General features: G+C 34.6%; 19 protein-coding genes and 1 long non-coding RNA gene across 28 annotated transcripts; 8 read left to right on the top strand and 12 right to left on the bottom strand.

Moving 5' to 3' along the window:
• Window positions 1-54,280: 54,280 nt before the first annotated feature.
• Window positions 54,281-60,321, bottom strand: LOC119081246 (ribosomal protein S6 kinase alpha-5-like). Its single transcript, XM_037189972.1, has 9 exons — window positions 60,082-60,321; window positions 59,787-59,956; window positions 59,194-59,259; window positions 58,998-59,131; window positions 58,843-58,927; window positions 58,286-58,774; window positions 58,011-58,226; window positions 57,533-57,648; window positions 54,281-55,838 (listed from the first exon to the last, which is right to left on the bottom strand). Exons 2-9 carry the CDS (start codon window positions 59,935-59,937, stop codon window positions 54,417-54,419), a joined length of 2,679 nt encoding a protein of 892 aa, XP_037045867.1. The 5' UTR covers window positions 59,938-59,956; window positions 60,082-60,321; the 3' UTR covers window positions 54,281-54,416.
• A 3,579-nt stretch (window positions 60,322-63,900) lies between these two features.
• On the top strand, window positions 63,901-83,996 carry LOC119081873 (ribosomal protein S6 kinase alpha-5-like). 2 transcript variants are annotated; one of them, XM_037191111.1, is made up of 8 exons: window positions 63,901-64,122; window positions 68,981-69,628; window positions 78,212-78,280; window positions 79,023-79,156; window positions 80,620-80,971; window positions 81,041-81,280; window positions 81,386-83,345; window positions 83,406-83,996. In XM_037191111.1, the coding sequence occupies exons 2-8, from the start codon at window positions 69,112-69,114 to the stop codon at window positions 83,461-83,463; spliced, it is 3,330 nt and encodes a 1,109-aa protein (XP_037047006.1). In that variant the 5' UTR covers window positions 63,901-64,122; window positions 68,981-69,111; the 3' UTR covers window positions 83,464-83,996. The 2 variants fall into 2 exon arrangements, with proteins under 2 accessions (XP_037047006.1, XP_037047007.1); XM_037191112.1 differs by lacking the exon at window positions 63,901-64,122 and adding an exon at window positions 68,713-68,848.
• Window positions 83,997-97,322: 13,326 nt separating this feature from the next.
• Window positions 97,323-105,273, top strand: LOC119081228. Its single transcript, XM_037189953.1, has one exon. The coding sequence runs from the start codon at window positions 97,334-97,336 to the stop codon at window positions 103,124-103,126; it is 5,793 nt and encodes a 1,930-aa protein (XP_037045848.1). The 5' UTR covers window positions 97,323-97,333; the 3' UTR covers window positions 103,127-105,273.
• A 19,187-nt stretch (window positions 105,274-124,460) lies between these two features.
• Window positions 124,461-128,684, bottom strand: LOC119081222. 2 transcript variants are annotated; one of them, XR_005088461.1, is made up of 3 exons: window positions 128,058-128,684; window positions 127,157-127,987; window positions 124,461-125,067 (listed from the first exon to the last, which is right to left on the bottom strand). It is a non-coding gene; the product is annotated as an uncharacterized LOC119081222 (long non-coding RNA). The 2 variants fall into 2 exon arrangements; XR_005088460.1 differs by having other exon boundaries at window positions 127,157-127,962; window positions 128,058-128,683.
• A 3,317-nt stretch (window positions 128,685-132,001) lies between these two features.
• Window positions 132,002-135,370, bottom strand: LOC119081221 (E3 ubiquitin-protein ligase arih1-like). 2 transcript variants are annotated; one of them, XM_037189945.1, is made up of 8 exons: window positions 134,894-135,370; window positions 134,631-134,831; window positions 134,295-134,510; window positions 133,903-134,169; window positions 132,874-133,004; window positions 132,723-132,807; window positions 132,240-132,499; window positions 132,002-132,173 (listed from the first exon to the last, which is right to left on the bottom strand). In XM_037189945.1, the coding sequence occupies exons 1-8, from the start codon at window positions 135,083-135,085 to the stop codon at window positions 132,092-132,094; spliced, it is 1,434 nt and encodes a 477-aa protein (XP_037045840.1). In that variant the 5' UTR covers window positions 135,086-135,370; the 3' UTR covers window positions 132,002-132,091. The 2 variants fall into 2 exon arrangements, with proteins under 2 accessions (XP_037045840.1, XP_037045841.1); XM_037189946.1 differs by having other exon boundaries at window positions 132,066-132,173; window positions 134,295-134,507.
• A 1,908-nt stretch (window positions 135,371-137,278) lies between these two features.
• On the top strand, window positions 137,279-139,484 carry LOC119081219 (peroxisomal membrane protein PMP34). Its single transcript, XM_037189943.1, has 5 exons — window positions 137,279-137,614; window positions 137,680-137,740; window positions 137,808-138,017; window positions 138,086-138,108; window positions 138,165-139,484. The coding sequence occupies exons 1-5, from the start codon at window positions 137,543-137,545 to the stop codon at window positions 138,729-138,731; spliced, it is 933 nt and encodes a 310-aa protein (XP_037045838.1). The 5' UTR covers window positions 137,279-137,542; the 3' UTR covers window positions 138,732-139,484.
• On the bottom strand, window positions 139,432-140,480 carry LOC119081220 (2-aminoethanethiol dioxygenase). The gene is made up of 2 exons (XM_037189944.1): window positions 140,073-140,480; window positions 139,432-140,007 (listed from the first exon to the last, which is right to left on the bottom strand). The coding sequence occupies exons 1-2, from the start codon at window positions 140,298-140,300 to the stop codon at window positions 139,507-139,509; spliced, it is 729 nt and encodes a 242-aa protein (XP_037045839.1). The 5' UTR covers window positions 140,301-140,480; the 3' UTR covers window positions 139,432-139,506.
• A 559-nt stretch (window positions 140,481-141,039) lies between these two features.
• Window positions 141,040-153,295, bottom strand: LOC119081218 (26S proteasome non-ATPase regulatory subunit 9). The gene is made up of 7 exons (XM_037189942.1): window positions 153,290-153,295; window positions 150,436-150,439; window positions 141,936-142,089; window positions 141,692-141,848; window positions 141,503-141,616; window positions 141,412-141,449; window positions 141,040-141,346 (listed from the first exon to the last, which is right to left on the bottom strand). The coding sequence occupies exons 3-7, from the start codon at window positions 142,038-142,040 to the stop codon at window positions 141,119-141,121; spliced, it is 642 nt and encodes a 213-aa protein (XP_037045837.1). The 5' UTR covers window positions 142,041-142,089; window positions 150,436-150,439; window positions 153,290-153,295; the 3' UTR covers window positions 141,040-141,118.
• On the top strand, window positions 147,665-156,422 carry LOC119081210. The gene is made up of 15 exons (XM_037189930.1): window positions 147,665-148,340; window positions 148,541-148,919; window positions 148,983-149,206; window positions 149,284-150,411; window positions 150,606-150,707; window positions 150,806-151,008; window positions 151,074-151,253; window positions 151,340-151,466; window positions 151,529-151,601; window positions 153,809-154,331; window positions 154,446-155,087; window positions 155,154-155,379; window positions 155,559-155,733; window positions 155,804-155,886; window positions 155,959-156,422. Exons 1-15 carry the CDS (start codon window positions 148,083-148,085, stop codon window positions 156,130-156,132), a joined length of 4,497 nt encoding a protein of 1,498 aa, XP_037045825.1. The 5' UTR covers window positions 147,665-148,082; the 3' UTR covers window positions 156,133-156,422.
• A 1,509-nt stretch (window positions 156,423-157,931) lies between these two features.
• On the bottom strand, window positions 157,932-162,791 carry LOC119081212 (putative ferric-chelate reductase 1 homolog). The gene is made up of 12 exons (XM_037189932.1): window positions 162,634-162,791; window positions 161,179-161,444; window positions 160,963-161,117; window positions 160,772-160,901; window positions 160,453-160,606; window positions 160,254-160,396; window positions 159,218-159,374; window positions 159,093-159,157; window positions 158,882-159,029; window positions 158,674-158,825; window positions 158,451-158,607; window positions 157,932-158,371 (listed from the first exon to the last, which is right to left on the bottom strand). Exons 2-12 carry the CDS (start codon window positions 161,437-161,439, stop codon window positions 158,211-158,213), a joined length of 1,683 nt encoding a protein of 560 aa, XP_037045827.1. The 5' UTR covers window positions 161,440-161,444; window positions 162,634-162,791; the 3' UTR covers window positions 157,932-158,210.
• A 624-nt stretch (window positions 162,792-163,415) lies between these two features.
• On the bottom strand, window positions 163,416-165,166 carry LOC119081216 (glyoxylate reductase/hydroxypyruvate reductase-like). The gene is made up of 5 exons (XM_037189939.1): window positions 164,868-165,166; window positions 164,323-164,801; window positions 164,099-164,263; window positions 163,906-164,031; window positions 163,416-163,834 (listed from the first exon to the last, which is right to left on the bottom strand). Exons 1-5 carry the CDS (start codon window positions 164,939-164,941, stop codon window positions 163,716-163,718), a joined length of 963 nt encoding a protein of 320 aa, XP_037045834.1. The 5' UTR covers window positions 164,942-165,166; the 3' UTR covers window positions 163,416-163,715.
• A 5,568-nt stretch (window positions 165,167-170,734) lies between these two features.
• Window positions 170,735-175,384, top strand: LOC119081214 (coiled-coil domain-containing protein 6). 4 transcript variants are annotated; one of them, XM_037189937.1, is made up of 5 exons: window positions 170,735-170,885; window positions 171,420-171,601; window positions 171,669-171,759; window positions 171,824-172,678; window positions 172,771-175,384. In XM_037189937.1, exons 2-5 carry the CDS (start codon window positions 171,483-171,485, stop codon window positions 173,005-173,007), a joined length of 1,302 nt encoding a protein of 433 aa, XP_037045832.1. In that variant the 5' UTR covers window positions 170,735-170,885; window positions 171,420-171,482; the 3' UTR covers window positions 173,008-175,384. The 4 variants fall into 4 exon arrangements, with proteins under 4 accessions (XP_037045832.1, XP_037045830.1, XP_037045829.1 ...); XM_037189935.1 differs by lacking the exon at window positions 170,735-170,885 and adding an exon at window positions 170,972-171,127; XM_037189934.1 differs by lacking the exon at window positions 170,735-170,885 and adding an exon at window positions 170,977-171,195.
• Window positions 175,385-177,591: 2,207 nt separating this feature from the next.
• On the bottom strand, window positions 177,592-178,523 carry LOC119081217 (phospholipase A and acyltransferase 3-like). The gene is made up of 2 exons (XM_037189940.1): window positions 177,992-178,523; window positions 177,592-177,925 (listed from the first exon to the last, which is right to left on the bottom strand). The coding sequence occupies exons 1-2, from the start codon at window positions 178,478-178,480 to the stop codon at window positions 177,698-177,700; spliced, it is 717 nt and encodes a 238-aa protein (XP_037045835.1). The 5' UTR covers window positions 178,481-178,523; the 3' UTR covers window positions 177,592-177,697.
• A 2,110-nt stretch (window positions 178,524-180,633) lies between these two features.
• On the bottom strand, window positions 180,634-192,573 carry LOC119081213 (sphingomyelin synthase-related 1-like). The gene is made up of 7 exons (XM_037189933.1): window positions 192,008-192,573; window positions 183,355-183,542; window positions 183,097-183,254; window positions 182,866-183,023; window positions 182,709-182,801; window positions 182,576-182,649; window positions 180,634-182,477 (listed from the first exon to the last, which is right to left on the bottom strand). The coding sequence occupies exons 1-7, from the start codon at window positions 192,423-192,425 to the stop codon at window positions 182,100-182,102; spliced, it is 1,467 nt and encodes a 488-aa protein (XP_037045828.1). The 5' UTR covers window positions 192,426-192,573; the 3' UTR covers window positions 180,634-182,099.
• A 2,271-nt stretch (window positions 192,574-194,844) lies between these two features.
• Window positions 194,845-213,707, bottom strand: LOC119081211 (folliculin-interacting protein 2). Its single transcript, XM_037189931.1, has 8 exons — window positions 213,387-213,707; window positions 211,841-212,152; window positions 199,888-200,146; window positions 198,977-199,831; window positions 198,718-198,908; window positions 196,563-198,639; window positions 196,259-196,386; window positions 194,845-196,192 (listed from the first exon to the last, which is right to left on the bottom strand). The coding sequence occupies exons 2-8, from the start codon at window positions 211,915-211,917 to the stop codon at window positions 195,847-195,849; spliced, it is 3,933 nt and encodes a 1,310-aa protein (XP_037045826.1). The 5' UTR covers window positions 211,918-212,152; window positions 213,387-213,707; the 3' UTR covers window positions 194,845-195,846.
• A 378-nt stretch (window positions 213,708-214,085) lies between these two features.
• Window positions 214,086-219,209, top strand: LOC119081872 (dosage compensation regulator). Of its 2 annotated transcripts, XM_037191109.1 has the most exons (12): window positions 214,086-214,258; window positions 214,333-214,580; window positions 214,643-214,781; window positions 214,836-214,953; window positions 215,509-215,682; window positions 215,747-215,903; window positions 215,963-216,048; window positions 216,115-217,285; window positions 217,351-217,593; window positions 217,653-217,692; window positions 217,756-217,878; window positions 217,938-219,209. In XM_037191109.1, exons 1-12 carry the CDS (start codon window positions 214,180-214,182, stop codon window positions 219,125-219,127), a joined length of 3,768 nt encoding a protein of 1,255 aa, XP_037047004.1. In that variant the 5' UTR covers window positions 214,086-214,179; the 3' UTR covers window positions 219,128-219,209. The 2 variants fall into 2 exon arrangements, with proteins under 2 accessions (XP_037047004.1, XP_037047005.1); XM_037191110.1 differs by lacking the exons at window positions 214,086-214,258; window positions 214,333-214,580; window positions 214,643-214,781 and adding an exon at window positions 215,321-215,454.
• A 7,688-nt stretch (window positions 219,210-226,897) lies between these two features.
• LOC119081226 (xaa-Pro aminopeptidase ApepP-like) lies at window positions 226,898-229,864 on the top strand. The gene is made up of 9 exons (XM_037189951.1): window positions 226,898-227,060; window positions 227,324-227,492; window positions 227,604-227,933; window positions 228,066-228,271; window positions 228,342-228,616; window positions 228,689-228,838; window positions 228,904-229,211; window positions 229,459-229,619; window positions 229,676-229,864. Exons 1-9 carry the CDS (start codon window positions 226,941-226,943, stop codon window positions 229,829-229,831), a joined length of 1,875 nt encoding a protein of 624 aa, XP_037045846.1. The 5' UTR covers window positions 226,898-226,940; the 3' UTR covers window positions 229,832-229,864.
• A 2,357-nt stretch (window positions 229,865-232,221) lies between these two features.
• LOC119081224 (60S ribosomal protein L28) lies at window positions 232,222-233,907 on the bottom strand. The gene is made up of 5 exons (XM_037189949.1): window positions 233,776-233,907; window positions 233,326-233,424; window positions 232,994-233,119; window positions 232,694-232,807; window positions 232,222-232,373 (listed from the first exon to the last, which is right to left on the bottom strand). Exons 2-5 carry the CDS (start codon window positions 233,416-233,418, stop codon window positions 232,263-232,265), a joined length of 444 nt encoding a protein of 147 aa, XP_037045844.1. The 5' UTR covers window positions 233,419-233,424; window positions 233,776-233,907; the 3' UTR covers window positions 232,222-232,262.
• A 1,899-nt stretch (window positions 233,908-235,806) lies between these two features.
• Window positions 235,807-243,576, bottom strand: LOC119081209 (radial spoke head protein 3 homolog B). Of its 2 annotated transcripts, XM_037189927.1 has the most exons (6): window positions 242,601-243,576; window positions 241,703-241,914; window positions 237,975-238,050; window positions 237,178-237,219; window positions 236,411-236,902; window positions 235,807-236,352 (listed from the first exon to the last, which is right to left on the bottom strand). In XM_037189927.1, the coding sequence occupies exons 1-6, from the start codon at window positions 242,928-242,930 to the stop codon at window positions 236,014-236,016; spliced, it is 1,491 nt and encodes a 496-aa protein (XP_037045822.1). In that variant the 5' UTR covers window positions 242,931-243,576; the 3' UTR covers window positions 235,807-236,013. The 2 variants fall into 2 exon arrangements, with proteins under 2 accessions (XP_037045822.1, XP_037045824.1); XM_037189929.1 differs by lacking the exon at window positions 237,178-237,219.
• A 37,913-nt stretch (window positions 243,577-281,489) lies between these two features.
• On the top strand, window positions 281,490-287,063 carry LOC119081871 (POU domain protein CF1A). The gene has a single exon (XM_037191108.1). The coding sequence runs from the start codon at window positions 282,636-282,638 to the stop codon at window positions 283,866-283,868; it is 1,233 nt and encodes a 410-aa protein (XP_037047003.1). The 5' UTR covers window positions 281,490-282,635; the 3' UTR covers window positions 283,869-287,063.
• Window positions 287,064-287,714: the final 651 nt, after the last annotated feature.

Below are 287,714 nucleotides of genomic sequence, written 5' to 3'. Positions count from 1 at the left end.
CGAGAAATGCGGACATTTCAAGGGACAAAAAACACATAACACTTAACTATGGCTATACGGCTATGTGTGGATACGCTAGCCGTACAGAGATGAATGTTACTGCTACGTGCAGTGCGATACCAATGATCGACTATCTTTATCCATCTCGAACCATAGTGTCGTCGATGATAATGTGAATGGAAAGTCTTTTTTGATTCATTCATCTTGAATATTGTCAACATCTCTCTATACATAGATAAATTAAATATTCACCCATCCCCTTCGTGGAATATAGCACCAAAAAAAAATTGCGTTTGAAAAACAACGACCAAAAAAATAAAATGGTTCAACATGACAATATTGGGGTATGATATTGGAATTGGTGGGAGACGATATGGCGGTTATGTGGAATTTCGAACGAGGACAAGAAAAGGTGAATGTGGAATGTGATTAGTTTGGATCAATCCAACGAATAATGTCCGAAATAAATTTGCGGATGTGGATATTGTGATATTGTGAAAAATTCATCAATTTAAGGGGGACAAAGAAATATGTTCGGATATCGTTAAAACTTGATAAATTGATTTCCATTTAAATGGAGCTTTTTTATCTAGTTTATTTTGGGTATCTATATACTGTATGTACGACTATGTGCCCCATGGGCTGAACGAACATAGTTGACAAATAGATTTTGTGTTTATACGTTTTGGGTTGATAAAATGTTTTAAAGGGAGCCTCAGCATCAGCATTTTATACTTTTTTTATTGTTCAGGTGATAAAGAGGAGTTCGACAAAAAAGATTGTTTTTTACACTTGGTATTTGCTTACATTGACAATACAGATTTCTGTGGAATGTTCTCGTCATTTTAATCTGGGAAATTTGTTTTCGAAAGGGGGAATACATTGTAAGGATTTGATACACATATATTTCACGGAATTCTGTCAATTCGATTTTGGTATAGAATCAGTTTGGATGTGCTAAAAATCAAATCAAAATATGGAAAATTCAGAAAGTTCGTTGTTCAATAGACATGTTGCATAATCGTGAAATCACATCGAACCATTGTTAAATAAAATTTGATGTTAAAATAAGCATAATTTACCACTACAACTTATGAAAATATTCTTTAAATTTTTTTTAAATTAATGAAGAGCATTAATTTAAGAGGAAAGTATGACGTCAGACTAGTGCGGTCGTTCATATGTAATACACTAACAACATAAACATAAACATAAACATAAACAACATAAAAAACCGAAAATATTAACAAATACTTATTCGAATGTAAACAACTACTCGCAAATAAGAATGATGACGTAGACGAATTAGCAAAATTTAAATTGCTGATTTAAAATGCTAGTTCACTCAAGAGATGTGTAAGATTGTGTATTTAAGGGTTTCGAAACCCGAATAACAATAATAAAATATTTCCAGAAGACCGTACAAGTTGTCTAATAGACTATTCAATTCAATTCAATTTTTATTATTCTTAGAGCCAAACGAAATACGTCCCTTACTTCAAAGTCGTAGACTCTAGAAATTAGTGCTTATTCGCATAATATTCGGTGGTTGACATAACTAACAAAATAATATCTTTTCATGTGTCGGGGCCGAAAATGAGGGAGTTTCGAGATTTTTCTCGGGTTTTCGACCCCTTACATGAAAAATTTTTTGAGTATCTGTTTTGGACGATTGATTTTAGGCACTTTCGCATGTAGCCCTCACTTCGTTCGGGCCACAACTCGCGAAATTGCCTAAAAACAATCGTCCAAAACAGATACACAAATAACTATTATATGCTTCCTACTGCGGGACGAAAGAAAAAAATGTAAACCCACGGGCCGAAAGTGACAGATATGTAAGCCCACGCGGCAAAAGCTTCGCTTTCGCCCCTTTGGCTTACATTTTTCTGTCACTTTCGGCCCTTGGGCTTACATTTTTCAACTTTCGTCCCCAGTAGGCAGCATATAAAACTCAATCGATACGTAAATAACTATTATCTACCTAGGTGAAATAATAGCAGTGAAAAAGTGCTATAATTTCGCCGTCGGTAGATAAAATAGCGTATTCACCTCTGTCCAAATGTTTATTTAGACACTTGGTGTTATAACATTCGCCTTCGGCTCATGCAATAACTCCCCAAGTGTCTAAATAAACATGTGTACAGAGGTGAATAATCTACTATTTCGTGATGTCCTCTTTTCGTCCCCTTTTTCATGACACAATTTCAAAATTCAACAATGAGAACCCTATTATACAAATGTCCCGATGATTAGGTTAACATTAGTTTAAATTTGATATGGACAACAACACATTAACGACGATACAGAAAAGAAACACGGTATACTGAATATAGCGATGAACATTAGATATTATATCAGAATAATTACATCGCATCGTCTCTACTATCACATAGTTTCATTACCTAAATTCAATTTGTTATTGCAAAATTAATTATTGTCTCTAGCCAGGGTTTTCTTTATGGAGCAAAATACATTGTAAAACTAATGAAGTACAAGATTTGATATCAATCATGACGCTAACACAAAGAAGTAACAGATTGAATCTTAATTACAACGATACTAGCCGTTTATAAAATGTTAACGGAATTTAAGATAAACCAACAGTAACTTCTAGGTGTACAACGCTTCAACCCTTGTTCCACCCCCCCCCCCATTTCATTCGAAGCCATTAAAGTCAGTCATTTAATGTTTTGCAATGCATGGGAAACGTGTGAATCGGCAAAGTTTGCAAATGACAAACGAAATATAGCAGAGAATAAATTTTCACATGACACTCTCTCACCGCCACATTCAAAATTATTTTCCTCGGAAGACAAATGTTTAACAGAAATCTCAACTGATAACAATGACATTAAATTCTTTACCCTGATTTGAAAGTAAAACAAAAGATTGGTACATACAAATGGAAACATTGAAAAATTATAATCAATTTAAATGTAATGTCACAGGAAGGTGGTAGAACCACAAATAGAATTAATCAAAAAGGTTTTTTTTTTACTGTTCACTACCTATTTTACCACAGATATTTCTTGTAGAAGTGTATATACGTTTTGTCGGTTGTGTTATGTGAATAGCATTTTAGTGCTATGCTCTGCGAAGCTATGTTATTTCCATCGTACTCACGTAAAGACTAATCCCTTTGAAAAGTGTCATTTTTTACAGAAATATATATCCTATCTTTCGACTTTAATGTTACACTCTTTATGTATACCCATCCAGTGTTATAGTACCAGTGAATCGATGTACATTTCCCATTTTTTTTTACTTCTTTTCTCCACTTTTTTGCCTTTCTTCAACATCGGAATAGATGGATGGTGATGGTATGATGCGTTTTATTATAGACAAAAATTCAACATTTTGTTCAATGGTGGGTCGTGGGATGTAAAATATGAGTTTTTGATATATGGCAAATTATGCGGAAGGGGAGCCTAAAACTTGGATAATGTAAAAATATTAGGCTTGTTGGTACTTTGTTGTGTAGCCTCATATGCCGTACACGAAAATTGCGTATAACGAACGCAAAAACACACATCCGACTAATAATAACACATATGAACATGACCAGTAATGCGTAAAAATTTATTTGAATAATAAGTTGGAAATTTAAATTTTTTTCTTCGTCTTGCTTTCATCGGGAATATGTTTTCATATAAGTAAAGAAAATAGAAAAATATGTACCTATACGATATGGATGTGTGTGCTGTGTAACATGGCATTGGATAAGACTTTTTAATATAAAATGTTGGCATGTTTACTTCATTTATTGATGTATAACATCAACATGATTTTTCTTTGTGTATATAAACATGAATATATTGGTTCGAAATGTGTCATGCATTACAAAGATGATATATCATGTTGGGCTTCGAATGTGGGATTATACATGACTTGACTCAAGTCTGTAAAAAATGTATTCTCATTCTCTCTCTCCCCCCAAGGTGTCAGAAAATCCGATTCACATGTATGTAGCTTATACCTAAAATATTACGGTTGAAAAATGAATGTTCACCAGCTCGGTTTCGAGACTCGTACGATCCATTTTATCTTTGTTTTATCTGACAGACGTTTCCCTTTTACGGGTCAAGAGCACTTAACCCTATAGAAACTGTAAGGATGTCAGCAATATTATCGTTGAATCTGTTACTTCTTTAGTTTAAAGCATCGTCAACTGTTTTACTTAAAATCTGTCACTTCATTTGGTTAACCCTTCATTTGACTACACCACATAAACCGTATGCCACCGATTATTTTCTTCGTTGTTGTGGATGACACGTGATTTAATGTTTCTGAAGATTTTACCGATATCCTGTTAGAAACAGCCACAACCAAAACAAGCGGTGAGGTCCAGGTAATATGGGGTAATTATCTGTTTAAACACTTCAATAAAAAAAATTAGAAGATTCGATTTGGCATGCTAGCCGATTGTGAAAGGTTAATGAAACAGTACGACATTTTCCGTGTCAATGCGGTCATGTAGGTAAAACATTTTCAGCAATTGAGTTGTGTATACAAAACATTTCATATGACACCTATACCTAATGGTAACCAACGTTTTGATTTATCGAACGCTTTTTCAAGTCACTACCACCACCGGTAGAAACCGAATATCCAAGTTGTGTCTAACAGTCGAACCGAAAGTGTTGAAAACAAAACATTGATATTTATATAAATATGGATTTCCTTGGTATAATTTATCGTCTACACCCAACTGATATTCCAGGCAAATTCTCCATAATCATATATCCAATCCTTTTAAGAAATATTATTTGAATATTCGGTTTCCTGCACGGCTCGTATAACTTTTCAATTGTAACACTTCTTCGGAACCAAAGTTAAATGAAATTACTTCGTTTTCTTATACCGTCTCTTGTGGCGTCTGATGGTACGTGCCCGTTTTAGCATATCAAAAGGAAATCATTTCAAAAAGGGTTAGAAAGATATTTTAATATGCGGTTTTTATTGGATTAGATATTTTTGTTTATTTAGCTGCTGTGTGGATAGTGAATTGGATGTATATGCTTCATTTAATGTTAGGGAATATTATGGTGGAGTGCCGAACTATATACGCATTATTAATGAGCGAATTTTCGTAGGACGAATTGTTGAAATTGTTGAAAGCTGTGACACGTGAAACGGAAACTACCGAAAGTAGATCAGTCCAAGTAACTAATTGTCTATTATCACCATGGTGTGGTCTTTTTCTATTCTAAATAGATCTTTACAAATCAATGTGGTCAACTCATCATACTTAACACAAATCTAAAACAGCCAGCAATAATTCTATATTTGTCACACGAGAACAAAATGAATTGTTCCACAGTTGAACAAAACAAACGCAACAAATATTCTAATAATTTATTATCTCGGCTCATACGGAGAATTTTGGTTTAGACGACTCTAAAGTGCTGCATTACACATCGGAGAATTTCTATGCACAAAAGAGATTTATTGAAATAATCGTTCTATACATCAGCAACTTAAGACCGAACTCATCGTTACCAAACAAATAGTCTAAAATAAATGTTCAAATACACTAGTTGAGTCGATATATATATATATATATCCACCGAACAATGTTTAGGAAGACATAACACAATGCAATGGGATAATATGCATTTCATAGTCTTATAGACTTTCGCATATGCGACTAAAAGCAGGGACTACAACACTGTAAACTTTACTATTTTATAATAGTCATGCCCGTACAATTTACAAAATTAAATAGACAAAGTTTTACAATTTCTCACATTTCGTTTATTTTGTGGTTTTGTTTCTTGGAGTTAATTTATTTACGGATTTTAGAAGCAGATTTTCAATTAGTTTTTTATTTCTTTTTCACTGTCTCTCCCTGTTTTGTCTATAGATGTATCTAGACCGCAGGCAATAAGAGTTTTCTATTAATCTTTGAATGGATTTCGATTTGTAAATTATTCCATTTAATTTAATTTAACTTAGTAGATACGCTTGGTGCATACACATAGTTATCTGTATTTGACTGTAGATAATGCTGCAATTGTATAGGAAATGTACAATTCTTATGTTTCATTTTTGCATTACGATTTTACGGCGTCCCTCAGATCGAAATAAACTTTTAACGAACGTTCTGATCTTTAAACTGAATCTGATCCGAATTTGATATTATCGGATCCACTTTTTTCAGATCGGATCAGTTTAAATATTTTATATGAAAATTTGTTCAGATTTCACATCAATCTGTCTGAAACTAATCACTTTTAACACTGCATAATATCAAATTTTCAGATTTCAGTTTAAATTCAGAACAGATAAAAAAAATTCAGATCAGATTTGATCTGAATGTATTCGGGCCAATCTGAAAATAATTTATATTGATCTGATTTTTTGAGCCCTAACTGATACCTCCTTGAACTCATTGTGGATCCCTCTTTTAATTTCTGCAGTAGTTTTGTAGGTACCATTTCAATAACCTTAATTCTTGACCGTGAGATGGAAATTTATGTATGCTCAAATTCAATTGCAGCCAGTTTCCTTGAGGGTTACTCTATTCATTTTTCGTAATAACTTTGTGGCCTACGCTACAAGAACTACAAGGTTTTTTATGTTCTCGAAATGGTAAATAGGTTCTCGACTTCGTCCATTCCTCGAACATAAAACACCCTTTACAGTTCTTGTAGTATAAATAACTATTATTTTGATTGAGGGACACCGTGTTTGTTGTATAAACCCAACCGAGCTAATCGAAATCACCCAATTGTCCTGAAATCGCCTGTTATAATTCTTGTAGTGGGTTGAAACGTTTAACAGTAGTCGCTGTTGTTGCCAATGTGCCAATCAACCAAAATTTAATATAAAAGAATCACGGGGGACATTGTCATACCAGATTCCCATGTATATACATTTTGCTGTAAAATTTTCTATTTTAGCCAAAACAAAAACAAAAATTGACTCCTCACTCATAATGCTCGACAACAAGCTCACTTTTGGCAATAAAATTTTATTGAAGAAATGTAGCAAGCAGCAGCGGTATTTCGTGAAGATAGGAAAATAGGAAAAAATGAAATAACCGTTTGCTGAATAAAAGTAAATTTAAATTTTACGTCAATCGTCTTGTTGATACTGGCATAGAAAATAAATTGAAAACTTTTTAATGCAACCATTGAAAATCATCTTTTCTTTATCAATTTTCAATTTCGATTTGCGTCTCTTTTTTATTGTTGACGGAGGTACTGACTGAAATCGAAACTTGATATTTATTCCTGTTTTCGTCTATAACATACAGCACAACATTTGTACATTCTGTGCCGAAGAAAAACAAATATTTTAAATTAGACAAGAGCCAGAACTGTATCGATTCTGTGCGCTAGTCGACTCGGAAGCCTTAGGTAATATGAGAAACATCATAATTTAATAATATTTTTGTTAAAGAACAAACAAATAACTTAGCAAATATTTATCCATAAACAATAGAAAATAATGTACGGGGAATGTTTCCCATTTCGTCAATCAATTTGTAACATTCCTTTGAAAGTATTATTATCAAAAGTTAGCAGCATACATGCGTATATAAATACAGATTATGAGCTGCAGTGGGGCTGCTTTATTTGTCATGTTGTCCAGCTATAAAACGACATTTGATGAGAATAGCTTTTATTATCAAAGTCTTGATTAAATTCAGTTAACGAATCAGAAACAGGTCGTAAAAGAATATATGAAATTATTTTTATGATTCTATGTTAACCATATATACACTCGGCAATGCAGTCTCGCAACGATAAAGCGAACCTTTGCGAAAAATTACAATTTTTAATTTAAAGATGTTCATAACATGCAGCAGCGCTATACGCTTCCAACAGTAATTAATTCTGTGAAATATGTAAACTTGTCTACTACCAGAAATTAGTTTTAATTATATCATATGTGCGTCGCCATGGAAATCTCTTTCATAAAACAGTGAAGCTTTTGAGCAAATTTTAAACGTACTTTGAGCTGAAACTCTCATAAAACGCTAACATGACCCATTTATTAAATGCATATTGATAAAGCGTTTGTGTTTATGAAAAGAAGTTTTTGCGCGCTCCAGTTACTATGTATTACTCCCTACTAAAACCTACAACATCCAAATACCGAAATTCATGTTAGTTGAAGGGATCAGTTTAAGCAAGAGAAAAGAAACTCGCAGTTTGAGCACCACTTCAACTTTCAGCATTGTTGATAACATTTCCGCTTTGCCATGAAGAAAACAAGAACTTCACGCAAACGTGAAGTATTTCCGTATATGGAACATTCAGATGCTTCATGAAAGGTTGAACGCCGCAAAGTCTGTGTAATATTTACTTACGTCCTTGCAATTATTATTTGATAAATAACTTACAATCATAAGAATTTGAAAGCTTTAACACATTTTGTTTTAACCCAGCTAGAAACAATATTATTCCTTTGTATTTCAAATCAGCCATTACGTAGGAAAATATTGTTTTATGAATACGTTTTGACGATGGAAGGTAACTAAAATATACACAGTTTATGGCTGAAAGAGCGAATAAAGTGTTTTTTGAACCGGCGTTCCATCATACAAAACGATAAAGAAAACCATGCTCTATATGAGTACATACTAGAGGCAGTGAATTGCTTCATCCGTTGAATAAACTATAAAACCGCAGTTATATTGACTAAGCTTTTCATTTATTGCTAAGTAAACATGTCACAAGTGTGCAAATAAATGTAGCGGTAGGTGTGTTTTCATGTGGAAAAAGTGTCTTTCAACATTAAATCAATAAAAGTTGAATAAATGGAATGTTCTTTACACGGTTCTTTTAAAAACTTACATGAAATATTGCAATATTTCAACAGTTTACTTGACATGAACTAATTGCCACCGGTGCTGAATCCAGATTATATAAAAAATAGTGTCCGATGAGCAATGACACCATTATGTTAATTAACACGAATGACAAGAGTTACACTAATATGTAAACTAATTATTGCATCGAAACTATGTACACTTCAACAATTATTGGTATAGAGTGGAAACACTCAGGGGTAACACTTGTATTCAAAGGGAGAATGATTTTATCGTTCAAGATTTGATCTCTTTGAAGTATCGACCAACTTAAACTTACCAACTTCTGATTGTAGTCCGGTCGTTGTGACGACAATTTTGACAAAAAGTTAGTAGGTACATAAAAAGCGTTTAGCCATGCCGAGTGATCCGGCTCATTGCCCCGTAGCGAAGCGGCAACTTAGTAGTTAATTTTTTTTTTTGCAACATCTAATAATTAGTCTGTGTAATTCTTCTCGCCGTAAAGGCGTTTAGTCCGTTCCTAGGGAATTCATCCGTTTACGAAATGTAACATAAAGGAGATTAGTTCGTCCCTTCAGAATTTATCAGCCTCGCAAAGTTGGTAGCTTTGGCAAAAAGTTGGTAGGTTTGGTAGGCGCTCGATCAGCAAGTTGATAAGTTCTTTTGATATGTTCAAACCTACCAATTTTTTGTCAAATCTACTAATTTTCTGATTCTGATCGAGCGAGACTAAAATTTGATAGGTTTACTTTTCGCCAAAGCTACCAACTTTGCAAGGCTGAAAACTTGTTAGGTTGGGCAAAAAATTGGTAGATTTGACGAATAGTTGGTAGGTTTCGAAAAGTTGGTAGGTTTAACGTTGGTTGATACTTCACTGAGATCAAGATTTAAGATTTAACGATTGAAGTAAATTTTCTACGGAAAATTCATAGAAACTCGTGGCAGAATGGACAGATTATTTAGTTTCCTTCCTTGATTCTGCGAAAAGCAAGCTTATCATCAGAGTTCTGCTTAGTGATTGATGTAAAATATTTTGCTTTATTATTTTGTTATATAAGTGCGCACACCTCCTATCGTTACCACCTAGCATTTGAAACTCTTTGATTCAGCTGTTACTCAGCTGGTCATCACATATTTTTGTATCTACGAATCAAGCAATCTGCCCGATAGAGAATGATATAACTAAAACATATGCCTGTCCATAACGATAACACTTCATATACCACGTCACGTCACGTTCCATCAACTTTTCAATGGGATGATTGTGCATATTATCTTTAAAATTTTCTACAGTCAGCGCAAAATTGCAACAATTTACAGCTTACATTGCAAGTAAAAATTATTTTTCAGTTGGAAAAAATTTCCAATTCAATAAAGACAATGTGCTAATAGCTACTCCTAGCACTCATCTTTCATTGGAGAAAACTAATCGAATTAACGTGAATGTAAATTAATTTTATTCAAAACGATGCACCTTCTGCGCTCCCGTGTCTTTAGCTATATTAAATTTAACATCGAGAAAAGCGGTTATAGTTTCTTTGTCTCGTTATAATAACGAAGTCATTAGTAGATTAAATTTTTAAGTGGATTAAATCTTTTATTTCCGAGAAAATGTGTTTGGAAAACTGTAGCGGTACCTACACTAACTGAACTCTGCATTTTTTTTAATGAACTTTCGAAATTGATACTATTATCGTAGTTCTTATTGTTTATATCTTTATGTCTTTATTACTATCTCGTTGCTGTAGGGTTATGAGGAATGGGATTTAATGGATTGTGAGAAGTTTAGACTGAATGTCTCAATATAATTTTGGCTTTTAGTTGAGCATATAGTGTGATTTGATATTATTTTTAATTTGAATGAATGAAGAACGGAATACGGTATTTGGTATGTTTTTCCATCAGTCAAAAGATAATAATATTCTAATCAAATAGTATTTATGCAACTTTACGTGTTTTAACGAAGCGTAACAATTTATTCATTACGTTAGTGGATAAACCAGTAACATCGACTCAAACTTAACATTTATGCAAACATGAGTATGATAGAAACTGAAACGGTATTACATTTCCATTGTTTGCTTACTTAATTTCTGTGTCTATACGTCGTTTTGCTATAGTTAACAAAAGTTTCAGCCATATTTAACAGCCAGTTTTCCTTTCCACTCATCAACTGACAAGTTGGATTTGATAATTAGAATTTAAAATAACTTTACTAAGTTTCCAGTTTACTTTAGAGGGCATCTATACAAACCAACCAAATAGACTAGTAACTTATATGGCATGGTGGCTCGGAGGTTTTTTTTTTACTTTGTTTGCTTTCTGATTCATAGAACCATATGAAAGATTATATGTCGTATATATCTCTCATTCATATATGATAGAACTTGTTTATCCCAATCGTTGCGAACTTTCTAAAATCCAAGAAATCCACAGACTGACTTACCCTTACGAAATCATCAGGATCAGGACATTCCAAATTCATTGCCGAGTGATCGACGTTAGCGATCGTTTAACAAATTTAAGTTTATCATGTTCTTCTAGTAAATAAGCAGATAGCCACATTTTGTTGCGGCCAGCAGTCGAACCACAAGAAACTCACGAACCTTTAACTTTATACGACCTCATTATTTTAATGGAAAACTTTTTTTTATGTCTTTCTTTAGGTCGAAATGTTAACTCAAAACTTTGTTATTCTCTGTCTACTGATTTTCCGCCATTATGTGACTGGAAAACCTGCTGGCAACCCTATATCTACCATCAGTAAAATGAAATAGTCTTGTTAGTGGGTTATGAGTCATTAGTTTCGTCACGTTTTTATTCAAAGATTACAACAACAAAAAATGGGGGAAGTATACTATAGTCTATACAGTTTATTTTTAACAAAACATACAAAATGTTCGTTTACGTAAATTTATTTCATTTTTTAAGCGGCCTGGGGAAAAAAAACTTTTACTCATTCACTTGATGGAACGGTTTTCAGATTAATTTTATGGTTGAAACTGTTTTATTTAACATTTTCAACAATTTATTTCAAAGCGTTCACTGGTAGAATAATCCGTCGTCGTAAAGCTTTTTTAGCAGCTTTTAATAGCGGTGGATTTTGTCGTCATGTGAAGATTTTTTAATAGCGAATGAATGTTAAATCTAACGAAGAAATTTTGTGGAAAATAGGTCAAATAAATTTTTCACCATATATATCGTTCACTCTTTCGGCTCATTATGCAGCTAATACTTTCGTTAACATAATAGTGTGCTGCTTTCGAGTCAATTAAAAACAGGAAGATTACTGAGATTCTTTCGCTATGTAACTGATGTACACAAAAAGTTTAATCATATTCGTTCCTATTTTATGTCAAGCGTACGTAAAATACCTAAAATTTCAATCTTTTTTAACGAACAAAAGAGCCAAAACTAGAAATCCAATTTAGCAACCAATCTTCTTCAATATTAAAAAGTAGGTAAAATTTTGGCTATTTTCATTCGGTCTTTGCGATATAAATGAAAGTTTTAATCAGCTACCTAAGATACACTTCATAAATTTATAAATAAGTGGGTTCTCTTGATCTTAAATGTCGACTGATCGTTATTAATTAACTGAAGCTAAATTTTAGCGTTCGCTATTTCATTCTGTTGTTCATATTGCTCACTCGCCGGTGGTGGTGTAGAAATATTTAAGGAGAACCGTATGATTAAGGAGACTCGAGCTTCTCCATAATCCGATAACATTGACTCTGATACATTTGATATTTACATGGTTTTAGCAAGTAGGGTTTTGTGTCACTGTCAGTTTATGATTCTAATGTTCTCTGTAATGAATCGTGTCTTGTAACACATAAGGGATTTACACAATTATTGTATTATGCAAGTAATGCTTGCTCTTAATTATTAAATCCAGTTCATTGAGAAAACGTTGTATAAACATAAAGTTTGGAGCTATAGCAATGTAAATTTACAATAATCTAATTCTAAGTTATAAAGCATTTTCGCGGCATAGCATACCTACTATGTAAGTTTGAAATTTCTTCTGCATTAAATCAATTAGTGAAATGGCTTCCGAGAAAATTTACTATTTTATCCTGTCAACCCCCTTTAAACGACAAATAAGACTTCTATTACTTCTATTACTATATATTAGGCGATTGCCTCGGTCTTAACCTTAAAGAGAACAAATAAATATTCTCCATCCGACGAACCCATGGCACATATATAACATTATTACACTTTTTTTTGTCAGTAATCATAAAATAAGGGTGTTTCCGAAGGATTTGGAAAGATCGTAAACTGTTATACTCATACGGGGGTATATGATTACAAACGGTGTTCATGCCTCCAATGCCATATATATTTTCACGCACACGTTTTTACTAACACATTTTATGTTGGCACTTTTTTTTTCCTTTATCTAGGGGATATCTGGCAATGACATTTTTCGCTCCAATTTAAATATTTATTTATTTTAATACTTTTTAGTGAAGGGAAATAGAGTGTGCAGAGGCTTCATGGTTTTTTAAATAAATCGATTTATGCTTTATCGTTTTATTGCTTTGGGGCATTTCTCTTTAAATATTGTTCGATGGTATTTAGGATGAACGGATAGCATATCGCTACACTATGGATTCATTATGGTGTATTAATGTGTGGAAAAACGAAATTTGATGACCATAATAGGAGAATGTCAGTGGAAAAGTGTTCAGCATTATCCTGATGACGTGTTTTATTTTCATGCAAAGCTGTTGATGGTCCAGAATTCTTATCGCAAAAAATGAATTTGGTTACAAAGGTTTGAAATTATTGAATAAATTGAATTAGTAGAATAAGAATGGCACAGATTCATAACTTTTATGCAGGTTTGGAAAAATTAAGGAAAATGTGAGAAAATCTAGGAAAACGTGAGAAAATTAAAAAAAAAAGTTGGAAAATGTTTAGTACTAGTCCCTGTTTTATGAGTCATGTCAAAGCACTTCAAGCATGAGTGGTACTCTAAATAGAGTACTGAAACTGGACAGTGTGTCAAACAGATGTTGGCACTGTAAAAAAATGAGAAACGTTTCTCATACAAAATTGTACTCTATTTGTCACTCGAAGCAATTTCCCTTGGTCATGTGATCAGAAATTTAGCCAGGGATAAACTGGTTAAAATTGGTTATAAAGAAAAACTAAAATTAAGGCAGTCAAATATTCTCTGCCGATTTTCGAGAATAAGGTAAGGGTATGCTAATATATTTAAACTGATTACGCCATCTTAAAGGTCCATAAAAATGATTGCTTCGACACTAATTTATTTTACCGCAAACGTGCGAATAATTAAATAAAAGCATTTCCGCAAAACCGCCGTTTTGTAAATTAGCGCCTAAAATAATGTGAGAGTTACTGTGTAACTTACGGCTAGTTTCACAGCTGACTTGTCAACAATTTCTGTTTACCTAAATGGTCACATATTTCTTATTTGATTTCTTCCGAATTCTAAGGCTGAATTTGCAAAAAATTTATTTCAGGAAGCTGCTGAACATGTAAACTTCGAAAATTTAACATTGGACCGCACAAAAAACATTACATTGATCAGAAAAAAAATTAAATTTTCTGATCACACAAACTGTTCAAGGAAATTAATTTGAGATGAAAGTTATTTCGGAAAATTTTCGTAACTTTTGTTTTGGACTCTAATTAACGCACACATTAAACTGCTTCCTGTTCAAAAATTAAACTTAATCACTTCCTATTAAACGAAATATCACAAACTTTCTATACTCAAATTTGTTTAAAATCAAGAAACTACAATTTGACATTAGTAAAAGGAAAAATCCATTGAACTATGGGTGAATGGATGAAAAAATCAAAGTGGCAATACCTTATGTGGAATTTGTGTGGAAATTATAAATTGTAAAATATTTTCTGTTTCAAGGTTTTTCATCAAAGGACGAGACGCGAATATCTTTAATTTAATTTCATTTTTTAACCAATTTCTACAAAAAAATTTAGGAAAAAAAACGTTTTTGGCTTACCTTATTGAAATTCTTGAACATGCAATGCACCAATGTTCGTGAAAAATCTTGAAAGTTCTTACAATGCCCGGAATGAATTTTAACAGGCCCTGTTTCCTGTAAATGTAACACCACAGCACACATAAAAAAGTTTGCATTCGAACCCAACAAAACTCTGTAAATAAAAGTTTCTCAAGACATACACCGAACATACTTTACACATAAACATTAATTTTCACACTTTTATAACACGTCAAACAACATTTTCCACCGCAATTCTAATGCCATATGCCAAAACGAGAATTATATCATTCTTATACAATTCATACATTATCTCTTCTATGACATAAGATTGCCGAGGTGATAAATTTATTGCGGAGAAAAAGAAAAGAAAAAAAAAAGTTTTCCATTTTCGTACCCACAAGCATTAGCATCTTTTTGAATATATTCTGTGAAGCAAAAGAAAATTACCGATATTTTCTTCATGTTTTTTTTTCTTCGTTGAATAAAAGTAAAGAAATCATTAATCATTCGGGCGAGTTGGATGGTTTTTTTTTATTTTCCATGCAAGAGTTTTTTTTCAGTAAAAACAAATTAAAGTTTCAATTGAAGATAATATTTCAATTTGTGTAATGTCATAATATTAAGCGAGGAGGGTTTGGTACTTTTCTTTTTGTCGGGAAATAAAAATTAGAATGAGACGAAAACGTTTTTAATAGGTTTTGGTTTAACAGGCTGGTCTGCGATTATGAAACGAAAAATGAATTCACTCTTATACGACCAAGTTAAGTCGAGAATTAATTTTTTTTAAAGCAAATTCTTATTTTCGTTTTTGAAATATTATAATCTCAGCAATTTCTGGGGGGGTTGTATACGATTTTTTTTATAATGCGTTTCCGATGGCATATTTTGTCACCATTATTGTGAACGATCTTTGTGAACTGCGAATATAATATCCGCGATAATAATAAATAGGGCTTTCAATATCAATCTATCATCGTTTGCACTTAACAACCTTCAACCATATACTGGGGGAGAGAAAAAATGACTGAAAATACGAAGTACCATCATCACATCATGCATATAATGTTGATAGCATTCGTATCTGTGACGAAGTGAATATCGTCTTGAAACTATTCAATGAAATTATTATAAAACGAGAAAAATATCAGATTTTGTAAGTAAGTTATATGAAAATACACGTTAGTGGAACGTCATAGCAGATCAGATAATTATAACTCGACTTCTATTAGTAAATTGACTTATCAACTACTGTGGTGATCAATAAACCGTAACTTGAAATGTGTTGTGTGGTTGGGTCACTTGTCAATTAACCTTATAGAAACTATTCTCTGTTATGATCTCTGCTTTCATTTCCATGGCGAAATATGTATTGAAGTGATAGATTTTGTATGAAACAAAATCTAGAAATTACTTTGAACATATGAAGTGACAGATTCATTGATTTTGTTACGATTCGATTTCACATTTACTATACTAAACTTAAAGTGTTTTTTTACTTAATTTAGACGTAATTTACCTCTAAAATAGTTGAAAAAGTTCTAGTTAGTATTAATTCTCTTTTCAGGTTGCATATTTATCAGCCCATATAAACTAACGGATGGATGGACGGACAGAAAGCAACAAAATGCGGTAAGACATCTCTTTGATACGAAACATATTTTGTTTTTTTTTTTTCAAGAATGTTAGATACATTTGTCCGATGCGTTCCAAAATCTGTTATAATTTCGCATAGCATTGGAAAGTTCTAGTTATAATATAAAAAGAAACAATTTGCTTCGTTAACTGGAATGTACATAATAATACCACTCTTCATTGGATATCCAATCAGCAGTTCTTAACGAAATGATATCCAACTGTTTTCTGTTAGCATTAAATAATCAAACATTCCAATTTTACAAGTTGTGTGTTATGTTTATTTTCAATTCCTCTTCCTAAACAACCTCTACTCATTGCACAGATGAAATCGCCTATTTGGAGTATGTAATTGGATGCAATTACAATTTATTACTCTCACAAACAATGTATTTATTTTGTTGTATGCATGCAAATATATAAATATAGAACCTGTCAGGATGAGGTGAACAGACTCTACAGGGATGTTTGTGTACCTTTAGGTTAGTGTACATGTACAATATACCCACCTCTATATGAGCTGATCGTTGTAAACGTATATCATATCATACATGTATGTATGTTTATGACGATGTACCTCTATGCTGACTTTCATATACTACTTTTTCCAGAATACAAAAGGGGATATGTTTCACGTTGCATATCATTGACCAATTTCAATATATTTATGGCACATAATTCAGTGGACCATTTGCAGCTAATGTAATTTGAAATGTCCTTTCGCTGCATTTACATATGCATCGACAACAAGAGTCATTAAATAATGGGCTTTTAGGGTTCACCATTGTCTCCATGTTTATTAATATATTTGGACTCATTTATATGGCTCGATGTAAAATATTCTATATCGAATGCGGAATATAATAAACTTGAACAATGAAATGATCCAGTCTGGAGTTGAAATTGAGATTAAAATTCGATGAAATCAACAATATTTTTGTAATTTAGTTAGAACATTTTTTTTTTAGTAATTTGACCATTCGACATTGGATTGAATTCTCTGTACAAAAATCGATCACTGACAAAAAAAAACAACGACTGGAAAAAGCGTTTCGAAGTACAAGTTGATGGGAAAATTTGTATTCATCGATAATTCGAATGCAAGCTAAAGAAGCGTTTTTTAATTCTTTCTCTAAGCGAGGTAAATATTTGTAAATTTCTTGGACAAAGGATTTTGAGAAGCGCAATCCTCTGAGGATTTTCAAGAATTTTGAGATGGTTTTTTACTGATTTTGGGTGGATTTTCAAAGGTTTTTTTTTCAATTTTTAAGGATTTTCTTCTTTTTATCATTTCATTTTCTTGAGCTTGAGCCTTTTAAAAGATTTTCTATGATTTGGCGGATTTTATTCAGGCTTTTCTATGAATTTGAGGATTTTCTTTCCTAAAATTTTGAAGGATGTTCCAAGTTTTTTCTTTTGACTGTCAACGGTTTTTCAATGAATATTTGGCCCTCGGTCAACCTTTCCTTCATATTGAAATGAATGAAGTTAATGTTGGATGCAAAAGAAAGAATGTCACAACGATTGATAGAACTGTTTTGAATCGGGCTGATAAAAAATAGCCCGAATAGAATATTTGCTAGAACAAATCGAAATACGAACATGGTATAGCGCAAAGATATAGCCAATGTCACGCGGTGCAACACTGCACAAAAGTTCATGCATTCCATCTTGGAAGTGTTTATATCAGCAGGCACTAATTTGATTCCTGGAGGTTAGGTCAAGTTGATACAAGTACGTTTACGTGATATCGTATATGACACAAATATTCGCTTCAAATATTAATCTGCACATCTTAAAAAATAGCCAGTGGCCACGACCCATTGGGAAATAAAGTTGTTGGATTTTTTCCAGTGAAAACTTGTATAATTACGTTCGCTTAATTCAATGTGACATGAAAATAATTTCGTGCTTGGCTAATTTACAATTTAATTTTTATTTTTTTTTTTATTTTCATATTATATTATTAATATCTACAATATTGACAATATTATCTGCCACCTGAAATTATTTTATTCAGCATCCTGATACGTAATAACGCCCATATGCGATTTTTGACTGTAATGTTAGTGAAATTTGTTTCATTTTTTTATATTTTTTTTCCCAAAAGTTTGAGCGAATCATTTCATTTGATATGTTGCTACACTGAATATATAGGGAGCATGTTTATCACTGTAAAAACGTATCCATCATTTGTTTGTCATTTGTTTTAATAACTGGAGATATGGGACTGATGTATTGCAAACGATTTACATTTTTAAATTTGATATTAGTTTATTTTGTGAAATGTGGTTTTAACCATTTGTTGTTGTATTTTTTTTTTCGAAATTATTATTATTTGTTACTTATAGGATGTCAATTTCACAGAGAAAAAAAAGAATGTTCCTCAAAAAACTTAAATTGTTTGCATTTAACAGCACTTGTTAATAGAATGGATGGACATAAATTTTGCAGTGAAACTATAATGCTTTTCTAAGTGTCTCTGAAAGAAAAACAAATTACGAAAATGGATAGCATAGCGCAGTAAACAAAAATTTGCTCGGTATATTTTATGTCTGTGACAGTTTTCTATAATAAGAAAAATGAGAAAATAAAACGTAACGTAATACGTCCTGTATATATATATATAGATTTTAGTATTTAATAAGAAATTAACATCGCATTTGTACAATGTAGACAAAGGGCTGCACATTTTCTGATAATATCCCTTTTACATTCTCAGATTAATTTCCAATATCGATATAGAAATTGTAGATGTCTAAAAAATTACTTCGAAACACGCTGTGAAGTATTATAAAAAAAACATGTAATAAATATGAGCGCCGGAGGGATGAAAGAAAAAACTTTTTTTTACAAAGGAAATTATTTGTTTTAAACAGAAATATACACAATCCACTTAACAGATTCTTCGCGTTAATCCTAATTTTTCAGATTTGCCTTGAGCAACAAATAGAACATGTTTAATCCTTAAGATAGTGTTTCTTTTCAGTGACCTAAGCTGTGAGCTATGAACTTTGGTGAGAAGAAAAATCAATTTTCTATGTAACCTTTATAAACAGCAAGCAAATCCCTAAACGTTCATTTTAAAATTTCACTTATTTTGCTAAAAGTTTCGTCTACTGTTTGTAACAAAATCTTTTACCTCATTTGTTCATATAGTTTTCCATATATGAGACACAACCTTCTTCATAACTTATTTTGGTTTGCTTTGTCGATAAGAGATGGGTTACAATTTCTAAACGTGTAAACAATAGGTATTCAGTTCTGTTAAGGACATAATGACCTAACTTCTAGCAGATCCGTCGGGTTAAATCATATTTTCCAGTTTCAAACCTGCGAAAGTATTGATTTATCGAGAAGAAATGCGCAAGAGCTAAGCTGATATAAACGATATCTTATGTTTCTTGTTTGGGTATGAGTGAATCTTTATGATTTTTCTTCGGATGTTACGACCGCATAGCAACACTAATGTAAATAGAAATTTGAGATGCTTTTACTCTATTCTTAAAATGGATTCATATCTTGAGTGTATTAAACACATTTATTCCCATCCGATTAGAAAATAATATCTGCAGTGAGTGAAAATGAAACAAAAGACATTCATAGCTATACTTGTATCAAAATCATAGCTGTAGTCTCACAAAGATATGTCGTCAAAATTAAAGCACAATTGTACATATAATAAGATGAATGAACTGGAATATGATTGATATTTGAGGAATATCGTTGTCATATAAAAGTCTAAGGATTTTAATCACACTCTATATTAGGTGTCTACTATTGTTCGAAATGAACTTTTTTTTGTCTTGGTACACTTAATTCATCAGTTACAAAGTCTTTACATGCGCGGACGAATAGACAATGTGTGTGAATTTATTTATTTATTTAGCGTATGCGTTATTACTTATTACAAAGTACTACACAAATATCAGAGTTGAATTACATTTGTCAGAAAAATGTATCACCTCTTATTGGTTCCTCTCTCCAAGGTTAGTTGAGTAGGCCCTCGTCGGGAATTCAGTTGCGATGTGCCTCATAGTCTGGTTCGGTTCGCATCCAGTCACATCCTAGATTGTCGACGAGGCCCCATTTGGGCCTGTTATCGAAAACGACGACACAAATAATGACAAGCTCTGACTAATATGGTCCTTGCACGTTAAAAAAAAATTGAAGTACAAGTTTCGGAATCCACAGAATACTTTGATCGATGGAAGTAATAGACCCGATAATTACCGTGATCATATGCCTTTCGTCTGTAACAGGCAACAGGTCTGTAACTTCGTCGCACTATTTTCCATCCATTATTAGTACCACGGACAAACAGTCTTTTTTAACGTATTAGATTCCGGACCTCGCCTTCGGCTCTGTCTGGAAACCTATCACTCGCTTAAAAAAGACTACTAGCTACGAAATATACTATACCCGAAAATAGTGACATCTGAATCAGACGATGACCACGATATCACGACAGAGTAAAGTCAACCAGGCAGGAGCGTTGATTTGACGAGGGAGTTGAATTATTTAGTAGCCCTATATTTTTTGCGAATAAAATTTTTCAATTTATGTCAGCGTTCATTTAAGTTCATTTTCATACAGTGTATCAGGTCCCTTATTTGACGTTTCGAAAATGAACCGCTACTGTCTGGTGTATTTTAATCTGCCGTGATGTTATAGACTCCTATCATCGAGCTGATGCTAGATGATGTTCAAAAAATGAAGTAAAAGATTTGAAATAAATATCTTCTTTTGTTTAGATCAAATGAAGTAATAGATCCGATAGTGAATCTGCTGATACGCTTTTAATCTGTTTAACGTTACGTCTAGCCATAAGTTCATCATCTATTCTGTCTTTGTTGTCGCTAGCAGAGTAGTCTTTTACTAAAATAGGCCAAATCCTGAAACAGCGAAAACATAGATCAAATCGGTTGTACTTACGACTGTTTCATATACAATTAAAAAACGTATCCATGAAATGCGATTTTTTCCATAAATAAAAACGAATGAAATTACATTAAAAATAATAACACAAAATCTGAAAGTAATCACAAAATGGAATCACAAAAATATAAAATGGAAAAACGCAAAAAGAAAAGTGAACAAAACAAAAAAGCCCATTAAACTCTTTGCTTTTGACAGTTTCACTTTTAAAGCTGCTTTTCAAAATGAGATTATTCCATGCAATTTAATTTTTAGCTGTTCAATGTTTTAATATTTTGTATCGTAGTGCATTCTACGATTATTGTATTGTAAATGTTTTTGAGGGAAATATCATTACAATTGTTTGGATAACTAACAAGAATTGTAACGACGAGTGTAACAGTTATTTCTTATCTGAATTGTTGTATTGTGTTGTATACGCAGCTAACTAGACAGAAGTAATTTCGAAAACTCATAAGTGCAGGATCAAAACACGCTTTCTTTTCTCTTTAATACGGGATACTGGGAAAATATGACAGAAACTTTTCGAGAAAAACATTTCTTTGACGACACATTTCTTATATGTCATGAAATCCATGTAATGGAATTTTCGACCATCCCTTTCAAATTAGTAAAAGAGAGACATTTCAGCGTCACATCGATTTTCATTTTTTTCGTTATCTATTTCAGCATCCCATAACATACAAAAAATATTCTGCCCGACTTAACCCTTCACCTTTAATATCATCTACTTATCTATTTGATTCATGTAACCCACTTAATAAGAAACAAAAACAAAAACAGAAAATTTCTTCTTTTTTTTATAACAAATTATAAAATCCATTACGTCTGTTGATCCCATCTCAAAGTAAATAGAAAATGTTTCATGTGCCGCATATCTGTTTGCTCCTTTTTCGTTTTATATTTTTTCAATATGAATTGGTATTTAGCAGACCTATTTCGCTCGAAATAATAACCTTTTTTTTCGCTCTCCCCTAAAAACACAAATATTAAACCAATAAAGGGGTTGAAATTGATTTAATCGACAAGTGTTTTGGAGTTTTGTTTAACCAATAAAATAAATTTTCTTCCTTTTTTCATCTTTTTTTTCGAGGCGATAAAGTATCAAAATGATACGATGGTGAAGATGATAGCATCAGCGATTCATTTAACCGGATTCAAATCGATTAGCAAAATATGGTTTGAATTTGAATATATTTTGATATACTGACTGTTTGAAGTTTTTTTTCTGGTTTTCGCTTATTGGATATTAAAGTCGAACGGAGTAGATTTTGATTAGTAAAGTTTATATTCTTTGGAGTGGTAAATGTATGTCCAATTCTCTGAGCAGACTAAAAGTATTTATAATCGAAACAAAAAATGTCTAATTTTTAATTCCAAATCCATTATTAAACCGGAGTCATTGATAGATGATTTTCTATAGACAGATTTTGACTTTCTGCTTACCAAAGCTACAAATTACTCCAACATAATATATGTCCCATAACCCATCGACAACGTGTAAAATTAAAAGTCACAACGGGCCCATAGTCTAACAAAATAGTGTCTGTAATTTATGTAGTTTGCTGTTTGATTTACGTATTACACAGAATATGAGATTCACACATAAAGTCTATCCATACCTGACGATGAATTAGATGGAAAACGCTGTAATAATATCATCTATTCACACGAATCGAATACAAAGTGTTAAATTTCGGATTTGATATATTTGGAATTGATTTGAAATAACCGAGTTTTATGTATTCTGTAGTTATCGACACCAGGTTGTGTATACTAACAACACGTTCAGATCTCTACCCCCCAATCTCATTCATAATACATGATACATCAAAAATGTTCACACCCGACAAAAACCACAAAATGCAATTTTCTCATATAGTTCTATCTGGGGGTATATGTATTTTGTTGAGCAACGTTGCTGAGGCGTAATTAAAAAGCAATTATTTTGTGACAAAACATGACGACAGTTCAGTAAATTGAAAATCGAATATCAATGGTAATAAATAAATTTAGGGGTCGAAAGATTAAAAACAAATAATGGAGAAACATTTTGAGAATGGCATGAGAAAAATTTATTGTACGAAAATGCAGCAATTTTCGTAGCTTTTTTTTAATTTTTTGTTAAAACAGGAAAAACCGGGGAACACAGTGAAAATTGAAGGTGTGCTAATGACTTTTTCATATCGTTTTTGTAGGTATCTTCAAAGACATAGGAGTAGTAAGCACACTTGCCAATCTGATAAATAATTTAAAAGTTGGTTTTCTTGCAGACGATGTAATAGTCATTAAGTGTGTATAGTTATGACCATCGTGCCAAAACATATTTTCGTGTAGAAAATTGACTTTAAGAAGCCTTTTATGACAATCATATCGAATTGTGATCATTAAATAATGTGTTACTTATATAGCGAAGCGTTTGACACATAATCTTTTACTTCATTTTTCAATATGAAAATAATGATAGTGTATCTTATATGTTTGTCATTGCTGACAGATGATAAAGAGAGTACCTAAAAACTGTGATTCGTTCAAAAGAGTTTTTTGTCGTATACATGTTGTAATTCTAATATATAACGAGCTAAGTTCAACATTCAACAAACCTCTAAGCTCATGGCGAGCAAAGCCATTTTAAATTCGCTTATTTTATCATACCGTTTCCTTTAAGCAATTTATGCCCTCAATAGCCGAAACAACCTTAAGGTATTATTGGATCGTCTACAGATACCGTCTTTTTATCTTAACCGAAGGGCAAATAATTATTTTTATCTCGAAACGTTACGAACAGTAAACTATAAAAACGTTCTGGAATCTTTTCTCCTTTTTTTTAGAGAAAACAAAACAACACAGAAAATCCTTAAGAAAATCAGTCAGTCAAGTCGGAAAATCTTTCTTGTATGTGTACGCTGGTTTTAACGCTATCTCGTGTTGTCTATAAAGTATATCACATCCACTTTTTCATAATATTCGACAATCAATCTTATTTTTTTGTTCTATGGAGCTGTCCCTTTTGTAATATTTTTTTTTTTCATTAGTTTTTCTTCAACACACTTAATGGCATAATATGTTCATGATAATAATTTTTATCTTATTCGGTTTTGAGAAAATGTCAAAATATTTGTGGGTTAAGTACCTACGTATAATAGAGCTATAAGGGCATACTAATACCATAAAATGTAAGGATGTCCAGCCAATCGAATCTACATGCATGGAGTATAGTAACTACTTTTCGTATAGGAAAAGAGGGAAGCGTTTTTAATTTCTTTATATATATTGGACACTGCCGCCACTTCACATGGAAATTCGGGGCAATATCCTATGGCACAACGATTTCAAGGAAGTTTTCCACTTAAAAGCGAAAATGTCAAAAGGAAATTAGTTTAAAACAAAGTCACAAAATTCGTATTTTTAGAGTTATTAAAGGTTCAATTTTGATAACGTCACTTAAAGCCTGGTTGCAGCACTGGTATTAGGACGCTCAAACTTGTAAAAACCCTATTTGTGTCACGATACAATGATTAAATCTGTTACTTCATTTGTTTATAGTATGCTATTTTACGTGTTACGGCATGTTTCATTTACATTGCCTAATAACGTTAAGCATTGTACTGACGAGGTTCCAGGTTGTTATTTGACAAGTGGGGAATACAGCCCCACTTATCAAATACACAACTTGGATCCTCGGAAGTAATATAATATTACCTTACGATGTTGGTAAAGGCTTTGCCCTAGGGCAGTAATGGCCTCACGTTGCGTTTGATACGAGACATTTTACTTCATATATGAAAATGTGTAACATACTCAGTATTCACTCCCTATTACATCAATTAGGTCAACGAGATGATTCTGTTCGATGTGTCCTATGTTACCCATCAACAAAAACACTTGTTTCATTACCAATGTACATTTTAATTAAAAACGTACTCTATTAACCGCAAATGAATATACCCAGTGTTCAGTCCAAATGTCCCTTAAGTGGCCTAACGGCATCTTTTAAGTGGCATTTAATGTTTCTACATTTTGTGCTTCATCGCTTACATTACCTAATTGAATAATATAAAATAAAAAAATAAAAACATTGTATAACCCTTGCAACGAAGTCAAAACGAACGGTAAACCGCTTGACCAATACTTTAAGGTCACTCAACTACACACCTAATTAACAACAAGTAGTTAAAATACCTACAATGAAACAATAGTAGTTCGATAAAAGTCAAACTTAAACACTTCATGCAAATGAGATTCCGTTTGAGCAACAAGATATTTTAATAATTGATCGACAACATATTCAGAAAGCATTTAAATAAACATAAAATGTTTTCCTTCGGGTGGATTGGGTGGATTGCATGAGAGTCCTTTTTCAGTGTAAATATATACGTAAAATTGAAAACATCAAATTATAACACATGACTCGGTCGTTGTCGCTCGTCTCTGCCAGATATATTATGTATAGTATATGAGTAGAGAGCGTGCTATATTCATTCCTTCATTTTGTCTACGTTTTTCTGGCTTGATAGATATATTACTGAAACTTCACAAGTGAAACAATTTATTGCATATTGGAACTATTTTATTGGACGTAAGCTGACACTTTTATTGGCACATTTTCAATTTCAATATTCTCATAAATAGAAAAACGAAATTAAGTTGATGTTTGCTTAAGATAGACCATGAATGGATTTATTTTTGTCACAAGTTATTGTAACTTTTACTCAATACGTGATGTTGTTCTAGTTTAGACAGAGTTTGAAGAATATTTTTCAATATTAGCCGACTCGATACATGATTCATTCGGTCAATTGAAATCGCTTTTCTTTAAATCTATGAATAGATGGATTTGGATGACTTTTGTGGAGATACAAAACGTCCTTTATAAATAGAATTCGTTGATACTGTGTTATGAATTGGTACGATAGGTCAAGAATGTTTTAGCCGTTATTTGATTTCGGGCACAAAAAGAGAGCGTCTATTCTAATTTCACAGTCAGTCAGTTGGAGACGGACAGTTTTAATGAATGGTTTTCGAATTAAACAAATATCTACAGATATCAAAAGAGGTACGTTGATTGTCTGAGAGACTCAGCCCGACTATTTTCTGTCTATCTGAGCAATTGTATTGTAAAATACTGAATAATAATGTACTGTGTAGTAAATGTACGGTACCATCAAACATACAGCTGTCTGTAAGCATCGTATACTCACTCAATGTCCTTGTTCACGTCCACGATACATTACACAAATATAATTAATTATTAAAATCAACACCGTCTAGACTAACTTGAAAGCATAAAGATAAAGGTAAACATCAGAATTGATTAATCGCTTCGATATGATTCATATGGTTCTAAAACAGTTTCATTAAATTGCTATTAAGTGAAATTAAATGCTACCGTTAAATTTTATAATCATATAAAATATGCAAACACAATCCATACTATTCTTCTTCCGAAAGGGAGAGCATTGAAAACATTTAAAAAAAAGATTAATTTATTGTGTGAAGGCGAAAAAAAATGTATCTCATCAGCCACACATAATTTAATAAACATTTTACATTAAACTTACAATGTTTGTAAAGCTCAGACATCCACATCAGACCCTATCATTATGCATATTTGATATATCAAAACTCAAAACCATTTGCTTCAAACCAGTTTTTTTCTGCAGATTTTTTTCTAACAAACTGTGAAAAAATTAATGTTTTATGCTAAACAGTTTCCACCCAGGGAAATTTTTTATGCTTTTTTTTGTTCCTTTAACGACTATTGTAACGATGATTCTTGCTGATAATATAAAAATGGTGAAGGAACTGCAAAAGATCTTCACAATGTACTTGTACTAGGGTTTGTTTTGTGTGGCGGTATAAATGGGATAATACGTTGTATGTGTGTGTGTGTGTGTGTCATGTGAAAACGGAAAGCCACGAGATTATTCCATTTCCATTCATGTTAAACTGCCATTTTTTGTTCGAACGAAGCGAACGATAGAACCAAACAAAATGTTATGCGAATGAAAATGAATGGAGATGAGATTGAGTGTACGTAAGATGAGCTAAGTAATGTTTTTGGAGTTTTTTTCCTACTTAGAAACAGTTAATTATTTGTTGTTATATTCAGAAAATTTTCATTTTAATATTCAACACAATTCCGGACGTATAGTTGCGGTGGGGATTTGTGTTCTCTATAATTAAATTGGGATAATGTGGTGGAGTGAGTGGATTTTCTGGAAATATCTACGAAAATATTCACAGTCATCCGGCTTAAGGCCCGTCATTGGGAAATGACAGGACAGTTTCCCGAAAATGTATGGAAAATTTTATCACAAAAATTCACCGAAAAAATTCAAAGAAACACACCTCTTATGCTTTCCATTGTATTCGGTCATGGTCTCTTTAGGTCGCCAAGGCATATTTGAACACTAAACACTTTTTACTCGATGAAAAAACAAAAAGTTCTTTTTTGTTTTGTCGCGACAAAGACACAGAAAATATTTAGACACAATTGTGACACTCCGCTATTATAAGTACTAGAATGAATGTTTGCTGTGTTCACTTCGGCGGTAAAATATTTTCATTCAAAAAAGTGTCCGACCCTTTAACGATGGTAGACATTTATTAAAATTGTAACCTCTCCCACTTCTTTAGTATGCTAACAAGACTTCGCTGAGTTTAATTATGCCAACTCTTTGAATAAAAATATCGGCTGAGGTCGAATAATTGTCCGCTGAGCTTTAACAAACCTCCGCTGAGCTCTAATAATTCTCCGCTGAGCTTTGACAAACCTCTAATGAGCTCTAATAATTCTCCGCTAGGCTTCAGTAAGAGTCTGTCAGACCTTAGCACGTAGTAGTAAGGCAATGAAGCTAAGCGAACACTCAATAAGCATCAGCGGATACCTAATAATTGTTGCTATGATTTAATAAGACTCCACTTAGCTTTGGCAGATCTTCCTTAGGCCTAACGGACACTTTCTGAAGCCTAGCGGAGAATTATTAGAGCTCAGCGGAGGTTTGTTAAAGCTCAGCGAAGAATTATTAGAGCTCAGCGGAGAATTATTCGACCTCAGCCGATATTTTTATTCAAAGAGGTGGCATAATTAGACTTCGCGAAGTCTTCTTAGCTTACTAAAGAGAAACGAACATTTATTTACGCTCAGTGCAGTCTTACGAGAGGCTAAATTTTTAGTAAATGCTGTCCCATCGTATACGCTACCCTTTGTCAACCGTTTGATGATTGTTTTTAAATGTCCGACACTTTTTTGAATGAAAATATTTTACCGCCGAAGTGAACACAGCAAACATTCATTCCAGTACTTATAGTAGCGGAGTGTCACAGTTGTGTCGAAATATTTTCTGTGTTTTTGTTGCGACAAAACAAAAAAAAACTTTTTGTTTTTGCATCGAGTAAAAAGTGTTTAGTGTTCAAATATGCCTTGGCGACCTAAAGAGACTATGCCCGAATACAATGGAAAGTATCAGAGGTGAGCTTCTTTGAATTTTTTCGGTGAATTTTTGTGATAAATTTTTGCATACATTTTCGGGAAAATGTCCTGTCATTTCCCAATGACGAAAGGCCTTTTTTTAATTGTGCTGTTTGAGTTACTTTTTCCGAGCACTGCAGTATATTATGACCAGAATAAAAAAAGTCTTCTTACACGAAAAGTAATTTACGACTTATTTCCGATTCTTAAATAACAGAACCATTTCAACATCGATCCGAACAAAATAAGTATTAAAAAAAATATTAGCCATGCTAATCGCACAATATGTATTCGGATGTACAGTAAATTTATATACCTGGGCTTTTATAATAAATGAATTTGCAAAATGATTAAATTTAACCATCCTTTTATCTAAAAGTTCCTTTCACAAAATCCCAACACACAATAAATGAAGGAGAGCAATGAAAAATTTGATATTCAGAAGCTGACATTTCCACTTAATTAACAAAATTATTCTTTTTTATTCCCTTACCTTCTTTTATCTGTTCTAAAGAGAGGGTGACTTTTTCCAAGTGCAAAGTGCCATTATACAAAATATGAATAAGAAGATGTAGGTAACGTTGGTCGTACGGATATAATATATAGATGAGAAATGTCCCAAAAAATTATTGTTTTCCTGTTCAAATTGAGATTTTCATTATATTTATGTTAATTTTTAACGAAATTATGCGTTTTCTTTGAATATAGCAGCATTTTGATTAAGTACAGATTTTTGTACCCGCACCATTTTCGGTTGAAATGGTACACCAGTCTAGATTTTATACTTGTTTAACAGTCGGTTAAGAGATTTATGTGTCGTTAATGCTCACATATAAGATGTTGTGCCATGGCGCGCCAGTGAAATTAATATTATATAAAATTATTCCAGATGCATTTTGGATAAATTTTCGTTGTTGAAAACTTCAGAATTGTTTTATTAGATCAAGTTATATTAGAAAATCCGTTAAAACTTATGATTTAACTAACTTGTTTGTTCATACAAATTTCGGGTCCTATATCGAAACAACGTCGGCAAAGCCTGTCATACGGGTTTATCGATAGTCGACTAAGTGTGAACAGATATATACTTAGAATGCCAAACGACATTCAGTCTCACAAAGATGATTTTGTCGACCGATGAATGCGCGGGGTGTGTACTCGGTAGATAATTAATTTAGATTTTAGAATTTTGAAATAAATTTTGTTTTGAATATTGGTGAAGGTTTTCAATGCTTGTGCTAAATTGAATTTGTTGAGAACATTGCAAAATTCATTCACATATTAATTTGAGTTTTATTGACTGAACACAGTGTTTTTGTGGATAGGTTCATAAAATTTAATTTTCTATTGGGGCCCATCAGCGATTCTCGGGCTTTGGACCGTCATATAATACAGAAGGCATTATACGGCTGCTTTACCACATATACATTTAGGGTTGTCATAAAATTGTCGATAAAGTTGATTTATGAGTAAGTCTCCAAGACTGTTGGGGAGGTCACGCAGACCGTCATTTTATTAGATACGCGGGGACACACAAAACAGAATTCACCTACTATGAAAATGTCAAATTTTGTGTGTGTCACCCGCGTATCTGTATCTGCGAGACCATCCCGAAGTTTCATCCGTTTTTCTTATTTTTTGGTTCATTTGGATGGTAATGGAGCAGCGAACAGAATGTTATTGGAAAAATTGTTAATTTGTGTCCTTGGGCTAAAAAAAAGTTTACTGAAATCGGTTTTCATTTGGTGAAAATATTTCGAAAAGTCTCAAATTAGCTGGAGTTACCCATATAAAGGGCCCAGAACTTGTCATGGGTTTTTTCTCGTCGTTATCAATATCAGATGAATAGCCGTATGTGACAGATTAATGACTGATTTATAATGTAGTGAATGGACCAATCAGAATACAAAATTTCGAATTTTTACGTCAAGCTTGTTCTGGGAGTCATGCATCAGAATGATCAGGTTGGGAAGGAAATTCGTTGAATGGAGGAACACGTTATCGGCAATCGGTAGAAAGTGGCGATCAGCAACGGAGAGAATTGATTCATCGGGAACGTGAAAAACCGCGCGAAGAAAAACGCGAAAGTCAACAGTTGCGAGTCCAGGGGGTGCCGAAGACAACCTTATGGTGAAAGTGTTGAGTATATGTTGAAACTGACGCGCGTGGATTTCAATAAACGTTTTCGACGATGAAAGGCTAAAAATGAAATGAAAATCCCGGATTGGAAGCTAAATTCATTGTCCTTTGGTAGAAGCGGCCGACATAAATATGAAAAAGGATTATGAGCATAACACATCCAAGAGAAGCGTGAAAGATCATTTGGGGGTGCGAAATTGAATGGTATTGTTTTTTTTTCGGGATTTGAGTTCTTTTTTCGTTAAACTTAAAGAATTGTTTTTTTTGTGAAACTTTGGTTGATTTTTTTTAGTTTTTAATTTTTCTATAAATTTTGAACAAAAATTGTGTGTTTTTTTTAAAGAAATTTTGTCAATTTTTTTTTCAAAATGTTTTGACTTTTGTAGGCAAAACAGTAGGAAAACTGTGTAAAATTGAAAATGTATTTTGTTGGGAAAATTCGTTGGAATAAATGTTTTTTTATTGGCGGAAATGTAGAATTTTGTTAGTGAAAAGTTGGTAACTGAAGGAAAATTTGGAGTGAGAAAAGATGGAAAATAGAAGATATTTTAGGAAAATGCTGAAAAAAAAAATTAAGAAAATATGTTCAGAAAATTATGTGAAAAAAATTAAAAAGAAAAGAATAGAGAAAGTATGGTGGGAAAGAACGGTAGAAAAGTGAAGAAATGAAAAATATGTAGGTTAACAAAAGGCAGTGAGACGCGAGTCTTATTTTTCAGAACATTTTTATTTTAAAATGAACGATCAACATTTCCGTTTATTTACAAAGAATCGAAAAACCGAAACAATACTACCTACCGATACATTATTCGAAATGAAAAGAAGTAAGTTACTACTTGCGTCTCAACCCTTTTATCCGTTTATTATTCCCCATTATACCTTTTCATAGTCTAACATAATTTTGATTACTTTATCGTCCAGAGAGTATTGAATGTCTATCACAAGTCTGTCAAAGAAATACCATTCACATTGCACGTTCTAGTGCTCATTCCAGTCTCACCATTCAACATTCGTATGCGACTGGACATACAAATTATTAGCAGTAATTTGAAATATTCCGGTCAGATACACAAAATACGTACATTTTGATACACATCTTTGACTGTACCTATTTCTTTATCCGACAATCCGATAGCGCTCATTAGCTAGAACATTGTTTCAAACTATATGCCAGAAAATTTCATTCCGAGCACATAGTACAGAATTTCCTGACCAATTTATTATTATTTTGTATTAATTCTCGCATATCAGTTCATATCACATCACACATACGGAGTTTATTACTGCCATTGTTTATCATTCCATAGCATTCTGATTTTTGCGTTTGTTTCATGAAAGAAAAATATGAATTAATTTGTAGTGTAGTGTGGTGCTTTGAACATTTGCTACAGAGTGTGGGCTTTAGTGATTCAACTTTCAAACTTCGAATGAATAACTTAGTTTTGTCGCCGTGGTCTCCGTTTATACATGAACATATATTCGTCATATTTTGATATTGACAAACGTTGTAAGCAATTGCTTTGACTTGACCAAAATTGTTGAAAAAATTGGCTTTTATTCAACCCAGGCCGAACGAAACGTGTTACCTTTTACGATTCGTGACGAAACGTTTTACCGTTTACAATCATAGTGGACGAACAACAGGACAAAACAATGCTGATTTCGGCGTATCAAGCCATCATCAGTGCACATCCACAAACTGCAAGTGTAATATGATTATCAAATCTACAACCTCTTCTGGTTTAGGCAGCGAAAAACAAAATCAAATTTTATATTTTTTCAATTTTTTTGCTATGTATATGAGAGAAAGCTACATAAGGCTACAAAACATTCGTTATTTAGTTGTTTTTGACACCAGATGAATCCTCAAATATATTAAATGCGTTTCTTAATTATGGTGTGGACTAGAATTTCAACTTTAAAGGGAGACGTCTAAATAAAAGTAATGAAAAATGATTTGGGAGCAATTTTTTCATGTTTTGCACTAAAATTTCGACCCCTCTTTAATTTCGCTGTGTTTAACCGGTAGCAAAGACAGAGGGAAGTTTATTGGAGACAAAACAATAAATATCCAAGGTATATCGTTGTGTATAATATATAATGTATATATATATTCCTATATTCCTTAAGCGTAGTTCCTCTTGCACAAAACACACACAGACATGAAGAATTAATTAAAAAATATTTCAACAAGTTTTTGTCTTTGCGAATAAGTTTTATTACAATCCCATTCCAAACATTGCTTCAATAATCTTCTACAAACGGCTAATCATTTGTTGGCGACAACAACGAGAAAATAAGTGTTGAGCTCTAACAAATGTCTTTACTCTTATGTAGCAAGGAGAATGTTTAAACAAACTAAGTAAAAGTTTCTAATCAGTTCCCAAACATTAAAAAAGGTGAAATGTGTAAATCTTAGCATTTAGATGTTTCTTTGCGATTCTTTTACGTAGAAAATGACTTTATTAAAATCATTGCAATGTTCACTTCATTATTACTTTAACGTAAAGACAAAGCAACTTTTTCCATGTGTTTTAATCAGCTACATTTGAGTAGAACCATCGATTTTCTGATTTTTAACAAAGTCAAGTCAAATGAAGGGGTTTTCTCCTTAAAGTTTCGTAATGCAAATCGTTGATTCCCACTCAAATAAAAATCACAGAAGCGCTGTTAAACAGGAAACAGACAGTCTTATACAAAGTCGTAGAACTTCTCTTTTGTTTGTTGCTGTTTCAAAAGATATCGATTAACTGCAATAAACGGGTGAAATTTGTTCTTAAGTTCATATTGTTCAGACTAAATCCAAAAACTTTAATAGAATTATCCTAAAGAATGTCTCCAAACAACCCATCATTTTGTCATTCTATTTATTTTCGACGCATAGATTAATGTGCCACGTAGAAATTACAATCGCACTACATTAAATTAATTCACGGAAAATGCATTTCAACACCAAACTATTTAAATAAAATTTACGGTAATCAAACCGCACACATGCAACATTTTATTACAAAATTATTCAAAGTTGAAAAATCCCTTATTCACCACATTCCACCTACATTCTGCATACATTTATATACATATTCCTGTGGAGAGAAAAGCTTTTGCTTCACTAAACTAATAGGCAACTTTTGTAAAATATATTTACGGCGGAAGTATTTTATTTTTATTACACTTTAGCGAATGTGTATTTAGAAACTTTTCAAAGTTCCGATCTAACTTTTGTCGTTTCTTATTTTTTTTTTTCGACTTTTTTTTTTTGTTGAACCTCTTCCCATCCAACTAATTCAATTGCAATTTGCAACTATTTGTTAGTTTATGAGAAGGGTTCAGAAGGTCGGGAAAAGTTTATTCAAAAAATTTTCCAATGCTATGAATGGTTACGGAAAAAAAGATGTACTCGAGTAGTTTCGTATAAAATAAATTCGGTTGAGGTAAGAGATAAATTCAAACTTTCGTTTCCAATGACTGAAGTCGTATGTCAGACAGTACCAGTTACTTGTTATCGCTTAGAAAATTTTCTGCATTTCTTATTCAAATTTGTGAAATATTCATTTAGGAATTCGGTATTCGATTCATCAATAATATTTTTGTGCTTTTTCCGAGGCAGTACTCGTTATTGCAAAGATGAACATAATACACATTACATGAGACATGATAACGTTTACTTATTTTTGATTATAATTACGGAATAAGTTTATGTGGAGTCCTCGATGGTGGCTTTAACTGATAAATTCCATAAATTCCAAAATAACTAAATGTTACAAGTTTTGGATAACATTTCCGTTCTTTCCGTTGTTTTAATTAAAAGCTTTCGTCCTTTCACAACTGAAAATGTTAAACGGTAATTCATCCCCTAATTCAATTTCTTAGACATTCAATCTATTTTTGTGTGTTTTTTCTTTCTCAGAAATTGTGGTCCTAAACCAACAACAATAAATATGATATTCACAAAATATTTTCAATAATAACCTTTCATGTTTCCATAAGAATACAAAGCATTAGCACTGTAAGTTAATATCATACATGTGTCTAGAATGCGTTGCGTAGCAATGGCATTTCTATTCATACTCGAGCAAACACAAAAAGAACAAAAAAAAAAACTTTTTGATTCAGATGAGTTTCAACCCACTAGCGACACAAACAATATAATGGAATGATCCAATATATCAATTGTTACCAATGTTACCGTGTAAGAAAGAAACTATTTTGAAAATAATATAGATAAAAAGGCAATACAAGACAATTAACCTTTTAGAAACGTCAAACGTATTGCGATATAAAGATTAAATCTTTCGCGTCTATTGTTCAAAGTTTTACCTTGTGTTTGATACAAAATCTTTTACTTCATCTGTTTTAACACTTTCTTCATCGTGAACGAATGTTATGTCTGCCTATACATCACCTATCTATTGTACAAAAGTGAAACAGCATAAGCTTCAACAGTAATTCAACGGAAGCATCTGGTTTTTTCAGTATTTTTTCCCTTTCATATTTCAAGTAGACAAAGTATGAATGAAGAAAAAAACTTCTTTTATCTCTGGAAATCTTTAATTTAGAGTTAAAGCTTTTTTGCGTGTAAATAGTGTGGAGTGGTTTGAATTCAAATAACTTCGGTCAGTGGAATCATACGTGAATCGTGCATTGGCGTTAGCAAATTAAGTTTTTATTCAACTAATTATAAAAGCTCAGCCAATGCTAAAGCAAGTCGTTCGTATTTCGCTCGTTCTGTTGTCATTTTTGCTTATGCTATAGCACTAGGCAAACAAGTATACTTCACGAAAATCATTTCATTGTTATCAACACATCAGAACACTCAACGCGAGACATAAAAGCTACAGAAAAAATTGAAAAACAACATGGTCCTCCTCCACGTTTCAATATACAAACGATATAAAAAAATACAATTAAATGTTTTTTTTATTGATTTTCAAAGCGACGGTGATACCATTTATTCACATTGAACACAAAAATATCTCATTAGAGGGAACAATCACTGTACCAATATAACAGCCATGATAATAATTAAGTGAAAAACTTCCATTTTTCAAAATTTATTACTTAATTGTTCCACATGAATTATACGCTGTGTCAATTGATACTGGGAAAAGTTGTTTTCCTCCAAATAATAATAAAACTTGCGTTCCGCTGTGAAAACTTTAACAATAAGAAATTAACTTTTTAATTAATTGAATCTCAGGCGACAACACTTTTCCTTATAACAATTTTCCCTTTGAAACGCAAAACGACCGTGATAGAACAAACGACACGAACGGCACACTTTATTATTGGGATGAACGAGGGGTTTGGTAACTGTAGCAACATCCTATGTAGTTTACATCAACGTACTTTTTCATCACACACAAGAATCGTGCCATTTAATACACATAATGTAGTCATTGAGTTTTAATATTCACTTTTATCTCAAAGGCAGAGGTGTGTTCGGTGTGAATTTTTTTTAAATATATTTTTTTCCATTATTCACTTAGAAAGACTTTTCATTAGTCACATGTAAAGAAATTCTTACCGAGGATAAACGAAGAAATATGAGATTGTATAATTTTTGTTATTCAAGTTCCTTAGCCTGTTACAGATGGCTGCCAACCGTTATCGACAACGATAGCAATAATAAACGACAAGCTCTGACTAATGAGGTATTATACAGCAAAAAGCATGTTCAAAACAAATGAAGTAAAAGATGTCTGAAATTAATCTCTGAAAATCTTTGATCAAATGAAGTAATAGATCATATAGTAAAACTGTAAATATGCGTCGGTTAAAATCCGAAATCATTTTTTGAATGAAAGGCAAGTTTCGTAGACTTACTAACTAGCTGAAACCGTTTGATAAGTCCAATTCGAAGTACACATCCAGTAAAATATGCCAATCAGTTTTTGATTGGAATGCGCTGATTACCCTTTTTGCAATATGTTTTATTTAACAAAAAGGTTAATTGGAAACTTCAATTTTTTTTTTTAATATATCCATGTGATAAACGTTATATATGTTTAAAATGTTGTAGAAAAATGAAAACTTATGTGTGCAAAATATGATTTTTGAATTAATTAAAAAATTCTCGGAAATATAAATTTAATGAAAATAATTTTTCACAACGCAGAGGCGAGGAAATAGTCATTCTATCATCTCAGCTGAAACTTCGGGAGTCAGTTGTGAAAAACCTTGTCTTAAGCTCGAGAAAAACTTGCAAATTTCATTTTCTCCCTACGCTCTGGCCCTCGACGTGGAATTTCCATTTTTTTCGCTTTGCTTAAAATCTTTTCTTTATGCGAATATAAATTACGAAACTGATAGTCTATTTCATCTGTCGCTAATTTGTCGCTGGTTTGTTATATAACACGACTTATGTTAAACAAAGGAATTCGTTGGAAATTGATTGATTAAAAGAAGTAGAAGATTAGATCATTATACTGACAATCATATACTTTCAGTGATAATTTTTGAGAAAACATTTCACCATATTTTCCCATAAAAAATTATTTTTGGGAAAATTTGGACAAATTTAGGAAAATTTGCAAAAATTCAAGAAAATTGATAAAAATGTAGGGAAATTCGGGAAATTATGTTTTCCCGAAAATAGTCACTCTATATTTTCGAAACAGCTTTTTATCAAAACATATAAACTTAATGTAAACTATATTCACATTCTATCACTTCTGATTCAAAGCTTTGCCTGATGCTAATAATAACGACATTTAAACTTTAACATTTATTACGATATTTGCTCATCCAAACTGTTTTTATGCTCTTCTTGGTCTTTCAAATATTTAAATGGAATATAAGACTCTTGCATTACAAGATATACATGATTCCATTACCAGAAATGAGCTATCTGAATATATAAAAATTTATGCATTTTTTCCCCGCTAAAAAAGAAAATATTATTACATTCGGAAAAGAAAAGTTATAATTTTACATATAACACAGTTTCCCAGATAACATGACATAATAATCGTACGCTATTCTTCACATAAGGATTTCTCCTATACATTTTTCGTCTGATTTCTGCATTTTTCATTTCTGCTTTCGTAATAGAAAAATGATTTAAAATTTATTCAAAAAAATTTAGAAAATAATATTTTTTTACGTTACATTGGAGCTCGATATTTCAAATATCAAATATTTCCGAATTTAATGTAGCTTATCGTTGCACAATGTTCCGCTTTAAGTGCGGAGAAAAAAAGGTAAAAATAATGTGAAATATATGTGATTGAATTTAAAATTGAAAATGTAGCCAATTTTGTGTCGCTTGTCTTCTGATTGCTATAAATCTATGGATGAAACGAAATGCATTAATGCAGTTGCGGCACACTCACATCCACATAAAGTATCAAAGAGAATTCGAATGAAATCATGTTTAGTTTCAGCGAAAGAGTCAAAGACAAATTCGAAATAACCAATAACGGAAATCAAATATTAACGAATCTTGAAAGCTTGTTGAAAAATCGTCACTTCTGCTATGACAAGTTAACATAGTCAACATAAGTCGAAAAAATCCATAAAATTTTTACGTACGGGTCGGAAACCGTTCATTACATTAATTTCGTTGACTTAGCATGTAGAGTATACGAGGGAGAAACGGAAAGTCTCTTTTTCGAGGGGTTGTTTCTTTAACTTCACTTCGAAATTCACACTTGACTTTTCATTGTTTATTCCCTAGTTACATGATTACGCAACATTTTAATTTTTTTTTTCTTTGGAAATTAACGTTAACAATACAAGTTAGTGACAATTGAGAATAAATGAATTCCAGGAATGAGTTTTTGAAAGGAAAATTTTAGAAATTCAGAAACTACACTTATGAGGTTTAGATCCTGGATGCTTTCCTGAAAAAGGGGCCATTAGTCGTATAAATTTATTCTTTGCTGTTTTAAGTGGTTTTTCATATTTTTTTGGACCAAAATGTTTTAAAGTGTGTTTGGAATCGATTGACATTAACAAAATAATAAAATAGAAAAAAATATTTTCACACAATCTGTTAATGCCAATCTATTCCAAACACATTTTAAAACATTTCGGCCCAAAAAAATATGAAAAACCACTTAAAACAGCAAAGATATCTCAATTTTAGTTTTCATTTCCATACTAAATCACAAAATAGAAAAACTGACAGATCGTAACAAAGGAGAAAAAAGCTCTCTCTGACGTATAAATTTATACGACTAATGGCGTGGATTGCTCAGTTGTCTCATAGCTGCTAAAACGAAATGTATTTTTTATTGAAAGCACATTAGTTATCCTGGTCGTAGGTCTATAAAAAGGATTCTAGTGAAAAGATCTCATCGAAAATGAAGTACCCAAATTTAGACAAAGATATGAGCTAAGCATATACATACCTATTAAGATTAAGTAAGTAAATCGTGTATGAGCAATGTAAATAATATACTTGTCACGAAGAAGTCGAGGCTTGCCGAGACTGATAGTGACAAGTGTGTACTCTATTTTATCACATAAGCGAAAACGAGACAACAACATAGAACTGAAGTGTAATTTTTGAATTATTCTTCTAGTTAACACATTGAAATTAATTGCGGCTTGCCAACTTTCGGCACCCTGGACTTTACTCAAATAGTCGGGGAATGCCTCCAAATAAATTTCTAAAAATCCAAAACTGAATTCTAGATTTTTAGAAATTTATTTGGAGGTATTCCACGACTATTTAAGCAAAGTCCAGGGTGCCGAAAGTTGACAAGCCGCAATTATTTTGAATGTGTTAAGTAATTTTGACAGCCAAACATCGCGCGTATGTGATAAATAACTATATTCATTAAATCAATGTGGTTGATGGTGTTGGTGATGGTGGTGATGATGATGTTCTCATTTGTTTGACTTCGTTTTGTGGTCGAATTTATTTATTTATGTATTGGGAAACGTAAAACGTTGGATATGGATGAGTGATGGATCAAAGACGATTTAGAAATGAAAAATTTTTGTTCTGAGGATATTTAATTATTTTTAAATTTTAACACATTGGATGATTTATGAAGATCCAATACAATTTTTCAATCAGCAAAACGTTTACTAAAATTAGTTACATTGTATATATGTGCTTTTGATGCATTTAAATAACAAAATCAAATTATTTACTTACAATGAATATTTTGGCAATGTGGAATAACGGATTGATAATTGCAGCTGTTTAAGTGGGCTTTAGCATAAGCGTCAATAAGGTACCCAATACTGTATAATGTAATTGAATTGCACAAATATTGTATGAGACCTTGTAGATTTTGTGCATTCCTTAAAATTGAGTACAGAAAACGCTCGAAATGCGATCAAATGTTTTGGATAGTCTAAAACATAAACCTTTGCAAAACATTCCATCGAAGCACACGAACCGCTTCTTCTAGCTAATATCAATGTTTCACTTCAGTCACGATTGAAAGCCACCATAACACACAGCAAATTCCTTTTTCAACCCTCCTCTTATTTGCTTTATGGTTGCACTATATATAGGACTTTTTACGTAGTTAGATACAGTCGCCTTGTACAGTTTTACCATTTAGGATACCGAGCCGCTACTTCTGCTTGTATAAATTTGTTCGGTTTCGGTTCTATTACAATTTTGCGTGATGTGAACAAATATTGTTCGACTATACAAACCAGAAGTGGATGTCATTTAGGGAAAAGAGCTATCATCATTAGAAAAAGTTTAGTGGCTTCTATTTAGCTAAAATCAAAGGACTTCAGCTTTTAAGCTGTGAGTATGTTTTTTTCTTCTTCCTATTCTTCGCTTTTGTTTGTTTATTTTCTTATGTATGCGCATGATACACACATTTTCCGTTGTCGAATAATATATCGTGATGCGGTATTGGTGGGATGGGGTTTTTTTTTTGTGTGTGGATATGAAAACACGGTATAAAAGAAGTCTTTAACTTTTGTGTTTATAAAGCCTGGCCGTAATAATGTATTCAATTATTCGAAAATAGAACTTAATTTAGCAATTGATTAATGCTATGTCATGTTATAACATGGCTATGACTCTATGGAACTATTTTTCGATGAAGTGGAATAGAAATTTGGAGCGTTCAAAGCATTTTAATTCGTTTTGAGTTGTTAGGCTTTGAGGGTAAAGTTGAACAATTATTTTAGGAAAGTAATGGCATCAGAAAGTCTAAGGATATTATGGGTTTTGGTTTTGTTTTAGAAAAGCAGCTGTTTTCAAGATGTTATTTATAAATTAACTCCTAAAATATTAGGTAGTATGCATTTCAATTAACCACCACACTCCATACATACAAATTACGATTTCAATAGACTCACATTATTGGAAAATATCAAAAATATTTCTTAATTCTCTTACTCTAATATCGGATACTGAACGGCTGCTCTGCTTTTGACTTATTAAGATCTCGCAATAACGAATATAAAACAAAAAGTTTCCCCACACAAAAGCGGATGTATTGAATACACTTTATATTACCGCACAATGTACGAATTACACCACATTTCACTAGCACAGTTGCTCAGACTGTGCATTACATAATTTGGATGGAATTTTTATTTTACTCACAGAAGCATTTTGAAAGTTCACTTGTGCATTTACTTTTTGTTGTTTGCATTAGATTTGAAATTATTGTCGCCAACATTCCTCCGTAATCTGGCAAAGCAAAACATTTTGTAACAATTTGTACAGTATATAGTTTGTATTTGACATGTAATATGTCCCGTTCATTCGGCTCAAAGCACCTAATATTTCACAGAATGCAAAAGTCTGCTACTTCTTTTGTTATAACATTTTTCACAAGATTCACTTCATTTATTAGTTAGACCGTGTATTTTGCTATGTAACCGCACACCGGGTGTAGTAGGAAGTTTTCATTCTCGGGTAGCTCTGTTACGATAAGCGAAGAATAGGTAAGAGGCATCGGTACATAGCTAAAACTGTAGCCTACATTTGGGCAGCTTGTATTTTATTTTCGCTGATATCTTGTCATCGGAATCCTTTTTGGAAAATTTAAGAACACAATAACGACCACAAATGTGTTGGCTTTTAATACATTTAGATTTATTTGTGGTAGTTTGACCAGCTCTGAGAAATCACAGCAGTTCATTTAAATTTACATAAACTGTTGACTTTTCTTGGGGCTGGTCGAACTGCTACTGTAAAGTCTGTGTTTTATGGAAAGCTAACACTGTAAACTTTGGGTAGGTCACGCAGATCGCCATTTAACCCCAAAGTTTACAGCCTTGGTTATTGTCATCTTACATTTTTTTTTAAAGATTCCGGTAAAAAATTTCAGCGAAAAAAAACGATACGCTCAAATGTAGACCTCTTATTTATTCTTGTAACATCTTGCACCAACAAAGACGGCAAATAAGAAGCAATCAGCCATATGCTTCAACTTCAGTAGTAGTATTTAATACCGTGTTCCGATTTCTGCTGTTAATTTTAAAGGCTTCAAATTGTAAACGAAAAAAAACTTAACTCACGCCTGTCGTGTTCTGCGACCAAATACAGTGACCGCTGTAAATGATCATGCGAGCATTTATATTTTATTGGTATATTTAACTAATTACTCGTTTCATATGCGGCTACACTTGTGTATTGAAGCGTAACGCGAAATAATGGAAATATTACATAAATCGTACGAATTTACATATTTTAATTGAATTATTTCTATATGAATTATAAAATTTGTCCCGAATTTTATGCTGTTCGATTGAAAAAAAAATGTTTGCACGAAATCAGCGAACGAGCTTTTAAAAATTAATGTTTTAATGGACCGCCCCTCTATTGTCATAAATTCAAATTAAAAATGTTACACTAGACAACGGTAATAAAATGGGGTTTCTCCGTTAATTGTACAATTTACAATGGACTAAATTTACAGGAGCACCTACAGGAAGGATACTTCTGAAAATGCGCATCGGTTCAATGTTGATTGCTACTCTTCGGTTCGCGGAAAAATGGACAATGAACAATGATCAAAAAATTAGGTTTCCATTTTTTGGATTGTTTAGAACGAACAAACTGACGAATTTTGTAATTTATATCGAACAGTTCATACTAGTTTCGGAATGTAGACAAAACATTAGTTAGATTAATCTTTCCGCAGCAATTTAGCATTTTTTCGATCGAATATATTACAAAGAATTTTCAACAAACCGTTTCCGAATCTTTTACTTCATTTTTTTTTTTTTTGAACAAACATTTTGCTATAGAAGACCGCATTAGAGCTTGTCGTTTATTCCTGAAGCTATCGGTAACGTATGTAAACCGTTCTTAACAGCTTGAGAGTGATATCGCCAAAACTTGAACCAATTATGGGGAAAATAAATACAATGGTTCAGCCATCGGGGCGAGCAATAGCGCGTTGGATTCGTCTTTCAATTCTAAGAAATAGGTATCTTTTGTTTTTTCTCTTAGTTTCCCATTTTCGGAGTGAACACGTGAAAATTGCTAGCATGTCAAAGGGTAGCGAAAACACTTTTATAGGATTAACTCGAGATAGATGAATTCTTGCACGGGTTGGTAGCTCTGCACGTTCGGGAGTAAACAATGAAAGTATGGTCAATTTTTGCACAGTACTGCTGGCCTGCAACAGAACTTATCCATGAAACCGACACACTCACTATCATCTCATTTAAACAAAACCTCAGATAAATTGCGTTGAAAGCCAGGAAGTTGCACGAAGCAAAAAGGTCACCAAATGGACCAAATTCTTTTCATGATTTCGAGTTCAACGGACGACGTAAACGTCTGATTGTGGTCAAAAATTACCCTAAAATTATGCTAATCGTTTTTAGTGATCATATAATGAGTCCAGGAACGAACAATGCTATTCTTTGTATCTACTCACACACACATTACAAATGATGGGCTGAACAAATAATTAAAGGCGAAATTTTTAAGTTTTTGCAGAAAATGCTCCATTTTCAGACAATTCTTCGCTTTTCAAGTGTTTGAAGAATATATATTAGTTAGGAGATGTAAATCTTTAAATTCTTTGACATGCTATCAATTTTCTCGTGCTCGCTCCAAAAATGGGAAACTAACAGAAAAAAACAAAAGATACCTATTTCTTAGAATTCAAATACGAATCCAACGAGCTATAGCTCGCCCCGATGGCCGAACCATTGTATTTATTTTCCCCATAATTGGTTCAAGTTTTGGCGATATCACTCTTAACATACAACCATCTCCTCAGTCGTAGTGTAATGACGATGTTGGTGACGCTGGCGTTTCATGTTTTCAGATCTGCCCGCCAAGATGGTAATTTAGTATATATAGAGTCGGCATTACGTTAGCCGTATAATGATATTCACCTCCGCAATAACTCTTATCTTACGTAGCCTTTTCCCCATATAACCTAATCTGTCTGAAACGAATAGTGTTAAAAGGATAATAAATTTTCGAATAATTTTCATTCAAAAACCGTTTTCTCTATATGTGGCAGTTTCCCATTATAACATTTCTGGCACCGTGAAAATATATAAATTTTTGCTCGGAACGTAAAACCTCAACGATATTATTAAAATTCTGCTACTGTGACTCCATTTTCCGGTTGCATTTCTTCTGTAGGAAAGACTTTTCATTTGCTGGAAAGTTACCTCTGCTGAAAGATAATAAATTTATTTGGACTTAGTTGTGTCGGTGGGAGAGACTATCATATAAATGAATTAGAAAAATTGGATGACGGAAAAGTTGTATTTATTCCATGAATGGGTAATTTGTTTTTCAACCGATAATCTGAGCAGATCAAGCAAAAATGTTGATGTTTCTCGCTGCCATATTTCAGTGGTCGTCAGTAGAAATATGTTAATATAAGGAGAAATTCAGATTATAAATTACTGCCAACAATACTCTCTCTAGCAAACAAACTACTTTTATCAAGATGGTGTAAGAATCAAGTCGCCTTCGGAATTTACATGTAAATCACATCGCAGTCAGTCAAAACAGGATACAAAAAAATAAGGTGTGAATTTGACACAGGGAGCTGAGAGTATGTTTACTAGAGAGAGTATTCTGCTACCGACAGTAACAAAAACTATACAACGACGGAAAGTCATACTTCAGAGTGTCAAGAGATACGTCTCATGTTCATCGTCTAACACATGTTGACATGATATCACATCCATGAATTAGAGTAATTTTAACTGAAATTCCTATTGATCTGCTAATAAGACCTCGATAATTTATATTCATTCAAAAAAGACCATGTCAACATATTTGTCTCTAATCACCGGGTTATTCACATCCTTTCCGTGATTTTTTCATTCTATGTCTCCACAGTGTAATATACATTCAAAACGAAACATTTGAGTGAGGTCAACCAGTTTTCAATCGAATGTACAAATAAATTTTCTCCCAAATTAAATCGGTTCTTCCTGCTTTCATTGGAAAATGAAATTTGTTTCCTTCGTTCCACTGACTGGTAGGTATATGGATGTAAAATATAAAATGTTTTATAACGAAATAACACACCATGAACGAAACGAATAATGTGAGCGCGCTTTGAACTAAAAAACAGATTCATATCGCACTAATCCCGAAACGTTTTGTTTGTTTTCCTTTAAAAATTCAGTCAAGCACATTTGTAATTGTAGAAATTGAGATTTATGTGAAAGGATATTTTCGCAAAAGTACTTTGTCGTTAAGTTTTTAAGCTAATAGAATGGATTTTCAAATTTATGGTTTTCGTGTTTATACATGTGATACCATTGACATTTTACAAATGTTGGTGGCAGACATATCGGGGCATCGGGGGTCGGAAAATGAAATTTAAAAGTGTAGTGGTATTCACATTATTTGCTATCACTACCAAGCCCTGCAGTAAGGACACATTTACATTACCAGAAGCACGTAAAGTCATTTTACTGGCGTTTTCTCTCAAGAGCAAGTGTTTTATACATAGAGTTACACTCTATGGTTTTATATATTAAAACGATTTTAAAAAGCAGCATTGCAAATAAATTAGCAGGATGTTGTGCGGAAATGTCTGTCAAGGAAAATCGTCGCGACAAGAGACGAAATGAAATTAAATTTTGGTTATAGTCAGAGTTGTGAGAAAAGTCTGATATCAAAATAATGTTTTCGAGGGTAAATCGAGTCATTCAACTTATTCTGCGCGTTCTACGACAAGCGCTATAAAAAACTCAGATTATTTTGTCTTTGAAATTCACCGATATTTCACCCCGTAAATGCCCTCAATAACGCATAAAAATCTTAGTGCAAAAAGATGCAAGATTTTTAGAGAGCAAACGTATGAAATTCTCTCACAAAATCGTTCATCTCTTTTGTAATAAGTTTTTAATGAGTTGTGCAGATCAGACGAGCAGCAAAAATTTCAATTGGGCTGGTCATTTTACAAATTTTTGCATCGAATTGTGGTATCTTTTATACATGGGGTGTTCATTGAGCTTTGTACAATCAAAGCAAAAGTTTTTAAATGAGCTAAAAGCTTTGGAAATATTGTTTGAAATATTTTTCCAACCTCAACCGTTACTTCCTCACACTCGCAGATTTGCTAGAAAAAAAGGGTTTTAATGATATTAATCGCGAATGTCTAAAACACTGACAAGCTCGTTCTTATTTTTGCCGATTGCTTTCAGGTACGAATACAAATATTTGTTAGCCGCTTCCTTTTTACCGATACATTTTCTCTTTTGTTTAATTTCTATCTTCCATTTACAATCCGACAAAAAACGAACCTAATTTTTTTCAATTTAATGGATGAATGAACTTGTAAAAGATGAAATTGTTCACTGTACTTTCTATTAACTTTCGAGTTCAATCACACTCTGCTGATATCTCTGGGATGCACATAAATACCTTCGTGTATTGTGCATACAATATAACATTGTAATACGCCTCTACTTTGCTTAGCAACTTCATTTATATGAATCAACTTACAGGGAAAAAAATATCTATAAATTCGATGATCATCTCGAGCATATACAGTTTTTCTGCTGATTGTAAAAAAATACGAAAAAGGAAAACTCTGTACAAGAAAATAGCGTTCATCCTCTGACTCTGAATTCACAACATTATATAAACACACTTTCAACTAAGCGAAAATTGAATTCTACAGATGCATAAATAATCAGAATGAATGAACGAATGGTGACTTTCGCTATTTGACTCGAATATGGATATGGATATAAGTATATAGAATGTATATGTAACAAAACTTTTATGAAATTGTTGGGACGAATCGGATGTGATACATTGTATCTCTTTTTTGTAATACAGTAATGTTGAATCAATCGCAAAAATATTAAATGAAATGTGAAGCTGTGTGCATGATCACGGTTGTGAGAAAAGAAAAATGTTAAAAATATGAAAATATGAAAATGAAAGACTACGTAGTAGGTATGATGTATGGATTGCCTTTGAGTTTGCACGAACTCTTAGAAAATGTAAATTAAATTGAAAAAAAAGCAAAGGAAAACCTATAGCGCCAATAATATATTATGTCGACTGTTTGCATTCCGTATACAACCGAAAATAATGGAGACACGGAATTTGACTTTCCTTGAATTATTAGAAATTTGCATATCGGCGCATTTGTTATCGATAACGACGACAAAATAATGACAAGCTCTGAGTAATGTGGTACTTTACATAGTAAAATGCATGATAAAAAAATTGAAGTACAAGATTTGAAATCAACTGATTAAAAATAATTTGATGGATGGAAGTAATAGAACCGATAAAAATACTGATAATATGCTTTCCGTCTGTATCAGGTTAAAACGGCGCTGCGGCTGCATTTATATTTGTGAAAATTTTACATCCGTAAAGAAAATTGACAAAACAGTGAAACTATTCCAAAAGTATAGTCCTTCCTGTGTTGTCTTGTGACAAAATTGTTCTACAATTACGATAGGATTGTGTAAATTATTATATTACAAATCAATAAATAACAAATTTTATGTTTCCTTTTTGTGATTTTCAAGTAATGTGAAACTGAGCAAAGTACATTTTTCCTTCCAGCCGTTTTAAACCGCCAATTAAATACTTGGCTAGGTCAAAAATTTTCAAACGTGTTATCTGGCATCTCGTTTAATTTCAGCATCGTTTAGTTTTGCTCAGAAAATCTTTCACTTCATCTTAACACATAAATTTTTTGATAAAGGAAGACACAATAGTCATTGATAATTGCATGTACCTGTTACCAAAAGTCATTTACAGTGTTACAGGATTAGTTATTGCGGTCAACATAAAGAGTGCATACTCCAATCGATCTGCACATCTATGAAAATAGGGACGTATGAGCTTGGGTTCAAGTGTAGAAGTTGTGAAAACGATAGTTAATGATTTTTCAGTGGAAACTACCCTAATGTTCTAACAGGATGAAACGTTTTATTATTGTTCACATTTTAGCTACTAAATTCCTCCGTTTCGCCTTCTTCAAACCGCAAACTAATCGCAATAAAATCATTAAATCTTTTACTTCATTTTGCCGTGTAAGGCAACATTCACATTCAGCGAAATTAGTCGCTTAGTTTTCTTGAAGGATTGTTCAAATGGCATAACATATCGATGAAGGCAGTATGGAAGAACAACCAAAAATCGTATCACGTCAAAAAGAAAGGGACGATTTCTTCGATTTCTTCGTTGCATACGCGATATACGCTTAATTTGATTGATACGCTCTATTCAAAAATAGTTTATTGAAATAAATCAATTCAGAATGATATTACAACCATCTAATGATGTGAACAAATTCCAATTACCAGAGGGTGACAAATGATCGGCTCTTAGATGATTACATAAAACTTGTCTAGCTGCGGAGGAAAGAATATGCACGGTTGATTTGATATAAACCAGCTAATTAATATCGGTATTTTGTTCGTCCCCTTGTTTCACTAAACATTTACTTAACATGGAAAATCCCCATTTAGCCATTCTTTTGACATAAATACTTTTGCTTCTGTGTGTACGTTCAATATAAAATTTAATTTTCGTGTCTTTTCTTTTTCACTTTCAGACGAGCCAAAACGGAAAGAAATATCAAACGAAGCGTGTGATGATAATATCCATGGAAAAGTTTCCGAAAATACTTCCAGCAAAGATATTCGTCCCATATTAAAACCCACATAACCGTTACAACATGCACAATGGATTCTCATCAGTCCGACGATACGCTTAACAAATAAATACCAACTGTATATATGGTCATATATATCTACACCTACCCATTCCAGGATACACTTCATGTTTGAAACGAACAATTTTTTAGCTCTGATTGTCCAAACGCAATTCTTGTGATTTTTATACTTCAAGAGTTGTGCATGGACATCGTGGCTCGAAATAAGAATTCAACAATTTTTCGTCGTTCCGTATTATCTCTCAGTATTTTTTTTTTACATTTTTTTCCCTGTATAGCAATTGTATGGAATATATAAATGTCGCATGGACAAAACGAGAAGTATTTCTCGTTTTTATTTTGTTAAATGTAAAATCGTTCCGAGAAGATGGCATTTAGAGTTTTCGTGTATAGTTCAAAATGCATTCCTCTATCCGGATGGGATTTTATTGTTGTTGCATGCATGAGAAATGAATTGCTATTTTGGTGCTTGCAAATGTTGTGTCATTATGGAAGTCGTATATTTTACATTTTGGTATAAAAAAATAAACTGTTACAACTTAAGTACTTATGTAACTATTACGGACATGTAAACGATCTGCGAAATTGAAAATTGAACAATAAATCAGTCTAATCAAATTTAAAGGTTTTGGTTTTATTTACACTAGACCATGTCTGCTAAATACGACAAATGCTCAATCTTGCAACGAGTTATTGACGCACAACCTCTCACATACGCCTACGGCTATCTGTTATCGACACCGACGACGAAAATAATGACAAGCACAAGATCTGAGTAATGTGGTCCTTTATATGGTAAAATACATGTTTAAGAAAAATTGAAGTACAAGATTTGAAATAAATCGATTAAAAATACTTTGATCGAAGAACCTAATAGACCCGATAATAATGTTGGTCATATTCTTGCCGTCTGTAAAAGGATAAAGGCCGAAATGAGCGCTCACCACTTGGCAAATTGCTAGCCTACATTTGTGCGCAGAAACATTTGTTTTTTGAACTTTTTTGTTACTCTGAACGAAAATCTATTTTTGAAAAAGTAAAACCATTAAAGCATGCAAAAATGTGTTACTTTTAAAGGAAAAATTGGTTCAAATGCACATGTCGAAGCTTTTATACTGTAATGTTTTCTAAATTTCTTTGAAAACTACAATTATTTAAAAATGAATTAAATGAGTAGAATCGATCAAATTATAATGCTTCGACTTTAAGTGACATTCAGCTTTTTTGAAGAAAAAAAAAATCAAAAGTCGAGTACAATAAAGATGAGTACACAGTTCGTGAAAATGGTTGAAAAATGACTGAAAAATAGTTTTGTTCCAAGTAACTGTCAACACGAAATTTTTCTGGCCGAACGAACATGATTTCATCCACAGAGCTCGGTTTTCATACAAATGTGTTTCTTCCAAGGCCGTTCAAAATGTCAATCGTCATCCACAGAGAAGCCAACACAACCTCACTTTGAAGTTTTAACGAACAAATTTGTTTAAGTTGCGGTTATGTTTGCTTCTATGGATGATGGTCGGTTGTTTTCGGTCTGTCAAAATTCGTTCTTACCGTACGATGGATACGTGACAAGACAAGTTCTGAATTTAAACCGATATAATCGGAACTCTACTGTCAAGTTCCGAACATATTCATTTATAGTTCATATTTTTATGGTTGGGTATTGATGAGGTTGTGTATCTATGGATGAAATTTGACAGTAATTTAATTTGACAATTCGTATGGCCTTGGAACAGACCTATATTGATGAGGCTATGTCTCTATGGATGAAATTTGACAGTAATTTGACAATTCCTATGGCCTTGGAACATACTTACTGCGGCTCGAAGTTTTGAATGTGCGAATCAAAGTTTCTGTTTTATGTGATTTATTGATTAGTTAGTAGTTGAAAGTATTTCCTTTTCGTTCTGGAGTGCGAAATATTGAGTTTCAACTAATAAATTATCAATTAATCACATGAAGCAGAAACTTTAATTCACATATTCAAAACTACGCGCCGCAATTTTTCAATCATTTTGCAGTGTTGATATTTCAGTCATTTTTCACAAACTACAAAACATGTGCCCTCTGTTATCATTTCTATGGTTATTACAAATTATTGTCATCAACACACTGAAATGAGAATCGCGAGTTAATGCATTCTTCGTTCATAATTAACATTACTTTGAGACCTCCATTCATAACTTTATGCAAATGTTTGTAACATCTACAGATTGTCTACACGATGGTCCCAAGCATGGAAATAATGACAGATTGTTCAAACGTTTCTTCCAAAATGTCATTTCACGGCTGACGGTACGTTAGACCACCTAAAACGAATTTTAAACTGTGTGGATTGCGCGTTATGTATAACTTTCGGGACTTTCATTTTTCGCTAGGCTTACCCAAGGTAATTATAGAGTGAGGTAATGACATTCAGACCGCTAGGCCGCGCTAGCACATAAGTTCGATGCCAATCCCAATTAACCAAATTCTTCCGATTTAAAAAATCGGAATTCCTGCGGAAAAAGAACAATAGAAGTCACTACTGGCTTTAAATGGCTGACTACGATTTACTTGTATTTCACAAAAATATTTTCACAACAGATGGCACGACTTTCTATTCCACTTTTTGCTTTCAACGAAGGGATGTATCGTTTGTATCGTACTTTCGAGCCACCGCACATCTGATTCGGTTATATATGGCATGACCTTCTCACTATATTTACCTTGGGCTTACCAATCACATATTCAATCATTCACGTTTACTAGATTATCACGTGTTTCAATTAGTACAAAGACGATCATCAGTATTTTAAACAAGACCCACCTTATTTGACATTATTTCTAACTTTATTTCGGTTAAAATTGGAAATAAAAAACTGCCACAAAAATCATTTGAGTAGGTCGACTTACCCAAATATTTGACATCGTAAGCCAGATAGCAAATATGGCAAGTTTGGTATTTTTGGAAAGGTGCGGTCTCAGGCTATGCGATATAATAGCAAATTAGTGGATTAGTAGATTAGTGGATGAGTTACATATGACCAGAAAGCTTCTTGATGGTGAAAAAATCAGTGAAAGTTGTCCACATTCACAAAGTAAAAATGTTAAATTTCTTGTTAGTACATATAATTGTTCGGTAGACCAGAGACAACCAGTAAATAGCAATTAATTTGATTTTTAGTCGAACTTTCCATACATTTCCATTCAAAAATCTCAGGAATGTGGGCACCCATAAAAAGGTTTTTTAAGATTTTTTGAAAAAATTGAAAAACCCCCTCCCAATTTTTTGATATGTTAAATGGGATGTGCTAGACTTCATTTTAAGCCAATAAAATGAAAAATCGGTTGGGGTGCTCATTGACAAAACCATAAAATTGGACTTTGATGTCTCACCCTGACTCACAGCTACAACCTTTCGACCCGACCATACTTTTATTAGAATCGTCTGTCAATTCTCTACAAACTACCATTAGATCAGAACCGACCAGGTCGTTTCATTTCGGGGTAAAATTTTCTGAAAAAGTCATGATTTTCAAATTTTCAAATTTTCCTAAAGTCACCCCGAGCCGGAGATGTCGTTTAAAAAAAAAACTTCTTCTACGAAATGATCACCTTGAAATTCCCTATTGATAACACCATAAACGTCCGGAAACAAAAATGGCGAGTCCGAATCAAAAAAAAAAATCACCTTACATTGCCTGATCACTTAAAGCATTGTACTTACGAGGTTCCAACTTGTTATTTGACAAGTGGGGAATACACAACACAACTTGGAACCTCGGAAGTAATATACTAATACTTGGCAATGTAGTAAATGATGGAAATTGTACTTCTTGTGCGTTTACTGATCGACGCGTAGCCGAGTTTCACTGTTTCACACAATAAGTACCATTTACATTATTTGCCCCATTGGAACTATTACTTGCGAAGCCCTGAGAAAATGAAAATTATCGCGTGTGTCTTTTGTGTTTCCCTTGCGTGCTGCAATTTTGCTGCAGGTTAAAATAATTTGTTAACTATTTGTGCTTTTGGGCTTGACGTCAATTTACTTTTCATCCCTAGGATTGTATAACCCACTTTCCAACCTTTCCAATTTACTCTTTTGGCGTCATCTATGAATCTGACTCGGTTCTTTTTCTAAATTCTAGATTTGGCCTTCAATAAAAGAGGAGGAAAGAAAACTACAAAAACCAGCTGTTCAATTAGGTAGTGCTGTTCAATAGGTAGTTCTGACTTATCGTCTCGCTCATAAGTCAACCTAAAATTCGAACTGCCATTCTTTGAACGTCGTGAAAATCTCTTCTTGTAAATTCATTTGAAATGTTGATCTGATCTGTTTGGGGGATGGGGAATCTACATCAATTATATGAAGAATTTTGCTATCGGATCTGCTACTTATTCTGATGATCCAGGTACTTTCAGGTCTTTCAAATCTTTTATTTCATTTTACGTCTTCGAACACGATTTTTGCTAATGTCACATTATTCAGAGCCTGTCGTTTATTCCTGAAGTCGTTTTTGATAACAGATGATAGGCAGTCATGATACCAAAACACTCTAGTTTTCCTAGCAATATATCCGGTTTTCTAGGACGTCAAATATATCTATGGGAAAATTGAAGAAAAAACTCTACGGTGGACCATGCCCAGATTGTCCGTTAGTAGCTACGATGCTGCAAGTAATACCATTTCCTGATACTAAAATAGACCAATAATAGACAACACATTGTGTAAAACTTCCTCCAGTTCTAAAGTGAACGAATTGTCTTCCCCTTGGATTTTCTGAACTCAGGTTGGAAACTGAGCCTAGTATTTTCGTTATCGGAATATTTCTCGTTTTGTGATCTCGCTGGACCTATTTTAAGGGAATTAATTCCCTAAAATTCCTCAATTTTCTAGTCGTTTTTTTTACGTATTTACTTCCAAAGCCACATATTGAACAACTTCTGGATTTTTTAGCTGTTTTCGACCATGTGTAAGCCAGTCAGACAATTTTGAATGATCATTCATAAGATTACCGAACAAAAAAAAAATCAAACAAATGATCAGGTTTCAGCCACGTTTCACGAATTAAATGAATATTTGGATGATGAAGCTTTCAGAAACGTTGTTTGAATGAATAATGACGATAATAGTGATTTCACAAAACAACGTTCAGCGTCTATGAAAATGGCCGGCGGTGTCAAAAATATTTCTTTTTTGAAGGTGAAAGGGGGAAAAATTTGGTAGTCGGGAAAACTATTCTGGTTTGCATTACAACAGATATAACATCGTTTTAATTCAAGTTGATTTTTTATTAATCTAATAATTCTTAATCAATAAATGGATTTCAGTTTCTGTTTCATGTTTTTCATGTTCCCTGTCACAGTGGAATTTGATCACCTTACTTATAATCGAAACGAAGGAAGCAGTATATGGGTTTTGTCAATCTGGGGGGTCTCCACCCAAAGACCCAATTGTCTCTAGCTTCGACTCCCAAAGATCTGATTGCTGACGATTCGTGCGCTGAACTATTTCGCACCGCTGTCTTCGGATGTGTTGTAGGCTGTCTTCCGGAAAACACGGAATGATTCGGCAAAGACGTCGCCACTTGTGTTATTGTCGATTGAACTTCAGGTTCTGGTGCTTTTCTCGGTCTGCCTCTTGTGCGAGGTAAGGGTGCGTTAATCTTTGGATTTGTCGGGATTACATTTTGAAGTGGTAATGTGACAGCCTCTGTTTTGATAACTGCTGTTTTGGGTTTACGTTTTGTTTCAGAGCTGGGGAGCTTCGGTTTCCGTTGTCGCAGCTCACGTGGTTCTTGTTTGATTTTATCTGGCTTCGCTTTTTTGGTTCTGTTCGGTTCATTTGTTGGACTCAAACTGCGCTTGGAATCTCCATTTGGTGCGTGACCATTAAGTTCACTATGATTGTGTTGAGATTGGGTATTGGGTAACTGGTTCTGATCCACATCGATCGCTTCTAAATTCATTAGACTGTCCTGAATTCCATTTATCTCAGAAATCACTTCACTTTTAACAGCATGTTTGGTTTCCATTCGCAAGGCACGAATCTTGACAATTCTCTCATTTTCGTCCAGTCGCTCTTTACTCGCATCGAGTACGTCAATATTTTTTATCTTCTTCAATGCACCTGGACTGTGAAATGAAGTCGAATTACGAAGCAATTGCCGGATGTAAGACTTAACGTCACCGTGCAGTGCTGCCCATTGTACAGAGTCCTCATCAAACTTGTTATTTTCGATTTGTTTGGCCGCAATCGTTGATAAATTGAATGGCGAATGACCACATAATATTGTATAAATACAGACGCCCAACGCCCAATAATCAATTTGTTTGTCGTGTGCTTCAGCTATTGGCTTTGCATTACCGAATCCAATTAACCGCAGTTCTTGACGTTGTTGTAAATAATATATGTTCTTGAAGCAGATGCATCCGTGTGTATATTCATGTTCATGCACTTTTCCCACGATTTTGCATAAGAAATTAACGGCTGTGTAAAGATATTTCGCAGGTTTTGCTCTAAGGTACTCCAACAAATTGACGCCATCAATCAGTTCCATGACCACATATGTCCACTTTGAGTCAGTAAGTACTTCAATCAACCGAACTACGCCTGGCACATTCACCTCAGATGATTTTTGCAAAAAATCAATTTCATAGTTATTTTGGTCCCCACGTTTGTAGATCTTAACCGCATAGTAATTATCGTCCACTGAATTGAAACACTTCATGCACACGGACGATTTACCAGTACCAAGAGGTTGATGCGATGCAAATTTGTATTTTATATGGAATTCGGAATTCTGAAATGACAATAAAAGAATTGGAATTGAAAATATGAAAATAGTAGGAATCGACGACGTTATTCTTAGCACAATAAAATAGAAAGATAAAAGGCCTTCCGAAGGTATTTCCGATTTAATTTCCTCAAAAAATTACAACATCATCTGCCCGGCAGATTCTGCCGTGCAGATGGTGGTTTAAGAGAAGTGATTTTTATAAGAGTATAATGTCTGGCGGAAGCGCTATAGGGATACTTAAAAATCATAAGAGCATGATGAGATGTACTTATCAGAATCAGGTTTACTGTACCGTTTGTGTATAAACATTACGGAGCCATAACAAACAAAAAGCTTTGCCTGACCCTTGTGTTAGAAAGAAAAGCTTCGTTCGCGAAAAATGTACTGAAATAGTATGTTACATACCAAGGATCAAAAAGATCCAGGGATGGAGCGACGCGAAGCGGAGCGGAGACTAAGGACGTTTTCACCACCGTGGTCTAAAACACACCTTTTTGATCCGTGGTTTGTATACTATTTTGCTTCCTGGAGTACCAAAGTCACATTCCGAACAAAACATAACAACAAAACTGAACAACATACCGGTGCAAAAGCATTCCATATTAATGCCGAAAGTAATCCGTATGAATGCCTAAAGAAGTCCGTTCCGTGTGCATGTATTCTCACAAATGTCGAAAAATAAGCAATCTGTAGGAATGCCGAAAGACATCCGAATGAATGCCGAAAGCAGTCCGTATGAATGCTGAAAGCAATCCTTATGAATGCATTGTCACAAAACACTAAAAACATTACATTCGCGTACATACAACAACTTGACACATTTGGGAAAGAATAAAGATAGGATCGAAAATGACATAAGCGGGAATGAAAATTGAGAGAAAATAGTAGGGGAGAATGTTGCTCTTTCGGTACTAAATTTGGTGAGTGAATGTGACGGTTTTGGTACTACAGGAAGAAAAAGTCCATTTTCGAAAAACAAAATTGGTTCGATAACCTTTCATTCCCAGTCAGTTATGATAGAAAAGCTCGAAAACCGTAAAGTGGACACAAGGGACTGGACTGTTAATAATGCATAATAAACGGAGAGCTTGCTTCCATATCATTCCATAATGCGGCTAATCTACCCGATTTCGAGACACATTTTCGTTCTACGACATTTGGCTTTAAGGTGTAGAGTAAAACCAACGATGGTAGATCTACTTGCATCAGCCACCACATATCGTAGGTAGGCAAAAAAACTCAAAACCAAACAAAGAATGAAAATTTAAGGCCTGTAGTGAGATCCATATCAAATTTTCGTATTTTCAACTTATCTGGCACTAAAAGATCTGTAAGAATTCTCAAAATCGTAAAAAAATGTTCGCCGCAAAGGTCAAGTAGTGGCATGAAGGGTTTAGGCTACAAACCTTTCAAACCCTGTCCCTAGGATAGAATGATATGAACCCAGGTTCCACGGGCTCTAGATCTGTAAGTTTGTGTGTTTTCAATCAAGTCTTTTGGATTACTGACGAACATAATTGAAGTTCGGAGTAGGGACGTTATCATTTTTGAGCCTAAATAATTTGAGAAATATTTACCATGATGAAATGGATGGGATAGATGTTAAAAACTGCTAAATATAACTGCAGTCCAGCTTTCACGGACTTTTTGTTAGTCTCAGTGCAAAAAAACCTTTTACAAAAAAGTAAACAAATTACCGGATCATAATTGCTTAGAATGTTCCGCGCCAATGAGTTCCAGTTTTCGTCAATCGAATTGTCGGCAAGATGATTCGGCTGTGACGCTTGCAATTCTGGAGCAATGTAAGAGTAACCTGAAGCGATAGAAAACGTATGATTTATAAGATAAGGAAAAAGAAATCGAGTCAACGTTGCGAAAGGGTAGGAAGGGATCCGGTCAAAGGTTACAAATAAATCGAAATGTGCAATTGCTTCTGTTAAAAGTTTTCTTTTAGATGAGACTAAGCAGTAACACTGACCCATTACATAGCCTATTTTGGGAATTAAATTCGTAAAAACTTTCAAAATGCCAAAAAAAAACTTAAAGAAATTACGTAAAATAGGCTATGCGTTGAACGACATCAGATCTAATACAATTTTAAACATCTTGAAGATCGGAGCGTTAGTTTGGAATTATCTTTTACTTATCCAACAACTTTCAAGCTAAATAAATTACCTTTGAACATGATAAATGAATTCGGTGGCTCCTCAGTTGGCGGATAAGTAGTTGGTTGCTGCGTAAACTCTGCGCTGAAATTTTGCGTATCGAATGGATGTGTTATAGTCGGAGGATCAGCTGGAGAAGCCAGTTGCTTCCTTTCCAGTCTTTCCCAGTCCAGATCATCGAATAGCCTATGCTGCTTTAATGCCGTCGCAGCAGCTACGCTGCCACCTACCAAAAATCAAACGTTTAATTCAACATTCAAAGTCGACTGCCATTTTATGGTGTACCTAATCGCTTGCCGGGATCTTTATGCAAAATTTTCCTTAGAAAATCTTCCATTTCTGATGAAATATCTTCCGGTATATGCGGTTCCTCGTTCGTAATTCTATTCATAATTGAATTATTTCCCTCGTTGGTGCCGAAAGGGGTTATCGTCGACAGTAATTCAATAGCCAGAACGCCCAGAGCCCACCAATCGGCGGCTGTATTGTGGCCGGTGCAGGCTATTACTTCCGGAGCCATGTACTCTTCGGTACCGCAGAAACTTTTCGATCGACCTCGAGCACCTAGCTTCTTGCATAAACCAAAGTCGACCAGTTTAACATGACCTTCTGCGTCCAGCAGAACATTTTCCAGCTTGATGTCGCGGTAGACAATACCTTGCATGTGAATGTGCTCAAGAGCGACAATCAATTCCGCAATGTAAAACCGAACATAAGACTCCGGCAGTTTACCTTTTTGAACTTGAGTGAACATTTCCCCACCAGGCAGGTATTCTGTTTACGAGAACAAACAAACAAAGAATTAAGTTAGCACAAGACAGTTTGACAGCTTGACGGCTTACCTGTTACAAGAAATAACTTGTCACTCGTCTGGAATGCGTAGTAAAGTGTTTGTATGTACGGACAGTCGCGTAATATCTCGAGGGCCTGTTCAATAAATAAATGGTGAAATTGGGTTATGAACCAAACAAACGAACCGAAACCTCATTCAACTTACCTTGCGTTCCGCCTTCATGTGAACGATTGTTTTGGGAATTTTGACCACTTCAGCCTTGGTGATAACTTTCAGCGCGTATATCTTATCGATATCGACTCCACGGTTTTTCCGCACCAGGAAGACTGTTCCATATGCTAGTAATGAAGAATTCCATTAATTTCTGTGCATTTCGCCCTGGCGCACAATTGGTACTTACCGCCGGTTCCCAGTTTTTTGATTAGGTCGAAGTGTGTGATATTGACCGAACACTCGTCGATATATTCTGGAAGAAAACAGGAATTGTTGTGGTGATTCAAGTGGAAATATTGAAAGAATCTATAGCCAACTGACTTGTCATGAAATGAAATTGCTGTGTCTTCACGTTTTTGTTTGTAGAAAAATTACTTTTTGTGTACATTATAATGAAAGCGGGAAATCAACATACTGCCTAAACTAATGCGATGAGTCACAGCACTGACTCCAAATTTGACACTTGTCAATTCAGTGTTCATGCTTTGAGCAGTCCTGTGTATAGTATGAGTGCTCTTTGTTGATGCAAAAATCAGATATTTGATGTTTTGTAATGGCAACATGTGTACAAAACCAGAAAATGAACAATTAAATCAAACGATATTGAAAGCCGTTCGAAAACATGAATTTGTCCGTTTTAATTTGTAAAGAAGTCAAAAGAAGCCATTGATTTGTGTTACCCGTTAGCTTTTTGTTTCTTCAATGACATTTCCGAATTTCAACAGTCATTGACGACATTTTATAATATTGAAATGGCAAAATTTTGTTAATCAAACTTACCGGACTCGTCGCCTTCAATATCGATATCATAATCCAATTCATCTGGATCTCCTTCACTTTCGGACACCTCTTCAAATTCCTCTTCATCTTGATCTTGCTCCTCAATTTCGTCATCGCTTTCGTACATAGTTTCCCCATTGAGTCCATTCATTTTTCGAATGGTTTATGTACTGAAATTAAATTGATACTGAATTTGATTGATAAAATAAAATTCAGCTAAAAATTTATAGTTTTGTTTATAAAATTGTGAGGTTATGTAGAGCTAATATTTTTTTTATCAATCAATTGAACTAACCGCAATTGCAACTCGTTAGTGGTATGCTGTTAACAGAACGATAAATCGATGCATAGGCTTCAAATGCCTAAATTCGAAAATTTGATGCAAAATCGTGTTTATAAAAAACAGAATTTGTGATTATTTGATGTTTTTACTAAACAAAAAAGTTTTACACGAAGTTATTATCAAAAGCCGACGACTCTCTTCGAAATTTTCTCATCCACAGAACTCGACACATTAAATGTTAAATGTTTACGTTCAGTACTACCAATTACATTTTAACGAAAACAAAATATAGAACAGTGATGCCAGCAATATGAAAGATGTTAACTATGGCACTAAGCACTCTATATTGTAGAGCAATGAATGTCAACACAAGGTATGGTCGAATGTCAAACTTTGTATGTAGCATAGAACATAGCGATTTCATAAAAACAAACTCACCTCTCAAATATGGTGTTAACCATCCAATTAGGCCATCGGATAAATCGAAGGACTTCAGTTTTATCACAATGACATCCGCTAAGAAATTTGACGTATCATTTTCATGACCTTGTAACCGTATAATGAAAATGATCTATTCCATTAGATTCATGTTAGTTGAATGGGACTTTTTTGAAAGTTGAACGCACTCCGTCGGAGCTATTTTTTAGCGACGGTTTCTTTGTATGCCATAACAGTTTAAAACCGCAGGTGTTCAATTTCAACATTTGTTTAATGGATAGTCAAAAAGGGAGTGTTTTTTGTCCGTGATTCAATAATATTTTCAACTAAGGCAGAGGATTAAGCAGATGCTTTTACAACTAAATTGCTAATTGACAAATGCACTGGAAGGCTCTCTGAACTTGCAACTTTGTTTTTGTCAAATCTTTTCAGGGCTGATACAACTTCAGTTGGAGTTCCATATTCATATCAGCATGCTGTCTGATGAGTAAATGGATCACAAATTCTTCACAAGGTCTTACAAACTGAGTCAAAATACTTCGCGAACAAATTATACATCGAAGCTCTGTCGGAGGCTTCCTCCTCCAAATATTTCATACTGTTGGGTAACGAGTTTGTCTTCTTTAATGATTTAACTTAATCAGCGAAATCAGCTCGTGAGAGTAGTATACTGGATAGTCGGTAAGACGATAGTAGGGATTGTATCGATGGATGGCTGGAGCAGGGAGTAAAACTTATCTACAGCTAAACCAATATCCAAACCAGCAAGTTCCCGATTCAAATCTACTCTACTTACACTAAATCTACATTTAGTTGAGCGTTTGCCTTAAAAAATTCACTTTAGGATGCTTACTCTCTACCAGACATTTAAACCTCGACAAGTTCGTTTTTATGACAAGAGCAGGGTGTTGGTCACCCTTAGAAACCAATGGATCATTTGGTCTCATTACAGTCACCCGATCTGTCTGAAGAGTAGTGATGAATTGATCCAACGTCCCATCGATTCACGTTTATCTGATTCAGGTAACAAAGGCACAGAGTATCTAACAATTTGTTAGCAATGGAACCCCTCACATTCGTCGCACCACATTCCCCTGTTAATGAGTCACCCCACTACTTGGTCAACTGATACCCAGACAACATTGGCAAGTTCAAATCCAGCAACTCGCATCGAGTATAATTTCCTCTTTACCGCTATGGCGCAACCACCACCGTCATTTTTGCCAATTCATTGCCTAATTATCACGATCATTCCTATAATAATTAATAATAATAATTCATCAATCATCATTATCAATTTATATATTTTTAATATCTTTCGAAAATAAACAGCATTAGACACAAAAAAAAAAAATCATTCCTATATGATACATTTCAACGTATCTATTATCTATACCAACAAAAACCTCTAAAAAAGTTTGTCTCTAGCCTTGTCCAACTTCTAAAAAGAATGGTATCGCTGGAGGTAGGTGTCGCTTCCAACTCTACGCGCAAATAGTTGACTTCATGTAGAAAATCATGTCAAAAAAATTAGCGACACACAATTGGCAGATGATTCAGATCTCGTTTTCTTATTTTCTTTTAAATGAAGCTCTATCGATATATCCGCAATAAAGAGTGTTTGATGAAAATTTCGGTCGTCATTTTAAACCTCTTCCTCGTCTCGGCAACCCCACATTCTATTCATCAATATAATGCCCGCGTGAAGACCTATCGATATAGCCAATAAAAAATTTTTGATGAAAATTTTGGCAGCCATTTTGAACCTCTTCCTCGCCACGGCGACCCCACGTTCTATTCATTAAAATGATCGTCACAACTTTCCCTACTACTTTGCTGAAGATAGTAACTATCTATCTAGTACCATTGAATAAATACCTTTAAAAACATAATTGAACCACCCATGTTCAACTGTTGACATTTTTCACGTATGTTACGATGTTCCTCTCGTTAAACTCAGAGACTTTGCCGAAGAAAGTAACTACATATCTGCAACCATTCAAGAAATATCTCTAAAAACGTAATTGACCCCACCATTTGCAACTTTTAACATTTTTCACATATGCCACGATGTTCCACTCGTAAAACTCTGAGACTGTGCCGAAGAAAGTAATTCTCTATTCATAGCACAAAAAATATTAGTCCTTTTATCCTACGCTCGAGTAATCTGCACCGATGTGTTGCCGAACTCGCTCCGCTCGTATCGGTAAACTCACATCTAGTGCTCAAAACAAGTCCATTTACTAACTAGTTAGCAAAATAGCTATAATCAAGCTTACCGGACTCGTCCCCTTCAATATCGATATCGTAGTCCAATTCATCGGAATCACCTTCTCCTCCACAAATTCCTCTTCGTCTTGATCTTGCCACTCCATTTCTTCATCACTTTCGTACAGAATCACCCCATTGGATTTATTCATTTTTTGAATGGTTTTTTTCCGAAATGAAATTGAGATTGAATTTGATTGATAAAATAGAATGCGGCTGAAAATTTGTAGTTTTGTTTATAAAATTGTGAGGTTATTCATTGTTTACAGTCGGAAAAAGCGAAAGTCTGTGAAAAAAAACCTAACTAAATTTTATATGCCCAACCTATTGAGTGGGTCAGGTCCCTTGACTGACTGATATTTTCTCCAAGGCTCTAAACTTCAAGGCTGTAAACTTTGGGGAGGTCACACAGATCGCAATTTTATAAGATATTCAGTTATTTTGATATCTTTCGCATACATTTCTGAATTTTTCTCCAAATTTAGGTCATCAACATGCAAAGTTGTATACGCATCTGTTGTATATAATACGCCCTCACTTCTGTTCGTTCGATAAAAATTGCCTAAAATGCACCGTCAACAACAGATACGTAAAAACGTAATACGTAACTTTTTCGGCCTACTCAATATTTACGTAATTAGTTATTTACGTATCTGTTGTGAACGGTATATTTTAGGCAGAGAGATGCTAAGATCACGGCTGGGACGCCATTCCGTCGAAACGGCGTCCCAGCCGTTATATTAGCAGCTCTCTGATTTTAGGCAATGTCGTGAGTTGTAGCTCGAATGAAGTGAGGAAGACAAGCGAAAGTAATTAAGATCTACCGATCTGCAACAGATGCGCATACGTCTTTTCATGTCGAGTGACCAAATTACGAAAAAATAAACTTGTCTTAAAACGTGAAAACAACACATGTTGTGGACGGTTTATTTTAGGCATTTGCCCCCTTGCGCATAAATTTCATAATTTTTCTCGAAATTCAGGCACTTGGCCTGAAAATCAAGGCTGTATACTTTGGGGAGGTCACGCAGATAAAATGACATTCAAATTTCAAATTCAAAAACCAGCAAACGTTTGTTTATGTCAATAATGTCAATGACAGTGATGACATTGGCTCTCGATACTTTCGTTCAATTTACGTTCAATGGCTTGTAAGGGAAAAAAATTGCACAAACAAGATTATAGTAATATTATTTGTTGCTTAATTTCATAATTTCGAAAGATAGAAATATATATTTTATAGTAATTAGTATAATGTCTAGTAGATTTGGTACGACCAAATAGTGTAACTAATTAGATTTTCGTAAAGTTGAAGCTTTAACATTGAATGGGGCCTTTCGATGAATGGTAAGTTTACTATCATTTTACGTAGGCTTAATATCTGTAGTCCTGTGATTTCTGGAAGTTCCTGCAGAATATTTCGTGATTTAACGTTCACTGCCTGAACGGTTGGCGTATCTTAACAATATTTGTAAACAAATTAGATGTCCAAATAAACCGTCTCAGTTTCTATATAAAAAATGAAGTAAGAAAATTCCTACGCCATTTTAATTTTATTTACTTGTTCAAAAAGTCAATTAACTAAAACTTAATTAACTTCAGAGATAGTTGATGAATAATTAACTTTCGTTTGATTAACGTGTAATTTCAAGAAACCCAAGACACAGGGTGGTCAGATAAAATTTTGTGGAAATTCCAGATGGAATTGCTTTCGAATTATAGTATTTACGATACGACATCTCACAACCAAAAAATGACAAGAGTTTATCGCTTGTAACCAGTCATGATGAATATGAATATTTAAAGAAAATCGACAGACATCTTTTGGAGGGGACAAATCATTTTTCACGAATTAATAAGTTTCTTTAGTCTGCATTCATCGAAAATTTGGTAAAATTTAATTTTGGTCTGATTTATATAATTGTGGATTTAACATTTTATATATTCTCTCTCTCTCTCTCTCTCTCGCAACGTTATCAGAAACGAAACGATACAAACCCTCTAATTCGCTCTCACATCTATGACATTTTATTTATTTTTCATTTTCGGCAGGATATTAACCTTGTCTGTGTTCAAGTAATTCAAGGTTGTGTGTCTATTTTTTTTGCAGTTTTTTCTCTTTCTTTATTTTAATGGGAATATACCATAATTTTGTTATACATTCGGGGTGAAATGTCGATTGTGCCGAATTCAAAAAGGTTCAAATACCTCCGAAGATGTTATTCAGTTTGTATTTTTTCGAGTTTCGAGAGCAGAATGAATGATGTGAATGGATACATAGAAGCGAGAATTTATTGGGGAAGAGTTAAAGGTAATGGGAGAGGCTTTATTCTTTGAAATGTATATACCAGACAAGCTTTGGTCGTCTGGAAAGTTTGATGCATTAACATTCGATTGAATCATGGTATTGTACTGACTACATTTGTTTACATTATTCAACGAAAATATCATACTTGATCGTATAATTACACTCACATTATGACGATAATGTGCTCGTAATGTGCATAATTTATATTTTTTGTTGTTATCGATTTGAGGCATATGTTCGAGTAATCCTGTTAATGCGAAAATTTCTTCAAATCTGCCGGTTTCTACAGAACCATCTAATCAATCTAATATGACAGTCGAATCTGAAAAGAAGAGCGAATTTTCTATTATTGAATTTTCATTGTTCTCATAAAAGCTATACACTAGTTGCCGTAGTAGCCATGCCAAATTTACATGACATTGAGGAGCAGAACTTAAATGTCACAAAGACCACTCACTTTCGGCGGGATGTCCTTTCCGTTTCCGTTTAGATGTACATTCGCGAGAGATGGCAAAGTGGCGCTATAGCTATCGTTTTTAAACATTCTATGACGAAATGATACAAATTGATACAAAAAATTTTAGGGTCTCGTAAGGCCTTAGATGTTTCCATGAAAACGTGTAGATACGTATGCAAATACGCATAGATAATCGAGTGCGTCGCGCGACCCTAAAGTATTTGTTTTGTATTCAGAGTCAATTCGCTAAATCATCAGACAAATTTAAAATTTTTGAAACAAGGTCCGATGTTATGAAGAAGAAAAAATATTTTGAACGGGGATCAAATTTATTCTTATCTAGCGGAATAGGTCAACTTTGAAAAGGTCCGCAAAAATGTTGCAGACATTGTCCATGGCTGGACATGGATAGTCAGTGCGAGTTTTCTCAAAATACCGGCTGTTGATGGGCCAACATTCCTACAAATTTTCAACTTTTAGGGCTACTCGTTTCTGAAGTTGTTGCTTAAATGTGTGTTGACCACTCCCTGACATCACCTTATATTTAGACACATTACACCCAAAGTAGATCGAGCTATACCTCCATCTTATCGGAATGAGCTTTTTTTGTACTTGTCTGAGAAATTGGCGAATTGACTCTTAAAAGAAAGGAAAACGAAATTTTACCTATCGGTTTTTTTTAACGCATGGAATTTTGAAAACCGAACCATTTTCGGTTTCTGTGTTTTACTTGAGTCCATACAAAAATGCATGCGAAAATTAACAAAAAACCAGTAAACTACAAAACCGTTTTCAAAATTCCGCGAGTGCAAGTAGCGCTTTGTTTCACGAAGGTTCTGAATTAGAATTTTATGATAATGTTCATCTTTTCGTTAATATCTCGGCTATAATCAGCAATCGCTACATAATCACAATGGGTTCGTTCATTGCATCAAAGAATAACTTTATCAGACTCAAATAAATTTCATTTTATTGTTAAACCGTTTGCCATTTTATTACGGTCGGACAGTGTGAAATGTCTGTGGCATTGAAAAAAGAGAAATAGATTTCTAGAATAAAACTTTTTTTTTATCAAAAAACGCCATATGGAATATCAAAAAAAAAAAAAACTTACCGAAATTGAAGCATACATCAGACTGCTTATATTTTGAATTATCGTTCCATTGCTTTGATAAATGTAATGATTTAATGGTGAAAAAGGTCGAATGAGTTCAATAAATTTTGTCGTCGCGTATTTTCATTATTAGTTTAATCAGTGCGTTGTTTTCGACAATAGCAGTTTATACACCGTAGTTGGTGATGAACACGCCAGTAATTTGTCCATAAAAATTGTGACTTGATAGGAATTCATTAAGTATTTGTATGTCTCTTTTACGGCTTAGCTGTCGTTTGAGATAACATAAACAGTAATTAGTGCGTCGATGAAAGGCTAAGGGTTTAAATTTCATCTGCCTAAATGTATTCATTGACACTGATGTCTTCTAACTGAATGATGTATATAAGTCAGTTAGGGTGTCTTATTCTGTTATTTTGCCAGTGTAAAAGTAAAATTGACCAATAGAGTCTTGTATTTGAACAGAAAAATCAATAAAAAACGAGTCTGTCCAGCTTAAAATGAAGGCCACATTTCAAGTTCAAACATTCAATGCAAAATTTCTCAATTTCTTTTCGAATAATTTTTTTTTTCGTTGCCGTGCTATCTATTATATAACCGTAATGAATACCATTATTGAATACCACAAAAAATATATCGGCATGCCAGTAGCTAAAGTGAGTAGACACAGTTGTGAATATCAACACGGGTCGTTTCCATGCAATGTATGTACAGTAGAGGGTTATTTCCCTGAGAACTGCAGATTCGTATAACCCATGTTATCAAGTGAACAACACACATAACCTACTTGTCCTTGCCAATGTAAAGATTCGAGCGATTTGAATTTGATAAATTTTCACGAAATCTACGAAAACAATGTCTATTCGATTCCATTGTAACCTCGGTTCTTGTTAATTTGATTATGATTGTGTGGCAAATGATTGCTAAATTCAGTCACACATACTCATCATAGTCGTGCTTCGCGAAACGAAAACGTAAAGTGTTTCTATAAATATATGAAAGCGTATACATGTACACGGGTATAGGGTGGAATGATAAGACATTTCAGTCAATTGTCATGTGATCGGATAATAATAATCGGGATTTCTGTCAATTTCATTGGCATAGGCATATTTCATGAAAAATTATGGCTCAAGAAAAATTACCTTGAATGACTCAGACTCAACCCGAAACAATCGTTAGTAAAATTTTTGCCTTCTTGTTGTCAAAAGTACAACCATTGTCAATAGAAATGTATTTGTTCTACTGCAACGCTCTGTATTTATGTTACTTGGCAGTAAAAACTGGTTTCTGTTCCAGTTAAAGGAATTTATTGAAAAGTCTGACAACCCTACTATATTTCCGTTGCTGAACAACTCAACTTTGACCTTACTGTATAGTTGTGGTGGTGCACCCGTGTACAACATTAAATGGATGGATGCAGATTTTTGAGAAACTTTTAACTTAAAAGTATCCAATAGGGAAGCCATAGAATGGTAGAATCTTTCGTGTCGCATGCAACGAAGTTAAGGTATGCATCCTGGAAAAAGTGAACATTCCGTGCACTGCACACCCTCTTTTATCCGTTACATTTTCATTTCAAGTAACTTCTTCGCTCCATACTATTGTGTGTGTATAATTATTATAGCCGATCGGCTCGACCGAATCATATGGTTTTCACTTTACTTCATAAAAAAAAAATACCAAAAGGTCTCATGAATTTCGATGTGTACACATTCAAATATGTGTTGAATGAGAATTCAGTTTAATTTACAATACAACAATACAGTAATACCATTCAGTTGGTTGTAAAAATGTGTAGCATTGTCAGCTTAAATGTGTTCATCATTCCACGTATATACAAAAGTATTATTTCTTCATTTATTTACTTTCTATTTAGCTCTCTTAATGAAATACGATCCATCCGTCTCGTTCGCACCACATCACCAAATCGACTTGGTTCAAAAATTCCATTCAATGTGTTCAGTATGCTCAGTATATGTCGGCATGAATGTATTAGTGCGCGTGTAAAGTGTGCGGTAGAAAAAAAAAATTATGGTTCAACATTGCAATAGTGACTGTTCAACGGCAACGACGTGTGTTGTGTCCTAAATAATATTTTTCACAGTTTCATAATTTTTTCTTGAACAATTTGAGTTTGAAATTGAATCGGATAACCGTATGTACACTATTTTGAGAAAGTTTCATTCATACTGTGAGTACTGTGTGCACATCGTGTGACAATTTCAATTTGAGAGTATGATATGATTTTGAAGTCCCATTGTATAAACTGCTCTTAATTGATCAATTTCATTTCATTAATTCGGCGTTTTTGTTTCTTTAACAGGTGCTGATAGTCAGAATTTTACAAAGCGAGAGAAAAAATACGGTAACAAAACAAACTGTACAATGGAAGTGACAAATGTGAAACGAATAAAAATTAGCAGTGAACAGTGATAGAAAAACAAAACCGAAATTATGAATCGTAACCGTACGGACAAAATGGGAATGCAGAAAAAACATGACCATGAAAGTGGATTTTTTGAAGATAATAGTTTACCCGATGAAAAGCATAAACGAATGATAAACCATTTTACAAACCATACAAATAGTCCGCGTGAACATAATAAATCGAGCAATCGACAAAAACGTAGTTTCGTTGATGATAAATCGGCCTCTACGTCGGCGACAAAAATGCGTCGTACAGATGATGGGCCCGCTCAAAGTCATTTACATCAAAACAATTCTGTGAAAGCGTCCAAAGAAGTTATTAAAATTATAATGGATGAACAAAAGTGTAAGAAAATCGAGTCGATCGGTAGTAGCAGTAGTGATGTAATACTGATAAAGGACACCATTAGTGACAGTGATCGAAAGAAATGTAGTGATGAATCGAGTGGTGCTAATCACAGAAGTAAGAAAAGCCGCCGAGAACGTGAAGAAAACGACACATATCTCAGGGAATTGGAGGTGGCATCTACAATTAGGAATCAGAGTGAGTACATTTTCATTTTCTATCAATTTGATTTATCAAAATAGAGTTGCCATTCGGTATGTCACAAAGTTTAAGCTGACCGGCAGAATTTCTGTATTTTCCTAAAATATTTTTGATAATCTACCGATGCAGTGGATCAAATACATATCAACAAAACAACGTTAAAAAAAAACGAATTCGCCACGACCGTAAAAACAACCAACTTTTCTAGTATTAAGCCAATTTTAGGCAAAAAAAAATCTCAAAAACAACCAGAAACACTGCCAGACTGGCAAAAATTTATTTAAACAAAATTTCTGTTTAAATATTTGAATTATGTCAATTCATGTCAATGAAAATCATTGATATCCAGGCATTTTACTCCTGAATTGTTCTTAAAATTCAAATTGAAATACAAACAAGAGACGCCTTTCAATATTAATTTTTGCAAACTAATTCGCTTCGTGTTTCACATCAAAAATTGGTGAAATCGAAAGTTTTCCACCGATGTATATTCACAAATTATTAGTCAGATTTAACTAAGAGGTTCGCTATCGATAGAAATGAAATGACGATCATAAAATTCGTTTTGTGTTTTTATTTCACATTGAATGCATATCGAGACATAACTACTGATAGCATTTAACACTATCCGCATGTCAAATTCTGAGTTTGCAGCTTAACTAGCGTCCTTACCATAAAAAGAAAGCATTAGTCATGCTACAAAAACATTGCTAATGCAATGGATTACTCATAAACAGTCCTAAATCGTTTTATGACTCGTGTTTTGAAAACCAATAGTCCCGTGTAAAGTTTGGGGGTTGGACAAATCGGATTAGTTTAAAATTAATTTTTTATTTTCTGTTCATTTTTCGGAATACACATAATTTCAACGGCATACAGATTGTTTTCGATTTTTACTTGATTTTATTATTCACATTGTTATATGGATAGACGAAAGCTATCGATGATTTACTGCGCATCGTATAGAATTCAAGATACGAGTAAACAACATTTTGACGTGAAACGTATAATAATAATAACAACAATGATGATTTGTTTTCATTGCACTCTGTTACGAAATATCTTTACTGCACTGCAAAGACTCCAAAGTACAATATTCCCTACACGAATAATTTTGCTATATTTTGAAATCGTCCACTTGACACATTGTTACAATTGTTTAAAGTCGGACAGAATAAGGACCGGCTGCTCCACGAATTCTACCAAGAAAAGTGTTTTTCTGAGAGGAAGAAATACACGATTGACAACCTTCAAGATCTTTGCGATAAGGCAAAGTAATTAACTGATAAAAGTAGTCGTGTATACAGTTTCAGTATATAGGTTTTTGGTATAAAAATTATAGTTTGTTGTGGTTTTTGAATTTGTTGCTGTTGTTGTTGTTTCTTTTTTCTTCATAGAAATGATTTTAGCATTGAGCTACGATTACAAAATTGTAAAAGACCTTGGAAATATTCCACAAATGCTTCGGTGTATACAACATGGAAACAATGTCGATTGAAAATAAATAAATAAATATAAAACTCTACCCGATAAAAGATTACAAACTGAATGCAAGAGAAAAGGTTAAATAGCGAAATTAATGAAACGTTCACAAAAACAGCAAAGTTTACCGATTTAATGCTAACGTCTTGCGAATTATTAATTTTATACCACACGACATCACACAACATCGTCAACCATGCATGTGTATTGAGTCACTTAAGTCGGTTTTTTTCTTCTCCAAACGAGGTCTATCGCGATTTATTGTCAATGTGGATGTTATTGAGGAAATCAAAACTACTTTTCATATGATAAAGGGGAGTCCCAGAAAATTTGTGCTCATATTGGGTGAACTGTTTAGTTTTTGATGTACAGGCTAAGTCATTCTGATCGGAAAACTGCTTCGGCTTTCGAAGAATATTCTAAAGATCTGTTTACTGTTTAATATAACAAAAAAAATTGTACGTCATCGATTATCCAAGGTATACTACGAAACAACTTGCCACAACACAGGTCATTCAACAACATTTTATTTATATTTTAAACTTTAGTCGCTCTTTTCGGCCTTAAATTCCATAAAATTTATTCATGTCGTATACGTCTTTTGCATTGACAAAGCTTGTTCGCCCGATCCACATTCGTACTTTTTTATATAGATTTGTTTGTATATTTATATGCCATGATATTAATAAATTGTTGGCTCCTATACACAATGATAACAAACAACTTTATCTCCTATTTAACACCGGTTTTATGTTTCTGGTTATTGTTAATTATATACCGAACCTTCGATTATAAATATTTCAGCTGAACATTTAGTAGAATGTAGAAATTTAAATTTTCCTTTATTTTAATGTTATCATGTTTTGAATTGGAATATTATCACATTTTGTGGCAAGAAATTGTGTTTTGTCAGTATGCTATTTGGTTTATGATATTTCGGTCTTATCTCCCTTTTCGGGTAAATAATTATTAATTTTTACTTTCAAAGCTCTCAGTCTAGATTCATTGTGAGTCAAACATACCAGTACAATTCGACTTATTTAGCTTCCAATTTTTATTCATTCGCTCAACAGACAGATTTGAGCGAATGAACGACATTCGCAGGTTCAAGAACTCAAGTTTATTTCGTCTGTGTATCATTTTGTAAATATTAGTGGATGTTTTCGTTTATCAATTCGATTCGAAAGCCTGAACGAAGTTTTAAGACTATATATGCCTCATTGAGTTTGTACCAAACAATTTTATGCTACCAGTCGTTTGAATGTTCCATCGTACGGTCGTATAGATTTCACATTATTTTCCTTGTTGTGATAATGTGGACGTTTGTCTGATGCAAACAAAAAAATTGAGACTGATGGTCTTCAATTTTACAATTTAAGTTTCTATATTTCAAGAAAGTGATTCGCAACGATGACGAAGGCGGTGACACGAGTTCTTTGTTTCTAAGCTTTGTACCTTAAGTATGGTTTACACTCAACAAAAAATACTCCGTGTGAGAGCCGTGAGAGAGCGAACTATCAAGTAAACAAATCAAAAATTGAAAACTTTCATTTTTGTCTCTCACACTGAGTACTTTTTTGGTAAGTGGAAATGAAGCCTTACAGTCTCTTCAATCTTTTTGCCAATACTTGTTCTGGTATCTTTGGAATAGGGAACTGAGGCTCGCCCAACTTATATATGATTTTAGGCATTCCTTCATTGCCGTTAACGTCACATAATGTGTAGAAAATCGTATAATTTCTATCCTAAAAGCAATACAAAAATAACAAAGAATTTACTTTGTTTACGTGTCTTATCATAAAGTTATCAGTGCAAGTGAAGAATTTTTTATATTTAACATGAACTGTCGTTTTTCGATGTAAATATTCCATTTCAAAATGCACTTTTCCTCTAACAATATCTTCACTATAGCTTTACCTATCATAATTTCGTAGATTTAATAGACAGAAATATGGGTTCGACGATCGACTATAAGTTTCTCGGGTGAATTCGATTTAATGCTGTTCCCTTCAAGGCTCATCTAAAATAGCATGTGAATCGAAATTTCCTGTGAAATATTCACTTTTCAACCATCACATCACAGTTCTTTCTTTCAGCTTTGTGGTCGACAATAATCATAAACGATAAAAATTAAATTTGCGATAAAATATCGTTCATAAAAATCAAATTTTTGTGAAATTGCCTATGTAAAAGATAAAACGCAAAACAAATTTTGTTGAGATTATGGGAAAAAAATGTGTGCATTTGGATGTCTTGCAGGGCACTGTACAAAACTGAGTTCCTTAATGGGAATTGTGTTGTCTAATTAACAAAATAATGAAAAAAATTACAATTATCCTACTAATGCCTATATACGTATTTTTACCTGCTGATTCGAGCAAAAATCAGGGTAACAAAGAAACTATGACTTGTTCAACAATTTGGCACTACAGTTATTTCCGTGGAACTCCAACAAAATGTCTTATTTGCCACCCAAATTATCGAACTACGGTGATTTAACTCATTTTAATCTCTTCAATGATATTTCCATTTCGCATTGCTGTAATGGGTAAAAAAACTGTTGTAAAGCACATGATTTGGTATACTGCCACTTGCATACATACATGTCAAACGTTGATCGGGAAAATTGAATGATGTAGTTCTTAATTGCCATTTAATGGGTTTCCATGTAAATGGAAAGGTTGACATTAGCAAAATTAAAGTGTGCAGTCTCGCCGCATAAAGGTTACGTACATAATCGAGTATATTTGTTCGGTTTAACTGTATTCTCATTTTTATGGCACTACATTGTTTTTGCATACATATGACTTTATGAATAAGTAGTACTTTGTCAAGGCTTCCAACAAACCGAACGCACTTTATTTACCTATGGTAATTTTCGTACAAATTTTTAGTATAAAATTGTTGACATGCTGAACTACACACATGCATTTAAATGTACGTCCGTTTTACATGACATTTAATTACATAACAAGATCATCGTCGTATACACTGTACTCTACACACTTTATGTGTAGAAGCACTTGGTTATTTTCATCTTAGAGCTGATATTATTATTTTGGCTTAGAATCGAACCCAACACTGTAAAATGTATCATTCTCACTATATGGGTATACTTTCCCATTGAATATTTGACGAGATAATTTTAAACTTCTAATCATTAAAATGGAAAGGGTCTACGATAACACTACTTAATAATACATCCGGTTAAACCCTTTCGCAAACGCATCTGCTTTGTATATGAGACACTTTCAATTCCTCTCTATGTATTGAATTTTTCGAGTATCAGAATGCAATAAAAATTCATCTCAATACGTTGTTGGTAGTTTTTGTCATTAATCATTAAAATTCATTGCGTTTAACCATCCAACGTCTTTTACGCAGCTTAGCTAAGGACTGCACTAACACATTTAGACAGGGATATGGTTTTGTTTCAGGGTAATGACATTCCAATTGAGTAATCCAATCATTTTGAACGCAGAGATTTTTGATTTTGAGCAATTGTGCACGGATTTTTTTTAAATTAAAATTTATAGCATTGCCGTTGTCACAGATTAATTTCAATTACACAAATCAAACACAGAAAGATTTTATAAATTCATTTATGATTTGGTGTGACGTGATTCTATTTCGTTCAGATTTAATTTATAATTACCGTTGACAACTCAACTGTATGATCGAAAAATGCGGGCGCTAGCTAGCCGAAATTTATTGTCATTTGCGGCTAAAATGTCGGATCCAATCGATTTAAAGTGGAGGCGGACATTTTAAGATTAGAATTTCGAAACAATCGTCGCTAAAAAATGTTAAAACTTCAACGCATTATAGTTAATAATAAAATCCTTGCACTTGCTCGAGCTGACCAGAAGCACATATGGTTCAGTCTCAGTCATATTATTTTTACTAGAAAGCAAACCTATGATAAAGTCACCGCAATCTGCAATGTTATTAGCATTGAAGTGACAACACATTAATCACATTGGAGATATCGCGTTTCCGTCATGAAGGAGGATTGTCTTACAAACATCCAACGTGCATACATATCGAAATATAGATTGAATTATTTACAATAATATTATACAGTCCACTAAACGCTACATCTAAATCGATTCGAAGAACAAAATACTCAATCTAATAGCAATCTATCATAATAATCCAAGTAAAATAGAAAAATATCGAACACAAAACTGTTACGACCTTGAACTAAATTTTCAAAACTAAACACAGACAAACTGTGCTACTTTTGTGTAGCACACACCGTTCGTATACGCTACAACATATATATATATATACGTTACATTCGTGTTCTCCACTATATTTTATCGTATGTCGAAATATTACATATACTATACGGATTGTATGGAAAATCGTATTATGTTGGATGGAAAATGCAATATATTTCGAGTCGTTATCTTCATTCTCATATCTCTCTGTATATCCTTTATACAACCGTTTTCAGATGAGTTTATTAGAAAAATTGATCATAGATTCTGGATATTAATTTTTTGTCGATATTTCTTCGTGTATGTGGATTTAATTAGAGCCGGATATAACATTATGTTCAAATGGTTCTATTGTAAGACATGTGGTGCCCCGTTTCTTGCATAAGAATCAGCTTGTGGATTTTCATAAGATGAAAATGTATTCAGTACAGCAATTGAAAAAAAAAGGAAATTGAAAGAATAATAGTTTCCCCAATCGTTAGGGAGTTAGCGAAACATATACAACAATTTGACGACCACTATATATCTTTTGTGTTGAGTGGAGTGGTAGTAGAAAGATGAGGAAAATGACAGACTGATCTGCTCAGTGTATCAGTTTTCAACTGAAAGTTTGAACCAAGTTGATTAGAAACATAAATTAACAGCTGTAACTTTAAGCTATAAGTTTTTTAATTTTCCAAACTTGAAGCAATTTTCAAAATTGTTAGCGATTATTTTTACTAACAAAAATGAAATTTCGCTTTATTTAAGTGGAAAAAAAATGTTGTATACGAAAACATCTCTCTTTATACCCAAGTTGTAACAGAATTATTTACGCTTGTCCTAGATATTTAGTCATATATCGTGTCTGTACGTTTCGTTGTCTACTCGCAAGAAGTATATATAGATATTTTTGTTGATAAACATATATAATACACAAACAATCTGCTTTGTTTTTGTACTTTTATTCATCTTTTTTTTTTGTTTGTACAGAAATTTTATTGAATCAAAAACGTTGATTGTATTTTTATTGTTAAAAGAAAATTCAATGCACAAAACGAAAATGGGGTTGAGTTTCAGAAATGAATTGAACAATATTGATCATTTCCCCATTTTGGAGTAGTTTAAATCCACCAGAATATCCTAACGGAACAATGTTCTGTTCAGCATCTGTCCCCAACGAGACACACCCGAAAAAAGTCTACGATTTTCACCTAGACTTTGATATCTAACTTTAGTATTATTTAGTATTACCTAACTACATTGCCTCTCACAACAACATTTTTGAGGTTACTTCTTAACATGGGGCAGAATAATTTAATTTTCAAAAAATACTTTCGCTTTGAATGTCATTTCATTATTAGAGTAGTTGTTGGGAATTCACCATTCACTACAAAGGAAACACTGAGACTTGGGGATGCTGTCCCAGAGAATTACGTTTATTCTCCTCGTTTGTACAATTGAAACTGACTTTTTATTTTCCTTTTTTCTGTTCGTCCACTATGATCTCGTTTATTTTAATGGCATTCTTGACCAGGATTTCCGCGAGTGTTTATGAGATACAATTCTCGACAGTAGTGTCACACTATTCGATGTATCTAAAGAAATTTTGAAGATTTTCTGGATCAGGGTCTATTTTTGATGCACTTATTTACCGAAATTTACTGAAATTGACCCAAAATTTATCAAAAAGCTACCGAATTTATGTTTCGGTAAATTTGGTAAATAAATTTACCGATAAGGGTCTGGACATATTTATGATTTATGCAACGAATTTCAGTAAATTTGAGTATTTTCAACAATAAGGATCTCGAAGGGATTTTTTGATCGACTAAGGACCTTCTACGTTAATCCGTCGCTTTTGAATGCTACCTAAACACCTATAAAAATAGTAGGCTTATTAAAATTGGATAAAACCGAAAATTAGTTCACACTTCATTGATTTATTAGAACGTTTCTGTTATTAACAACAAATAAATTTGAATGATTCCATATAAAAACGTTTTTCCAAAATGTTTACAGGTAACATTCAATGAAATCTTTAATTTAAATTCAATAACTATACAGATCGACACCGAACACCACCTCTGTATAATTGTTATTTGTTATGTATTACAATTTTCATTAAGTTCTCCATTCAATACATAACCTCTTTTCCATCTCTTTCGGTACTGTTTGTGTGCCTAAATATTTTCTTTCGTTAAAAACTACCAAATTGAAATTGTGTGATAATCAATAACTGTGTTTGTTATGCTGTAGGTATATGTATCTGTTTTAGATGGTTACGGAATGTTTGTTTTTTTTTTTTTCGTCCACGATTATTATTCGCATTTGATGGTTCTCTCATGTCAATTCGTCAGAATAATAATTCCTCACACTCATACCATGAAATTTATATTGCTTAGACTTTCGGATTCTTTTTCGTAATATAACTACAACGTTGTAGCACATAAAAAGAATTAAAAGAGAGAGAAAAATACGGCACTATGAATAGCGCTATTTATACACGGTCATGCGATTGAACCAGCATGCCTCCATAAGTGCAAGTGACCTACTTTTTTGTGAAAGAAATTTTAGCTAAATTATTTGATGGTGTTATAATGGCTCACATATAATACTCTGCTTTCCGATGCACAATCTTATAACTTTGAAAATGTAACTTTACCACAGAAAATTGATCACCCAATTTGTATACCTACCCAAATTTCCACCTTTGCACATTCTATGTTGATAAATTCAAAGATGGCAATATTTCATCACATTGACCAACGTAATTCATATCTTTAGCAGCAATATGTTTGAATTATTATATTCGAATCGAAAGTGTTTAGCATTGTTAGTGAAGAAGTTACGTTTCTGTAAATCATTTTCATTTGAATTTCTCTCTTTATTACAGCATTTCTCCGTGACGAAGACAAAGTAGACCTTACGGATTTTGACATATTAAAAGTGCTTGGAACTGGTGGTAAGTAGTTAGCATTGTATAACTGTAAAATGCTTCACAATTTTATTGAAAATAAAACAACTGTAATTGAGGTGCTAAGCAAATATAATAATGAGGTTTACTGGTGCACAAGCTCTGTTCGTCGTTATTTATACGAAGTGAATGAAAAAATAATACAGCTTATGAGTCAAGAACATCACAATAAATTATATACAGAAAAAATGAGTTAAACATCTCATTGCAGACTAATAAATAAAAAAAGTGAAATCAGAAATGCAAAAAATATATTAATTTCGTTATCCATAAGGATTTTTTGCTGTTAACAAGGCTACTAATTAAGCTGGTGACCTGACCCACTTTTTCACATTAGTTCTTATAATCCTGTCCGTTGAAGCTCTTTCCTAAATCAATCAATTACCGAATAAATTGTGATTTGAGGTCACCAATAAGCTACATTCCAGTAATGTTGTGGAGAGAGTGGTAAAAGAGATGTTATTATCTCTAGTTTGACTCATACCGCCTTATACTCGAGCTTATACTTCTATGAGAGAACAGCCAAGAATTGGAAAAAAGATATTTTGTAAAAAGTCACGAATGTCCATTCACTTCATGATCGTTATACGAACGATATTATTAGTTGACTTTACGTCAAGATCAATTTCTTAGATGAAAGATTGCATAGTGATTAAATATGATTAACAGTCAAGCATCATCTTCAGAACAACAATCGATAACCCATTTTTTTTTGCTCAATCTTTTTTAGCCTACGGTAAAGTGTACCTTGTCCGAAAACGTGGTGGAATCGATCATGGAAAACTTTATGCGATGAAAGTACTTCGTAAAGCTGTTTTGGTGCAAAAGAAAAAGTCAGCCGAACACACAAAAACCGAACGAGAGGTAAGTTTGAATAACGAATCCGATTAAATTGACTGTCTAATGTAATCAAATATTGGTTGAAAAATGAACATTTGCCGAATAAAATGTCTCATCCAATTAATAAATGCGTAAAAACATGAAGGATACAGGATATGAACGCCACATTCAAATTAAAAAACCAACAGTAAAACGTAATCAAAGAGACAAGTTAGTTCCGTTATTCAGTTTACCGGTGAAGTAATGGAATAGTTTAAATAACTTTCATATTATGCATACGATCGCATTTCCACTTCATATATGATACGTCGATGTATATGTGTCTTATATCTACCGAAAAGAAATGTAAATAAATACACACTTCGTTCGTTGGATCGTTACATGCGTACTCTCTGGTACTGTACATTTCGTTTAACATTGAATTTTGTTTCATAATGAGAAGAGTAATTCATAAGTGTGTCGAAGAAACATCGGAATTTTGATTAATTTTTACCGAATTTTTACAGTGGGTTCAAATTACTTAACTTGGGTGGAAGAATTAATATTTTACGGGACATGACTATTAGAAATTCGGGATTAACAGATAACCTTCTGATCAAACTTGTGGTTTTATTAGTTTCAAAAAAGTAAATTGATTCGGGTATTGAACGGATGGCAGTGGTTATTTATACCTTTTCCCATGATTTAGTGTAGTTGTAAAATCATTTCGTTTGTATTGCTCTTTCCTTGGGGCCCATGTATTCCGTTTGATTGTCTGTGTAACTTTAAAGTGGCTTGTGATCTTTAATGTCATGGTGTGCGTTTGATTATCTTGCGATTTAGGTATTACTGCTTAAATGAGAGTTACAAATAAAGACAATAATTCTCAATGAAACGTTTTAGACACCTAGACACCCATCTTTTGTGAACATTTTTCTTTCATAAAATTTTGCTGCTCTATTGATGTGTGATAATATGGTTCAAGTGAATGAATAGGGTGACCAGTCGATGTTGCACGATCGTTAGCTATATCGACAATGATATACTGGTTGAAGACGGAAAGAAATTTTCCGTTTGCTTATTTATTTCCTCACTTGTAATGTGATCGTATTCTTGACATAAATAATATGAATGGTTATCTAACGCTGACGTCTGGAAATTGTGGTCATTGTTGTAAATCACCACATAATTGGACTAAATAAATAAACGGAATAAACGGAACTCAAATTTGTTTTGAAGAACTTTTGTTATCGATCTGCTCAGTTACACAATGTTTAACTATAGTATAGCAGCTGGGCAAGCTAATGGCAATTCGAGAAAAATATTTCTCTATCTCTAGTTTTGTAGATTTTTCTTTCTATTATAACAGAAGGTCAGTCATTGCTATTGATGAAGCAACAAATCGTAATTTCATCTAGCTTTCTTGCTTGAATAGTTTCAAGCGAATCGAGAACATTGTCACCAATGCCAATCCACCACTAATACTTTATTATCGTTTTATTTTACAGATTCTCGAGAAAATCCGAAATCGACCGTTCCTCGTGACAATGCATTATGCCTTCCAAACAGATTCCAATCTACACATCATACTCGATTATGTCAGCGGAGGTGAACTCTTTACGCATCTGTATCAGCATGAGAATTTCAGCGAGAGTGAAGTTCGCATATTCATAGCCGAACTGATTTTGGCACTTGAACAATTGCACATGCTAAACATTATTTATCGTGACGTCAAACTAGAGAATATTTTAATTGATGCGGATGGGCACATTGTACTAACGGATTTCGGACTATCCAAAGAGCTGTCAGGAAGTAGTCGAACGCATAGTTTTTGCGGAACAATTGAATATATGGCACCAGGTACATTCACTCTTCACATAATTACTAGCAGCTGCTGATGAACTAACGCTCTAATTCGTTCCTTTTCAGAGGTGGTCAGAAATGGAGATGTAGGTCATGACTTTGCTGTCGATTGGTGGTCAGTTGGTGTCCTAACCTATGAACTTCTGACTGGATCGTCTCCGTTCACATTTGAAGGCAACATAAATTCACAACAAGAAATAACGGATCGGATATTGCATAGTACGCCGCCAGTTCCTAAATATGCAGGTCGTGATATTCAAGATTTCATTGCGAGGTTGTTAGTTAAGGACCCTAAAAAGCGATTAGGTATGTTAATATCCTTCACCAAATAGTTCAACTGTTTTTCCATACTGGAAGATCGTTGGCTTTTTGCGGGCAGCCCCAGTAAAAAAAGAATTCGTATTATTTTAGGTGGTAACGATCCGAATGCAGATCAAATAAAATCACATCGATTCTTCCGTAACTTGGATTGGAAAAAATTGGCCAACAAAGAAATACCAGCCCCGCTCAAACCAAAGCTTAGAAATGAATTAGATACGAGCAATTTTAGTGACGAATTTACGAAACAATTGCCAACGGTATCACCCTCACCTGCTCCGGCCAACCATGAACGGCTTTTCCGAGGCTATTCGTTCGTTGCCCAAAATCTCAAAGCCAACACAATGGAAGACGACGTTGTCTGTGGCTTAGGAAATAGTTTAACTGTACGACCAAATCCCCTCAAAGTGATCAAGCACCGTTCACGGAACTCCGAATTTTTTGCCAAATATGACATACAGTCAAGCCAACCGATCGGCACGGGTACATATTCGATATGCATGAAATGTCGTGATCGCGAGACGAACGATGTGTTGGCGGTTAAAATTGTGATGTCGCATTGTGATGTGGCCGAAGAAGTGAGAGCATTGAAACTATGTCAAGGTCCGTTCGTCGTTCGATTGCATGAAGTACTGACCGATGATGTCTACACGTATATTGTGATGGAACTGCTGGAAGGCGGCGACTTGCTACAGCGAGTAGAACGCTCGTTACTGACAGAACGAGATTTGGGGTTAGTGTTCGGCCAAATTGTGCGGGCCGTACGGCACATGCACAGTATGCATGTTGTCCATCGTGATTTGAAGCCGGAAAATATTTGCTTCATCTCCGACGATGGTCCTCAAATTCGAATTATTGATTTTGGTTTTGCTCAATGTCTTACCGATGCCAATGAGACAATGTCAAAAAGCTGCTACACATTGGACTATGCAGCACCAGAAGTATTGAGCGGTGGAACATATACAAAGTCTTGTGATATATGGTCAATCGGTGTATTAATGTACACTCTGATGTGTGGCCATTCACCATTTCGAAATGGTCTAGAAAGTCTAACGCAAACGCAAAGTATACATGTGATAGCTGATCGAATACGTCGCGGCTCGTTTGATTTTGAATCTAGCAGTTGGTCAAAACTGAATGAATCGACAAAGAAACTGATCAAAGGACTACTGCACATCAATCCAGCTAAACGGCAATACTTCGACCAGTTGGAGGAAATCGTAGAGGATAATAAACACAATGAAATTACAAGTAAAAAAGTGATCAGATTGACCGAACCGATAAAATCAGTTCGATGTGATATGAATTTGGCATTCAAGGCACAACGTGAAACATTTCGGCACGAGATCAGCTCACCTGAACAAATTATTAAAAAATCCATATCAACCACTTCTATCGCATCATCACGTCACAGTTCATCAAATGGTGGTGTACTTTCACGATCCAGTGGGCATGCGTCTTACGACCAAAATAACCGATCAACTAGTACGGCCACAATATCATCCGATACAACCGAGCTGTTCAACAATAACGACAAATTTGATACAACAGTTGTACCAAATTCGAATGAGAAAACAAGTCAAAACTATAACCACGGTCCTGTCAAACGACTGAGCGTGAATGCAGCAGAATCCGTAGTGCCTATGGAAATTGAAGAAGATTTTTATGGTTTTTCAACAGAAGATCAAAATGGTGTTAGTGAATACGTGCATAGATTTAAGTGTGTCCTCGAACGGATAGCGGCGGATACGAAATCGAACCAGTCAACAATTAGTCCAACCAAAAAGCGCCGATCAAATATTCAGATAAGACATGACTATAACAAAGTAGTTGAATGCGATGAAACACCTCCACCACCGGCTGGTTCAGCTGTCATCGATCCATATTTTGTACGATCACTTGCATGTGGATATGTTTATGGTGACTACTTCAACACACCCAGATTGCCAGCGAAACGTAATCGCACCAATGTTAATTACAAAGAAATCGACGACGATGTGGACATCAAAAAACGAAGAATCCGAGCTTTGATGAAAGGAACCACCAATTCATAGTAATTTTGTCCCCACTTTTTTTCTCACGTTCGAATTGAATTAATTGTTCTGCCTTACAGTGGCACATCAACATTAACAGCCAGTCGTACATCTCGTCGTCAAATCGCGATTAGCTGAGTGCAAACCATTGACCGATCCGTGCGCATTGGCATTGTTCGGTATTGCGTTAAGTTGTTTGTTGTTGCGATTATTAAATTTGCTGGTTTGGGGTGAGTGATACAATTTAAGGAATATTTTAACACGTCAATGAAAGACCAACAATTTATTGAACGAGTTCTTATCTCGGACATTTTTTGTTTTTGTTTTTGTTTTCGTAAATTTGTTTGCTACGTGATTTGGAGTCTTAGTTCTCGTTTTTCACAGAAAAACCTTTTTTTTCCTTTGTTTTAAATTTTATTAATTGAATCAGATCATGAAGAAAATATTTTTTATTACAAAGTGGCCTTATAAACATAAAATTGAAGTTAAAATAACAAGAAAATGAAACGGAAAATCTATAATACCAAAATGATGAGAAAAAAATGTAGAAGAAATATTACTTAGATATTAAGTATATGTCTAACATGAAGACTTTGTCAAGCCTCATTTGCCTTTACGTATTTATTTATGATTTACAATTTAGCAGAATAAATGTTTATTGAAATTTTTCACTTATTTCTTCGACGTTTCAAATTAATTATTTGTTCACAAAGCGAACAAAATCACAAATGCCAACTAATATCAAGTGTAACAGTTACGATTCAGTTGGAGTTTCCTACTTTTCCCCGAGGTGTGCATCCTACGAAATTTGGTTTTTGTCCACGAAAAAAACGAAAACAAATGTTAAATCAACAGAGCAACTGAATTCACATCTCAATAAAAAAGATAGGCACAAAATAAGCATTTGCTCCATTCAATTCTCAGAATGCGAAGAATACGTGTCATTAGCTCAACGAATTTCAGTGGACAAGACCATTTCCACAACGCACGTATGAAATAATAGTTATTTGTTCCACTGAGTGAAAAATGCTATTTTAGGCACTAGATATGTAGTTTGTCACTCGAAGCCGAAGTCAGTGTGACAGTAGATAAATGAATTTGTTCTCGTATTATGCATTCGTCAAGCATGTCGCCACCGGTCAGCAGTGGGTATTTAATTTTTTTATTTTTACAAGTTTGCGCACATGTATTGGTACATTATACCACCAGAAAACCCGGTCACACCATAAACACATACTATGTGAGCTAACCTTAATCTATACGCATCGATTGCCTAAAATAGTTATTTACGTATCGGACGGTAGATCTTAGGCAATTTCGCTAGTTGTAGCCGGTAGATTTATGTCCAAGGCATGAAAAAGCATTTGTCACCGATAGTTGCATTTTCTCAAAAAACAACAACAAAATTTTCACTTTTCGTCACTGATTTAAGGCAACTTAGCGAGTTCCAGTCTGAACGTAATGAGAGCGGCAAGTGAAGGTGCCTAACATCTAGCGTCCACAACTTATCACGCAAAGAGACCAAATTATGAGAAAAATGATCTAATTGGTCTAATGGTCCCGTGACATCAAAAGTATTTTTTTGTCACCAAGATGAGATTCACGTGTCTGTTTTGGATTTTAGGCAATTTCGTGAGAGTGTATAAAATCAACTGTCCCAAACAGATACGAAAAAGACGAATTCACGACACAAATTCCCTTACTTCTGTCCGAGAAGCATCTACAAATCTCTAATCATAATGAGCTGTTCGAAAATACAGTTGTGGACGCAACTTTTTTCGCTGAAGTTTCGAATTAAAAAAAACGATGTTTCTTATCTTTGACTTGTTATTCCACAGTTCGGCCGTGGCTCATAGAATACCGTTCTACTTTCATTTATTTTCTAATTGATTGAGCTAAACCGACGCCACGTCGAGTCACCAATCGTTAAATGTCAGTGCGCGAGTGATTTTTGGCGTCCTTTTTTTGTTCCTTTTGAATCAGTTTTTCAGCTTTAATGTTTTCAACAACATGAAGCGATTCTAAAATTCTCTGAATTTTTCTGTTTTCCAAAGACGTGGCGGTCTATCGGCGGGTGATGAACCATTAGAGTACGGCAACGAATACTACTTCCGCGATGTTTTATCAACAAAAAAAGCATTTTTCTTGCATTTCCAGTGGAATTTTGATATGCCAATCGTATTCCAGATCACATAGTTCTCTTACGAATACCTTTGCTCGTACAATAACAGGACCAACCAACCCCAATAGATCGAATAATTGCGCGATTTCCGACAACACTGTCCTTTTTGTGATTTTTGGATGATGTTTTGATTGACATTCAAGGCTGAATCATCTGCCTTTGGGATCCATCTCATGTCCAGTACTTTAGTCCCCTCGTTCTCTGCTTGGAAATCTAGGCTGATTTCCTTCTTGCCAGATGGGATGTTTTCCAATAGCTGATAGTGGTTCACACACCACTTACGTAATTGCGTGCCTGCTCCTTTCAGCATATCAATTCATTGCTTCTTGCAAATTGTTGGATCCGGACATGATGTCGTCTACGTTGGAATCCCGTTTAGCTTACGTTGGAGTCCCGTTTAGCTATCGTTGAAGCCAGTGGATACTGAGACTGAGCTGATTTCATGTCTACCAAAATTTGCAAGGTTTTTATGGCTAAATATGAGCACATCTCGTCCCATATTTGACGGTTTTCAATTGATAGCACTTTTATGATTGAAATGGTGCTTTTTCCGAAAAATTAACTGATTCCTGAGTGAGAATCTATGTTCTACATTGGATTTTCCTTTTTATGGTCATAACTAGCTCTTACACTTACTTTGCTTGGTCTCCTAATTATGTTAAAATTTAAGTAGCCCCACGCTCACATGTCGGTATCCGATTTTTATATTTTCACTTTTATACTCCTACTCGTCCTGTTGTTCCCAATTTTCACTTTCGGATTCAAAATTTTCTTTTTTCGTCCGCACTTTTAGTTTTTGTTGAGCTTCGTCTACTTTCTTAATTTAAGTGTGAACGATACGGTCAAAATTGTGAAGAACCGTACATGTGTGTTTCTCTTGGATCGGTCGGCTTATTTTGGAAGGATTACACCAACTGATTCAAGGGTGGGCGGATTTTATCTCCGTAGTCATAAAGGAACGTTGCATTGTATCTTATTGGGTCGCACGCATTCACCTTCTCATGCATCCGTGTCACCTGCGGACATTTGGATACAATCTGCAGAGCTAAACGTTCAAGTTTGTTGATTGTGAATCTGTCCAGGTTTCATTTATCTAGCCTGCCATTCCTAATTTTGTAGTCATCCTGACCCTTTTTTAGTTATTTAGTGCACTTTATTATTTAAACTTCTCTAGAGTTTATGCAACGGTAATAATGTTGAAAGTATTTTACTGAAATTTACCCCCAAATTTCAACTTTGGATCTCGACGATCAAATGTTTCTTATTTCCTTTAACGATTTTACTTAGAGAAATGTTTTGTGTATCAATGCGTTTTTAAATAGTTCACGATCGCACGGAACGAATTTCACCATAGAATTCGTTAGTCTTACTTATTACGCTTTGCATAAAAGTATTTTCACTGGCGTATTACGTTTGCATAAAACGTTTCGAAATTATATTAAAAAAGTTTCCGGATTGTCATTTATAACTTTCGATTTTTAACAAAAAATTGCCTCAATATAGGCAATGAAAACTAAGCACTTTATTCACAACACCATAGTCGCAATGTTTAATCGTCTGTGGATTTTTTTAAAGTGTTTAGTTGAACAATAATCAATTCTTTACCAAAATTATGGCTGGCCAAAAACATATACTTCCAATCGATGTTCAGCTTGCACAATGGTTTTAACGGATATCTTACGTGAAATAGATCACGTTGGGGTCACCATTTGTTGCGAGAACAGAGAACCATATCTCGTCGCTACGGCAAGTCCTATTCCCTCAGCGGTAGAGTGGTAAAACCGACAATAAACAACATGCATATTATGCATACACTAAAAATATATGCATTATGACTAAACGAATGTCAGTAATGCGTTTCGGGGTCGGGTATACATTAAATAACGTGTGCATAAAACAAAAAGCCTTGAAGTTTTTTCGTCATTTAAAGTCAATATGTGTGGGGATTCTGAAGTCAGTGAGCGCCTGCTAGTATGTGGTGTTGTTGATGAGCGTGATGAGGTTACATTTACGGCAATAAGATGACACAGCATGTTACAAATTTTGTACTACAAATGGAAAAGTCCTATACAACGGTAATGAAGCGCCATAATGTTGAGAAGATCGTCAATGTAAAATTCGGTAAATTGCCTACGATTAATATGTTTCAATCACCGTATTTAGCAGACTTATATTTCTCTGTACTTCAAACTAAGAATGACTACTTGTTCATCGGAGTTCATTCAGATTTACTCGAAATGCTTTCCTTACTGTTTTTAAAACTAATTTTATTCAACAATGTTTCTGTCTTAAATATACATTTTACTGTGTAGCCCAGCAATGTTTCCGACCCAAATCAGTCACACATTGCGTCACTAGATGTAGTTGCTTTCTCCACTGCCACTGCTCCATCAGCATTGGTGTCGGGTAATGATCCAAAAAGTATCTCCGTGTTGGCATTCACATCTTTCACCGAATCATTGTCAGAGCTATCATCTGACTACGGTACCAAAATCGACATCGACATCGTCGAAATACAACACTCAATGAGTAGTGAACATTGTTTGTTCGGCGTAGCGTTTAAATAAGAGCGCTTAAAAAGGCATTATGTTCCACTGACCCATTTTCATAATCGTTTCTGTTGAGTCTTTAGCGTCTATGGTCTCAACGTCCAAGAGTTTGTTTATTCGATTACCCAAATATTGTCGATATATTTGGTATACGAATAATTACAGAAAATTATTATTATTATTATTATAAAAGTGCATTACAGTCGAAGAAATTCAGTTTTCGGGTTTTCCAAAGGTATTAATCTTATTTAACCCACACTTTATCCCACAACAATGGAATCCACAAATTTAAATTTAGTTAACACAGCGGTCACAATGATGGCGCTGCAGTCACGATTTCAAAATGTGATATAGGGTGGATAAACTAAATTTTGGTTTTAGCTACATTTTCGCTTGGTTTTTAATTGTTACATTAGGCTTCACAATTAAGAGTATCTTTATGCAATATAAACCGTTTGAGTTTGAAAAAAGAGGTTTTGTATCAGTGAACAATATAGGAAAGCGTTCAGTACGTCTCAACACACAAAAGAACGTAAAACATATTTGTACATTTAGCCACCCTACGTCCGTCATAGCTTCTATTGTCTTCAAAAACATATTGTGCGCTTGTCATGATATGTATCAGAAGTTTGTTTATTTATGTGTCTCATCTAAAATGCTCGCCAGCAAAATTTTGATCATTAAATTCAACGACAAAATTGATCTAAATGTTACAATAATTGTGAATAAATGTGAAGTTAATGTGGTTTTGTTTTCTCTTCATAAAGGAATTTGCATCAGTTCGATGTAAAGTGCGGAGCACCATTAGAAAAAAAACTTGTCGCTGAAGAATGATCAAAAAGTTGCTGGACGCAATAGCTTCAACTAATGCTTTGCAGGATATAGAATCAAAATTAGAGAAACACCAAGAGCCGTCCATTTGAAATCTTCATCAACATCATTTCAACTGAGGCTTTTTTTAAACGAAACGGAGGTTCGCTCTCAGATTTGGATCGGAACAACATTCTTTTTCGCTAAAGCTCGTAGCCGTCGTGAATCAAGATTCTCGTGAAGAATCGCCAAAAATAAAAAATCGGCAAAGTGTGAAGAAACGCCGACAGAAACAAAGAATGATAAATTTGTCTTTGTTGCGTTTCTTCACACTTTGGCAATTCTTCGTGGTGATTAAACAAATCAACCACAAATGATGATGATTTTGTTCAATCCTTGGAAATTTATCCTTTTACGAAAGGTATCGCAAAGGCGGTATTTGTTCGATGCTAGTGAATCTATCCTTTTATAAAGGTTACGAAATACTGCCTGGTTCGATCCTAAGGAAACTCTTATTTTACGTCAGGTAAAGTAAAGGCATCTTGATCCATCCTGGGCAATTCATACTTTAACGAAAGATCCCGAGGAAACTTTCATTTTACGAAAGATAATGTAAAGACATTTCAAAAACGTATTTTTTCACTTTGGCGTTTCCTCACACTCTGGCGATTTTTCTCTTCTTAACACTCTATCGACTCTTCTTGGCAATTCATCATTATGGTTGATTATGGTTGATTTGAAAAATCAACAAGAAAAATCGTCATATTGTGAAGAAAAACCAAGAAATATCGCCCAATAGTAAAGAAACTCCAAGGATCATAGAGAATTGAAAATTTGTCTTTATGGCGTATCTTCACACTTCTGAGACTTTTCTTGATGATTTAACAAATCAACTAAATATGATGAATTGTCAAGAAAAATCGCCAAAGTGTGAAGAAACTCCAAAATATGACAAATCACCAAATAATACAATATTGTAGATTTGACTTTGGCGATACTTCACTGCTGTGTGGATGGATAAACTTCCAGAAGATTTTTTTGTCAAAAAAAGCAACACTTAGTCCAACTTTTTATTTAGAAAAAGATTGTACGGGACAGTATGTACCGCATATCATATAATTCCTCTTGTTAGAAATCTACGAAGCCAAAATATAATTTCGGACTACAAGTAAACCGTCTCGACTGTCCAGTAGTTATTTTATCTACTGTAAGTTGAAAAAATTCATAATTTTCAGCATGAATCTAGTTAGCAAAGACAGTCAATTTACACACGAAAATTTCCGTGCGCATAAGTTTATATATTGGTTATATGCCTTAAGCATATAACCAATATAGAAACTTATGCGCACGCAACTGACAGAATCCTACTACGATCATGTGAAGTAGGATTTTGAGTTGATGTGTTTTGCTTGAAAATTATGAATATTTCAACTAACAGTAGATAAAATCTTGTTGCTAACACGTTAGTAAATGGGGTTTTGCGCACACGATGTGTTGCCGAACTCGCTCCGATCGTATCGGCAAACTCACATCTAGTGCGCAAAAGAAGCCCATTTACTAACTTGTTAGCAAAATAGCTATTCCTAATGAATGCAAAAAGACTATTTCAACACTAGTTAGGAAAACATAGTTTTTATGTGAATGTTTCTGAGGTTTTCCATCTTAATATTTTCATGAAGTTACAAATGATCCACAGAAAACTTTATTACTCTAGAACGAGGTCGGAAATACAATAAAATAAATAGAAAACCGATTTGGAAATTGTACTTCTGTTTGATATTAAAATTCTTTGGAAATCGTAACAGCAAGCATAACTGCATGAGCAGGCATTTATAAATCATGAACTTTGAAGTTCGTCATATATTCATATTCTTATCTTATTCCTGACCAGATTCTGTTTTCATGCTTGAGCTCAATCATGAGCTTCACTTATACAAAGAGTTGAATTTATTTACTATGCCAAATTGTAATTTTGCAAAAAGAATGTTCCGAATCTGCGTTTCGTTTAAAAAAAGCCTTTAGTTGAAATGATGATTGTGAAGATTTCAAATGGTGTTTCTTGGTGTTTCTCTAATTTTGATTCTATATCCTGCAAAGCATTAGTTGAAGCTATTGCGTCCAGCAACTTTTTGATCATTCTTCAGCGACAAGTTTTTTTTCTAATGGTGCTCCGCACTTTACGTCGAACTGATGAAAATTCCTTTATGAGGAGAAAACAAAACCACATTAACTTCACTATTATTCACAATTATTTTAACATTTAGATCAATCTGGCCGTTGAATTTAATGATCAAAATTTTGCTGGCGAGCATTTTAGATGAGACACATAAATAAACAAACTTCTGATACATATCATGACAAGCGCACAATATGTTTTTGAAGACAATAGAAGCTATGACGGACGTAGGGTGGCTAAATGTACAAATATGTTTTACGTTCTTTTGTGTGTTGAGACGTACTGAACGCTTTCCTATATTGTTCACTGATACAAAACCTCTTTTTTCAAACTCAAACGGTTTATATTGCATAAAGATACTCTTAATTGTGAAGCCTAATGTAACAATTAAAAACCAAGCGAAAATGTAGCTAAAACCAAAATTTAGTTTATCCACCCTATATCACATTTTGAAATCGTGACTGCAGCGCCATCATTGTGACCGCTGTGTTAACTAAATTTAAATTTGTGGATTCCATTGTTGTGGGATAAAGTGTGGGTTAAATAAGATTAATACCTTTGGAAAACCCGAAAACTAAATTTCTTCGACTGTAACGCTTGTTGCTGTACAAGCATATAGACAAAAATAGCTTATGGTTAAGGTTATTAATATTGTTATTGTTTTGATATAGTGAAGTGGGACTGCCAATATTCACAATAAAAAGCGTGCCACTATTAATCAAGATCATCAGTCAGTAATATTGTCGCTCTGATCAAATCACAGTTTCTGTGTAGCACACAAAGATAATTGTCCCATGGCATTTAACGTTATCAGATCAGTCAACCGGCTAAATTTAATTTTTTAGAATTTGTGAGATAGTTTTCGAATGTTCCCTTCCATTATTATTGCTCTTTATTTTACGTTCGAAAAACTATTGAACGAAATACCTTTTTTAATATTTCTAAGTGTTTTGTTTAACTTCCTACTAAATCATCCTACTGCATTTTATTTTTTAGAATTTGTGAAATAGTTTTCGAATGGCCCTACATTGTCTATTGAATTGGATTCTTGTAACTTTTTGTACACTTTCGGGTGGTATCAAATACATTTTCTTGTATGCATCACTCAAACCCACTGTACGACTCATTTTTTCTTCAATAAATGTCCAATTACACTAGATAATTGTAACACCAATCAGTGTTGGCATGAAACCACACTATTTCCTTGAACTTACGCAAAAAATTAAAAACATTGAAGAAGTAAATCGAAAATATGAGAAAATATAATTTACTATTCCTGGTTTTGGATGTTCTGGAGCTAAAGAAATATTTATTTTCGAGTGTCGAGACAATTGGAGAAAATGAGATGTTTAAAATTAGGCAATTATTTTAATATTTTTGGTTTTAGTGCAGTCAATTGATTAACATAATGAAAACCGAATTAACTTTTAGTTAAATAAAAGGTGACCTTTTATGTGCAATTTGAGCAGTCTTTTTTTCGCTTATCTTAAAATAAAAATATTTTTTTGACCTTTTATACTTATGCTTTCAAAAACACAACTTTCTGCATTTTATTTTTTTAGAATTTGTGAAATAGTTTTCGAATGTGTCCCGTATATAGTGAATAAATCTAATGCATAAAGGTTTAGCATTTGTGAAACAATTTTTCGAGTATTTTTGTCTAACCATCAAACTGATCAAACTGTCGACCTTTTCAGATATTTTAATGAAAAATGACCATGTCATGATTATGAGTGTCTGGTATAATACGTTTTTCACCATTTTATTTTTTTAGAATTTGTGAAATAGTTTTCGAATGGTTCACGTAAATTGGAATAACGGTGTTAACGTAAATCTAATGCATTTTAGTTTTTTTTTTAGAATTTGTGAAATAGTTTTCGAATGTGTCCCGTATTTAGTGACTAAATCTAATGCATTTTATGGTTTAGAATTTGTGAAACAGTTTTCGAATGTTGCTGTCTAACTATCAAACTGTCGAACTTTTCAGATATTTTAATGAAAAATGACCATGTCATGATTATGAGTGTCTGGTATAATACGTTTTTCACCATTTTATTTTTTTAGAATTTGTGAAATAGTTTTCGAATGGTTCACGTAAATTGGAATAACGGTGTAGCGCTCGTCTACTCTATTCGTTAAAACACTTCAACACTTATTGATTCGTATTTAATTTAATTGTATAAAGATTAACGAAGCCTAATTGCCAGGATTTCCCGAGCGGTTGGAATTGGCTTTAGGCGTACCGATGATGAAATTTAGTAAACTCAATTAACTTTATTTTCGAGAATAAACAAACAACTCTTTTCTTTTAAAAGATGAAGAATGAAACTTTATTCACTAAATAGTTTTCACTTTAACAAATTTTATTTCTAATTATTTTTCTAACACTTTTAACTTATTTAATTAATGAAATAATTGATTCAAACGTAACACACAACGAAGCTTATGAATTCACGACGACGCGAAAGGATAAGATAAGACAAGACAACCTCTGGATTGTTCCAGCGGTATTATTTATAATCTTATAATCATCGAATATGCCTAAGGGAAGGGTTAGAGGTTAATTTTAGATTTTTATGAAAATGGGAATATGCGGTGGCATGATTTTAATGCTACGCGTGCGACCGTATTTGGGAATGGATTCCTATTTTAGTTTAGGATGGGATTGGGTTTCGTTGATCAGTTTCGATTGATTGATTATTTTGATGTAAGTAGTGATGATTTCACTACAACGGTGTTAACGTAAATCTAATGCATTTTAGTTTTTTTTAGAATTTGTGTAATAGTTTTCGAATGTGTGATGTCCCAGTCCCGGCTATGTGATATTCTGGGGCACACTTTAAAACACTTGTGATCACTGAACAATATTTTAAAAAAAAGTCCAAAAATTGGTTCCAACAATAATTTATTTCGCAAATGAAAATTATATCGTTCTTCTATAACATAATTTGTCACTAGTAAAACAAGTTAGCCAACATTATTTTTATGAACAACCGGCTGATCAAGAAAGGACTCGACCGTTCACTTCGAAATATTACAACTGACTGATCTCAAATCATTTTTCTACAGCCATCTAAACCCAGATCATGATCATGATCTCGTCTCGCTATCAAACCACACCCTCTGAAAGAACAAACGGATCATTCATATGACATAAAATAGTCGCATGAATATATGGACAGCAGATGTTTCCACTTTAATAGTGTCTAGACAGCATTTCCTTTCACACACTTGACTTATCTCATGGGTCAAAGTGTAAATGCGTCTGATCTGTATTTCACATATCCACTTATCTCATGTGAACAAATTCATAAATGAATTCTCACAAATATCCATATCAAACAAACGGCTCATTATGCAACGAGTCCGTTATGTATATATGATTCTAAGAATATCCAACCTCAATAAGATTTCGTGGAATATTCTAGAATCAATATATTACTGGTATTATTCCCAGTTCGGGATGTGGGATACCACAGCACTCCCCCTGTTAATGCTTGTGTAGAACAATTCTATATAAGCATTGATATATTACGGTCATATGAACTTGAGTACATAGCAGCATAACTATTCGATCGTATAGTGCACTTAATGATGCGCAGGTATAGTGCGCATGTATATCAATGGTATGCAAATAATATGCAATACGCTATTGATGCGCAAGTATAGTGCGCATATATAGCAGTGATATACAAGTTAATGCTTGTGTAGAATAATTCTATATAAGCATTGATATATTACGGTCATATGAACTTGAGTACATAGCAGCATAACTATTCGATCGTATAGTGCACTTAATGATGCGCAGGTATAGTGCGCATGTATATCAATGGTATGCAAATAATATGCAATACGCTATTGATGCGCAAGTATAGTGCGCATATATAGCAGTGATATACAAGTAACATGGAGTGTGCTGTATGATATATGTTTTGTTGTTGTGTATCATAATAATTAAGAATGAACATAATTGTTATGGTATGATTCATCTTGATGCACATGCAGGATGCGCATGTCAATCATTCTAGAAGTTAATGACTTACGTAGGATTAAGTTGAACCATTAGAGTCAATGTACTAATGAATCAATTACGTAGGTTGATTCATTAACACCTCTTTGTTTAGATTAAGTTCTTTGTTAGAATTTAGTATAAATACTGTAACAATTGATTGAATAAATCAGAGTTTAATTCTCCTTTGAGAAGAGAACAACTTAAGTTTTACTTATACCGATAACGAACACGTATTATAGTAGTTTACTAAACATAAATTGGTGACCCCGACGTTTGACGTGTAAAGCGTTGGTAACAGTAATAAATTGTAAAAAGAATTTCTAAGGGACTGCAGCCCTGAAGGAATTCTTTAAGCATTTGGACTTGGTTGGCAACCGTAAACCCTCAGCTCTAAGGCAATCGTTACGAAAGGAGCAAAGGAAAGTATTTGGACTTGGTTGACAACGGAAAGTCAAAGCTCTGGGCAGTTATTGGAACTACTGAAGGGAGCATAAATCAAGTATTGGGCTTGATTGGAAAAACAAATCGCAGCTCTAAACCAGTCACATAGAGACGCTGAAAGGAATATAAATTAAAAACCGGTAAAAAATGTCAGACACCACGGCGATGCTCAATGAGCAACAGGTGATTGGGGATCGCATGAAACAAAGGGTGCAAGCATTCCAAGCATTGGCGTTGGAAAGAAAAAGTGTACAATACTTAAAAGAAAGAATTCAGAGAGTTGATGCTGATTGGGCAATTTTCTTTAAAAACAACACTGAATTAAAACAAAGCGATCAGGTAGAAAGCTCGCATTTGTACTTTAGTTCCGACTATTACAATAAAATTGAAAAAATAGTGAAGGAATATCGTGAAGAATTAATTCAACACCTTGAGGAATTAACTAAAAGTCAGGATACAAATCCAGGACCAAATCCACAAAGCAGCATTACGGATCCAGCTATAATAAGTATGGTCTCAGCTAACCAGGATCCTGCAATGGTGGTGAATATTGCAAAAACAACTCTGGCTAACTTTGATAAAATGCTTCGTGAATACTATGACAATGAAGCTATTATGGACAAGATTGACGCAAAAGCAATGCGCCAAATGATCATCAAAAAATGGGAAATGATCACGGAAATGAACTCTAAAGTTATGTTCACGCCAGGGTATGACATTCATATCTACTTTAAAATGGAAAGTGGAATGGGCAGAATCTTCGCAAAAACAATCGAAGATAAGAACACAATGACATCAAATACGAAACTGCCAAAGTTGGAACTTCCAAAGTTCAAAGGTGACTACTTGGAATGGGAACCGTTCCAACAATTGTTCATGAAAATGATTGACAATCAATCGAATATGAGTGGCTCCGAAAAATTGGCATATTTAAAAGGACAACTGGAAGGTGAACCAAAAACGTTAGTTCAGGCATTACCAGTCATAGACGAAAGTTATGAAGCCGCATGGGATATATTGAACCGTAGATTTCGCGACAAGCATACGATTTTAAAGACCGCACTGGATAAAATTTTTAAAGGAGAAAAAATGAATCCAAGATCAATCAAGCAAATGAAAAAAGTGTATGATAGCATCAACCAAGCGTATATGATAATCGATAACATGAATATAAATGATGCTCTTCTGCAGTACATGTTTTACTACGCAGTGGAAGGACGAATCGATGGCCTCAGTATGAACATTTACGAAAATACATTGACGGAAGTTGGCGAATTGCGAAGCTACAGGCATTTCATGAAATTTATGAACATGAGAATTCACCACTTAAGCAGCAAAGCACCGAGCAAAGTGAAGCACCGAGTGAAAGTGGTAAAAATTATCAAAAACCGCAAAGCAACCAAAACAATAAATCGAAAGTGAGCACTGCGCTAGTTGCAAATAAAAACGAAAAAGGCAACAAGCACTTCAATAAAAGTGATAGTGATTACTGCAATTGTAAAGAAAAAGAGCATAAAATATGGAGTTGTCCTGTTTTCTTAAAGAGCACTCCTGCCGAGAGAATTAAGGAAATAAGAAAAAACAGATGCTTCAATTGTTTAAATAAGGGACATAAAACCAACGAGTGTAAAAGATCCAACTGCCCGAAATGTGACAAAAAACACAATAGCTTATTACATATAGAAGAAGCTAAAAAAGTGCAAACAGTGTTATTAGGAAATAACGAAAGAGAAGTGGAACATGTGTTCTTAGCCACTGTAGCAGTGCACATAATTGATAAAAATGGATCACCAGTGCAAGTAAGAGCATTATTGGACTCCGGATCCCAACTCAATTTAATGACCGAACGAATGCAGAAAAAATTGGGATTAACGTACAAGTGCGCAAATATGGAGCTGTTGGGAATAGGTGAAGTAAAAACAAATGCGAAAAAACGAACAGTTATTACGGTAAAATCACCAGTATCCAGCTTTAAGGAAAATTTGGAAGTATTTTTGTTAAAAACGGTTGCAACTGAGCAGCCAGAAAAAAGAATTGATATAACTAATTGGAACATCCCTAAGGACATTCAATTAGCGGACAAGCAATTCAACGTACCATCAAAAGTCGATCTGATCTTAGGAGGAGAAATATTCTTCAAATTGTTAAAATGTGGCGAAAGATCAATCGGTAATGGATTACCAACTTTACAAGAAAGTGTATTCGGATGGATAGTTACAGGAAAAGTGCTAGGACTGACACCATCTCAGGCATATGTTGGCATTGCTACCGAAAGTGCATTGGAAACCCAATTGGCGAAATTTTGGGCAATCGAAGAAAAAGCTCAAAGCGAGAAACCATTAACACAACTGGAGCAATCTTGTGAGAAGTTTTTCCAAAATACTACAGAAAGAGACGAAAAAACAGGAAAGTTCATTGTCCATCTGCAATTTACAAAACATCCATCCATTTTGGGAAATTCGGAAAAAATGGCAATTCGCCGTTTCCAGCATTTGGAGAGGAAATTTAAAAACGATCCAGATATGAAAAACGAATACGTGCAGTTCCTAAGAGAATATGAGAAACTTGGGCACATGACAGAAATTGGAAAGAACTTAGTTAATCCAAAAAACTATTTCATTCCACATCATGCAGTACGAAATCCAGGCAGCAGCACTACCAAATTTCGTGTAGTATTTGATGGATCTGCAAAATCAACTAGCAACATATCGATAAATGAAATATTAGCCAACGGGCCAATTTTGCAGCAAGATTTATTTTCGATAATGGTTAGATTCAGAACTCATCAATATGCGCTATCCGCTGACATAACCAAAATGTACAGACAAGTGGAAGTATGCAAAGAAGAAAGGCCGTATCAGATGATTGTATGGAGAGAAAACGAAAATCAACCGTTGAAGTACTACGAATTAAACACACTTACTTATGGAACAACTTGCGCCTCATATTTGGCAATAAAGTGTTTACACGCATTGGCTGAACAACATAAAGAAAAATATCCATTGGCATTCATAGCAGCAAAAAGAGATTTCAATGTTGATGATCTGATGACTGGAAGTGATCAAATAGTAGAAGCTGTGGAGCTTCAGCGACAAATGATAGAAATGTGTAACAAAGCAAATTTTACGTTGCACAAATGGTGTTCAAATAGTCCTACGTTACTGGCATCAATTCCAAAAGATAAGCAAGAAGTTAGTTTGGATATTAATGCAGAAAAGCAAGAAACAAAAGCTTTAGGCATAAAATGGGTACCGAAGGATGACATATTTAAAATATCGTATACACCGAAAGAAAATACAAAAATTACTAAAAGAACAATTTTATCGGAAAGTGCGCAACTTTTTGATCCTCTTGGAATGGTAAATCCAGTCATCTTAATGGCAAAAGTGTTTATGCAACATCTATGCATAATCCATATGGATTGGGATACGGAATTAATTGAAGAGTTGCAAGACAAATGGAAAAAATTCAGAAAAGAATTATTAAAATTGAATGAATTATCCTTTCCAAGAAAAGTAATAATTCAAAACGCAATAGACATTCAGCTGCATGGATTCTCCGATGCATCGGAAATGGCATATGGCACTTGCTTCTATTTGAGATCAATTGATGGTAATGGCAGCATTCAAAGCTCCTTAATCTGCTCAAAATCAAGGGTAGCACCTATCAATACCACAACACTACCAAGATTGGAGCTTTGTGCAGCTGTAACAATGGTTGAACTGGGGGAAAAATTAAAGCAAGCCTTAAACATCAATATTAGCAAAGCATTTTATTGGACGGATTCAGAAATAGTGCTTTCATGGGTGAAGGGAGACAAAAACTACAAAACGTTTGTAGCCAATAGAGTGGCAACCATCAAACGAAAAACAAATATTGATGAATGGAATTACATATATACTAAAGAGAATCCAGCTGACCTAATTTCAAGAGGCTTACTACCAGAGGACCTAAAGAAATCGAAATTATGGTGGCACGGTCCAGAATTTTTAATAAAACCAGAAAGTGATTGGCCAGAGGCAAAACCAGCATTTGTAAATGATCCAAGTGAAGAAAAGAAAGTAAAAACAGTGCTTACAGTGAATTCGTCGGAGCACTTCATTGACAGAATCAATCACAAAAATTCATTTGAAACATTAAAAAATGTAGTGGCCTACATGTTGAGAGTGAAGGATAAAACAAGCAATTCAAGTGAAATATCAGCCATTGAACAAAAAAGAGCTATTAAGGTTATTTTGCAATACGTACAACAGGAATTTCATGTGGAAATGAAAATGATTAAAAAAGGCATTGGTAGCAAATCAAAATTTGGACAATTGACACCATTCATTGACGAAGATGGAATAATAAGAGTTGGTGGACGATTAATAAAAGCAAAAATTAGTTATGAGCAAAAGCATCCCGCAATATTACCGAAAAATCACTTCGTAACGCGATTGATTATGGAGGACATTCATAAAAGGAATCATCATGCAGGAGCACAAGCATTGTTGTCATTTACCAGGCAGTATTATTGGCCTGAATCAGGAAAAAGATTGGCAACAAGGATAGTTAAAGAGTGCGTATTATGCACGAGGTCGAAACCCATGTTAATGCAGCAAATTATGGGGAATCTACCAGCAGAGCGAGTTAATATAGCAAGAGCATTTGTGCACACAAGTTTGGATTTCATGGGACCATTTGACATACACAGCATGCCACGAGGCAAGCGAATAACTAAAGGATACGTTTGCATATTCGTTTGTCTAACAACAAAGGCGGTGCACATGGAAGCAGCTCCAGATTTAAGCATTGACGGCTTTATTGGATGTCTAAAACGATTCATTGCCCGTAGAGGATTGGTAAAGAAATTAATATGCGACAATGGTACTAACTTCAGAGGAGCACATAATAAATTGGAAGAGTTGTATGAAATCATAACCAGTGAAAAGGGGAAGAGAAAAATCAGGAAATATTGTGTGGAACGAGATATAGATTGGTTCTTTACTCCAGCAAGAAGTCCGCATTTCAACGGTTTAAGTGAGGCCGCAGTAAAGTCAGCAAAACTTCACTTAACAAAAATTCTACATTCAGTCCAAATAACAATTATCGAGCTTGGAACAATATCAGCAGAAATAGAAGCAATCTTAAATTCTAGACCACTAACAGCAATGTCTAACGATCCAAATGACATCCAGCCGTTAACACCTGGACACTTTTTAATAGGAGCACCACTCAACACAATTGATGACAGATTATTACCTTACAGTTCGAAAGCAAAATTATGGCACAAATTGGTAGCGATGAGGAATCAATTTTGGGACAGATGGTCAAGCGAGTACTTATCAGAACTGCAAGGAAAAACAAAATGGAAATCTGAAAAAGAAAACATAAAAGTGGGCGACATGGTAGTCATAAAAAAGGATCATGTAAAACCGTTAAAATGGAAAATAGGCAGAATCGTTGAAATAACAACAGACGAGCATGGAAAAGTACGAGTTGCAAAAATAAAAGTTGCAAAAGCGGACGCATCAAATGCAATCAACTATAAAACGAAAAAAGTGGATACAAGCAAAATTCAATTGAAAACTCGTGTGATCACTAGATCAATTCATCAAATTTGCCCATTACCAGGAACTGCAAATGATGACGGCATAAATATTGAGAACAATTTTTCGAACAATGAACCAACATCTAAAAAATCAGCAGTCAAAAAAGCAAATAATGAAAATTTGAAAGACAAAAAGAAATTGAACCCTCAAGCAGAAGAATTTCAACCTATTGCTAGTCGAACTCGAGCAAAAGGATTGAAAGGAAGTATCCTGTTCCTATGTGCATTGTTTGCTCTAATACTTGGAATCAGTGCTAAAGAATGCGACTACACACCATTGAAGCATAGCCCTGGACTATTTTTCGAACAAAACGGAAAAATGAGATTAAGCACTGATAAATGGATAATAACGGGATACATTCGAATGGAACCGTATTGGAAACAAGAAGAGCAAATTCAATTTTTAATACGAAAATCGGAGGAAATATGCAATCGAATGGAAAGAGACAAATATTGCAACGCAACAATTGACGTGCTGCAACAACAATTTTCATCATTAAGCACAACTAACGAAATATTTAAGTCGTTTTCTCAAGCAAGCGTGTTGAGAAAACGGAGGGGAGTACTCGATGATATCGGAGATAAATCGCCAAACGAAAAATTGTTGTCTAGAAAGCGTAGAGGATGGATCAATTTCATTGGAACTGGTTTAAAAGTGGTAACCGGAGTAATGGATGACAATGATGCTCAGCAAATAAGCAAGCAGATCGAAGAATTGAAAAATGATAACAATTATCTGGTTAAAGTAATCGGAAATCAAACAACAATTCAAGATCTAACGTTAAATATTATTAAACAACAAGAAGAAGGAATTAGACAGCAAATATTGTATTTGAAAAACCAAATCGAGCTAATTCATAACCAAACCGCTACAAACCACGGTACAACGTTTAATATGCTGGCAATACAAATAACATCATTGATTCAAAACCAATTAACGCAACAAAATGCAATACTTGATTTGGTTACGCACGTCCATCATGGCAAAGTATCACCGATTGTCATTAGCCCCGCTCAGCTTAAGCAACACCTAATAGCAATATCCTCAAATATTACGAACGATTTAATGATACCTGGTGACAACATCCCGGAAAACGTGGCACACATATATAATTTGTTAGAAGCAAGAGTACGAGTATCAACGAATCAAATATTATTGAGAATTACCATCCCATTGATAAGCAGAGATATGTTTACATTGCACCATATAATTCCTGTTCCATTTCAACATGACAACACATTTCGAGCAATAACAACGCCATATCAGTATATTGCATTGAACAAACGACAAGACAGATATTATATGTTAACACCTCAACTATATGCACAATGCTTGCAGTTCGATGGAAACGTAATTATTTGTAAACAAAAATATCCAGTCTATACTGTACAACAGGACGAGGCATTATGTGAAATGGCAATTCTTACTCATGCATCAAAAGAAATACCGCCTCGATGTCATACAACTATAATGAAGAAAAATCAAGCGTGGTCTAAATTAATAACGCCTAATAGTTTTATATTTTCAGTACAAAACAAAAGCATATTAAATATGATATGCAAAGACAGCATAACATCATGCACTGTGCAAGGTTCTGGCATAATTGCTATTTCTCGGCAATGCATGATACAAACAGAGAACCTTGAATTTGCCTCCGAAAATATTTATGATGAAGACCAGCCAATCATTATAACTCCAGCATTGAATGCTACTACAGATATTGACATGGATATTGATCAATTGATTCAACAACCCATGGAGAGTTTTCCAACGTATAACATATCTAATGAATTGAATAATTTGCAAGCAGCAGTTTCAGATCAAAGAAAAATTCTTCAACACCCAGCGGTTAATACTCATCACATACACCACTATACATTGGTGTATATTATCATATTCGTGTTAATAACTGCAGCAATTTGTATTTTCATTAAAGAGCATTCAAAGCGGAAGAAATTCATAATAAACAACGATGAAAAGAAAATAAGTCAAGGTGATGTGCAATTGGAGCAACCTAGCACTGAATTACGATTCGCATAATGAAACTATTATATATGGCAGTTTGTAATTTTTGTTTACTAAAATTAAGGAGTATTTTTTTATATACTTACGTTTATGACTAATTGATGAAATTCTTTTTATACTTACAATAATGATAAAACTTTTTAGTTCAATCATGCTTACTCGTACATACTTACTTAAACTTTTGTTTCCGTTTGCATCGTGTTACAGTTACATAAGAGAAAAATGCACAGTTTCAATTTCTCAACAAAATAATATTTATTCAGAAAAGATCGAGTACAAAATCGTATTCTATTTCGAGAATACGAAGAACGCTTAAGACGCGATGAACATCTATCGGTGGTGTAACAAATGGAACCGCTGCAGCTCGTAACGGATGTGGTGCACGCACGACGAATCCTCGAGAAACTCTGTTATCAAGGGTCCACACAGCATGCGGCCACCATGTTCCTGCACGAACAACGAGCTCGATTGATAATGACCGGTGCAATACACTGCATAACGCTCTATTTTGATGGGCAACAGCAACATCAGCAGTCGAAATATTTGTAATCGGCTCACCTCGGCCATTAACGCAAACACCAGGCAGCATTATCGGTGAAGCACGACCAGTAGAACTCGGCATTGTCACATTTGGAACACCAACTGTTCCTGTAGGTGGTGCATTTGAGTTTATCACACCAGATGGTCCAGCCGCATTTTGTCTTTCGAAGGATGAGTGCGGGACTACTCGAATGTTAGTAGTAGCAACAGTCGGTCCTGATTGTGGAAAAACAGTACTTTGACCGGATGCGGGCAAAACCGGTGCTTCAGGCAATAATATTGGTACCGAAGAGGTCGTAGTATAAGTTGATGTTGGATCACTTGAAGAATTTGGACCACTTGAAGAAACTGGACCATTTGAAGAAATTGGATCACTATTGATGAACCCAAGCAATGGTGGCGAATGGTTATCAAAAGTGTCTCCAAAACCAGTTGACAAATCCAGAGGTTCGTCAGGCGTTTTCACTTTCCAAATCACAGTTTCTGTTGACGCAGTTGAACGTGGATGTGGAGTTTGGGCGCGTTTTAAGGTAATTGATAAGCGTTTCATCGTAACGGTGGGAACGTTAGAAGTTAACTGTGTAATTTTCTACTCAAAACATGTATTTATGGCCAAAATTAGGCAGACCTTGCATTTTCTTTTTAAGTAAAGCTTGGGAAACAAATGTTTTTGTAGTGATTTACATATAACATGAGGAATTTGATTATTTAAGATTATTTGATACCGTAATTCTAAGAAATAATTTAGTAGAACTCAGGAGTTCTACGGCTGGGAGTATGTTAATGCTTGTGTAGAATAATTCTATATAAGCATTGATATATTACGGTCATATGAACTTGAGTACATAGCAGCATAACTATTCGATCGTATAGTGCACTTAATGATGCGCAGGTATAGTGCGCATGTATATCAATGGTATGCAAATAATATGCAATACGCTATTGATGCGCAAGTATAGTGCGCATATATAGCAGTGATATACAAGTTAATGCTTGTGTAGAATAATTCTATATAAGCATTGATATATTACGGTCATATGAACTTGAGTACATAGCAGCATAACTATTCGATCGTATAGTGCACTTAATGATGCGCAGGTATAGTGCGCATGTATATCAATGGTATGCAAATAATATGCAATACGCTATTGATGCGCAAGTATAGTGCGCATATATAGCAGTGATATACAAGTAACATGGAGTGTGCTGTATGATATATGTTTTGTTGTTGTGTATCATAATAATTAAGAATGAACATAATTGTTATGGTATGATTCATCTTGATGCACATGCAGGATGCGCATGTCAATCATTCTAGAAGTTAATGACTTACGTAGGATTAAGTTGAACCATTAGAGTCAATGTACTAATGAATCAATTACGTAGGTTGATTCATTAACACCTCTTTGTTTAGATTAAGTTCTTTGTTAGAATTTAGTATAAATACTGTAACAATTGATTGAATAAATCAGAGTTTAATTCTCCTTTGAGAAGAGAACAACTTAAGTTTTACTTATACCGATAACGAACACGTATTATAGTAGTTTACTAAACACCCCCCTTCAAGATCCTTTGGGCAGTGAGACAAATTCAAGATCCGAGTCATAGATTCAACCGTTTACGTTAACGCACTCAAGAACTGAAAAACTTGCGATCTAAAACAATGTTGGCTTTTCTCATTTTCTCCTTATACCTAAACTCGAAATTCCCATTGATAAATCATAAAGAAACTTTCAACTAAAATATTCTCCTTCTTTTAGGATCAAAAATATAAGGCTAAAATGGGTATGAACATCAAAAACATTTTCCTTCTTTCAGGATAGAAATATAAATCTAAAATCTATAAAAATTTATGAATATCAAAAATTATTTCCTTCTTTCAGGATCAAAAATTAAATCTAAAAATTTATGAATATCAAAATAATTTCCTTCTTTTAGGACCAAAAATATAACCTCACAAAATTGTAACGGTCAACATATATATTCTTCCCTTCCCCTGGAGTCATATTTTAGATCACAACCTACAAATTCATTCAAGTCAAACTTATCGAATAAATATTCTCCAATTCAAATCAAACTCTTTGAATCAAAATCCTTCAAATCAAAACAAAATCCTTCAAACATAATACGTTAAATCCAATTTTCCAAAACAATAATTCTCTATATCCAATATTTCAAAGCAATAATCCGTCATATCCAATTCTTCAATCTAAAAACTTCAAATCCAATCAATTCTGTAACCTATAAATCCAATTCTAAATATTCCTCATATCCAATCAATTCGTTAAACAATAAATCCTTTAAACCAATTCATTTCGTCAATTCAAAAATCCAAATATCCTTCAAATCAATCAATTTCATCAAATCAAATAAAATCCTTTAAATTAGACCAAAAATTCAAATCGTGATCATCAAATATACTCCATTCGTCAGGGTCGAATACTTATCTCAAATGAGCTCACAAACAGTGAAAGAGTTCTCTCCTTTCATAACTCAACTAGACCGAATAAAATTATGAATATCAATATTTCTTTTTCCCATAATCAAAAATTCAAGTCTGACAATCATGTCGTCTTAATTCATGATCAAAAATCTCAAATATATAAAAAAAAAGTGAGCAACAACATTTCTTCTTTTCAAATGTGAATAATTATGTTTTTCTTTCCATTCATAACCAAAAACCTTAAATCTAGTAAAAATGTGAATAGTAATATTTCCTTCTTTTAGGACCAAAAATTTCTTAAACCTAATAAAATTGTGAGTAATTATACTCTCTTCATTCAGAACAAAAATTTTCAAATGCAATAAAAATGTGAATAATAATATTTTCTTCTCTTATGACCAAAAGCTTAACCCTAATAAAATTGTAAGTAATTATGTTGTCTTTATTTAGAACCAAAAAAATTTTTAATCTAATACGAATATGAATAACACTCTAAGATCAAAATTTAAAACTATCAAATTTGATAAACTTCGTAAATATTCCAAGTTCGGTGGCATCACACGATGCATGCCCGCCAGGAAAAGTAGAAAAACTCATTGAGGAAGTCGCAAGGATGAATCCGTCAAGGCACGAACAGTGTCAACCGGGTCGGTAGGAGGGACATTCGAGTGGGTGAGTGCGTGCATATGCATAATGCCAGAGGTAGCAAGACGTAAAGTAATATGTTGGCGGTAAATGTAACAGGCAGTGAAGGAAGTAGCCACCAAAACGATGCCCATGACCGCAAGAAGTCCCCAAATGAACCAACTATGGGACTCGACCATGTCAAATGTAGCTTGGGTGTGCCGTATGTTATCCTCATTTTGCCACTCAAGTTCAAGTTGTTGTGTGTTCGTAATCGCAGACGTCAAGGCATTGGATAATTGGGAATGAGTGCTAACTTGAAGTGTGGTGGAAGCCGGACCAGTGGACGGAGCAATTCGTGATAGCAAAGTAGTGTTCAACTGTGGCGTAATAGGATAGATGTCGGAGCCAGCCAAAAGTTGCAACTTATATGGATGCGTATTAAGGTGTCGTCGGAACATCAAAGTTGTCTGACCAGTCATCACGTTACAAGGCATCAAAACGTCCAATATGCCAGTCGTCTCAACCACCAAAGACAAAACATCGCGACTGCCCCTACAAGCGGCTTGAAAGACTGTTCGATTGTGTGTCATAATGAGCCAAGTGTTCGGTTTGGACATCGCGACGATCCAAGTACGTGGAGTTGCAATAGTTTGACGAGCACATGCATGATCGGTGGTGAACGGTAAGGAACCAAGGCAATCCAAAGAGTCACCCACGTGAACAATGGCTGTTGTTTCACAAAGGTCGATTCGGCCAGAATGACGCCACATAACGTTGCTGCATTTGGCATCGGCCTCATTCCAAGCAATAAAGCGACGATCACGCTGGTTGGTGGCCACAAAATGTGATGCAATGTCGGGAACGGTGCTCCAACCATTGTGTAAGAGTCGCGGAATCGGATATAACTTTTTAACGTCATATACATCATCGGAGGCCATAGGTATGCGGACTTTAATGTAGATGTCATCATGTAACGTCATCGAGTCAATTTGTATCAGAGAGTAAGGAGGTTCGTCCAAAGCAAGGTAATTATTGTCCTTAGATTCGACCAATTTACGATATTCGAGACGGAATGTAGTCAAATCAACCATATTATGATGGAACTGATGGGCCATCAATGCATCGAGCGTTTGTATTTCTTCAAGACGAGTGAGAGATATTTCTTCCAATTTCAACGTAATTGATTCCAAAAACGCATTAATATCGGTGCGTATCATCATCAAAGTAGTTTTCCTATGGAGAGAAGAATCATCATTATGTAATTGGTGGAGTACCTGATGTAAGGTGTCATTCATTGCGGACTGTGCCGATTCCAAATGGCGAATGGGATCGAGTAACGTTTGCATAGTAGATCTCATAAGTGTAATTTGTTTATGCACCAAATTGAAAGTAACATTAGTATTACGGCTGAGCTGATGGAACATCGTAGTGTAATGGTCATTATCGGAAGCGTCCAGTGTGTCAAAAGCCCATTTCAAGAGTGCTCCAAGGGGTCGAATGCCTCGTTTAACCCTGTACGATTGAAGGAGAATATCTAATTTCGCACCAATGTCAATAGTGCGTTGAGCCAAAGCCTTAATCGTGGCCACAGATGAGCGACAATTGTGAGCATACTGTAATCCTTGAAACTGTGAAGTAACATTGGATGATAATCCAAATCGAACAGATACCGTTGCATCGGATAAAAATTCATTAGATTTCAAGACTGCATCGCACATAAGGGTAGCCATATGAACACAGTTAGCGAGAAATTCATCAGTGTTTTTTCGATCACTGCGTTGGAACGTGGTGATGTAGGTCCAATGGTCATAAATAATAGCAGTAGGTCCCATATCTTCAGAAATAATATCATTGTCACCCATGGGTTTCCAGCGATACCAGTTGTTATCGATATCGGCTGTGGTAGTAGATGTAACCATGTGGCAGGTCAGAAATAAGAAAATGAATGCATCCATGTCAAAGTTGTTCGAATGATTTTCTTTGTCAACACGTTGGGCGCCAATGTGATATCCCAGTCCCGGCTATGTGATATTCTGGGGCACACTTTAAAACACTTGTGATCACTGAACAATATTTTAAACAAAAGTCCAAAAATTGGTTCCAACAATAATTTATTTCGCAAATGAAAATTATATCGTTCTTCTATAACATAATTTGTCACTAGTAAAACAAGTTAGCCAACATTATTTTTATGAACAACCGGCTGATCAAGAAAGGACTCGACCGTTCACTTCGAAATATTACAACTGACTGATCTCAAATCATTTTTCTACAGCCATCTAAACCCAGATCATGATCATGATCTCGTCTCGCTATCAAACCACACCCTCTGAAAGAACAAACGGATCATTCATATGACATAAAATAGTCGCATGAATATATGGACAGCAGATGTTTCCACTTTAATAGTGTCTAGACAGCATTTCCTTTCACACACTTGACTTATCTCATGGGTCAAAGTGTAAATGCGTCTGATCTGTATTTCACATATCCACTTATCTCATGTGAACAAATTCATAAATGAATTCTCACAAATATCCATATCAAACAAACGGCTCATTATGCAACGAGTCCGTTATGTATATATGATTCTAAGAATATCCAACCTCAATAAGATTTCGTGGAATATTCTAGAATCAATATATTACTGGTATTATTCCCAGTTCGGGATGTGGGATACCACAAATGTTACCTACGAATGTTACTTTGTTACCTTTGGAGCTCATCCACAGGAGGAATATTCAGGTCGGCCAATGGTAGGCTGATAGCACTATTATCCTGTTTTTATTTCATTGATTCCTCGTTGTACTTTATGGTTTTCAATTCATATAACTTTATTTAAACTTGATATTTTATTCACAATTTACTTATTGTTTATTCGATTGCCTAAATATCTTCTATATATTTTGGTGTACGAATAATTAACATGATTTCACATAAAAATAACTTGTACACGGATGCATATAAATGGTTCCCAAAAAGCATTGAATGTTTGATCTAAGAGAAACCTCAAGATAATGCTGCATGTGCCGCATCATCGAGCTACGACCCAGTAGCGTCATGGTATCTAATAGTTCAGGGTTATCTGGTGCCGCGTTCTCATTCGGTACGGCATTTGTCGTATCCACATCAAGCAATGGATAAAAAACGGCTTCTGCTGCCACACTTGCGGTGATATATTCCTCTGCCACACTTGCGGTGATAGATTCTTCTTCATCGGAATCAACCTCAGGCACCAACACTGACAAGTCCGATTCCTCAGATTTTACTTCACTTTCAGGCTTAAAACTCATGTTGTAGTTTCAAAAATACAATTGTTACTGAATAGTAAAACAAAATTATTGGGTGCTTAAATACAAGCATCACCTCATTTAAAAGACATTTTGCTCTACTGACCCTTTTTCCATTTTTGAAATATTTCTCTGTTGAGTCTATCGTCTCAACGTCCGGGAGTTTGTTTATTCGATTGCCTAAATATCTTCTATATATATATGTAAGGTGGGAATGATAACATTCACTATAAAAAGCGTGCCTGTGTCACTCGTCAGTCTATCACTCAATCAGTGTATCAGTCTATTAGTCGATCATTATTATTACTAAATACGTCCTATGAACGTGAAAGTGAAACTATCATTCCTACCAAAGTAATCTACTTTATAAATTCTCAAAAGTGTATTGTGTATTGAAATTAAAGTAATTCATTTGTGGTAAAAAAGTGCCGTTTTCGTGATATATAAAATCTGGGATCCGTTGTACCCTTCAACATCGTAAGGGCATAGGATTCGCTTGAGAACTAGGATATGGTTCCGAAGTCCACCAAGCAACACTTATTGTTACTATAATTATTCTGCATTTGAGCAGCGCTATAACACTTGTTCAACTGAGAAGACTAAGTTAAACTAACTTCTTAAACGAACTAATATAGTGACTAAATCTAATGCATTTTATAGTTTAGAATTTGTGAAACAGTTTTCGAGTGTTTTTGTCTAACAATCAAACTGTCGACCTTTTCAGATATTTTAATGAAAATTGACGATGTCATGATTATGAGTGTCTGGTATAATATGTTTTTCACCATTTTATTTATTAGAATTTGTGAAATAGTTTTCGAATGGTTCACGTAATAAATTGGAATAACAGTGTAAATACAAAACTAACACATTTTGTTTTTTAGAATTTGTGAAATAGTTTTCGAATGTGTCACGTATACAGCTAGCGAGTTCGCTGCAATGTGTCTCGAATGAGACAAAACGGTTGCTGAACGGACGTTTCAAATTCGTCGAAATGCGGACAAGCGCTTTCGAACTGAAGCCGTTCGCAATTTCTTTCTTTGGCCGTCGTGGCGCACGCCATGTATCTACTGAAATAAGTAGGAGGAATAACTAGCTCCACTAGCGTTAAGAGGAGTTGTAATTACTCTGACTTTACTTTTATGGAATGTAGTAAATGTTGATGCTTGAGGAAATATATTCTTATAACAACAAGAATATATCTCCATGATAGCATTTAGCACCAAAAGCATATATATTTAATGCCGCGATTAAGAATAGTCATAGTACGACATTTTTGTCGAAAATCATCTCCTTAATCAGGTAGTGAGCACTTGCGGCAGCTTGTCGTTCTACCTTTGCCCGAGCTCGACCTTCCTCCGCGATCAATTCGTCGTCAGGCGTTGGTGGCACTCGCAAATTTTTGCCTTGGCCGCTAATCATGCGATGGGATCCTAGGGTACCTCTATTTATCAAATCGAATTGGGGATCAGCTCAAGTTACATCCGAAATAATGGACTTCGTGGATTCATTGAAATTTGCAACGGTGTCCAGGAAATATTCGTGATCCAGGTCGTTTTTTATCTTAGTGTCATTTTCGATAAAAATTTACCATTCCTTATCGACGCTGCCCAATTTCTTCTTTAGAGGTAGAAGTTTTGACATATTAAATGGTGGCTTGTATTAAATACTATCTGGTCTTTACTTGGGTAAAATAGAAAGACAATTTTCTTACAATTCTATTATCAATTAAGTATGACAATTCTTCAACTAAGTCTTAACCCAGGTTAGGAGAGTTGAATCGTTGCCGTCTTCGAATTGTTACAATATGTATGAGCCAGGTCGTGTTTTCATCTCCGGTGAAGTCTATTGAATTGTAACATAAATGTGTTACACATTTTGATATGATAAAATGTTCCACATATATACCTTTGCTCGTAGTATTACAGGTCCAACCAGACCCAATGGATCGAATAGCTGTGAAATTTCAGAAAGCACTGTTCGTTTGGTGAGTTTTTTCGTGATGTCGTGGCTGGTATTTTAGGCTGAATTCGTCAACTTTGGGAATCCATTTCATTCCCAATGCCTTCGTTTCCTACTTTTCTGCTTGAAAATCCAGGCTGATCTCTTTTTTACCGGCTGGTATACTTTTCAATAATTGTGGGTGATTTGCACACCATTTATGCAATTCCATACCTGCTCCCTGTTGCATGCGAATTAATTGATCCTGCATCCTTAATGCTTCTTGTAGGTCATTAGATCCAGACATAATGTCATCCACATTGAAATCTCGTTTTGCAATCATGGATTGAGCTTTTTTCATATCCGCTAAAAACTGTAAAGTTTTTATTGCCAAATATGATGCACACTTCGTTTCGTATGTGACTGTTTTTAGCCGGTAACAACTCAATTGTGAAGATGGTGTCTTCCGCCATACGATAAGCTGCCATCTTTGATCCAGATTGGCCAGATTGGAACATTATTTTGGATTGAATTAAGTTTAATAATTGATAATTCAGCTCCGGAATCAATCAAGAAAGTGATTGTTCCCTTAATTGCTATTGAGCAACGGAGCGTTAAGACCTTAAAATTAATGATTTATGCATTCTTATTATCTAAAATTCTCAATGTGTCGAAGGGTTTTTGAGGTCTCTCGCCCAAACCACTCGGCGCCTCGAAGGGCTTCTCGTTGGATTTGGGCCCTGCCCTAAAAAAGTAACCTTCTTGACCTGGCCGGTATTGTTATCACCTAAAGAGTTGCTGTTCACGTCCTTGCGTGCAAAACAAAAATTCGCAGTATGGCCTCGTCTATTGCAGATCGAGCAGACTGGATCGTTTCTATTACGATTAACGGACTGTCCTTCATGCTTAATATCATTCGTACTGTTGCGACCAGTTTGATTGTTATTATGGAAATAATTATTCCAATGTGCATGAGGATCTTCGAAGCGGACACTTTTTGTGACCACATTTGGCCAGCTATTATTGAGAAACGTTTTAGCATTATTTGGTTTATGAAACCTGTGTCTGGCAAAACGATTTTGTTGGGCGAACCCGAAATTGCGGCTATTAGAAACATTCGCGGGGTTAAGGGTATTTCCAGTAAATTTAAAAGTCTTGTGGAGGAACGCACTGTATTCACATATGGTTCTTCCTCAGTCGTCTTGTTCACGATTTCGTCTAACGTTTTAGCGTCGAAATTTAGGGTTCGTAATTTGAGGGGCTCGGGAAGACCTTCTTTAAATGTACCAATCGCTATTTTTTCGTGTTCCGCCTTAAAACTGCGGACAACTTCGCCGTTAGAGTACTGGGAGGAAAGAATGTCATTTAATTCTTTCAATTTTTCTTTGATGGTTTCTGAGAACTCTTTTGGAGACTGATCAGATTTCATTCTCATTGTGATTAATTCGTTCTGCAGAACTGCAGTCGATTTATTGACTTGAATTCCTTCTAACAGATCTTTCTTCAACGTAGCCCAATTGTCATAAGTCTTGCTTTCATAGATTAGAAAGGCTTTTCCACCAAGTTTGAAAACTAGGTGTTGAATAAAGAGGGCTTTACCTTTAGCATTCAAAATGTTGTGAAATGTATCACAGTGTTTTATAAATACATGGAGGGAAGCGACATCGCCTTTAAATTCGGGGATTAGCCGGTTGAAGTCGGCATTTGAGTAATTAGAACCTGGCATTTTAACTTTCTTGTGGTCTAACACTGAAATCTTTTCGTCTGAGTCGCTATCTGTAGAAACCTGTTTTTTCCATTTTCTACTTTGTCACTTAATAAATTTCTATGAAACGACATGCGTGTCGTCTAGAATGTGAGAATTTGGTTGAAGTGTAACTTATTGAGTAAATGGTGTAATAGTTATCGTATTAATATTTTATGTGAGACCAAAATAATAGAAATAAAAATGTGTGTGTTAAATATTTATTGTTAAAAGTCCATTAATGGTGGTTACTTAGTACTTAAATGAAACAATGAAAGGAAAAATTCGGCCGAAAATGTTTTGTTCGGTTTGCGCTAAGTCTGGTAGATGGTTGTGCGTATATGAACGACAAGCGGGAAGAAGAAATAAAAAGAAAAAAGAGAATAAAATGAAGAGATGGGGGTGTGTTTTAACTAAAGAGCGCACGTATACTATGTATATGTTGCGCGTACAGTTTAAAATTTGGAGATATTGATTCTTATGCGAGTAATTTGAATTTGAGAGACCTCTTTTATTTGTAAATCAGGGTATATGAAAAAGGGGAAATACAAAGGGTATATGTGAGCGTACGGCTAATGGCTGCAACACTCAGTTGAAGGGGGAAAATTTTAAAATAAGGAGAACATGCAAAGGAGTCTGAATGGTTGTTGAAGAAACTACATAATATAAAAAATTTTGATAGAAAAGAAAAGGGGTAAAGGAATTATGCAAATTTTCGTTTTGGTTTGGAATCATGCAATTACGTGGTCTACGGTAAATTTGAATGTTGTTCACTTAGAAAAATTATGTAATCTAACCTTTTTGATTCTTGGTGGAACGGAAAGTTGAATTTTAATTCCAAAAGAATGCTGGATCGATTTTGATTTTGGTTGCACAAAATTTTTTTCTGTCAGAACTTAGTTTTCTGTTAACTTGATTTTAATTTTGACTGTTTCAAACACTTAATTTGGAAATGCAGTTAATTAAATAACACGGAGCAAATGACCAAAAAAAAAAGAATTATTTTACGTATAACGAGATTTACGTTTGTTGCGTTAGTCTCACGATTCACTGATCTCACAAAATAATGTTTTTTTTTTCTTCTCATATCAGACGTTTAGCTAAAAACTGTAGTATCACACAATATCCGATAAAAAAAAATATTAAAAAAAAAAAAATTCTGAAGTGAAAGTAGGAAGGGTTAGAATTTTATTGCACTACAAATAACATTTTCATCAGATTTTGTTTCAACGCATAGTAAACAAGCGTCAAACGTTAGGGCCTCAAAGATTAAAATTTAATTCCTCTTGGGATTAATTATTTGGGGATAATCCCTGAGGGGATTAAATTTAAATTCTAAAAAAGATTCGGTCGCGTACTGTTAATCCCAAAAAGATTTAGATCTAGGTCCATATTTTTATCTGTGTGTCTGGAAATCCAAACTTCATCTACGCGTACCTTTTACTCAAATATAACGTTTTATACATTGTCATTTTCGGTGAATTGCGAACACACCACGGACTTTGATGTCCCCACAATTGGAACTTTAGAGGGAATACCTTTCTTATCTGATTTCGAAAAGGGTATCTCTTCCCCTGCGTTAGCTCTCTTGTTCTTTTATTAACTTTCTCCTTTTCTTGTTTATCTGGTTTCACGTTTTCGCTGTCACAAGGTTTCTTATCAGTATAAATCGTTTGCCGCCATCTTTGCTCACGCGTCCGACGACGACATTAAAATTATTGAATATATCGTCAAAGCTTTCATTTTTAACCCATTCCGTGGGGCACTCACTCACGTCTCCTTCTGCAGATAGTCGACATGTGCACTCACATATTTTTTGCTTTTTGTCACTGTTAGAGCTGCTCCTTTCTGCCTATGTGGTATCACTTGACTCTTAAAGTTTGACTTTCGATTGACTGACAAATCGTTCTGATTGACACTGATAAAAGGATGCGAAATAATGGCACGCTTTTTATAGTGAATATTATCATTCCCACTTTACATATGATATCAATTCTTATATAAGAAACATACAATATTATCACTAGAGGAATTTAGCCTCAAGAAACATTACATCGCTTGTGGACTAAATTTTTCCACTTTTTACTTTACTTCACTTTCCCCCGAGTTCTGGCAAGACAGGGCCGCCTTGTTTCTCTAGAACAAACACACTGCGAACCCAAAACACTTAACGTTTTTATTAGTTAATAATAGCGTCTTACAATCAGGCAACCTAAGAAAAAAGGGTCTTGGATAAGGTGTGTGTTCTGGCTAAACTTTTTTGTGTCACGGCTAACGTTGAAACTTCTTCGCTTTTACGTCTATGTTTCATTTTTGTGTTTCTTTTTATTAGATATGTCTACAGGATTGGCTACTATGTGTCTTGTAACATTGTTACCCTTGTGTCATTTGTTATCCTTTGTGCTAATATCATCATACAAATTTGAAATTGAATTTATGCTTCGAAATTCAACTGATAGTTATTATGTTAAGAATGGTATAGTTACTGAAGAATATAATTTAAACTATTTTCTTGAATTTGGAAAAAAATTAAAGAATTAGAAAATAAAATTGGATATTAGTAAGTGGAAATTTTCCAAATTATTTATTGGAAAATGTTGCTCGGTGGAATCGAGAGCCATATCTCGTTGCTCGAGCGAATCCTTTCAACGGATTCCAAGTTGTTATATTTCACGAAAACACACCTTTACGTTACCACAAAAATGATTTCTTTATTTACAATAACCAATCTACAATCGCTAAACCGAACTGGTGTGCATACGTTATTTTGCACCAGCTGGTCACATACAATTCCAAATGGGACCAGCTGGTGCAAAATAACGTATGCACACCAGTTCGGTTTAGCGATTGTACTTTCAAGAAACAATATAAAGTTTGAATTGTTTGGTAGGAATGATATCTCATTATAACGTATACTACGTAGTTTGATAACATTAACAGATTAGATCGTTAACTGATAGATTGAATAACCGATCATATGCTTTTTATAGTGAACGTTATCATTCCCACTTTACATATGTTATCAATTCTTCTTCGTTCCCCATTATTGCCTACTTAATTTTTCACTTTTATATCACCCGCTTAATTAACTTTGGTTTTTATTTCGCACTCAGATTAATTCTCTTTTTAGTTTTTATTATCAATCACTTGAATACAGCAGGGTTTTCCCGTCGGTCGCCATAATATGACTACAATCTACTACGGTTGGTATATTAATGATCTTTGATCTTTATTTAAATTTTAATTTCCTGATTAACTGATTGTAAGTAATGTAACTCATCAGTATTTGCTATAATTCTCTTAATTTGATAACATTTTTGTTGCAAATGCTAAAGTATCTAACTCATACAAATAATTAATTAAATTGTAGTAAACTGAAAGAGTCTCATGATTCGCAAAATCTGCTGGATTCCGATCGTTCAACTATATCAAATATTAATGTAATTTACTACTGTAGTCGAAATCTATTTGTCGTATTTACGTTTGTTGCACTTAATGTAATGAATCATTCTTAACCACTTATCCAGTGTTAAATGATTTTATTACGAAAATTTGTCTTCTGAAAAATATCGAACATTTTCTCTGCTAAATTGTAAACATAATAGGCCATTTTACCATCTGATTTACAAAATAATGACCATAAAAGAAAAAAAATTGATGTCAATGTGTAATTGAAAACTGAATATAAAACAAACAGAACACTATTGATTGTTTACGTGTAATTAGATTCGTACAAAATGAATGAAAAAGAACAGAAAATATTTTGAATAAAAATAATGTAGACGAAAAAAATTTAGCTCTTTTATAAGACAAAGTAAATTTTACAAGAAAAAAAAATATCAAAGGAAAACACTATTCACGTATGTATAATGCACGAAAGCCTTAGAAAGAGTTGCCTTATGTAAGACATTTATTCTGTGGTTTCCTCTAATTTATATGTTGATTTATTTAGTGAAAGATATCCAATTAGAGAGTTTTCGTTAGGCAAAATGTAGACAAATTTCGATAATATCATTAATATAAAAATCGTAATTTTTAATCTATTTTTGTAAGGAAATTCATTTCAAGAAGAAAAAAATATTTAATTTTACGGTACTATGACCATTTGTACTCAAAAACAAAATAAAGAAAAAAATATCACGAAAGAGTTATTATTTATTGTAATTTGTTTTAGGATTTGTTTTAGTCAATTTTTTTTTTATTTTTAGTTTGCAATAGCTGCAATAACCTGTAATAACAAATATCAAAAACAACACCATTAATATTTATTAAACCAATTTTTTTCAGTTATTAAATGATATTTGTAAAAAAAAGTTATATTTAGAGACTCAAATGGATCACCAAAAAAAGCATAAAACTTCTGATTACCAAAACAAATAAGAAAAAAACGCAAAATATTTCAGAATAATTTTATAAAAATTGTAAATAGAAACAGGAAATTTTGAATGTAAATTATTTGATGTTTGGTGATCAGATTTAAATAAGTTTTTCTAGCTGCAAAATAAACTAAATGAAAAGAAAATATTTATATTAATTATTTCGATAGTTAAAGTGTAATTATTATATGATATGTTATTTAATATTATTAATGAAAATGTTTGCAAAATATTAATAAAAAAAAAACTTAGGAAATTTTGAAATATAACAAAGACGTTTTATTGAAGTCAGTGGAGACGTTCTATTGAAGCCAGTGGGATACGCAATGCAACCAATTTATATCGACCAGGTGTAAGTAAATATTATCAAGGCAAAGAAATTGTAGAAAATAGCATTAGTAAAACAGAACGAAGGACATTTACAGAATAGTTTTGCTAAAAACTGCCACTAGAGGATTACTTCACGTAGTTGCAACGTTTTTGCTTAATTGTTGGAGATCAAATTCTCTATTTCTTGCGATCAGTTACTAATTTCAAGTGATCAAATCTTACTTTAGAACTATCAGCTTAAATTCTTCACATTTCTTCCCCACGAACGGAATTTTGAAAACCAATAAATTTTCTGTGTTTTACTTGATTTCTCCATATAAAAATACATACAAAATTCTCAAAAAAACCTTAAAACGCAAAACAGAAAATGTGTCGGTTTTCAAAATTCCGCGAGTGTATTACTATTTTTTCGATTAAACCCAAAGCTATTATTTTCTGCATTTGATTACCTATATGATCTGTCACAATTTTGCATTCATTCAAACATACCACATTATGAATTCCAATCCTTCTTACAAGGCAATCACCACTTGTGCAATGCAAGAATTTCCGTAAGTATATTGGTGTCAAATACATGATCGTCGCAGTAGTACCATTCGGACAGTCATCTGTTACTTTAATTAATCGCCTGTCTTCTAACGGCGAACGCAATTGCTGAACTGGTTCGTCAACGATCGAAACGACTAGTATCATACGAAATGGTGACGCTAAGCATCTTGGTGCTGGATCCAGTAACATGCGAGTCGATGAAGTCGATCGCAGTTTCGTGGTCAGACGAGACAGTCAACTCAATCGAATCAACGCAACGTATGAGTTCCAGAGACTAGCGTATTCACCATAGCTAGTCTTTTGGAACGTTTCATCTCGTTTTTAAGAGTAAATTTACGAAAACTTCGAACAAGTTTTTTGAAACATAAAAACAAGCAATAGCCGATTTTTCAAAGATAGACCTTAAATGATTCAGTGGACTTTTCTCAGCAATTTGCAGCGCAAATTTTATCCTCAAAGAATTTTGTTTTCATGCTGCTCATAATTCTAAAGGAAATATTGTTCTATGTCTCAAAAATGCATAGGTTGTTTTATAAAGCTCATAAAGTGACTAAATTGCTGCCACCTCTATGCATTTTTTTTGACATTTTCCTGAAATATAGTTTTTAATCACTAGACATGCTCATTCTAAAAAATTATTCTACAGCAGCACTCGAAAACTTACCGATTTTTTTATGAAACAAATTGAAGATGAGGACATGCCGCAGGACAATTTTTTGCTCAGAATGATAAGTAGCATCGAAAAAAAATAGAAAAAAATTGTTTCCTGACTAATTGGTAAAAATTGGTCTGCATTGTGGTGGTTAAAATCGTTTTTAAATTATATTTCTGGCAATAAGAAAAGAACTTATATGAGATTATAGTCGTTGGTCGGCATTTTAGAGATGCACACGTTGGACTTTTAAAAATTTCAAAAATTTGTGTGAGTGTTGCATTCTAAGAAGAATAAATTGCAAACTTGTCGAAGTGCTTACAAAAAAAAACTGCAATGAACGCCAGCAACATTGGGTATGAACCACTTTTTTTAAGTTAGTGAACTTGTATTTCTGTTGGAAATCATAAAGTGATACGACACGAGTAATTTACATGCAAATTCAAATTCTTTTGGGTGGGTATATGCTAAAGAAAACTCTGTTTTTCTGTTAAAAAAGTCTGATGTTACGATGGGCCGTATTTCGTGATTTTGTTCGGACACCCACTCCGGAAACTTTACCTGCCCCGTTTTCTTCATCGTATTGCCTAGTCATTCATACATGCCTCACACTATAATTTGTGTTTCGAATTAAAGCATATTTATCCACAAATAACGTTTCAATTTTTGTACGGTCCGGTCGGGAAAGATCACAGAGGTGTCCAGTCCGAGTGAAAATCCTGATCTCCAATATCTTAGCGATATTTTAAAGGTTATTAAAGATATTTCAGCTATTAGAGTTATTTATTAGAAATGTATTAACCCCGCACATTCCAGAGAAATCACTAATCGTTACCAACCTCACTCTCTTGAACCAATTTGAAAACAATAGTTCGGCAACCCAGGCAAGCTTTGGCGTGTTGAAATCATCTTTCAATTCTAGAGAAGATGTTTCGTTTATTTTTTAGATTTTCTGTCTATTGTTGGTGTAAACAGATAAAAAGTGAAGGCATATCAGAATGTCGTAAAAATACTTGTTTTTAGCAATAGATTAGATTTGATTTAGCGTATGGATATACACATCCAAAAAACAAAACATATACAGATAGTCTAGCATCAAATGTCGATTAATCTTATTACTTCTTTCAGTGAAATTTCCCTGTTTTCGATAAGAAGTCGGTAAGGCATTTGTTATCTAATGATGGTAGATTTTTTATTTTCAATTAATTGCGACAAAAAAGACTGCTCACAATAGATCATCTTCATTCAAGCCCGTTTGAAACGTTAAGAACTGTTATCCACGTTAAAAATGATATCATTTGAACGAAAGATTTTGAACCGCCGCCTATTGTTCGTTCTCTTTTTTTACACAGGATTTTAAACTTAGTACTCAAATGGCAGCTCATTTTTGACATAAAAGTTTGTGTTAAATAAAACAACGAAACTAATCTGAGGTTAAACTTAAAAAGTAAAGGTGAGTGGAATGTTATGAGGAAAAAGATTAGAATCTAACATTTTAGTGTAAATGTATAAAAAACTCGAGATACTTCTTGCAAAGTTGGATGCTGCGGAGGTTGTTCATTACATGTAGGATCAATTTTGTGATACGAGCCGAACTCTCAAGTTTTGTTTTCTAGCAACAAGCTTTGGAAACTTTTATTTTGACAAGTGTAGAGTTTGCATATCCCACTATCCCAGCCGAAGCAAGGCTGTATACTTTGGGGAGGTCACGCAGATGCAGATACGCGGGTTACACACCACGTTTCATACAAAAAATTCACCACGCCATACAAATTCAATTTTGGTGAACTTGTTTGTATGGAAAAGGTGTGTTCCCGCGTATCTAATAAAATGGCGATATGCGTGACCTCCCCAAAGTATACAGCCTTGAGCCGAAGACGTGTAACAACAATATTCCGGGTGGATAGGCAATAAAATCCATTTGATTTCTCTAGTCCCCACTAAATGATCAATTCGACTGACTGGAAAAACGGTCATATATTGAAAAGAAGGGCGCTTTGAATTATTTAAGCATACTTCATCTGGCAATCATAAGGAAAGCTAATGACATAACCTTCAAGATAATGGCTTTTAATTTAATAAATAAAACAAAGTACTGTGAATAATGTAGAAGTTCTGTGCGGAACGAAAACTTTCCTAAGAATCTCACATTTCACACTTCATTAAGTGAGTCCATAAATTTCTTAAATGTTCATTGTTCGTCAGACCAGAGCGACCAGAGTCAGCCAGTAGAAATTTCATGTTGAGTCACACTTTCCATACATTTTCTCAGTACCGGACTGGCTCGAAAAAGCCCATCGGGGGCTCCATGCAACTCAATTTAAAAAGGCCCACAAATTAAAAATTCTCATACAAAAATCCAAAAGGCCCATCGGGAATTCCCCGAATTCACCATATGGCCAGTCCGGGCCTGCATTTTCTTTAAAGTTTTTTCAAAATACTACATTCGTACTTTGATGCCTTCCTGACTCACAGTTACAACTTTTCTTCAACGTTCTTCAACGAAATGATCTCCTCCTAATTCCCTATCGATAGCTCCATAAACGTCCAGAAACAAAATTTTGATCCAATATTGTAAGGTCTCGGCAGCCATGATAAGATCGTAGAAATCTATGAGAAACAAAATATCTCGTTCAATGCGCTGAAAATTGCAGTCACACCAATTTGATATTGCAGTGCATATTTCCAATCAGAGTCCGATTTTTCATTTCCACGAAAATGCCCATCTGGACCTCTGGCTTCTTCGGCCCCAGTAGACAACCTAGTGAGATGAACCAGTTGTGGGCAACCAGGCTTTGAATCCATAGCCTTTAGTGTAAATTACCTATCTATTGTGATTTATGTACCCCAACCAACAGCCTGAATGAACATTAGAATACGCACAGTCTTTTACTCATTTTCCGCACATATGTTTCAATTTGTTTTATGTTTTGTTTTGTTCCGGAGTGCAGATATTGAAGTGGATGACATGGATTTTGACTTACCTAAAATATCTCTGCTCAGACTCGACGATGTTGTTGTTTCAAAAATTATAAAGAACCAATCTGTGGACGGACGATATAACCGATAAAATTTGTCTGAAACATGCGTGAAGCTGGCCGATCTTTTCGGAAAATACTTTCAAAAACACAATAAATCGTTCTCGTTAACTTTCGTTCGCTCTCGTTAAAAAAGAATCGGGAACAGCCTAAACCTGGTCTGAAAGGGTATATAGCCATTTTGGTAAGCACGTTAAAGATGTCAAATTATTTATTTTATTGGGACAGTGAAGATCTTAGCGAGATATTAATTATGCTTATTTGATGAAAGTTTATTCGCGGAACTCTTCGCTAGGCTAAAACAATTTTAATTGATCCAGTGCTGTTTGAGGCTCAATCGTTGTCGAAATACAGTTGATGATAAATTCTTTCAATCGCTACCGTCAATGTTTCCTCAATTGTATCAATTTTTCTATGCTCACAATGAAAACAGGAACGAAAATATCCTTCATATACCATATATATTCGCTTAAGTATGTTCGGGGGCAGCTCGTTAAAACAGATACTTACTTCAAAATTGAGAAGATTATAAATAGCGAGTGGTACCGGCCAAGCCTAGAATTCATTCCTTCTAATTTCAGTACAAATTGAAGGATACTATGAGTACTCCAAAAAGTATTTTGCTCCGTGTTGATGTCTATCACCGTTTAGATGCTCTTGTAATAGTCTAATCTCCCATTATTCTACCTAATATTGTTGGTATACCATTTACACCATTTATTCTTATCGATTAGCTTGAAAATACCGTTTATATTTATTTCAAAGTTATCTCTTATTTCTAGCTAGTAAAATCCACGCCATTAGTCGTATAAATTTATACGTCAGAGAGAGAGAGCTTTTTTCTCCTTTGTTACGATCTGTCAGTTTTTCTATTTTGCGATTTAGTATGGAAATGAAAACTAAAATTGAGATATCTTTGCTGTTTTAAGTGGTTTTTCATATTTTTTCGCAATTCCGGTCCATAATCATCACCTTTCCATGCATCCATTTAATGTCGTTTTGAAGGTATTTATTTCACTGTATTTCTGGACACAGTGCGATATTAACTTTTTTTCGCACGCTAAAGAACCTATTACCTTCAACGAAGGCTAAATTTTTATAAATAAAAATCTTGCATTGACCAGAAATCGAACCCCCGACACCAAAAGGTTTTTGAACACAAAGCAGCGACTATAGCCATTCGGCTATAGAGTCACACAATTATACCGAACGCGTCTCTTTACATCACATTGCAATGTGTATTATAGTGCAGCCTTCTTGATCGTTCAAATGAATTTCTGTATACACAAGAATTTTGGAACAAAATGTAGGACATGTTTTGCATTGGAAAGGTGATTATGGCCCGAAATTGCGAAAAACGTTGTATCTACCACGGTAGGTATGCCGGTATTTTTTCGCACACGACGTCTTGTCGACCTCGGCTTCGCCTCGGGTCGACAATCGACATCTAGTGCGAAAAAATACCTTCATACCTACCTTGGTAGATAAATAACTATTTTGGACCAAAATGTTTTAAAGTGTGTTTGGAATCGATTGACATTAACAAAATAATAAAATAGAAAAAAATATTTTCACACAATCTGTTAATGTCAATCGATTCCAAACACACTTTAAAACATTTTGATCCAAAAAAATAAGAAAAACCACTTAAAACAGCAAAGATATCTCAATTTTAGTTTTCATTTCCATACTAAATCGCAAAATAGAAAAACTGACAGATCGCAACAAAGGAGAAAAAAGCTCTCTCTGACGTATAAATTTATACGACTAATGGCGTGGATTAAAATTCAATAAATAGAAAAACAAGAGTCGGAAGTAATTTAGTTGTAGCAAAGGTGTTTTATTCATACGAATTGTAATAATGACTATCACAGTTTAACTTACATTAACTATAGATAATTAATATTATGGCAGTTTACTGTTCGCATAAAGAGAGTTTTTGAAAAGTTGAAAATCCTAAAGAAAATATGTAAACCATATTATGCAGCTTTTCTCTCTTACTCTCTCCAGTCTCCTTCTTCAACTAACTCTTCAAATTTCGAGCGGTTTTCTTTTTTTCATCGTTGGTGTAGTCGTTTCGTCGGTCATATCTTCAGAACCAGCCGAATCGAATGCCTGACTTTTTTGGTACTCAAAATATCGTCGGTAATATCGCAGTCGAATGCACATAAATATCGAGCAGCCACTTAACGATAATATCAGTACAATAATAAAAACTAACAGTGCGATTGGCGTTGCAAAGACCATTTTGCAGGAAAAAGAGTCCTTTGGATAGTCACCGCAGGTTTCCTCCATTGTGTGAAGGAACGGTTCAGTCAAATTGTTTAGTTGATGGTAGTTATGGTCGTAGCAGTTGTCCAGCACCATACCTCCCAACCAATCGTTTATTAACCATGTACCACAGCAGATAAACAATGGATTTATGTCTGAAATGTGAATGTAGAGATCATTATTAAATTATATCTCAAAAAACTATTAGTAAGGTCTGTCAACATAATCCTGGTTCGGCGTGACAAAATGATTATTTTAATTTATTGAAATTATTAACGGGTTTTGACGGATAAAATGTTTATAAACAGATGACTGGTATAATGTCGTGAAGAAAAAAAACAACAAATTTTAGTTTGTAACGATAATGCAATTATACAAGTGTACTATTCTTTGTAAGAACCGGTTAATCAGCAACATCACGGACACATATCAAGTGACATAATACAAATGTTTAATACGAGGGGGAATTCACTCTGCGAATCTCTTTTCTTTGTACTAAGACGTGGCGAGTGTTTCGTCAGGGCACATCAATTGTGTTTTTGAGTATAAATTTCTGCCTAATTTTGAAAGAACTTATATTCCAAGGTGCATTCCCCCCATATTTTTTTGTCGTTTTCGATTGTTTCGTTTCTGACTTTTGTTATTGAAAAATAGTTGCTAAATCATCTCATTTACTTGTCAGAACCTGCTACCAACATCAAAAGACGTTGAATACCTTTTCAAATGACAATTATGTGTGAGGATAATATTACAATAGAAACCTTATTCAAATCTGTGTATAGACTTATTTGTCTTGACATTCAATATTGAATATTGAATAAAGAAAAAAAAAAAAAAATTATAAACAATGCATTTGCACCGTTGATATAATCGAATTAGAAAGAGTCTGACAATAAATATTAATGTTTCATAAATGAATATATACATAACTTGCTATAATTGCATCAGTGCAGTTGGTGCAGTTATGTCTACATTACGCTAAAATTCATACGAAATCGATGTTTATTAAATAAACAAACAAACTTTAATCTATATATAACGGACTGGCAAGACTCAGCAGAACACACTAATTAAAATCGACTGTTTTTTTTTTGTTATATAATTGTGTCCTCCAGCAGAAACTATTCGAATGAATCGTATTTACGATCAATAATGTGGTGTTCAGTGTTCATGTTCTTGTAACAAATTGATTCGGTTGAAATTCGAGTTTTAAAATTTTATTTTAAATTTTTTTATCAGGTTTTTTATCCACATTAAAGCGACACTTATCGAACAACGATTAGAAATATCAATGGAAATAATTTGATTTGAGTATAAGTTTTGCCTATATGGATAATGATGCATGGAAGGTCATAGGATGGAAGAGAATTCACCATTCAAAGTAAATTTTATTTAAGTAATCTTGCTGTGGATAATGATGCATAAAGTAAGTGGTATAGTAAGTTGCATCCATTACAAGATGGGAGTAAATTCTATGTTTCTTTCGATCCACTTCGGGCAAAGTAAGAAGAAATCGTGGAAAACTACTAAATAATAAAAGTTTCATTTTTTCGTCGTCAAAAAGGTAATTAAAATGGAACCGAATCGTGCGTTCTCATTCTTTAACAACTTTAGAATTGCAAGAGTTATTAGAGTAAGCCACTTAACTTTCCTATTTTCATATTAAAAAAAGAGTTTTAACTCAAGGTGTTAAAGATAAAGACATTTTGCTGTGGAGTCACGTAGTCAGAGAATTATTTTCTACGCGCGTGTACAATACACTTTCAGAATACTAAATTAGGTTTAATTGTAGTGAGTTGTAGTAACTTGTTACATGGTTGTATACTTAATCTTTACTAATAAACGAACTGATAACATTGAACTATACTGCAGAGTTCAGCAAAAAATTAAAGTTTAATTAAGAGTTGTGCAATAAAATAATATCGTAGCTGATGGGGCTTATGATGCAATAGTCATACTAGATACTATTTGATCAAATGTTGCGGAAGAAATGCACTTGAATAAACATAAATTTCAGAAATTCAGCTGTAAGTTTTATCTGAATTCAGGTTTCTATTCGAAATGTGTATTCCATTCCAGTAATTTAACGAAAAATTCGTTTCGTTGTTCGGCGCGGTAGGAGAAATACGACACTCCACAGACTACATTTATATACAAAACAACAACAACCAAATGAATGCTAAAGTTGGGTTTTTCATTATTTTGAAAATAATTGTGACGCATTTGTTTGTTATTATAACTGACCCGGTATCATAAGCTCGTCCAGAATGCTTGCCAAGCATTTTATTGTACTGTAGTACTCGTCCAGCTTTGTTGATAAATATCCATGTTTTACAGCAGCCGATGCACCAGACATGCACATACACAGCAACAAACCAGCAACCGTAAGGATTTTGCTAGTCTTGAGTTTCGTCACAGATTTCATTATTTCTTGTTTTATTTGTTAAAATATTAACGGTTTAAACACTTCCTTGTTTAACAATCTAGCACTGAATTTCGTCCAACGACGAAATATTAATAAATTGATTTAAAAAAAAAGTTCTATTCAAATTCAAAATTATTCACACAAAAGTCTTTATGAATGGCATGTTAACAAATTCCAAGTTTGCTGACTAGGTGATATGAAAACTGTTTTTTGTAAATAATTATTGTCGAACATTATTCTACAGTTCACTTAGTATAAATTCTGTTATCAATCGTTTTGACGATAGATAATTTGAACGGTCTTTTCACTAACATGCATAGCGCGAGACCGAAACAGTACAGAGCACTCACACAATCAGCAGCAAACAATCTGTGTTCGGATGTAAGAAAGAATTCAAAAAAAAAACTTAATACCAGTTCTGTTTAGGATTTGTGTGCTGTCGTTGCTCGACCAGTGCGTCGAATAATATTTTTGTATGTTCGAAACTTTTAAAAATTTATTGTTTTTTGGTTGCGAAAATGATTTTACTTGGAAATTATAGTTGAATCCTAAGGATCATATATCGCACACTTATGAGAAAATATTGGTTGACAATTGTTACAAACTGTTGGCTGGAACAGGGAATCTGTGTAGGAATCAAAAAGAAGGAACTTTGATCATTTTCAAGTCGGCGCACATTTCTAATTCCGTCTGTTTTCTTATTCCATTTCTTGCTTTTACCTGCTTTGTGTATATGGTGGTAAAAATGCAGCCGAGAGTAGAAGAAGAAAAATGTTGTAAACCAATAAACAGGAATGTCCTTTTTTAAAGACTTGAGATGAAAGATGAATCGTTTTTTTACCGAGACGGGGTAAATAACACTAAACTGAAGAGAAGGTATAATTCGTAGAAAAAAAAATCGTTTTATTTTAGGTCTAATGTTCAATGTAACTTCGCACCATCAAGACCATTTACTGATTTATTTTCTTCATCTCACTTATAATGCGTTGAACATTATTTTTTACAAGCACCCGCGACATTTCATTGAACAAATAATGAGTAATAATTTACGTATACGAAGCATTACTCATTGATTATACATTTGATTCGGATTTTGTTATATTGTCACTTGTTGCACATTACATCAACCGTTTCTTGACAAAGTCCTTGTCATTTAAAAGTTAATTATTTTTGCTAATAAAATCGCACAAATTTTATTGTCAAATCAAGTTTTCATCAATTCGATTTAACATCATTACCGGCACCATTACCATTACCAAACTTTTTATTCCGTTGATATACCTTCAGTGATTCGATGTTTTGTGCGCTCATTATCAAGTTTCGATTCATACTAAAAAAAACAAGTGTCTCTGTGAAGAAATGTACCCATATTACAGTACCCATATCAGTAAACAGTTTACTTAATAATCAAAACACCTGAATTCTAACACACAGTCTTTAAAAGGCGCATATTATACATATGTACGATCGTACATAATCTAAGATGTTTATCTTACGCTATCTCGAATATGAGCTTCGAGTCATTGAAACGAATTTTATATTGGATGAAATCATTTGTGATATTCGATAATTACTACTGACGATCAGTAAAGAAAAATTATTAGGTGAGTAATTTGAAAATCGTGCCGCTTGCACTCATTTGATGCAAATGTTTATGGAGCAAAATGTAAGACAGGTTTAAGATTTTCCTTTTCGGAAATTTTGATGTAAGGCTGCCATATTTGTAGTGAGTTTGTAGATTGTAAAAAGTTTACCATTTTACTTTATATAACTCTATAACTCTGTAACTCTATAACTCTATATAAGAATTTGTGGATTGTAGCAACAACATTCATGAGGTGTGGTGAAATGTAACAGCGACAGATAAAAATTTCATGCGCTACAATCAAACATGTAAATTCAATGTGCTTTTCCTCGGTTGAATTGTAACCATTTTCCTAACTCACTTCTTGAGAATATCGAAAAGATTTTGAGCCGACTCTGGAAATCGTATAAAAATCCGGGCCTATTTTAGTGAATTTTAAATTACAGATTTTGCTTTCGGTAGTTTTCGATTGATTTTTAGTCATTTTTGTTAAATTTTGGTAATTCCCTAAAGTATGCCCTGATAAAAGTCCTGACCCTTGATCTGCATTTTGTGCTGTCCAGCACCGGAAATTTTACACTGCTATTTGATCGTCAGCATTTACTTCGCAGGATTTATAGAGTTAGAAGAGAGTAGAAAGTTACAAGTCTCTCGACATACTCTATAATACTCTGTGACAGTTATTTGTCCGAGTAGTTTTCGATGCCACACGCATTATTTTTTTTATCTGCATTTTTTTAGTTCATACAAAATCATTCGCTCACTTACAATTTTTAAAAAGCAAATTGGGAATAGTTATTTACGTATCTGTTGTGGACGGTATATTTTAGGCAATTTCGCGAGTTGTAGCCCGAACGAAGTGAGGGCGACAAGCGAAAGTGCCTAAAATAAACCGTCCACAACAGATGCGTATACAACTTTTCATGCCGAGGGCCCAAATTACGAGAAATATTCCGTAATTTTTGCCCAAAGCATGAAAAATTATTTCAGAAATCAGGGGTAGGGTAATCTCGCACACCACACAAATTCATGGTGTGCGAGATTCACCTCTAAGTGGTGAATCTCGCACAGTCGTGACTTTTCGTTACATGTCGTAAAAGGACGCATACTATGATCGCGTGTGGGAGATTCCCCGACACCAATTTTAGTACTACAGCGTTTTTTTTAAAAAAAATTCTACCAACTCGAATTAAGTTAAAGTCCTCCCATCTCGGCTATGTGATACATTCGCATACGCTGGGCATATTATCAGCTGACTTAATCTTAATCTTATCCACTGTTTCATTTGACCCAAGTATTTTCAAGAGATTGATTTCAAATCTTTTACTTCTTTGGGCACATTTACGCTAACCTTTATGAAACTGCCATCCACCTATCATCGATACCAATGTCAATAAAAGCCATATCTGTCTCACGTCCTCTTATATACCGATTTCATGATTATCCTGTCACATATCCTGTCCTATTCATCTGTTATCGATAATGACGACAGAAATAATGATAAGCTCTGGTTAATATGGTAAATATAGTAAAATACATCTTTAAACAAAATTTAAGTGCAAATTTGAAATCAACCGATTAAAATATACTTCGATAGATGGAAGTAATAGACCCGATGATAATACTGGTCATATTCTTGCCGTCTGTAACAGGTTATTTCGCGATACGTCTACACGCGTCTGCCGGTTCTAAAAGGTTAATACCGAAAGTGTGTTACCTCTTCATGATGTGTAGAAACACTTACCAGTTTTTTTTAATGAAAATATACTAAAATTCCTGCTGTGGATGGTGATGGTGTTACCTTCCTGTGTATGTGCAGTTATTATATCATTGAACATGGAATGATATAATAATGTTAAACGAGTACGGTGTAAAGACGCCGAGTAGGTATGTTTATCAATGCATCATACTACGCAACGAGGAAAAAATTACGTTGGCTGTTTGAACAAGGCCACGAAAATAAAGTGACTGTCGACTTCATTTGTTTATGGCTACAATAAATTATTGCAAAGTAATTTTTTCTTTCGGATTTTTTTTTGTTCATGTAAATCTAAAATTGCAATTAATGTATTGGGATCATGGTTGTTTCAGGTGAAAAATGATATGTGGTCAAATCTGTCCTTAGGTCTAATGGGAATTAGTTAACCTTTTGCAGACTGCTGTGTCATCTATGAGTCTTCAACGATGACAAAATACATATGATATAACCATTGCAGTACTAACGAAGGGGTAAAATGGTCGAATTTCATTATCATCTCCAATACGAAACGTAAAAAGTTAACATTTCATGGGAGTTATACAAGTGGTTTGTGTTGAGTCTATCTCAAATTCGGTCCAGTTCCTCTCAAGCTCAAAGTTTTCCATCGATAACGTCAGAATACTTATCATTGCTATTTTCGAATTTTCTTTGCTACTATGCTGCTAACAAAAACGAAAGCAACTCAGATCAATTAAAAGTTCTTCACTGTAAATTCAAAAATGTAACATGATGAGCTCAGAGTTTTGGTATCAAGAATTATTGCTCTATAAACTTTCGCTTCGGCACAACGTCGATCTTTCGCTTATGAAAAAAATCTCGAACACAAACGTCAGGTGGCCAAGAATTCGGACACATTATTACGCTATATTTGTCTTCGGGAACAGTTATTTTGTATTGGAAAAAGTTCAAGCCGTCTATACTTTTACCAGCGGGTAACAGAAGCGACACACGAGTTTTCCCTGTGACGAAGTTCAGCTTATCAACTATATATTCGGGCAAGTAATCGGCAGAGACATTCTTTCCAATATTCGAAACAACAACGCTCTTATATGATTCACGATCACAATGGGCAATAGGGCATTTGGTGTCCGGACATGTAATTCTATGCGCACCATATTCAACAATTTCCGTGTCCAACTGATTCCATCAATTTCGACAAAACTTGTGACCGCATTGCAAACTAGTCGTTTGCTGTGGTAAAAATATGGAAAATAATTCGTAATGGAGTGTAATCCTAAACTATAGTCGAGGAATCGAACTTTACGATGTGGTTTCGTTCGCTTTTCATAATGGATCCATAGTTTAGCTGAACAAATGCAATGTTGATTGAATCTAGTATTTTATTAAACTCAAAACTGCGATTCAATGATTCAAAGAAAATGATGTTAAACAAAAGGAGATCTGATTCTGTTATTCACGATACAAATAAGTGTTACTGGCTTTACCATCTTCAATGTTTTTCAGCCATTTCTGCCTTAACGCATCACAATGTCTGTAAAATGGATGGAAATGATCGTTTGATAAATCGTTGAATTGAAAGTCAATTGCAATCACTTACGTAGTTTTATTTATAATTTCGGTTCGAAACGGTGCTTCCTTACTCAAGAAATTTACGTCATTCTCTTTGAGTCGAATGTAATTTTCTAACAACACGGACACTGCGTCCACTGCACCTTCGATGAAGTCCAAATTTGTTTCCAAAATGTAGACTTCGTTACTCTCCTTCAAATAATAGACATATGCGTACGAATACATAAGAAAACGTCGGCACTCGAAAATGTGGTTCAGTGCAGCTTTCAGCGATAATCTGTGCTCAAACTGAAACAAAGAAAATTTAGATGGAAAATGTTCCAAGTTGAGCATGGATGTTTTGACAAATGGTCACAGATGTAGATATGTGCGCCAGATGGCGCCGATAAATATTTTTGTTAAAAAAGACGTCCTTTTACAAATCACTAAGATTGACGGAATTTCTATGGAAATGTAGTCATCGATACTATATTTCACCGGCACACATATCTAGCACAAGTTGTGTATGTACCTGTTCCCAAGCAAAGTCGAAACGATCAATTTCGTCTTTCCACGTCTGACGATTGTAAGCATATCGATCCCAACAATAATTCAGCCTACGACGATATTCAATTTTGAGTGAATAAATGAAGCAAATTCACTGCTTCAGCTGTGAAACAAACCTCTGTAATCGAGTGCGAGTTTTGCGCAATCTTATGTCATCATCCGGAGTGTTACATTGATATGTTGCCGCATGTCTGTGCCATGAAACCATGCATTTCCAGCAAAACTCATGCTTACAACTGAAACATATCTTCGAAACGAAAAGAAAATCAAACGATAAATGGAATGAAATTATAATAATACGATTGTCGGTGGTAGCTTCCACCTAACACTTTAAATATGTTTCTTATTAGAGCTGGAATTGACTCTGCTGCTAGCGGTATAACATTAATAAAACGACATCTGAATTGGATTTATAGCATAGATTATACAGTGGACGTCAATGAAATTTATATAATAATTTGCTTCAGCTCAGTGCCGGACTGGCTCAAAAAAGCCCTTCGGGCGTTGTATGAAGAAATTTTTCAAAAGACCATTCGTTGCCATTTCTTCATACAAAAATCAAAAGGCCCTTCGGGAATCGCCCGAATGCCCATAGGGCCAGTCCGGCACTGCTTCAGCTGCTTTTCAGCTGGTCTACTCATATAAACAGAACTGCCTATGCTTGTGTATACGTATACTGGAGGAATAGTTAAAACCATGTGTGTGGTAAGGCCGTATAAAGACTATATGCAGTCTTGTTTGCGTAAGTGGACCAACCGACAAACAACTGAACCAAATCCTTATATAAATGTCATTGACGCTCACCATAGCAGACTTCCAAAACCGGGTCGATTCGAATTAACAAGGCTTTGCAATCCGTCTAAATGAGTACTTTTCATATAAGAAGACTCCACGACTTTTGCGACTCATTAAGAGATTAAAGAAGTGTCGCACCGAAATTTTTCTCTTTTTGACGTTTCAATTGTCTCAAATTTGTTTAACAAACGAAAAAAAAATCGTTGGGTCGCTACTAGGTCCAACGTTTGAATTATGTTAACCTTCGGTACGACAAAATTCGATTTTTTTTAGACTAAAACGTCCGACAGGTGACAGATCGCTGTATTTTATGCCATGCCATAAACAAATCACGATTAAAATGTAGTTACCATGTGGGGACATCCTCCATTTTTTTCAATGCTACTCTTACAGCTTGGACAAGGCTTAGTGTTAACGGATAAATACGATTGAGTAATAGAGTCATCATCCTTCCATTTTAACAGGTATTGACAAGATATTGGAGAATGGCTCTGTTCGTGACATTCAAAACAAAATTGATTTCCACATTTGCAAGTCACAAATATCGTCAAACAGTCGATCGAATCGATCACATAATTGCATCCCGGCGAAGTGCACCAACTCAAATTCGCCTTGAACTGAAAGGAAACAAAAAAAAGTTGAGGTTGAGGCTAAGGTTGAATGGTTTTGGTTTGGTTACAAGGTTTATCTCTCTAGCGACCGCCCTCCTATGCTGTTGCTAGAGAGCTGTCTTGCCGGTTACCTTAACGTAATTGTTGCAAATGGATCGATTATATTTTTGAATGACATTCGGATCCGATATAAGGCCTTTCACAATCCCATCTTCTACGATAATGGTGCACTTGGAGTCTGGACATGCAATTCTTTGCGCTCCGTATTCAACAATTTTCATTGTTAAATACTGATTCCAACAATTTCGACAAAACTTGTGACCGCATAGTAAACCAGTTGTTCTCTGCGGTGAAAATATAGAAAGTAGGTTTTAACGTTACATAATGGAGTGTAATTCCTAGCATCTTCGAGTAATCTAACGTTACGAAGTTGTTTCGCTTCACTTTTCATAATGGTCCATACTTACTCCCTTATCGAAGCAAATTAAGCAGTCACCGACGATATTATCATGTCTTCTGCGATCGTTGAACCTCGGATTTAATATTTTCGCATCGCGAAAAAATGCATCACGTTCCTGTTCAGAGACGGCAGCAACAAATTTCTCTGTGAGTCTGTCAGACTGCCAATTGAAATGATCTAAAACGATTCTTGCGGATGTTGCCGGAATCTGTGACGGCACATTTCAGTTTAGATTTAGATTTTCGTTCTTTTTTCGCTCTTAAAACTTACGTTCATCACATCGCTAATGTTTTTGATTTGATCGTTCATTTGACAAAACACATCGTCAATTGTTATTACTTTGTAGGCCTCGGTACGATGATTCGATAGGCTGATGATGCTAGAGTTTGAATAAACTGAAATGTTATCATCCGACAAAGCATCATCACCTTCGCTGTCATCAAAAGAAGACTGAGTGAACATAGCGGGTTTATATTATTAACGAAATAGGTCACTACACTTGAACTTCAGTAACGAGAATATTCGATTTAGGTTTCAGTTAAATGAATAAAACTTGACATTAAGAACGCGTGACAAACCTATTCGTCCGTCGTTGTTTCCGTTTTCATCCCTGCCTTTTTTTAGAAAATAAATAACGGAACGTTTGAAACGGAACAAAGCAGTGAACTGCGTGAAATGACTGAAGGTGTTACTGAAAATAAGAATTTAGTGTTGAGAAGTCAATTTAATTGAAGGAAAGCTCTGGAAGAACACATCTGAATTTACACCTCATGGAGGCTAGGTTTTGAATATAGGTAAATGATGTTTGGAAACTAAACCTCAAACGTAATAGATTTTCGAAAATTCTATTACATTTCTACTGCACTTCGTCATAAAATTACTAATGCTCAAAACACACAAGGCATCAAAAACGTGTTTCGATCAAAATTCTCTTTGTTATAGTTTCGTTTAGCTTCAAAGTACAATGAAAATTTTGGTCGAAACACGTTTTTGATACCTCGTGTGTTTTGAGCCTAATGTCAGATATCTATTTTTTGTAATGTAACTGATCTAACTTCACTTCATTTTTCATGGAAATTTGCCGGAGTGAAGTTATTTGCAAGGTTCAGAAACAAATTTTGAAAATTGAGACACAATTTGTTAAACACATTCATTACAAACTGTGTGATATGTCAACTTTATAAAAAAAATATTTTTTTCCTCAAGTTTTGTTTTCATACAATCTATAATGACTTAATGAGTGTGTTTAACAAAACATGTCTAAATTGTAAAATTTTTGTTTCACCAACCTTCGTAAGTGTCTTAACCTGTTCTTTCAGAACCTTTGTTATTTCATCTGCATAAAACGTAAAGAATAAAATACTGGAAAAAATTATGGCGTTTCCTATTTATGTGACAATAAGTTTCAGTTAAAAAAAATTATGGTCAAGTTGACTTTCCACAAAGTGTGATGCAATGTGATGTAAAGAGATATCCGCTATAGCGACAGTGCTTATTTTTGATAATTTATTGATTTATGGCCCGTGGCTCAATCAGTCTTGGCATAGACTTAAGTATAAATTTTAGTTAAACCGAATAGATTGAATTCTCAAAATATACCATTCACACCGCAAATTCTGCTGCAAATTCAAAATGAAATGCACAACAACCAAATCAAAGACGGCGTTGTATTCACGCCGTAAGTGTGCCTAAAATTTGAATTTTAAGTGAACGATTCGATGAAAAAGTGAAGCGAAAAGTAAATTTCAACGCTTCTTGTATGAAAATGACGCTACGTTAGAAAGACCTCCGAACTTTCCACTTTGAATTTCGACCGCACTTACGGCGTGGTCAACTTGCTGAGTTAGAGAGTAACGTAAAATGTGACAGATAATTATAACTCCGAATTTCATTCACAAATTGTAAATAATGAATGAAAATTTGAGTTGTAATTACGCATCTGTCACATTTCAGAGAAATGATAAGTTGATAAGAAAGTTACACCACTCAAAATACTTGGACAAGTAGAAACTTTTGTAAGAAAATGTTAGTCGACTTTTATGTGCACTAGAACCATAAATAATCATGAACATCGACTAATATTTTCTTACAAAATTTTCTCCTTGTGCATGTAACTGTGCTGATTTCTTATTTCAGGGGGGTCGGAAAAATCTGTGTTCACTCAATTTGAAAGTTGATTTGCTAAATCTGCACTAGAACCATAAATACATGTCTAAATTGTCAAGATTTGTGTTTCACCGGTATAGAGTGTTATGATGAAAGAGAAGAAGATATTTTGACAAGTACCCCAAGGCAAGTTAAAATAAACTGGTCTTCTGTCCTCTCGCTTTCAACGTATCACGTTGAAAGAGAAGCAAATAATTTGACAAGGACCCCAAGGCAAGTTATAATAACTAGTCTTCGGTTTTCTCGCTCTGATCATAACAGTCTATAGGTTTGTTCCAAGTAACTGTAAACACGAACTTTGACAACCCGAACAACGACAATTTCATCCATAGCAACGTCGCTTACGTGATATTTCATACAAATCGAGCAACGTCGCCTACACGATTCGCACTGAGATATTATTGAGGTTATGGTTATATGGATGAAATTTGACAATTCATATGGCCTTGGAACAAACCTATTTACCACACACACACATCACCAAATAGTAAAAAAAAATGAAAAAAACCTAAAAAGAAAAAGTGAACTAGAAAATGTTTAATAAATGAACGTACTCTGATTGGTGCATGACATTTTAGTTTAGTGTTTGTTTTGGCTTTTGCTGGGTGTATCCAATTAACACGTACGAATTGCATCGTTTTGCCAATAAATGTAATTAATCACTTTAATTAACAATATTCGGGTCTATTCTAAGACCTTTGTGGAAGATCTTCTTAGTTTTAAAAACGTACATACAAAGCACCGATAGTCGACATGGCTCAATCGAAACCAATAAATAAAGTGTTCAGTTACGAGGCATGGGTTCACGCAGTGGCTGGAGCTACGGTAATATTAATTTACGAACTGCTGAAATGACGATTGACCATTTTGTATATTTCTATGGTGTGCAGGGCAGTGTGTTCGCGATGTCAGTCTTCTATCCTTTAGATACGGCTCGATACCGGCTACAAAGTATAACGCTGAAATTTGTGGTTGATATAAGTATGAGCGAAAGAATTTAATTTCAATCCATTTTTAGTTGAAGATCCGAAAAAACGGAAGGCATTGAGCACGTTCCAACTAATTAAGCAGTTGATTCGAGAAGAAGGTGTGTCGACGCTATATCGTGGCATGATCCCAGTGCTACAAAGTTTGTGCATATCGAATTTTGTGTATTTCTATACGTTCCACAGTTTAAAAGCGCTGAGTTCATCGTCGAATCAAAGTGCTGTTCGAGATCTCCTATTGGGTACGGCTTTGAAAATTGCCACAAAAATGAATTTCGTATTTGATCAAAAACAATTTTCCTTTAATTAGGTTCCATTTCCGGTGTGGTCAATGTAAGGAAAATAAAGTTCATTTGCCTGTTCAGTCCAACAGTATTTTCTTCCGATAGGTTCTAACGACAACGCCGTTCTGGGTGGTCAATAGTCGGTTAAAAATGAAAGGATTGAATGGAAATCGGGACGATGAAACCAACAAGTATTCGAACTTGGTCGAAGGTCTTCTGTACATTGCTCAAGTTGAAGGCTGGCAGGGTCTCTGGGCCGGAGCAATTCCATCGTTGATGCTGGTTTGTAATCCTGCTCTGCAATTTATGATGTACGAATCGCTGAAGCGTCGAATCGCCAAAGTTGACGGTCAACCATCCGCAATGATGTTTTTCCTGATCGGCGCTATATCCAAAACTTTTTCGAGCGTAATCACCTATCCACTGCAACTGATTCAAACGAAACTGAGGCATGGAAAATCGACCGAATCAATGAAACTACCATCCAATGCTGGTGTCATTCAAATGCTGCTGCATATTGTAAAAACCAGCGGAGTCGAGGGTTTGTTTCGCGGATTGGAAGCGAAAATTTGGCAGACCGTGCTGACGGCAGCTTTAATGTTTGCAACCTACGAAAAGATCGCAAAGTTTGTGATGTCACTGTTGATTCGGAAGAAAGTAACGAAACAGTAGCGATGGGTTGGGTGAACCATGTTAAGCGGTACGAAAGCAAGATTATGAAGATTCGATGTAAAAAGTCGGTAAGATTTGAGTTGAAATGTGACTTGATTTCCGTAAAATCATTTTTTTTTCGTCACAGTTGCGTTTATATTGAACCTTGTGCCTACAAGATGGAGCTTAATCGAAAAAGATCACACAACGCTAACGAGACTTTTTTGTGACTTTTAGCACATTGATGACACGTATCATTCCCCATAAATTTGAAGAACATTCCAATATCCATTTTCGTTTACAAAATTTTGATCTATGAGACAGAATATGACGCAGAATTTAGCTGTTTGTTCTTTGTTCTTGATGAATGTCTCAACTTTGTGTTTTACGTGAATGTAAAACATTTTGCAATTTGTTAAGCATCACACGGTTTCACGTTATCATCATTCACATCTTATCTGTGCGATAAAGACTTTCGATTCTACATCGAATCATCGAATCTGCTTGTGTGCCGATACATATTATAGTCGGTGAAATATGGTTGAATGTGAATAAAGGTGAATGGGAGTAAAGGTCGATTGTGCATCTATTTAACTAACCATGACGAATTTTAGTGTTCTCTTAGATTTTCTTAGTCATGACATTAGACGGGTCTAGTCAAAGATATTTCAATTTTTTTTTTTTTGTCGGCGTATTTATAATACCACTGTAAGGCAAAAGGTGTTTGTTTGTTTATACTATTTATTTATCGAATAAATTATTGGTTTGGCAAAATTTGCGTCTACTTTGAAGAAAATTAAGACTTTTCCATGGAATTCAATTCATCCAAAATAGATTGAGGCATTTTATAGTGCCCCGTATCACAATAGAAATGACTCGGCGGTGGTATTTGCTCCAATCCCAAATGTTGAAATTGTTCATCGTCGAACAGCACGACCTGTCTATAGTACGAACAATTTCGTGGACCATACACGGGTATGTCAGCCTCATACGGTGGCGTTAAAATGTCGAACAATACGGCCGGTCCTTCGAGTGATGTAATTCGATGGAATTGGGAATGATTCGGTGATAGTGTAGCGCAGTCCGTGTATTCGGACAGTTCCATTGGCGTTTCCTTTGTAGCCATAATTATTGTGCCATACTCATCGGAACCGGACAATGTCGCCTCGTCGTTGTTGCTTGCCGTATAACTTTCCACCAGCAATTTTCCGGCCATTCCTTTCAAAATTCCATGAATCATTGGATGGTCATGGATTGGCATTGTGTATCGTTCCTTCAAGATGAAAATGTTGACCACCTGAAAGTGTTTTTTAGTGTGTTAGAACACGCACAATAAACAAAGCGGAAGACGGGCCGAATTACCAGATTTTCATTTTCGAAAATATTCACGAAAGTGCACGGCGCCTTGTTTGTTTCAACGAAAGAATTCTTTGAATACAGATGTGACGACAAATTTGGTCCCAAATCGGATATTGTCAGCGAGTCCAATAGTATTTTGAGATCGTTGAAATTCGTTTTGAATGAATGGGCATTATTTGGGTGGCAAGTAATAATTGCATGTTTAAGTATTTGTGCAAAACGGCTAGACATTTTCCACGACAATTGCTTCGACTTTTAAGTCAACTTTTGAAAAATTGAATTTTGATGGTGGTTTGTTTACGTCGTTTTTTTAATATTATCACCTTTTGACAGTAATTGTCATCATATTTCTATCTCGCTACACTCGGGAATGTCAAAATTTTTGTCGGAGATAGTTCGGTCTGTACCCGCGCAAATGACGGTAGCTTTTATTTGCAAGATTGATTTTTCTGCTGGGTCTTAGTGCTCATTCTCATTATGTGTTTTATTCGCATGGGTGTTTCTATATGACTTCGAGGAGTTCAAATGAACCTATTTATTCCCAACTATTCAAAAAATCCTTTCCTTCGTCTGGCATTTGAACTTCCATTTGAATTCATTTTAATTGGAGCTACACTCGCGGAATTTTGAAAACCGACGCATTTTCTGTTTCGTGGTTTACTGGTTTTTTGTGCGTTTTCCATATATGGAGAAATCAGAAACTCAAGTAAAACTCAGAAACAGAAAATGTGTCAGTCTTCAAATTCCGTCTGTAAAGGCGGCATTTCCTTAAGTTCATAAAAAAGGATTCGCTGGTTCGTTTACGGTATGCATAATGACTCGGACTCAGCTGGCTTATACTATCCAAAGTAACAGTAAAATTATAAAAACGTCGTTGTCGTTGGATTAACAAACCAAATAATTCGTCCCGTTCATTTACTCTTGATGCTAACACAGCCGTTTGAAAACTTCAATCAAAATATTTTGCTCAAATTCGACCATTTAATCCGTTAATAGCGATTCGTTTAGGTTACAGTGAAAATTTGCGAGTGTAAAATTAGCATTAAAACTTAGCGAGAACTTCCTTCGATAACAACGACATTGCAGCCCAACAAACCTCGACCGCTCCATATTTGTGGTACCAAGCACAGTTCATTGACCTTATTATCGCGTTGAACTCGAATGAGTATCCTTTCATTTTGACGATGCTTAACGATTTCGCTTATTTGGGTCAATTCTCTGAAATTGGATGCATTCAACGATCCAAACTCGATGATTTCATCATTGAACCGGATACCCTGAAAAGGAAAATTTATTATTTGGCACAATTCCAGCAAAATTTACGGTTTTTGTTTCTACATACAGCTGCTTCGGCAGGACTTCCGGGACTCACGAAATTGACTAAAAAAATATTTGGATTAGTTTGGTGTGTGTAAAATTGCCGAAGAGCTCACCCCTAACGAAAGGATTCAAGGGAGTTTCAACTACTTCCATGTCATCCGAATTGGAGCGAAAAGATGCGGCCTTGGGTCCGCTAGGCCCACTACTAGTGGATTCTGCATGGAAAGCTTAACAATAAGACAAGAAAATAAAATTGGTTTTTTGGCACGGCTCGTTATACAAAGACTCTATTGCGCACCTACCTTCAAGACCTTTTTCGATTTCTTTCATCAAAGATTTCAAATCATTCTGCAAAGTGTTTATTTGATGTCTAGCATGACGAACTTGATAGACATCGATATCATTACGCGGGTAACCATCGGCATCTATCAGTGATTCTCTCATGCCAATATTATTGTTCTGCAAAATGAGTTTGCAAAAAACGATCAATATTGTTGTCGCATTTATAGAAGACGATAGAGAGAAGCGATAGACATTAACACTTACCACAGCCAAAATTTGGCCAAAGCTGTTAATATTTTGCTCGAGCTGATTCTTCTTCTCGATCAGATTGAGTACAAAATCCTTTTTTGAAAATTGTGGAACACCCATCCTGATGTCACTTAAATTTACGAGAAACAAATATGAAACGTAAAATATAGGACTGAAAAAGTAAGTGTATTGACAGATCTGACAGATTATCAAATACAAAAAAGTCATTTAAATCCCAGCCTTATAAACGTTTGGTGTTTAAATGAAGGACAGAGAGGTGATGTTGGCGATTGGGAAGAGTCCAGATGTTCAGTCCATTCAGTTCTTTTCAGAGAGATGATAATGCAGATATGAGGTAGAAATCAATGAAAGTATAAACCAGGTATGGTCTATTCATATAAACCGGAGGACATAGCGATTTCATATAAAGAAACTCATCTCTCATGAGAGGTGAGTTTCTTTTTATATGAAATCGCTATGTCCTCGGCTCTATACAAAGTTTGACGTTAGACCATACCTTGTGTTGACATTCATTGGTAGAAATCTGTTAAGATCTCACTGAGATTTCAATTACAAACTATGTTCAGGTTTTGAAAGATAGAAAATTGTGCCATCAGTTTTCTACAAGCCCCATATTGTATTTCTTCGCTGTCAAAGTCTATAGTCGTTAGAAGCGCACTTCAAGCAAATGCTTGAAATTAGTTGCCTCAGTCCAAAAATTGAGATTTTATTTCAATGTAAGTCTGTACTAATGCTGCAATAAACATATATTTAGATTTGAAAATTCAAACAATTTATTCATCAAACTTTTGGTCTTTTGCACTGAAAATCTAGTGGATTTGAATAAGGATATTTTATGTTTTATAACACAGTTTTATTCAAATCCACTTTATTTTCAGTGTTTTGATTATATTGATTGATTATTATTGATTAAGGAAAAAATTTCTCGCTTGAAAACGGAATGCTCAAAGTTTCAAACATGGAAAGACTTATAGTGGTAACATCTAAAAACTTATAAATTATAGGGATGGGAGGCGTTCAAAATTATCGATAATATCAATCGAAAGAAATTATCGATAATCGATTAATCATATCGTTATCGATAATTTAATAATTATCGATAATTATCAAAATATCGAAATTCGATAATTATCAAAATATCGATATTTTGATATTTATCTGAAAATTCATGATAATATACCGATATATCGGAATATATCGATAAATATCGGATTTTCGGACCGAAATATCGATATATCGAATTATCGATATCTTGATAATTATCAAAATATCAATAATTATCGATTATCGATATTTTTTTGATAATTTTCGATAAAAAAAGTCGATAATTATCGATTATCGATAATTGATAATTATCGATAATCATTTTCATTATCGCCCATGCCTAATAAATTACTCCTCACGCAAAAAAAAAGTCGTACAGATAAAACGTACATTTCGACGATGAGACCAATGGTTGAGCTATCAGTACAATGTACGAATAAAACGTATATTGGAAATTTCGCATTTTTTTTAATTTTTCTAGAAATAATGTTACTATATTTCGTCCTTTGCCCACTTTACAGATGTGAGATCGATTACTTTATATAAAACAAAGTGCTGGGTTTCTCAAACGCGAATGAAAAAAAAAAAAACATTGTCACTGGCGTGAATTGAACTCGGGACCTCTCGATCTTGAGTCAGTGACTTTCGCACTGAGCTAACTAGTTGTTGAGTTACGAACAGTTTACTTTGAAGAGTTCTTTTGTTTGTCATTTTCTTTTAAACATAGTAGAAAAAGGATGTAGTTTAGACGCAGTAAACTGATCTCATCATAAGAATGCAATTTTGGTGGATTTCGTTTGTTTCTTTCGTTTTATTTGTTCCACGCGTGTTCCACCACATAGAAGTAGCGTTTGCCTTTACGCTTCTTCAATTCCACACGTTTGTGAGTGAAACGACACTCTTTACGCTTCTTTTGTTGACAACATGTGGAACGCTGTGGAACAATTAAAATTGTAGAATGCTAACGAATTGCAAACTTAATGCTTAGTTTCCTCTTACCAAAAAAAGTACTCCGTGTGAGAGACAAAATTGAATTTTTTCAATTTTTCTTTGTTTATTTGACAGTTTGCTCTCTCACGGCGCTCTAACGGCTCTCTCACGGCGTACTTTTTTTAAGTGGAATGGGCACTTAAATTGAGTTGAGTTTAGCAACATTCAGGCAAATATTTTCTGATGATTAAACATTAAATTTCAGGCTCCCAAAAGAAGTCGAGTTTTCAAACTTTAAAAAATAATTATTATTGATAATTTATGAAATTTTCGCCACATGTTCCTTTAAAAATATAATGTACAGTTCATCTAGAACACATGATCATAGGATTCTCGGTAGATTTGTACATTTTATTATGCAATTGTAGCTATAGATCTGTTCCAAGGCCATACGAATTGTCAAATTTCATCCATAGACAACAGAACCTAAACAATTGCTCATGAAAAATGAGCTGTCACTATATATACGGGGCCTTAAAATTTCAGCGAAAAGCCAAGGTTATGTCGTCTATGGATGAAATCGTCGTGGTTCAGGTTGTCAAAGTTCGCGTTTACAGTTATTTGGAACAAACCTATTGAGCTAGAAAATCTGAGTACTTTTAAGCCAATATAATGACTGGTGAGACCGAATCCAAATATGTATTCTTGTTCTGAAATTTTCGAGTAAGTTAGAGTTGTTAAGGTCGGATGTGGTTGCAGTAATTATATTTTTTTAGGCTCCAAGAGATTGAAGGTTTTAATCAAAAATAGATCCGATTTTTTAGCCGCAACGCATCCATTTGTCAAGTCGGAATTCAATCATCACTTTTTTTAGATGTCGGATTTGGGCTTGTTGATTGGCAATGGCAACTCCGAATCCGATCAGAAACTTGTGAAAGTATAATGGTCTCATCAAAGGCCAGAGTTCAAAATTAAATACGCGTGATAAAATTAAATAATAGAATTCCATTTCCTACGCATTATAAGAACCTCTTTTTCTTGGATGAACTCTCATGGTTCTATTGGCAAGAAATTGATTTTCCGCGGTAATATTAAAATGAACGTTAAAATCGCGTTACATCTTTACGTCGACTTTTTTTAAAACATTGGTCGTTTCAAAGCAATCCAACAGCTTAGAAACCAAACGAGCAATACGAAAATACAACAATTAATTGAAATGAATATTTAAATCGAATTGTTCTTTTAAATAATTTGTGAAACAATTCAGATATAACTTTTGACATCAACACCAAACATAATATTATTGTACGTCTTACATGTACACCATCCTACGTCTTAAACGTAAATCATGCTACGGCTAAAACGTACATTTCGACGATGAGACCAATGGTTGAGTTATCAGTACATTTAACGTATTATCTGTACATTTTTCGTTTTATGCGTACATCACTACGTCTAGTACGTAGAATGTACGTCTAAAATGTAGATTTTGTACGTCTTGAACGTACATCCGAAATTTCCTTTCTTTGCGTGCTCCGTGATTTTAGCACTCTTTATTTGAGTTTACAAAAACGGATTTTTTTTAGCCGTCAGTGAGTTATTTTCGAAGTAGCTAGATATTTTTCAGAGTTTGGTGGGTTATTTGCGAGAGAGCGAGATTTGTTGGAGTTATGGGCGAGACAACAAGACTTTTATAAGTTATTCGGAAGACATGTCAGATGCAATTTCTGTGAGTGCAGTGTAACACTTTCACCAACCATCAAAACAAGTCCTGGTCCATTTACTCAGGTCAGCACCTCTAGAACCAATGAACCCACTTTAGTTATTTTTTCGCCCTAATCGATATGTGGTACTCGATAATTTTCCGTCCGAATAGCTGAGTAAAAAGTTTAGTATACGGATGAGTTAAGTCTATTCAGGGTTTTATCTCTCCACACTGCCATCGGATATAAACAACCAATTTTCTAGTGGGATTCCTATATTATATTAATTTTTCATATTTCCAGCCTCAAATCAAATCAAACTGGCTTAAACGATCATAAAGAAATATTTTTATTCGCGTTTTGTACACACAAGAAATTTTTTAAACCGACTCTTTTCTGATTCTGTTTTACTTGAGTTTATGATTTCTTCATATAAAAATACATACAAAATTCACAAAAAACCAGTAAACAACGAAACAGAAAATGTGTCGGTTTTCAAAATTCCGCGAGTGTATGATGGGCGTGGGGTAATTTGGTACACGGTGCTAAAAGAACGCATTTTGTAAAAGGAGTCATTAAGTCGATGACATGGCTAAAAAGCTTTTGCAGCAATAAACTTGCGTGTGCGAGATTATCCGATACCGTATGATGATGTAAGGAAAAATTTGTGAAATTGACCTACATTTGAGCAATGAACGTCAACACAAGGTATGGTCGAATGTCATACTTTGTATGGAGCGGAGGACACAGCGATTTCATATAAGCAAACTCGCATCTCATGAGAGGTACGAAATATCAAATTATTTCCCGAGTGTAGTATGACGTTTTCCGGTACGAATGAGGGAAAGACGTTTCCCTAAGGACGAAAAGTCCATTTTCCCTCCATAGTAAAGGAAAATTCATTTCTTTACGATTCATCGTGCGATGACGGTTTTGAATGACTATCCATGACTATTGAACAATTTTCATATGGTTAATGTGAAGTTTGAATTTTTTCAAGTTAATTGATGTGTTTTGTCTATTTCAGTTGTCCTGCGCCTGTTGTTCGTACCTCGACAGGAAATGGATTTTATCAGCACCAGTCCTAAGATTCCCTTACGAGCGAAGCGATCCTGTCTTGGTACGAAAAACACATTTTTTGTTTGTTATTTTTTTCCGAAGTAAAAGTAGGAAGGGTCATTTTCTTAGTAAACAAGCGTCAAACGTAAGGGCCTAAAAGATTAAAATTTAATTCCTATAGGGATTACACATTTTGGGGATAAGTTCAAGTAATCTGAGGTCCAAATTTTTATCTGTGATGACACCATCCGCCACCAGTTCGAAATAATTCGCTCCATTTTGGTATTGTCGGTAATGATGTAAAACATAATACCGCTGAATTTATTATAAAGATATTAGATTGTGGTTTTGAGCAAGGTTTTGAAAGAACTGGTTAAGACAACTCTGAGTTGATCACGAAGGCGGTGACACACAATTGCGAAGGCTGCGTAGATTATATGTAAAATACAAATTTTGAATTTTCGAGAAAAATATTTTCTTTAAGTTGATTTCTCACACTATCTGTTTATAAAATTTGGTGTCACCCGCCTTCGTGGTTGTCTTAACCTGTTCTTTCAGAACTTTGGTTTTGAGCATTATTTCATAGGACCCACAGGACTCTCAATGATTGATGCTGTCGACAAGTCACTCTGTCACTTCACCAAACAATATTTTCATGGACAATGTGATCGAAAGTTGTTTTGATTTTTAAATTTCGTATCTCAAAAGACCGACTCGAAGGCAGTGCCATCACTGATTTTTTCGGTAGGGACGATAGCAATTTCCACAATCTGACAGTCAGGTTTGCATGAAAATCCAATTGTTTTCTTGCTATTATGTTGGATGTTCATACAAGCCTGACTGTCAAAAATATGTTTTGTCTGGTATCAAACATTTTGTATATGGAATTTCAACCTAACAAAACCGAGAAATATACTGGTGCGTTCGAAGTGTCACCAACTAATGCACCTCTAACGCCTCTAACTGTTAGTGGTGTACAGTGGTATCTAGTTTCCCAAAGATGGCGAAAATTTTTCTCAAACAAAAAAGTGTGTGAAGCCTAAAACTTAAATTTCTATATTAGTCTACTGCAATATCTCTTTTTAAATTGTGATTTTCGATTATTTTATTTAGTTAAAATTTCAATATAGACCGTACTGGTGAGTAGACACAATGGAACAATGTGAAAATCAAGACAATTCGATTTGTTAAAATGTCATCGCTGTCGGACTGCATTATTACATATCTTCACATTATTGTTGTTGGTGTTTTGACATGAATAAACTTTTTGAATTGGATTGCAAATTCTTAAGTGTACATTACGTGTGTGTTGCTAAGTGTTAGTGTTTAATGCTACTGTTTTCGAAAGGTTTTCCTCATAATTTACAAACATAAAAAGGATTATTACTAAACATTCTAGTTGACGATGGCGAACCATCAATACTATCAAGTGATGGACATTGACGAACTGAAGAGGGTCTGTCCGAATTTAAATTTCGACAATTGTCAATTAGTTATGGGAGATTCACCAGTGATTCAGTTAGGCTCACAAGAACAGCTAGTTTTAAACGATGGAAGTATAATTTATCAACAGCCTCAACAGCATAACCAAATCGCGCAACAGTACATAATTCAGGAAGAGGATATTCAAACTGACGGAAGCTTCGCCAGTCATGCTGGCCAGGTATGTAACTGGAATAGGATAATTACGTCCATTTATATTGGTTGCAGTAGCCGAAATTTTTTGGGAAGAATAAAGCGGAAAAGAATGTCGATTTTCTGTTCTGTTTTTGTTCAATTGTAATTTGTCTGGCTAGCTTGCTAGCACCGGTTTTGTGATCGTATGCCGCACAACGATTATTCTACATTCATTTCCCTTTACAGATTTTTTTCGCTACCGACTCCATCGACATGAATCAACAACAAATTAACGAAGTTCAACATAATCTTCAAGCGGCTCTAATCGAACCGTCTCAACATATTCAAAACGAAACCGTTCAACAGCAAATGGTTATGCATTATCAAACAGCACCCCAGTCACAACAACAAATTATTGTTGAACATTCGCCACCGCCACAGCCATCTCAGCATCATGTCATTGTGCAGCAAAATCTTCCGACTCATCAACAGGCCATGAACCAACAAGCGATGCACCAATCGCAACCGATTGTAATTAGTCCGCCTCAGCAAACTGTTGTACGACAACCATATACGGTCTACAGTCATACGCAGAAGCGCGTTTATCAAACTGTTCCACAGCAAAGTAAGTTTTTTGATTGTTCAGTAAATGCAGTTCGAGAGGCTCAACCGTTACTTGTTATTATAGATGTGCAAATGAGAACAGTGCCTATTATTGACCAGCCACAACAGCAACCACAACGAATTCTTCAAATGGGTCAACCCATTCAAAAGTCCGTTCCGCGGCTAGTCGCACCGCAGCATGTTACAACCGTTCAGTCGAATCCAATGCCACGAGTAAGGGCCACTCGTCCGCGACTTACCACTAACATTCAACAGACACCGCGGATGGTCACTCAATCACAAGTGCGCGTAAGTGTAACACAACCATAGCCAGTTCACAGCCGGCAAACTTTCTTTTCATTAACATTAAATTCTCCAATTAACAGCCACGTCAAGTGAATGCCGGACTAATACGGCAAACCAATGCAGCAGGACAACAAACTCAACGTATAGTTCAAAATATTCACCCCATTAGACCTCAGCACCAATATCGACCACAAAATCAGATACAGCAGCAACAGCAGCGATTTACAACTCCGGCTCTCCAGCGCATTGGCACGGTAACTACAAGAATGGCAACGCCAAATGCACCATCAATTGCAGTGACGAAAAAGGCAATAAATGTTCAGCCAAAAGTAGCGACCATTCAAAGCAGCATAAAACCACAGTACGTTACGGAAACTAAATCGTCAAGTACTTCGACTGACATAAATGAATTGGACGATTTGGAAAACAGCATAACTGCTGCCAAAATTCATAAAACACCGCCTGAACCACCACCAGCACCTGCTCAAAATGTTGGTTCAAATCAATTTATCATTCAGGCGCAGCCATCAAACATCCAGACATGCCAAAAACAAAACTATCAGAATCAAAGGCCAATCAATACTCAGATTCAACAACCGTATCTCCACAATCCATCGTTAGACGATTCTCGTAAAGTGGTAACATTGCGTACAGGTGAGAGTATGCCGCTGACCGAATACAAACGTAAAATACAGGACAATCAATATCAAATGCAACCGCAACAACAGTTGCAAAATATGAATCAGACTCCAAACGGTCCAGCAATGATCAGAGGAAACAGTATTCGTGGTCGTGGCGCTGCACGGGGTGGTGCCGGACAGGCTAGAGGTTCGTACAAAAAGCAATATAGGCCACCCGTCAATCAACAACAGCTGCAACTACAAAATCAATCCGATCAATCTCAACATATCATTGAAAGCGAAGCGCGTGAAAGTGCGAAGATGTTGGTCGTTTTACAGAGTGGTGAACAAAGACTGATTACATTTACGCTTCCGAAGGAAAGTTGTACCGTTCAAGAGCTACTGGAGCAAGTTGGTGTACCATTCACCGATCATACAAACATTGAATGCGTAACTAACCCTGGAGTTAGTATCGACTATTTGGTTACAGTTGGAGTGACTTGCAGTGGCACTCCGAGCGAAATAATATCGGCTGCTGAGAATACTCTCCAGTTAAAACATCAGCAAATGCAACTGCAGCAACAACAAGTAAGTTTTAACCCAAGACAATAACTTCCTGTAGGGAAATGTTAAATTCGCCGATCACGTTGATGTCTTGTAAATTGGAATTTGAGCCCTTTCACTCTGCTCAATGTCCTCTTCATTTTCCGAGTCCATCTCTCTCTCTCTCGTAGTCACAATTTGAGAAATCTTTTAAGACAATAAATTGGAAATTTTTTCAGCAACAACATCAGTTACAACAACAACAACAATTGCAACAGCAGCAGCAACAACAACAACAACTTCAACAGCAGCAATTACAGCAACAACAACAGCAGCAGCATGTAAGTAACACTGACGGTGCTACATAATTTCAACGTTGTTAATGTTACCCTCAACCATAGGCATTTCCATGCATTACTGATTCTTTTACTGTTTTTAGTTACAGCAACAACAAATATTGCAACAAATGCAACAGCAGAAGACTGTCACGCATCCTAAGGTCGTTGAAGCTCCACAAGCAGTTGTAGCAAAACAGAAGTCTCCTGAACAGTCTAAATCTCCGCCACCGAAATTAGTGCCTGGATTTTTAGCCGTTTGCCCCAATTGTGGTCTATGCAGCATTGATCACTATCGCTGTCAACGGTTAGAATTTTTCGCCACAACTGACCCATTTAAAGTTTCTAATTCTGAAATTCCAAAACGTTTAGGTGTAAAGTGCTGTTCAAAGATGAAGTAAAGAAAATTGCATCAGCTGGCACTGATCAGTCGAATACTGCACCGACTAAAGCTAAACCGAATCCTGTACCAACGTTAGTCGTCACCGAGAAGCAAAAACGTGACATTGAATTGGTACAGAAGAAACATCAGATTACAATAGCGGAAATAAAGTGAGTATAACCTAACGTTCACGATGCCACTATATACCTTTGTGCCGAAGTGAAAAAATAAAATTTAAATAAAAATCATTTGCAAGGACTCCATTTGCCGGTCGAGGGCGCGGTGGCATGACAGCTGGAAGGGGTCGTGGTCGCCCAAAGCCGAAAGTTGAAGAACCGGTTATATTGACTTTGATCAGTGACGATGAGGAAGATGATAAGAAGGTAAAAAACGCTTGACGTGATGGGTCTTTTCGAAAAATCTAAATTATTTCTCTCTTTGATAGACGGAGACTAGTTCCGCTGGAAAACCGATGTCATTTGAACCGAAACCGGAAGAAATCAATGTGGTTGTGCAAGGTGAGTCAGTAGCAAATTCATTTTTTTTAAATACAAATTTGGAGTGGTTCAAGCTTAGGACTTGAGCGTTAATGGTAGTCAGTTTCATGATAGAGAGCGAGGGACAGATAATCACAGAAAATTATTTTGCACTCAAAAGAAAATCCTTTCGTTAAAAGATTTCCATTAAAATCCTTTAAATATTGAGAAAATTCTTGAAAACTAAAGGAGAGTACTTACGAATCGTGTAGAATGCTTGAAAGTCCTAGGAAATCAATAAAACAATCTTTCGATTCCTTGAAAATCCTTTGATCATTTTCTACTCAAAACACACGATTATCTGCCCCTCGATGGAGTATAAGTACATAAGTACATAAATCAAATATTTTGAATTGTTTTGTCGATATGCCTAAATTTGTACGAAGTGTATGATTTTCACTGCAAAAACTGCTTGGCCGCAAATTTCTTTTCTCAGAATATTGCCCACAATTACTTACACTAAACATTTCTTTTGATTTTTCTCTTCGTTAGGCCGAAAACAGACGATCAACTTTGCGTTTATGGGTTCGACAATTATGCTGCGTTTTCCATTGTTTAGCCTGTGGTGAATATCGAATTATAATGGAAAACGCAGTATAATTGTCGATACCATCAACGCAAAATTGCTTTCCGCCTTAGTCTTGCAAACATTTTTGATTTGCTCAGACCATCAAGCTATATGACAATATGTTCAGTTAAAACCATTGAAGAAGGACAGATGTTTTTCCGACCACCCAATACCACTAAAGAAGTTTAACTGGATGATTCACAAATTTTTAAAAGAACCAATTTTCGGCTGTTATTACAGAAGTTCGTGTAAAGCTATAAAATGCCAAATTTTTTATTGAACCAAAAATTTATTCTGTGCTCACCTATAAGATTTAGCATATCTATGGGTTGCGTCACCACCAATTTTACCGTTACTTTCCTAATCACTACCCCTAAACTAATGTCGAATCAAATAACAAAATTTCTGAGATTTTTCATCCAAGTCTTCTCAAGATTCAAAATTCTTGGCATACAATCTGTTGCATACGACCACAACATTTCGACCGATGTTCATCGTCTCTTTTCGTCGTCACTGTCAATAATCGTTATCTGGACTTTCCAGGACTCGTAAATTAATGAACATCAAAGAAAGTTGTTCGAATTAAAAGAATTTGAGGAATGAGTTTACTCAATTCGACACTTACTCAATTTACTCATTTTTGCATTAATGGATCGACAGTTATGCTGCGTTTTCCATTGTTTAGCATGTTATGTGGTGAATATCGATTACAATAGAAAACGCAGCGTAATTGTCAATCCCATTGAGTTGAAATTGCTAGTGTGTTTTCGGCCTTTAGTAACAATAACAAAAGCGAAACTATTAAAACAGCAACTTGAATTAGGCCTTTACGACACACGGTTTTGTAACGGAAAAACCATTTTTTGCGGAAATGAGAATCGTATGTGCAGAGTAATGTATAGTTTCCACTTTAAAAAGAGCACTTAGTTTAGCCTCCGTTTACATGACAGTTGTAAAATAGAACAAAGGAACTGTCACGTAAACGGAGTAAAAAATTGAAATAAATTCAATTTCCACTCCGTTTGCGTGACAGTTCTTTTGTTCTATTTTACAACTGTCATGTAGACGGAGGCTAAACGGAGTGCTCTTTTTAAGTGGAAACTATACTTAAAATGAATAAAATTTTCTCCGAAGAAAACAAAACTTTTGCGCCAAAATGTCAAATATGGCAACACCTATGAGCGTCATCAATTATCTTTCAGTTGCCGACACTGAACGAATTCTTTTGAACGACAGGAGCAAAATTTTTGTATGTTGAAAAAGACATTTAACCTAAAAGGCGATCCAGAAAACGATTGTTGAGATTTATTAAGTTTTGATTATTGCATTAATTAAAAATAGTTTACTATTTGAAGCACTGACAAGCAAAATGAACATGGGTTAGTGTGGAAAAATTGACTATCACGACGGCTAACGTACGGACAAAGCGAATATTGACGAAAACATTACGCAAAGTTATGTTTTCGCACATTGTCTTTCGATCCATGCAATGGATAAAATTTTCTCTCTTTTGGACACACTTTCGTCGATGTGATGGAATGTATTCGATTCGATCATTCGCACTGTCATTGTTTCGTATCAATTCCCTTGCCAATGGTTTTCTTTTTTCCGATCATTTCAGATTTTGTTCGCAAAAAAATTACGGACACCCAGAATGCGGTGGACAAGATCAGCACATCTTTTAGCGTGAAATCAATTCGTATCGGATCGTACAGATTCACACCGAAGGAAAAAGTGGTTGTTTCATCACTTGGAATGCGCATTATTGCACCGAATACGAAGCGCGAAAATGAAAACGTCATATTGGACATTCAAAAGTGTGAAATCATTAAGATTGCCTGCAATTTTAGCAATTCGGCTATTTTGTTTATTTGGACGACAAAAGGCTGTGGTACATACGTTCGTGAGGGTCTGGAAATGGTTCGGTCCAGCGAAATTTACTTTGATCCATCGGGTACATCTGATTACAACAAACGAATCATTTTACAAGTGGATAACCTTGCCGAAGAGGCCAAAGCAACGATAAAATCAATTTTTACAAATCAAATCATCGATGAAATAAATCAAGCCGATGCTGCCAAATTGCTGGAGAGAAGTACACCGAATAATCAGTTAGTCAAAAATGATTCGAATCCAAATAGCAGGTAGGTTCCTTCGTTGAACTTGTAATTCAATTTCATGTGTAGACGAACGTATCATTGAAAGGACAAAAATGAACCGACGAATTAACTAACTCCTTCAATTTCTCTCCGTTCTAGTGCTGGCGTACGACAAATTTTAATTTATCCTCCACCTCATGAAGCACCGCGTGGAATCTCAATAAATACAGAAGACTACGAATGCTTAGCTATCGATCAATATTTGAACGACGTGATCATAGACTTCTACCTTAGATACCTACAAGAAGAGCTGCTGACTAGTGAACAACGCTCTCAAACCCATATGTTTAGTCAATTTTTCTACAAGCGCTTGACCACAATGCAAACCAGAAAAACACAGACCGATGTTCGAATGAGTGCAGCTCAACGACGTCATTCACGGGTGGAAAAGTGGACGAAAGGCGTCAATATATTTGAAAAGGACTACATCATCATACCAATCAACGAGCAACAGCATTGGTTTTTAGCGATAATATGCTTCCCGGGCCTGTCTGGTCCGGTCACATACGATACTATGCAACCCGTCAAACCAGTCAAGTATGTAAAGAAAAAGGTGGCTGACCGGAAAAATGTCACATTGCAAATTGGTAATACGACAATTACGCCAGTGTCGAAACGCGAGCAAGATTCCATTTATTTGGGCGATGAGAGTGAAAAAGATGAGGCTGAAGGTGACGAAAGTGATGCACCCAGTGATGAAGAAGAGGACGAAGTGGATCCCTCATTGCAAAACATTAAACAGTAAGAAATCACAGTTGAATCAATCACAAGTCAACGCAATGCTAAACAAAATTCATTTCGTTGCAGGCCCTGCATTTTAATATTTGACTCGCTGGCTGGCACATCCAGAACACGTGTTGTAGCAACATTACGTGACTATTTAACGTGCGAATATCGAACAAAAGTTGGTGATTCCAATGGTCGAGCATTCAATAAAGATAATATGCCAAACTATACGGTTAAGGTTCCACAACAAAACAATTTCACGGATTGCGGATTGTATCTGTTGCAGTATGTGGAGCATTTTTTTATGGTGAGAATTTTTGTTTTGCTCATGTGGATTAGAAGTCGTATGCAAGTGCATCCGACAAGAAGTCAATTGTAGTGTTAACTCCCCAAATTATAAAAATATCTTTCCTCTGCTTCTTGAACTTACATAAAAACAGCCGATTCATGGGATTAAATTTTCTCCCATTTTATATTTTGTCACAGAGTCCTATCAAAGATTATCGTTTGCCAGCTATGAATAAGCAATTATCGAATTGGTTCGACGGCATCATCGTCACACGGAAGCGCGAAGATATATCCAATCTACTGAAGAAGCTCGTAGGCAAATACAATCCTGACAATTTACCATTAACAGATATTCCATTGCCGACACTAAATGGTGAGTTGACGTGGTAATTGCTTTGAGTGCAGTTCATTTTTAACGTTTTGATTTCAACCCAAAAAAAAAGGTGAGCTTATTGAAACAGAAGACGTGTATAACGAAGCAGACGATATGGCTGAATTCGAAGAAGAGGAAATTGATGAGGAAGAGGTAATGAGCGTGAGCGATGGTGAAATATTGTGCTTTATTCGAGTTGAAACTAACACTGTGGTCCATTTTCAGTGTGAAGATGGTACTAGTGCTGGAGCATCGTCGCCCGAAAAAAATTCAACCGACAGGGAAAAGACAAATGGAGCGCGGATAGAGTTCAGGCGAAAAAATGAAGATAATGCCGAACATTTAGCTGCAAAAAAACCGAAATACGATCAATTTGATGAACTGAAAAACAGCACCTAAATTTCAACCACAGCAGATTTTATGTGACAATTCAAAATTTCACAACAACATTTTTATGATTTGTTTACATTTATATATTTTCTATCCACACCTCACACTCTCCCGCATCGTAATAACAGCTGTTCCAATTGTTTTTGTTTACATTGGTCAGCTGACTCTTATGTACATAATATACCGTCTCTAAGAGATAATGTGCTAACGGTGTACACAATTGTTAAACATGTCATGCCATGTACTAACATTATTATTTACTTTGTACGTTACAATAAATTGAATTGAAATTATGAATGAAAAAACGTTTTCTCAATGAACCGTAAATGGCTATTGTTGATTCTGATGATTTTTTTTTATCTTGTTAAAATACATGCCATGACGAAACGTATGTGTACATGATTTATCGTACATGAATGTGTACATGACACCGTACATGAATGTGTACATGACAACGTACATGAATGTGTACATGACAACGTACATGGAAATACGGCGACAACATGGAACATAACCTAGAAAAAGAAATGGCTGGCCTACGACATTATTTGTGTACATGATGAACATGGTAACACACCTATACACACTCATCTACTTCCATAGCACATGTACATTTTGTACATGGCATGTAATCGTCATGGTATATGTGTAGCATTTTGTAAATAGTGTTGCCACGCAATAGAAAACATTTCACTGACGCAATTATGCGCCACCTATCCTGTCATAATTTGGTGTTATTTTGACCGGGCAATTTGAAAAATTCGGGATGTGTTATGAATGCCAATCCCTGAAGAGGCCCTGAGTAATATCGGTTCTGAAAGATACCTCTGAGTTGATCACGAAGGCAGTGGCAGCAGAATTTACTAGTGGCTCTTTTATCGACTTAGAAGAGAGGACGTTCTAAATTTTCAAAATTGCCGTTAACGTTTCTTTTGTTCTTTTGTCTTCCCCACCAGGAAGTGAATATTGTGCGTTTTATGAATCATCATTATTTACTGAAGAGATGTTAGTTTGGAAGCATATCATCTATCTTTTCAAAAATAGCATACCGTAATCGGACACATTTTCCAGTGGAATTTTTTATATGTGCCCAGCAAGGTATTCGACCCTAGAAGCAGCTACGATGAAATATGGGAAGTTGAAATGTTTAACAATAAGGATATAATGCTCTAGCAGGCACCTTATTCATGCCGGAAAGTGGCTAAAAGAGTCGAGGAATACCGATTGATGATTTTTAGAAATTTATTTGGAGGTATTCCTTGACTCCCTTAGCACTTTCCGGTATGCCTAAAGTTGACACGTCGCAATAACCGGCAACACGTTAAACTTCGTAAGACTCTATTTGCCCTGAAACAACATAGAATTATCTTTCTAATGTCACAACACACCTGTAAGAAAAGCGCATGTCTTCGAAGAATTTTTTTTGAAAGTGGTTTTGGCTTCTAGGTCGAATAACTTTCTGGGCACATATAAAAAATTCCGTACCTCTTCGGAAGTGAGCTTTCGAATTCCATTATTTTCGCTGTTCTTAATTTTAGTTAGTAAATCAATGTTTTGTTTCAAAATGTCTTTCAAGTAACACTCAAACGAACTGATTAATAGAACTTCTCCGGCTGGAAGGCATAATGTGGGTCAGCATCACACAGGAATCACACAAACGTCGAGGATTTTTTTTTGGAAATGGCTTCTAGTAACCATAATACCTTTCTAGGCACATGTAAAAAAGATGCGTCCGATTTCAGCGGGCTGTTTTTCAAAAGAATCCCTCAGTTCAAATGATCCAGAAGGAAGCTTTTCAAAAATTTTAGTCTGGTTACAACATGGTTTTTATTTCGGTTGATGTTATTCTCAAAATCATTTATCACTGCTAAGAATAACATGTTGACAGCCGTAGTTGAGGCGTGGGAAGCTGAGTAGTTGCTAAGCTTATCTCACAATCATTTGTCTTAATTGTAAACTAATTTTTATCAAATCTGCTGAATATTCTATTTATCTATGTGATCACAATGGGCTACGATTTATTATGCTACAATGATTTTGGTAATATTTGGTAAGCGATCCTGTCATGCCAACGAAATTATATGAACTTATAGCCTGCGAAAGAAGTGTGCGCAACTGGTTGCTAACAACCAAGCAACAATTGTAATTGCAGAAATCTGTACAAATGGTGCGGCACTCCTTCTTCCAGGTAATTCAAATGTTTCCTGGGACACAGTGCGGTTCAGATCGTGTCCCCCAATACCATTTGCTGGAAGAAGAAAAGAGAAACAAATTGCATGCAAACGAACGCTTCTGTATCAATAGCATGGCAATAGTAACGAAATTACCTACGAGACCAGTTCCAGTGGCTAACATAAAGTGAAAATCTGCCCATGCTAAATTGAATTCATGGCCAAGTATATGTGTCGCTTTATCACGTCTGATTTTACAGTAGATTTTTCCATCAATATAAGTTCCATTGATCTGTTCAATGATGTCTTGTTCCTGGAAAAACATAGGTAAAATTATCGTTTCTCACATGGTGTTCCGTTTGGCTAGACTATAATTTACCACGCCCTCTCTTGTATTTCCGATATCTGGACGTGCAACATTCCAAGAAGTGTATGCTCGAACAGTACCGTTCTGTAGTATGCACTCCATGACTGAATCGTCGCCCATTATCCTGTCCCTAGATAGAGCGAAGGAAACGTAAGCGGCCCTTGCTGCAAGAAAAATAGGCATAAGATAAGGCCAAAGATCGGTACCATTTAAACGTTACCATCTTCGGATTGCAATTCAAATTCGTAAAGATCATTTTCAACCAGAACCGCAGCAACTGCGTCACATGATGATTCATTTAAACATCCAATTGGCATACCGAAACAAATTTTGTCCGTTCCACATCCTTGATAAATAGGATCGACCTCCTAAAAATGTATGTATGAAATCTCGAAACAATGTCTCGCTTGAACGTTACAATTGATATGTACTCTAATTATTTCCTGTGGTTGTGTAGATGCCGATCGTCCCAGGTTATGATGCAAAATTGCTGTCGCTATGAAAACCGTAAATTTATCTGGATTGGAGTATAATCTGTTAAATTTCTGTAACTTACGTGAGAAGTTAGTACCGATAGCAACCAAGAAATAAAATCTTTCGGCTTCCAAGTCAAATTCACTTCCAAGTACCACCGAAGACGGATCGCGTTCAAATTTGCAGTAAATAGTGCCATCGAGATAGGATGATTCAAGCAGCGTAGTGATGTTTTGCGGCTAGTGAAAGAAATACAGAATTATGTTGACTAAGCAGGTAGACAGGTAGGACATCTGTTATCAACATCACCATCGTCAAATATGTTAAAACTATTGAAATTGCAACGGCGATGTTGTGTTGCTTGCTGTTTATTTGGTCTCACAACAAGCAACGCAACATCGTTTAAATTTCTAAGTTTGACGATCATGATGCAACGACACAAATTTAAGTCCTGAAGATTTTAAATCAAGGACTAGTCTGTAAGAGGTTACATCAAACCAAAGCAGATCTCTAGTAGCCGCATAGATCTTTTAGTTTCATTACACTGTTTTCATCCACTTCTAACATAACGAAATTTGCAAGCTGACACTGTCCGATTTTATGCGGTTGCTACAGATCTGCGTTGATCAAACGCCAGGCGCGGACTGGCCATATGGTGAATTCGGGGAATTCCCGATGGGCCTTTTGGATTTTTGTATCAGAATTTTTAGTTTGTGGGCCTTTTTAAATTGAGTTGCATGGAGCCCCCGATGGGCTTTTTCGAGCCAGTCCGGTACTGATCAAACCTATCCATCTGCTTTGTCAATAAGAAGTTATTAAGAACAAGGCCATGGCCAACCTTTTCATCGAAATCAAGATCAACTAATTTTTTAAGTATTCGCATTGCATTGATTGATTGATTGAATAAATGCAGACATGCAAAGTCCAAACTGAAGATATTCGTATATTGATCCACGTGCTTTATATCGTTATCGCATTTTGATTTCGAATCTTTGTAGATTTTACTAGATTATGTCATACTTTAAGAAGCAATTTATTACTTAATGTCGATAAGTGACGTCATATATATTTCGCGACTAAGAATTTTGGAGGAATTTTTTGTTGAAAAATCTACTTACAACTCCCTCTCTCGTATTAGATCGCCGAAAATTCCACGAGTTATATTGATAAATACTGCCGTTCTCGCGCAAACATTCCATAACTGAACAGTCACCCATTTGATCTGACCTGGACAATCCAAGAGAAACGTAGCCGACATTATCTGAAAATAGGTATTGATGAGATACGAAACAAATGCTCTTGTATCATGAAACCAACCAGCACTAGATTGCAGCTCGAAAAAAAACCGTTTATCAACAATCCTCGCCGTAGTAACAGCTCTGCATGTTTGGTTTTGCTCACAATTCAAAGGGTACCCAACGCAAGTTTTCGTCGATCCACATCCTTCGTAAATTGAAGTGGGAGCTTGTCGCTGCATTAGAAATTTATCGATTTTATCATTCAAACACAATCGATCAATGCCCGATCAAGATATATTGTATACCGAATTTACCAAAAATTTACTGAATTTTTGTTTTGATTCAGTAAATTTCAGTAAACTCCAATAATTTTACCAATAATATCACCTGATACAAACCTTAGATAAAAATTGTTTATTGTGATTCGAAGGTATTGCTGATGAAGTTGAAATCTCGTTTTCAATAATTTCTAACGAATTCGACTTAATTCCAACCCAAAATGTATCGTAATCCTGAGTTACCGTTGCACTATAAAAAAATGTACCATTACCATCCACATCTCTATGTGCTTCATAAATTCATTTCAAACTTGAATAGAATTTCTCCCACGTAATCACTCGGAGCCTGCCATTGCAATTCCACTTCATCTACACCTCCCGGATATGCTTGATATGTTGCAATATTGTCTTCGCTATCACAATTGCCTAATTTTAATCCTGCACGTGATGAAGTAAACCTCCCGAGCTTAAAATTAATCGCTCAAAATTATCGTAATTTAAATTATGATGGAATTTGCGTTACTCACAACTTCGCCTCGGCTCGTGCTAAATGCATGAACAATAAATCCTTCAAACTTAAGTTCTGATAAAATCGACTTAATTCGAAGAGTTACTATTTCACTTTGATGCGCAGTTGAAACTGACGTCAATATGTTGAACGGTGAAATTGTTGTCATTGGTGGAACATTGTTATGGATTGGTATTTCGTTGCTTGTTCCGCAGAGTGATGCTGATGTAGACAGATGAAGAATTGCGATGAGAACGAAGATAGTTGAATGCCACATCATTCGATCTAAGTAAATGGAGTACATATTTAGACATTTGTGGCTCTTACATTTTAAGCTATAGATCAAGTATCCAAGCTAGAAAGTAATTTTCACATAAACAAGAGTGTGATTGTTACTTTTACGCTTGCTGGTGGCGTGGAAGCAACCGAATTTCTAAACAAGACATACAGCGAAATTGCATAATAACCGATGTTTGTTGAGAGTACTTTCTTGTCTAAATTAAAAACAAAATCCGCGAAAAATGTTTTGCAAAACTTTTCGAAAAAGTGCTGATAAAGCTAAAAAAGTCGAGACACGATTTTCCATTTTTCTTTTTGAGATCTGCAATTTCACTTGCCGAGGGCGTTGAAAAAAGCACTTAAATTATGAAAAGTACGGTTTTTCTTCGACGAATGAAATAAGTAGACATGTCGGCGTCGTTATCAAACCATATCAACAATCTAGCTACGAGAACAAAAACTGGAATTTTGAATTTTTTTATTTTTTTTTCGTACTGTTACGCATGTTAGGCACATATTCCCGTATCTGTGGTGGACGGTAGATTTAACCGGCGCTTTGTAGTCCGAACAGGGCGACAAGCGAAAGTGCCTAAAATCAACCGTCCACCGAGGGCCTAAATTACGAGAAAAATTCCGAAATTTATTCCCAAGGCATGAAAAGATATATGGGATCGTATCTTTCTTGCATATCGCTCCACTAGTGCTACAAAAAAACGTGACCGTGAGCCGATTCTCAGAAAAAAAAATCAAAATTGCCCTCATTATCGGCCCGAAGCATGTTATTTGTGTATCTGTTTTGGACGATTGATTTTAGGCAATTTCGCATGTAGCCCTCACTAGGCAATTGTGCCACGAACAAAGTACATATGTAATTTTTCATGCGTCGGGGCCGAAAATTTTGGATTATTTCTTGGATTTTCATCTTTTCTTTATTAAAAATTACATGTCTTGGACACTCACTTCGTTCGGGAGAAATTGCCTAAAATCAACGCACTTCAAGCAGAAGTGGTACTCTAAATAGTGTACTGAAACTTGACAGTGCTCCATACAAAATTTTAGGACGAACGAAAAGGACGAACGAAAACTCGACAAAAGAAAATGCAAAATTGAGCTCATTTTCGGCCCTGAAGCAGAAAAAGGCTTTGTTGGCCAAAATATAAAGTTTTAGATACAATTTTCTGAAAAGCGTACATACCAGAATCGATTTTCAATTAACTGTCGGTACAATTTTTCTAACACTTTCGGCAAAATTGATGCAATCGAAATTATTATTTTCTCAGAAACCACTCTCCGATGTGTTTACCCTAAGACAGTTGACCGCGAACTGAAACTGATTCCTTTCTTTAGTAAATAGTAGCTTCCTTATCGGCAAACACAATTAAGTATAATAAATTTAAATCAAATGTCTTTACAAAAAGAATTACCGTAATCCATCTGGATAAAAAGTACTTATGACTCAGTCGTCCAAACAAATACTCGAACGACACAGACATTGATGTAAATATATTCAACTCGATGGGTCTAGTTCTAGGTAAATATTTAACGTCAGACATGGTACGGTATGGTTTTAGGAAGCTTGATGGTTCTTCTGGTCACATTGAAAAATAAGGACGCGTTACTCCGTGCTATGTAAGTAGCTAACATTGTCATCCACGTCCATTGTCGCTTTTCAAGAGGTTGCAAGAATTGTAAATTTTCTCATTTTCTCAATGATAAGGTGAGTCCTGCAGATTATTTAAATCCATGAAAATTTCCAAAACCGCACGTCTATATTTTGTTTAGTGGCGTAATGGGGAAGCTTTTAGTTTAGTATTTATTACAAGTCATTTTTTATCGCCGTTAGATTAATTAAAATTTTATCAGTTCTGATTCTGATATCAATCGCACGTCAGTCAATCAAAGGAATTCCCATTATCGCGATTTTCACCAATTTTTCCAAATCCATCAATATTTGCAAGATGAACAAGAAACCAGAAGTTAGGGTGGAACAATATCGAGGTAAATTTATTCGTTCTGCATCTGAGTTCACTTAATTTACTATTGTATTAAAAATGTATTTTTCAGACTCCACAGTCCCCACAGGGCAATGAAGGGTTTTCTACAGATTTTTTTTATACAAATCCTGAAGGGCTTTTTTGAGCTTGTCCGGCCTGATTTTGTACTAAGTGATAAAAAGAGGAGAAACCTAGTGAGACAAGTTTAAGCCTAGTCCTAAACAATTCCACTTTCTATCACTTATCAAAATATCGAATCTATCGTTTGGCTACTTGCAGGAATCTATTGAAGCGAATAAATCATTGGTATGTCTTCAATGCCATTTATAAGATTTTGTGCCGATTTTATGGATACGTTTTCTCTGGTCTGAGTTGCTGCCGATCCCAAGTGTGGTGTCAAGACTAAATTCAAATTACAATAATTAGCGATATCGTGTTGCAAAAATAGTGAAAGGATAGGAAACAATTTTTACCACAATTCGATAGTTTTGTAAGTGGATGATCCTTTGTAAGTGGTTCCGGGTCCATTACATCTAACCCAGCCGCAAAAATACTTCGTGATTGCAATGCGTCTATTAGATCTGCTTGCTTAATGATACCTTTGTTAAAGAAAGAGATTTAATATCTTACTTAAGCTGACTCTTGTTAATATTTAAATGTTCGAACCTCCTCGAGCAATGTTTATTAATACGCTAGTTGGTTTCATTTTGGTAAAGACATCTTTGTCGAATAAGTTTTTGGTTTGGTTTGTTAGTGGACAAGCTATAAAAATGAAATCACTTTCCACCAATAAATTTTCGAAAGGTACGAAAGTAGCTCCGAGCTTTCGACCTAAATTAAATTATTTTATAAAATCCCACCAGCTTCACAATTAATAATGAATTGCATACCTTCCGATTTCTCGCTATTGCCTGAATAAATTATTTTAGCAACATCAAATCCCGTCAATCTTCTGGCGATAACTTGTCCAATTCTACCGAATCCTACTATCCCGACAGTTGAATTCGTAATATCTTGTCCAAGCATCCACGACGGGTCATTCAGTTGCCAGCTTTCGTCAACTATTTGACGATATCCTTCTGTGAATCGTCGTGCGGCAGCTATCATCAAACCTATGGCAAGATCGGCGACAGCATTATTTGGTACATTCGGTGTATATCCGAATCGTATGCCTCGTTTTTCTATTTCAGTCAAGTCAACATAGTCAAATCCAGCCGTACCAGTTACAATTGCTTTTAACTGGGGACCAGCACTGTCCAAAATTTCAGCGTCTAATCGTTCACAGTTAGCCCATAGTATTCCATCGACACCAACACATTTGCGTATAATTTCCTCTCGTTCGATTCCTTCACAAATTATTACTTCAAATCTACAAAATAGATTTCCTTTTAAATAAACTGCACAATAATGACGACAAAAATTTGTTCAACATTACTTTGACTTTAAAAGCCTCACACCTGCGTCAGGATACCTCGGATGACTAACTAATACTTTAGGGATATCTGACATGCTGACATGTAATTGTTTACGGTGCCAATACTAAATCTAATTAGACTCAAAATTACGAAATACACTTATCTTGAGTATTATAACAGACAAATTTTTCTTATCTAAATCACTTTGTTTCAAAAATTAAATTCAACGTTCTCCAACTATCAGCTGACCCGCACTAACTTACGAACTTGGTGATATGAAAACACGTTCAGATAGTAGAAATTATGGAATGGTGGTATGTGGTCTTTTTCTATTTTTTTTTCTTTTTCGGAAACGTAATGTGTGACGGTAAAATTTGACGAGTATGACAGAAATGTTCAAAAAATTTTGTGTTTTTTTCGGTTTTAATTGAATATGATTTTTTCCCTAAAATCCAGCCGTAAGTGTGCCTAAAATTTGAATTTATTGTGAACGAGTCAATAAAAAAATGAACCGAAAAATACATTTCAACGCTCCTTGTATGAAAATGACGCTACGTTAAGACCTCCGCACTTTTCATTTTGAGTTTCGACCGTTACGGCGTGAATTGAGGCAACACACGAAATCCACTTCTAATATTTACTCTGGAGGACAAAACGGTACAACCTTAGTTCGCCTAAGATCAAAAATCACACGATGTGATTATAACTTCATATTTAGTGTAAACAACAACTACATTTCGCAACTTGTTGCATAAATTACTATTTCAACCGATCTTTACTACATTTGTTTCTAGTCTAATTCTAATAATTAAGGGGTTGAAAGCGTTGTCAGAGACCAAGGCAGCTCTCTGGCAACAGCATGCACATTGTTTACAAAATTGGAAGACCCAAAATGTGACAGTGTCCGCTTTCAAATTCTCTATGTTAGATGTTAGAAGTGTATGAACACAGTGAAATCAAGTTGTGGCCTCCTAATTTTGTAATCAATGTGTATGCGGTTACTACAGAGCTGCAAGACTGTTAATTTTTACTCGTCACGCATCACATTGTCATCAATTCAAATTTATAATTTCAAATTGTCTCAATCTAATCTACCCAGACCCACTCGCACCTTTTCATTATATTTCCTCTACTAACAATAATATTCGAACCCATCCGCTATATTTCTGTCATATCTGTATTTTCGATTATAAAATGTATGTGGCGTACGATACTTATGTCGTGTAATAAATAATTTTCAGCTTTTTGTTTTAGTCTTGGACGTATAAAGTCTCTGTGTGCGTTGCAATAAAAACTAACTTAGTTTTTGAGTAGTCAAGTCAAGGGCATACATTCTAATAAAACAAGAAAAACTTGAACTTGTTCCGAAATTGATAAAATGAACACCTAGAAGGGCATTAGAACGGTATTATCGTAATTTCATTTTAAGTTTTGTTGTAAATCAAGTTAAAACAAATGAAAACACTGTATGTATGGCTTGGTATACGTAGTGTTCGCATTATAAGTGTAGTTTACTCGGCACACAGCTGAGAATAAATTTATTAATCTCGTTAGATTTGTTGATAAGAAATCATATTCGCTTCATAAAATAAGCACAATCAAGAGACATTAGTAAAATTAAAATCGATTTGTGGCATTTATTTTGAATACAAAGGTGTAACAATTACTGAGATGGGCATAACAGGGCAAACTATAGTCGTAATGGGACCGGCTGCATGCGGAAAGAGCGAGGTAGCATCGGCTCTATCCCAACACTATCAGTGTGAGTATATCGATGCTGATTCTCTGCACCCACCATCAAATATAGAGAAAATGAGTAATGCAATCCCTCTAACCGACAACGATCGTTTTCCTTGGCTGAAAACGGTTAGAGAAAATCTCATAATGGCTTACCAACGAAGGGTAAATGAAAGACGTGAAAGTGATTTAACCGGCGTTCAAGTGGTTGTCGCATGTTCCTCGTTGAAGAAAATATACAGAGACATTTTAAGCGGATGCTATGCTGGTTTCGAAGACGATTTTCGTACGAAATTCAAAACAATTTTCGTGTTTTTGAATTGCTCGGAAAGTGTTTTAGCCGAACGAATTGGCCGGCGTGAAGGACATTTTATGAAGGCCAATATGTTGCAGAGTCAATTGAATACTCTAGAAATTCCGGATTCTACCGAGCTAGCTATAACTGTTGATGGTGATAAAAATTTGTCGTCAATTATTACTGATGTGACTGAACACTTAAATTAATGATTAAAAATCGATTCAATTAAAATATTTTTATATTTTTCATTACATTTGTGTTTTATTTAAATGATTAAGTTCAGATTGATGGCATTCTATTTACCAATACCCTCTCTAGCAACCAAACTTCGTTTTGATGCAGTCAAACTACCACCTTATTTTGACAAATGCGACACTGATTTTTTTAAATTTTCAACTTTATTTCATTTTTGCACACCAAAATAACGGAGCAAAACAAAAAAAACACGTCACAATCACAAATTATTTATTTTTCGAATACCGAAATGGTAACATGAGGTAATATTTTCAACACAAAAAATGACATCGCTGCTCATACTTTATTTAATTTATTTTTAAATTGTAAAATTTTCTATGACAGAATACACTGTACAGTTTTACCACCTTTATTGTCAAGGATCACGGAAATTACGGGACCCAACTTTCGGGTGAATTTCCTATAAATTTACAACTTGCTGTACGTATGTGTATCTATATAGAATAAATTCACCTCAAAGTAGGGTCCCGCTTATTTTCGTGTATTTGCATTACCTTCTTGTCCCGCCACAATTCACGCCGGAAGTGCGGTCGAAATTCAAAATGGAAAGTGCGGAGGTCTTTCTAACGTATTGTCATTTTCATACAATGAAGCGTTGAAATGTATATTTTTCGGTTAATTTTTCATCGAATCGTTCACTTAAAATTCAAATTTTAGGCACACTTACGGCGTGAATCATACACAAACGCACGATGTTATACAAGAATTTGTGGATTGTATCAACAACATTCACGAGGTGTTGTGTAATATAACAGATAAGAAGTTCATGCGTTATAATTCACACAATAAGTCCGCTTCAAATTCAAAATGAGACGCACAACAACCAAATCAAAGGCAGCGTTGTGTTCGGTCAACTCGCTTTATTTTTATATGAGAATGCGTTGAAATTTATTTTTTAATTCATTGGTTCCTCCATCGATTCATCGAAAATTCAAATTCACGTTAAGTGTCCATTCCACTCAACAAAAAGTACTCCGTGAGAGGGCAAGCTGTCAAATAATCAAAGGAAAAATGGAAAAAAATCAATTTTGTCTCTAACATGGAGTACTTTTTTGGTAAGAGGAAACTAAGCATTATAAGTGCGCTTCTGCTTCAGAATTCAAATTTTTGATGAATCGATGGATGAACCAATGAATTAAAAAATAAATTTCAATGCATTCTTATATTAAACGAGTTGACCAAACACAACGCTGAATTTAATTTGGTTGTTGTGCGTTTCATTTTGAATTTGCAGCGACTTATGGTGTGAATTCTGAAGCGCACTTATGCCGCGAATCAAACGTGTAAATTCAATGTGCTTTTCCTCGGTTGAGCCATATTCCCAACTCACTTCTTGAGAGTAGTTTTTTCGACACCACACGCATTATTTCTCAGCTGCATTTTTTATAGTTTATACGTTATACCAGATCATTTGCCCACTGACGATCTTTAAAAAGCTGTTCATCAGAATTTTTGACCAACTAGATTAATATTTAAAGTCCTCCCATCTCAACTATGAGTTACTTTCGCATACGGTGAGCATTAAAATCAGCACATCGTTTTTTCCTGGCTGCGCCATTAAAAGACGAATTGACACAACGCTAAATTGTAGCCTGAATTTGTGCGAAAAAATTATATTCGCATCCTTTCTGGAAAAAGTGCGACAAAATGTGCTACGAAAATACGCGATGTAAAGCCGAACGAGTTGATCGTTCGATGTGCATAACACTTCTTGTTGACGGAGAGTAAGCTCCGCCTTCGTATCAAATTTCTCTCTTTGACGAATAACATAAACAAACTCCACCATTAAGTAAAACATCGCCTGGATCCCTAGACCTGTTTGCAGGGTCTGCTGTGAGAGAGCTAAAAACGTGTGGTTTACAATAACTTTTGACGCTTGATATTCTGTTTTCATGGAGGGGCGCGTGTAAAACATTATACTGAAAGTCCGCTAACTATTCATGATGCGTGGAAACACTTAACAGTCTTTTTATCATAATGATAGTGACCCTATAAATACCTTTCGTCTAGACTCTTCCTGGTCTTTGAATAATTTTTTTGATCCAGACCAAACGGTGAAGAACTTTCAAAATTGCAAAAACTGTTGCTTGTCTTAAAACACATCTCACGAAGCGCTTAATCTGTGTTAAGAATTTCAATAAACTTCTATCTCCCAGACAAGGCATTGTGGTATCTTTAATAGCTGAATATTTTCGTAGACTAAACTATAGATCACAAATCAACGAATTCGATGGTTAATTTTTACTTTAGCTGAACACGTGCAATGTTGACCCCACAAAAATCTCTTCGAGAAAAGTGTGACGCAGTCTTTGAAATACAATCTCTAAAATGAATGATATTGCTAGAGTTGACGCTTTCAGCTTCGTTACGCAAAAAATAAATTTTACACCCAATTAGTTCAAACAAGCTTGCTTAGGTTTTCTCATCATCTGCCAAATAATTTTTACAAAAAAAAATTTAGACTGTAAACAACCAAAATTTTACCAAAAACATCTCGCATGTGGCAGATAAATTTTCTTGCTGGTCTGTTCCTGAACATCTGTGAAGTGGTTTCGTTCGTTTTTCATAATGATCCATACCCTTATCGAAACAAATTAGACAGTCAGCTTCTTTTCTGCGATCGTTGATCCTTGGGAATAATATTTTCGCATCGCGAAAAAATGCATCACGTTCCTGTTTAGAGACGGCAGCAACAAATTTCTCTGCGAGTCTGTCGGACTGCCAATTGTAATGACTTAAAACGATTCTTGCGGAGGTTGCCGGAATCTGTGACGGCACATTTCAGTTTAGATTTAGATTTTCGTTGTTTTTAGGCACTTAAAACTTACGTTCATCACATCGCTAATAGTTTTGATTTGATCGTTCATTTGACAAAACACATCGTCAATTGTTATTACTTTGTAGGCCTCGGATAAACTAATGATGCTAGACGATTGATTGAACATAGTGGGTTAATATTATTAACAAAGTAGGTCACTTGAACACTATTTGAACTTTAATTTCAAGAATTATTCGATTGACATTAAAACGCGTGATATCGTCCCTTTTTTTGTAGAAAATAAGCAGCGGAACGTGTGAAACGGAACGAAGCAGTGAAGCACTGCAGGTGTTACTAATCAAATGTAAACACTGAAGGTAATGCTCACGGACAATACCCTCTCTAGAAACCACCTTATTCTACTATTGGTTGACGAAGGTTCAAATGAGATTTGTACGAAAAATTTACATTTTGTCGTCAACTGTCAACTTTCGAACAGGTGCATTCTGCTTCCCTTTTTACGATCAAATGTGATGGGTGTGGTGCCCGATTAGGTAAACTTATAATAAATTTTGCTTTTGCTAACACTTGCTAAGTTTTTATTTCTATTATTTGGGGATCAAGCACAACACTGCTACTAGCATGAACATTGAATTGGCATGTGTCAAATTTGAAGGCTATATTTTCTAAGTTCGTGCTAGTAGCAGTGCCGTGAAACAAGGTTTACCGTATGGGATGTTTTAGATATTCAAGAAAATGGAACGACCCTCAAAATCGAATAGTTTAGTTTTTACATGTTGGGACAATTTTAGGATACATCAATTTATTCGAAGACATTATACGCCATCTATCACATTGTTACCGTATTAATCTGTGTCTAAACCAAGAAGAAGAAATCACAATTAATGGAAAATAAATAATTTAATCGAAAGTCGGTCTTCTAGAAAATGTTAAGACTGACATCGTCGTTGCATGCAAGACAAATTTGAGGTAATTAATTTCGACTGAAAGAAGATAAAAGATTGCACAGAAAGTTTTCGGAGAATATTGCAATCGCGATAAATCCGACATCTAACGAATGAAAAGAGAAGTACAACAAAGTGTCATCCTAAAAAAATTGTTGAGGCGGACGAATTCATTGCTTGATTTTTTGATTTTTGGAAGAAATTTGTTTTTTTTTACGGAAATAAAGAATCAAAGTAACGAAACTAGGCGGAAATTGATTGAAAGCGGTGAGAACATTGTTTTGTTGTCGTTTAAGATCCCGATGATACCCAGTTAAGAAATTACGACTGAAAAAGTAAAATTGTTTTCACGATCTTGTAAAGTTGAAATGTTCAGAAGAGCCAAATATTCTTGGGTTTCGATTGAATCTTGGCTATCGTTTGCTTAACAAACTATCTATCAACCAATAAATTAAACATTTTCATGAAGCATTTCACTTTCTCTGCCTGTTTTACTATTTTCCAAACTATGAGTACGATTTGTTCGCTGTGAATGAATTGATGATTTTTCTTTTTGTAGGTTAGAATCTCTGTTTAGTTTTTCGAAGAAAAAAATTATCCAGAAAGAGTTAACTCAGCCACGATGGACAGTCCATGTGAATCGGAAAGTTCCTTGGACAGTGGGTCAACAATGCTTCCGCCGTCTCCCGTTTCCAGGGAACATCTACAAAAACGAATCGAATCGTTGACTCAACAGAACAGGTGAGACAATTATAATGTGGCGGTCCGTTCCATGATATTACAACTTCTCCGTTTTATCTTCTTTTAGAGTTCTTAAAGTAGAGCTAGAGACGTATAAAATCCGGGTCAAAGTTTTACAGGAAGAAAATCGTACACTCCGTCAAGCATCCGTAACAATTGTATGATCAATACGTCGATTTGTTTGGAATGGATTTTTTTTTAATTTTTGATTTTTTTTTGTAGCAAGCTAAGGCTGAACAGGAGGAAGAATTTATATCGAACACATTGCTGAAGAAAATTCAAGCTCTCAAAAAAGAGAAAGAAACGTTGGCTCATCACTATGAGCGCGAAGAAGAATGTCTGACGAATGATTTATCTCGCAAATTGGATCAGTTACGGCAGGAAAAGTGTAAGCTCGAACAAACACTGGAACAAGAGCAAGAATGTTTGGTAAACAAATTGATGCGAAAAATCGAGAAACTCGAGGCCGAAACATTGGCCAAACAGACCAATTTGGAGCAGTTGCGTCGTGAAATGGTTGAATTAGAGAATACACTCGAACAGGAACAAGAAGCACTGGTGAATAAATTGTGGAAGCGCATGGATAAGTTGGAAACTGAAAAGCGGTCACTACAAATCAAATTGGATCAACCGGTGTCGGATCCAACTAGTGCAAAAGACATAAATAGCGAAAATGGTGATACGGCTTCGAATTTAAGTGCGCACATTCAAACGCTTCGATCAGAAGTGACAAGACTTCGTAGTAACTTATCAGCAGCTCAAAAAGAGGCAACGGAAAAGATGCAACAATTTGCTCAAGAGGAAAAGTGCATTCGTGAGGAGAATTTGCGCCTACAGCGAAAATTACAATTGGAAGTCGAACGACGCGAAGCTCTCTGCCGCCATTTATCCGAGTCGGAATCATCGTTGGAGATGGAAGAAGAACGATTTTACAATGAAAGCGTTTTGGGACAGCGACAGCGTACGATTAGTAGTCCAGTGCCACATAGCCCGTCTAGTAGTCGTCCGTTGAGCCCAGGTGGTGGTTTAGGTAGCGGCACACATTCGAGCCGTTGTTATTCGTGTGGACAAATTGTGGTGAGTTTTAGTGATATTTGTTCAATCATTCCTGTGGTGGTTGGTTATTGTTGAATTCGCTTAAACTAAAACGAAAATGAAATTGGTTGCAGGGTCGTCGAACCAGTGAACGATTTATTAAGCCAGCTATACCGACACCGGTCGGACTGAACACATCAGCACCAAATATATTAGCTGCCGGCAGTAACAGCAGTGGATCAGCATCACTAAACAATAGTTTCACATCATCGTCCACGTTTCAGTTGCCTAGCAACAATTGCATTTCATTTACTGGCAATAGTGCATTCGCTCCAGCTAGTCCAATGGATACATCAGTTTGTAAAGAATAATTTCTGATTAATTTCCTTCTTTATTTTTGTCGACCTCATTCTCCAGCGTAAAGAAAAGCAAACAATTCGATCAGTTAATTTGTTGCGTCGGACTGTTCATTCATTGCATCAAAAACGTAATCAAATTTGTTTATAAAAGACTAGTCATTGTTATCCTATATGCCTTTTCACAACCAAACACGAGATATAACAAAAAAGAATTCTTTTCATCTTAATGCTTAAACACACACACACACACGTCGTATGTATCCATAAATATATATTACCTTTTCAAATTTCCTAACTATTAATAAATTCTAATTAATTCGTTAATGAACAGTCCATTTTGCATTCGTAAATAATAATGAAAAGAAAGGAAGAAGAAAATCTTTAAAAATTGTCCATTGAAAGGTCGGGTGAAGAGAATTTTTTTTGTGATTGTTGAATCATTGAACGTCCAAGGCGTTTCGGTGATTAAAATTTTACGTTTACTTTCCTTCGAAAAATAATTTTGTTAAACAAACGAAATTTAAGTAAAGGGAAGTAAATTGAAAAAAAAAAGAGAAAAGAAATTTTGTTAAAAGATCTACATCGATAAATTAAAAATCAATTTGAGGAATGAAAACGAAGTATGGTTTATTGGTTATTAAATTTATCATTATTAATTATCATCATTATTATATATTCTTTAATTGCTATATTAATTAGTGTTGCGTTTAAGTGTATTATCATAATCTAATTTGTATTTTCCTTATTTTGTTTCTTCGATTTTCTTACTGTTCATTTCCACTGAACACACTTCTTCAATTATATTTAATGTAATTAACTAACAGATAGTGAGGCAGACAGATACAATCGTTTATTGAGCTTTGTTACAATGGGTAGGGTAATAGCGGATATGATAAGCAGACAGAATACTTCTAACCTCCCACAACATTTCTTTAAACAGATCCCAAGCGTTTAATAGTGATTTGTACAACGAGGGAAGAAACGTTGGAAATTGCATTTCTAATGTCTTGTTACCGATTAAATGCAATTTCCAACTTTTTTCCCGAGTTAAACACAACGTTTTTCACAACAATGGCTCACGAAGTTTCAGCGGTGGGGAGAACTGTTTTCTCGCCTGCGTTGTGAAAATAAATTCTTCTAATACCGGTGAAAACTCTTTAAAGTGATATTATACAGTTAATGCCAATCAAATTTGTGTCTCATTCAAAGAACACTACTAAGACACCTTCATACGGGTTTCATTATCACTATCTCGCGGGCCGTAGTTGAAATAGTTATTTAAGCAACCGAGTGATAAATGTCTTTTTTAGGCACTTATGTATGTGCAGATTGTTACACGACGCCGTAAGCCAATACAATACCAAAGCAATACAAATCGTGTGCCTAAAATAGTAATTATCCTAAAGGCCTTTTTATCGAATGAGAGGATCCAGCACGAGCCGGAGGAATCTGAAATCTAATTTGATAAACAAGTCTTTTAACATAAGTTTATCCCAGAATACGTCGGAAAAAGCCGACCAAATTGCGATACTTATACACTAGTTAGGAAAGTTTAACTATTCGTTACTTAGTTGAGAAAAAATTATTTCTTTTGTTCTGGTTTGGGAGCAATGTCAAAATGAGCGAATTTTCAATTGTTTGATGTTGCACCCCAAACGTCTCTCAATCACACAATAACATTGTCGTCGATCAGTTAGACACAATTTCGGTTGGCATGGACTGTTCTTTAAGAATGAAATTTTCTTTACGTAGCAAATTTGATTTTACCTGGATTGTCATCTGCCAGAAATTCTTTTTTACCATCATTCGAAGTGTCGACCCTAACAAAATAAATCTTTAGATAGGTTCGTACGACAGGAACAAGTTTCTTCTTTCGATCGGAAACAGGAGTTCCGTGCCTCGTAGAACAGATCATTTTTTTCTCCCTTCTTTACGATGTGCTTTCAGAAAAGTATAAAAAGATTTGAACAATTTGACACGCATATTAAGTTCTGTATCATCCGTTTGTTATTCCAGTATTGCATACTATGCAAAAGCTGGGTTCATATACGCCACATCACAATACGCTCTGCGCAATAATATTTTTCTCTCACTAAAGAATTTTCCATCACTCTTCCTAAATCTTCGGGAAGCGAATTTTGAGATACCAAGTAATCTTCATCTTTCTGAAGAGAACTAAAAAAAATGAAATAAAAACAACAACAGTCCTCCCATGGACCTTTTCTGTATTCAATCATCAATTTCGATCCAAACCATTTGAACTGACATGGGCTGGGCTTTAATCACCCTCAAGTTGGAACTGGATGAATTTTTCCGTATTCCAACTACATTTTTTGTTATGTGATATACCTGCATCTTTATGTTTGAGTTTTAACCATAATTATTATCTTAAAAAAAAACCTTTTTTGTTAAGGAAATATTGTTTCGGGTGATGTTCAGGAGTTTATTTTTTTTTGGACAATACTTCGTCGTATAATTTTTCTTATTATTAAAATACTTAACCAATTCTTTTTTGTAACGATAAAGAAATTGTAAGCTGAAAATAATGAAATAAAGTAATATAATTTCAATGTGTTGTTGACATTGATTTCATCTTCGCTGACAAAAAGAGTTACCTGTAGCAGGTGACTTTGTATCGTGATAATCTACAATAGTTGTAGCAGACAATGTACATTACCTGTAGACCAAGTTGCCCGCAGTCTTCTACATTTTTTTCCATTTAGCCAAAAATGTGTCATCATGGCTTCACGGTTAAAAATCGATTTGAGGAATGTGTAGTCCAAAAGCTGACATTTAAGTGGTAAGGTTTAAAGATTCATAAATGGTCACAATAGCAAATACTTTTCTGTACACATCCAAACAGGGCCTATTTTTAATTCATTAAATTCATCAAATTCTTGAAAATTCATTAGAATTCATCAAAATTCATTAAATTTCATCAATTTCATTAAAATTCATCAAATTTCATCAGATTTCATTAAAATTCATGAAAATTCATGAAAATTCATTAATCTTTATTTTCAACAAAAATGTCATCTTGATGGTCAAGAAACGGAAAAAAACCTACAGGAGGAAAACGGAATTATTTTTTCAGTTTTCGTGCTCGTCTCGATCTTTTTAGAGGAACGACCTCATTTACAGAACTTGTTGTTCCTCTTCTCCGTTTTCCTCGAATCGAAGTCACTTCGACTTGATTTTCATCAAATCCCAGTGACTAATCTGCCACATTCACCGATTCATCTTCCACATTTACCGATTCATCTTCCACATTTACCGATTCATCTTCCACATTCACTGATTCATCTGCTACGTTCACTGATTCATCTGCCACGTTCACTGATTCATCTGCCACGTTCGTTGAGTTTCGGCAGATGGCCGGTTAGCATGTTTTTGTAGCAAGTGGTCTTTTACCGTTTGAAAAGCCATCTGCTTTCCCAACCTTGATAGGCTTCGTATGTTCTTTTTTATGTCTGTAATATTGCTTGTACCACTTGCACGCAATGCTGAACTTAGAAACACAAGTCAAGACTGGGCAGTCCATATAGTATGTGCACAAAACAGCTTGTCTCAGCCCACGACATTTTACGAGCTTTGATTGAATGCAATCCGAACGATTTCAACATATTCAAGATTGTTTTGGCGAGAATTGTTGCTACAAAGCCGCATTCAGCCGATGTTGAACGATTGATCAGTAAGTAGTTGCAGTAATCATTCTCCCAATTAGTTCATAGCAATAATATTTACAGATGTGTATAACAAGTTCAAAACCCCTGATCGTTCGACAATTTCACAAGACACTTGATCTGACTACTTGTACGTAAATACAAAAATGAGGCCTTTGGAAAAATTTGACCCTACGCCTTCTGTACAGTATTGGTTAAGCAAGAAGAAACGACGTGAAAAATCAAATTGTAAAAGTCATGAACAGGAGTTGTTCAAAGGCGTGTTTGAGCAACCATCCGACAATCAAAGAAAAAATAAAGTACAAAATCGAATAGTTCGATTTTAAACATAAATTCTGTTATATTTCAGACTAATAAATCGTTTAAATCATAAGTTATTCTTTGAAATTCATCAGATATTATGAATTTCATCAAAATTCATCAGATTTCATGAAATTCATTAAATTTCATCAATTTCATTAAAATTCATCAGATTTCATGAATTTCATTAAAATTCACGAAAATTCATTAGGAAAATTGAAAAATAGGCCCTGCATCCAAAGTATAACGATCCCTAAACCAATCCCCGGAAGTATGTGGAGTGCTATATCAGTTAATATTTCGAATCTTGTTTAAAAAATATTTTTTCTAAATATCTTTGTTTGAGCTTCTTTTGGATAACATTGGAAAAGTGTAATATTTCAGTGACACAAAAAAAACTATAAAGCTCTCAGAAGCTATTTAGAAGCAAAAACATCAATGCGATGCGGCACTTTGGCTACTTGGTTGATTGTCTCTAACGTAAAGGAAATTTATAGACTTTTGCCATACTGTATTCTCATTCTGGCACTTCTCAAGGACCTATGTACACCACAGTGATCCTGTCTTCTATGTTAGGTCAGTTCTGCTACTGGTTAAAACGTTTTAATTTCAGTAAAAACTTTTTTTTTTTTGTTTATTTTGGAATGTAGTAATGAGATTCACAATGCTTTTCAGTTACATCGTCTTTATAAACCACAAAAATTTGATTTAATTTCAACTCATTGCTTAAATATTCTCATGAGACTTCCTGTAGCAAAATTTGTTACATTTTTAACACATTTCGTTGTATATTTAACGCCCATATAGGGAACCACAGCAGCTCCGACACTTAGTTTTTTATACATGGGGGAATTATCATCAGCCAAAATTGAATCAGCGCAGCAAGCAATTGATTCCGTAAATCGTTCGACAGTTCCAATAGTGCTATTAAAGACAGCGTTGGTAGACTAGAGTAAAAAAAATCCCGTTGTTTCACTCATTGTTCATTTTTCTACAACTTTCCAAATAATCACCTGAATGGACCATCCAGAGGGATGATTGTATCTCCAATAAGTCGACCATCCTTCGCAATTATTCGAGCTCACCAAAAAATACTCAACATTTATTGATTGACCGATTATAACATTTCCGTTGTTATTTACTGGTAAACCGCTGACAGCAAGCTTCTTTGCTTCCTCCTCGGGTCGTCGATTCACTCCCAATTGAAATGCCGTTACTTCCGAATTATTCACTCGAACAAAATCATGTCCAGCAATTTTCACTAATGGTTCAGCAACCTTCGTTCCATAACCTTCTTTCAATCGTCTTCTCGAGCTACTGGATGACGACCTTGATGAACTGCCCAGTGAGGTGTTACTGGGAGCTTGAACATGAACACAAATGCCGTCTCCGATGTAGAAACCAAAGTGTGAATATGTAATACGGTTAAACTCCACAATGTCACAAGGACTGATTGATTTCAATAAATTTTCAGCCGTTGTCCAAGATGTTAGTGTTCCCATTATTTACATTTCTTTGTGTAACCAGTTCACACAGTTCTGACAGTTCAACTACGCAAACAAACTATTCAGTTTTGACATTTAGTAAATAAGTCAGCGAAAAATTCAAATTGCCTTTAGAACCTCGATCTGAAAAATGAAGGAAAGTGGAAAGATACATTTACTCAACAATGCGAGATAAAGTTTAAAATATGTCGTCCAATTAATATTTTGATCAAAATGTGAAATTTTCCATATACAAAACCGTCATCAGCTTGCCGAACCAGTCACATATATCTGGTTGCGTGTGCTTTGTGATGTGCTACATCTTTCGAATCTTGTCATTTATATTAAGTGAAACATACTAGACATCAAAATCTGAAGTGAAAGCATTTTTGCTCATAATGTCCACAGCTGGGCTTGAACTAGCAACCTCTGGTTTATAAATCCAGCGCCTATCCAACTCGACCAACGAGACGAGCAAAAATGAAGTCATTTCAGATGTATATGTGCCACATTTAACGTTAACCACAAATGCCAACAATATTCACGTCATTACTAGCTCACAGGCTCGCATGAATATTGTTTGCCACACATCAGTAACTACGCTGATCTATCCAAAACATTTCGTTCTCCATTCGTATTTACATCTTGTCATTTAGTTTTCTTAAAATTCAATTGAGCTTCATCGATTCTGCATTATTCGATAATTGAACGTTGAATTAGAAGATTTAAAGCTCATTGATTGGTACTCGCTGTTCCAGTCATAAGTTCATTCAATAAAGTTTAATGCTATGCGCGGGTGTAAAGAAGCAATATTCGAAATATTTGGATCGAAAGAGGTAAATAGGCTCGATAACTTGGAATAAGCAAGTAGACTAATAGTAGATTACATACTTTCCGCACAGTTATGTAGTTTATTTTACCTCTTAAGTGCGGCGAAAGTGAATTTTCGCAGCACATAGGAGGTAAAACAAAATTGAAGAGATAATTCTGATAAACAGGTTTGTTTGAAAATCCAACCTATTTTTTCGTTGTTATGTTGGATTTTCAAAAAGACCTGTCTGTCAGAATTATCTCTTCAATTAATTTTTTCCACTGTACGTAAACGGTTAAAAAAGAGATGTGTGGTCATAGAGTTTTCCGCACTTAAGTCGCACCGAGACACCGGCTTCTCATCCTATTTGGGTGGTAAACATTAAAACAAACTGCTCTAGTTTTTATGTAAGATAAAATAATTTGTCTTTATTTGAACATTTATTTGTTTTTAACATTTTCTTCGCTTAAAAATTCTTTTAGAACAAATTAATTTAATAAATTAACAAAAAAAATGTAAAAAACGTTATCATTAGCCACTGGAAGCCAGAAAATACAATTAAAATAAATAAAAAAAATCCTATGTTACAAACCGAATAAACGACAAACAGGAACTGTAAGTCACTTGAAAAGATAAGCTGCAATTTCCGAAAAAAAAAATATCGTTAAAAAACTGGGAATTAAGGAACTAACGACATTGGCATTGGCTTGACTTGGCTTGGTTTTATTGTTAGTATATAGGTGAATGAAGGATTTTATGAAATAACGTGATTTGTGAGCCAGAATAAGCTTGTCCGAATGAAATTAGTTTTTTTGTTCCCTCGAAAATTTGACAGCCTTCCTTGTAGAATCAATGGGATCATTGTTATTCAGAGAATTTAACTTGAAGATCCAACAATTGATCCTTTCTAAAAAAGTGTTTCTAGATTGTTCAATTTGGATGGATTCGCACGGTTTTATTTGTACCGCCACTTCTTGTTTATAAATGGCAGCTGTTTTTTCTCTACGTTGCCTATAATTTTCACTGTAAAATCGAAAAAATCAAATTTCCACAAAGGAAAATTCGCTAAAAGATAATTCGTTTGTCACTTATTTTTCTAATCATTTCCATCCGATCTCTTTCAACAACTTTATGATAATATGAAGTGCTTGGATGAATCGCCTGTAAGATTAGGCGTCATTTATAACCCATAAATATAACTGATTTTCGCTTAAACTAACTAGCAATGTTAGATGAAAAATACCGTAGGATGTTAACATGATTTGTAGAGAAAGAGATAAAGAGTTTTTAGGAAAATTTGACTTTATTTTGCTACAGTGAACATCGGGTAAAGAGTTGTAAGGAGGAAAAGGTTTTTTTTAATGTAAATCTTGATGTAATTGACAATAGAAGCGATTGAAGTTAGTCGGTTAACAAATTTAAAATACTAAATAACATTGAAGTAGCAATTATATCAAAAGAATAACGGTGGCATTACACAGCTGAGTACAGATTTTAATTCTGTCCCACTAGATTAAAAACAACTGCACCCTCGTCATATTTTAAGGTTTTTTTTAGGGTATTTCAAAATTTACGGGTGTATAGAATCACCGAATGTCGTTATAGAAAATGGAACGGTGTTCCTTATTGTTTAACACTCGACCACTGCAGTACAGTTAAAAATCATCTAGCGATTTCAGACCCACCATCAAACAGATCTGAACCTACAAATCAAAAAAGGTTCATCTATTCACGCCGTACAATTCACTGACAATTCAAAAAGGAACGTGAAAAGGCCTTTTTAACGCAGCGTTAAATCGTCACATTCTCATATTACCTTAGCTTCACACAGCAACGTACGTATCGAATTTCTTTTATTTTGTTATATTTCAAAGATGTCATTTAGAACAAAAGAAACTCGACACGTACGTCGCTGTGTGTAAGGAAGCGTTAAAATTTATTTTTTTCGTTCATTTTTCGGTCAAATTCAAATAAAGCGCACATACGGCGTGAATTACTGGAAATAAGTCTGAAAGAAGCTTGAGCTGAACAAATTGCTCGAGCTTAGCTCTAGGGTTACTCAATGTTATTATCACAGGGCAGAACATCCGCAATACATCGGAACATAGACAACTCAAGCGATGGTCATTTTGGCGCTGTCATTTTTAAAGACAATGGGTGGCAGATCCTGTAATCGCTTTCTCGTGATTTTTGAGGTTCAAATCGTGAAAATTCGCGAAAACATTCCATACCACCATTCCACCACTCTATAGTATAACTCTATGCATCGGAATGATAAATTTATGTAGGCGAGTGCACGGTCACCGGTTAAAAATTGTTTTAAACTAAGATAAAGCATTTCAACCATCACATATTGAGTTCTTATACGTTGAAGCTATAACCTTTTAGAAACGGCTGGTGATCTTACAACTAAGAACCATCAGCCCTGGTTAACATTTTGATGTATATCACAAAGTGTATGTGAAAACTATACAAAAGTGAAAGAGTTTGATCGAAGGTGCTATTTTGATCAAATGAAATTTTAAGAGCCGATACGCCAGCCGTTCGTAAAAGGTTAAATCAAATCGACGACAAACCTTGCGGGAAGACAAATTAGCGTCAATAATTGTCGGAAACAGAGACGTAACCTAAGGCAAATTTCAATTTGAAAAACAAAACAAAAATAATCAACAAATGAAAATACATAAAATTTGAATCATAAATGGTCACGATAACAAATACTTTTCTGTACACATCCAAAGTATAACGATCCCTAAACTAATCCCCGGAAGTATGTGGAATACTATATCAGTTAGTATTTCGAATTTTGTTTAAAAAATATTTTCTCTAAATATTTTTGTTCAATAGTTTCTTAATATCATCGGACCCTAATTTGTCCGTACTTGTATCATTGTTAGTTGTCGATAAATTACCATTGCCCGTCCCATTATTGCCGGACGAACTGTTTAAATGCAAATTGTTCAGTGCAGTGTTCGGGCGGATAACTTTTGCCGGCAGCGGTGTTAGTTGATTGTGTGCTATCCAGAATCGACGTGCAGTCAGCATACAGCAATCTTTTACGTACGAGATACACGAGAATATGTTCATTAGGACATTTTCGATGGAATCGTATTCGTTTGGAATGATTCCATCCACAGAACTTTCAAAGTAACTGAACATTGGAAACCATATACGTGTTCGATTCGAGTCACGTGACATTAGAGCCTAGAACGATGAGAAAGTTTCGATTAGATCTTGGAACTATTTAGTGATTATCGACTAAGCAAGCAAGATTGTGACTGTAACAGTAAATTGTTTTTCACCTGATTGTTGGCTAACGTGTGATAATAGAGAAACAGTCTTGATGTTATGTAGAAGGCTACGAACACGTCTATACCTGTAATAGAAAATCAATCTTAGATCATCTGGAACATAGGCAACACGCGAACAACTCACTATAGTGCTCATGAGCTGCTAAAATAAAGAAAATGCCAAACATATTCAGCAGCCATGTCATAGTGTGTAAAAAGTACAAATGACGTGGAGTATCTGAAAAACATTATTTCGTTCAATGAAATTTTGCCGCCCCAATGAATGTCACAAATTCACTCACATTCAGTTATAAAGAAATTCAAAGTTGTTAAAGCTACAGTATGTCCAGAGAACATATAATCACCACAAGTTCTAACACCCCTAATCGACATTCCCAAACCACTCCAAATCGTGTACGCCCTTGATATGCGTAGCAGAACCGACTCCATCGGTGTCAGGCTATTGATGAAATGGAAGAATCAAATTGTAGGACAATCGGTCTATTGACTATCGATCGGGTGAAATCACTCACTTTGTATCATCAATTTGATGATCGTTTGGATTACATTGCAAATGGGTTCCCGGAACACTGAGCGACGTAATCAACATTGTAACGCATCGCAGCAAAAATACGGTTCCAGCCAATGCGAAAAACCGTCGCAATAAAACCATTCTATGTTTATGCACCACCTAAGATTCAGAAATGAAAAGTGAGTCTCTATAAAAGTTCTAATGGAGAAGCTTATTCTATATCTTTATCTAAAAACTACAGAGACATTTAGATACTTACAAGCAAGCTACCCCAAATTATAAATAAAAGTGTTCCAGTCAGTTCACACATGCAAAATGCCCACGGTATGTGTGGCACGTTATCTAAAAATATATCGGGTAGCGGAGGATACCGTTTCATATCTGGAACTCGCTCGTGCACGATAACCATGACTATAGCGGTTATCCATGTTACAAGGAACGCATAAGCTGCAAATGATAATCCAAAATTAAAAATCTTACGACAATGTTTCCTTTAAAAAGTTAGATAGGTAGGAAAGCAATGTTTGGTCTCAGAAAGGAATAGTTTCTATTTCAAAAAAAAAAAAAAATGAAACGGTAGACTCTATATTTCTGTCGGCGTCGTCATCCGTTAAGTGCAGAGCGGATGAACATGTCCGTTATAAATTATGGTTTATAGAAGATTGCTGATCGTGCAGATATAACTTTGACACGCTGACGCTATTACAACAATTTATTGGTATAGTAATATGAAATATAGTAACGAAATGCTTAGCGCTGCACTATAAGAGTCGAGAAATAGAATATTACATAAAAAGTAATAAAATACTGAAAAGTCGAGTTTTCGTGTTGATCCGAGGCGGAGTAGAGGTCAATAAACACAGTAAAACATACACACGCGGAATTCTGAAAACCGACATATTTTCATGTTTTACGCGAGTTCTTGATTTCTCTCTTTAAAAATACATGCAAAAATCACAAAACACTGAAAAAACACAAAACTGAAAATGTGTCGGTTTTCAGAATTCCGCGAGTGTAAATTTTCATTTTTATCCCGAGTTATCCACTGTACTTTTAAAGCACTAATTTCGACGCACTCAGCTTGTAAGCCTAACTCATTACATAAGTTGGTATAGAAAGATGAAAGATCTAGTCTACATGTGTTTATTGACCTCGGCCACGCCTCGGAAATTCACAAGTAAACTCTTGTTTTCATCCGTAGTTATATATAAAACTGTTACATTGTGAGGGCCAAAGAAGTGAATAAATTTTGTAAACTACAGTTTTCGCACACTCGTAAAAGTATTCGATACATTTTAGTAATATGTCCTAAAGCAGGCCCTGCTAGCTAGAGATTTCCATTAATTGTTGATGTCGTGGTCCATTAGCACAAAATGAAAAGCACAAAGAATAGATGTGGTCTATATTTTCAAGAAAGAAACCCAATACATATGACTGTGTATGTTGTGGGTGCAGCCACCACATCAAGGTGATCAGCTAAGAAAAATAGATATTAACATATCGATTACTTTCCATTATCTCGTTTGTTGTTAGTTGGTGTTGTCACAAAACTCTTAATCCAAAATTAAGATAAGTATACGTTTGAACCCAAGGACAAAAAAGTGTTTGTCACTAACAAGAAGTCTTTTGAGGCATTTTTAAATTTAAAAAATTTGGCTCTTAAAATAACCTGTCTATGAAATTTAGATTCAACTGCCCCGATTGTCCTTCACATAAGTTTCAAAGTATACAGAGAAACCCTTTCTAGAAACCTTTATATTTTACCCCACACCAACGTGTTATTTAACATCCAAATATAACATCAATATGCCTACATGAATGAATATGATTACAATTGTAATTGTTTTCAATCAATCTATTTCCATCGCCTAACACTGAAAATAGAAAACTTTTTTCTTTAAACTTTCGTGTGTCATATCATGATTTTAAAAATACAAATTAACAGAACGTTTCACGTGCAATGAATTTAATTAATTGAATCAAGTGACATTCACGTCCGAATCAAAGTCAAACGGAGTTCAAATCACTCATCTGCTGATTATGATAAATTTTTGAAAAAAAGGACTTTACAAACAAGACAAGTTAATTTAGAAACAAAGATACGACTTGAGTGTATGCACGTATGCTGCTAGTGGGATCAATGCGCTTACCATATTAATGCGCTTACTTCTAATAATAAATTAATTTAATTGATTGAAAAACATACGTGGTAGGTCAATCAAATTTGTTACTTTATGTACAGTAGTGCAATCAAAGTAGTGCATAAATGGATTTTCATATATACTTTTGCGCACTAGTGCGTAAAAGTGATGTTTTGGAAAAACGAAGATCCCACTACTGTACATAAAATCTTGTTGCTAGCTAGTGCCTAAACTGGAATTTTCACATCTATTGCGCAGAATTTCCATTTAGGTGCATGCAAGCATAATATCTGTTCTTGAAAAGGTTAATTGACTCTTTTAAGCAAGTTTCAGCAAGGCAACTATAATGCAAATAAAATGTTAGGCAAAGAACAAAAAAAAAACACTTGTGCCTCTTTACGCTCTATACCTTTAATCACCTTGAATCAGAAAACAATGAACTTTCTACAAAATCTTATCGTGTTGTATACAAGTAGCTGTTTAATCGTGTATTAGCACTTCTTTATCTACCAACTTAATCAACCACAGATAATAAATAATAAATTTCATTGTTCGAAACATGCTATTGACATTTTCAATTAATAAAGCTGTGCATGCATATTGCACATTCCATTATCACCTAGCAAGAAAAATTGTCTTTAAAGAAAAAGCAAACAATATGCAACATTAACTATTCGCGAGCACTATGGATTTTACTAATGCATTTCATAATGTACTTGAATACGAATATTTTGTCTATTAAAAATTCAGCTGACGATATTTTACAGGAAAAGTTGGAACTGAAAATGAAAATTTCGCTCATACTTTTTTCATCCATAAAACATGGCAGTTGTGTAGAATAAAAAAAATATTTCATCGCAATAAGTCATCAAAGAGTGTGACAACATTTTTACATTCGCCTTTGATCGAAAACACGACTTTTATTCGAATTCGCATATTTAGAAAATGTCAAAATGTTCCACGCAAATTTGTAATCTCTAGGGATTAAATATTGGAAATTGTTCACCTAGAGTTAACAAACTCTCTCTTCAAAAACGAACGCTGTCAAGAATCGTTGTTGTGTTGCTGCAATATTTTTCCTTTACTAGGGAGGGAAAATGGACTTTCCGTCCATACGGAAAAGTCTTTCCCTCCTTCGTAAAGCAAAACGTCATACTACACTCGGGAAATAATTTGATATCTCGTATCACGATGAGTAAAACTACCCCGGGCTAAAGCCCTCGGACACTTCTCCTCATCTGGATACGAAATATCAAATTACTTCCCTTGTATAGTAATAAACTATTGTCTGTTATTGAAGTTATCGACATATTTTGTGATTGTTTGGTGCTAAGTTTTGGGTTAAATTGATAATTTTTTGGTGTTTTTCGTGATTTTCGATGAAAGGCGAATGTAAAAGCCATTAAATGACCCGAGTCGAAAAAGATTTAAATTCTCGTTCTATGTGTGAGCCTCGAGGGTATTGCGCCTTCGGCTTACGATCACAATCACCAACTCGTCAAAATGAAAATTTGGACACAGGTGCATGGTAAAGGTTGGATTGTTTCTAGAAAAGAATTAGTTTTCACAGTGTATCTGAGATCTACTGAATCATCCTTTTTCGTTTTTCTGTTTATCTTAGCTATTGAAAATTCACATCAAACAAAGTTTCATTTTTAATGGGTAATACGAGCGGCTTGTTGGTGGAAAATCGGATTCGGCTGAACATTTGCACTTGGAAACTGTTTCTTTAGAAATTGGGAGCCTCTGCCTCAGATTGAAATGAAAATTCGAGATATGACTATCGACGAATGTTTCCCGAAATAACTTATAGCTAACGTTCTTTCAAGAACACTGTTTCTTCAAGAAGTCTAAAGACTCGTTGACTTCTCATCAGAAATTCGTCACTTCTTCAAAAAGTTAGTCAAATTTTCAGTGCTATTCGAATCAGACCACACAATTCCAAGTCTCCAAGGAGGTTCGACATATTACCATTAACTACTAACGGAATGTTGTTTGTTGAATACTAATTCTAAAGTGAGTTAAAAGTTCTTCATAAAGCAAAGTTACGAGCAGCTAGATAGATAGATAGAATAAGTGGGTGGAATATAACCTGCACCTAAGCCTCAGATGGGCCTGTTGTGCTTCCCCACAGTTACTTAAATTCTTTTGGTTTTATTTATGAATTTAAGGATGTCTGCTGGAGCAATACTCCATATTGATTTGTAATTGATTGTATAGGAGCCTAGATGTGTTGCTCTTGACTTGATATACGCTGGACAATGGCAAAGGAAGTGTTCTGTAGTTTCAATATCGCCGCACATGTCGCAATATGGGTCAGTTGATATACCTATCGTGTGAAGATGTTTTTTCAAGGTGTCATGACCTGTTAGAACGCCTGTGAGCCTTTTAATATTGGATCTACTGAGCGACAAGAGATATTTAGTATTTTTGTTGTTTATTTTAATTGAGTTTCTGGCTTGTCGCGCGGTGTTCAATGAATTCCAGTGATTTTTGAACTTTTGGGCTTTCCAGTCCGATATTATTCGTTGGAGGGTAGAAAATGATACTGCGGTTGCTGGTTCGGGGCCAGTGAAACGAGTACTAGAAGCTAGTCTTGCTAGTTCGTCCGCTTTTTCATTACCGGCTATTTTTGAGTGACCTGGGACCCAGATAAGTGAAATTTGGATAGATTCCGACAATTTTTGAATTGTGTCGCGGCATTCAAGTACTATTGCTGACGAAAATTTATATCTCATTATGGCTTTAATTGCTCCTTGACTATCTGTGCATATGACGACAGGTGGGGAGTTTGAGACGCAATGTTTAAGAATGTATCTACAACATTCAAGTATTCCATATATTTCTGTTACAAAGACCGTAGTATACATGCCAAGTGGAATGAAAAGTTCTTTTCCCATAGTTGGGCAAAACATTCCTGAGCCGGTCATGTTATTGCAACGTGAACCGTCCGTAAACCATGATACCTTATCACTTAAACTCAAGTCAGAATTTGACCAGTGTTCACGCTCCGGGATATTGACACTGAATGATCTCTTGAATCTGTAAGTTGGTGTGATTAAGTCACAGGGCATGTTTAGTTCTGGAGATTGATTTATCATTGTTTTCCACAGTTTTGAGTGACCGAAATTTGATTCACAGTTAAGAAGGGAGGATTGTTTGAGTCGTAGAAAAGACGCTCGGGCAACCGATTCTATGTGGATGTGTAATGGTTCGATGTTCAGTAGCGCTTCAAGCGCTGCGGTTGGAGTTGTCCTCATAGCAGAAGTGATACCTACGAGAGCTAGCCTTTGTAGTTTGCTCAGTTGAGTTTGTACAGTCTTAAGCTGACACCTTGGCCACCAAATAACGGCGGCATAGCAGAGCCTGGGTCTGACAATTGAAGTGTAGATCCAGTGAAGAACCTTAGGGCTGAGTCCCCAGTCGTTACCGAAAAGTCTACGACATTGCCACAGCGAAGCCGTGGCTCGTTGGATAACGTAATTCATGTGGACAATCCAGTAAAGCTTTGAATCTAGTAAAATTCCCAAGTATTTCACGTATTCTGACAATTCAATTTCTTCGTGATAAAATTTTGGTTTTTTGAAACCGATGACTTTTTTCTTACGAGTAAAAAGTATCAGTTTTGTTTTGCTTGGATTCGCCGTTTGTTCGTTACTTTGACACCAGGATTCAATCAGTCTAAGTGCTGATTGCATTGCGTCTGATATCGTTGATACACAGATTCCTACTAGAAGTACTGAGAGATCGTCAGCAAAACATTGAGAGTAATACGAGCAGCTAAGTTTCTACGTCTTTGTTTACCCACCGCAAAATTATTTCCTGATAATAAAATATGTTTTCATGGGCTATAAGAGATTAGAGGCCACTTTATACGGTTGCCATTAAAATACAACTTTATCCATATCCAACCCATATATACGCAAACTAACTCATTATTTTCGCAACGCAACAAGTCCATGCGTATGCTCAATCAACACTGCAGACAGTTGTTGATAGTATATCGAAACAGAATGAGTCGATTTGTGTTCACTTTACAGTAAACGTACCGGAGACTAATCAAAACGAAGAAGAAAGATTTATACGAAATGATAAAATTATTGCTTTCCAGATCTAAAATTCGAATGTAAACAAACATCAAATATGAAAGCACACGCATATAAATTACAATAACTTCGGTCTGTTTGTATTGAAATTGGCTGACGCTATGTATAAATACTGAATGTTTAACTTTGATTAGGAGCAATAACAACAATATTACCTAGATATTTATTCACGCTATATTTGTTACAGCACAGCGATTGTGACTGTAATGAGTCAGGCGAATATGAATGGTTTTTATTAAACAAAAAATTTATCGAATAAGATGTGTAATTGCATGATGGAATGTCATATTTCAATGATTTAGTGCTAATGCACTAAAAATCTAAATGCATTGGAACACAAACTACACTTTTAGACAACTTGTTAAAGCTCGTCGTTTTTCTGGTTAAATTGTGCGTCAACAGATTAAGTGGAAACATTTACTAGCATAAACAACCAGTAGATTTTACAAATGAGAACAAATGTATCATCAGCGATAAATTTGGTATAGGAATAGTTTCATAAAAGCATGCATTCTATATCGATAAAATTTTTCCGTTTACAATAGAAATCTAGGTATACAATTCCAGCTCATCACTTTATTTTGCGGTGTAATCAAGTAATTGAACACGAAAAGTTTACTTCTTATTCTGTGGAGAAAAGGAATGTTACTGTAGTTCTGGCACGTGTCTCAAACTTAATATAAAGAAAATTTTCTAAGAATAAGAATTTTTTAATTTTGTTTTGGGTGATTAACATGTTTCAGACGGCAAGCATATGACCAGTATTATTATCGGGTCTATTACTTCCATCGATAAACGTATTTTTAATCGGTTTATTTCAAATCTTGTACTTCAATTTTTCTTAGACATGTATTTTACACTATAAAGGACTACATTACCCAGATCTTGTCAATATTTTTGTCGTAGTTATCGATAACAGATAACAGATATGTATGTGACAGGTTAATACGTTTCCTCTACTTCCACCATTCCTGCAATTAATTTAAATTAAATTAAATTGCTGGAATCTGTACAATTTCCATAAGCTATACGATGACACAACACAATGAATTCATCAGAATTCATGAACTGCATACACTTAACACGCTTGAAAAGAAAGTCCTAATCAGAAATTCAATTTACTGACTATGATGTAATGTATAGTATAAGCAACCACAACAAACAAAGAACTTTGATAAAGAAGTGTATTATCGTACGACCTTTGTTCGCATGACCGTGAAGAAAAATTTGTAGAAAAAAATTATTCGTTCGAAGTATAACTTCGAATTCATCTAATTACTAAAATGTCACTTTTTAGTCACAAAGAAGAGATGGATTGGATGTAGGCAAACACACTCAATAATTGAACTAATTATTCATGTTATCATGAGAAATCTGAATCATATTACATTGAATAAATCAATTTCACATTGGTATTGTTGTTGTGTGCAGATAATATAGCTTACTATAACGTAATGTAGAAGAGCTATTAGCGAGAAAATTATATAAAAATTCAAGAAATTTAATCTATTAAAACATTAAAAAAGTTGTTTTCGTCTTGAAATTGCTGTTTATTGCGTCGAATGACCATTAAAACGCAATAAATGCGCAAAATTACATTCTATGTAATTGAAGTTCTGCTATTGTTTCTTAGCTGGAATGAGTAGTCCGTGAAAGACGTCACGGGCCTAATTTTTCCGTCACGTTTTATCTGTTCCTCAAGTTGGTTCTATCAATTGCTTTTTATGTGTTTGATCTTAATCGATTACATTTGGGATGGTATTAAAAAGAAACCAGAATTCAGGAATTTTCGGCAATTTGATTCCCTAAAAATAGGTACGTATGTTAGTCCATGAATACTCCATGAAATAAGTATTTTCATACCTCACTAACAACTCCTAACGCAATGTAAAACAAAATTTCATTTGAAATTCAAACTAGAATTCAAATGTTTTTGGTTCAACTGCATGAAACGACGTATGTTTAGTTTAATTTATCTGTTTTTGATATGTCTGCGTTTGTAATGACACTTTTTTATGCATAAATTAACGAGTGATTTTCCTTCGGAAGTTTCCGAGCGATTAGGCTGAGCGTTCTTTTTCTTGTATGACATCATGACTAATCGACTTTAGAATTACTATAATGAAGGCAATCATTAGATTATAATCAGCGCAATATTGCATTGTCCGTCGACACTATTATTATGTCACTTCAGACAATTTAAAAAAAAAATCTTTTCGCAACAAAATGACTATTAAGTAAATGCAGACCTATTTGACCAAGCAGATCAACATTCGGTTAGATCGCCGGTGAAATAAAAGATTTCGAAATAATATAAACATTAGATTGTTGGGTGGATATATGTCTTGAGTGACTAGAAACTTGCAGTAACAGCAAATTTTAACATTTCTACGACGCATAAACAAGAACGACCATGAAAACGGCGAACAAGTGCGATATTCATTTTTGGCAATCGATTTCGATTGATGATTTTTCAGTTCAATTTGTTGATATTATCGTCACGTTCGGTGACTGACTTAGTGATTCATATAATGTTCAATAACAAAGTACAAAAAATGATAAAATTTGCAATGCATTTCAATTTGTTTGTTGTTGTATTAACCAAACCTAAGTAAAGTAGCACACGCGAATCGTGGCTCGATTTCATGAATAAAAATCAACTCACCTAAGCTAATAAAGGTTTTGAATAGTTCCGGTTGAATTGTGGTTGCTCGTCCATCAATTGACAATGGGGGTGATATTCGATTGTTAGAATCAATGTCATTCAGGTGTACTATATCATGCAATTGGTGTGGCGTATGACCTGAATCGTGTAAACCGAATAAATTTGCTAGATTTTGATGATCCCGTTGCAGTAATCTGATAGCAATCCAAAACCGTTTGATGTCACCGAATTTTAAATTATACGAATATTTTTCGCGAAACGTATGAATATCTCGTTCTTCTAAACAAAGAATGCATTTTCCATCTATGTCTTCACCAATTATTAGCTCCTCAATCGTTTTGCTTAGGTGTTCACTTTTAGCCCATTGGGCAACTTGTTCGTTGGTCCAATTAATAACACATTCACTAGCATCACCCATTTTAATTTACACAGTTCCTTCTCATTCAAAAACATTTAAACAGACTAATATTTTGTGCTGTTGGAAGCGATGGATTTACGAATTGGATTTTGTTGAAGAAAAAAGACGTTCTGACATTTATTGACACCACTACAATGTGTTGCCAGATGCGAATGTAAGCTGCCGTTATAATGACATAAATTTCATAGGCTTTCGTGACACAGTCAGAAGATAGATGGTTTATTATTATAGTGTTAAAAGAGCGGAAAAAAAGATAGTAAAAAGTTCTTATTCAACTGGGCTGGATGGGTGATATGTGAAAATTTGAATGTAAAAGTCCAGTTAACTAAAAACAAAGCAGTTAATTTAACTGAGCTCGATGGGGGCACACTCTTTTTGATATAGAGTGTTATGATAGGAGCGAGACGACCGAATACCAGTTAATTATAACTTGCCTTGGGGTAATTGTCAAGGTATTTGCTTCTGTTTCAACATCTTACGATGCGAGCGAGAGGACCGACGACCAGTTGATTATAACTTGCCTTGGGGTACTTGTCAAAATATTTCTTTCTCTTTCATCATAACACTCTATACTATTTTAACACTCTGTGAAGTGTTAAGTGAGAGCGATTTTGGTATAACTGGTCTCGACGTCACACGTTAAAATCTAAGAAATCACAAGCAAATTTGTTTTGTTTGAACACGGAGTCCGATTTTCAATTTTAGTTTTCATCAACGCACTTCAAGCATGAGTGGTACTCTAAATGAGGTACTGAATCTTGACGGTGTGTTACACATCTGTAAAACACTGTTAAAAACAATTTCGTACAAAATAGTACTCTATTTGGCAGCTGTCTAAGTGCGTTGTTTTCATTCATAAATTATTGACAGTCGACCTTGAGACCAGTTGAAAATTAAGTCGGGTTACGTACCGTATAATAAAAATGATCTATCTTTCTCACTCTAAGACTGTTAAGTTGAATTCACAGTCGTCCGTTTTGCCTCCGTTTAGCTATCCGTTTAAGTGATTTTTCTATTGTTTAGATGACTTTTACATTGTTTTGATTCCAACCAACTGTCAACAAATGGAAAACGAAGGTAACACGGCTGGAAAACGGATCACTGTGAATTCAACTTTGTGATGAGAAATAATGAAATATAATTCAGATCACTTATTTAACTTGCCTTGACACTCCACAGGTCTATAACAGGAATCCTGGCCCTACTGTTATCTAATCAGATGCGTAAAAGTTTTAGAGGGCTTGAAACTTTTTAGGTGGATCCTATAACTGTCCTAAAGATAATTTTTTTTTTGTTTAGGAAATTTCCTATTCGAATTAATAACAGTAGTCTGTTTACCAATTTCACCAAGGTTTTTGAAATTTTTTTAAGTAAACTTTGTGCAAGGCGGAACGTAGACTTCTGCTGGTGTATAATTTAATTGTGGGATTTACCAGTTACTTGAAAAGAGACCGAGGAGTTCCTGTGTTATTACGAAAAAACACAACTTTTATTTTTGAGCGCTATGGTTGCTAGATAGCTGCCTCCTCTTCTAGAACCTAAGTCTCTGGTGTTTCAGTTTATCTCAGCCGTTATACATAGTAGTCGTACACAAGAAATCTAAGACATCCCAAATTAGTGTCAAATCAATTTGTTCTAAGCACGACTAGTATTTCAATAATTTTCTTTAGTTCCATTCTTAAGTTGTTAAGTTTTTAACACAGATGAGTGACGACGGAAACATACACTAGACCCGACCCTCACAAAAGTCCTCTGGAAACAAGAAGTAAGCTTCAAACCGTGGCCTTGAGAAAATGAAATCCAGGCGATCACTTGGTCTATTTGATGTATTTTGTATGTATTTCAGTTCTGAGCAGTGAAAGAAAAGTTTAAAAACTAAAAAAATTTGTTAATTAATTTATTTCGTTACATTAACATGATAAAAATAAATTATTCTCTTGTCACTACATAACATTACAAATCTTATGTCTACGATAAGAAAACGAAAACAAAACAACAACTAAATTGAGGAACGATTAGAACATCTTCTGTATTACAATAATAACGAAAAAATACGAAAATATAAGCAAACATTTTACGTCTATGTTTTATATCATTCTTTACACTTAAGAGAGCTCCCTAAATATAATTTAAAAAAAAAAAATTAACTCAATGATGTGGGTCAGATCTTTGTAAATAAAAGGGAAAAAAATATTTAATCTCAAAACTGCGATGTTATCAAAATTGATTTTTATTTTGACTGTTTGTAAAGTTAAATTAACATAAAAACAATTAAAAAGTCTACACACTTCATTGATTTATTATTATTATTTCTGTAAAAAATTAACCTAAACCGACAGATAACATATTCCGTTAAATTACATATCACAATGATGTGGAGAACGTGGAAGCAGTTCTCCTTGAATGGAAGGGTTTTTTCTTATTACATTTTACCAGTTTTAATAGTGTAAAAGGACATCATCCAATTGAAAACATTAAACTTTCACAGATGTCACCAGTATAGTTATCGAATCTTTTACTTCCTTTGATGATAGCAGTTTCAAACAATCTTTTACGTCATCAGTTTTAACATGCATAAGAAACTGGGGTCTGCGAAAGAATGATAATCCTTTTTACAAAATACGCGCATTCACATGAATGCGCAGAACGATACGATACTAGAATGCTGTATACCGCTGCGGAGATAGCGTCAATCGCCATTTTATTAGATGCGCGTAGACCTCCTATGATGAGGTGAATTTTGTATATGAGTGTCTCTATTGAATTGACGCTACCTCCCCGTATATAGCGTTGCCTAGAAAGACTTCGTTCCTTAATTGTTAAAACGCAAGCTGGTATTCGTTTTATTAGTTTTGTCTTGTCTACAACAAACTCTTTACATTTGTGGCCCTCCTTCTACCAGCTCTTAGAATATGTCTTAACCGATAGAACCTTTTTTGGGTGTTCACAATCACATGCATCAACCAAGTTAGTTGGCAGTAGTGGTATGCAAAAGAAATGTGTTCTAAAATGTGAATGCTTGAATTAATTCGATTGCAGCTAATAGCTTAGCCCTTGTCTATAATTAAGTCAATTTTCTTCTTGTTCTTACAATTTTCGTCTAGTCAGATCTAAACCTTCACCACAATTTGTATAACACGAAGGTCCTTGGCAATATAGGCATTTTGAAGACTATGAATGCGACTCTTAGCATCGACTTTACTTCACTTTAATATTGACTCTGACCAATAAACTGTATGATAGAAAAATATGTGCACAGTGATAGAATTTGGTGGTTCCGACAGTACATTAGCCTAAGTGTTTGGTTTATAATTGGTCCTGAGTTATGACTGCAGTAACAGAAAATATTTCCCAAGAATTGAAAGCGTTGGAAATTCTGACAAATTTAATAGCATAATGGGGCTTACAAAGCCGAGAGATCCTATCGACCATAGCTACATGTATATTTCTCAGTCAACTGGGGTGTATGACAACTGGCTACAGACATTAACAAAGGCACATCGTATTCCGTTAAGTTTAAAGCTGACGTTATCGTCTCTAAATTACAGAAATTCGTTGCTAACAGGAAGGCAGCCAAAGTTTCCGATTGAAGGTACAGTTCTTGCAGTTTCGATTCTATGTACGACATGCACTGGTAAGCATTGATACCGGACGTCCACATTGCATGAACGGTTTCCAGCATTGATGATACCAATTGAGACATGCCAATACAGGACCCGTTGGTGTTCGGCAAAACTGTTGTTTGCGAAGACATCAATTTCACATCCCTGTTTATAAAAGAAGAGGAAGAAGTAAGACACATGCAGCATGGAGACAGGGTTAACAATGTTTACCATTTGTCAATGTTGGCTATAATTGCGATATTTTCGGTAGGTGTTTGTTCAATCATTGCACAACGTGATGCCAAGGCCAGATGATTCTTTAATTTGCCTTCCCATTTAGCTGGAGGTGCAATTGTTCCCTGCAAAGTTTTTGAAATAAAATCTGTTAGTACGGTCATGTCAATAATACTGGTTAACTCGTGCGTACAGAAGACTTAATCCTATTGTCATTTTGCAAAGGACAAATGGATAAAGTATCGGACACCACAATGTTTCAAATTTCAAGATAAAATCTGTTATAAGCATTGCGCCTTACCTGCAGTACCATGTCTGATATATAATGATCCGTAACCCCAATGAACAGCGACGGTATAAAGCCGGGACGATGTTGCGATTGCTTTGAGTGGTCATTTTCGTCCTTAACGACGGTGTACTGCGGCATTGGCAATTCGATGAACTGAATCTGTTTCGATGGCTGTAACTTATCGTCGACAGTTTTCGTTTTCGATTTCGTTTCTTTCGATGGCGATGGTGACGATGATGACGACGTGGCATCGGATACCTTCTTGGTATCCATAAACGGTAAATAGTTGTTGTCATCCACCGAAAATTCCAATTCGGTGGCATTCGATGGCGTTTGTAAGATGCGTGATGTATTGCCCGCACAATATTCACATTCGGTATTGTCGTCTTCGCTGGTGCTGCTGGGGAAATTGCTGGTGCTTGGTCCATAAATCAAATTCGATCCTTCTTCCAATTTCAGTCCTTTGTCGATGAAGTCATAGTTGGCTATGTCGATGTTTTTGTTTTTCATGTAATTGGTGGCAATTTGCGGATATTGTTCGAAATTGAATTTTACCCCGGAATGTTTCTTATGCGAACAGGTCTTCTTCATACTCAGACTACGTTCGATTTTCGTTTCAGTTTCGGATTTTTTAATTTCATTGCTGCCGTTGTTTTTCAATCCGATCAACGTGTCATTATCGCCCAGAACGAATACCACACCGGATTGACGACGTGTATTTTCAATACGCTTTTTCGCTATCTCAAAGTGTTGCTCTTCCTCCAAACTAACGGCTTCTTTGTATGGTTCAATACCCCAGGTTAATCGTTCACTGACACCGACACTGTTCGCTGTTATCAAATCCGATAAGCTTGGATGACTCTTCAATTCGGATGGATCATTGTGTTCGTCGTTCTGGCAGTCAACAAACGAAAAGCTTGCCTTCCTTATCAATTTTTGTTTTCGCACGCGATCGCTGTTCTTGGCATTGGTCGATTTGGTGTACAAACTTTTAGATCGTTTCAATTCAGGTACGTCTTGTTCTTTATTGTATACGGAGAAAATGTCCAATTTACCATCGGACAAACAGTTGCCATTGCGCATTTCGATGCCTTTTTCGATGTTTTGCCATTGTTCCACACTCAATCCTTCCTTTACTGGCTCAATGCCCCATAGGAATGTAGACGGATTACGACCTTGACCAATACTATTTGCTGTTATCATATCACTAAGCGTTGGACCAATTATCGATACCTGAGGCGTTGGATTAACACCGACCGAACACTCGGTCGCTTCCTCGACCGTATCCTCACTTTCAGTGCTGTATTCATCCAAACTTCCCACGTTTATCTCTTCATTATCTGGACTTGTAACCAATAATTTGATATGTTCTCCCAGCTGACCTCTGGCTTGGTAATTTTGCATATCTAATTTCTGTTTTGTGTTCATTTCAATGCCCGTGTCCATGAGAAAATTTCCGATTCGCAATTCCTGGCGCACAATTCGCGATTCGCGGAATATTAACACATTGGGGATGTCGTTTTTCTTGAACGCCGATGTCAGACTAGAATTAATTGCTTGATTAGCATTCGCTTCACTTAAACTATTATCACTTAATGCAGTCAAATCTTTTATGCATGTGGGCGTACGTGTTAGACCGGTAGCCTTTTTCAAAATACTCGATTTGCACAACGTAACCGAATCAACAATACTGTTCACATCCACAACTGGATTCGCATATTTATTCACAATGCCATCTACTACCGTCTTTTCGAAAATCTCTGTCCGTACGTCACGTCGGATTTCACCGCAACGAATGAAATAGGTGAGCACATTTAACACTTTTTCCACGAACTTTGTTTCGTTTCCACATACGATTGTCTTTGATATTTTCGGTGGACTGCCAATAGCGCCGTACAGATCACCCATCTGCGCCCACAGAGCGTTATATGGATGATATTTCGATATTTCAGACATTTTATCCTTTTCTTCCTTGGCAATGGCCTCGGCAACATTCTTCGACGACGTGGAATAATTTGATATTGGTGCCACAGTGCACACCCAGCCAAGATGATGTGTGAGAATTGCGGTAAGAAGTTTACTTACAAAACTATGCGAACAAAGAAAAGAAAAGGAGAATGGTTACATATTGATGGTGCAGTCAATGTGACGTATTTGATTCATTTACAAATTAGTATCTTTGGTATCGGCTGAATTCAGCAACCAGCATAGCTCATTCATGAAATTGTGCGCTAAACTTGATGGATCATTCGAGTATCCACAGCTTAATGCCAGCCAAATTGGTTCGATTAGTCTGGGTGCGGTGAACAAGTCAGTTATCCATTCGGTTGCTGAAAACCAGGCGTGAAGCAGCATTACCTAAATGAATTTTAGTTTTCCAAATTAACCAATGAACGTCATTTTAAACTGCCAAGAGCTCAACATACCTGACCATTCCGTTTGGAATTAATCCAAGCATTTTCAGCAGCCGCTCTCAATCGACACATCATCGATTCTAGTAGTGCAATGTGCTCGGAACAAAAGAGTTGCATTTCCTTTTCAACCGACTCCGACATGGTTATACAAACTGCCAAACCGATTTTGGCCCGTCGAAGCGTCGAACGGACGCTTGAATGATGATTCCGAAACATGTCTCCACTGGCACCTTTCCTTCGCATCATTTCCGGATTGCTGCGACTTTCCACTTGTTCGCTACTTCTGCGCGCCTTAACAATATAACCTTCACTTCCACCCTGAGTAGTTTGTTGACTAGAGTTGTCTCCGATAAATCCAATACAATCACTAACTGATTTTCGGTTTTCAAATGACGTTGACATGTTGCGCAATATTCTACGTTGTAAATTTCCACTACTTCGTCCCGTCGACGAGTCTACCATGGATGAATCGACACTAAATTTTCGCGAGTTTTCACCACGGTCACTGTACATCGACGTCAAACTACTACGTGTTGATGAGTACGGGCAGTATGATGAACACGAAACATTCCATCCGTCGCCACCATATCCAGAATCGCTGTATGCAAAACTGGGACCGCTTTCCGATGTTTCTGAATGTGGCACGTCCAAAGGATTCGTGTGGTACTTTTCACAGCCCAAAACATTCAATTGGTCACTGACACCCACTGACAACGAAAACGAATTTACCGAACTCGTGTCTAGAGAATTCACATCCGTATGGTTAGCGCTATCATTCGACGAATTGGCTAAGAATTGGTTCGGATAAATGGGCGACAGAAACACTTTCGAGCATAGTATTCGAGTGGGGCTGTGCATCCAATGGACCTAAAATTAGCAATAATGAAATGTCGCATCAACGTAGCAAAAAAAGAATATTTTACCTTTAGGGCGGTCCCTCTGTAAGCCATCGCCACCGAACCAAATACCATCTCACCAATGGAATTGTGATCATTTTCGGGTTTCACGTATTTGTAACCAATCCCATCGCTGATTTCGATGTATGATTTATCAGCCGGAGTATTACTTGCTGACAGATTTACTTTCTGTATAGCATTTGAATCGAATAGAAGTTTTCGTCCATTGGATTCAGTTTCTTGGTAAAGTAGAATACGAACTTGTTCGTTTGAGAATGGAAATTGCCTGCAAAAGATAAGTTAGACTTAGAAACGAGAGTTCATGCTCATAAATTCAATTTTATTGTATTGTCTAGGATGTAAAGCACTGAGAAGAATTATTAGCTTAGAGTGTTGTTTAATCATTGTGATCAATTTATCACAATTAGCGACTTCTGACAAATAGAATCGTTGATTATTTTATAAACTTTATTGCAACGAAAAGTAGTCGTGAACTCAAGATAAAAATAAATTGGTTGTTGACAACGATAAACAATTTGTTAATTATGGCAAAACAACCCATCTTACTGTAATCATAAATGATTAAACACACGTGACGTGTGTTTATCATTTTCCTGGTGCAGAGCCCGGTGTTTTATTTTGTGTTTAGTCTACGGTACACCGTATGTATGTCAGGCAATAAACAAACGATAACTAAAGACCAGGTTATTTACTCAAAGTCAAAGATTAAAAAGTAAATCCCTCCTCTGAACCTAGTCCAATATAACAAATTTTCCGACAGTCCACAGACGTCTTATGTAAATACAGAATATCTTTTCCTTTGAATTACGGAATGTCTCATTGCTTGCATAACGTGAACGCTTGTTTATCTAATTTTAATGAAACCATATGACTTCGAAGTAAGCCCCGGCTACCTAAAACTATAAATTACTGATAATGGCAGTTATTCGAAGACTTAGTGTCCATAAATTCTTCAAATTAGAATTTTGCAGACGATTTGGTTCGAAATAAAATAATGTTCCAGTCATTACGGCAAGATAAAAAGACAATGGAAGTTACGCTAAAATTTAATTTTCGGAATCATGCTTTATATGAATCATATGATGTGTAGTGTAATATCAATATTGACGCATCAGACCAAAGCTTGTTTCTAAGAAAATTGAACACCAGTTTTTAATTAAAAGTTTTAACAATTATTTTAGCTCACGTAACTATGACGACAATCCTAATCTAACCACTTGACTTCAAGCAGCAAAACGTTAGACTTTTTGTCTTATTTTATACCGGCTGAAACATTATTGTTTAATTACATTTTTCTCATCATGTCTAGATCGAGGTCTTATTATTATTGTTAGTGATGCTGCAACTTAAGCTAAGGTGGCATTTTCCTTATATTTTTTCAACATCAATCTTTTGTGGTTATAAATTGCATTTGCTCATTTTACCTTGCCATCTTCATGGCTACGTCGACAATAAAATATATTCAAAATTAAGTGTGGGAAAAGCTTGAATTTATACTTATGAGAATTAATGAAGGCAGATTCACACAAAGACGTTTGCATTGTAAAACAACAAATTCGTATGTAAGGATTACTATCAGGTCAACGGACCAGGTCCTCGACCCGAATTTTTTCGATCTGGTTCTGATATGGATTTCCAGGTCGAACAAAAAACCAGATCAGATTTTTATAAATAATAGTCTTTATCAGAAAACTAAATACAGAACATGAATATAGTTGAACATAATACAGTTGAATACAGAAAAGTATTCCAATTATTTCAAAATACGAGATTTCAAGAGTCCAAAAATCCAGGTTGACATGAAAAGCCAGGTCGAAAATCAGATAGGATCAAAAATCCAGGTCGACCTGAAAAACATGTAAAAAAAACCAGATCAGGTACTTTTTTTGACCTGGTTTTATTGGGCACAATCTGATAATGCACCTTACTGTGATCCAATCACGATTCCTAGGAAACATTTTTTTTTTATTTTCTAGAATTTACTACGATTTCTAAAAAATACTATAACCCTCTAAAGTTTCTACAAGTTTTAGAATTTAGAAAACTGTAGCAATATCTTGAAAATTCTAAAATTTCTATGCAATTGAAGCGCCCAGTCAGAGTTACGTTTTAATTTCTAATCCATATTTTAATGTGCAAAACTGAAGTTAATCAGAGTCGGTTCCTAAATTATGCAGAAATAAATATTTTAGATTCGGCTCGGCTTCTTTTTCTAGTCGCAAACTGAACAAAACATTTGCACGTTCAAGAGCACGTACAGCAATTATTCGTCAATTCACTAGCGAATTTTGCGACAAGGATATAATAGAGATGGGTAGAAAAGAGAGATGGATATTGAACTTTGACAGTTACCACTTAACGAAAAACAATTGCTGTACTCCGTCAACGAGGAAAACGTATGTCTAATGGAACTTGTTTTCTATTGGTAGTTCCAATTTTTAAGACGTAATGAGATCCCGTTTGGCACACTCTGTCACGAGAAGCAAGGAAGTACAGACCCATAGAAATTTTGCCATTATTTCTATGTAACTCAATTAAGGAAAAAGAAATTTCGGTCGTTCTATTCACCACAAATATATAATTGCTGCACAATGTTTTCAATTTTAGTCGGCTCTGTGAAATTTTGTTTAATCCGTTAAGTATAACGCTGTCCAGACCGAATGCGAATGAGACATATTTCGGCAGCTTGGCAAAGATCTAATTTATCTTAATAAATGGAATAAGTGCATACGACAGAGATGTATGCTAAACAGAACGAATTAATCCGTTACGAATTAAAGTCTTATAAAATAGTAAATTATTTTGAAATAATAACGACGTAAACTCGCATATTATATACAAGCAAAATAAATGCAAAATGAGTGAACTTCCTTAATCTTTTTGTCGTATGACTTGAATGCATTTGACTTTTATTATGCAAATATATTTAAATATTCCATAGTGACACACATTATATATACATCTCCTACAGAATCATCGGTTCAAATTTATGGAACCATTATAAATAAATCACACTTTTTTATAAATAAAGTCAAACACACAACATAAGAAAACAACGTTGAATATGTGAGTGGTATGTACATGTACAAAATGCGTAGCGTTATACATCAATACTTTGTATATTTTAAATATATTTATTCAATGATTGGTATAAAAGCGTATAATATACATACATACAGCATGTATAACATCATAAAATAGTCACTCGAGTCATGTGAGTTTCTCGTCAGCGCTAGACGTAATTTTGGTTACATACGAACGAGAAAAAAAAATAATTTGAGTGTGAAACTTTACCTTTCTGTTTTTGTTTGTTTAAGATTTGCATATACATTTGTGATGAAGTTGTTTATAGTAAATGCTCATGTGAGTCCCAGTTTAAATAAACTTGAAGTGACTCTCATTTTCTTCATATCATCATCAGCGACACGAATTCGCAGGTAGTCTTCATTACCAGACTATGTGGAGATGTTACCAAGGATTTGTCAATTATTTCGATTGCAGTGTGAACGGAAACAGTTTGCATATGTTAGTCGGTTTTGTGGTATTTGCGAAATACTTCCAAAATTATTGACAATCATAATGTCGACGGTTTTAATCTTTTTTTCATTGAAAAGATAGAACATTTGGGCAAGTCGAGGTCTCACAATATATGATTGAAAGTATGCGGTATTGAAATAGCTTAACATATTAAGAAACCACTAATTGTATCTGATGGACGTAGATTTCAATTTACGAATTGGACGACAAAAACCATTCTGATTTAAAAGTACTTCGTTTCAGGGTTTAAAAAATATCTGCACGTGTGGAAGAAAATTTCCTAATGTGCATCAGTAAATACATCGAAGATTGTTTCCTCTTAAATATATTTATAAGTCCTTTATCACCTTGATGTGATATCTCTTTCTACTCAGTTGTCATTTCAAAAACATTATATTTATGTCGCAGTCACTTACGTCTTAAATATACGTCGCAAAATTTTGGTTATCGTCACAATTGAGACTATTTTAATTACAATTGACCCGTAGCCTTCAATGCTAAATTGAGAAACATAGAATTCGAATTCATTCACAAAATGCATCTGTTTGTTTCGTAATTTATTTTTTTATTTTTTTCATTAAGGCGACAGTCTGATAACAATGAAATCTTGTCTACAGCGAGATATTCAAATTTGTTGTAAGTTACAATAGCTAGCGTCTGATCATAATCTAGACTAGACAGTGGAGACACACGCCTGAGTCTAAATATCAGCATTTTTCCTTAATAGCCAAAATCATCTTGAAAAGTCATTTGATTTAAGTTGTTGAAAATAGTTCATTTATCACTGACCATAAATCTGGTATTTGATTAAACTTTAATTGGACAGCGAGAAGTTTCTGATAAGGAAATATCTCAAAACTTAATCGAAATGTAATAAATTTTGTGTGAAAAGTCTATTGTTTCGTCTAAGTCAAAAATTCATTTCAAAGATAATAAGTGAAAAGAATAGTTGAAATTGATGTTGTTTACCTTAAAATTTCTTGATATTAGGTAATACTGATTCATATGTTTCATGTGTCACGCACGCATTACGATAGCTAAGTGTAAAGTACTGCTCTTATCATTTGCTATCAGTTTTAGCATCTGGAAAATGACCGAAAGATGAACACGTTTCCAACAAAAAACAATAGACTGATTGATGTGAGTCGAATGCTTCATCTCCATACTTTATTTGAGGGGTGATAAATTAGATAAAATTGTGTCCCATCGTTTTTCATATTTACTAGATGGTTTTGTAGTTTGTAACAGAAGCACAGACTTGTATTCTTAAAAGCATGACCGAACTCCTCTTTGCCTTTTGTCACATTCAACGTTCGTACAAGAATCTCATCAATCTTACCTATGTGCAAGGAGCTTTATCAAGAGAGAAATGTAGAAGGAGTATTGTAAGAAACTTGAGATAAGCGGGTTGGCCAACTACTCAAAATAAGTGCTCCATAATTCAAACTCAGAAATTGATAGCCAATTGCCCTAAAATACCAATTGGTCTCCCAATTTAACTACTAATAATTGACAGTAACCTCAATTTGATAAATCTATTTTCTATCAAATAGCCATTCTATTTACCTTCAGTTCTATTCGATCAAATCAAACGATCCGGCAATTGTTTCCTCTAGCTGTTAACCCCACTAATATATTCCTAAAAGCGATAAAGAAGCGTGCGTAAAATTCTTAATTTAGTTTAGGTCGAACGCAATGTATTACGAAACGAATGTCTTGCTTGCTGTTATCTTTACGCACATTCCACCCGAACCAGTAAACTGTAAATTTTATATATGCCATCAATCAATAATGAGAAAAACCAAAATATAATTAAAAGCTCATGTGATTAACGTATAATATTACTTATTTTGACGATGTTGAACGCAAACAAAACAGAAATAATAAAACATCACGTGAAAATGGTGATAAACTATTGCTGATAAAATAATAACAAAAAAAAACATTCAAATATGTGTGTGCGGTGTTTGCTCCGTTGACCTAACATGCAAATTATTATCAGTCAGCGTTTTTTAAAAATTTTATTATAATTTATGAGAATTAAAGTGCCTCTACGAAATTGTACTGATTACTTCAGTTTGATGAAAATAAAAGTGATAAGTTAAGTACGTTTGTTTGTAATTTGATTGTTTACTTGTTACTGAATAATTAAAATCTATTTCCAGATAAGTTTCGTACATACTGTCTAAATCCGATATTACTTAATTAGCACATTAATTCTGAACGAAATGAAAAGAAAAGAAACAATAATCTCTCAACAATCAATCATGCTAAGCTCTACTATAATCGGAACCACTTAGACCTACCTACCTAAAAACATTATCATCCATCAATTATCGATTAATTATAAGTCATATGATTTGTATTTAAGTCGTACACACAACATAAACTGATAATATAATTGTTATATGACTGACGGAGAATGCGTACAACAGGTCTTGTTAATTGAATTTGTGTGTAATGAAATGAAAGCCGTAGGTATGCTTCAAAAATGTGTCGTCACTGTTAATTACTATTGTTCGGTCTAAATATAGAGATATGATAATGAAGGGATATCAGTTGATAAAGCAAGTTTGATTGATTCTGATTTATGCTGTAATCCTTTAATTATTTTATGATTGCATAAATAAGACATGGATTCCAAGTATACGATAAGAGTATAGTTCACATGCTTTAAAGGAATAGGATATATTGAGAAAGCAAATTCAATCGCTACGTAGAGGCAGCGGTAAATAACATCCTGGTCATTACTCACAAACTCAAGCAATTATGTTCGCATGGTTATACTAAGATTTTACGTCGCATTTAATGACAAAATATTTTTCGTTATCGGTCGTTCCTCGCAAATAATTCGCCAGCCATTGAATGACGCGTGTATATTATTAGCATTACTTAGGCTTATTACGATAAGGTCACTAAGTGACTATTCCTGTGATATATTCTACTCGCCGATTAAAATCATTTCGGATTTTAAGAATTTGACAAAATGAAAGTTTGTCCTAGCGTTGAACCTATGGATTGCAATGAATGTAGAATCTTATTGAAGTCACAATGGTGCTGATGTAAGGTGTAGTTTTTTGCTACTAAAAATTACTCATTCAAGAATTTTTTTTGAATGTTCAATATTTGAATGAATTTACGATAAATAGTTTCAGCTGAAAACATCCACCTCTCAACCGAACGATTTGTATTCAAATTAGCAAACCACAAAAATGCTAATTTTCAATTCTTTGCTCAATATAATAATGTGTCGAGAAAAAAAAAATGTTTGTCAAAAACAAGATCTCGTGCTCAAACGAGTTTGTTTAGTTGAAACTGTTTCAGTTTCATCGGTATGATGATGACAGTTACTAAAATAATCACATGATTTGAAGACATATACGTCTATACAATTCACAATTTTAATGTCCATATTTTCGTGCATTTTTGTGTGTAAGCTGTGTAAATATCGGTGTTCTCTCTTCTTTATGGATCCACAAAAAGATGTTATCAATTATTTATTTAATATTTAAGGCGTTTCGTTTTTTTTTTTGTAAACAAGGTCTGTGTTTCAATTCAAACGACCGGTCGTTTTAGGTATTCGTTCATTATATTCATATTTACAACAGAAGTTTGAGTAATTTCAAGTCTCGTGACAAACAAATTTAAAAAAAAAAGTTGAAAATATAACTTGTGGTGCTAATAAATTATTATAGCAAATTGCAAGGTGCTTCAAATATTTGCGTAAGATATTGAATTTGTTTTTTGGTTTCGTTATCGACGTCATTCCTACCTTTGTGATCCATCTCGTTGACCATAATGCCGTAACAAAATTCCGAGTAGATTTGTAATTGAAGTTATATACAAACTGGACGAATCATCAATTAATTTCGAAAGTATTTGTACTATATCTTATCCTTTGTTGCTATGGAAAATTGTTGCTGGTAAAATTTTTCGATTGAGAAACCACCAGTCAAAGTTTGTCCCAACCCAACAGTTCCGAAAATGCCAATTTTTATATCTAATCAAATTTAGATTCGATCGGAAAACCACTAGTCGAGACAGCTCTTACAAAAAGTGAATTTTTTTTATCTTTTGTATAGAGTAAATGTACAGAATGAATTACTTCTGCAGAATTTGTCTAGCATTTCAAACAAACTTTTTTACTTCATTTGGTTACCACTACGTACCTGTGTGGTATAGAGAACACTTGACACAGCTAATTGCTTGCTTATTTTTATCTTATATTTAGCTGTCGACAATAAATGACTAGTCGTTCCTGAAAGGTTATCAATTTACCACGATTATTTCACTGTTCATTTCAAGGTGGCGCACGGGAAATCAAAATCGGATTTTCAAAGCAATTTTTTATGTTCGCAGTGACGTTCTCTCGGTCTATGTTTAAGTAAAACAAATCAAATAATAGTCATATCCAATCAAATATTTGAAAAGAAATGAAGCGTTTAGTCCATTTAACATTGTCCGACCAATTGGTCATCAATTTCATTCTCAAAACAAATGATTAGCACGACGACACACGAATTGATTACAAGCGTTCATAAACCTTAACGTCAATAATGAACATCACATTTTTGTTGTTGAAATAATCACTACCTAAAGGTAAGGCGGTGTGACTTAGCTAATATAGACGACAAGACGCTAATGACAAGTTTCAACAATGGAAATTTTTTGAGATTTATTTTGACAAATTAAAATTTATAATGACAGCGACAGTACGTTCTTTATTAATAAATATTATTTGATGACATAAGTGTGTCTCATAGTAACGAGAGGAAGGCGGATGTGATCAGGTCGTATTCGTTTATTCATAGGCAACATTGAGAAATCGAACGAAACATTACAGCAGAAGCCTTTCACAATCACAATCAAATGCAAAATTTGTGACACTGCAACAAAAAATTAAATCTTCATATCAATCCGATATTCAAAGCAAAATTAATTCGAAAGTACTCGCTAATCTCAGCTCAAAGATGCAAATGTCTGACTTCAGTTTCCTGCAATAGTACATATATCATGCAATAGTAAAGAAACAAAACTGTAATCAATAAACATTTCGTACAATTTTTACATTAAATGTGAACATATTTGGAAGAAACCAAATTAACGAAGTGGAATACTAATTTGTGGAAAATTTTTTCAAAAGCGGAATAATTAAAAAAGTTTCAACTTAGGAAAGACATTCACGAGGGGAATAAATTATAACAACAAGCGTTCGATGTTAATGGTAGATAAACAGAGGAAACAGTAATTTTTCACACTTAATAAGTAGCGGAAAAACTCGAATAGCTCGGAACACCGTAACAGTTACAATACCCTTTGAAACGTACATACCTTCCTCTACTCAGCTGATGTTTTAACGTTTCGACATAAATACTTTTAAATGGAACTAATCAAGAAATGTTACGTACATTACGCGAGGGCTACGAAAAGACTGCTTCTAAATTTGTTGTTTTGGGTGGCCTGATATGTGGTTTGGAGAACGTGCAGAATGTGAACCAAACAATAATTTGCAAGCAATGTGTAAGATATCTCACTCGAAAAACAATTGGTAAATGTTTGTTAACCAAAAGAACTGGTACGTTTCTTGATCGTGGCAATGAGAAATTACTGGATCGATAAAAGAGTAACTTTCAACCAGTAACTTTACAATTGGTAACGTTTATATCACGGACAAGTAAGAATCCTACCTCACGTTTTTGAGTGCAGTCAACGAAACAGATAATAAAATGACGAGCCCTCTAATTGCCGTTTTAACTTTCTGGCTCGGATGGGCAAACTGCAAACAAAATTGACCATATCTATCATTTGTCGGATATGCTAGCTTGAGGTAATATTGCATTTTCACTGCTACAACTAGTCAAGTAAAGTACGCTCTTCCGCATGCTAGCACGTAAAGTTGATCTTTTGAAATACACTAACTACAGCGTGTTCTCAATTTGATCATAATGACATGCCTTTGTGATATTTGGCCGATAAAAACAAAATTCTTTCTGTAATGTTAGCGTTTCGACTGACTTCATCTAATGTAATTCAATTAAAAAATAACTTTCATCGACAAAGACATAATTATTTATTGAAAAGTTATTTGTTTACAACTTCTGTGGCAAATATCTAGCTTTTGAACTTGAATAACATCTATATTGATGGAAATGGACATTTATATATATGAAATTAATACACACACACAAACGTAACCTTTAATATAAAATCACCTTTAGTTAGTTAAATAGTTTAAAATCACCTTTAATCATTCAAGATTTTGCATTCATACTTAACCGAAGCCGAAAACGACTTTTCATTTTTGAATACATTTATACATCATAGTCTAGATACACGTATATAAATAACGACGTTCAATATAAATATTCTATGAGAAAAAAAAAATCTGGTGAGTAATTCTCACGTGCTTTCCTCTGTTTGCATATAACATATAGCCATAGCGTATCTATATCTTTATAGTTAGTCGGTAGACGAATGTTTTATAATACAAAATTAAATACATTTCATACGAAAATAGTGATACGCAACGTACTGACTACAGTTGATAGAGTTCAGCTTTGAAATAAATGTTGTAGATGAATGTAGGTATAAATTGGAACGAGATTGATGTCGTATATTTGGCTGAAATGTGTAATGGACGTAATATTTTCGAATTCTTGTATTATGGTGACTAAAATTAAATACGCTAAACGTTAATCATACTAAAGGAGTTGCATACTTCTAATTAATTAACTTTTTTACTTGACAAACGGATGGCAACCTACTGGCGTGATATTCCGAAATGAATTTTCTAATACTTTTCTCTGTTTCCATTCTACAGTCACTTCGTTTTTGAAGCAAGCAGTAACCCATTGCCAAATAATTAAATTTTTACGGGCGGATTTTAGTCAAATATAATGTCAGCTTGCATGATCTCACGACTCCTGAACAGTTATTAATATTCAATTGGCCCAGTATCGCGTAACAAGATAAGAATTTGGAAAAAGGCTACGAAGCAAACAGTTTTCCAAATTCTTATCGCGTAGCACCGATTAAAATATTAATTACTTTTCTGAAGTGCTGAAACCTTGCGCTATACGCTAACATTATATTTTTCTAAAATCCATCGAGTGAGAATCTAATTATTTTTCTGTTGACATTATACCCCAAGGTGTACGGTGTACCTAATCGGATGTGCCGTGGCACCAAAGTTCGATAAAAACGTCATATCCTCTTTTCGTTAAAAAGAAAAAAATGGAATAGAAACTCGGGCCATCTGTTTTGAGATAGCGAAAATATTTTGTGAAACACAAGTAAATCACAGAATAGAGAAACGTCATGTCTTAATATCACTTCAGATTCTACTTGATAGGTATTTTGGGTTCAATATCACGTAATGTCTTGTAATTCTTTTGTTTTACTATTACTATATTCAAGAGCCCTAGCCAGATATATTCAAATCAACAGATGATTGAGGTTCACCTTCTGATTTCATGTTTAGATAGACAGAAAATATTTCATAATATGCCAGTTCTGTCAAGGTATGGTAGTAATGTCAAATGAATTATAAGTTCAATTAAGATAAAAAGAGCTACCTGTCTTTTATTTCTTACATTATCAATTCCAATAAATTGTGTTCTGCAAATCATGTGATTCGCTCTCTACACCTGCTATTTGTCGAGTTTTGACTAAAATGAGACTTTCGTGCTATATATTAAAATGAGAGATGTACGACATAGAGACTTAAGACGTTCAAAAGCTATCTTTAACACTCCGTTTAGCACTCCATTAAGAATTGCTATTGGTTGAAATGGTCGTCTGATAAACTGTTACTAATACGAATCGCTCACGAAGTGAAACTGTAACTGCGTTGCGTAGCTTCTGATGCCGTTGGTACTTTTCAAACGAGAAACGTTTGTGATGTTTCATTGTGAAGCATCTAAGGGATATTCTGATGAAATAATTTTATTTAACTTAATGTAGAAGATTGTAGCAATATGCTTCATAAATAGATTCGGACGAAATCAAAACGATCGTCACCATAGTGGAACCAAAAAAAAAATGATTAGCGCAACACATAGACCGATAGAACCATTTTATAAATATACTTTAATTATCAACTATTTTAAGATTGAGAAACTTGTACGAAGTACGCAGTGTAATGGATTTTATTTTCGAGTTATACAGTTAATAAAACACGTCTAATTAGACTTATAAATGAGGGTTGTGACGGTCTGAGTAGCTGACAAAAACTCTCAATAAAACAAGGGCTGATAGATTACGTCGATTATATCTTATAGTACTTATGTAAATTCAATAATATTTGGAGATGAAATACAATTCAAACTACAGGTGTTTCAATGTCGGTCAATCATTATCATCATTCTAACTATATTAAGAGAAAGATTCGTTCTGTTTCAGGCATGTGGATATTATGACTTACCCTGCATTGGGTTGACGGCCTGTTGAACTCGTACTTTTCCGCTTATGTGATGAAAATATTTTATTGAACAGAGCCATTTTTATATTTGTGCGTTTTCTTATTAGCAACTTGTTGTTGATTATTACAGCTCAACACTGATACGACATTAATACAATACACAAAATAAATCCACCGTTCACGTTCACAACACATCATGTGCTCTTGCGTGGTGTATTTTTGTTTTATCACTTATATATAACCCAATGTTATATTTTGTAAATTTTTTATTGCAAATATTTTTGTCATATCACACAATTTGATGTTTTTTCCCTTCTTTGAAAAAATTTTCCAACGAAAATTATTTTAGATAAAATTAAAAAAAGATTTTCAAACCAACTCTGTACCGTCTGTACCGATTAAGCAAAAGAAATATAGGTCCCGCATTCACACTGTTTCGGTACGTATGAACAAAAAAAAAACTGCTCTCACTTGCGAACAACTAAATACGCTATACCATCCGAGCGGTGCAAATCTTTTCTCAACCAACTTCCTGCAGTAACTAAACGATTTCGCCAATTATTCGTTACAATATCGGTTAACTTTTCGCGATGTAAACATATTATTACAGCTTGTTATGAATGTATACGTATAATATAATATGCGAACGCACCACCAATGTCCATTCAACAAATCAAACATTTGTGTTGGTTGTATATATTTCTTTTTTCTTTAAACATTCAATTGCTAAGGAAACGTAATAAGCCAAAAGAAATACAAGGATGATATGTTCGTACAAATATAAATTTGTCAAATATTAGAGAGAAAAAAAGTCACGAATTGGAATCAAATATACTCGTGGTAAATATATGTGTATACAGACATGTATATCACATAGGTATTTATTGTTCAGATTCGCTTGAAATGAAGCAAACAAAACGTTAATTCATTGAATACATTACGTACAACAACATTAACTAACACAAGCTTGAATCACGTGTGCGATATTTTGGTCATATGACTCGGCTAACATGTATAGCTATATAGATAGCTATAGCAGTGAGCTGTTATATCGCTGTTGAAATAAGCAAATTAAAATGCTTTTTTGTTCATTATATGCATTCAAATATATACACACTTTAGGTGGTTCTCTCTAAAGATTTCTTCGGCAACTCCAAATGGGCTTACACATTCAAGTTGTGTTTTGTTTAAGAAGTGTAAATAAAGTGAATGAATGCTAGGAGATTAATCGTCGTTGTATGTAGGTTGGAAACGAAAATAATCAAATTAATTTGAAGCAATTAATTACATCAATAGGAGTAATCTGTGCGGATGTGATAGATGCGAATAGGTTTTTGTAGCGATACGAAAAATTGTAATGAACTGCGAACCTTTAAAAATAGTATCTCCCCGCACGAAATCTTAGATGTCGTTTTTTTTTATCACTCTCAGTGATTCTCGAAAATATGACTTTGATTCAACAATAACAAGCGAGCGATAATTCACATAGTTTCCCGCGTTTTCCTTTGCTTTGTCGGTACTTTTGGTGTTGTTAATCTGTTTCAACTACCTTTGATTTGATTTGACGCTTATCTTCAACTTTTCATTCTATTAAAATGTTCACCGATATGAAAGAACAATAACCGTAAATTGTCACTTAAAATAATCAGCTATATCACATCACTCTTCTTCTTCTTCTTCTTTGCAAATTCATTTTTCTTTTTTCCGTACAAAAACAACTGAAACTGTCACACACATTTAATCAAAGCCGATATATATGGATGAAAGCTGTTGAAGCTGTTCCAACTTTATGCATTGGTTTCTCTTGTATTACTGACGAAAAATGTCGAAAACGATTTCTTTACTTGCGCTTAGCCGAATAAAACTAATGAAACTGAGTTTCTTTGGGTTTTGTTTTGATGTTCTTGGGGGTTATCAGATGTACGCATATTGTTAAAACACGCGATTGCGTTCACATGGTTTATGTACATGCATTAGAGGAAACGAAAACTTTTTCTTTGTTTCTCATGGTGGTGTACGTGTAATGTTATCATTTATGCATCATGAGCACCATTATGCAATTAGAAAGCACTTTGAATTTTATTATTTCAAGTAAACTGTTTGGTTTCAACTCGCATCTCTTGCATATTTCCTTCATTTCACAATTCAAAACGTTAATAATTTTGAAAATCTTATTTGAGATTTCTGCTCACATCACTAAATTTCTAGTCACCCAGGCAACACTAGAATGCTCACATCTCAACAACTACTGACATATCGGCATTGTAAAGTATTTACCGTACTAATTATTGTTTCACTGAAAAATTGGATATAATTTTTGCTATAAGCAAAAAAATACTGAAATGAGTGACATCAAGTCATATTTCCATACGTGGTGCAACAAAACGAAGGTAGAACCGCAGTTCGAGAGCCGACCGACCGGTAATATTTTCGATAAAATATCCCCTTTCCAACTCCAAACATCAAAATATCGATATCGATTTTACGGCACTTAGGGCCGAAGCATAGACAACGTTTTCTCTGCGAATTAAGAGTGGCTGGGTTCAATTATGTCGGTGCTGGAAATTCAACTGTTAAAAAGGATGCCGAAAAGAATGCCGCAAGAGATTTTGTCAGTTTTCTGGTCAGAAATGGTAACATAAACGCATCTGAAGTTCCCGGTGATGTCATTGACAGTGCAGCTGGTCCAGCGATACCGCCGTTAATGGGATCGGGAGTGAATCGAAACAATCAAGTGTTCAAGGTCTTCAACCACATTCGTTTCTTATAAATTCACAAATCTAATAAATTCCTCTGACTAAATAGGAGGGATTCGGTCCACAAGATCTTGGTACAGCTTACCGACCATATCAGAATCAAAATGATGACTTCAGACCGCAAAGCTACTTGGATCGTGCCCAACAAAATCTACGAATGGAAGAAGCTGAATCGTTGGATGTGAATGGTATGGATACACTTTCATAAGGTTGAAGATGTTAGTCAACTGAAATCTTTGTAGCGCAAATCCATGGCAATTGGACCATCGAAAATGCTAAAGCGAAATTGCATCAGTTCATGCAAATGAATAAAATTCAAGCGGACTACCGATACACTCCAGTGGGTCCAGACCATGCTAGGTATTTCGTCGACTGACTTTTTTTTTAATATTTTCCATAATCTGTGTGCACGATCTGAGAAATTCAGAAAATCTGAGGAAGAAAAATTATTGTTCGGCTGAGGAACTGAAGTGCTGTGCTATCTCAACAGGATGATAAATGACAAAATAGTAAAAATGTGTCGTTGATCGTTATCCATTGTAAAATGTGGAGATATAGGTGCGGTAAACAGTGGAAAGTTTTCCGCCTGATTATTGACGCAAATGTAGAGTAAAAACGAAATTTCATAAAGCTTTGAGGATTACAGTCATTGATCCACATCAAGAAGAAGTTGAAATTATCATGAAAATTTGGTCGGTTTGTGATAATTTGACTTTCATCTTAACAGAATCAAAATTGAGAGCGATAAAAGGAGAGACAAACAGAGATAGCACTGCACTTCGTGAGCGTCAACCACTGGGCGAGACTGTTCCTCGGGTCTTCTGAATTTTGTTTTATTATTTGGTTGATTTCGTAAGCAGGGTAAGTCGTCAAGACGAAATTTTATCTCATTTTAATCGTCAACATCATTTCAAGGAGTTTCATGGCGGAAATGAAAATCTTCGTCAAACAATTGAATCGAACCATTACTGGCCGCGAAAGTGGTTCCAATAAACAAATAGCAAGCAAATCGTGTGCTTTGTCTCTGGTTCGTCAACTTTACCATTTGAAGGCGATTGAAGCATTTTCTGGTTCCATAAGAGTGAGACCGTACGTTGTTTTCGGAGTCATTTGAGTGAGTTGAAGTGCACACTAAATTGTTTTCATTTTTCAGCGCTGAAGATCAGTTGACCTCTTATCCCGTTCGCATAAGTCCGGATTTGGTGAATCGTCTAGAATGTTGTTTGAGAGACTTAAACATCGAACCTGTTTCTATAAACAGTCGGTTGAAAACTGAAGAAGACACTGAGGAGCAACCTTATAGTTTGTTGGTACGTATTATGCGGATATTGCCGAGTTAACAATAAAGGCAATATATTCGCCCATTTAGATTCCGTCGAACGAACCAACCAATCGGATCGCCAATGTCAATCAAACCAGTTCAGTCATTTCGTGGTCTCCACCTCAACCCAACTGGTAAACTAAACACACAACTAAAATGCCAAAACCGTTATTGTAAAAATGCCTGTCCATGATATTTAGGAACCCCTGGACTGCATGTAACATTGATGAGGGATACTTAGCCACAGCTACCCTGGAACAATTGAGCGACGAACTGCTTCAAATTTCACGGGACAAAATTCAAAGTGATAACGAGCTCATCGATAGAATGAAATTCCGGGAAACATTACCCGTCGCTGCGATGAAGAACGAAATCATGACACTAATCAATGACAACTCCGTTGTTATCGTTAAAGGAGCCACGGGCTGCGGAAAAACCACACAGATTGCACAGTACATTTTAGAGGACTATACCAATTCTGGACAGGGCGCTTGGTGCAACATTGCCGTTACACAACCGCGACGAATTAGTGCAGTCAGTGTGTCTGAACGAATTGCAGTTGAACGTAACGAGAATATCGGTGAATCTGTTGGCTATTCAGTTCGATTTGAGTCATGTCTGCCTCGACCTTTCGGATCCATAATGTTTTGCACAATCGGTGTTTTACTGCGAAAGCTAGAAGCCGGACTGCGAGGAGTGTCACATGTCATTGTCGATGAAATCCACGAACGAGATGTTAACAGTGACTTCATATTGGTTGTGCTAAGAGACATGGTTCACACCTATCCAGATTTGCGTGTCATTTTAATGTCAGCCACTATAGACACATCGTTATTCTCCGAATATTTTGGCAAATGTCCTGTGGTAGAGATTCCTGGCCGGGCCCATCCAGTCACCCAATTATTTTTGGAAGATTGCATCGAGATGACTAAATTTGTTCCGAGTCCAGAAAGTCGTAAGAGAAAACGTGACGACGAATCAGAAATGGTTGGCATTGAGACAGATGGTGATCAGAATTTAAACAAAACGATTCTCGCTGGTAACTATTCGAATGAAACCAAAGCAGCAATGGCTGCAATGTCCGAGTCTGATGTGAGCTTTGAGCTTATCGAAGCATTGCTGCTCTTCATAAAGCAGAAAAATGTACCTGGCGCAGTTTTGATTTTCCTGCCCGGCTGGAATTTGATCTTTGCTTTGATGAAACATTTGCAATCTGGTCGATTCGGTGGATCAGAATTTCGAATTTTGCCATGTCACTCCCAGATTCCACGAGAAGACCAAAGAAAAGTTTTCGAGCCTGTGCCGCCGGGTGTCACAAAGATCATTCTATCAACGAACATTGCTGAAACTTCGATCACAATCGACGACATTGTAACTACCTCCTCTTCCAAAATCACTAACAACAAAAATTTATTCGAACTTGTTGTACTCATCAGGTGTATGTGATCGATATTTGCAAAGCTCGAATGAAACTGTTCACCTCTCACAATAACATGACAAGCTATGCTACGGTTTGGGCATCAAAAACTAATTTGGAACAACGGAAAGGTCGTGCAGGTCGAGTTCGTCCTGGTTTTTGTTTCACATTGTGTTCCCGAGCACGTTTCGCAAAATTGGAAGAACATTTGACACCGGAAATGTTTCGTACTCCTTTACATGAATTGGCATTGAGCATCAAGGTAAGTGTTCAACATAACTTGTTAAATTCACATCACATTTCGTCATATTTTACTTCTAGTTGCTCAGACTCGGAGCGATTGGGCAGTTTCTGTCGAAAGGTAAACTTAGATTAAAAATTCCGTTCGTATTTAGCCGTTTCATTCAGTCTTTTCTCTCTCAAGCTATCGAGCCTCCACCACTGGACGCAGTTATTGAAGCAGAAGTCGTGCTCAGAGATCTGAAATGCCTAAACGAAAACGATGATTTGAGTCCGTTGGGTAAAATTCTAGCTCGCTTGCCAATAGGTAAATGCCGAATCATTCGCATAATGCAATTTGGCTGATTTTGTCAATTTTTTATATAGAACCCCGACTTGGTAAGATGATGGTCCTTGGCTGCATTTTCCTTTGTGGTGATGCATTGGGAGCAATGGCAGCTTATTCGGGCACATTCTCAGAAGTCTTCACCCTAGATTTAGGACAACGGCGTCTGAGTAATCATCAAAAAGCATTGGGAGGAACTAAACACTCCGATCATGTGGCAATGTTGGTAGCCTCGCATATGTGGAATCGCGCACGAGATAAAGGTGAAGATGAGGAAATAAGATTTTGTGAATGGAAGGGTCTACAGTTGCCCACAATGCGTGTCATGTTTGAGGCTAAGCGACAACTACTGGACTTATTGCAACAATCCGGTTTTCCCGAAGAGACCATCCTTAACATGCACATTGATCAAAATGGATCCGATCCGAAATTGGACATGACCCTCGCTTTGTTATGCATGGGATTATATCCAAATGTTTGCTACCACAAAGAGAAGCGTAAAGTGTTGACAACCGAATCGAAGGCAGCTCTTATCCATAAAACTTCAGTTAATTGCACAAATTTGGCTGTCACATTCCCATATCCATTTTTCGTTTTCGGCGAGAAAATCAGAACACGAGCAGTGTCCTGTAAACAGATGACAATGGTGGCGCCCATTCATTTGATATTGTTCGGATCGAGAAAAGTTGAAATGATCGACCAAAAAACAGTTAGGCTTGATGGTTGGCTGAATTATGAAATGGATCCGTACGAAGCCTCACTGATAGCTGCCCTACGACCTGCTCTGGAGAATTTGATAATAATGGCATCCGAATCACCAGAAGATATTTTGAATCTTGATGAGCCATTCCGAAATTTGATAGCCGTTGTAGAGCAATTGTGTGTAATGGATGCAGGTGATCATGAAATTGTACGCGAAACGGGCATAACGCCACTGAGTCAACGTTCAGCACCAAGATCTTTTCCAAGTGGACAGGGAGGAGGTAAATTCGGACGAGGAAATGGATCCGGAAGTTTTGGCGGCAACTATTCCGGAAATTTTGGTGGTAACAATTCCGGAAATTTTGGTGGTAACAATTCCGGAAATAATTTTCGAGGCGGGTGGTCCGGAGGTAATTCACGAGGTGGTGGCAACAATTTCGGCTCAAATTATGGTTCACGATATGGAGGCCGTAACAACAACGGATTCAGGCGACGAGGTGGTAGTTTCGGTGGCGGATTTGGATCATAAATAAATAACAACTGAGGCTACAACGTGCGTGTGCACCATTATTTTGCAAATAGAATTAAACCTTTCGCTGAATAAAAAAAAATCCAATTTTCTTTTTATTGATGTAATATCGTAATTGACAGGCCAGGGATAAAATCAGAAACAAAATAATGAACTGTCACGGAAACAAACAACTATGAAAACATTACTTACAAAAACAAAGTGATTTTTAGGTAGAACATTAGACATCAAGTACAACACTGTCGTTGGCCCCTATACTGGAAGATTGGATTACATATCCGATTCAGATTCTATCCCGACCGGTGGAAAGCCATTCAAATTCAAAGCCTGAGATGAAGGATTCGCTACGACTTCACTCTCTACTTTTGAGCCATCGTGACCATCAGACGTTGTACCACCATCGTTATTGCCACCATTCTTTCCAATGAATGCTGAGCATTTTTTCAAGTGGCAAGCGAATGAGCGTTGATTATTTTTGTCAAGCGAACTCACAACGATAGTGTCACAGTTCGTGCGAACGTATCCCACTGAATGGTTCCCCTATTTCGATAATAGCCCGAAATTCGGAGACGTTGGGGTATATTGTCTTAGGTGGGTACCAAGGCTCTTTGAATTGTAGTTTCTCCACTTCGTTAGCCAAGTAAGTAAAAATTCGAGTGGATGAATAACTAGAGAAATTGATGCATTAAGTAATGTTGAAAATGCAACAGGAAAAACAAGTTACCTTATCCTTAATATTCGGTGTGGAAACAGTCAACCTAGCAGCAAGAGATTGGGTGGAAGGTGTGGTGGATTGAGTTGTCGGATTGGTGGATGATTGAATGTATGGTGTAGTCGACGATGAAACATATGGCATAGTGGGCGATGCATCGGGCGGTGCAGACGAAGCCTCTGACTGTTTGGTCACAGTGTACATCAGACGAAGCAAATTCTCTTTTTCCTCCTCGTGGGCTTCCTTCACACCACGGCAATCTTCTTTTGCTCTGTCCAAATCCACCGTTAACTTGTGGATTACCCGAAGCAATTGCCCAACCAACGCGGTTTGCGTCCTCCCAGTCAAATGCAACTGTGACATAATATTAAAAGACACATTCATTCATTCATTCATTCATTCATTCATTCATTTATTTACACTTAATTCAAGTCGATTTACATAAATCAGTTAAATAAAACAAGGGCAAAATAATTGCCAAATAATTCAAAAACTCAGTGCAAGAGCAAAGAGTTGTCACAAAAGGTAGAGTTTCATCAGGACAATCGATAATCGAAAGGAGTTGACTCGTCAAAAACACATATAGAGAAGCAAAGAGACAAAGTAAATGAAAAAGTAAAAAATATAAAAAATCACAGCATCGAATCACAGTTGTAAAAATTGTTGTATACGCATCTGTTGTGAACAGTTGATTTTAGGCGCTTTGGTGTCTCACCAAATTGCCTAGAATCTTCCGTCCACCACAAATACGTAATTAACCATTTCGTCCACACAGTCAATTTCAATTGGCTGCTGATCTTTTCGTTATTATTTATGAAAGCAACGTTGATGAAATGCTTAAAACATTTCTTTGAACCACATCGAAAACATTAAAAACACTAAAATATTATAATTCCTTGTTTGCAAAGTAAATAAACCCACCAAGGAGGTTGTATAAGTAATGTGAATGAAAACTCTGAAATGATACGAAACCACAACAACGTCAAAGAAATCACTATATCCAACGCACTTCAAGCAAAAGTGATCATAGTGTACAGCTGCCAAATAGAGTACTATTTTGTATGAAATCAACGCATTTCAAGCAAAATTGCTTTTAATGACAGCTGCCAAAAAGAGTACGATTTTGCATAAAAAAAAGTTTCCAAATTTTTTTACAGTGCCACAAATTTGTTTGATACACTGTCCAGTTTGAGTACTCTATTTAGAAAACAACTCATGCTCGAAGTGCGTTGGTGAAATTGTTTTTTTTACAGTGTTTTACAGTTGTGTGACATACTGCCAAATTTCAGTACCCAATTTTGCTCGGGGTAGGGTAATCTCGCACACCACACAAATTCATGATGTGCGAGATTCACCTCCAAGTGGTGAATCTCGCACAGTCATGACTTTTCGTTACATATCGTAAAAGGACGCATACTATGATCGCGTGTGCGAGATTCCCCGACACCTTTTGCTCTGCTACGAATTCAGAAATTAACACGTATACGCCCGAAAAAAATATAAGAAAAACCTCGGTCGCTGTCCCCGGACGACAAAGTTACTTATCGACCGCCTATATCTCACCCAAAGAAGTCCCGAAAATTCAATTTTTCGATCGTAGTTTCAACGATTCAAAGAAAATTATTAATCGAAGCCATTCAGTAAGCTTAACATAGCATCAACGCGAGACAATAATCAAGATTCAACCTTTTGGTCTTACAACGAATTAATTCCATTAAATCAAAGTTCTGCTGCTGATCAATAATTCGAAGGAAAAAGATCACCAAAAACCTTCACATTACTCAACATGAGTGAAGATTGTGGGTTCGTCTCCGACCCTGGCCATTTCCATTTCCATTTCCATTTCAAATTACACCTTCAAAATCACTCTACATTCCAAATTCCATCTTAACACTCAGAATTTCGCACATTTGAAGACTTTCCTCATATCTACTGTAATAAAGTGTAACAATAAAAATACCGAAAAACTCTAAAAGAATAAATAAACAAGAGCAAAAACACTGAAAAACTCGATAAATCTTTCGATCGTAGTCTGTGCGTCAAAAGTCCGTTGTATTTCAAGCGCAAAAAAATATTCAGCAGTAACTCTAAAGAAAATAATCCACCTGAAAGTCTTCACTCTAGGCCAGTAATAAAACAATACCATCTTCTCTACGGAGCTCATGGCCAATACGATGTAATACCAAGAAAATGTTAAAAGGTAAAACTAATAAAACGCACTTTAAGCAGAGTGGTACTCTACATAACGGATAGAGTACTGAGTACCGAAACTGAGTCGTGTATTAAAAAAAATTGGCACTGTAAAAAAGTTTGAAAAAAAAATTAAATAGTAACTACTGCGTTGCTAATAATGAAGTAAAATTGTTTGCATTGATAATAGATGGTGCTCCGACCCTCCGCCGGACGCAACGCCATCTGTTATCATCTCTCTAATCTCTTGGCAATAAATACTTGGATTTAAACTCTACACGTCGTCCGTAATAGGTTAATGATAAATCGTTAAATCGACTAATCGCGTCTGTGTATCATTGAGATAAGATTATGTTGAGAGCAACCCGACTACTTATATTCACCGCCTAATGTAACACGTAGATACATTGTAATTAGGATGAGAACTCTTTGAATAAAGTTTAGTTCTGATTGTAAACTCAATACGAAAAGTCGCATTTATTATTTCCATCGCTAATACTCTGCCATCAGGTTATGGGTAGACCAGCAAATTAATTTATCGAAAAGTTAATTTGGAATTCAGTAAAGATGTCAAAGAAATCGGATTTCGAGGTGAAGAAGTTGCAAGGGTCGGACAATTACCATTATTGGAGATTCCAAATGCAAAATTATTTGGCGCTAAAAAAACTGCAAAAGTGCATAAAGCCGAAACCAAATTTACCAAATGTATCCAGCGAAAATGATCCCGAAAAGTTAGTGGAGGCTCAATCAATTCTGTCATTAAGTGTTGCTGATTCACTAATTTGCCATATACAGAATGCAAAAAGTGCACTAGAGATTTGGAACATTTTCCAGAGCCTGTATCAAGATAGCGGTCTATTGAGAAGAACCGGTTTGCTACGCGCGCTTATGTCGGTTCGCTTGGAGTCATACAATTCTATGCAAGCATATGTGGAAGAAATTATGGATATATCAAACCGACTCAACAGCATTGGATTTGAAATTGGCGATGAGTGGATTGCATCTATATTGCTAGCTGGATTATCAGACGAATATAAGCCATTTATCATGAGCATCGAGGGATCTGGTGCGAAAATTACAGCCGACACTATCAAACATAAATTGCTCGATTCGGAAGTTAATACAATGGGTGTTAATAGTTCTGAAAGCAACGCATTATACGCATCAAAAAGGCAATGGAAACCGAAGGTCGGCAGAAAAGAAGAGTTCATATGTTTTGCATGTGGAGAAAAAAATCACAAAGCAAGTGATTGTATGAAAGAGAGACAGAGTGATAAAAGGTCGTTCAATGTATCACAATTGAAAAACAATGAGTCATCAGCGTCATCGGCTCAATCATCGAAGCAAGGGACAACAGCAAAAGTTGTTCGGTCATCGGCATTTACAATGAAGAAGAAAGATCGAAGGAGACAGAATGATTGGTATATAGATAGCGGCAGTGGTCGTAACATGACACCATTCGCCGATATTGTCGTGGATAAAGTGAAAAGTGATATCAACAAAGTGGCAACAGCTGACAACTCGAATTTGGATGTTACAAGCATGGGAAAAGTCCATATAAACGTTTCAAGCAACAACATTGAAGTGAATGACTGCCTACATGTTCCGGATTTATCAGTTAATCTTTTGTCAGTGTCGCAAATAGTTAGCCGTGGAAACAAAGTTGTGTTCGATAAAAACGGTTGTTCAATCTTCAATAAGGATGGCGATATCGTTGCGCATTGTGAAGAAACCGATGGTGTGTACAAACTTCGTGCGTCAACGGTAACAAAAGGAATGTTTACAAATGCAAGCAACAATTTGGTGAAGTGGCATCGACGATTAGGTCATTTGAATTACCGGAGTATGTGCAACATGAGAGATGGTGCAGTGCATGGAATGTCGTTCAAGAGTGATGCAAACATTTTGAGATCCTGTGAGATATGCGCCATGGGTAAACAAAGTCGGCAACCTTTCAAAGAAAACAAGTGTGGAAGAAAAACGAATGAATTGTTGGACATGATTCATTCAGATTTGTGTGGAGATATGGAACAGATTTCCATTGGAGGAGCCAGATACTTTCTAACATTCATCGATGATTTCTCCCGAAAGACATTCATTTACTTCATTAAATCAAAGAGTGAAGTGCCAGCAAAATTCATTGAGTTTAAGTCGTGGGCGGAGAATCAATTTGGCCAAAAAATTAAAGTTTTTCGTACGGATAACGGTCTCGAATTCTGCAACCAGAAGATACAGAAAGTGTGTGTGGCAAATGGAATCCAACATCAAAGAACCGTCGTCTACACACCGCAACAAAATGGTGTAGCGGAAAGAATGAATCGAACGATCGTAGAACGTGCCCGATGTTTAATGTTTGACGCAGAATTGGATAAGTCATACTGGGCCGAAGCAGCGAATATGGCAGTGTTCCTCATCAATCGATCAGTGTGCTCAATTTTGGTCAATCAAACTCCCGAGGAGGTCTGGAGTGGCAAGAAAGTGGACCTGAGTGACCTGAAACTGTTTGGTTCGCCCGTTATGGTACACGTTCCGAAACAAAAACGAAAGAAATGGGACAGCAAGTCACACAAGCTAATTTTCGTTGGTTTGGATAGCAATTCAAAAGGCTATCGATGCATTGATCCAGCCACAAAGAAGCTCGTAATCAGCCGTGACGTTATATTTATGGCGAAGGTAAGAGATTCAATCACACAGTCAACTGAGGAATTTATTTCAGTGAGGGTCAATCGCGACAGTGAGGGCGAATTGTCTGAAGAAGAATTGGATTCTGATCAATCAGTTGTTACCATTAGAAATTTATCGAACGATCAAAGCCACATTACATCGGATGAGGAGGATCAATCGTTTGACGATGAATTGCGAGACCCGGACTATGAGCCAAACGACAGTGAACTAAACGATACGACGATGTATGTGCGTCAAGAACAATTCGACCGTAACATTTGTTCGTTGACATGTCAACCACCTGGTGTAGAGCCTATCACACTTTGTGATGCAATTTCGAGCAACGATTCGGATAAGTGGCGGTCCGCCATGAATGAAGAAATAAATTCATTGAACGATAACAACACCTGGAAATTGGTAGACCTTCCGCCAGATCGAAAACCGGTAAAGACAAAATGGGTTTTCAAACTCAAAAAAGATGAATCTGGAAATGTCGTTCGTCACAAGGCACGATTAGTTGCAAAAGGATGTTCGCAACGCTACGGCGTTGATTATCTGGAAACATATTCACCTGTTGTCCGTTACACGTCGCTACGATTTCTTGTTGCGTTGGCAGTGAAGAATGGGTTACGCATAGACCAAATGGATGCAGTAACTGCGTTTATGCAAGGCGATTTAACGGAAGAAATTTATTTGGAACAACCGGAGGGTTTCAACGACGGTTCAAGCCGAGTATGCAGATTGAATAAAGCGATAAATGGTCTAAAACAATCTGGAAGAGTTTGGAACATTAAGCTCGTCAACGCGCTAAAATCATTTGGGCTGAAGCAGTCGAAAATGGATCCTTGTGTTTTTTACACAGAAGCGCTCGATTTGTTGCTGGCAATTTGGGTTGACGATAATTTCATTTTTTGGAAGGACGAATCGATTTTGAAACAGTTGAAAGATTCTTTATGTTCAACGTTCAAAATGAAAGATTTGGGTCGAGCGACAAATTGTGTGGGAATCCGAATAACATACAATCAAAACAGCATTTGTTTGGACCAGTCAACATACATCGCTGAAGTTCTGAAACGATTTGGTATGGCGGATAGCAAGCCTGTGTCAACACCGAGCGATGTGAATCAAAAATTATCGATGAATGCAACATCCAACAATGAGGAGGATGAGAATATTACTGGAAAGGTACCATATCAGGAGCTTGTCGGATGTTTATTGTTTATTGCCCAAGGCACGAGACCGGATATAGCATTCGCTGTCAACGATGTTAGTCGTTTCAATCAAAATCATCGTGCCATACATTGGAAAGCGGTCAAACGAATTTTGCGCTACCTCCAAGGAACAATTGGATGTAAGCTTCGATATTCTAAAAATGGAAATCAAGATTTAGTTGGTTACACCGATTCGGACTGGGCATCAGACATTGATAAGAGACGTTCGTGCAGCGGAAATTTTTTCAAACTTTCCGGTGGTGCTGTTTCATGGTACAGTAAACGTCAGCAAACAGTAGCACTGTCAACGACCGAAGCGGAATATATGGCATTGGCGTCGAGTGTTCAAGAATCGATTTGGTTGAAACAATTTGGCTACGAGTTGGACAAAAGTTTTGGTGGGCCAGTCACATTGTTTTGCGACAACCAAAGTGCAATCGATTTAGCAAATTCTGATGGATACCGACAACGCACAAAACATATCGATATTCGTCATCATTATTTGCGTGAAAAAGTTGCTGATCGTACAGTGGTCATCAAGTACATTTCGACTGATAATATGGCTGCAGATAATCTCACCAAAGCGGTTAGTAAAGAAAAACATAATTTTTGCTCAGAGGAAATGGGGTTGTGGTTTTAAGATTTGCTAACTGATTTCCAGTCTAATTTCGTTTACATTTAATTTTTTTAATTCAGTTTAGTAATTTGCTGATAAATTTATTTTTCTAATTCTTTTGCCTAAATTTTGAATTACGCTTTGAACTAAAATTGCTATCTGAAATCTAATTAACAATCATAAAAAGTGAGGGTGTTGAGAGCAACCCGACTACTTATATTCACCGCCTAATGTAACACGTAGATACATTGTAATTAGGATGAGAACTCTTTGAATAAAGTTTAGTTCTGATTGTAAACTCAATACGAAAAGTCGCATTTATTATTTCCATCGCTAATACTCTGCCATCAGATTATTTTGCGCTTAGTCTGCCTTCATTGACATTGACTTAATAATAAGTTAACAAAATAAATAAAAGAAATGTTCTTCGCCAAGAACACAACGGCAATTCTCCAGCAATTGCGGTTGGTGATGTTAATGGCTGATGTTGTGCAAAATCCATTATCGGCATACATTGTACCATCCGGAGATGCTCATCATGTAAGTTAACACTGAGGTCTTTGTTCATATAAAAGCATTCAATGATAAAAGCGTGAAAATTTCACCATCGATAAATATTGAAGTTCTGAGTGTCTCTACATAATGGTGCCCAAAAAATCCCCTACCCATCTCCTTCGAAGTTTTCGGTGTAGATATAAATTTGACGAATTTGATCTGTGATGATATTAAGCTCAAATGAAAATTGAACCTCCACAACAACCATGGTCAAATACGAATGTATTTAATATTAATTTTTGTTGAAGAGCCTGCGTATGGCTGATTGTGATCAACGAAGAGCTTTTGTTACTGGTTTTGACGGCTCTTCAGGAGTAGCTGTTATTACTTTAGACGAAGCGTTCCTTTGGACAGACGCTAGATATTTTATTCAAGCAGACGAGCAAATGGATGAAAATTGGACGTTGATGAAAGATGGTAATGGGACAAAATTCTTGTTCTTTTAACTCATTTCCGTCATACTTTCTATACTTTTCGAATGTATGGCTACGAATGGTTTTCTGAATAAATATATATCATTCCGAACAGGTATTGATATTCCAATGGAAGAATGGTTAGTCCACAATTTGGATTCCGGTAGCTATATCGGTCTGGATCCTAAATACTATGGAAAGGTGGAATGGGATGCATTGAAAATGGTTTTAGAAAATAGTAATTTAACACTTACGCATTTGAACTATACTAATTTGATTGACGAGGTATGGACCGATCGTCCTGACTGTCCGAACGATCCGGTAAGGGAATTGAGTATAGAATTCTCTGGAAAGTCAGTGCAGACAAAGATGCAAGAAATCTACGAAGAAATGGATCGCGAACGCGTGGAAGTTTTAGTCATAACTGAGTTGGATGAAATTGCATGTAAGTTGATTCTCTCAATTAACCTGTTACAGACGGCAAGTATATGACCAGTGTTATTATCGGGTCTATTCCTTCCATCGATCAAAGTATTTTTATTTTAAATCGGCTGTTTTCAACCATTTAATTCTAAAGGGCTGCTGAATCTCAGGGGTACCGATCTTCCTTTAGCTCCGGTTTTCAATGCCTACACAATACTTATAAGAAGTGCTGAACAGCTCGAAGTATTTATCGACAGCATTAAAATTTCTGAGGAAATAAAACACAATTTGTCGTCTGAATTAGGAGGAAATGTGACTTGGTACTCGTATGATGCGATTTATGATCGTGTGCAACATTACGTATGTAAACGCCAAGATTTATTAACGAAAGCAACAGTTCCCTTAAAACATTTTCTCCAATTTAATTCAGGTGAAGTCAGAGTTAGGGAAAATTTGGATCAGCAAATATTGTAATGCGTACTTGGGTAGTCTGATTCCAGAAGATATTTCAGTAATGAAGCTGACGCCGATTTCATTACTAAAAGCTGTGAAAAATGACGTCGAAGTAAACGGTATGAAACAAGCGCATTTACGCGACTCGGCATCAATTGTTGCATTTTTGGCATGGCTGGAGGAGTTCATGGAGTCGGAAGATGTAATTATATCCGAAATAGATGCTGCCAACATGTTAACGTCGATTAAGTCGTAAGAGTACTCAACTTTAAGGGAACCGCTAGTTTACAAATTAGTAAACGTAATTAAATTTCCCGATTGCAGAACTCAACAAAATTATGTGAGTCAAAGTTTCAAAACTATTTCCGCAACTGGTTCCAATGCAGCCATTGTCCATTACTTTCCAACTGAAGAAACTAACACAAATTTGTCCATAAATGAAATGTATTTACTAGATTCCGGATCACATTATTAGTGAGGGATTTAAACATCCTTTTTTACAAGAATATTTTATGACCGTGCAACCAATTTCTCTGTAGCGACGGCACAACAGACATAACACGATCACTACACTTCGGAACTCCTACTGATTTTGAAATTGACTGTTATACAAGAGTACTCAAAGGTCATATATCTGTGGCAACTGCCAAATTTCCATATAAGACTACCGGTCGTGTGTTAGATTCATTTGCAAGGGAATTTTTATGGCAAGTTGGACTAGACTATGGACATGGAACTGGACACGGTATTGGAGCATATTTAAATGTAGGTGAAGGACCGCACAGTGCTGGGATCAAGTATAATGTAGACGATCCAGGACTAAGGGAGAACATGTTTATGTCGAATGGTAAGGGAAAAATCAATTCGTTTTTGTAAAATTGTTAGAAGACCTTAAATTCTTGGACTGCTTTTACGACACATATTATTGTGTACGTAATCTGCTCTCGGATTTAATTAGGACGTTTGGGTTATAATACCTTATATGCTAAAAATGATTGAAAATACTTCAGAATCTCAAAGACAAGGTTCTGAAGTATTTTCATCGTTATAGACATTCTAATGGCTTGTCCTATATATTCAAAATCTAAATTCAGAGCCTGGTTACTATGAAAAGGACAAATTCGGTATTCGTCTAGAAAATATCGTACGAGTAATCAATTCGGAAAAGTACGCTGAATTCCTAGAACTGGACACAATCAGCTACGTGCCTTTCCAACAGAAACTAATCAAAACGTGTTTACTTACGGGGGCAGAGGTAACGTTTTTTTTTATATTTTTTGGTTTTGATTTTGGTTTTCGTTCCTTACACAGGTAGACTGGATAAATGACTACCATGCCAAATGTTTGCAATTCGTTGGAAATTATATAAAGAATCCAGATCATCGTTATTCGAACGTATCAAATGTGATGACTTGGCTGGAAGAACAGACTAAGCCTATAGTTTTATCGTGTTCGGATTGTAAATAAGCACACAGACAATGAGACAATAAATGCGCTCCTATTCGCTATTTTGTATTGTAATGTTGAAGAGTTCAGGGTTGCTGCTTGTAACCGCAAGGAATTTAAAAGGCTGAGCGGTCAACCATACATACTAGCCATAAACGAAGACTACAAGTTCGTAAGATCAAGTTGTGGAGCATTTACTGGGATTTAAATTTGTTTAAAAATTAAAACATTTGTAAGGTATTGTATGGAAAACTTAATTACAATATTTACAATAAATAATTAATAATTTATTGTGATAAAAAATCTGCTCACTAACTCTTACTATAGCCATAATTCTGAAAATACCTACCTCAAGACTTACAATGATTTCGATTACACTCACCTGTATTGATAACTCAAGTAAATTGCTCAAAATTGGCTCATAGCTCATAAAAATGAAAAAAAAAATTAAATCTAATATCCTTCTTATCATACAAATAGTCGGTACAAGTGTAAATTTTGTTTTGGAAGGAAGGAATGACTTATATCAATATAGCGGTTTTTGGTTTGATCAACTATTTTACTGCAGTTTGCTAGAACAAAGTCCAGGGTTCATATTTATTTGGGAAGGAAGGGATAACTTATATCACCAGCGTTACAATAGTTTCACTCTTTTAGTTCCACTTTTTCTGTTAATTTCACAAGCTAGCGAAATTTGAAAACGGCTAGCTTGTGAAACTAAAAAAGTGGTACTATTGTAACGCCGCATATATATAGTTTTTAAGACCAGTCTAATGGGGGACTGAAGTTTCAATAATTTCGACAGACATCATATTTAAGTAAAAAACTATTCTGCACTATCGTAAAATTATAAACATTTATATTTTTAATTAATTGTTTTCTGATTTTCAAAGATCAGTCAAACATAATAAAGACTATATGTCTCTATACGCCTCTCTTTTCTTCTGATGCCATTTTTTCTTAATTCTCTCACGAAAAAGGTTTGCTTTTAGGTTGAATTTGGGTCGTAGTCGTAATTGAAATATAAATTAAAAGTATAAAACTTGAAAATTCGGCAATAGTGTAGAACATTTTTTCGTTTACAATAACATTCTTAATCTAAATACAAAAAATGTCAAAAGTTCAACGTCATATTAAAAGTTAATAAGCCATTTAAAATAAGTTGAAGCCCGCTAAAATGAACTTGCCGTTTTTCTTTTCTCAGTCGCTAAATTATATTACGATTTTTTATTTCTACCGATCGACCTTCTGTTGAACTCACGCAGACATTGCCTTCGCAATCAAATAAAGCAAAATTTCATCTTCGGTTCACTAGAGATAGATTTAGCGCCGCTTAATCAATTTCTAACCCGACGGTGTAAGAGCTGTTATATGGTGAATACTAAGGAGCTCTCTCCCTCTCTCTTTGCTGCTGTTTTTGCTTATGTGACTTTCGTATTTTGTATATCACTCAATCATTGTACATACAACAAACACATACAAAAAAAAATCTTCGTTGAGCCTGGAGAATATGTCGAAAAATTAAGAAAAGGAAAGCGGGTGAACGACAAGTCTAAAATCTTTCATTTAGAAGTTGATGACATCGAAAAACTTGCGCTCAATCTTCGAGAATTCGAGAACTCTCATGAATTCATGATGTGGCTTGTGTTTTATTAATTTGATTCTGCAACATCTTTCTTCCTGTAAATAATACTTTTGCAAACCAAACCGAAACCAAACAAAATCACATTTTGTTACGACATTACCTCATCTTTATATTCCCTCTCCAATTATTTGATTTTCTTTTATTTCTACTATAGCTCGGTTCTCAAAATTTGAAGAATAATTTTTTACACAGACTTTTTTTTAAACTGAAAGGCGACCTTAGACTATAGTAAATGTTAAAGTCTGGGCCCGTTCCTTATTTTTGTCTTTATTTGTCTTGTAAAATTTGCAACGGACTAACATCACTGATATAATTCGTTTCTTGAAATTGTAAACAAATAGATACATTTCCCTCGATGGAAACGAATATAAATTTAAAAAAATGGAATAAGACAAAATCCATCTTTTCTTTTCAAATTTCAAATGAACAGTAGCCTAAAACGAACATACTGCAGTGAAACGGGTAGAACGGAATTCATGTCAGTTTTGATTTCGGTTTTCAACAGATTAGATAGAAAAGAAAATTATTTTCCGACAAATAATACTTTGTTGTATATTTGTGATATTGGGGCTTCCTAATAATAAAAATAAGTAGCAACAATCTATCTGCTACGGTTTCAACAGGGTAATTATCGTAATTTATTGGAAATATCGTAATTAAGTTTAACTCATTTGCAACTCTTTTGTGTGGTTTGCCCCTCGGCAGCTTCAGAGTCCCAGTTCTTTAGTTCATAAACTTTAAATGAAAAATACGAGCAACAACAGGATTAGTGTTTTCCATTCATTTTATTCAATAAAAGCATCCACTTTAATCGACTTTCTTGCTTGTAGCTGGTGCAACTGGAGCAGCTTTAGCTTTCTTTGCTGTTTTCGGGACTTTTTGTGATCGGATAACAGCACTTGCACGTCGAAGGGCAGCCTGAAATTGGTGAAAAAAAAATCCAGTCAAATTCTGCTCTGTGAAGCGACACCTTGAATGCCGCGACTTTTTTTTTGTGACGAGGTTTGACTTCCAATTAAACAAGGAATTTAGTCTTGTCTAGATAAGGCAGCCGTTCTATAAGTGGCTCATAAATTTTATAATTCGAATCGTTGGCCTTTCCACTCGTTTTTGTCGGAGTTATAGTGGAAATATATAAAGTGCGAGCACGTTCGAAGGTTTATTTACGTTGGACAAGATAGCGAATTTAGAGAAAATTCCGGGTCAATTTCCCATCTAAGATCATTCATCCGACTCACCTGTCTAAGATCAGCACGGTAGTTCTTGAATCTGAGAAGGTTCTTCAACTTCTTCAATGATCGGCGAGCGCCATGCTTGAATGTCACTTTTACTGAGTTCTTGGCTGGCTTATTCTGTAAGGAAAAATATCAAAATTAGCTGGAAACATTAACTCTGTATCAATGGCGTATTGTTCTTGTTGTGCTGCATCAGCTATTTATGGGTGATGAATGTAGTCATCAGGAAAACTCTCAGTTTATTGTGACATCATTTGAATCTGAGCTTTTCTTAATTGCGATTCAAACAGCGAAAACACTTACCGCAAGGCTTTTCTTCTTGTAGATCACTGTGAATCCAGACTTATCAGCTGGTACAACAGCCAATGTTTTACGATGGACCAAGCCACTGTAACGGAATGAGCTTACATTGGTTAGGTTGTTTCGCTCCTGAAATAAAATAGAAACGAGAAATCGTTAGTTGCGTTTCAATCAATTTAACCGGATCAGACAGTGAATAGAGACTTTAGTTGTTTCTTCAGAGTAGCAAATAAGATAATCATCTTCTTTCAGAGATCTTGGTTGGTAATTAGAAAATCATCATGTGAACTTAGTCGTTAAACAAATTGTTATAAAATTAGGGAATTTATACTCACTGTGCTGAATGGCTTCTTGATGTTTGTTTTCTTCAACAAATGAGCATTGCTGTTGCGAATGATCAACCAGTTTAAATCGGCAGACGAAGTCATTTTAACCTAAAAATTTCAAATATACAAATTTCAACGATTTTTCCTCGAAATTTAACCGGACAAACGGATATGTGGATTTTTTCACATTATCAGTTTATATGGGTGATGAAAATAGTCGTCAAGAGCTCTTCAGTATCAAAAAAGCATCATGTTAATGCGAAATATGATCGAAGTGAATTTGATTCACACGTGGACGAAATGTTGTTCAACAAATTATTTCAATAAAAACTACATAAATTTACCGATTTTCCATTGATATTGTTTCGAAAATGATCGGCGATCAGAAATTAATTTCATTTTTATTGAAAAATCGGAACCACGTTCTGAATTGAACATTTTAATCGGAACGAAACTTACCAAATGCTCTTGATGAAAATGTCGGGCACGTAAAAGAAGGAATCATCGTGACGTTTGCTTCGAGTTCACTTTGGCGCTACTTGCGCTGCACCGCTGTAATGTCCGTAATGTCACTGTTGTAGCGCTGGTAAAGCAGTGTTGTCAGTGTTGTCATTTTATTCTATATTGTTTATATTGTTTACTATGCTGGTGCATGTAATAAGGCTATTACATGTATAGGCAATAGCTTTTACATCACTCGCATTGTAAAACGTTATACTACACACGGGAAATAAAGTGATATCTCGTATCATGATGAGTAAAAGTACCTCGGGCTACCGCCCTCGGATACTTTTTCTCATCTGGATACGAGATATCACTTTACTTCCCTTGCATAGTAATGTACTATTTATTCTATATTGCCCAATACATATTTTAGCAATGAATGTATATATACTGTATATATACAGTGTTTAAGGAGAGCGATTTTCGAGGCGATTTTTGACCACTTTGTTTAAACTGGTCTCGGGGTCACAAGTCAAAATGAGAGAAATCACATACAAATTTAAACTGGGCTCAACTATCAATTTCTTTTTTCATTGATGAATATTTGACAGCTGACCCCTTAAACACTGTATACAAGGTATGATCTAATGTCAAAATTTGTATGGAGCGGAGTAAATTATTAAAATTATTTAGAGATGAGTTTGTTTATATGAAATCGCAATTTCTTCCGGCTTGTATAGATCATTTTCATTATACGGTACTTGTCAACGTAACCACACTTAATTTTTCGTCAAGTAGTCCTTAACCTCAATCAATTGACGTTAACTGCGTTCAATTTACTGATTTTTACATGAAAATCGTTCGTTCGATATTTTTCGACATGTCTGACAGTTGGGATCGTGTCTGACGTTTACAAGGTCATGAAAATGATCTTTGGATAGACCGTCCCTAGTGTGTACATTCATTGTATTTTATAAGTTCGTTCCACTGCGTAGACTGTGACATGATGTCAAAATAAACTATTGATGATTGTTTTCGCATAATTATACTCTTTCGGAAAATGTAATGTAACGGTATTCGATGAAGATTTTGGAGTGAACATAATATACTGAAAGTTACTACATGGTTTCATACGAAAGCGAAGCTGAAGTAAATACGAAATCTATGTGTTAAGTTGGTTTCGCACTGTACTGTTGTGGATTATTTTCGTCGAATCTTACCATCAATTTCAGTAGTATACCTCCAGATCATCTAATCTTTTTTCGAACTTAAAATGTCTATGGCCTTGGATCAGACCTCTGAAGCTTATTTTAATGAATAGCAGTGAAGTTGGTTCACATTCAAAATAAGGTGCTTGACAGAATGAACAAAACTCAATTACATTTTGCCCTCAGTTTCTATAGTTATTTGTGTACCTGTCTTGGACGATTGATTTGATTCGCTAGTTGCAGACCGAGCAGAGCTGTCATTTCGTTCGGGCTACAACAGATGTATAAATAACTATTTCATGCAAAGGGCCGAAAACCAGAAAAAAACTCAAACAATGCCCTCATTTTGGACCCTAAAGCATGAAAACATCATTGCCCTATATCTCATACTATTATTTCATAACAGAACTACTATGAACTCATTCATTACAATGACCCAACTCATATTTTGCTGCAGCCACAATTTCGAAAAGATATAAGCGAATTTTCGTCCTGGTTTTAAATCAGTAAGAAAAAATGTTCTGGCATGTAAGGTTCATGAACTATTCACGTTTTAAGTTAAATGGTTAAATTGGTGTGAAAGAGATGTCTCGTTCACTCCAATTTAGTTCACATTTAACTTAATACAGTAATAGCTCATGAACCTGACGTGCTAGAATATTGTTTGTTCCTGATTTAGAATCAGGACGAAAAACCACCTATAGGCTTTCGGAATCGTGGCTGCAACATGAAATAAGTCATATCACGATTTGACATGAAAATTTGATTTTCAATTTTTAAACCGAGTTTCGTGTGTAAAGTTGACATGAAAATTTTTGGTGATTCAAAAACGTACGAATTATTTCATGAAGTTTCCATAAATTTATTTTGATATGCGATTGAAGGTACAATCCTACTGAATAAGATGCACTAGAAATGAAAATTAATTCATACAAAATCTTAAATAGTGTAGGATGAATACAAAAATTCCGCTACGCTAACTATAATTTTGAATTGCATTCATTGCCTTTTTACGAAAATATATCACATTCTTTTGTTGCTTTCTTCAATGATTCTCTTTGCCTTCACTTTCACATATTTTTAAATACTTGGCAGCTCGATCTTCTAAGATTTCTCTGACCAATTCCTCTAGCAGTTCTTGCGAATCAATCATGCGTCCCACCTCCTCAGCAACCTCCTTCGACAACCACGGGCCCAATGTTCGTTCAATCTCTTCCCTTTTCTTTTGATCTTCCTTTCGTTCTTCTTCAAATGGATCAATAGCCTGGAGAATGCCCGGTAGACGACTAGCAACATGATCCTGCAGTAATTGGGCAGCTGTGACTTTGTCTTGCATTTCGATGAAACCGTCTCGACCACTAAAATCTTGATGAAGTTGACATCTCTGATAAAAAATAAATTGGATTATGGAAAAATGTGTGGATTGAAACTGTAACACAAACCTTATCGTCTTTCGATGTAAACTCCTTATTTTGAAGGCGTTTTAATTCTGCAATCTCTGCTTCCCGGATTGATAAAAATTCTTGTTGTTGCTTGCGCAGATCGGAGTACTCCTCTTCATTTAACACTTCCAGTAAACTTTGTTCCACTGTTCGACCAACCATCATCTCCAAAAGCGGTTCGACCTCTGCGTCAAAATCAAAAAGTTCTCCATCCAAAACTTGTGTCTCTGCATTAACTGATTTGATTGACGATACAATATGAGGCGGTGTCGGTGGTCGATGAAGAAACAAATCAGTCTGACACTGAGCATCTGATTCAATCGGTCTTGTTAACAGCTCTTCCAAATATTTGTCGGTTTGAATGGTTTCGTGTCTACGGCCTTTTACTGGTGGCGGAGTTCCGATAATTCCACGCTGCGATCGCTGATGTTGCTTACGTAGAATTTGCCTACGTCTAGCTTCCTGCTCCTTATTAACGCCATCTACTTCCGTCTATCAATTAGAATGAAAACAGAATTTGTTAGATTCTGTTGAAAGCGACAGTGTAAAAGGTAATGTAAGCGAAATTTGTTAAGAAATTGTATAGAGATGTGGCGACCAAATTCGAATAAATTCAGAAAAATTTTGATGGTGCATTGTATTCTAAAGCTTTCTATCCTAATTGATTAATTTCATTTTAGCTATTGAATTTTGGGAATGATTTATATGACTTTCTTGAGGAGTTCCTTAACATGTTTGCATAACATTTTTTTTTGCAATATACTTACCTTACCAGACAGAAGACCAGCGTATGCAAAGTAAGGATTCCACTGAACATTTATGTACACATACAAGTTAACACAATGCGGTGGATGGAGGGAAAATACAAAGAAAAATATCAAAATTAGAGAGTTATAGGTAGATGAATGGAAAGATGTGTAGAAGAAAGACGGAAAGAGTGTGGATATGCAAAAAGTTTTTAAAGTTTTTAGTACTACTGTACCGCAGCCCTCAAGCTGCTTGGGTTCGTTTAAGACTTTAATTTAGATGTAGGTACAGGATGTGGAAACATAAAAATACTGTAGCGGCAGTGGAAGTCATAGTTAATTTTACCACAAATTAGACGTATAATGTCCCTATACCAATGCTTGAAGCTATATTGCACTCATGCAGACTTCACTCATGTTCCAAATGTTCCATTTTCCTGAGATAAAATTGTGTTAAAGAAGTTTGGCTTTTGTTGAACGACTAGGCCATCTTCAAATTCTTTACGTTCGTTCCACCGCTCTGGTTCATCAAAATATTCATTCATTCAGCTATTAAGGTCTTGTGATTTTTTTAACAAAGGATACAACAACAATTTTTGAGAAATCATGACGTTTCTGATAAAATAGTTCTTATCTCTAAATCCTTTGTTGGGTAATTCTTGTGCACATATTTAACATAGTTCGTCCTTTACTTTCTACTTTAAAAATTTTCAGTTGCGCTGCAGAATTATACACGCGGCCACAGAATTTTTCAGCATCGAAGATATTTTGAAAGACTAAGACAACAAAAACTTATCAGAAACCAATGCACTGCTTACCTGATTATTAGCTTGACCAAAATTACTTCCACGAAATATTCGCCTATCATGCATAATATTCTGAGGATGAGTGTCCCTGTAAAATACAAAAAAAATGTAATTAAATTCGTGCATTCCTAAGTTGACCGAAATTACAATCTTCGAATCATATCAATAACAAATTTTAAACAATTTATTGCACACGAATTTGTGTACGTATATTGTTGCTCTGACCTCAATAAGGTTCGATAGCATCCTATAATAATATCTCAGTACAATATAATTGTATGTCCCTTTTTTACGGTATAATCGGAGTCGTAAGGATAGTAATTTGTTTGCTGTCAATAGATGGACAATGATAATATTCTAGTTCAATACATATTTGTCGATAGTCACGCGTCCATTACCGGACATTAATCTCGTATCAAAATAGAATTCGTTTTCTGTATTTACTATCACGTTTGCCGACTTTACAGCTTTAAAGCTCTAAAATTATTGTTAATCTGCTGTTTAATTACGATATCACCATGTTCAATAAATGATAACAATGCAATGGGTCGTAAAACAAACATTTAACGGATATCTCTAATATCTCTCTGTTCTAAAAAAAAGGTAATTCGTAAAGGCAAAAAACTCATTAATATATGGTGGATGGGGTAGGTGATTGTACCTTCATAAGAATTTTGTTGTCGTGACCCATTATCTAGAGAACGAATTATTTTATCAATCAACAACAAGAAAAATTGGCTAATGTTTACTGAAATGTTAAGCTTTTCGTTTCCCATAACGCGTGAGATTACAAGTATCGATTTTGTACCTCTTCGTGCTAAAGGTTAGGAAAATATTGAATAATAAAGGTAAATATTGCCAGCTGTTCCAATAGTCGGCACACAGACAGTGTCTGTCTATTGATTTTTTTATGCCTTTATTAAGTTTTATTTGTGGCCTTAAATCCATTTTTATATAGTATAGTCTATGGCAATAGGTCTGTCTGCTAACTTCGACTAAAGGGTCGACTTTCCCTTTCACAATATCGATAAAGATCGGCAAAAATATTTCTGATTTGATGTCTATAACGAGGTCCACCTCATAATAATCACAATAATTGTGTCATTTGAGTATTAAACATTTACGGGCGTCCATGCCATCCGTTCGACCACAGCAATGACAAAAGTAAGCTCTGGTTTGAGTGATCTCAGATAGCAAGGTGTATGACAAAGTATTAGGACGTTTTGAGCGGGACGAACCTTGCACCTTAGTCTGCAATTGGCATGACATTGTGTTGTGCACATTCAGTAGGTCAGTAATTCTAATGAAACTAGAAGAAGCATTTTTGACTGAAAGTCTTCGCGTCTGTTGGCGATATGGCTTTAGATTAGATTAGATTAGATGGGAGGGTGTAAGCCCAGCACCTAAGCCTCAGATGGGCCTGTTGTGCTATTGTACAAGTCTCTTGATCATATGGACTGTGATTTTACATCATATCTCTCCCGACTTAGATTGTTCACAAATCGACCGTGTGTTAACGTCCCATACGTTGTGAATTCTCCAAGCCGTGGGTGGTATGCGAATACCACAACCATCACTAATTGACCTGTACATTTTCCCAAAGATGGCGCTATCAACATTGTCATGTTGTAGCTCTTTCTACTATTGACATTATGTCGATATGGTTTCTTTTATGGAGAAAGCGAATGTTGGGTTTTTTGATATTTCCGACTTTGTTACGGTCACGGCTATTAGTTTTAGGTAATAGCAAGTGTCTAATCACCATAGGCCATGAGTTGCCTCTTCGTATAAATCGCCATGCCACCATGTGACTGAACTCGTTCTGGCGTTGCAGGTTGTAGCGTTTGAATGATTCGTATTTCGTCATATCCCTTGACATCCATACAACGTATCAATCAATAGATCTGTTAAACCTCGCGGTCATTTTGGAGTACAAGATAGTTTCTGTATCTTGGGATTGTACCACAGCAAATTTGTAAAAATTTGCTATGTGGTTTTGGGGTGTCAAATGAGAACCCGAGGCGTTTGTACCTTACCTGCACTAAAATTGACTGCCAGATGCCATACGGCAATGTGTCATTTTCGTACATTAATCGAGCACGTAATTTAGCATTAGCTTCTGGTAGAGTCGATTGTTAATCCGTACACCGACGCCACGAAGCACATGTTAAATAACAAAGGAAATAACACAATTGTTGATATCGCACAATGAGGCGAGAACAACTTTATTGATCAAAGAGAAAATGACCTACGAGAACAACACTTTGACTTCGTTAATAAAACCTTTAAAATAATTTCACCATTTAACCATTACAGCAAAATAAAAACACCAAAGCCGTAAAAGTTGGCACAGAAATTAGACAAAATCGAAAATGAATTCACACACAGCCACACAAAAGAAACGATATGGCTTAATAGAGGCAACTTACAGAGTACTTCAACCTTATTATGGTAATGTACCACATATTAAGAGTCCTAATAGCGAACAAGAATTTATGAAGTGAAAAAATTGTCTATCACTTGAAATTACTTAAATCAAAAGACGTAAGACTCGATAATTAAATTGATGAAATACTTGCGTGGAAGGTTTGTAAAGATAGAGAATTAATTGTATTTCAATGACAAAAAAGAAAATAATTTAATGTCGATTGATTAGATCTCAAACGTAGTCCACATTTTACTACGAAATGTGATCGTAGATAATTACAGTTAGAGTGTTACTACAGAGTAAAAAATAATTAATTTTGATAAAAGCTTATTGATGTCTGAGCTAATTTATGGGGAATTTTTCTGTTTTCATTTCGTAAAAAAGTTCGGACGCTGTCAATAGAGAGGTTAATCCTTGGTAAAACAGAGGAATCCCAGAGGAAATCAGTTACAACAGTCACATTTTCCTGTACAGCCCCTCCCTCTTATGACGTGACGTCATTTGTATACGAATCCTCATCACAGTTTCCAGTTTTAGGTTATTGATTAATATTTTTTCTGCCCTAGTGTTAAACATATTTAGGTGAGCGTAGTTCTCACGCCCGAAACAGACCTGAAAAGTTGTTAAATTATTTACATGCAAAACTGAAGTGTTATGTTGTCGAGTAATGTAATGGCAAAATGATATAACTCCACGTTGATTTATTATAACAATTTAAACTCCTATTCCGTTACAGGTGCAAATTTCTTAGAAAACTTTATATTTTACAAATAAAATGCATTATGGCACACATGTACTAATTTTTTGCTTCAATCCAAATTGCTGTAATTATTATGATAAAAATTATATTTTTCATGTACTGTATAATTAATGCATTGAGTTCAGGCCATTATTATCATCTGAGAAATCAAACAGTTCGTATTTGGATTGTACAAACGGTTGGTAGTAATTCAGAACAAAATTTCGCTTAAAATTGAATTTCATTTCGTCGTCCTTGAAAAAATGTAAAATTCGAAAATAATTTTTCGCCTAGAATTTGCATAAAAAGTACCAGTCCTTTACCCGTTTGCACAAAAATATCTAATTCCTTTCCTTTAAATCCACATTACGTACACTACCTACCTATACATGCTGCCGGCAAAAACAAAAATATTTATTCCTGCCACCACAAATATACAAAAAAAACAACTTATGAATGATGTGAGCCATTATTATGAGGGTTTTGTGCTAATGGCATCTAACACTACATAACTTTGTTTGTGGAATGATAGTGGAAATCAATAATTTTACTTTTTTTCAGTATTTCAATTACCTTTGTCGGCTCTTTTTAAATGGCAATTTTGGTGGTGTAGTTTGTATTCCTGAGGCATTGTTACTATTAGCTAGAATTTTTGGAATGCTAAAATATGCGTATGTCCGACGAGGCGGAGGAACTGGAAGTTCTCTTGGTGGTTGCAAAAAGATACCAGTTGGAACAGTTGTTATAAAAAGAGGTCGTTTTTGGATGGTGTCACCATTGCTGCTCTGAAGTTTTTAGTTTTCAATGTCAATTTTTAAAGTAGATTACGGAATTTGATAAAAAAATAAAATATTATGAATGAGGGCATGCAATGACTATGATTTGAATCAGATAACACTCGAGCTGTAATTGATTGGTCGTGTTATGTCGAAGGTCAGTTTACAATGCAGTGTTATATATGCGTTTGTGATTTGTAGTTCGCAAGGAACTACAAAATAAAAAATAAAAAATTACGAGAGCTTTTGAATTAGCGTTTTAATGCCGTTAGTTACAAAGTATAATGAAAAGGGTTTTCTGAAGTAATGAATTTTCTTATGAAATGAAATAAGGAGACACATTAAAAAGCTTCACCTAAAAAATGTTCTTAAAAAGTTTACAAGAAAATGGAATTTCGGAGTTACTTAAAATCGGTTTTATATTTTGTGGTATAGTATGTGGTCATTAACACAATACATATCGATTTTGCCTTAGATTAACTATGTATGTGGTTCAACGAATACATATTAGAGAGATTAATGCAGGTCGACGCTTTCTGCGAATTAATATTGTGAGATGTGAGACTAGGTTTAGCTGGACAATTTTATTTGTGGTCTCTTGAAATGACTACTTGTCTTCTTTTTGAATAAGAAGTTTCTAAATATCAATAATCAAAAATTTTACTGATAAATAGCAATTTTCACAATTAAATTACATTTTTTGATGAACCCTTCTTCTCATACTGCAATCGTCTCAATTTCGTATCCAGCTCCTTTGTAAAACTTCCCAAATCGTAATGTGATTTTCCATCATCATCGTCAACTTGCAATAGGATTTGCGACTCAACATTCTTCAAAATAAAATCCTCTCCGTTCGGAGGATTTTGTCGTATTGATGGCCTCACGATTGCGTTTGGTTTACTGTATGTTTTCAAATTGTCGGTTGAGTTGAGGACGGTAAATGCACTGTTCGTTGAAAGGGTTGTCGCTTCAGTTTCCATTGGCTCGTCTTCTTCGAATGATGGCACATTAGACAATGTTGGCATAGTTTTGACAACAATTATTGTTCACTCGATGTTAGTTGAACCACCAGTTTGAAATGAGGTTTCGATTGGAAAACTTCTGTTATTAAACTAGAACATGAACGATTGACTGTTGACTTAATTAGTCAAAATCGAAGGACATATATGCTCTTTATCTAACTACATTGCGGTCATTTATTCTATTACTTATTTGACCTCCTTTGGTTCCTTCAAACGTATGTGTTCATCATATTTTTGGTTAACACGAAACGATTTATTTGGTTCCGTTCGACACTACTTATCATTTGAATACTTAATCGAAATATATCAAATGTTTCATTCCATATAGGGACTATCTATCTACATACACATATCACATTCAACGATAGTTTGTTCACTTATTTTAGGCCAACATTCTAAACTATTAATATAACAATAAAATTTTATTTCCAACAATCATACTGTCGTACGACCCATCACTTCGGTTATTTTCATCTATTCAAAAGGAAATCAAAGATTCAACAATACAGAAAACTGTCGGGAAAAAAACCAACAAACAAAAGCGACTTTTAAGCAAAACTATAAAGTGCTAAAACTGAGGAATTTTTCCACCGGTTTTTCACACAACAATGGAAAATGATTTTTCCTACAAGGCAGTCGGTTTACGAATGACCATATCGTTTCGAGACTAAACAATTTTTAGTTTGTTCGCGGTCAACGCGGTAAGACAGGCGATTTCGTTCGTTGGAAAGGGATGGTGAAAGTATATAGGCAGCAGGTGTTGTAAATCTTTTTTTTCCAACGACTTGTTTTCAATTTTCTGAATTTATTTATTTATTTATTTTCTTGAATTATATAATGTTCCTGTCTGCCAGCGGTTTTGTTAAAGACTGTTTTTACGTAATTGCAGAAGAATTTTTTATAATTGAAGCGTTGCTCAACCCTGACATAAATATAAACCTACCTTATTGTATAGAACATTTAATCCACACACCGTGCTGTAAATGGAAATACCACCCACTCTCATAAAGCAATCAAAATAATTGAAAGTAATCAGATGCCTAATACAATTTACCCGCACAATACATGAGAAAATCAAGAAAGGTTCAGCAGGGTAGTGTGAATAAGTGTGGTTTCTCACAAGAAAGATACTTTCATTTTTAATTTGTAGTGTTAGGAGAGACCATTAAATCTAATCTTTTCTTAACAAGTGCACGGAACTTAAAACGTGTTCTCTCACATTTCTTTCATATCCGTTACAACCGTTATCATAAGCTTGCGATATCCTTCTTTAATCCAATCGGTAAGCAACGGAAAATGTTTATTTCTCTCGATATTTCTTAGAACAATGTATTGTTATTCAATATCGGTGTGGACGTATATTATCGCGTTTTTTTTTGGGATTATGTTATGCGTCGATATAAATAGTGCGTCCACGAAAGATTCAAAAGCGAAAGCTATGTAAAGTTAATTGCCATTTAAAATTTGTTTTTCGTGCTTGTGTCTTAAATCGATGGAAAACAAAAATTAACGAAAGCTTAATGGTCGAAATTGTAGTTATAAATATATGTCTCTTCATATAAATTGTGCGTTTAATAAACATACAATTCGTGGAACACTTTGTCAAAGCGATAAGAATCGAAATTTGATTATGTACCCTGCTAGTGGTAGCCTATCGTTTTTAGCTGATTCCGGCGAATTTTGATGAGAAGGTCAAATGAAATATCGCCCAGTCATTTTCTTAGATAAATCAAAATAAATTTATTTTAACCTTCACATTGAATTTCGCAGGTTGTCTTACCAAACAAATTGAGGCAATTTACTTTAATGTGTTTTCCAAACTTTTAATGGTAATGATGAGACCAATTTTGTTGTCGTGGCAGTTTGTGTTTTAAGCAGACAACTTCCTTATTATAATTAATTAGACACGATTGATCAAATCTATTTAAGGAGTCGACTATCTCAGTCCTTAAGAAGTTAGAATGTTCGACGAGCATGTGTGTCTCTCAAGCAAAATCAGTTTCTTTGGAAGTCAAAACTCAAAAATGAACCTGTGTTCTGAGTCCTGCAACATTCTTTCCCTACTTAAAACACATGAGACTGTTCTTCTCAGACCAATAAAACATCTATTAATATTTTCATATTAAATGAGTTCAAAGTTCAACGAAATTGGGTTGTAAATTTTTAATAGAAAATTATTGGAAAACTGAAATAGAAAATAGAGTTCGAACATGTTAAGGAATCTGGAGCAATCACTTTATTATCTGCTATACTGTTTTCATGTTAGTAGCGGGTGCCTTTAAAATCATTCAATAAAAAGAAAGCAATCAATATTGTAAGGGGCATGATTCGCTATACATTTTAAAATTGACAAAACGGTACAATTGGCCTTGTTACGAGTTAGGAACGAAGCAGTTACTAATAATATTTTCAAAATTGATTACACATCGAGTTATAATAAAAACTATTTATAGTTTCATTGTCAACGTGGCTCAGGGGTCATGTATTCAAATAGTGTTCATACTTTTTGCAGGGGGTGCGGGCAACCAAAGACGGTTTGATTTACACATAAGTTAAGGGCCGTTCGTCCCTTTTATTTTGCGTATGGTAGGTTTTTGGTTTGATCCTACTGAATTTGGTAGCCTTTGAGAAAATTCCACTATTAATTCAACTGTGTGCTCCACCCCCTTATTTCACTTAAAAAAATGTTGGTCTCGAGTTATCAAAGATTTAAAACTGCTGGAACCACTGAAAAAGTGGGCATCATTTATGGACCCTGAGAAAATACTATTTTCTTCAGAATGTGTGAATGACGAAGAAAAGACTATTCGCACATTGTTCGAACAGCTTTTTTATAATACTTTGGCTATCAGACACATTGTGCGAATGGTCAAAGTATTGTCAAATGTCTATTCACACAATGAGTGAATAGCCGAAGTATTATAGAGCGGCAAAGTATTATAAAGGGACAACTGTTAAAGCCAATCAAATTTCGGTGGAAATTTCCTTCAGCTGTTTACTCATCCAAACATAATCAATTGTGAGTACGGATTAAACGGTACACGCATGCGCGTGGTAGTTGTAGAAACAAGCATAGCCACTTTTGTTTGTATGAATGGAGCAGCTGAAAATTAGCTGAAGGAAATTTCCGCCGAAATTTGATGGGCCTTAAATGTATTCGCAAAATGAGCGAACAGCCAAAGTATTAGAACATGGCCAAAGTGGTTATTCGCTCAATGTTACATTTTAAATCTACAATTTATTATTCCAAACCACTCAAAACTCTCTGACAAAACCTACGTTGAAAGTGTTTTAAAGACTAAAATCGAGTCTTATTAGAGTAATTTTATATTCTGTAATATTAGTAGCAAGGGAATGACGTACAATTAAATTTGATTAACATGAAAAGGGGAACCAAATAATAAAATTTTCCGAAAGTATCGTAAGCTGTTATTGATTTTTCTAATTGTCGCAGTGTACAAAAAAAAATATTTTATGAATACATCATATCATGCAAGGTTTAGGTCATTATCAAGAATCTATTCGCCAAAAATAAAACAGTTACCGGACAGAGTGAAAAGGTAAATGGACTTAATAAATTCGAGGGGTTGCTGAAAATGTTTCAGCTGTTCCGTAAGCACGAAGAAGCACATATCGTTACTTGATGTTTGATTTGAATAACCGACTAGAAGCGTATCATAGTTTATAGTATGTTCACATTTTGTATCGTTGTACATTTACTTACGGTGGGATTTTATTGACTTTCCTGTTGTTGTACATTCGTGGTGAACTCTGCCACGTGTAAATTCCTTTACTCTGTAATCGTGTCGGTGATGTTTTCGTGGGGAAATCCAATTCTAGGAATTGAGTTCGATTCTTTTCATCGTTTGAAAAGTTCCGTTTTAACGGAGGGCAGGGGCACGTCGCGTTACGTATCATTTCGTTATTTTTGGATTTTTACACTACAAATTTTTTAATTGTTAAATAATTGACCGGAAAATACATACGATAGAACACAACACTACACTTTGCTCTATTTTAGAAGTCATTCACAATTCAAGTTCAATGTTTACTACATTTTTTTTGCTTGTTTATGAAAATATAAAAATATTTTTTTTTGTCAATGAGTTGTAGTAGATATTATACCAATTCCTATGCGTTAGTTCGAACTTTAACTGTTGTATATTCGATCCGATTTTACTTTATTGGGTAACTCAATTACACGTCACACAACGATTTGATTCAATGCATTCAATTCAGGAAATACGAAAACAGTTATAAATATTACATTTGTTTACGAATTTAAAAATAGCTCGATTTTTCTTATCCAAAGGATTTCGATACTTCATCTAAAATACATGTACACGAATCAACAATACAATTTTGTTATATAAAATTTGTTATTTTCGATTAATAAGCGTATCGACGGTTGCCAAGAACAATTTAGTGTGGTGTTTTCCGTAGCCTTTATCATTTATGATGGCGCAATTTTATTGAAAGAAAGAAGATTTCAACTATGCCAAGAGAGATGGTATGGTATAGAGCTGCACTTCTCAATTTTGTCAATAGGAAAAATTATCAAAAACATCACTTCTTCCCATTGATTATCAACCAAAGCCAACCCGATTTATTTTCACCCGTTTTTTGTTTGTTTTCGAGTTCCAAAAATTTAATTCGGTTTGGATTCGGGCCGGTTCGGTTTTCAACGAAATTTTTGTCACTTTGTTTGAAGTAGGAAAATTGTTCAAAAACTAGTTTTTTCACAGCAACGAGGTGAGAAATTAGTAGTTTTCTAACATAAGTTGAAACTTTGGGAGCCTTTGTTGTGAAAAACGGTGTTGACCTCGGGAAAAGTAAGAAATTTATTTTTTCGTGTTACAACATCCTCCAAATGAAATTTTCAATTTTTTCCTCTCGGTGAACTAATACCTATTCTAGCAATATATCAGTCCCACACATATTAACCCAGCGTCACATATTTGGGCTCTCTGGTTTCAAAAATCTAATTCAGGGATCGGGTCGATTCAGGTTTTAGGTTCATCGGGTTTTAGGTAATCGGGTATCGAAAATTCAATACCAGGCTTGGTTTTGATCTACTTGGTTTCTAAAAGCCTCTACTCGCTTTTCTCTACATATCAAGACTACTACTTGCTCCCCTTTTTCAAAATCGGCGAAAATATACGAACATTGTTACTTTCACTTCGTCTGTTTTAGCAGACACTTTGATACTCAGGCAATATTGACCTGAGTTCATCGTTCAATTTTGTCGTCACTGCCGATAACAGGTGGTTACTTCATTTTATTACAAGATCGAATAATACTTTACTATACGCAAAGGACTCGCTAACATGGTTCCCTACTACGCGCATTTTCAACTTCAATTAACCGCGATAAAGCTGCAACAAAGCACACCATTTTATAGATAAGTTTGTTTTAAGCTCATTCGTAAATAAATGTTTCGAACATTATCATCGAAAATGGTTCGTGTATTGGCACGCCTGTGTAGTGTGTATAACGTGTTTGTTGGCACAACGATGTATATAACGAGACATTGCTATTGACTACAACGACAGAGAAAGGCTATAATAGCCATTACTTACGGATAGAGTTCTCTTGTACAGTAAAATGTATGTGTAACTTTCACAGACGGCAAGCATTTCGGTAGTTTTCATATCGAATCTATTACTTCATTAATTTGTTCTAAATATTTTTGAAAGGTATTTCATTTGTCTGACTATGATTTTTTGCTACAAAAGGCCAAATTAGTCAGAGCGTCCCGTTTGTATCTGAAGTGATTATTGATAACAAATGATGTCTGTCCGTAAAAAGAGTTGGGTGTTGTTGGTAGAGTTAAATTGATTTTTGGAAAGTGCTTTTGTTGTACAACGACCAGAGTGAGTTGACTCGAGGCACTGTTTGATTGGACTGCACTTTCCCTATAGTTTAAATGAGACAAGTAACAGTTTTAATATCGTTAAGACTTAACGGTTAAGTACGTAATTGTTTTCCAACAACTATTTAATGAAACAAAAACATGGAGTTAGAACTTGTTAGTTGTAATTTACTGTACAATTGCGATTAGGGTAATGACTAATTTTTGTGTAAGGTAAATTCAAAAGGAAAGAAATAGAAAAAATATTTTCTTAATCTTCCCATCATCTTCCTTCCCATACTAAATTTTCTTTAATAAAAAACTAATCCATTAAATCATTACGTAACATTATACAGGTTATATGTGTGCATGGCATGACGCCTAATAAGTCAAAAAATAAATGGTAATGATTCCACCTCGATGAATCCAGATCATTCTTTTATTATAAATGTTCATGATGTATTTAAGGCACCCCATCGAGTAAGATCACACTTTGTACGCCGATCTTAAATATTTCATAATTTGAAAATAATGTTTCGATCTTGTAAGTTTTTGGTGGAAGAATTATTGCAGCTAGTTGTTTCGTTGTTTATTTAACGATTGTCCAATAAACATTTATCATTTCCATCAAATTGACAACAGTTGTTTGCCTAAACGAATTACTCAAAAATATTTGTTACAAATTCTGATATCAATGAAAGATTAAACCTTTTTCCAATATGTATTTGAAGATTGAACTTGCAAAAAATTGTCAGTTTAAGCATTACAAAATAATTGCTAGACAGACAGTTATGTCGTGTTAACATGCCTATCTACCTATCATACTTATCTATAACTAGATATCAACTAGATATCCAAATATGTCGGACCGTTGGTTGTGCTAGCTTCAGTGGCAAAAATTATTCTATGTCCGCCGACGCCAAAGCGCAACGGTATGAATATTGTGGGATCCTAATATTGTGTCACCCCTGTCTATTTACTAGAACAGGAAAATTTTTGATTGTTGTTAAACCGAGAAATAAATTTCGAAAATGTCACTTAGTAGAGTAGTGTATCCCGCATACATGCAGAATCGAAATGACATATTGCGATATCAAATTTTTAAAATTTTCGGATGGGATGCCTAGACGATTGGTCGAAGATTTCAATTTCACCCACTAATGAATACTAAACTGAAGTTGAAGATTCTGCATCAAATAAACTGAAAACCTCGGTAAATTTGCATACCGCTTCTATGAAGTGTTAATAATAAACTATAAAGTCGCGTGTGAATACGGAGAAGTTTGCGTATAATCAAAACGGACTGAGAAGCTACAATTATGATATTACCGAGTAACCGAGTACAATGATTTCTGCAACATACAATAGGTAAATTATAATGTAAGCGAGATAGTTCAATCTTGAGGTGAAAAACGAATATGTTTATACCTCTCAACAAATCAATTAGTCCCTCGATGACAATAGGATTTTTTTAAATGCTTGCTAATGCAATAGGGATATCCAAAGACGTTAAAACAAAGAGATTGCCGAAATGACAAGGCAATATTAATCTGAAACACTAGGATCTATAAACTATTTAGGAAATACGATTCCAATGTGTTGAATGTTTCGAAATGTATATACTCAAATACACCCCCAATTTAATGGTGTACCATATCATATATACATTTAAGATTCGGCATTAAAGCATTTTTCACTCTAAATTACCGAGAAATTTCTATTTTATGGGCTATCAAAATATCAAAAACGTGTGTATATCAAATACAAATCTTATACTCAAGGATTTTAACACACTCCATTCCGTTTTATTTGAAAGAAAAAATCACCTTCGAGAATTTCATTTTTTCTTCGGTTAACAAACATCGCACAACAAGATCGTTTTGATACAACAACTAACAACAAAAAGGTCGGGGATGCATTTACCGTATTGATGCATCTCACAGTGAGATGTTGTTTTTTTTAATAAATCTTTTTTTTTTTTCGATGATTAATTTGATTTCAGAAATTCTAGATGAAAGATACCCAAATTCAGCAATCAATTTGGGTTTCGATTTATTACTTTTTTTTTCTTATGAAAACGTTATATTGGAAGAGTATGTAGACAAAAAAACGTTTCCCATTTTTGGATTTTTCTGGATTTTTTTTTCTGTCTTAAAAGTGTTCCCCTAAAATAACTGTAGTTCAGTATGAATGGAAAACAAAAATTTATATTAAAATAACCTTTGACTTTGACCTCAGCACTTTTAGTTAGAGCATTCCGGCGCTCAATAATAAAAAAAAAAAATCATTTAAAAATACCTTTCCGAGTTGTTTCAAAATAAAAATAATTTAATTAAACTGAAAAGGTCGTTAATTTAGTTTGAAAGGAAAGTATTGTTGATTACTGAATGACATACCTATTTTAACCGGAAGCATAGTTTTGTTTTAATGCGATCGAAAAATAAAACATTTTAAACGGAAATAGTGTTTTGATGATTGTTCACTAAACTTCTTTGTGATTTCACTTTTTGTTTTGTTTGTTTGTGGAAATATTATTAAATCAAACTTTAAATTCTCAACTTTTTCAAACTTTTTCTCAAGGAGCAACGGGATACCGACTGGTGTCTCTCCACTAATATGGGTTGGTCGAGGATTTTCGAAATCCAACTTGAACCCAGCCGGAATTAAATTTTCGAAACCTGATAACTAAAACGCCCGTTAAAATTAAATCGGGTCAGGTTGGGCTCGGGTCGGGCTGCTCATCTAACCTTTCAACTATAGTCGACAATAAACTTTATCGGATCAGTCATGGCCTTAACATGTTCTGCTCTGATCTGCTCTAACTCTAATGGAGTTAGGCGGTTTAATTATTTTTTGTAGGAAACATTATTTTGAGCAAATAATTGTTCTACGATATGGCAAAATTCTGAAGTTTTATATTTTTAATTTGTTTCTTTCTGATGTCGAAAACCTTTCAAATTTGAAAATGACTATATTTGTCATCCTTTCTCTCTTTTCTTCTCACGTAATTTTTGTGGATTCTCTCACGAAAAAGACTTTTTTCACTTGTGCAGCAGTTGTGTATAAAAAACATCAAAACGAAAAATGTACTGAAAACGTACTTTGTGCCACCGAGAATTGAAATACGACGGATTTCAATATCGATAACTAGATTGAAATGTCCAAAATTACAACACCCGTTTTCATGGCTTATTACAACACTCAAACCAGTGTTGAAATGAAATTCGTATGAGTTATTACAGCATTCGTTTTAAAAAAATGCAAAGCAACGTGATCGATCAAATTCGAAGAGTGATTGTTTACAATGAAAATTCTGAATTTTTGTGCATTTGTCTATTTCAATTCTCGGTTGGCACAAAGCATGATGTGTTACACGTATTGTAATGAGATTTTTTCAGCACACGACCCAATTTTCCTTACTCGCTCCGCTCGTAAGGAAAACTTGGGTCTAGTGCTGAAAAAATCAACATTACAATACTTGTAACACAACATACTATTTCAAACTAAGATATGAAAACATCCAAACCTTTTCGGGGCATATCGTAGAACAATTTTTTGCTAGGAATATAATTTTGCATCGTATTAAAATAACTTGCATCCATAACCTAACTCTATTTCAAAAAAAAATTTCAATAATTTTGTTGCTCATTGCACTGTTAATCTTTATACTTACGATACTTACCAATCTGATTTTTGCGAACTCTACAATAGTCCGAAGCCGTCATGGTTTGTAGTAGGTGTGAGCCGTTTCGCATCGTACATATTGACACTGCAGTTCATATCACTTGTTAATTTTTGAATCTATAAACAGATCATCTTCAAGTAGACATAACCTAAAAATCATCCAAAACGGCTGACGAGATTTGTGGATGTTCCTAATTGCTCTGTAATACTGATAATTGTAAAGTGCCACTAAGCACATCTAATAATATTTATGTTCATAAAAAATTGGTTTGTGGATGATAACTTATTCCACTTGGAGAAACCTTTGCAAATGTGTAAATTTATGTGTTTTGCAAAGGTTTCTCCAAGTTAAGTTATCGACCACAAACCAAATTTCCCCTTAAAAGCAACACATTTTTGCATGCTTTAATGGTTTTACTTAAAAAAAAATTGGTTCAGAGAAATCATCAAAAAACGAATATTTTTGCACACAAATGTAGGCTAGAAAATTGCCAAGGGGTGAGCGCTCTTAAGTAATAGTCATTTGTGTACCTGTTTTGGACGATTGATTTTAGGCAATTTCGCGGATTGTAGGCCGAACGAAGTGAGGCTTACAAGCGAAAGTGCCTTAAATCAACCGTCCCAAACAGGTGCACATGTAAGTTTTCATGCAGAGGGTCGGAAACCCGAGAAAATTCGAAAAATTGCCCTCATTTTCGGCCCCGAAGCATGAAAAAGATTTTTGTATGCTTGCTAAGAGGACCGAAAGTAAAGCTGTCAATTCACGGGGCGAAAGCTTTCGCTTTCGCCCCTTGAATTGACATTTCTTTACTTTCGGTCCTCTTAGCAAGCATACAAAACTTAATACGTAACTCTTTCGGCCTACTCAATCGATACGTAATAGTACATTACGTTACAAGGGAGAAGTCAGAAAAATACTTTCCGAGTAACGTATATAGTTTTACATGCTTGCTAAGCGGGGCGAAAGTAAGAAATGTCAAATTCAAGGGGCGAAAGCGATAGCTTTCGCCCCGTGGGTTTACATTTCTTTTTCGCCCCGCTTAGCAAGCATGTAAATAACTATTTTTGATACCAACATCGAAAGTTGATACTTTCGCCCTCGAAATCCGGGGCGAAAGTAAAAAAATGCAAGTTATGTGTTTGAGCGGGGAGAAAGAAAGAATACATAAAGCGAAAGTCAATATACATAATGCGAAAGTCGACTACATAATGTAATAGTCGACTCTTGTCAATAAGTGTACTGCGATCAAAATTGAAATAAAGCGTGCGCCAGTGCTCTTATTGAAATTAACATACGAAGTTGATACTTTTTGTTGCTGAATGATTTGTTAGTTATTTGTTAATTTTTGTGTGTTTTGTTGTTGTGATGGCTAAATAATTAAATTTTTGATATACCAGGGGGCTTCCGCCCCCTGGACCCCCGCATTTTCTGGCTAAATGCCTTCATATTTCAACATTTTGTACTGCTATTTGCGATACGTATCAACTTTCGATGTTGGTCTCAAAAAAAATAGTATGAACGACTCGGGGCAAGAGCCTGTGCGATTGAGGCCCTTGCCTTCGGCGCGGGCATCAACTCTCGCACACGGTAGAATTTTTTTACTTTCGCCCCTTGTCATTCAATGTACTATTAATAATTGTGATAGGATCGCCGTCAGTGAAGGGTTAAATCAAATAATTTACACTTCCTTTTAAGTTTGTATACAAGAACAATGATGACGATTAATAATAAGTCCAAATCAATTCGTTACTCACATATTTAGCATAAAGTGGAAATGGACTAGAAAACTTTGATAATACGATTCTACGACGAATTAGTGCGAATATATTGGGAAATATAGTTTGAGGAAACTATATGTTTTTCAACAGCGACAGAAAATGCTGTAATTACAAGGCAAGTATTGTAGATTGTTTATTTAAGTGGAACACGTAAATCTAAGGACGATTTTTAATATATTCGTTAATATCATTGGCAACAGTTTTTTTTTTGATGAAATGATGTTTTTACCTAACATCATAAGTTAAATCGTTACGAAATTTTAGTTTTTTTTCTTCTTCTAATTAATATAGCAGCAGGTCTTAACAGATAAATAGTAACATTCAAATTCTATATTATTTATTATGTGCGTTTGTGTTAACATCCATGAAAGCTTGTTATCGTTTTCATTTTCATTAATTTTATTCCGTTTACTTTAATTTTATTTTTTGTTTGAATAAATTGACATATTCATTCGTTTCCAACTATTATATGTGTTTTCAAAACAATTGCCGGAAATAGAAAACGCGCTGCTATAGGTGAAAACTTGACCCAAAGAAATATAAAAAAGGTTATCTGATGACACAATATTGTATAACTTAATTATTTTGTCTTACCGTAGATATTTCTAATTATCTAACTTTTTCAGACTTCAGGAGTTTGTGAAAGGAAGTGTTTGGTAATAGTTTTGAAAATTTAATTGAAAACTTTTTAACCTTGATATCTGCGAAATAATTTCAGTAAGAATTGGTTTTCAATTTATTTTAACCTTTATATGAGACCGATTTATTCATTGATTCATTCAGAATGGACAAGAAAAACATGATGTGAAATATAGGAACAGTTTTTAAGATTTCTTTTAGGGATCAAATACCACGTAACTAGCGTGTAATAATCCTTTTACTTAGACTAGCAGCACCAGATGAATCCAATAAACAATTGTTTATAGTACATTGAAGTAGCCGGTACAGTTTTTCATGAATGTAATACAGTCAAAGGCAGTCAATTTTCAGCATAAATTAGCTTCAGCTGTTTTTCAGCTGATCCATACAAACAATCACAACCGTTTATACGTCTTTATACGGTTTTACCACTATCATGCGCGTGCGTGTAGCAGCTTCGACCGTATGAACAAGGAAAACCAGTTTTGATTGTATGTGTGAATCAGCTGAAAAACAGCTGAAGCTAATTTATGCTGAAAATTGACTGCCTTCGACTGTATTACAAATTGTCGAAAAAAAATAAAAATCGGGCTCCAACTCGATGTGTTAGGAAAATTTAAAAAAATTAAAGAATAGTGTTTGGTAGTAACGTACTCCCCAGGTTTCAGAACTGACGAATAATTTTCCGAACACGGTTCGAAAATGGTAATGCCTCTAAGAAACTGATTCTCCGGTATTGCAATTACACAGGAAATTTAATTTCCAAGAAAAAGGAACACGCAAATATAGACAGCGTTTACTACATATTATAGAATATATTAAGTCAAGGTAGGGCGTTGTCATATTCATTTTCATGTGTCGGGGCCGAAAATGAGGGAGTTTTGAGATTTTTCTCTGGTTTTCGACCCCTTACATGAAACATTTTTTGAGTATCTGTTTTGGACGATTGATTTTAGGCACTTTGGCATGTAGCCCTCACTTTGTACGGGCTACAACAGATACACAAATATTGAATATATTCTAATAGTAGGGAACGTCGGATTTTTCGATCGATAAATCTAAACGGAAAGGGTAAGTTTGATAGGTCAACTGAAAAAACATTAAATTTTGACTGCTCGCATCTGAAGTTCTGCAAGCTCCCAAGCTAATACCACCCAAGTTTCAAAAACTTACCGCTTGAGAGATGCCAATCTGATTGAAAAACTGATTCCTTGCGCTTGTTCCAAAAAATTCCATTATCTTTCAGTTGACCCATCAAACTTATGTTTCCATTTGGATTTACCGTTCGAAAAATCTGACATTGCCTAATACTATTTGACAGAAATATAATTTAAGAGCGACAATGGACTGGACCTCTTAGAAATAACAAGTCATCTGTTATCGATAACGGATCCAATAATAAGCGATAAGCTCTGGTTTGTGAGCTTTTATTTAGCAAAAAGTTTGTTAAAACCATTGAAGCATTAGATGATTTTGTATCAAAGCTTAAAAGTTTTAACAATGGATGTAATAGATTTTATGTAATTCATTCATTCGTTGAAAGTTTAAAATTTACAGTACATACAGTGCATGTGTCTAAGCTGGAATTTTACGTATATTGAGACACAAGAAGCGTGTTTCTACAAAGTAATAGCAATTCCCAGATAAAATACTTCTATTTGCAGCTGATCCAATTAATAATCGATGTTCAAAAGTTCTCGGTAATGAAAAATTAATTTTTCAATATTACTTATTTTTCGACTGATTCAAACCCCTCACATCAGTGAAAGCTAATTTGAGAACAAATTAATTATCAGTGATTTATTGATGTGTACTGCATCATAAACTAATTTCATTTGGGAGATTTATCTTCTCACGTAAAAGCGTCCATAATTTACAAAAAGATCATTTATATTCCAATACAGTGTTATAATTCTTGAACGTCTTTAAACCACAAAAATACACAAAAGAACTATAAACAAGTAACAACATTTATTTCGTCAATTTGATATTCATATCTGATATTTTGTGAAACTATTAACACGTCCACAGCAATAATATGTTACTCTCTGCTTATACATCACTTATAAATTATGCATAGTAAACAACACAGTAGCATCTATTTTACATATTTTGATTTTTTTTACCTCTCTTCGGTTCAAAAGCGACTCAAGCACCTTTGTTATGTTGTAGATTAAAAGGACATCATGGACTGATATATAAATTTCGAAGAAAAAATTGTTTTAGGTCACGTGTCCGTCAATGTGATTTTTTTTGTTCACATCAATTTTCTTTTTTTTCTACAACAAATATATCTACCATATTATAATAGTTGGGAAAGGACATCCTGCGTATTAAGAATTAGTAATTTATGTACAGTGTTTCAACATCCTTTAAAAATTCGATGAATTCGAACGAGCAAACAAAACCAGAAAACGTGAGTTACTGTTTCCTAAAATTTATTTTGATATTAACACCCAATTCGAAATTTAAAAGAAAAATGTATTAAGTTACATGTTGTATACAACCTCTTATAACACGAAGATAAAAAGAGTGATAAAACAATGCATCTGATAAAATATTCCATCATCAAAACAAAAGGTGGTTTATACCTGAACCAAACTTGCAAGAAAATTAAGATTTTTGTTTTATGAATGGTGGCGATGAAAGATTTTGCTGTATAGATTGCATCTACATTTATCACATTTCTCTAAAGCGGAGAGAATTCATATTTAAAAAACCACGGACAGTTGAGGTATTCGTTGGGTGTTTATTTTAAGAGTAACCGCATTTCCATAGCAATTGTTCAAATGAATTACACTACTTCATTTGATCAATAGATCGGTAAAAAGTTCTTTAAGACGAATCTACACATGGACGTACTTTTTCAAAAAAGACTACGAGTCCACAATTATCATCGAAATAATAATAATTTTGCCCCGAAATGTAGGCAACAATTTAGCCATGTGTAGATTCGTCTTAATTTATTTTTAGTTGGCATACATTTTGCTGTGAAAGATTACGCTAGCCAAGTGTCGTCGCTGTCGAGATGATGTTGCCGTATGCAATTTAACTCTTTTCTGTTCATTTAACAATATTTTGTTACTACACAAGTGCAAGAACGTTATCTTTTAATTAGTTAAATTCAATCCGAAGTATTTTAGTCGCTCTATCTAAACCTACATACATTATGACTTATTGGCTTATTGTGCTGGATAAAATCCATAATTACTGTTTTATAATAACGATCAGATAGCATGTGTTCATGTCCCATAGGTATTTCGAATAATTGGTTTTTTAGTTAACCATCGTTCGTTTCCATTCACTTCCAATCAATCCGTAGGACATTTTTTGTTATACTGCGTACAGCTTTTTATATTTATGAATGAATAGTGACCAAGCGGTACCACGTTCAACAACATTTACAAAATTGAAATCTGAGACCATATTTGACTGAATGAATAAATATCGGAAGAAAAATAAAAGAAACTAAAGTTGTACCAACCGCCCAGCACAATATTAACATTACCAGACGGAACATAAATGTCGCGTTTATATATATGTACGTACATACATATTTTATCCAATCACAACAGAGCTCGATACGATTGGATAACAAAGATATAAATTGTGTAATGTTATGTTACATGTGCTTGTAATTTAATGGAAAAAAAATTTGTTACACTAACTCTCACACATAAATCACATTACTTTTTAGTGATAACGATTTAACGAATTCTTTTTCACTGGTACTCCAGTTTTTGATTGTTATCGGTTGTCTTATTAGATATTAACAATAAAATCGTATATGCAATGTTTAACATAATGTCTGGAACATTACTTTACTTACTTACTTGCACAGTGCTATGAACTATAATAGTCTGTTATATCTGTCTCTTAATTACCTATCTATACTTTCGATATGCAACAACTTTTATGATTTTGGCATTATTGTGAGCCGTTGGTTCCACAAATTTGTCTGAACAAATTAAAATCTAGATTGCTAACGACATGCCTCGAAACTAAGATACAGATTCACCGTTTTCATTTGTTAGACGGAAGTTTTATGGGAACAATTACAAACCACAACAAACCCCAGATCAGAAAATCCATAGTTCTTCCAACATTCTTTCTTTGTTTTGATTTTTCTGTTTTAACCTGAACCCTTAATATTAGAGACCGAGCCTTTCCTGTAGTTTGTGTCGTCAAGATTTACGTAGGTGCGAATAGTCCGTTACCAAAGTCGCAACGTTGAAAAGATCGTTTACAAACTGAAGCAGTGGCTATGGAAAATCAGAAAATATGTTCTATCTCACATTGTACGTTTGTACCAGCCCCATAGTTTACCTTGACCGGGAACAAACAAACAATTTTAAGTTGTTGAGGTGGAAAATTATTTGGCGACTTCCATTATTCCGATTTTCACCACACGCTAAAAAATAGAAATCGCAGCATATTAATTATGTCCAAGTCAGCAACTTAAAATTGTTCGTTTATTCTCGGTCTTAACTAACGTACCTTGAATCAAAAATTTAAAAAATCGTCAGGTTTTTCACGGCTAATCATCAGATGTTTTTTTGTCATTACATTTAAGATCACCATTACGAGATGCTACAACATAAACGACTCTATTTGTTTGACATGATCACGGCATTTTGTGAATCAACTTCTATATAAGTGAATAAAAATCTGCAGAAACGTTACTGAATTCATGTTAGACATAGGACGACCGATATTTGAGCTCAATTTGTTTTTCCAGTCGTTAGAGACATGTTTAGATACGTGGCAACCGTCTCAACGGGAAAAGACATAATTGATTTGCGTGAGTTTGGATATTTTTAGAAAAAGATGAACTACCAAAAGTAACTATTGTTGAAGTTACGTACTCCTGATGAAACAATAAATTTCCATAACATTATCATCACTAGAAGACAGAAGCACATTAATTCTTTGAGGAACGTATAATACCGAGATAAATTAGAAGGAAAAAAAATTGTATCATAGGTCACCAGACTTATATGTACATCAATCTCTCCGCCATTCGATCTGACAATAAAAACAGTCAACTACTTTAAAATTCTAATTTTAACCAACAAAATATAAAACATTCATTAGATACATTGGTAATCTACAACAGATTCATGAAATTTATAAATTATTATGTCTTATCGTAACGAAAACAATATTCATCGATTCCGAATTGATCAATAAAATAAAAGTGTCGATTTGCCTGGCACATTTGAAGTTAAATTTATTTATAAATAAATTCATTTGAAATGATAATGACTCGGTAAATTATTAAAATATTAAAATATTCGACGTATAATGGCCTGGATGAGTGATATGTGATGTTCAGTATGGATAATAGCATCAAATGATTTTCGTTGATAGACAACGATCACGAAACGATACTTATTTATCACATGGCTCTGTGATTTATCCTTTCTTTATATTTGTTGTAATTGATTCTGACAGTAACACGTGAAGCTTTTGTTAGGATATAAGAAACTCTAACGAATAAATTAAATGAGATACGTACAGGGCTAACTTTGTTTAATCCATTTACACATAATATTGAATCGAATAAAGACAGATACAGATAAACTTTTCTAATGGTAGAGATGCTATTAAATTATTGACTGAATCCTCACATGATTCCCTAGGAAGTATTTCGAGTAAGCTACTTTATTTGCAAGGTTTTGCTTTCTCATTTCATAATAATCATTGAATCTGTTACTTCTTTTGTTCAAAGTATTGCCTAGTCCAAATTAACCGAAATTCATTTTTATTTTTTCAATGCTAAAAATAACAGATGCTCAGACGCTTCTGAAAGATTAATAAATCAATAGGTACAAGAGAGACTAATGGTCAAACTGAAGAAACAAATTTGGGTGCATAGTCTGGATCACAGATCACGACCGGACCCGGGTTAGAACAACTGAATAACGTTTTCCTGAAGAATGATAAGGGAAAATAATTAAAATATTTGTGTTCCAATCGAACAAAGACCATTATTTCCAATGAAAAAAATTCCGCACAGATACACAGCCTGTTTTGGAAGAGATGAATATTAACCATGTTTTTTAAAAAACTCTTTTGTTTATCTGTACTACATTCAACCAACTTTTTATCATTCGTCATAATATTAATGACTTGCATATTGAAGATGAAGTAAAAAAAAACTGTTTTTTTAGGTATGAATAATGAGTTTCGTTGGGATTTTATAGACAATACTGTTACCGCTAACCGCTTCGACGTCTTCTCGCATCGTTCCAGTATATTGACCAGCATTAAAACATTACGAACAAAGTGTACAAGTATGCTGATGGAACGCTATTTAAGAATCCAAAAATGTGTAAAAGAAGATGCCCAAAAAACGTTAACAACGAAAACGGAAAATTGTAATGTCTGATGGGATGCGCGGTTTGTCTGCTTTTTCTTATGACACAAAAATAACGAGAAATTCTTCAATCCAATTCAATACAACAAAATTCACTTCTTTTTATTTTTATTTTCGGGACCACCATCAAGCAAAACAAATGAATAATATTGTAAAATTTGAATTGGTCGTCGGTTTAAGATGGAATGAAAAGGAAATGTAAGAAAAACAAAACAAAAATGAGCATTCGTTATGAATGAATATTCTAAAGATTTTTCGTTGCGCGTTTTGTTGTAACAAAATGCATATCGAGACAAATATTGTATAATATATAAAAATAATAAAACCGGGTATCTTTCAGAAACGACATAAAAGCCCGAAAAACAGTTGTTCACATGGATGGATCGCAACGAAATCATTTTTTTTAAACTAGACGTTAATCATGTTTTTGTATCGGTTCTTCTTTTGGAAATATGAACAAACTTGTTAAAGATGTAAGTATTATCTTGTACTGCCGAAATTATTGGATTTTCTCATCGTAAACATGTTGTTTGCTATCTCTCTTTCTCTGGACAAATTCATTAAAAATGCTAACATTGATCACGTGAATTTGTTTGCCTCTCTTAAACAATGTGATGTGATTTGTTTCGCTTAATCATTTAAATTTAATGAATGTTTGAGAGAGTGACGGTTTATTTTTTATCAGTTACAATTGAAGTCAGTTTTCGACTTTACAGTTTATGGTTAGGCAGGTCCGGTATGAAATTTCAAACAATTGCCTACCATCATCTGTGCTGATTTCCCTAGCCCTGCATAGTCTTCTGGTTCCTTACACTTATCTTCAAGTCACATTTTCGAAAATCATGATATTTCCATGGGTTCCAGCATGTCTTTTTCCATAAAAATTGAAGAATAGGCATTTGAATCTCCAAGGTAAATTCTATTACTTGTCAATTCAATCGTGCAACGATTAGAGTGAACTATGTGCGAATATTAACTAGAAAATAGTTAGAATTAGAAACTGCGTCTGTGATTGAATTTTTATTTGACAAAAACCAAATACCTGAAACAAATCGTACATGAGCGACAATAATTTTCATTTTTTTAACATTAACATCAACTTTTTAAAATTCACCTCAACGATAGAAGAACAAAATGTATCCATAGTCATTCAAGACACATTTAATTCATTTGATAAACTGACCCGATCTTGCATTTTTTTTATAAATTTATATAAAAACAGGTAGCCAAACTACAAACTAATTTTGTCCAACCAATTTTTTTTTTTGTAAACTATTATACGTGACTTGATTTAAAATGTGTTTTTTTAGTTTTGTGTCTAAGGAAATATTTTATAAGGAACGCAGTCTGTCATATAATTTCAAAAGTGAGTATAGTTATACAAATAATGTCATTAGATTGACATATATGCCCGGATATCATCATTTAATATAAATTACTCATATGTACCCAAATATTTATGTAAAATTATTATATTTTAATTCACTGTTTAAGTTCCTACTAATGATATAAATCAGAGCGTTGACTTACTACAACTAAAAGCCATAAAAATCATTGGACTTATTCTAGTGTCCCATTTCTAATCACTTCAGATCATTATTGGTTGACGGTTATAGGAGGGGCAAATATTTAAAGAAAATCCTTTGTCAGTCCTTAAAATTTTTTTTTAAAAATCCTCAAATTCCTAGAAAAGCTTTACGAAAATTCTGTACAGTTTTTAACATTCAAAAGTATCGACATATTATACATTTCTTATTTCTCCAACTTCTCTCATTTCTCCATAACGAGTATATGGAGAAATGAGAGAAGTAAGCAAAATAAGAAATGTATAATATGTCGATACTTTTGAATGTTAAAAACTGTAAAGGCTCACGAAAATCAAATAAAAAGAATAAAATCCTTAAGAACGATAAAAAAATCCTTTGAAAATTCATCTCCTCTACAAATCCTCGGAAAACGATAAGAAAATTCTCGAAAATCCTAAGAGTAAATTTTTCATTTCAAATTGCATACTAAATACCATAACACATACCCATATGATCCTCCTATGGTCCGTTGCTATAACGTAACGTTAAAAATATTGAATATAGACTGAAGAATTATATTATGTTAAGGCTTTGTAGCCTTATGTGAAATTTTCTAATTTTCAACGCACGACAAGCTCTTCAATAAAAAAAACTTTATATTGCAATATCATTTCTCACGTGGCACTTAATAATTTCATGCAACAGGCAACTATTTTGTTTCTTAGTCGGGTGCGAGTTGTCCTTTTGCTCATATTGAATGTGAAAAGCGATTTTATGGTTGATTATCGTAGGTGGGTCGGCCACGAACTCGAATCGCAATATTGTCAATCTGGGATCGGCCTGGTCTGGGCCAGGGAGCCGCCGTTAGCTAACACTTCTATCCATCTACGATAATCAACCATAAAATCGCTTTTCACATTCAATATGAGCGAAACGGCTTTTTTGGACAACTCGCACCCGACTATCTCTACAGTAGACAGTTTGCGCAAATGACGTATAAATTATAAGACAACTTACAAGTTGGAAATTATAAGTCACATTTTCATACAAGTAGTTTTTGAAGGTTACTTATAATTACCAACTTATAAGCTGCCTTAAAATTTATACGTCATTTGCGTAAACTATCTAATGTAATGAGAACTGATATATAAATCTAAAGGTTCTCTCGTTAAGGTGCTTTAAAATTTGAAAGATTAAAGTGTCAGCAAAAAATATTTCGTCTTAGGTTTCACTGTCAGAGGTACAGAAGCGCATCCATAGGGTGGATGTACTCATCCTCGGACGATTAGAGGCTGTTTGTACAAATGATGACTTTATCAAAGATTCATTTTATCTAGTGGTTCAATACTTGTATTTATGATGCAAATTGAATAGGCATGTAATTAAAGTGATAGCTATTTAATAAGAAATGATCACAAGAAAATAGGAAATGATCACTAGAAAAAGAGAAATGATCACAATTTTTTTATGATAGCAATAAAAATAGAATTTGATCACCAAAAAATAAGAATTTGATCACTAAATATATGCAATTTTACCACTAACATATGATCGTCTCGAAATAAGAAATGATCTACAATTATACGAATTTGATTACAAAAAATAAAGAAATGATCGTGCAAAATAAAAAATTTGATTGCAAGAAATAAGGATATGCTATCTATTATTCTGTTTGATTATTAGACGATGCAAGAGAAAAAAAAAATAACACCTAAGTTACCAACACCGTTCCGGCGCCCGGCTCGCATTGCGGCCCTCCGCTTCGCTACGGGGCAATGGGCCGGATCGCTCGGCGTGTTAAAACGCTTTTTATGTGCAATGAATTACACAGACTAATTATTAGACGATGCGAGAGAGAAAAAATTAACTCCTAAGTTACCAACACCGTTCCGGCGCCCGGCTCGCATTGCGGCCCTCCGCTTCGCTCCGGGGCAATGGGCCGGATCGCTCGGCGTGTTAAAACGCTTTTTATGTGTATTCGTTCGGACTTTTAGTGATCAAATTCTTTACTTTTAGTGATCAAATTCTTTATTTTTAGTGATCACATTTGATTTAGCGGGTGGTAGGTACTACTTGTGATCACTTCTTATTTTAGGTTGATAGAATCTTATTTCGTAGCGTTATATTTGAAAAACTGGTTGTGATCACATTCTTATTTTCCTGCAATCATTTTAATTTTCAAGTGATCAATTCTTATTTTAGATTTATCGCTTTTATTTCTTCCCAATTGAATATTCAATTAAATCTGAGAGATGGTCGTGTTTACCAGTCGGACTATATGAAACTTTTTTTTTCGTAAAGTCCTACGAATTATACCAGTGCCTATATTCGCGAAAATATTTTCACGAATTTTCTCAAATTTTCACGAATTTCTCAAATTTTCGTGAATTTTCACAAAAAGTTTTTTGTGAAAATTTGGGAAAATCGCGAAAATTTGAGAAATTTCGTGAAAATATTTTCGCGAATATAGGCACTGAATTATACAATATATGGGTACATATATCCACCCTTTCCAATGTTAATTTTATGTTTAAATTTGTAAATTTGTTTCAAAATCTGCATCAAATTCAGTTTAAAAATACACGATACTGCTGGTGCAGTGTTTACATAGGAATAATTCTTATGAATCATTATTGAAAATGAAATTTCAATCTGGTGAACTATCATGAAGCTAAATAATGTTAGGCTTTTGCATATCCACATGTGAAGAGGGCAGATTCTGCTATAAAGTATTTTCAACTTTATTTAAATTATTCTACACTCACAGAATTTTGCAAACCAACACATTTTCTGTTTTGTAGTCTACTAGCTTTTTGTGAATTTTGAATGTATTTCGAGTAAAACACAGAAACCGGAAATGTGTCGGTTTTCAAATTTCCGCGCGTGTACCAATATATTTTGGTCAACGACCCATTTTTGAGTGAATTAGCAAAAAATCAAAGCAAGGACAAATGATAATTTTGGATTTCTCTATTCTTGAATCATCAAAAAAAATTATTGATCTAAATTCAGTGTAAAGACATTGGTAATTTCAATCAGTAATATCATACATGTCATGTTATTCTTTACGAATAACAGACACAAAAATTAAAATATCATCCTACCCCACGCAAAATTTGATTGTTTTTTTTATTTGAGATTGTCAGACATAACAATGAAAGAAACTCTTATGTTTCGAACAATAAACAAAATCTTTAAATAAAAATAATAATAAGCAATCCAATCCAACACACCCTTTGTAACATTCATATTAACACACAAAAAAAGTTATTGTTGACCCATCCCAAAAAAATTATGAAAGAGAAAAAAATAGCTCATGGTTCTTTTGTTGGTAAATCATTTATTATTTTTATTTGGAAGTCTGAAGTCTAGTTACGAGATAGGAAGGCATACCACAACATTTTCACTTGATGATGGGATGCAAAATTTATAACCAAGAGTTGTGTTTATGTCTAGTTACTTGACCCTAGTATGATAATATACAGAGAGTATTAATCAACTGCCAGTATATTTTGTCATCGCAACAGAGGCTTCAAAAAATTTTCTATCACGCAAAAGCTGAATTTATTTGTATTTACGACTATTTAACCATGATATTACAGACTGATGTTGAAAAATATGACTAAAACCTTATGACTCATTAGATACAATGTTCACCAAAACAGTATCGTCGGATTTGATATTACACGACACCAATGTAAATTCTCTCCTACCGTGGTTGACATCGTTACGCAACCAGGAAGAAAATTATTTTGTTTGAATTGCTACAGTAGCTATTTATGAATCTCACCATCATAATGTGCAAACTTTAGATGCCTCTGTTACATAAATCGTTGTATGAATCTCGGTGCAAATTACGACCTGCGGCCTCGTGTCACAATTGCACATCTAGAGCCTAATAAAGTACTTTGCACTCGATGGCATAAATACCCATTATGCAATTCAGTAATGATATTTGTAACTTACGCCGCCTGTGTGCAATGTCGTATGAACGTAGTGCGATAAAAGCGACGTGTTCATGGAGTCATACTAATATTATCTTCGGTATTCATTCAATTTTCTAGATTGCATAAAACGATGTATGCAACACGAATCGTATGCTGGTATATTATCGCAGACGATGTCTTGCCAACCACGGCTTCGCCTCGATAGTGCGATAATATACCTCCATCCGATTCTTGACACACAAATAACTATTTCGCGACTGTTATACGAAAACATTATTCAATGCTGTAACATCTCCGGTCTAAACTATAAAATCAAAATTACTGCCAAAGTGGATGGAAGTGGATTTCCTTGCCGATATTATTTTGATTGGTACAGTGACATTAGATAGTTGGTTCCCAACTGAAGAGAATGTTTTTTTTTTCGGAACACAGCTGAATGTATCCGGTGAACAGTTCATTATTGTTTTTATCGTTTTTGCATACATAAATAACAAATATTTGATTAAAAAGTCAGTCAATAAAAACGTCTCGAAACTATTTTACCTGCGCGATCTCATTTTTCGTTTGAATACAACATATTAAAATCAAAAGATCAGCTTAATACTCTTTTGTTTTCTTAATCATCGTTGTTTTTTTCGTGTCCAAAATACCGTAATTATTCGAAACGTGTTGTTATGTTACAGAACATTATATGGTATGCGCTATCTATTTTTTTGAAATAGGCGAAAAACTTTGTAACTTGATAAATGCACATCTTTCAAAAACATCAATAATGAAATGTTTTCAAGCCCTTAGGATCTTATAGCTATACACCAAATATATACACCTCACATCTGATACATCAGTCAATGTTCGAAACTGCATATCAAATATTTTTTTCGAGAAACGTTTTTATGTGTGCTCAGCTCATATATTTTTATATATAAACGAATTAGAGACGTACCTGGTAGAGGCCAGACAGTTTATTATTAACACAAAAGAAATTCTTTAAGTTTTGTTTCGTCAAAAGTTATGTGTTACCTACGGTATATAATTAATTATAATACGTGAACGTGTGCCCTGTTTTATTTATTTCTTCTTTTTATATTTTTCATTTCGTACATTTGTCTCTCAATGACGAAGTGACAAACAGAAAGTTATAGTCAATTTTTAATGTTTCGTTATCTTTAATGAGATTATGTGTTTGTGTCCTGTAATTTATTTGTATAAATTGACAGCCCATCTTGTGACGCAAAACATGATTTTAATAGACGGTTTACAAAATCGTTACATTTAAATCTTAAATTCAGATAGAAGATATAATCGAGTAAAATAAGATTTTCATAAAATATTCAGAATACAAAACGGTTGCAAAAAAAAGGTTTCGTTTTGTTAGAGAAGTGTTCATCTATTAGTCCCTCTAGCCAAAGTGGCACAGAATATCTAGATAAGGGTTTACTGTATATAGTAATCAGATCTAATAAGATAAGTAAAGATGGTGCATTAGATAACTCACAAACTCATATATCTAGATAAATCAACTGTTGACAAATCGTCTAGTCGTTCAATAATTTTTATTCCATCCGCCATGATCTACAAAAAAATAATAAAGGAAAACCGCGCAAAATACACATAAATATACAATAAAACGGCGCGGTTGCTTTACGCCGTGTACATAATGAAATTAAAATGTTATTATCACATGGCCCGGTCAACAATATCACGTAGCACAATAATACCAACGGAAGTCAATTGTCATAATTTCAGAAACGTGAATACCGTGGTAAGTTTATCATATCGCATACACACCATATTCCTCCTACACGAATGCTATTTTATACTTTCCGTCCATTTATATTTTTTTCTTTCTTTTTAAATAAATATTCCGAAGCGCTTTTGAGCGAAGTAATGGACGTACTTGCATCAGTTACCTTTTTTTTGTTCATAGACACTGTATTATCTATGTGAAAAACATGATTCTGAAAAGTAACGATTTCGAATGATTGTGAATGATATGATGTGTATATAGTTTCCAATGTGACGCCTAACGTCTTGTCACGTACTTACTTATTTTATTTCTTTTTTTTTTCGTTAAGCTAAACTTAAAACTAGTTCCCATCATCTTTTTTCTATTTTTTTTATTTAAGGAAAATCTTTAGTGTTTTAAAAACATAAAATATGTGAATATTACTAACTAGGTACGTATATCATTGATTAATTCAATGATTAGCACTATAAAATAAGTTGGAAAACACGTTGTATTCAGTATATATAAAATAAATACGTAACATTGATAAAACTTACAAAAAAGAGACCAGACTGTATGCATGTGAAGATTTTTATTCTGGCATCTTCCTTCTTCCTTATACGGAATAAAAATTCTAAAAGATAATATCTGACGAAAGTCTTAAATAATACCCCTCATACTCGCCAAAAAAATTTCATTTTGTCAGCATCCATCACCTCTATAAATAATGTTTTTTTTTAACCTTTGATGGGCAAGCATATCATATCACCTGTATGTAATTAGCGAGTCTGTTGCTAATCTGTAGAAGAAAAAAAGTTCAGAAGATTGAGTAAACATCTTTTACTTCATTGGGTTTAAATATGTATTTCACTATATGAGAGAACATCAGCTACAGCTACATCACTTATTTTTGTCTTTCTGTTGCCAGAGCCGTAACCAGCTGGGACAGATGCTCTCCCGTAGACTACCTTTCTTTATTTTTCACATACAATACTTTTTTGTGGTTTTCTTCTCTTCCTCTTCTAGATCTTAACTTTCTAGCACCCCATCTGACTTTAGATTCTGTCGATAGAATATGTAGTTACAATGATAGTTGTTGATGTGGAGATTTTTTTAAATTCTTTATTTATTTCGACGATGAAGAAATAATGCTCCCGGATTCAGAAACGAAAAAAATTCGTCCATTGTCTGATTTTCACACTTTAAATACAAAATTGTCAAACAAAATATTTGAAAGCAAAACTTTTAAGAAAAGATATCTCGTATTAATATTCAAATTCAGTTTTATTTTTATCAACGGACATTTCGTACATTTATTTGACATATTTCGTGTGCATGACCTTAAACAATGTTATATTTTTAGGCTTATATTTCGTTTGATAGCTAAATATACAATCATTGTACTATACGCTTAACTACAAGTAGTACTGTACGTGATGTGAAATAAAAGCTGCGTCAATACATTATTTGAATATCAATTAACTCTGGTATTTGTATGGCATTTCGTACATCTTATGCTTGCATGTTTGCAGTTGGTATACAGTTGCACCTCTTTGTGAAATTTACTATAAATATAATGAAAAGCCGCAGTAAACTTTATTGCTATTGATTCGTAACGCAACGCAACAATTTTATGAAGCACTCTACTTAAAAGCTGATACTTGACTGGCAGGGGTTCAAAACTAGAATTTGCTGTCAAATAAAGAACCTGGTCGAATGAAGCACAATATCAAGCTTTTTTGAACTTTAAACCAATCGATTTGTTGCTATTGCCGACAGGGTACCCCATATCAGCAATCTTATTACCTCTACTCCCCTAACGAAACAAAACGCACAATACATGTACGCATACTTGATTTTCGCCATAAGAAATACAATGAATACGGTCCGATCAACGCACTTCAAACATGACTGGTACTCTAAATAGCGTACTGAAACTGGACAGTGTATCAAACAAATTTTGACACTGTAAAAAATTCTGACAAATTAGTTAGCTGTCATTAGTAGCACTTTTGCTGGAAGTGCGTTGGTCATATAGGATTTGTATGGGCTTATGTCGAAAAAAGTGTATGTCAGTATATCTTTATATACTACCAAGAAATCAGTGTATGATCGGTTAGGGTCAAATGCTTTTATATACTCAAAAAACGTATATGGCAGTTTATACTGCAATTTTTCATATCCTGTCATATACGTATTTTGTATGGACCTAAGTCAAAAATAGGGTATCTATACGGATCAAGGTTTTTATACTTTTTCGGTGATTTTTTTCGCCCGGGCTGTTTTTTCTTATCTAAGCTATAGAGCTTAGAGCCGACATAGTATATTACGTCTGTACTTCCAAGTTTCTATTTTGACGAGTGGTCATAGCCCCCAATGATGACGCATCAGGTATTCTCAATCATAAAAATAAAATTTTGAAAGCACAAACTTACAGTGCTTCAAGTGAATAAGCATTGTATATTTCATATCAGCAGAGTGTCATGCACATAACTTTATAATGTTTTTTATGCGGTCAATCATTTGTTATCGACAGAACAGAACGATACAACTATGTGATGATCTAAGGTTAATGTTGTCTTATATAGTGAACAAGTGAATGGTGAAACTAATGAAGTACCTAATTGATTTTGTGTTAGAAATTAGAGGCAATACTTTAAACGAAAGTAGTAACAGATTAAATGATTCTATATCGACTGCGATACTCATACCATTTGTAAAATATTTTCCAAATTTTTCTATATTCTACCACCATGCAACTAAATAACACGTTGATCCACAATTTAAAAATGAAATTTTTGAAGATGAAGATTTTCTAACAAGGCGTTACAGAGCAACGGACGGTAGTTGTATTTATTTTACATGATTACGTAAAAGTTCTGGATTGAAACTTACTAAATTCAGAAAAAAGCTCACGTATATAATAGAAACAGTTTGTATAAATCAACTACTTCGGATTGAACCGAATAAGCGAATCGTTTGTTTAGTGAAGATTGCAAAGGATTGGTTAACTGTTAACTGTCAATCATAGAGAAATGATCTCCTTTCACCCCATCTACTATGCTTCCTGTAAAAATTTTGAGTCAATGTTCTTTCTTGCTGTCTGCTATTAAAGTTGATCGATAGCAAAATCTCAGTCAGTTGTCGCTGAAATCATGAAAATCCATGGATATAATTCTAGGTAGTAACGATAATTAACTTTTATGGAGAAACAATTTTTTTTATAAATAAGAGCAGCTACAGCTAAAGATATAAACACCGATCAAAACACTTTATTTTATGTTAACTCTAATAACCGAGCCATGCACTCAAGCGAAACAGTAAAAAGAAAATAACCGCTTGAACACAGTATCCCCAAATTCCAATGCATAACCAAGAAATTGTGACCCTTATACGAGCCGTTTAACATTTTATCAATTCACAAAATTTTTTTGAGCTTCTGGCAGTGCGCCAGTAAATATAGGGATCGAAAAAGAAAATTGTATCTTTCATTATCATCTTTTCTTCTGTTCAATGCTGTTCGTTCGGGACCAGATAAAAATATTGTTTTATTTATCACTCGCAGGCATAGACCTAACAGACCTAACGCAAAACATGAACAGTGTTTGCGATTCGATTGCTAAATATATAAACGAAAATAATGATGAACGAATTAGAGTGTTATTTTGAAAGAGACTGGAGAATAAAAAAAAATTGTTTTGGCAAAAATTTCAGAAAAATAAAAATCGGTCAACAATCAATAGATGGTTACAGAAAAGCAAAAAGTAATAGCTTTTTCGTACTTGGTACAACACTTTAAAAAATACTTTACGTTTCTTTACATCTCTTGAAAACAATGAACGGAACAGTCATAGATGACTCTGATAAAAGATAAATGCCTCACACCTTCCCAAATTTAACGTTTGTCGAATCATTATAATAAGAGAAGCTAGTCATCTGTGAGCGTTGAGCTCCGGTTAGTGTTCTTTTACATAACAAAATATATTATGTTTCAACTAACGAAGTGGCAGATTTTGTAAATTTTTGAGTTGGAAATAATTGAAATAAGAGAATACCATTTAGTTATCTATCGGTATATGCTTGTTGTTTCATGAAAGTTTTATTTAATATTTCAATACGTTCATTGTCATCTGTAATTTTTTATGAAGAACTTTCCGCATTATTCTTGAATTTATTTCAAAATATTGCTTGATGTAAGTCCAACTGTTGCTGTTAAAAGTTTCAATCATTGGGCAATGTTTTCAACGTAAATCATAAAAACGGAAACCTAATAAACTGATATTAAACTCAATCCTCTAAGACCTAGCCTCATGTATATGTTGTCTCAATTGTGTAACATATACATCGATCCGATGCCTGGATCCAATTTAAACTATTTTTATTTTATTTTTATATAAAAAAATATTTATATCAAAACAAAATTTATTGTTTATTAAAATAAATAAATCAGGTTTTTGAGCAGCACATCTTTTGAATGTAAAATCATGTCTTTCTGACGTCGAATAAGCGACATATATAAGAGCGAAAACTGCAAAATTTCATGCGTACATATAAATTCTATATAAAGGATGAATTGGTCGTATAAGTAAAAGGAACAATGCAAAAAAAATTATCAAAAAAAACTCCGTTGTTTCTCTATTGTTAATTCCATTTTGATTTTTTCTTGATTGGCGTCGACTTGATGGTTGACTCGTTGCAAAACCAGAAAACGATCTTTTTTTATTTCATTCATTCAGCGGATATTCGTATACATTATGTATATATACCAGTTTAAAAATCAAACTAAATAAGAGAAATGTCACAGAAAAGATGATGATAATGATGAAACTTCAATTTTGGGATTTTATCTTTTATATCAAATATTTCATTGTCTTTAGAATCGATTGATTGTTGAAGTACAGAAATGTGTTTCGAGTTTTTGATTAAAAAAATGGAACTGTTCTTTGTGTTGTAAACGAAAATGTTTTAAATCGAATATATTTTGACGAGTTTCACATTTTTTCTGAAAAGATATATTGCCAACATCGGTCCCAATTATTAAGTTAAAAATTCTTGAAAAGGACTCAAACACCTCAGCTTAGTTTGGCCAAAGAACCACTACAAGCTTAATGATCGATCATCTCCACAAAATATACCGCCCAATAGATACTATCTGCTCTTGTGGTCTAGACCCTGAGATGAGACCGATGTGAACGTGATTTTACTCTTAAACCGAATCCTTTAAAAATTTTCATCTCTGTAAACTTTTGATGGAAAACGCCATAGAGTTCTTATTCAAAAATTTGGAAGATTCCAATATTAGAAGAAGTAGTGCTTGGGGTAAGAAACAAAAAATCTTTTAAACTGTTGAGGCTTCCGTCACACAAAATTATCTTTCGTCTCTAGATTTTAAACATTTCGCATGATAAATGTAGTTCTACAGTCTAACCTTTAACCACCTTAACAATGTTTTCGTCAACTTTTGAGCTGCATTTACTACAAAAGAATTGCTAATAAAATCATCAAATCTGTTACTTAATTTGTGTATATTCTAATGGTTGATATGAAATCTATTACTTCAATATTTTTATCATTCACTCATCTATTAAATAAAACAGTATAGAGCAACAAGATAGCAAAACCAAATACGAAGTTATTTGTGCCTGTTTCAAAATGATAATAATAAATTTTAAAAACGAAAATGAGATACAAATATTCAAGAAAAAAATTTGAATTGTCTTTTCAAAGTGAAGGCAGACAAATCAACGTATATTGTTCCACAAATATATATTCATTCATCTAATCAACAAAAAGAACAAACTATGGAATACCAGTTGCAATTGCAGCATTCGGTGCTCCTCCTGTAATTCTTCAACACATCACGACAAACAATTCTTTTTGAGGAGATTTTTATCGGTAACCTTAAAGCATTTTGTTTCGCCTTAATCTAAAAGCGAAATCTGGATCCATGAATTCTTAAAGCATGAACTCCATTTTGTCCATTACGTCGTTACGCTAATTTTCTTTACAACAGCTGATGAATTTACCATAAAATATTCAGCCCCCTGGTCATGACGATTTTGTTTTTGTTCTTTAATACCGCTGTTGTAAATATATTTCATATTATTGTTTTTACTCTCAATTTCTGTGTCAAATTTAGCTGATGCTTTGTGGATCCATGTGTCTAAGAGAATATGTCAGAAAGGAGTGTAATCTGCATGCAATTTCATTTAATCAAAATAATAAATCATAAATTGAAGTAGCAATAATTGCAAGAATTTTGTGTTAATTTTAAACTGATTAAAAACGTTACTGACTATCATTGTCGATCGGCTTATTAGATAGATTGCGCAAACATAAGAATCTTGATTGGGTAAATGTTCACCGAAATAACCTTTCCAGAAACGTCTGTTCTCATATAGTCGACAACAACGTTAAAAATGATCGACGAATGCATAAACTAAGAATTAATAGTAGGTTACAGTCGATGTTGCGAAACTAATTCATTACAACTTTGTATTAAAACCAAAATAACAACCAGCCTTTGACCAACAGACGAGTGAGTTCACGAGTATCATAAAATTATTTCCGAATTAATACTGCTACGTAATTTAATGTATTCTGGTTAACTACCGCTTGCGAAAATTGACGTAGGAATCGCGTAGGTGTGTAATAGACCACTTTCGCATATAGCACGCAGTAAAAGATTTTTCATTTGCGCTAGGTCTTTGCTTGTGTGAATGTAGTTTATAAAACATAATAAACCTCCATCGAGTTTGTTTGATCGCTTGTCCTAAAGTTGCACAAAGTGTTGGTGAAACTAATTAACATTAATGATAGCTTTGCCTTATAACTTTCATTTTCTAAAAATATTGTTTCGTTTATTCATTAGATGTTCCAAGTTTTTGTTTTGTTAATCAAAATGGCAAGTAATCTTAAACAATTTACCATTTACCAATATTTTCGAATCACTTATCTTCTACCGAAGAGTTTGACACCAAGTTGTTGTTATAGTCGGCCGATTCAACTCATTTTATTTCACTTTTTTTTCATTATACTTCTTCCACATAACGTGAATGAGTGTATAAATATAAGGTGAAGGAAGATTCATGATTGATATCATCTTCATCTTATGCATTTAACACAACCTGTGATTATAAGCCTCAAGCACAGTAGCCGTAGCGTATCATCTGGTCACGAAATTGTGTTTCGTATTAAGAGTGCTTGATTTGTTGCATTCAAGGAATGAAAAATATTTAATAAGATATTTTGTAATAAATAGCAAGTCATTGCGGTTTAAAATTATTGTGTCTCAAATATTTGATTTTATAAAAATATTTACATAAACCCATCCGAATGTAATTGGATTTTTGCTTTCGATATAGTGTCTGATTGATTTACGACACGATAATAGGACATAAAGTTGATCGTCCTGTTGTTTTAGTGCATGTAAGTAGTACATTATAGTATATAGTGATATTGTTCTTGAAACTGCGATGAAACATTCTGGTTTTTCGGCAAATGTTTTTTATTCCATAATCAAGTGGTTTTTCATTTGATTAAATTTTGAATTAATTAGTTAAAGCACAGCGTGAAGTACTACGGCATTTGAAAGATGTGAATATTTCCTTTCGTAAATATTCTCGATTCATTTTATGAAATGTCAGTTGTGAAACGATTTAGTGTTTCGTTGGTTTGAATCTTTGACCATCTACTTCAACACATTTTTCTTAGTCTTATGTCAGTTAAAACACCATTAGGTGTTAAGTTTAAGGTCAAAATTCATATGTGGTTCTTTACAGAGCTATCTGCGCGGTTTCTTTCATTTCGTGTGTTATTTCAAATGGCAAATAAGAGAAATCAGAGAATAACAGCAAGAACAGCTATTAGATACGAAAGTAGCAGCACGTGTAGCAGAATGGTAGAATTTTTTCAAGTGTCGGAATATCGGTGATAGTACATTGATTACCAATGGGGCAAGTGAAAGGAGTGGTAATTCGTGTGTGAAATGTACCGATCAAGGAAAAGTTGAGGTCGGTAAACACAGAAGAAGTACTATTTTTATCATTTGCCGCATTGTCAAGTAAAAAATTCTGATTAAAAATTTTTATAAAATAGTTTTCAATCTATTACATCTTTTGTTTAAAATATTGACTAATGCTTCAAAATACCGAGATGTTTTCATTAGAGTTAATACGTATCCTGCTATTTAAGAGAGCACTAGTTAAACATCAATAAACTATCAATTATTTGTCGTTGTTGATAACACTCAACAGTCAGTGCCATGTTAAATTAGTGCTTAACAAATTTCGCTTTCCAAAGTAACAATTTTCAAGCGCATCGGGACAAAGCCCTAAATCTTAAACTTATTCTATTTAAAATGCATCCAGGTGTTTCATACAAAAAATCGTATATCATTAACTCAGCGATGCATATTTCTATATGTACAACACTCATCTCATCACTTATTTTTGTCGTCGTTGTCGATACAAATGACTAGCCATTTCTGAAGAGAATTAAAATTATGCTAACAATGTAGATAAGTGACAGTTCAATTTAGAGATTGTATTCACAATCTGAGGACCTTCAGAATATGAATGGATGTTGCAAAAAAAAAATATTTAATTAAAAACTACCCACATTTTCATTTCCCAACCCATCATCAATAATTGTCCGTACCACTCAAATATAAGTATATTTCACCAACATGTTCAAACCACGAGCTTACCGACGATCGAATTTATACATTGCTCATATCCAAATATGTCCTCCAGCAGTTCAATACACAATATACTTAGCAAATTGCATAAATAACTTCTTAGATCCAGACTTTAGTCATTCGAATGAATACACATATTCGTTTAGATTATATGTATACACATACGATCAACGTGTAGTTACACGCAACAACTTCAACGCATGTCATTATTTTAATTTTATTTGCTTTGTTCAGCAATTTAACTTGCCATCTTTGAAAACTATAATTATAATTGAAACAAATTGATTTATATTTGAATGAAATCGCCCAGATAAAATTGTCGATAAGAAAATATAAAAGATTTTCTGTGTTCAATGTTGGCTGAGGCTTGCAAAGGGATTGGAATTGATATTAAAATTATATTATTTATGACCTGGGATCAGATGGGTATTGCTGGTAGCAAAGTATTCGTTCTTTTACATTCATCTCCTTTCTTTGAATGCAAATCCTATCGAGTCTTTTTGGTCGAAATCTGCACTACATATTCTGTGTGTATATAATATCGAGGATTTAATTGCCATGAAATACGATTGCTTGTTACTATTTACGATGTTTGTAAATACTGTCACAATCGTTTACAAAGCTATTATTTTCTGCATAATAATTTTCACTCAAATTTCCCCTCGTCAGTGAAGACATGCGTACTATATCACTTTCCAGTAAAAACGTTTTACACTCAACGCACTGAAAAGGGGTTGTATATTCTTGGTAACAATTGCACCGCTAGCGGAATATTTTCAAAACCTTTTTGGTGGTTCGTTTCTTTGCTGTTATTACACTGTATACTGTAATGACGCTGTACTTAGAAATTAACCGAAAGAGAATTTGAAAATTGTATTCGGTTTGGATGTTTTTATGGCAATTGTAAAGACTCGCTACTAGCAGATTCTTATAAGAAGCATGTTGTGATTTGTGAATCCAATTCAACCAAACTCGTTTCTAACAAACATAGAACACATCGAGTCGATTGAGCAATTAAAAAGAAATGCAAACAAATCTACAGGTACATTACATTGCCCAATCACGTAAAGCATTGTACTTACGAGGTTCCAAGCTGGTATTTGACAAGTGGGGAATACAGCCCTCCCTTTCGGGTCGCCTCAATTATCAAATACACAACTTGGAACCTCGGAAGTAATATACTATTAATGCTTGAATGAATAAACCGAATTGAGTTGTAATTGTGAATTCTTATTTTTCTCAACCTGTAAGTTGTTCTTCACTATATGGCTGAAATTGTGAGCTAGGCTCTTAAAATCGATATAGTCTACTAATAATTCTTTATGCGACAACTATTGATATTAGATTACTTTTCGTAACTTAGTTGTAGTGCAGTGTAGTTTGTCGCTCACTGCCGCAGGTCGAGTGTGACAATACATATCGAGTGCCTAAACAAACATTTATCACCCAGTTGCTTACAACTTTTTCTCGATAAACGCAATAATACTTTTACTTTTCGTCATTGAGTGGAATAAAAAATGTTATGTAGCCACACTTCGTCAATTTTTAAATTTTGGAGGCAAGTTGTATGATAGTGTAGTTATTGAGATTCAAAGAAACTTTAATCAATCTTCCAAATTGTCCGGCTGCACTAGTAATTTATAAGAAATGAAGAACCTCATGGAGAACATTTATTTTTCTTTTAACGTGTATAAACGTGTGGTCACTATTACCTAATCGACGTCAGTATTCCAGTCATATATATAATATCGTACTTCATGCACCCCAAATGAAAATGTAATTTATTCGGTGGTTACGCTGCGTATTCCAAAATTTATCTATGTCTTCTGTTAAATGTACATGACAAAGAGCCGATACTTCTGCTTCAGAAACCCACATTACCGTGAAAGAAAGTTCTTTGAGCGTAACCAAAAACGACATATTCTACGATAAATAAATGCTTGTTTATTGTATCCATGATAAATTCAACCATTAATATATGTGAACGAAAGAAAAAAAAAACTGAACTGAAAACTTTAAAAGACAACCGCGATAGGCGAATCTAAACTAACACTAACATTGAACCTATCATCACTTGTTATGTGCGTGTATATTTTCAAAATTTATCCGCAGAGAATAAATTATGGAACATCCCTTCGTATACGTATAAATTATGCATAAAAATTAATAAGAACACGTCCAAAGTTATTTCTCTAGTTTTTTGTGTGTGTTAAAGGTTCAAACGAACATTGAATTTTCGATATGCACATTGTTATGTAAAATAATGTGTAAATATTGTTTAGAAGGGCAATGCAACAGGATTTTCTATGGCGGTTCTTTTTTCACGACGATTTACACTTACTAAACATTTAAGTTACGGTATAATGCTGTGGCGTAACGTGTAAGTGAAGAATATTATCTGACAACAATATTTTTAACTTTGATTTTGTGCTATGTTTCATACCTTTTCGTTCATTAGTTCGGAAGAAGAAAAAAAACTCTTTAATTATTAATCAGATGCAAATTTATATATATGCGAGAGAGTGAGTGTGCCTAAATTAAAGGCTTGCACTTGATATTGCTTTTTTTCTTTTAGATTTTTTCTGTATTTGGATTTGTAATGTTATGTTGGTTTGTTATTGTTGTAAATTATTATAATTGTGCGAGATTTACATAAATGGCGCATGCCAACAAGAATAAAATTAAAAAAATTTATTTACAAATATTACAGCTTGTTGCAAAACTTAATTAATGTTTTTATGATTTGTGTTTATTTGTGATTTTTTTTTTGAATGAATTTTCAATATTGGTTTAAATGGCCGTAAATGACCTACCGCAAAAATGTATATTTTATTATGATTCACTGTGGGGAATTACTGCTGCATAAAATCACCGGTGTTCGGATGTTAATCATTAAATCAATTAATTACAACTCTTGGCTGTGTTAGAATTAACTATTTTTTTTAGTTATGAAGTGTGCATTGAAATGACCTATAGTATGGTGTTATGACATAGTTAAACAAAAAGTATCTATCCACTCACGACAGAGTAAAGTTAACCAGGCAGGAGCGCTGATTTGACAAGGGACCTGATTGATCTAGTAGCCCTATATTTTTTGCGAACAAAATTTTCTAATTAATGTCAGTGTTCATTTGAGTTCATTTTCATCCAGTGTATTAGGTCCCTTATTTGACGTTTCGAAAATGAACCGCTCCTGCCTGGTTTATTTTACTCTGCCGTGATCCATATCAAATCATTTGTACTGCACAATAAAACAAGTATAACTGTGGCTGTAAAATTTTATTTCATGCCTACTATTCAACTAATTTGTTGGGTTAAACTGGCCTCACACCACCCTCATGTGTTTGCATATTTTTTCGATAAAACTGGGTTAAACTAGCCTCACACCACCCTCATGTGTTTGCATGTTTATTTTGATAAAACTGAAGTCTAATTTCATTTCGCTTATGATTCCACAAATGTGTTCATCTAAAAATGTATGACCTAGAGATAGGTTCCTTCTTTGGTAGAGTTGGTCTGACGAGGAATTTTTTTTTTGAATTGCATTTGAAGTACGATTGGTCAAAAATAATGTTGACCTAGTCAATAAATAATTTAGTTACCCTGTCCATAAGTTTGGTCTCAACGACATGAGTACATTAAAACCAAACTCCTTTCTGGAAGATGTAAATGTAAAGGCTTTCGCTACAATTTTTTTTTGTTATTCTTGCCAACGTAGACTTTCCAGTTTTTCCCTGTTTAATTATAATTAGAGTGACATTTTAAGAGACGTTAAAGGCTACCTAATTCTAACTTTACTAAAAATATACTAGAAATTTGTTAATTGAATTGTGGTAAAACACTATCTCTACCGCTATATATGCACTTGTTCAATCATTACTCAAAAATTAAAATCAATTAAAAAATTACAAATTATTTTCCGCAAAAAAAAATATTGAAAAACAATTTTCCAAAGAAAAATTGTCCCCGGTGTCAAAAATCATACTCACTCGCTATCATCGAAATTTATATGAATATAGGTGAAAATAATCACAATATATACGTATAAATATAGCAAAAATTCAACAATAAACACGATGAAAAACTAAAACAGGCATGCGTATACACACCACGAACACATCTAAATGGCTGCCAACACATTCACAAGTCACGTACGATGGGAGGCGGAGCTTTTCCTATCAGGGGTGTTTAACAACTGACGTCACACAAACTGCGTGCGTCTCAAACTCCAATCCAATTGATCCCAATGTATGTAAGTGGGGTTCTCTTTCTGAACGAGCAAGAGAGAATATACACAATCACACTGTAACGATGAATAGTTGTGAATATTGGTTAGTTGACTTCGATAGCTCGCAGAGTTTGTACACGTTTTGTATCTCTCGTACGTGATTTTTAGTTAACTGGAAAAAATCAAAAAAAAAATAAATTTTGTACAAAAAATATAAACGGAAAATAGTTGCTCAGAAAAAATTTTGTTTTTTATTTTAGACAATCGAAAATTAAAATAAAAAATTTCCATAAAATATGAATTTTTTTCGTGAGCGCTTTCGGGTCTGATTATAATGTGCGGTATATAAATTGAAAACATATACATGAATAATAACCGAAATGATTTCATTTATTGAAATTATGTGCAAATTAATGAAAACATGTGATCCACTAATTAAGTTGGATAATAAATCGAATGTTAAGGAAAATTGCGCAAGAAAATTAATTTAATTATTGTTTGATCCGAAATAAGTACCTGACACTTAACCGCTGTACAAGTTATCGGTTACCATAGCGAACTATTTGTGAACCCACGGATGTTAAAGAGCAGGACAGTTTAACTTTTCATTGTAAAATATTTACATCATGCACGGTGAAGTGACAATATCTTATGTTCAAGTGTTTACTGTCGAAGTGATGTCATGCAATGTACTGATTTGAATTATTTTCAAGATTTGCATATTTACGATCAATCAACACGGTTAAGTTTTAATTGATTGCGGAATTGGTTTTGATTAATCTTTCAAATAATTTTTATTTCTTTCGATCACACCTGCTCAAGAAGATCATTGAACTGAATAAACATTTTGATGTTCTCTAAATTTTAGCCTGTTCGTGCATAATCGGGACAATTGATAATACAAAACCAAATGAAATGACAATTTTTATTTTGCTTTGAGAAATATTGAATTTTACGTTACGTAATAAAAGGGTTTCCGCTGCAACGACAACAACAACAAAAAAAAACTTTTAATTCAGAGAACTATAAGCTATTGTTGTGCTAAAATTTCACGGAGAATAAAAAGGTGTTTTACAAAAACGCAGACGACCTAAATTTCTTTATTTGCGTAACAAACATTATACACAACAGGGGTGTTTTGTACGAGTGTGAATTTATTGTTCAAAGTTTTCCGAATCAGGAAAACTGAGCCCCAATTTAGAACCCTACCCCGCCAGCGTGGAGGGCCTACACAGCCCCAGAGCGGTGGGGATGGCCGCTACAACATATATGACAAGTGCATCTGGAGACTTAGACATGGCACTTGGCGGAGGCTATCACACTTCTTCTCCTCGAAGTGCAACTGATGCCGGCGAAATGAAATACATGCAACATCATCATCATCACCACCATCATCAAGTCGCATCCAGTCCCAGTCCAAATGCTGGAGGTGGATTAGGATCAGTTACTGGCGGATTGGGAGTTGGTTCCAATCCGTGGACAGCATTGCATCCGTCTGATCCATGGTCATCGCTGCAAACCCATCATCCACATCATCATCCTGCCGATGTAAAACAGGAAATGTCTCATTTAGCTCAACAAAGTAGGGTACAACAGGGAATGGCTTCGCCACATGCATGGCATGCACCAGTACATGCAACATCACATTATGCTCCAACGGGTGGATCTCCGCTACAATACCATCATGCTATGAATGGTATGTTACATCATCCTGCTCATCCTCATCACCAAAGTGTTGCACCTCTACATCATGCATTGAGAGGCGATTCTCCTCAGCTTCACTTGCATCCACACCATTTACAAGGTGATCGTGATGTTAGTGCTGGCGAAGAAGATACACCAACTTCCGACGATTTAGAAGCATTCGCTAAACAATTTAAACAAAGACGAATAAAATTAGGATTTACTCAAGCCGATGTTGGGCTAGCCTTAGGAACACTATATGGAAATGTTTTTTCACAAACAACGATATGCCGATTTGAGGCTTTACAGTTAAGTTTTAAAAATATGTGCAAATTGAAACCATTACTGCAAAAATGGCTAGAAGAAGCGGACTCAACGACTGGTTCGCCAACGAGCATCGATAAAATAGCAGCACAAGGACGTAAGCGAAAAAAACGCACTAGTATTGAGGTCTCTGTGAAAGGAGCCCTCGAACAACATTTTCATAAACAACCAAAACCATCGGCACAAGAAATTACAGCACTAGCGGATTCATTACAATTAGAGAAGGAAGTCGTACGGGTATGGTTTTGCAATAGAAGACAAAAAGAAAAACGAATGACCCCACCAAATACAATAGGTGGAGACATGATGGACGGAATGCCTCCATCCCATCTAGGTCATGGTGGACACGGTGGATATCATTCACATCATGATGTCCACGGCAGTCCGATGGGTGCACACAGTCACAGTCATAGTCCTCCAATGCTTAGCCCACAAAATATGCAAAATCCTAACGCGCACCAGTTAACGGCCCACTAGCAATCAGAGATCCAGGAGTCCACATCGTCGGCGGCATCATCTATAACATCGAATCCATCAAAGTCAACAACGGCTTCGATGGCAGCGATGTACATCGATCACCGCTACCAGCAACACCATCAGCAGCAGCAACAACTACATGCCCGAAGGTTGTTCCAGGAGTGGACCCTGCAATTCGGCAATTCAACCGCCCCAAGTGCACGACATTTTAATGCGTTTAGTGGTGAATAAAAGAATGCGATTTAACGTTTTCTTCATCTTTAATTTTTATTTTCTTCAAAGAGACAAGTCATAGAGACAACCAAATAATAACATGATTTGAACAAAACAATAAAAATAAAATAAACTGATTGCGCGTGTAATGCGAATTAAATAAAACAAAAAAAGAAAAGTGATGTTAATTTGTATAAAAATGATTAATTAATGAATTGATTCAAATTATTTTAATTAAATTAATGTACATAAATTTATGAATAGGATGCAGCAACCTCTAGTATATTTCATTAAAAAAAGAAGAAGATAGAAACAAGAAAATGATATGAGAAACTAAGAATTGAAAATGTTCTAGTGAAAATGCGTAAAAATTTGTGGGTTTTTCTGCATTAAAAATGAACTCTCATATGAGACACACAGACACACTATGTAAATAAATGTAAGTATAAAAAAACATTCAATTTATTCTAATTATTGAAAGAGCATATAATTTCTATTAATCATGTAAGAGCAGGACATAAGTTTTTTTTTTCTTTGTATTTTTGTTTGTTTTGTGATCATGAACATGTAAATGAGAAAAATTCGACGACAAATAATAAATAAATGGACAACCAGAGAATTTTTAACAAAAATCGAATCATATTTTCGTAGAAAACCAGAACCACTTTTTCATACACACCATACAAAATTATTGAAGTATACATTTTTCTATGCAGCGCCGGCCGCATATTCTGCAAAAAAAAAACAACCAAAAACAAAACACAAAGAAATATGTTGACCATATTTGTAATTAATTTTTCATTTTTCGATTTCAATTTTTATTGAAACCTCCCCATTGATGGACAAGACAAATAAATTAAATGAAATTGAATTTTGGTTCCATGTTTTGTCATCATTGAATGTATACCAACACTTATATACCTAAATAAGTCATTAAGAAAACAAACAAATAAACAACACACTAATAAGTAATAAGGAGAAATCACACTACTATACAACATTAAATAGGGTAAACAAATTTAAAAAAAGGAAAAACAAGAAAAAACTATATTTAAAAATGAGTGTATAAATATTATACATAAAATGTGTCTCCGGAAAATTGATTAAAAAAAATATTTAAATGAAAATTTGAAGAAAGAATTGTATTTTCATCGTAACGTAAAAGACGACCCAACCATTCCATATATTTTTTTTTTTTGAAAATAAATTCTTTTTCGATGATGCACTTTTTAGGTTTAGATAGAAAAATGTTAGTGTTTCGTATATATTTTTTATTGAATTTATTTTCCGTACTATATCTCCATTATATGATTTATAAATTATTACGAAAGGAAAAACACACGATGTTCTTAAATTAATTTTTCATCGATTAATAATTAATGATTTTGATTATTGAATTTCTTCGAAAGCTTCGATTTCGCTGTCATTCACATTGTAATATAAATTTCTTCGACCTTTTTTTATTTGATAGAATCGCATTTTTACGTCTTCTATGTCAAATAAACGCTCAGGTTTGGTTTTTGTTCTGCGTATAGAAGGTTTTAATCAAAAATTATTTTTTTTCTTTTGGAAACAAGTTTTTCAATGATATTTTTTTATTATTACATTGTGTGTGATACAAACTTGTTTTATATATCTGTTGGTTCGTTTAAATTTATATATTTTTTTATCACATTAATATGTTTGTTTAAAATAGTTTTTTTTTCTAGTTGATTTGTTCGTTGATAGTATCAGTTTTTGAATATGTCTTTTTTATTACAAAAGTTGGAAACTTAATATAGATGTTTTTGCCTAGCCACATCATTAAAGAAAAACCCAAATCGTGCGATAGAACCATTCTCAAGTCTATTCGAAGCCAAAATTCATTTAGTTATTCATAAAAATTCACCAAAGTTTGGTGTCTATTTTCGATCACACATAAAACAGACTTTCTTTCATCACATCAAAATTTGTGTTGCCTTCGGCTCCATTGTTGTCCCATCAAACAATGAAACACATTGGGAGAATTCGTTTCGTGGAACACTAAAGACTCTCGGATAAACAACAACATCTTCTTACGTCCATATCCTGTCTCCGACTTATAGGATGAGTCAATGTTAAAGCGGGGGAAATACGAAATTCTTGCATCTACTTGATTTATTGTAATGCAATGAAAATACTAGTTTTTTCCCATGGAATAGGTGTTAAAATTTTATTTTCTTTCCCACACTAATAAACTAAACAGGCTAACACATGTTTTCGAACGAAAAAGGTTGCAATTTCGAGAATCGTTCAGGTAACCTGAGGGATCGAAAAAAATTCCAACATTTTTATGGCTTATATTGAAATGTTGTAATACGTCCATACTTTGATGTGAGATAACAGTGCACCTCATGGCAACAGTTTTTCGTTTCAGAACCATCCGAAACGTTGTGATCTTTAATTTTGAATATCTTAAAATGAAATAATCATAAATTGAAATACCATTTCAATCTTCAATTTATGAAAACAAAGTTGTTAACTCTGCTGCCGAAGAAAATGTGTTATTTGTTTGTTTTATCTACAAACGGTCTCTTTTTTCAGGGCAAAACGTCTTAACCGAACCAAAACCATATGAGTAAACAATGAGAAATACTTAACTGAACAATTACCTATTACGCGTATGTATGACAATTAGATGAAAACAAATTTTCGCTGAAAATAGAAATGTATACTGTACGGAGTGTATGGTTGTAAACGATAGGCGCTTTGTATCAAAGAATTGTTTAATAAACATGTTGGAAAGATGTCATCGTCAAATGCAGACAACTACTCTTAAGTACACACCTTTTGATAATGCGCTTTTTTCGGTTACGTTTTAACGTACCACATGTTCGAGTAGCTCAAAAATTCTGTACTTATTTTCAATTTCTTGAAACCGATTGGCATGAGGTGGAACACAGTTCAACCATCATAAACTTGAGGATTTGTCGATCCTTTTTCGACACCTGAAAACGAAAAAAATTCCAACTTTCAACCTTTTAGTTGATGAAATTGTGTACGCTGTGCAGTACACAGACTACAGTTTCTTATGCAAACGACAATAAAATAAAACACCCACTTCTCTAACTGAAACAAAAATGCAGCTGTGGTTGCAATTATAAAATAAAAATTGTCATAAAAGGAAAATGATTGTGAACAGACATTCTTACTAGTACATTATATAGGTGCAGATAATATTTTATTTAGTCACTGCATTCATGTAATCTGATGGCTTTTTTCCATTCCGCTGAAGAGAATAACATGAACTAAAATAGTTGTTTAATTACACTTGTCTCATGTTGAAGATTTCCGATGATTGATTACTGATATAGCTTGGATTTTTAAAAGTGATTTAACTCGTCGATTATGCAAGCTGAAATGACACGGAATTTTATTTGTCACTTTTACTTAGATTCCTGAACGTAAATAATCGCGAACGATCATAAACTGTAGGTATATATGGAAACAATTATTCGCACATGCCATATAGACATATACATATGTAGACCTCCACCGAAGAGTCGGTATGCTAAACGCAAAAATATTTGAAGTAGAATAATTCGTCCTATTTTCAATTTGCAAAAAAAAATATCGAACGGGAAAATGCTTTTCTTACTAGATACCAGACAGCAG

Source organism: Bradysia coprophila, unplaced genomic scaffold (assembly GCF_014529535.1).
Source record: "Bradysia coprophila strain Holo2 unplaced genomic scaffold, BU_Bcop_v1 contig_358, whole genome shotgun sequence".
NCBI classification, from domain to species: domain Eukaryota; kingdom Metazoa; phylum Arthropoda; class Insecta; order Diptera; family Sciaridae; genus Bradysia; species Bradysia coprophila.
Note: the sequence above shows the minus strand (reverse complement) of the source record. Positions and strands in the feature narration are given on the sequence as shown.

Coding starts and splice junctions, on each gene's coding strand:
- LOC119081209 (XM_037189927.1), bottom strand. CDS start 242,930: ATGCCAACATTGTCTAATGTGCCATCATTCGAAGAAGACGAGCCAATG. Junction 241,915..242,600: donor AGAAGGGTTCATCAAAAAAT/GTAATTTAATTG, acceptor TAAAAACTTCAG/AGCAGCAATGGTGACACCAT. Junction 236,353..236,410: donor TTACATCGAAAGACGATAAG/GTTTGTGTTACA, acceptor ATTTTTTATCAG/AGATGTCAACTTCATCAAGA.
- LOC119081214 (XM_037189937.1), top strand. CDS start 171,483: ATGGACAGTCCATGTGAATCGGAAAGTTCCTTGGACAGTGGGTCAACA. Junction 171,760..171,823: donor GTCAAGCATCCGTAACAATT/GTATGATCAATA, acceptor TTTTTTTTGTAG/CAAGCTAAGGCTGAACAGGA. Junction 172,679..172,770: donor ATTCGTGTGGACAAATTGTG/GTGAGTTTTAGT, acceptor AATTGGTTGCAG/GGTCGTCGAACCAGTGAACG.
- LOC119081871 (XM_037191108.1), top strand. CDS start 282,636: ATGGCCGCTACAACATATATGACAAGTGCATCTGGAGACTTAGACATG.
- LOC119081212 (XM_037189932.1), bottom strand. CDS start 161,439: ATGATGTGGCATTCAACTATCTTCGTTCTCATCGCAATTCTTCATCTG. Junction 160,902..160,962: donor GTGGGAGAAATTCTATTCAA/GTTTGAAATGAA, acceptor ATTTTTTTATAG/TGCAACGGTAACTCAGGATT. Junction 159,375..160,253: donor CTAATACGAGAGAGGGAGTT/GTAAGTAGATTT, acceptor TTCTTTCACTAG/CCGCAAAACATCACTACGCT.
- LOC119081216 (XM_037189939.1), bottom strand. CDS start 164,941: ATGTCAGATATCCCTAAAGTATTAGTTAGTCATCCGAGGTATCCTGAC. Junction 164,802..164,867: donor GTGAGGCTTTTAAAGTCAAA/GTAATGTTGAAC, acceptor TCTATTTTGTAG/ATTTGAAGTAATAATTTGTG. Junction 164,032..164,098: donor AATAAACATTGCTCGAGGAG/GTTCGAACATTT, acceptor TCTTTAACAAAG/GTATCATTAAGCAAGCAGAT.
- LOC119081210 (XM_037189930.1), top strand. CDS start 148,083: ATGGCGAACCATCAATACTATCAAGTGATGGACATTGACGAACTGAAG. Junction 150,708..150,805: donor AACAACAACAGCAGCAGCAT/GTAAGTAACACT, acceptor TACTGTTTTTAG/TTACAGCAACAACAAATATT. Junction 155,088..155,153: donor TCATTGCAAAACATTAAACA/GTAAGAAATCAC, acceptor ATTTCGTTGCAG/GCCCTGCATTTTAATATTTG.
- LOC119081226 (XM_037189951.1), top strand. CDS start 226,941: ATGTTCTTCGCCAAGAACACAACGGCAATTCTCCAGCAATTGCGGTTG. Junction 227,493..227,603: donor TTGGACGTTGATGAAAGATG/GTAATGGGACAA, acceptor CATTCCGAACAG/GTATTGATATTCCAATGGAA. Junction 228,272..228,341: donor ATGATCGTGTGCAACATTAC/GTATGTAAACGC, acceptor AATTTAATTCAG/GTGAAGTCAGAGTTAGGGAA.
- LOC119081219 (XM_037189943.1), top strand. CDS start 137,543: ATGGCTCAATCGAAACCAATAAATAAAGTGTTCAGTTACGAGGCATGG. Junction 137,741..137,807: donor GGCTCGATACCGGCTACAAA/GTATAACGCTGA, acceptor ATCCATTTTTAG/TTGAAGATCCGAAAAAACGG. Junction 138,109..138,164: donor CCATTTCCGGTGTGGTCAAT/GTAAGGAAAATA, acceptor TTCTTCCGATAG/GTTCTAACGACAACGCCGTT.
- LOC119081872 (XM_037191109.1), top strand. CDS start 214,180: ATGAGTGACATCAAGTCATATTTCCATACGTGGTGCAACAAAACGAAG. Junction 216,049..216,114: donor TCTCCACCTCAACCCAACTG/GTAAACTAAACA, acceptor CATGATATTTAG/GAACCCCTGGACTGCATGTA. Junction 217,693..217,755: donor TGGGCAGTTTCTGTCGAAAG/GTAAACTTAGAT, acceptor TTCTCTCTCAAG/CTATCGAGCCTCCACCACTG.
- LOC119081217 (XM_037189940.1), bottom strand. CDS start 178,480: ATGGGAACACTAACATCTTGGACAACGGCTGAAAATTTATTGAAATCA. Junction 177,926..177,991: donor CCTCTGGATGGTCCATTCAG/GTGATTATTTGG, acceptor TTTTTACTCTAG/TCTACCAACGCTGTCTTTAA.
- LOC119081220 (XM_037189944.1), bottom strand. CDS start 140,300: ATGTCTAGCCGTTTTGCACAAATACTTAAACATGCAATTATTACTTGC. Junction 140,008..140,072: donor TTTTCGAAAATGAAAATCTG/GTAATTCGGCCC, acceptor AAACACTTTCAG/GTGGTCAACATTTTCATCTT.
- LOC119081228 (XM_037189953.1), top strand. CDS start 97,334: ATGACCGAACGAATGCAGAAAAAATTGGGATTAACGTACAAGTGCGCA.
- LOC119081218 (XM_037189942.1), bottom strand. CDS start 142,040: ATGGGTGTTCCACAATTTTCAAAAAAGGATTTTGTACTCAATCTGATC. Junction 141,849..141,935: donor TTGGCCAAATTTTGGCTGTG/GTAAGTGTTAAT, acceptor CTCATTTTGCAG/AACAATAATATTGGCATGAG. Junction 141,450..141,502: donor CTTGAATCCTTTCGTTAGGG/GTGAGCTCTTCG, acceptor ATATTTTTTTAG/TCAATTTCGTGAGTCCCGGA.
- LOC119081213 (XM_037189933.1), bottom strand. CDS start 192,425: ATGGGTGATGCTAGTGAATGTGTTATTAATTGGACCAACGAACAAGTT. Junction 183,543..192,007: donor CAAAACCTTTATTAGCTTAG/GTGAGTTGATTT, acceptor TATCATTTGCAG/CTTATGCGTTCCTTGTAACA. Junction 183,024..183,096: donor CATCAAATTGATGATACAAA/GTGAGTGATTTC, acceptor TTTCATCAATAG/CCTGACACCGATGGAGTCGG.
- LOC119081873 (XM_037191111.1), top strand. CDS start 69,112: ATGAATCGTAACCGTACGGACAAAATGGGAATGCAGAAAAAACATGAC. Junction 69,629..78,211: donor ATCTACAATTAGGAATCAGA/GTGAGTACATTT, acceptor TCTTTATTACAG/CATTTCTCCGTGACGAAGAC. Junction 80,972..81,040: donor AATTGAATATATGGCACCAG/GTACATTCACTC, acceptor GTTCCTTTTCAG/AGGTGGTCAGAAATGGAGAT.
- LOC119081211 (XM_037189931.1), bottom strand. CDS start 211,917: ATGGCTCTGTTCAATAAAATATTTTCATCACATAAGCGGAAAAGTACG. Junction 196,387..196,562: donor TATCAGACATGGTACTGCAG/GTAAGGCGCAAT, acceptor AAAACTTTGCAG/GGAACAATTGCACCTCCAGC. Junction 196,193..196,258: donor ATAGCCAACATTGACAAATG/GTAAACATTGTT, acceptor TTTTATAAACAG/GGATGTGAAATTGATGTCTT.
- LOC119081224 (XM_037189949.1), bottom strand. CDS start 233,418: ATGACTTCGTCTGCCGATTTAAACTGGTTGATCATTCGCAACAGCAAT. Junction 232,808..232,993: donor ACAAGAAGAAAAGCCTTGCG/GTAAGTGTTTTC, acceptor TTTTCCTTACAG/AATAAGCCAGCCAAGAACTC. Junction 232,374..232,693: donor ACCGTGCTGATCTTAGACAG/GTGAGTCGGATG, acceptor CACCAATTTCAG/GCTGCCCTTCGACGTGCAAG.
- LOC119081221 (XM_037189945.1), bottom strand. CDS start 135,085: ATGTTCACTCAGTCTTCTTTTGATGACAGCGAAGGTGATGATGCTTTG. Junction 133,005..133,902: donor ATGGAGGATGTCCCCACATG/GTAACTACATTT, acceptor TTCGTTTCGAAG/ATATGTTTCAGTTGTAAGCA. Junction 132,174..132,239: donor GAAATTATAAATAAAACTAC/GTAAGTGATTGC, acceptor TCCATTTTACAG/ACATTGTGATGCGTTAAGGC.
- LOC119081246 (XM_037189972.1), bottom strand. CDS start 59,937: ATGAATGGACTCAATGGGGAAACTATGTACGAAAGCGATGACGAAATT. Junction 59,132..59,193: donor CAAAAAACTGGGAACCGGCG/GTAAGTACCAAT, acceptor CTTCATTACTAG/CATATGGAACAGTCTTCCTG. Junction 58,775..58,842: donor CAAGTTATTTCTTGTAACAG/GTAAGCCGTCAA, acceptor TCTCGTAAACAG/AATACCTGCCTGGTGGGGAA.